The sequence below is a fragment of the Sparus aurata genome, chromosome 8, assembly GCF_900880675.1.
Source record: "Sparus aurata chromosome 8, fSpaAur1.1, whole genome shotgun sequence".
NCBI classification, from domain to species: domain Eukaryota; kingdom Metazoa; phylum Chordata; class Actinopteri; order Spariformes; family Sparidae; genus Sparus; species Sparus aurata.
In genome coordinates, this window is record NC_044194.1 from 19147985 (window position 1) to 19436342 (window position 288358).

At 40.9% G+C, this 288358-nt stretch overlaps 1 protein-coding gene and 1 long non-coding RNA gene across 4 annotated transcripts; one reads left to right on the forward strand and one right to left on the reverse strand.

Annotated features, from left to right (window-relative positions):
* Positions 1 to 42280: 42280 nt before the first annotated feature.
* LOC115587262 (uncharacterized) lies at positions 42281 to 43594 on the forward strand. Its single transcript, XR_003984994.1, has 3 exons — positions 42281 to 42398; positions 43112 to 43177; positions 43267 to 43594. It is a non-coding gene; the product is annotated as an uncharacterized LOC115587262 (long non-coding RNA).
* A 31593-nt stretch (positions 43595 to 75187) lies between these two features.
* On the reverse strand, positions 75188 to 219437 carry lingo1a (leucine rich repeat and Ig domain containing 1a). Of its 3 annotated transcripts, none has more exons than XM_030426455.1 (3): positions 219008 to 219437; positions 154597 to 154742; positions 75188 to 79235 (listed from the first exon to the last, which is right to left on the reverse strand). In XM_030426455.1, the coding sequence occupies exon 3, from the start codon at positions 79221 to 79223 to the stop codon at positions 77376 to 77378; it is 1848 nt and encodes a 615-aa protein (XP_030282315.1). In that variant the 5' UTR covers positions 79224 to 79235; positions 154597 to 154742; positions 219008 to 219437; the 3' UTR covers positions 75188 to 77375. The 3 variants fall into 3 exon arrangements, with proteins under 3 accessions (XP_030282315.1, XP_030282316.1, XP_030282314.1); XM_030426456.1 differs by lacking the exons at positions 154597 to 154742; positions 219008 to 219437 and adding exons at positions 102013 to 102308; positions 102427 to 103029; XM_030426454.1 differs by lacking the exons at positions 154597 to 154742; positions 219008 to 219437 and adding an exon at positions 102427 to 103029.
* Between the last annotated feature and the right edge of the window lie 68921 nt (positions 219438 to 288358).

Sequence of the window (288358 nt, forward strand, 5' to 3'; positions counted from 1 at the left end):
GGATTAAATTGGTCGTGTATTTATCACAACCAACCTTCATGTCCATTTTGATTTATAAGCCTTTGATTTGAAACATGAATGACCCTGTAGAGCTGTGAAAGGTGCTTCTCAGCCCGCAGATGTAACATGTATGTGTGAATACATGCACAATTATTTTGAGTATTGGATTGAAAGTATCTTTTCTTTTAGTCAGTGTACGACTTGGTTATACTCGCTAGAAAATACACACACACACTTATATCTTGTTTGAGTCCATGCAGTGGATTCTAATAACACCATTACAGAGTGTATAGATCCGCCTATCCATCCTGAACCCATATTCCCTTCCTACTAATGGACTGTCATGGTAAAACACACAAAGAGCAGATCGCATCTTTTATTAGTGGCAGTTTTTTGCTCTCCGGTGGGAAATGTTGTTTTGCTGTCAACCAATCGCTCTTTCCCAGGCTTATATTTGTGGAGACAGCTCCCAATTAAACACAGCAGCCAATGACACATATCAAAATAATTCATGCCAAGAACTGGCTGAAACTGAGGAAGTTGCAGCTTTAGCTTTCATTTGTGCTTGTGCTGTGGACAGAATGAGGCAAAGGTAGCTCAGCAACCCGGAAAAGACAAAGCTGTATACTCAAAGGCATGGACGAACTACTCCAACATAGGAACATCTTATTCTATAGATATATAGCAGGGATTTAATCTAAGACAAAAAAGCATGTGGATGCATTGATTAACCACACAGCAGCCTGTTATAAAACTTGAATCTGTTCATGCTGGGTTTTTCAGGGATACCTCACTAGGGGCAGGTCAATGAAGCTTAAACACGTTTTCATATTTCCTTTTTCATCAACATCAAAACACAAAACCCTCTAGCACCTCTACTTGAGGAGTAAATAAATCTAAATGTATAAATCAGAGCACCACAGTGGAGCTTTGCAAAAGCACTTAACTCGGTTAGAACAATTTGTACCCGAGGGTATGAAAAAACTGAAGAAATTAACTATAAGAGAATAGGCGAGGGGGAAAATATTGGAAAACTTCCTAATATGATATTTAATCAATTTTGTCTAATCAAGAACTAATTCTTAATTCAGGAGGTCTAATTGGAACAGAGACTGCACACTATGGTAGCTGAAGCAGAAAAAAATGATTATGTGGGCCAAACTTTCAGGCCCACGGCCATATCCAAATACCAAAGTGAAATATTGCATTAGTTGTTTTGCAAAACAAGCGGAAAATTCATGAAGACACACATCACAGACTGATGATAACGATAGTGAACATTTTAACAGTAGTAATTGTGACTTACAAAAAAATTTTAATAAAAACATATTCCCCTACTCGCTCCTGCTTGTGTGTTCTTCCTCCCTCATCCAAGCTCAGGTTTTCTACAAGAAGCCTGGGAGTTTGAAGGCTCTGCGCATAATCTAAACTGTTCCTAGGTCGGCACTCTTCTGGACAGAGATCTCAGATGTTGTTTTGTGGTCACAGCCCCAAGTGCTCCTTTTACCACGGCGACCATTGTTGCCTTCACTCTCCACATCTTCTCCAGCTCTTCTTTCAGACCTTGGTATTTCTCGGGCTTCTCGTGTTTCATTTTCCGGATGTTGCTGTCACTTGGGATTGCCACATGTATGACCACTGCCTTCTTCTGATGTTCGTCCACCACAACTATGTCTAGTTAGTTAGCCATCACCAGTTTGTCCGTCTGTTTCTGGTTGTCCCACAGGATCTTGGTTTTATCATTCTCCACCTTCTTTGGAGGTGTCTCCCATTTTGACCTACGGGGGTTCAAATCGTCATGAACTCAATGGGTCTGTGGAAGACAAATCTAGAGGCTGACTCAAAGCCAATTGTGCAGCTCACCATCAAGTGTGTTATATACCAAGGACATGCTGTGTCCCCATTACAGTTCTGCATTGGCCTGAACCCCCTCAACCAGATCATCGAAAAGAGTGCCAACGGATACTGGTTTCAGAGTGGAGCAATCATGAGCCACCTCCTCTACATGGATGACATCGACTGTATGCCAGAGATGAGCGATACATTAAGTCAATGATCAACATGATCTACAGCAATTGCATCAGATTGTCATTGAGACTAGATAGGTGTCGGATTGGATGGGAAGATGATCCAAACTGAAGGGGGTTGAACTGCCAGAAGGCAACATGGCAGATGTACACAGCTACAAGTACCTTGGTGCCCCGTAATCAAATGGACACCGCGATGAGGTCGCGAGGAAAGCAGCCACAGTCAAATGCTTACATAGAAAAAGGCAGGTCCTGAGAAGTTAGCAAAATGTTAAGAACAAGGTTTGAACAATCAACACTGATGCCCTGCCAGTCATCAGATACCCCGCTGGCATAATGAGCTGGCCAGAGGAGGAGATAGAGGCCACTGATATCAAGACAAGGAAGCTCCTCACAAAGCATGGAGGGTTGCACCTGAAGTTGAGCTTCCTCAGCATGTACACTAAGCGGACGGAAAGAGGACAGTCAGGCCCTGACTGGCATCGTATTTATGTATGCATGTATGTATGTATGTATCTATATATGCGTGCATGTGTGTGTGTATATTTAATCTTACATGATCAGTGTTCACCACTGTTCTCTAAATTTGCTTGTAGCGCACAATTAATTGTGAAACAGCATCTCACTATGAAGAATATTATGCCCAAAGCTTTGCCAGACACCTAGTGCTGCGGTTCCAATTCAAAGAAGATAGTATGTGACATTAAAAATTCTGTTCACTCTGCACCTCAGATGCACTGCACACCCCTGCATCTAACAGCATTATTCAAGGTTTATGCAAACTCATAATGCTGCTAAATTGCCTGAGCAAAGTTAAGGTGCTTAAGTGTAGGTCCAATAATCTGCCAGTCAGGAAAAACATGACAACACATAGCCCCCCCCCCCCCCCCCCAAAAAAAAAAAAAAAAAAAGAAGAATCAGAATTAATCCTAATTCAACTTTGTGCTTTGCTGGCCTGATTACAAGTAAAAGTGTCCTCACAGGAGAGAGAGAATAAAACACATTACTTGTAGAGAACAGTGGGTGGCTATGCAAATAATTCAGCTGATATTTGAGTTTGAATAATGCATTTCATAATCAGAAGTGGAACATGAACACTGGTGGGACATAGTGTGTACTGAAATATTATTATGACTGATGGAATTCGCCAGCAGCAGTCCCAAAGTTCATCAACTATGGTGCAGTCGCTAACACGATGACCTGCAGTGCTGCAGAGCCGCCATGCTCCTCCAGTGTTTATGCTGTGATTTATGCTGTTTTCTGTTGCAACATTAATGTCAGATGTACTGTAAAGGTTTCATTTTGATTACGGAAAATGTTGACACATATGCATTTACCTCAGAGCTACGCAAATGATGGATTCATGCTTATGAAGGTGGCTTGCCTATTTCAAAGTAGTTTTAATCTAGCCTCAAAACATACATTATATATGCAGCAGAATTACACAGACAGATGATTAAATTATTAAAGGGATCCTAAAGCTTCTGTCTGTGTCAGTGGGGGACACATCTGAAATTGTTGAGCTTCTGACAGCACATTCAAAGGGTGGATGCAGTTTGTCTCCTGAGGCATTTTTGTATCACATACTTTGACAGTGTGGGAATCAACATGTGGAACTTTTAATCTACAGTCCACTTAAGGAGTGATTTAATCTAAAACAGTTTAATTGCACTGTTGTACTGATGTGTTTGAGTTATTTTCCAGCTAATTAGATACATTTATTTTGCATTAATTGGGAAGATTATTATTTCTCTGAAATGCATTCGATATTTTTGTTCCTTATTTATTATGTTGCATTGTTTTGTTCTATATGCAGATTAGATTAACTGTGCAATTACACAACATTTGGCTGAGTTAATTATTCCATGTGACTAAAGGCAAGAGGAAGAGGCAAGAAAGTCGACAGGAATTTTTAAATAGAAACCTCAGTTGTTTGTAGTTCTGTTGGATTTAGGAAGTAAGCAACCGTGTGTATTTGCAACAGTATATTGAATTACTGTGGTCCTTTGTCTGTTTTCACTCATGGTGATTGTTAAGGTAATCTACCTGTATTCAGCAGCTGCAGAGTCATCCATCACACATTATATAAAAAAAAAAACAACAATCTAGTAATATTGGATTTCAATGCGCATGTTTACGATTCAGTAACTTGTACTCAGTGGGTGGGTCAAAAATAATAGATGAAGGCAAGGAGGCCTACCCACACTGACCTCGTTCAATCATCTGCCATGAATGATATTGAAAAGGTATAAATCATACAATTATCGGATTTATACCTTTAATTATACACCATAAAGGGCTCTACACAAGACCGACTAAGGATGATGAAAAATCGTGATGAAAAGGCTGGGCTTGCAGGACAATTAAACAGCATTTTGCCCATGTGAATATTCAACAGTTTTTAGCAAACCACTGGCACTTAGAGTGGAAAATTGTCATTAGTGTTTTCAAATTTTTCATTTTCATTTTGGACATTTAACTGAGGCACCGAGAACCCGAGGAAATACAAAGACAGAACACAGTAGGACAGATATTACTGGGTAATTAGTCAATTGCAGGGTCAGATCATTAAGCAAATAATAAAGAAATACTATTTTTGAGAATTATTTGTGAAAAACAATCTTGATATATAGCCCATCACATTGAGCCATAACTCTGAGATAAGCATCTAATGAATAGCAAACACATGATGGAAATAAACCCATAAGGTCATTTAACAACATATACCACTGTTTTTATTTCCAGGATCATAAAAAACCATCTCACCATCTGGATGAAAAAAAAAAGAAAAAAAAAAGAAAAACATATATATGTGTGTATTTTTTTCAGACTTGTTTATGCCTCATTTTCATAATATTAGTATAGTATACTAATAGTATAGTATAGTAATGACATTTTGCCCAACTGCAATCAAAAAACATATTACCCCCGGTGATGCTTTCAAATATCTTTTATTTCCAAACAAACTAACACATTAATATTTTGCTCTTTTGTAAATCCATAATGGTCTATGTTTTCTTTCTGACAGAGTTCTTAAAGATTTGAGAAATACCTTGAGAACAGGGAAGAGTGAGAGTTTTTTAAAGTTCATCAGGTATTTGTCTCCATAAAGTCAAAGGCAGAGCTGTGTGACTTCAAAGATTATATATGTGAAGTTCAAACTGGGGCTTTTGTAAAATCAAACCCTGCTGCTGTCGGTAAAGTGACTGAACAAGTAATCTGATGGAAAACGGTGGTGCTTCAGTCCTTGTCTGACTGCCTCCTCTCATCCTAACTGCTCCCATGTTTATTCCAAACAAACCACTCTTGCCAGGTGGAATCAATATTGCGTTGTGTCAATCCATATTAAAGTCACAAAAAGAATTTATGTGAAAATGTTACACATCATTACTTTAAGTGTGTCGACAACCACTTGTAGGGAGGCTCCATTTGTCGCCGTCTGTCGAGCTGACAGTGGTTGGTTGGGTTTTTTGTGGAAAAGTAAAAGATGTTTATCCGACAGAAAGCTATTGTCCTTCCCGGCATGAATGACACCACTGACATCGGTGTCTATTTACCTGAATCTCATGATGATGAGTGCAGTGTTGGTTTGTCCATGGGATACAAGGAATACAGACTCACTTTAGAAGCAGAGTATAATAACCACAAGAAGTCTATTCTGGTGACATTTCAACGCTGATTTACTACATGAACTATTTACAACATTGGAAAAGTACGCACTATCAGGCAGAATAAAGACAAATATTCTGCCAAAATGCTTTGGACACGATACACATGTCCATCATATACCTTTAATAATCGCATCCTGATTGTCTGGATGTACAGCAACCTATTTTTTCCCATTGGATCAATAATTTGAATCTTGTCAGATTCTTTAAAGATATAATATGTATAATTTCTCAAAATGACTCGACTTTTGTAATATATGTTGTTGTGTTGTTCACTTGCATTTTTCAAAATGTTTCCAAAAATGTTCACACTTCACATGTTTTCTCAAGGTAGTGAACATAAATCCACTATCTGCTCAAAATAGTTAAAAAGTAATCCCTGAGCTCTCCTTCCATTGGCTCTGGATTCGAAGCAGAATCTGATGAGACGGCAGCTGTTTCTCCTGTTTCTGTTCCTCCAGAAAGTCTGGCTATTGAGCAGCTGAGCAGCGGCTTTGGTAATTATTCTTAATGATATATCGACAACCAAAATGTTTTCATGACCTTGGAACAGAGTTGATGAAACACAGTCATCTCAAAACTAAGTTGTATTTAGTGGCTCTGGAGTTTAGTTAATGACATTTGCTCAGTTGTCACAGATGATAAGCCTTAAAAGTGCTCAGACAAAATAATTATTTAGTGAGTTAATTTCAAAATGTGCCATTTCATTACAACTGCGCAAACACCATCTGCCGATATTATACAAGGCTTAGGAAAAGCTACTTGATGAATGGGAAGAAGTTATCTCAATTAAAGATGCACATATCAAAAAAATAATTAAATATTGGTTAAAGTTAACTCCATGATCTAATAATCATCAAATAATGATATCAATATATTATTTTTAAATTGTGTCTGTGCATATTTCTCTTGTTGTGAACAATAGCACAAGCAAAACTAATAATGCCAACAAAAGCACATGTGTAGTTAAAGCCTGATACACAAAAGCTCTTTCATCCGTGTGCCAAAGAGCAAATACACTTACATATGAACATATCCAAACATATCATTGAACTATACTGTTGTACTGACATGACAAACAAAGGCGCTGTTGTCTCTTTTGAGTCAGTCAGATGTTCTCTGTCCTGCTGCTGTAATAACACCAAAATGTTATTAATCCATTGCTGAAAGTAGCGCCAAAGAAAAGCACCACTTAAGATTGTTTGAGCTATGTTTGCTAAAAACGACGCTGCCCAGCTGTTTCAGTAAGATTACTATATGACATAAATTAAATGACTTGAAGTTTACATCTTCATTTGGAACTAAAGGACTTGGGTGGACAGCCACATAGTAGTAGGAAAGGTGACTGTGAATCCTCTCCATACATTTGTTGACAATAACAAATATGTAGGAAAATCCAAACTTAATCTTTTAGATGCATTAGTTATTATGCTTTGATGGTATTTTAAAAGGATGGGATCTGACCTGTTTTCAATATTTGAATGAAATGGCAAAGTTAAAGACATCGCTGTGAAGTCAAAACATGCAACAAAACATTAAAGATTCAAACAGCACTTCAAAGGGCGGAATAAGTATTTCAGCTCTCCTCTTAAGTCAGTCAGGATAGTTATGACCTTCAGGTTCTGAAGCCCTTTAGTCATCCGTCCCTTTTGACATCTGTTTTGCAAAAAATAAACGGTGTATGTGTGATGTCAAATCTTTTTCTCCAAGTTTTGAAATGTGCTCCCGGGACACTTTTAATCACATAAATATCCAAGCTTTTCAGGATTTGGCAAATGTCAATCTCCACTGTCGCGACGCACACCTTAACGCATCAAGAAGGATGTATCAACAATACATCTGACTAACACACGGTTGGTGTCAGTCACTCCTGGCTGCAATGCAACCGTTTCAAGTCTCTACTTTCCAGAACTGCCAGGTTGAATGAACAGTAAACATAATACATATCCATCAAGATGACAGGCCTCCCTCTTTTTTTGGGCCCGCCTCATTAAGACCTCAGCCTCCCCGGTCCGTTCGTGTGTCCAATGTGATGTAGCTAATCTGTTCGTTACACTCTCTGACAGTAGAGACACATCCAAAGCAATCTAATGTAGGTCAATGCAGTGGAGAGAGACCACAGGGGACTGACAAAACCTCATTCTGGCTCACTATTTAGTTTAACAGAACAAAAACTTCTTGGAACAAAGCTATCGCTTGAACAGGCTGACTTATGTGCACACTTTTTGAGGGTAAGGTACGTCTTGAGCCTCAGCCCTTCAGATCAGTGGAGGATATGTGAATAGATAGAGAGCTTTAAAATACGAAGGAGGCAACAGTGGACTGGAGAGGAGATATTGAGAAAGCAAAGCACTTGCCACCACTTTGAGCATCAATAAAAAAAATAAATAAATACATACCTCTCAATTGGGATAAACCTTTATGTACAGTAAAGGCCCTAAAATAAGAGAATCGAAAGTTATTATGTTTCTTCCTGTTGATAATCCATAACTGTTTCATTAGTTTGATGGATCTTAGTCGTGGTGAATAGATGTGTCCAACGGTGTGTTTGCAATCATGAACAGGGAACCCTGTACCCTACCTCACATGTCATTGTTGTTGAAAATGAACTGGTAAATGCTCAGTTTACGGATTTCACTGTTTATTTCACCGTTAGAAACACAAAGATCCTGAGCAAAAGATTCTACAGAGAGACACAGTCACCATTAACCTGTGGTGTTTTTAAAATGTTTCACAGTGCGCACCGATGATTATTTGGCAGCAAATCATTGGCTGCTGTGAGTGTGGGATCAATAAACGTGTCTTCGGTGAGGTTTTTTGTTTGATTAAAAGAAAATAGTTAATAAAATGCAAAGCCCATTAGTGCACTATGTAGTTTTGCGGGGAAGAAATTGTAAGAGAAGAGAAAAAGAGAAAAGGGGAGAAAAGGAAAACATCGGTCATGATTGATTTTCATGACTGAATGAGTGGAATAAACAAACTGTCCTCAAAGGGCAACACAATTTAATCTGTTCTACTTTGTTTGTATTTGCTGGATCCTTCTAAATAGCCATCTCCCAAGCTTGAAACACACCTGATCCCCCTCTGAGGATAGTGTGTTTATAATGGAAATACCGAATAAATATGTATTTATTAGTTTGTATTATTATCTTATTTATATTGAGAATATAGACTTTCTAAATTAGAATTTCTTTTCAAAAAACTGAGTGACAGTACATAACATTTTTTGACTTGAGGGCATCTAGTTCGACTCCTCAGACAAGATGGGAAAACTCCTAACTCAACTTTATTGAACTGACACTGACATTGTTATTAACTCTTGATCAGGGGCGGACTGGGGGGAAAAATGGCCCAGGAGTCATTGACAGACTGGCCCACTTCATGCGCAGTGTTGAGAGCCAGCTGGCAACACAAGTTTCATATACCTTGATGAAAACTGCATTTGATGTTGTTTTGGACCATAATCATGTAGTAATTATTAACCTGAACCCTTAAGTAGCCTACAGTAAAATAATTACAGCAGTATAGTGATTTTACAGCATGTAGTGATTTTAATGCAAACAGGTCATTGATACAATAACATTTGGCTGACTAATTTACCAGGCTGTTAGAACTGAATGACACTGACTGCCTATACCATGAGTAAACCACTAGGGGGCAACATAATTACAACAATAAGCCCATTTCAATAAAACTGTTATTTAGAAATAGATAAAAAACAAAGTTAACTATATAGTATGTAAAAACTTAACCCAGAACATTTATGAAAACGAAAACTAAACTGAAAATAGCAAACTGACATTTGAAAACAAAAAACTTGAAATGTGAAAAATCCTGGCAAGCCCACCAGCTTGGACATTCACTTGGTTCACTCTACTCAAGAACCTTTCCTGTCTTTACCTTTTATTGGTCTTTGTCAGTCAGTCAGTCAGTCAGCGCTTATGGAGTAGGCTGGGTTGAAGTGGTTGATGTTGACAATCTGGGGGTCACAGTCCTCTCTGGAGTCACCTCTGGAACATACATGCTGGCCTATATGGGTTAGGGACAAAAAATATTACTTAAGTTACAATATCCTTTAATTGTTAGTTCAATAGTCTACAATGATAAGACATTTACTAATGTAAATGTAAGTCAGACAGTTATAAAAACATACGTATTAATGACCATATAGTATTACCTTACTGAAATCTCTTTATCAGTGGTGACATGGCCAAGAATGCTAAGCGTTACATGAGGTTATAAATTAAGTAAAAAAACAAGGATCAGAGTAACAACTACTATCTACACAAACCACTAAAACTGCACTATCAACAAAATATAACGATGGCAGTATTTCGTATTAGTGCATGAGTTAGTGCATATGGCTAAAAAGCAAACAAGCCAAACAAGCATTATTGTCATCAGCTTTACCTTAACAATAACAGTGCTTTGTCTGGGATCCTCTCCTCTGTTCACAGCTGGATTATCTTCAATCTAGATAAGAGATTAGTATTGTTAATTATGCTAGTTAACCAATGCAACAACATCATCATCAGTAAATATTTAAAAGAAATAGTTTAATATCAGTACAGTATGTACATGACATGATGTAAGGATATTAAGCCAGACACATACATATTAGGGCTGCACAATTTATCATATTTTCATTGTGCTCAAGATAATGACATACACACTAAGTATAGCCAAGACAAACTGAACCAAAATAAATAAATAAGTTAATTAAGACATGGTAATTGTCATGACTGTAAATCTGTTTGTTGTGCTGTCTGGTTTTGTCTTGTGGGTTCTTGTATTTGTTTTCCATGTCTTTGTATCTTGTCTTGTGTCTTTTGTTTTTCCATGCCCTCATGTGCCCTTTAAGTTCTCCTGTGTCTTTTCCTATGTTCCCTCTGGCTCCCTCTGTCTATTGTTTTGTTCCCCTCATGTCCTTGTGTGCTCCTCCCCTTCGTTACCTCACCTGTTGGTCCACCTCACCTGTTCCTCGTCTCGTCATCAGTGTCTGTGTACTTAGTCTGTGTGTTTCCCTTCACTCCCTGTCTGGTCATTGTAATTGTCAGCCTCTGTCTCGTCCATGTTCCCGTCCATGCGCCTGTCCATGCGCCTGCTCCTGTCAGTTCCTTGTTCCCCACGGTATGTGTTCTGGATTTGAGTTTTGCATTTTGCATTTTTTGATTTGAACTTTGGTTTTCATTTGTACTTTGCCCAGTTTTGTTGCTACTTCGCCTTGCTTTCTTTTGCTACTTTGTCTCTTGCCCCCGTTTTGTCTGCTCCTGTTTTTCATGATCAGCCTTACAATAAAGCTCGCTTTTTGTTTCCCCCAGCCTTGCCTCTCGTGTATAACTGCATTTGGGTCCACCTTCCCCTTTCCTTAGTCTTCCCTTTAACCCCCCGCCTGACAGAATGACCAGACCTAAAATAGACCCAGCAGTTGATGGCTTAGCCATAATTCGATGGTACCAAGACTTTATGACTAATCCAGCTAGCAGGGCTCGTCAGATTGCTGCTAGCAACCTTTTTTTTCACACCACAGCCAAGCTACCAGCCTCAGCCCATGCCTCAGCCCATGTCTCAACTCCAGCATCAGCTGAAGTGTCTCCGTTCTGGGGAACCCGCCTGGCCTACAAGGCTCCCCGACCTAAAAGGCGACGTTCTCGGCAGCGGCCTGGCTCCCTGAAGTCAGGCTCTGGGGCTCTGGCCACAGACCATGCCTCAGCTCCGGCCACAGACCACGCCTCAGCCACAGCACAGCTACCAGCCCATGCCTCGGCTCGATTCCCAGCTCCTATGTTGGCTGCCCAGCCGATGCCAGCTGGCCTTCAGTCGGCGGCCCGGTCGACACCTGCCAGTGGCCTTCAGTCGGCGGCCCGGTCGACACCTGCCAGTGGCCTTCAGTCGGCGGCCCGGTCGACACCTGCCAGTGGCCTTCAGTCGGCGGCCCGGTCGACACCTGCCAGTGGCCTTCAGTCGGCGGCCCGGTCGACACCTGCCAGTGGCCTTCAGTCGGCGGCCCGGTCGACACCTGCCAGTGGCCTTCAGTCGGCGGCCCGGTCGACACCTGCCAGTGGCCTTCAGTCGGCGGCCCGGTCGACACCTGCCAGTGGCCTTCAGTCGGCGGCCCGGTCGACACCCGCCAGTGGCCTTCAGTCGGCGGACCCGATGGCGCCCGGTCGACACCTGCCAGTGGCCTTCAGTCGGCGGCCCGGTCGACACCCGCCAGTGGCCTTCAGTCGGCGGCCCGGTCGACACCCGCCAGTGGCCTTCAGTCGGCGGCCCGGTCGACACCTGCCAGTGGCCTTCAGTCGGCGGCCCGGTCGACACCTGCCAGTGGCCTTCAGTCGGCGGCCCGGTCGACACCTGCCAGTGGCCTTCAGTCGGCGGCCCGGTCGACACCTGCCAGTGGCCTTCAGTCGGCGGCCCGGTCGACACCTGCCAGTGGCCTTCAGTCGGCGGCCCGGTCGACACCCGCCAGTGGCCTTCAGTCGGCGGACCCGATGGCGCCCGGTCGACACCCGCCAGTGGCCTTCAGTCGGCGGACCCGATGGCGCCTGTTCCTGCCTGTGGCCTTCAGTCGGCGGACCCGATGGCGCCTGTTCCTGCCTGTGGCCTTCAGTCGGCGGACCCGATGGCGCCTGTTCCTGCCTGTGGCCTTCAGTCGGCGGACCTGATGGCGCCTGTTCCTGCCTGTGGCCTTCAGTCGGCGGACCCGATGGCGCCTGTTCCTGCCTGTGGCCTTCAGTCGGCGGACCCGATGGCGCCTGTCCCTGCTCCTCGGTCGGAGGACCGGCCGAGGCCCGTCCCAGCACCTCGGTCGGAGGACCGGCCGAGGCCCGTCCCTGCTCCTCGGTCGGAGGACCGGCCGAGGCCCATGCCAAGCCCTGTCCCTGCTCCTCGGTCGGAGGACCGGCCGAGGCCCATGCCAAGCCCTGTCCCTGCTCCTCGGTCGGAGGACCGGCCGAGGCCCATGCCAAGCCCTGTCCCTGCTCCTCGGTCGGAGGACCGGCCGAGGCCCATGCCAAGCCCTGTCCCTGCTCCTCGGTCGGAGGACCGGCCGAGGCCCATGCCAAGTCCCGTCCCAGCGCCTCGGTCGGAGGACCGGCCGAGGCCCGTCCCTGCACCTCGGTCGGAGGTCCGGCCGAGGCCCGTCCCTGCACCTCGGTCGGAGGACCGGCCGAGGCCCATGCCAAGGCCAGACCCTGCACCTCGGTCGGAGGACCGGCCGAGGCCCATGCCAAGGCCAGACCCTGCACCTCGGTCGGAGGACCGGCCGAGGCCCATGCCAAGGCCAGACCCTGCACCTCGGTTGGAGGCCCCCTTTATTGGCTCACAGGCCACCAGCTCCCTGCGAACCTCTGTTGGTGGTCCGGCCAAGGCCCAGGAGGGTTTCCCAGTCAGCGATCCGGCCTCAAGAGGGCTTCAGCCTTCGCCTCTGCCGCCAGCCTCCAGTGGGTCCCAGCCCACGCCTTCGCCGCCGGCCTCCAGTGGGTGCCAGCCCACGCCTTCGCCGCCGGCCTCCAGTGGGTGCCAGCCCACGCCTTCGCCGCCGGCCTCCAGTGGGTGCCAGCCCACGCCTTCGCCGCCGGCCTCCAGTGGGTGCCAGCCCACGCCTTCGCCGCCGGCCTCCAGTGGGTGCCAGCCCACGCCTTCGCCGCCGGCCTCCAGTGGGTGCCAGCCCACGCCTTCGCCGCCGGCCTCCAGTGGGTGCCAGCCCACGCCTTCGCCTTCGTCTTCATCGCCGGCCTCCAGAACGCCTACGCCTTCGTCTTCGCCGCCGGCCTCCAGAGCACCTGCGACTTCGTCGCCGGCCTCCAGAGCGCCTTCGACTTCGTCGCCGGCCTCCAGTGGGTGCCAGCCCACGCCTTCGCCTTCGCCGCCGGCTTCCAGAACGCCTTCGCCTTCGTCGCCGGCTTCCAGAGCGCCTTCGACTTCGTCGCCAGCCTCTAGGGGGTCCCAGTCCACGTCCCCGGCCTCTAGGGGGTCCCAGTCCACGTCCCCGGCCTCTAGGGGGTCCCAGTCCACGTCCCCGGCCTCTAGGGGGTCCCAGTCCACGTCCCCGGCCTCTAGGGGGTCCCAGTCCACGTCCCCGGCCTCTAGGGGGTCCCAGTCCACGTCCCCGGCCTCTAGGGGGTCCCAGTCCACGTCCCCGGCCTCCAGTGGGTTCCAGTCCTTGCCTCCATCCTCCTGTTTGTTTGGACCTTGGCCCCTTCTTGAACTCCCTCCACCCTCCCAGTTTCGCTTGGTCTCTGTGTTTTGATGTGGTGTTTTGGGGCATCTGGAAGCTGCCCCTTGAGGGGGGGGTACTGTCATGACTGTAAATCTGTTTGTTGTGTTGTCTGGTTTTGTCTTGTGGGTTCTTGTATTTGTTTTCCATGTCTTTGTATCTTGTCTTGTGTCTTTTGTTTTTCCATGCCCTCATGTGCCCTTTAAGTTCTCCTGTGTCTTTTCCTATGTTCCCTCTGGCTCCCTCTGTCTATTGTTTTGTTCCCCTCATGTCCTTGTGTGCTCCTCCCCTTCGTTACCTCACCTGTTGGTCCACCTCACCTGTTCCTCGTCTCGTCATCAGTGTCTGTGTACTTAGTCTGTGTGTTTCCCTTCACTCCCTGTCTGGTCATTGTAATTGTCAGCCTCTGTCTCGTCCATGTTCCCGTCCATGTGCCTGCTCCTGTCAGTTCCTTGTTCCCCACGGTATGTGTTCTGGATTTGAGTTTTGCATTTTGCATTTTTTGATTTGAACTTTGGTTTTCATTTGTACTTTGCCCAGTTTTTGTTGCTACTTTGCCTTGCTTTCTTTTGCTACTTTGTCTCTTGCCCCCGTTTTGTCTGCTCCTGTTTTTCATGATCAGCCTTACAATAAAGCTCGCTTTTTGTTTCCCCCAGCCTTGCCTCTCGTGTATAACTGCATTTGGGTCCACCTTCCCCTTTCCTTAGTCTTCCCTTTAACCCCCCGCCTGACAGTAATACATTATATCTTGTAGCCTCAAATTATTACTTAATGACCGGTATCTTTTGTGCACATCAGCACATTATTTATTTTCTTCCCCATGATCACTGTTGGGCTCCATATAGGGTTGCACGATTCTGGAAAAAATGTGAATCACGATTATTTTTGCTTAGAAATGAGATCACGATTCTCTGGCACGATTTTTTTTTTTTTTTTACAAAATGTTTATTGCACTGATGAACTTGAACAAAAAAAACAAAACATGATAGTATGGCAGATACTACTATGCCTCTGCCAAAGCAATGTTTTTTGTTCATTTCAAGTTCTATCATTGGATGAGAAATTATTTTTACAAAAGTAAAAAAAAAAGTGTCTCCCAAGATGAGAGGGCATCCTTTTATACCTTATGTTGTACAGTGTTTATTGGGGTCGTATCTTAAGCTAGGTGATATGTGATAGCTGCTGTGATCGGCTTTCTAAAACGGAGGCATAATTTTCTTCCTTTTCCAAAAGCCACCTCAGAGGTAGAGGTAAACATGTGACGTGACGTGAAGCCCAACGTTGGGCTTTGAGCAGTTGACAACAAATTTGTCTTCAAAATAAGAGCTTTACATTATACCCCATTGGAGTTTAGAGCTGGGTTCTTGGCGGGCAGACGTGGCTGCAGAAAAAAATTTAAGGGGGGGCATTACATTTTTTCAGGGGGGCAAACTTCTTCAACCTACATTTTATTTGCTTCAGGCTGAACAATGGCTCTGTGACCACTCCTACAGTGCGGAGAAATGATTTTCCTCTTACTTAAAAAGGGCCAGTTCATCCAAAAATCTAAAAAACAAACAAAATAGTGTAGTGCTGTGTCCATTTATTCAACTCAAGCATTTATTCAAGAAGACCAGCAACAAGGGTTGTGGCATGCAGATAGCACCATACAGCTTCACTTCTACTGTAAACTGAAGCACTGATGTCAACCTGAGCACTGAAGTAAACATTCATACTGGGAGAGGTAGCTACAGCAGCTAGGGAGCACAAGGAGCAGAACAAAGCAGTGTTACCCTTCTGCCTACAAGTAACCTAAGTTGTGTATCTGTGTGTGTGTGTGTGTGTGTGTGTGTGTGTGAGGGAGAGAGAGAGAGAGACACAAATGTTTAACCACTTTTAGTAAAGTGGCAGGCGGCGCCTGTGGACTGTGTGAAACCTTCTTAAAACAATGTCCTTCCACTCATTTCTAAATTTTTGAGTCAAGTCCTTCTCAAATGCTAACTGGATCAGGTTGGCCTTGCGTTGATGAAGCATGGTTTGGCGATGCTCTGTGAAGACATTTTTAAGAGTGGAAAATGAATTTTCACAGGATGCGGTGCTTGCTCCGAAAGTCAGTCCATGTTTAAATGCTGTCAAGACGGTCGGCATTGCTTCCAGTGGCCTCTGGAACTGTTTCAAAATCTGTGAGGATGGAGAAATAAGGTTGAAATCAATATCATTACAATCATAATGATTCCCCAGATAACAATATAATGCAACATCATGTTGAACAATGGTTACACTTTGCAATAGGGTACACACAATTACAGTAGTTTGAACAAATAAATTCTCATCTCATTGAATCAAATCATGTTAGGTGTGATGTGTGATCTGTTTGACTGCTTGATAAAGCCCTGATGCTGAAAAATATCAGTTTGTTTTAAAAGGTCACCAAATGACCATGCCATGACAATACAGGCTATTTAATAATTCTAAAGGAGCCTTGTCGCCTTTCAAGATGCAATAAAAACAATAATGTACTTTTGCCTAGCCTTAATCACCTGTTTCATTGTCCACTTCTCCCCATCCGGTGGAGAAGACTCTTGCATTTGTGTCCTGAGGAAGTTGCGGGCCACCTCGAATTCAGAGTCCAGAGCAGGTGTCTTGGTGAGGTCCAGTAAAGGCTTCACCTTGCTGACATCCAAGAATGTGGCTTGCACAGGATCCAGAGCATTTAGTGCCTCCATCAGGTCACGGTTATTTTTCCCGAAGCGATTTTTCATTTCCCCACATACTGAGTCAATGCAACTATAATAAATCCTGCGTAGTTCTGTTTCATCATTACAATCTACATGTGTGCCGATTTCCTCAACAACGTAGTCAGCAAAGGCAGTGTTTTGTGAGCGTATTCTTTTTGATGGCCTTTTTGTGACACTGTCACAATGCGCTAGGATTGCCTGGAATTCAGTCTCAGAGCGGATATTCTCAAGACAGGTGCATGCACTGCGGATGAGCTGCAAACCTAGAAGAAATAAAAAAAACCTTATTGTTACTATACAGAATATAACATAACTTAAAGTGCAGCATTGCATGAAAAGACACAGGGAAATTAAACAAAAATAATGTGTAACATACATATCAAAACAATTGTTCCTGTGGGGATGCGCACAACAATTCAAAGTGATTCATTTTTTAGAGGATACTAAGTGATCAATTAACAGAATTAACTGAGTGATTTTAAAGATGATTTAAAGTTGATTGAATTTTAAGAGACCTCTAAAATGGAGTTTATTGCAAATCCTTTAAAAATGGGTTACTGAGTTTATCTCAAACTGCTTCTACTGAACCAGATATAGAGCTGAAGCTATGCGTTTTATTTTTACTCTTTTTTGTATTTTTCATTCATCTCTTTTTAACATGTTTTATGTTCATTGTGAAACACCTAGTGCATGTAACTCTTTGTTGTAAAGAGCTGCATTTCTGCATGGAATGATCTATACAAATAGTTTGTTATTATTATTATTATCTTGCTCAGAAGTAGGTATACTTTTTTCACCATCTATATTAATAATTTCACCTGTAAGCAGATCCATGTCTTCGGACTGCAACATCTTGTTTGGGGGATCAAGATATGCAAGGATCTTCTGCACCATCTCAGCAATGAACTTAAAGCTGGGCTCAGACATGCTCTGCCACAATCCTGTTGCTTCAATGCGCAGATCTGCTCCAAATGCCCGGTTGCAGGTGATCTCTCTGAGCAGTGTGGATAGGTCATCAAATGATTTCAGAATGACTGAGACTGTAGAATAGAGAAAATAAATCTTAATATCTTCAGGTGGGGGAGTCATTCACACATACAGCATTATCATTATCAGCTTAATCAGTCCAAATTAACACACCTGTAGCAGAATGTCCAGTCCAGCGTTGGTCCAATAGGCGCTTGAGTGTCGCTCCTTTGTAAAGAATGGCAACAGTTGGTTTTCTGCAGAACTTGTACAGCATGTTACACACACTGAAGAAGTCCATCACGGCCTTTTCAACTGCCAGGGCATGGATGACCACCAAATGCAGCTGATGATTATAACAGTGGACATATGGTATCTCTCTGTCCAGTTTTTGCTGCAGCAGTTTCTGTACCCCTCCATGTTTACCCGACATGAGCGAGGCCCCATCATACACCTGGCTGATGATTTTCTCAGGGCTCAGGCCAGCTGTGGTCAGTTGTCCCAAGATGGTGTCAGTCAATGTAACTGCATCTCCCTGGTCAGCAGTGGCTACTGTTAGGAGGCGCTCAGTTGGTTCGCACAGTTCGTTCAGAAAGCGGAGAACTATGGATATATTCTCTCTCCCTGTTGGGTCTCTGGTTCCGTCCACTTTTAACGTGTAGAATGATTCACCAACTTCTTTCACAATGTGCTCTCTTACTAAAGCACTCATCACATCTATTAAGTTATTTTGAATGTCATGACTTGTGTATGTTGCATTGCGAGGAACAGTTTTTGCTATCTTTGCTAATTCAGCATCTTTCCTAAGTGCAAACTCAAATAGAGACAAAAATAGCCCACATCCATCCTCATTCATAGCACTGTATGCGTCGTGGTCACCTCTAAAGGGCAGTTGGTTCACAGCAAGGAACTCCAGAACATCAATAATTGCAGACAGATAATATCTGTTGCGCTGCAGTTGATCGGTGTTAATTAGTGTTGAGATTTCCTTACTTGTGTGAATCCGTCTTTCCTTGTCCCGCCACATGGCCTCACAAGTCAGGTGCTCTTTGGATGCAGCATGCTTGTTTAGTCCCTTTCCGTTTTCCATTGCATGCTTCCAGTCGCGGAAACCAGTTACACTGAAAGTTTGATCACTGTGTCTGGGTCCCTGAAACATTCTGCATGGGAAGCAGTATGGAGCATCTGCTTGAACTGAGTACTCCAGCCAGGGAAAGCTTCCAAACCAGGAACTGCAGAATGACCTTTTTTTCCCTGAGAAAAGGCACGAAGGAAGTGGTCTTTGGGGCTCTTCCGTGCCCAGGTCAGTAGGCTGCAATGGCCTGTTGCTGTTCCTCGCAGCTGTAATGTTACTGTGAACCTCTGTGTTGTTGTTGTTGTCGACAACGTCGTCACTCACGTTTCTTCCATGCAGATGAGTTACACTGCTCGGTGCTGCTCCTTGTGCTCCCTAGCTGCTGTAGCTACCTCTCCTAGCATGAATGTTTAACGTTACTCCAGTGTTACTGTTGACTTCAGTGCTTACGTTTCCAGTAGAAGTGAATATCGCTGCTTCGTGGTCGCTCCCGTTCGCGTCGTAACTTCTTGTCCGCGTATTTTTGGGGAAAAAAATACGGATGTCCATACTGAACACCACAGCTAACTAGCGAATCTGCGACCATGAACGTCAAGTTCTAACAGCGTTACCTTCTCATGAGTATGACTCAGTGACCCGCCCCCCACCACCTGTAATTGGCCAGCACTTTGCCTTTGTTCGTTGGTTGGATTGGTTGAATTGTATGATCGACAAACCGAGATAGGAATAATAGAGAGTTGGCCACTCCGAGGTAAAAAAACAAAACCCAAATAAAATAAACAGCTTCCAGCCCAGGGCGGGCACGGCTGACTCTGTGGGCGGGCACGGCCCGCCAATGCCCGCCCATGCCGCCGGGACTGTTGGCGGGGGGCTTTTAATTTGAAAGTAGCGACTGTTCCTAGATTGTGGCTACAACAACAAGCTAACACAACCATACAGCTAGAGATCCAGGAGACGCTAGCATCTCCCGATCTCAGCGGCTGTCCAGTTGCTCATCTAGCAGGCGAGGCGGAAATAAGTTTCCAATTTGCCGCCCTCTGTCTAAAACCGCGGGCCTAGCCGCCAAAAGGACGGGCAGATTGGCGGCTTGCTGCCCCGTCTAAAAACGGCTTCTCACTCACTCCTTCCATACACTTAACTGCAGGCGAGCTTCTGCCACTGAATCACGTGTTGTAAAGACGCTTTACCATAGGTTGAGGGCGGAGGCAGCTGCAGTGCTGCGTTTGGGGGCGCTTCAAAAAATCCGGGAGGAAAATAGGAGCATTTGTTTGTGATTCAGCTCGAGGCATAAAATGCTTCAGAATCGATTTGTGTAGATATGAGATCATGTGTATGTGTGAATCGAGATCGCGATTTTTAAACGATTTTTTGTGCAGCCCTAGCTCCATACATGTTTATTTATCATAAGTCAAATCTTTATCGCACATTGCAGTTTTTCCTCATTTCGTGCAGGCCTATTACACACTCTGGAATATTATTACTGAGTGAAGTGGTGTCTGTCTGATGATGATCCCATGTAGGATGGGCGTACAGACACATAAATAAACTATTCGGTCATTTATACTCATTTAGTATTAGAGTCAATTCAAAGACAGTAAGAGGTTGATTTCAACCAGACGATAACATTATCTATAGGCAGGTTGACAAATACAGGAAACATCTGGTCAGTGAAAGGTGCTCATTTTGGACTCTGTATGCTAGCTAACACTAGGCTAGGCACTTCGCGGCATTAACTAACGTTAGCCAAATAAGCATTTTCACCTAAAGCATCATCAAGTTCCAAACACAACTTACCATTATTATATCACAGGGTCTTTGACTGGGCTCTGGAGGCCGCTTTGTTTCATGCTCTGCATCCTTGCTGGACTCAGGTGCGTGTATGGAAATATCCAGCTGTAGAAGCTCACCGCTGCTAACGCTGCGTTAGCGCAGTGTGATTGACAGGTGACAGCTGCAACAGCCTGAGGAAATGGGTGGGACTTACCCACATGGACGAAATGTGATTGGCTATCAGCATAGGCAGTGATACGTAAACACAGGTATAGCCTATCACAACAATAGCCGCCCGACCCAGCCCCACAGCGGACCAAAACTCTGTTGACCTTTGCGATAAACTTTTTTCCCCCTTTCTTTTTCTTTTTGTCATGGCCCACCGGCCCACCGGGGAAATCCCCGGTGTCCCCGTACGCCTGTCCGCCCTTGCTCTTGACCATATTCAGAAGCCAACAGCATAAAGGTACACCATTCTAATGTGCAACTAAACTATTATTTAGATCAGTTAGCTGTGCAGATAGTCAACTCTGCCTGGACTGGTGTGGGAGTCTGGAGCTCCGGGGGGATTGTTGTTTTTTTACACGATGAGGGCAGTAACTTTGGACTGCCTGGAAGAGGAGGCTTTCAGGCCCACCGAGGAATGCTGGCGGGGAATGTTAGACAGTATTGGCACCAGGGGCTCATTATCCTCTATAGAGATCATGACAGAGGTGAAGGGACCCAAAAGGATGTTGCGGAGGAAGCTAAGAAAAAGAGTGACCGGGGAAAATGGGCAGGCAAGAGTAAATCTCAGACTGGATTTTAGTGCTTGGCAGTAGCTTTTTGAAAATAAAAAGGCTTGCAAGACAGGCGCCAAGCTGGCCTTTTTTTGGTGTTGGTAAAAAAAAAATATTTGTCGGCTTGCATTGTCTCTTTTTTTTTTGTTGTTGCACTTGCTTGGTGTCTGGCTATGTAAGCAAAGCTGGAAACTTGCTGGGTTTTGATCAGAAGTAGTGTAATCATCACAACTGCACCTGCACAACTGTCCAAATGTAACATGGCGGTGTAATTGGTAACTGTGGTGGTGCCAAATCACAACAGAAAACAAAGAGAGAAAAAAAAAACTTGCACAATCTTTTATATTGGCACATTCATCGTGTCTCGCTGTGAGGCTGCACTCTTCAAGATCCAATAAAGGGCTGAACGAAAGCATCACTCTTTTTTTTTTTTTTTAAAGTCTCTGCTCATATTATTCATGTTCATCTTTATTTTTATCTTGAGAGTAACAACATAATGAACGCTCTTCGAGGAGCGCCTATAAAAGCCATCAAATGAGCATTTAAATATTATTGTAACAGAACTCATAATGTTAAGACCTACGTAATAGTCCTACATAGGGCTTTTAACACTCAAATTAGTACCATGTCTTATTAAGTTTTCTTTGTTATCATTGCGGCACGGGCATGTCACTGATGCACATCTACAGACCCACTCACTGCACAGATGTAAACGCACAATAAGCCTCAGCTCCCAGATTCCCCTGTGTTATAAGCAGGCAGCGTTAAGCCATGTGAGATTTAGAGTCATGGAGACCTGACAGTGTTGCTGTGAGCCTAAAACCATCATGTAAGAGAGAGAGAGAAAAGGGAATGAAAGGAAAAGGAGCAGATAGAAGCAGTTAGAAGTAAGACAAAGAATAAAAACCACAAGAACATTATTTGAGCAAACTAGGTGACATTATTTTAATACATTCTCACAGGCACAGCCGCTTGTAATACACACTTTATTGGAAAAAAAAGGAGATTTATTATGAGCAAAGCATTTTTGAGCCATTAGTGAAATACATTTGCTGAAATCTGCCTTGCTGCTGGGGCAGGACGATAACTTTTTTTTAAACAATGAAAATTTTGCTTATCAATGTGTGTGTGAGGTTTTTGTTTTTTCTGTTTTGTGTTTTTCCTCCTGGGGCACAACTGTGCCCAAGAGAGACATTCTGCTGTTGAGAGATAACTTCTTTTCACATTAGAAAAAACCTATTATTAAAAGGCATGCACCAAACATAAAAGCAAGGACAATAGCCCACCGTCGCACTCCCGAGATAGAAGAGCAAAGCGGTTCCTCTCATTGTGGAGATTTTCAATATTTGGTGAAAGGCTCTTTCATTAAAGGTGCATCTTGATAAACCACAGACGTTCCCAGAGACACAAAAAAACGTTTTTAATTTTTAAATATGGTTAACTCCATTGTTGCTCTGTTTTAGGTCTGAAAACAGTTGGGATTATCACCTTTTTTGGCTCAGAGTGAGCAAAAAGTACAGCACTCAGCATAGTAGTCATTCTACCTTTGGGTTGGCAGAAAGTTACTATAAAAAACTTTTTATATAGCTACAGCTCCCAAAACACTTACCAACTAAGTCAGTGGTTCCCAACCTTTTTTCCTTGAAGCCCCCCTTGCCTGTGTCCAAGACAAGCCAGGCCCCCCCAACCTGCATACACTAAAAGAATAAAGTGGTTAATTACAAACTTTTATTTGCAAAAATAAACAACAGCTATATTCTCCTAGTTTTACAATCTATATAGATACATTTCTTCCTTTTTGTGTCATCAGGTGTATCACACACAAACACAAACACACACACATGACCAGAATAGGCCTACCTCATAGAGGTGTTGGTAATAAATAGCTTAATTAATTTAAATGTGGACCATGAAATATGTTTCAATTTGGATTATAGAGAGTTTTGATTGGGTGTGTTACTGGGATTTTATGCAGTCCAGGGTATAATTGGCTATTTTGACTATTTTTGATTTTACCATTATATTTCACCTTAAAAACTATTTACCTTGCCTTGTTTGGTGTCATTATTTTCAGCACAACTTCACATGTGTGACTGTACAGTTATTTTTTCATTTTGACACACATCTCTCAACTCTCTCACCGTCACTGTCGGTCCGTCCACAACATCCTCCTGTCCCCCAGCAACCAAATCGCGTGTCTTGCCATGTAATTTTATGATTGGCTGGTGTGGTGCCTTTTTCCACCAATAGGAATGTGTTTTTTCACTCGCAAACTTTTCCTGCTTGCCGACACTTTCGTGAGAGAAGTCCGTGTTGACCGTCTCTTCCTGCACCAAACCCGCAAGTAATGTTAACGAAAAAGCGTGCCGTACACTATTTATCATAAGTCCGGTATTACTTGGCCTATCAACACAATTTAAAAACTGGTACACAGTTTGAAGGCTGCTCCAACACATACGTCGGACCGAGACTCACTGAGGCTCCGTCTTGCTGCTACATCATCTTAAATAGCTCACGTGATTTTGACGTACCGGCGCGTCAGTTGACCTCAGAGGGTTGCACAAATATAACTTTAACCTCACAACCTCAGAGCAGACAAAGTTGTGCGCCCCCCTGCGATCTCTGGCGCCCCCCTCTCATGTCTTCGGCTCTTATGCTTTTACGTTTTAATCCCTCGTGTTTTTAGCCTCTATGCTTTTATGTTTTAGTCCCTCGTGTTTTTAGCCTCCATACTTTAACCCTTTACTGTTTTAGTCTTTCAGTTTTTAATATCCAGTGTTTCCTCATGGGGGCCTGCCAGATTGGGAGTTGTCTCTGGTCTGGCCGCGGGGGGTGCTGTCCTGTGGACAGTTCTGGCCCGGGTGACTAGAGGGCTCTGCACCTTGGTGCAGGGCCTCCTGTCCGCCCGGGTTGGGGTGGTCTCTGTGGTGGCGCTCCCTGCGGCCTTGGACTGGGATCTCTCCCAGTGTGGTTGGCCCCCCCCAAAGGTAGCTTCCTCTGCGCCTCAGGTCTCGCTGCCCAGCCATGTCTCTGTGGTGACAGCTAATGTTTGTGTAGGTGTGAGTGTGTGTGTCTGTGTGCGTGTATGTGAGTGTGTGTATGAGTGTGTATATATTTGTGTATGTCTCTGTGCGTGACTGTGGGGGTGGGAGGGTTGGGTTCTTTTAATTTTCTTCTCCTGATTTTATTTGATGTTTCTCTTTTTCTGCTGTCTGTACATCTCTGTAAGACACTTTGCAATACTTTTCTGTATGAAAAGCGCCATATAAATAAAGGTTGATTTGATAGGGGGGGCGCGGCCCCCAGGTTGGGAACCACTGAACTAAGTAATAGAAAGTGTGTTTTATTTTTGGCTTTTTTGGATCCATGAATTTGATTTTAAACAAACTACAAGGACAGGACAGCATTACATTCTCCCCGCTGACTACAATACTGCTGCAGCTAGTGTGCCTGACATGTAATGGATTATGATAAATACAAGGCTGGATATAATCCTCGCCCACTCACCAGCGGCGTGTGTGATTTTTTAAACCTCAGGAAAGTCAAATATTAAGATTGCTATACCAGCGGCTGAGTGAGAGCAGGTTTTTTGCTGAATGCAATCCAAGCAAATGAAGCCACTGTAAAGTTGAAGTTAAAGCAGGAAGCCCACCTTGCTTTAGTACTCATAATTAAGGTTTAACATTTCCCTTAAGCACTTTACTACATTGGTTTATCCCCCTTCTTCCTGTGTTTGTTCCGAAACCAATCAGCAAATTTCCTTTTTTTGTTTCTGGATATTCCCAAATCATTTATACCTCCGTCTTTGGGTACCTGCGAATCTTTTAACCAATCTGAGTCACATGAAAAGATAAAAGCCAATGCAGGGGGAGATCATTCTCCCCTCTTCCATGGCTATGTAAAGAAACCAGTTACTTGTCGCTGCCTTAGCCTGTTTGAGTTCAGCACTGTAGGGCCATCTCACTAGCTTACTAAAAGAAGCAAACTGCAGCAGTAGCAGCTGAAAGGAAGGTGGTAACACATATTTATGTCACTAAAGATACATGAGCTGGACGGATATAATGTTTAGTTAATGTTTAGTTAACGTTTAAGGCGCTTAACATATTGCATACCTAACATATATTCACATTACATGTTTATTTTACTGTTACATCAGGAGGCAGAGGGGGTGGTGATGTGTTTTCAGACCACAGCAGTTTGAATCTGCGCTGTGGCATCTATACAGTAAATGTGAAACCAATGTATGACTTTAGAGAGATCTGGGGATATTTCCACCCATGTTTGGGGCTACCAAAACTGGATATTTTTGATGGTAAGTCTGGCCATCTCCAGCTGTGTTTGTGGCGACCAAAGCAGGATATATTTTTTTAAGAAAATCGGGAGATTTACAGCCATGTTGGTGGACCTAAAGAGGTATTTTAAGCTAAACCATGAGGTTTTCCTAACTGTAACCAAGTGCGTCGAGCGTAATCACAACATTGTGACGAGTGAGAAATAATAAAAAAAATGAACATTAATATATGTTAAGTTGCAACATTAAGAAACAGTCAGCTTGTCTGAGGTTTTACAGAAAAAATGTAATTTAACATTTATTCTGGCAAGTGGGTTGAAAGTCTCTGAAACCTCTGAACAAAGTAAAAGAAAAGACATTTCTTAGCTTTAAAATTTTTTGGATTTTGACCATGCCTCTATTTATTTTTTAATCACAGGAGTATCTTATGAGCAAAACACCCCTGAAGCCGAGCTAGCTCTGCAAATGTAATATTATTACTGACTGTTATATAGCTATACTTTCGGCAGAGCTTTTACCTTTGCTACTGTTGATCTTTTTATTATTGATGTAAAACTACTAATTCAGAACCCTCCTTCCCATCTTATATTACACACAATATTGGGGAATAGTACTCAGCAGGGTTTTAAATCTGCTACTCGTGTGTGAGCAAGTGGCACACTGAGCGATCATGCTCCCTCCCTGTCCCTCCTCCTGCAGCACAAAGTGCAGTCCCACCGTGTGCTTGGTGTTCAGCCACAGGCTATTCAGCTGTTGGCCTCTTTTTTTTTTTTAAATGGCCTACTTTACAATGAGGATGGCGGTCTTTGGAACCTGAGGATAAACGCTCCTACATCTGTGTGCAGTATTCTTGCTCAGTGCCTTATGACTGATGTCTTTCTCTTTGGAGCTGCGGTTGTACGTTACGTTGTGCTTTTATGAACGCATCTCACTTGTGATGAAGGTACAGACACAGCTGGAAAGGAGCAAGGTAGTTTTAACCCTGTGCCAGTGACAGCTGCACCACTGATCTCATGGTTATGTGAGAGTCCCATTTTGGCATCTACGTATTGAAAATGCCACTTTCATTGTAAATTGCTCCATTTGATTTAAATTTCATGTTTGTTTATTGAATGCTTGAATAATTCTAGTGCCCGTCTTGGAGGCATTGTGTACATCATCTCTTTAATTCTGCCCATTGTCGCACGCTACTTACTGTTATTATTATTATTTTTAAATGCATAGATTTATAGCTACACCAAACAACAAATGTACTTGGCTGTCATAATGATAATCTCATGAGGATCCATTAATCTTTAACCTGTCTGATATATGTGTTTTATCCCATGAATTCTCATGCTCGCTGCTTAAACAACCAGAATAAGGTGTCATAACCCGGCTCCTAGGCCATGACAAATATGGGAATGGACGCAGTGGATGGTAGTAAATTAAAAGTATTTATTATAATAAAGTAAACAACTGACGAAACATTCTGGTTGAAAACCTCCGTCGGCATGTCAGAGGATTAGCAGTAGAGGATAAAACTTCAACGAACAAGAGTCATGCAGCCCGGTGCCTTATGTCCTGTAGCACAGAAAGAAAATAAATGGACAGATAACCTAGAGCTCCTGGCACTGTTTCTGTCACCATATTGCAAAATGCAAGAAACAACACAATTCCTTTATAGCCCTGGATGAAAATATATTAGACTGCATTTACCTGGCTTATATTATTACTTGTGTACTTACAGGCAGAGAACAAACAGGGCCCTGGTGTCCTAGTGGTGTGGACATGTACCATATAACTGGTATGTGCGATGTGGTGGAGGTCCTCTCTCTTCCTGTCCCAGTGTGTCCTGTCTGTAGGACGTCAGTGTCAGGTGTCCAATAAAGGTGAAAATGCAAAAAAACCTGTACAATAGGTTACCAAGCGCTGATATGGCTGTTGTTAGATGGAGACCTTCCTTCCTATAAGGCTCCACAAACACAGCTTTACATTTTTAGGAGATTCCCATTCATGGTCATCAGATACTGAAATGACAGTTTAGCAGTCGGCACTAATGCTAGCAACCTTGGCTATTTGGCCTCCACTTCCCTACTACAAAACATGCATAACTGCAACATGCGTCCTGCTGAATGTTGACTGAAGATATCAACAGAAAGCTGGGTGTCCACCTCTCCTGTAAGGAATAAGGAAATGCACACTTCCTATTTAAATCTATTCATACTGTCAGTTTACAATCAGCCACCTTTATGAGCAGTTGCTAAGTGGCCAAACCTGGCAGCTGTTTACTTACCAGTTTAAAAGAAACATTGCAAGTTCAGCTGAAGCTTCATTCTTTTACGAGCAACAGTTGTCTCCAGCAGTGGAAAGCAACGGCAACGATAATTCTAGTTTTACTTCTATTTCTGTCACTGCTGAATTAAGTTTTGCTACAGGATCGGTTGGTCAGACTTGAGGCCAGGCTGTGGATGTGTTAATCTGAATACTACATCAGAGGTGAGGTTCTGTTCAATCCCATGGAAATTGCTCAGTGGTACAATATCTAAAATATTTAAACTTTCTGGCTATTAAGTTACCCAGATCTCCTGCATAGCTTCTGTATAGTGGAGCCCATCAAGCACACCAGAGACTTCCTATGGTCAAGCAGCTAACTTCCTGTTTTTGCTCTCTGCTAACTTGAATGGGGATACAATGAGACTTCTAGACTTTAACATTTTTATTGGACTGAATGGCGTGATTCATCAACAAGTCAGTGTGCATCAGGTACTGTTGTAATTAAATGATTTTGGCCACTACGCCAAATTTTCTTTCAAGACTCAAGTGGTATGCCTAAGGTTGCTGGTTAGCATTTTAAAATCAGTAAATGTCTCTGCAACAGAATACACAGATGTTTATGACATGATGTCAAAGCTGTGTCTCTTCACATTCTGCTGATAATTTCTGACCGCTTTAAACTAATATAATAATACACTAATATCTGTGAATATTTGAATAAAGAAACACAGAACATGACGAGTATTGGCAAGCTAAGTGACATTTGGCAGCTAGCAGCGCACTGACGACAGCTCATCTCCTCACAGCACCCACTCTCAGTTGTCACTCAACTGATGTCACGAAAATTGAGAATTTCAATTCCGGTCTCATAATGTATATCATGGTCCTGTTCTTTTGCCCCTTCCCCCGTGTACTGTAAGTGTGTTTGCACCACTGCAAACCACCATGATGGGAAAACCAGACAACACACATAGTGAACAACTTATGAAAAATTGATTTGCAGGTCTTAAAATAGCGAGGAGTCCCTGTAAGATTGCCAGCTTATGCGCTGATGTGCATCGTCCACAGTGGAATCTCATCAAACAGAATATATATTCCTGCCTGAAATGATTACAAATACCCATGCAATATTTTAGTGGAAGTGAGTGTGAGCTTTCTGTGAAATGACATATTGTGAATAGTCCGGGTGGCCTTATGTACTGTTTGCTCGTGGCCGTTAATACATGAAATTCCTATTAATACGTAATGTAAAAAAACACAGAGGGTCATATGAGGAACTTCGTCAAGATGACCTCGAGAGAATCACTAATGAGACCGAGGCCACATCTGTGAGCCGAGGAGGATGATTGCTCGTGAATTCTGCTTGAGAAGTTTTAAATTTCTTCATTTCCCCAGACTCACTAGTGGGGAAAATACACATTTAGAAACATTCAACACAAAGGAAGGCAATTAGGCAAAGTTTAATGAATGCCACAAGTTTGTCTGGGGCTTAAATGTAGCAGGATGATGAATACATACATTACGCACAAGTTTATGTGAATTACAAAAGCACACTATTACATTTTTTAAATTGATTTTTTTGGGTCACACTTTTGTGAAAAGTGCTCATTATGCAGGGAAGTCTGGGATGCAGTAAATATGATGCACAAAGTGTGAATTATTTTCAAGGTGCAACCGAATCCATTAGTCTGAGTGCTAAGTATTCAATAAAGGTCAAGTGAATGATTCCCCTGTTGGTGGCACGACCAGCTCTGCTAACATTTCGACACATTCTGTTGTTCAATTGTTTACCACAGCTGGAAAAATCACAGACTTATATGTTCCCCGTCTTTCCCCATTTGTTTGTTTTTTTTTTTTCATTCACATGGAAGTTTCACTCAACTGCTCAGCATTTATGACTTCCATTAATGGATTGTTTTGTCCCGGCATCAAATCAATCTCCTATTCTCACTGACACACAACATTTGTTTTGTGCCTGAGGTGTTTGAAAAGAAACAAATGGGAAATTGCCCATCACCTTGGTGTGAAGTCTTCAGGAAGCTGCTTGCTCTCAGTTACTAGCATCCACTATAGTTGAAATCCCTGCTCCTAATACAGCGGTATCAAATGAAGCAGTGCAGTTTTATAGCTCTGAGTTGGATGGCTGCCATCACATAAGCAGTGAAATGAATATATTCCTCGTACTTTTAGAGAGACGGAAATTTAATCAATTGAAAACAAGTCGGGGGTATATTATTGAATGCTTGCCGGTGCGGCCCCCATTAATAAAAACCTTATTCAAAATTCAGAGCTTGCAAAAATTTGTCGACACAAACTTAACACAATGGGTGCATTGTTATTTAAACAGCAGCACTGCTCTTCGCTGGAGGAAAGCTGTGTGGTCCTTGGCTGGTGGATGGTCTGCTTCATCCAAATCACCACAATTTGAGGAGCAAGATCGCTGCTGCATCCCTGTGTTTGTAATAGTGACGCACAAATGGGTGCTTGACTTTATCGGCCATTTAAATCTCATTACATGACGACAGGATATTGCAGTTGTCTTCCTGGTAAATTCTGAATTCCATCGGTACCGTCTGAAAATATCTGTTTCAGAAGCGAAGTTTAATGTTTCCTCTGGAGAGTTTCCTCTTTCCTGGCAGGTTTATAACTACAGATATTTAGTTTTGCAGCTAAAATGTGCCCCGAGATTTGCTGTGGTGGCATGACTACACACATGGAAACATTTAAAATGAATAAAAAGCAGCCTTTCTAATCATTAAAGCAGTTGTGAACCCACCAGCAGCATGTTGGCGCTTCTTACAATCTGAATAATGTGCCCTCTGTATAGCAGGCAAAATATTGTGCCATTGGATAAAAAAAAAACTCAGGTAATTTTACACACTGATCCTTAGTCCCAGGGTATTATACACTAATACAAATGCAATTATTAATTATACATTTCATTCCCACCCATAGATCCCCCTAAATCCCCTTTGATTCTACACACTGGACCTTTGATGCACTGACAGATGCTATGGTCAAAACGTTAATCCCTTCGGTGGTTGTATGTCCACATTGCATCAATATCACTGCATGGACACTAAAGCTGGCCTGTAAAATAGATACTCTTAATTCCTCAGTCAGGAACACAATGGCCACATGTAATGTTCCTGCGCTCCATCTCATTCACGATTTGCGCGCATCTGTGCGTGCGCATGAGAGAGAGGGTGGGGGCGGTAATGTATAAATCTGTAATATGTTTGGGGACAACAAAGTGTGTGAGAGTGAAGTGTAAACCTCACGTTGGAATATCTGCCCGATGATATAAATACATTTCATCAATTTATTCTCGTTTGCCTGCTCCTGATCTATCAAGGTGGGATGGAGGCATTCAGCAGCAGATGTTCTTCATTATGCTGTTGTTTATACAGCGCATCTAGCTTAAGGCTGCGGCACATTGAGCAAAGGGCTGATTCCACTTATTGGATACACAAGTACAACAAACCTATTAAAAGTGGTGGTATGAACAACAGTATTACAAGCCCAGAGGTGACAATTTCATTAATATTGTTATACATTTGGAAAAACAACCATTTAAACTGCAAAAAACGTCCCCCATTTGTTTCGTTCGAGGGGCTGATCATTACTCAGTTTGGTTAGTATACTGAACTTGGAAGTGCACACCGCAGGCAATATCTTGTGTTCTCACGGAGCGTTGTGATCTCCTCACAGGGGAGGAGAGAGGCTATAAAATCCAACAGCCTGCAGCCGAAGCTTTACAGGCTAGATAGATTAGTTTCCTACATTCAAAATGAATGGATTGTACTCTGACCAAATGAACGAGAGCACAAACTAAATCAAATGATGATACTTTTTAAATGATACTGGGCGACAATACGCCACTGTCACATTCCTTCATGGGGGACAATACTTTCCCGTAACAGGATCTTTGTATTTTAACACAGGGTAATCACCAGCTGTGTACAAGCACATTCTGGTTCCCCATTAATTACTTTTTTCACATTTTGGTTTAGAGGTATTTTCAGTTTTAATCATTCAGGCTGGAACTGACCCCAATTGACAACGAGCTGCCTGAGGGTGGTGAAAGGTTCCAACATCAGCAGAGTTGATAAGTTTATCCTGATCATGACTGATTGGACTATTCCTTATAACTGAGTCAAGACTCAGAATAGTTTCCATCATCCTTTGATCAGTCTTTCAATCAATCTCCTGAAACAGAATAATCGGGATGCATCTTGTCGCTAATAGTTATTCAATAATGGTTTAAACAGTCGCCTCATTAAATTTGTGGCTGTGTGATTTGGCATCCCTGCTCATATTCCCTGACGCAATTTATTTTTAAAGCGTAATAATTGTTTTGATGTTAACAGAGGCATACAGCTACTCAGAAAAATGTTTTATATAGTAAAAAAAAACCTAGAAATGACATGTATAAATTATATTAACATCAGCATTTTAAATGATACATTTCTGCTTTCCTGTCCTTTATCCTCATAGCCAAGGAAAACTCTAAGTCTACTGAAGAAGACATGCTCCCGCTATTGACATTAAAGGGCCTTTTAAAGCTAACAGGAACTCAAAGACTCAGTGATTTGACAGTGATTTTAGTGATTATATAATAATAATAAAAATATTATAAGAATAATTATAATATCAAGGTCAAGAGGTCAGATTAAGTTGAAGTTTTCTGTATGGTTTTCCAGGACGCTCTCTCAACTTGAATTAGTACCATAACCATTCAAATTGTGACATTCACTACCCTGGAATGGGTATTCAACCCGGTATTCAAATTGAAAAAATGACCTCTTGACATACGCAATTAAGAGTACAAAAAACTGCATTACCTTCACCCTTACACTCTCTCATCCATTATGCATCAGAAACATGTTTACACGATATAAGGCAAAACAAAAATGACAGAGCTGCATAAAAGGCTTTATAGTGGAGCAGTCATTTATGGTAGATAAACGCTATATCTCCGTGTGTGAGTCAGGTAAGCGCTTTTTTGTGTCCTTTGCCTCAAGCTGGCCACGTAAGATATGATTTTACATTTATTATAAACAAAAGCCTCAGAGATGCCAAGATAAATGTATTTAGTGTGTATTTCTCCCATTGTGTTGTCCTAATTTTGCATTGTTGTTTCATATGTTCAGTGTTCCCTCTTGAATTTCAGACAAACACAGTGTTGATTCTCTTCATGAATATCAAATGAGAATGAATATTAATCAATTCCCCCGGCAATCCTCAAGCGGAGTGAGAACAGAATCAAACTATGAGATGTCACAGAGAAGAGAAAGACTCTTGCTGCTCCTGCATCGAACATGGTTTCAACATATTAAAGGAAAAAAAAACGTTATTGGGTCCATACAGCGTCCCTGACCTCACTCTTGACAACGAAAAGGTTTTATTAAATCCAACACCACTTCACAAGAAAGTCAGTTTGTACAGGCCTTATTTCCCACATTCTCTGGTTTTGTTGAATATGCTGATGCAATCTTCTGTCTGGAATTTCAGATAACACCGGGGAGCCAACTGGCAGGGGAAAAACTATTCAAACTTTCATCCCACTGCAAACACAGAAAATGGAATCACACAGCTTTAGAGAGGGGCTAAATTTCATTCATTACTGTTAGAACAGCACTAACACCTAATAACAAACAACCTTCTGTTAACGTGTAGTTGATTTTGGTGCTAAAAACCTTAGCAGGAGAGCCATCGAGCCTCAGGTTTGTTTCCATAGGCGGCGATTTAATATGCTGGATTTAATACATGAGTTCTGCAGGGACTTGGCGTGGTGTGTGGAGAGGTGCTTACTGAGGGGTGGAGGATGTGGAGTTGTCTGGCTGCTTGGGAGACCATGCGTGCTGCTGCACCCAGTGGGAAGCTAATGACCGATGCACACCAGCTACGCAACGAGGAGCTCCGACAGTGCTCTCCGGCGCTCTCTGGCAGAGGGGATTTTCTCCAGTAATTGAAGCTGAGAGTGGGTCCACATACCATTTTTGGGGGAAAATGGGAAGTGAGATGCTGGAGTTGATGCTGGAATAAATACATGTTCAGTGTACTTACAATTCTCTAGTTTATGTACAAGGGTGAGAATCTTAACTGATGTCGCGATTCGATTTGATTAAGACTAACCTCATATCATCATCAGTTTTCTATATTACTGCGCACAGATTTTTAATATTATCAGGAAATAGTTTAGCCTGATGTCCAACCACAATTCGAAGCACGAAACCTGCAATGCCATGTTATTTGGCAACTTAATTGTCCAGCCGATGTCATGGTCCTATGTGTTAGTTCAGCTGATTTCCTCTTCGATGTTGAATGTTTATCCTCATTTGTCGGCTTCCTGTCTTTGCATATTTAAATCTGTTCTTCCTTCACTCCTTGTTGATTCATCTGTTTTTATCTGCATTCCTGTTTCTGGTCTCCGGTCCTTGAGTGTCATCCCCAAGCCTTAATGGTTTGTCCTCCCTTTTTGTATTTCTGTTCAGTTTTGGGGATTCACCTTGTTGCCTCATTGTTGCCATGCCTTTTAATTACCTGCATTTTGGACTCTGGAATTCAGCTGTCATTATCAAAAGCTCACCCTTTTGTTGTTCAACCTACCTGCCTGTGTCGGCACAGGAAACACACAAGGACCAGGGAACAGACACGGGAATGCAGAGTAACAAACACAGACTTATACAAAAAAAAGAAGTAGACACATGGGGATAAACTTTCAACATAAAACAGGAAATACACTGAACTAAAAAATCTAGGACCATGACAGACAAGGCCAGAATATCAACAATCAACATAGTCTGTCTCTCTGGTGTTACATGAAAACAGAATTGAATCACTTTGGGTTCATGAATTAATGGAGTGGTTTAATTCACTTTAGGCATAGTTGACTGCCCTATTGTTAGCTGTCCCAAGAGAGAGATTGCTCAGGTGTGTTATGTGAGCACAACCAGGCACAAAAATAAATCTGCTGCTAAAAAGTGTGTGTTTTACCGCACAGATAAGAAGAATAAAACACATGTGCACACATGCATGGCTGCCCAACATGCAGGGAATATGCTACAGAACAGAGCTTGATGTTGTGCACGCAACCTTGATTCTCAAATAAAAACATTCAGTTGAAAAAAGATTGAAGGTGGTAGGAGGTTGACTGGAGGAAGGATGAATAGAAACCAACACAAACCTGTGATGGCATCCCTCAGTGCATGAGAATTATGGTTTTTGCTGCATTTAGATTATGTGCACTGGAAGGTACAGTAGTGTTGGCAAAAGTTTCACATGTCCACATAACTGGACAACCCAGTGGCTGCCTGTGTCATTATGCCACTGCGACGCTCAATATTGGTAATTCCAGCTGTCTTACATCTTATTTTCAGTTAGTGGTGTTGTTTTGCTCTCAAAATAAGCACATAGGCATAAGTGAAAACAAAAAGACAGAGAAAAACAAACAGCTACTGTTCTTCAAAAGAGGTCATATGTATTTGTAACAAACACTGTACAGTATTTTGGCAAATGGCTACTGATAACAAATCTGATTTGAACATGGTTAAAATCTGTGCGTGGGAATTATTTTAATGTTTCAATTCAATTAGTATTTTTCAAATGACCTTGGCTGATGTGAGGTTAACAGTTGTTGAAAGACCTGCCCTACCCACCTGGGATTGGTTGGTTAAATGTATGAACTGTTAACTCATAAAGTAGATCTGGTAATGTCTATTTTTCGTTTGGATTTCACACAGCAGTATATGAGCTGTAGTTTTGCGGGTAAACACATCGACCCCTTCGGCCTCTCTCCTGCTCTTCTGTGGTTCCTCTTGGGGTCATTCATCCTCCAGAGCTGAAACAGAGCTCCGCTGAAACAGAGCTGTCGCTATGGAAGATGACAACCTCTGCACTAGCAACCTATACACTGAAAATGGCAAGTTAGTCTAACTCCAATCTGGTTGCTATTTGTGTGAACTAAATAAAGCTAGTAGCTGTGACTTTTGCTTTTGAGGATATATAAGTATTTTAAGCCACAGACTGGCCTGCTGAGTTTAGTGCCCCCACAAAGTTTATGATTGGTCTACAGAAATCCAAACAAGCCAGTTTTTTTTTTCCCCTTCATACCATAATGATAGTTGGTGCAGCAAGACCTTTCTCCACTGTGGAGAAATACTTGTAACATACCTTTTCTCATGGTAGACATTTTGACTCATCACAGCAAGAAAAGCACTGGTGTAACTAACATCATTAACATGGCTCTTTTTTAAAAATGTACTTATGCCAGAGAGCCATATGAGTGAGTCACGATGCACAATACCGGAGCTCTGGCACTGGAACACCTAGATGGAAGGCAGCCATTATTAATGTAATTAGTTACACCTGTGTCTGACAAGTCAAAATGTCTCCTGCAAGATCATTTTAACTACCGTCTTCTTTCCAAATCTGCAGCGAGCTGCTGACAGCTGATGAGTGATTAAACACAGGTGTGTTACCTCCAGGAATGCAAATGATTGTGCTGCTGTCAGTGGTACTGTCAGGGAGGCTTCACAAGTCATTGAGGAATTCACCATTAAATATTTCCAACTCCAAATTTAATCCTCCCCTTAACATACAGTGTAATCGTGAACTGTGCTCACGGTATTTATCAGTTCTCCGGAACCCGGCTGCCTCTCAGTGTGTTCAGATTATGCACATAATTCAGTGGTGGTCATAGATCTGTTAGTGCCCCGAGCAGAATTTCAATGAATTTAATTATATGAACAAGAACCATGTAAATCACATACATATAAGTGAATCATGTTGATGCATGTGAAACTGAGTTGAATTACAAGTGCAATTTAGAAGACAAACCAAATCAAAACAAAGAAATGAACACATAACCATTGAGTTAAGATGTCGACCCTGTCGTTATTCTATACCTAAAGATACATCTCTCTAGTCTGGTTTGTGCTTGTTTTACATGTTAGACTCAGAATTATTGTAATACATCAGCATGGCCTGTGGGACTACAACTTCACCTAAGGCAGGTAGTTAACCTACAGGAGCCCTGTGGACACAAAAACATTTGTATCTGCATGAAAAGAAGAGAGTGGTGGATGGTCGCAGTATGGTAGCAAGGCATGGACTGGAGATACAACGTTTTTGAGCAGCAGACCCCGCTGGCATGTTAAACAGATGTGCTGTGTGGTGCGCTTTGAGCACTGAGGGAAGGTAACAGATGTAGAGCCTTTCATTCTGCAAAACACAATGCCTTCAAAATGAAACTCATTGTGTGATGTGTATGTGTGTGTGTGAGGTGATGGTCACAGTGGATGGAGCTGCAATGATGATTAATTCAAGCTTCACACCTCTTCGAAGGTCTATATATGTGATATGATTGAAATATACACCTCTTCGCAACAGATTTTCGAGAAAAAAATAAGAGAAAGAAAGGTATAAATTGGTGTAACTAAGTTATCGAAAGTCTACCTGCGCTCTTGACGGAGAGATATCAATATTCATTTCCATGTCCCCGCTTCTAGCTGCTGGCGGTGCCACGCTTAGAGCTCATTTGTGACTCTAAGGAGTAATGACACAGAAGTAGCAGTGATACTAAGAAAATGCCTGCTGGCCACACAAACACAAAAGAGTGATACAGCTTCCACTATTGGACGTTTGCTTTCACACATCTATTTGGACATTTGTCAACATTTTTTGCTCAGGTTATTTATTTGCAAATGTTTCTTGCGTGCTCATTTCTTTTCATCTGACATGTTCACTTGCCAGCTAGCAAAGCATTTGCTCAGATGAAATATATAATCTGCAGGAGAGGAACAAAGAGAAAAAATGCTCAGCTGAGTACAAAACACCTTCAGGATTTTTTTGATCCATTGCTTCAATCTAACAATAAAGAGATGGAATGGCTGTGATGATAATACAGGGTTTATGATTACTGTGCAGGGTCAGGGTTATTAGATACTCTAATAAGATGGTTAAATAACTGGCTTTTAGTGGGTTGCTTTTGTTAAGAATGTCCAAAGAAGCAGGAAAAAAGGAATACAAGTCTAAATCTAGTTTGTTCAGAATGCAATAAAGCTTTAAGCCAAACCTAACAGACAGCACCCTATTTCCGTTTGATTTAGTGTCTCTTCAGAGCCTATTCATTATGGAATTCAATTTTCTGATTATTTCTCTGAACTTTTCATTCCGAGCTTGAATGCAGTGAATATCCTAACTCTGGTCTTTTCCTGGAGTTTAGGTAGGTGATCAGGCTTTTGCCTACAGGGCACTGTTGCTATGGAAGTACTGCCTCTGATGTTCTTATTCTCTTTTATCTGTGTAGCTTTTGAACAGCTTTAGACCTAACCATTCTTTTCTGGGTTTTGAGCACTGTGCGTGTGAACCATACTGCAGTTTTCAGACTGAAACCTAAAAAGCTGATAACAATAATCTGAGGTGATGCTAACTCACTTCTTTTTTTTTTTTTTAAAGATCCCCTATAAATGTTTAGAAAAGTTAAGAATTTGGACTGCGACAATAATGTGTCTGTGCTCTGTGGTGACACATTCTAATGTACTTTTGGCATTGTTGTACTGTACTCCCTGACAAGCGCACTTTTACCCTAATATCTGTAAGAAGCTAATATCCATCTTAATGCATCAATTGGTAGAAGCACTCAGTGATTTGTTAGGAAAGCTAGGTAATCAATCCATTGATTTTGAATACAATTTACCCAAAAGATTGCTCATCTTGGCCTTTAGGTTCCACATATTTCCCTCATTCTGTTTTTATGAAACATCTGCGTTAAATATTTTGAATGAAAAAAAAAAAAAAAATTCAGCTTTTGTGGAAATCCTAATTCATACGTGAAAAATAATCACATACCAACATATGTGAAAATATCTATAAATTGTGCGACTCACATGTGAAATTCCTAATGATTTAACATCTCCATTCTTTTCCATACCTGGAAAAAGTTAATCACATACAACTGTATGTTTCTCACGTGTGAAAAGGTTCACATTAAGCAGAACAGCCGATTAAAATACATTGCATGAGTAACACCCTTTATTCCTCCGATGAATACATTTGTGACTTTATTTTGATAAATCAGTAGACATTGAAATAACTTTTATCATAATAGCACTTCAATAATAAAATTCAAATTTTGAGGACTGTGAGAACAGACAGGCTGGAGATTGAGAAAAGCAGGTGAAATACGATATTCATTATTTTTGAATACAATTTCAGGATGATGTATCCCTGACTGAATTTGGGAAATTGGATTGGTGTGGGCAATCAGTGCATGAGCACATCCAAGTCATATCCTCTTCTCCCCTGACCTTGAAGAGGACATGTTAGGTGAGCTCTTGGAAATAGCTTTTGGAGGGTGACATTAAACTCACCTCCCTCGCCGCCCCTGAAGAGCGGTGGTCTGATCCCCTCTTGTTATCCAGCGGAAGGCAGATAGTGACTCCCTGACAACATTGGGACTCAATTGCCTGTGCTTATTATCCTTTGGCATAGAAACATCTCACGTCTTGCTTGCTGCACAGGCTGACCTCTATTCCATCACTTAACCGCTGATGATAAGAAGGGGGAGACTTGAGCTGACTTATTCATGTTGAACCAATCGAAGATGAATACACAGCATGTCAGAGTTGCCTGGGTCAATCATGTTGACACATGTCAGTTGTTCGATGAATCCATCGGTGATGGTTAGTTCTACATGTTCAACTGGCTGCATAACATCTTTCTTTGATTTTTGGTAGAAAATTGTATTTTGAAAGTAACAGAGTTAAGTTTTGAAGGAGTTGTATTAATCTCACATTGATGTGCAGTACGACACTGTATATACAGTACCTTTTGAATATTGACTACACGTACCATTAAACATTCAATATCACTTTCTACTGCAGTCGTAGGGTTCATTCTGGAGGAAAGGTCAATGGTGTAGTGTTTGGTGAGGCTATTGGATATCTGCAAGCTAAACCAATCAATGCTCAACCTTATGAGAGAGGCTTCTAGGAATGGAATTGTTGGACATGAAATGATGGGTGTCCATAATAGATTTCAAGCATTCTAGATCTATGAAATGAATCTCTCACAACCGGTGGCTAAAATATTACAAACAGTCTTCTAATGCTACACTTAACATCCTTTTTTTTACAGTTATCATGATGTGTCAAGGCCCAAAAGACATTTACGAGGGGCTGTGGCATCAATTCAGCATGTCATGTAACTTGTTGTTCCGTTGTGTTGTTTCTTTTTTAAATTGTTGTGGCTGTTTCATGGAAACAGGAGGACGTGATAATCAATGTTTTGAAAAAAGAAAAATTAATTTTCGGGGAGCTGTTTTCCCCATCATGTATTTAGCTGTTAATTCATTTTGAGAGTTAGTCACCTCCTCATTGATAATTTATTCAGTTATCTTTGTAATTTACCATTTGGGGCATGAGAAATCAATTAAAACATAGTTTGGGCTTCATGTGCTGTCTGAAATATAAATGAAAACATTTCTATCTTTATTTAAATGAGAAGTTAAAGGGACAGTGTGTAACGATTTAAGTAATTTATTAACTCAAATCAACATCTTCGTTCATAAGTAAGTCCTCATTTGTGTACAATTACCTCTGCCAACAATCTGACTTATCCTCCTGAGCGAAGAATTACCTATCTGAATATACATAGCACGGGCAAGCTCTATGGAGGCCACCATGTCTTTCCGGTTTTAAAAAAACTATGGACTGCTGAGAGGGACACAAAGCACTAAGTCGTACTACGTAGTAAGGCTGAACGCGTTTTCGCTCAGAGCCAGCTTGACTGCGGAACTGAGAGAGAGCTCAGCGAAAGCGTTCGTCACTAACAATAACAATAACTAACTACATCTTTACCTCATTACTTGAATCAGTAGAAACACTCGACGCTGTTAGGAAAGAGTCCATATTTTGAAAATGAGTTTCTTGTCCGTCAGGGCCACCGTAGTTTCCGGAACGTCTCCAACGTCTTCAGAACGGGAGGGGTGAGCAAAGGAGTGTTGCAATGTAGAACCTCACAGCTAGATGACGCTAAATACTTGATTTATTACACACTGTCCCTTTAAGCTGCATCAATCACATATTGACATAATATAACATATTACGACTTAAACACTAACAGAAAAAAGTGGTGACTGAATAAATGCAAATTTTTCCAAGTAGCTAAATCTGCTTCTGCCATTTTAGTGCTCTATAGACAAAAACTTTGCACTGCACTCATGTGGTTGCTTTGAAGCTGCAATCTGCTATCAGCGGATGCGTCAAAACACCCTCAAATTCAATTTGCCTTCACTTTCAAAGGTGCAATAGAAGAGAGCCTGCCCTGTTTGTATCATGCACACACATACACACACACACACCCACTCCACCATCCTTTTAACAGGTTTTGCAGACAATTAACGCATGGCATGCCAATTCTAAGAAAGCACATGCGGTGTAAATTTATGCTGGATGGTTCCAAGGTATAAGAAGTTTACATGTGTGAACTGCCTGGTTTGATGACATGGAGATGAATGGATGCTTGTTCCTAACAAAAGTGGCTGCAGTGAAATTTAATGTTGCATGTGATGGTGGAGGTAAATGAAGTACTGCTATCCCAATTTACCATTGACTTACTGTTAAGACTGAACGTGCATATAGAAGGCATGAATAAAGATGGCTCTCCTGCACTCACAATTTTACTATGCTAATTTGATTTTCTCTAACTTTTAGTTGTTTTCATGAATAAAGAAATGTTCGTTAAATCTACCAAGGATGTTATGCTTTTGCCTATAGCCATTTGTTGGTTGGTTGGTTTGTCAGCAGGATTATACAAAAACTACCCGACAGACTTCCACATTTGTATGAGTTACTTCAATTTCATGCAGATCAAAATATAATTCCAGATTTATTGGAGTTAAATCTGTTTTATATGACATTTGATTAGACTTGATGTGGACTATTTGCTCTACTGAGCGCTGTTCTAGTTTATTTACTGTATCATCTGGATCTTTTGACTATCATTCCCAAATATATACCCACTAAACATTTAGACGTCTTATGGACGTGCAGATCATGTCTATATTGCGTCCATCAGTCCAAGACCAATTCTGGACCTCTTCACAACGTGCAAACTAGGTCCACAATTTGGACGTCTAATCATGACCCCACTTGGACGTCAATATGCAGTTGAACATTTGAACGTCGGGCTAGGTCACTTTTTTGGACGTCTAAGACAGGTGCAGGGAATTGACATGATGTAAGTAATTTATGTATTTATTATTATTATTATTATCATTATTATTATTATTATTATTATAGGAGTAGTACTAGTAGTATGGACATGATTATTTTGTGATTAAACATTATTTTTGAATAAAAGTAATGTTTTTGTTTGTGTACATTTTCCTGTTTTTCTTTTCTAAAACAGTGTAATTCTGTTTGAGACAAAAATATATATATACATACAGTCAACGCCATTTTGATTGGCTGAGGCGTTGTGTCATTAGAACGAACATCCTAATAGCCATTCCCATTGGCCCAGGTGTTTGTCTTCGTTTGAAGCAATTGGCCGCTCGGCTCTGTGCACCGTTGACCTATACAACAACTTACAGCAGTCCGAAAATCAGCGTCCACTAAATTGCAGGTAAGTTTGGTCAGCTTATAGACCCATAAGTTAATTTTAGGTTCATTTATGCATTTATAGCGTTTGCCGTTTTAGCTTTGTTGTGTTAATCTACTTCAAATCTGTTGTCGCTGTAATTAGCATTACATCTGCTAACGTTAGCTTTTGAACACAACCAACTTTGTTTACAACGAGGCCAGCGAAAAATCAATACATAGAATGACGCGCTTGAGCCATGGGCTGTTACCCAACCATCGTCGGCAACAGGAGCCTCCAGTGTTAACGAGCAGGAGGGCCATTGTGGTGAGCTGGGAAGCGGGTGTTAGCAGCGGATGTTAACCGCTACCGCTCGTCGAAGTTAGCATAAAGCTACCTCATCACAACGGCCATCATACTTGTTAAGTTACCGGTCAAGGCTTTTTTGTCGGTGATGGCCGTGTATGGGTCCGTGGCTCCAGCGCTTCACTCAGACTGTAGTTATTTTTCTTTGCGGTGCTGCTGCTGACAGAGACGTGCCTGCACTTGCTAACATCCGGGACAGCTAATGGGGCTAGCAGCACAACAAAACAAAACAAAGCAAAATACTAATATACAGGCGGGAGGAGGGGGAGCTTCAGACACAACCACGTGGGGGTTCCAAACAAATGCATAACAATTTAGTGCAATGGAGTTCTGAGTTCAGTATTGTAAAGCTTTAGGTGGGTGTCTCTAAATCAGTCTTATCCTTTTGTCAGGTGGTGTTTGGTCCTCTTTTGAAAGTGGAGTGGGGTTTCCAGCCCTTTGGAAGCCACCTAAACAAGGTACAGATTGTGACCTCATGCTCCTTTGCACACACCCAGTCAAATAAATTATAAGACTAAACTGACTTATACTGCATCTGTGTCTACAGATGGCTATGAAAATGAGAGAATGGCGACGTTATGACAGCGAAGATGGACATCAGAGCATTGACATTAATATTGATGTTGTGGCTGGGAGTTGTAGCAGTGTAGTTGTAGCAGTGTGCCTGGGACCCCACGCAGTTTAACAAGTGACAGCGTTCCTGAGACATCACATGGTTTTGATTTTGACACTGATGTGGACTGTTTGTCCACTGACTCTGAATATGAACCAAATGATGATGAGGCCGAAGTGATCAGCAGCCTTGAAGATGACCTGAGACAGTGGGCTACAGACAAAGGGAATGTGTGTTTGAAAATTAACCATTTATGTGTGGAAAAAAAAAGCCAGATTTTTGTTTATTTTCACAAGATGAATCTGGTAAGCCCTTTAATTTTTCTGTGTTCAGTTTGATTTTTACCCCAGTGTTCACACTTAAAAAATAAATAAAAAAATAAAAAAATATATATATGTATATGTGTTTAATTGTTTTATATTTTAATTTTTCTTGTGTTTGTACATAGTCACTCAGGACTAACCCTATTTTTGTAGTACAGACCAAAGAGGTGTAATTTTATTTATTGTATTTTACCACTTTGTTTTTTTCAAACTTAATTGAGGGTTATGCTGCCTGCTGTTAAGAAGTAGTAGCCTAGTAACTAGTATTTCTCAACTGAATCCTGGAGATTGGATTGTGATTTATTATTTTTAACAGCATGCCACCTTCTGAAATGGGACTACATTTATGCATAGAAACTAGAAGCAGTACAGTATAAAAACAATGTCTAATATGAGTTCTAATTTGACGTTGAAATGACGTCCACAAAGACCATATTTGGACTAGAAATAGCTCCTGTACGGTGGTACTGTGGATGTCATAATTGGACGTTAAGTATACGTCGAAAAAAAGACATCGTCTGGAGTAACAGTCTGCACCTTGAGGTGACCAAAATTAGACGTGCAAAAATGACTTGGAAAAGACGTTGTTTGGACGTCACTCTGCGCAGTGAGTATAGTCCATATTTGCAAACTTTTTTGTTCAGGAAATGAAGCACTTTTCAAGCAAATTCCGGGATAAGCCACATCCAATGCACTTCTTACTTTTTAATCTACTTGTGACATAAACCGTCTATGTTGAAACTGGGAGGAAATCTGCTCCAGTTTGCTACAACAAAAGTGGTGAATTCTGCTTGAGGTTGCACGGGTAATGGGTATGAATGGACAGAAAAATCAATAAAAACAAACTCTGATTCACTCTTGGCAGGAGAAAGATGTGTCTGTTCAGGTCAAAGATGTTGTTACTTGGGGAAACAGCTCCAGAGTTTTGCAGAGTTCTATGACCCCACTTCCTTAATGCAAAAACTGAGAGAGTGAAACAGAGACGGCCTACAGTGGAGAAAATAACAACTTGAGTTGAGTTTGAAATCTGTCTGTCTGACCTGTCACATCCATACATACACAAACACCACTCACATAGTGAACGTGTGTTATAACATCAGACGTCAGTGCTGTCAGGGAACTAGGCTATTGGCTATTTGCGGCCAAAAGATGGACTGCAAAAACAGCCCAGCTGTCAAATACGTCCAAATAAAACCAGACAAGTTGCATCTGAACACAGCTTGTTTGTGGGATGCAGCAGTCTCTTTGAGTGAGAAGGAACACTCTTAGTTTTAAAACAACTGCTCTGGTCAAGATAACGCCCCTCCACTCCCACTCTGCACTGCTGCTGCTTGGAAACAAAGGCAGCCCTGTTCCCTTTTTTAAAGTGAGATGCGAGGAAACCCATCTAACCAGTGGCTGTAAGTCTGATTCAGAAGGAGAGCCTTCATTCTGACAGCCACTCTTATTGTACTTAGAGGGGTTTGAGCTGTGGAGAAGAACAGAATGTCCCCCTAGGTTTTAGGGAGATTCTCCTTCCTCCTCAACTCATGTACTTACATTAATTTACACATATTCATTTACATTGAATATGTGTAAATACATTTTTTTCTCCGTCTCTCTTGGTTACTTATACAAACTATGACTTGGGTCAGATTTTCCATGACAATCAAGTTCATGCACAAGTGCCTTTTCTCAGTGCGTCAAACTGGGATTCGTACAGTACAGTTCTTTCGTTTTTGTTTTGGCCAGTAGCCATGTTGCTAATGCAACAGTAAAACCACAGAGAAATGGAGAAATGGAGTCAAAAAGTTTTATTTCCCACTTTGAATTGAAGTATTATGTTAATGTGCAGCAAACACTTTTCAAGCATGGCACTGCATTGTATTTTCTCCACTAGAAAGAAACACGCGAGGGCACTAAATCAATTTTCTCGACTGTAAGGGCACGCTAAAATGGACTTAATCAAAATTGGACCACTGTAGATGGCACATGTTTTTCTACTCTAAGGGCATCCAAAAGGGCACTTCTGCAACATTTATTTCAAAGAGGTTTCATTGGCAAGTGTAGTTGTAGCACACTTTAATAGTTTTGAATCACATGAAATCAGCTCCTTTAAAAATCTGACACAATGCATTTTAGTTTTTTTGGAGAGTCTTCTTAGAGCAAATCTATTTTTTCTTTAGAAAATGCTTAGGTTAAGGAATTCCCTCCCTTCACACGGTGGACTTAGCTGGTACAACAGAACATACAGGAGCCAATCTCTATGTTAATACTGGCCACATATTCATAGAATGGTGTCTGAAGGGTCATCATTCAACCAAAAACTCCCACCATCAGGGATAATGGTAATAGTTACTATTGACATCACTGTAGATCAAATAATTTTTTCATTTTTCTTCCTATGGGGTTATCACGATACTATGCACCCTGGGACTATATAGCTTCTACACGATGAAAAATGTGTTCCTTTTGCCAAAAACCACTTGAAATTAAACACAAAATTAATACCTGTAGCACCGAAAATGTAATTACATGCCACTGTATTGCAGCATTATGTCTTCCAAGAATTAACAGAAAAATGTCCATTGGGGACCTGATATGACAGCACCTGGCATCACAAACATTACATCACAGTATAATTATGCATAATATGTATAATTAATACTAATGAAGTATTCCATTTTACAATATTACAATCCAAATGGCTCAAGATCATAGCCTCAAATTACAAATTAAGTGTGAATGTGTGTGTGGTTGTGTGTGGATTATCGTAGCAAAATAATCCATTTCCCAGATGGTGAAATTTGTCACCCTCCATAATGTCACAGTCACGAAATAATAATTAAAGGCAGTGATACTAAAGCCTCTGAAATGTTGCAGCTCTGCTGCAATAAAGTTGTAACCTGCTCCTGCCTATTGTCAACTAACTACCCTGCAAACAGAGAAACCCTTCAAGGCATTATATTACCAGTACTATAGCATTACCAGACTTGCAAGTGCTGTTACTCAAGCCAGAGGAAGTTCAGCATTAGCACCATAAAGCTTTGTTCACAGTGAGCAGGCGAAGGTTTCAGTACTGTCCAATTCCTGGGGGGAGCTGCCTACCAAGGACTGAGTTGAAAATCCAATCAGACGAGGAAAAGAACAAAAAGGATTGATTGCACTCTACCTGTTCATTCCATGTAAAGTATTGACAGTGCACTGTGCTGCAGGGTAATCCAGTCAAAGAGAAAAGAAAATCTCATTTTTGAGCCTTGGTAAACAGTCCAGAAGTTCTGGCAAAATAATCTTTTTCCCAGATGGTAAAATTTGAGGGAGATGATCTCTTATTTCTCTGCTGTTCTACGTTGATTTCACTCATGCGCAATCGATGTCCTGCTGTTGTTTTTTTTGTTCAGTTTGGTTTACCTGTATGCACTGTTGCAAGGCGTTATGGTTGACTCTCGCAAGGTTTCCTACATACATCCAGATTTGAAACTTAACATTCTGTTGGGATTCAGTGATATCTTGGCATCAGTAATGTTTGCCTGTTAATACTTACGTAATGCAGCACTTTATCTTTGTAATACCACACACAATATTAATGCTTCTTTATTTATATTTCAAATACTGTGTTTAGATGTAAACAAGTGAAAAAACACAACCGAGGATTAAATTGAGATAATCTCATCGAACAACACACTTTGCAGGAAGGCTTTACAAATAATCCTGGACTCCAAAGTCATATCTAGGTTCTTAACATCAGTTTCTGCTTTGTGGGCTGCACATTCTCATGGGAAAAAAAGCTATGCTTGTATTAAAAATACAGGCAATACAAATATATTAGATTTATTTCAGCGCCTCAGCAGAGACATTTCCTGTAAACAACTGTCGACTCGACTATCTGGTTTCGCTTCACATGAACCTAATGTTGACAAATGACACTGCCTTGTCAAGGTGGTTTATTTATGGTGGGTGTACAGTACCTATTGTGGGCACAGCTCAGTGACTTGATGGTCTGACCCACCTCCACCATCTTGCATTTCGGCTCCCCTACCCATTCTGTCACTGCCTCAGAGAGTCAACTCCGTCTGTGTTCAATACTTGTCTGAACCTTTCCTGAACTTACAAGTAAAGAGAATGAAGACCATTCAGTCAACGTACGTCATTCAAAAACTCCTCTCTACCATTCTAGATTATTTTCTATCAAAGGAAAAGGAAGAGAATTAGAAAGGGAGGAAGGTAAGCGAGTCCGAATGGTGTTGATATATAAAAGAATGTATAATGTATGCATAAAATAATCTATGTAGGTAGAGTGAATTCCCAGTCTTTCCTTATTCCTCGCCTAACCTCGACTTAAGTGTCAGGGAGGACGACTCACCCCTTCCTCTACCTTGAACCCTCCCCTGCCCTCCCCGTGCAGTGTTTATTAAATCACACAGCACATGAACGCTTTAGTAAATGAGAAAATATTGAAATTCAGACATTCCTCTCCAGTCGAGTTTGTTCTCACACTTCTCTGCTCTTAAATTGATTTCACGCTCTGTGGCTATCTGCATGGGAAATAATGTGCAGCATTATTAACTGGGAGAAGGGGAGGAGAAAATCACAGGGGAGGACAGGAGGCTCTGACTAAGAATCTGGGCCTCAGATAAACGCCGCCAGTCTGTCAGCTAAGGCTGCATCCAAATCTAAAGTGCGTATTCAGTTCAAATTAGCTTCGTTCTGTTGATGCTCTACCTCGCCTGTGGTCTGAGGCATTTGAGCTTTCTCTGTGTTTGTCAGGGAAGCCTTTGCTGATGAGCATCTCCACTTTTTCCAAGACTGCTTCCAGACTGCAACCTCCTGTGTCCTTAGCAGCAGTAAATTGATTTCAGTCTTCTCTCTTAGGACCCAGTTGCTGGGGAAAGTCACTATAACAAAAGTAAATCTTAACTTTAATGTAAAGGTAATACAAAGTCTTTTGTTTCGTGTTTGGTCATTGTTTCTGTTTGATTAAAGAAGGATGAGAAAGTACGCTTAGGGAGGACATCAGGGCTTTTACTGACGTATCTAAAATGTGTTAATGTCACAAATGATCATGATCTCTCCCTTGGCCCTAACAATTAGTTTTGTTGCCTAAACCTAACCAAACTGGATCTGTTTCACAACATTAACCATGAAACCCTCTTAAGTCACGTACATAATATGATGTCACTTATGTAACTTGTGATGTGTTTTTTGAAATGGCATGACATGTTATTAGCAACATGACAAAAGTCAGTGTCCGGTTGTTTGGCTCAAAGAGTTTCCGAGGTAAAGATATCTTTTCAAAGTTCCAGTGCTGTGCCATTGCATTCGTTGTTCATCCTGGTTTCTGAGAAATGTGTCAACAAAAGTCATTTTCATCTACTGTCTTAATTTCTGCCTCAACTCCCACCTCTGATCTTACAGTTCTCTGTACCTGACCTGCATGGGGGGTATCCCCCGTGGTTTTCTTGAGGGCAGAGGTACAAACAGATCACTAAAAAACGATGTTAGCTCCCGCACTGGGGCACCTGTGGGCAGATCAATCGTCCCGCCAGTTCAGGTCCATTTTAAAGCTGCCCCAGCAGTTGTTGCCATTAGTAAAAGTGGATCCTGGTGTGCTCATTGTACCAAACCCGAGAGTCATGCACACTTTTAAGTGTTCAAATCAAATTCCAGTCGTAATTGTAACCGCTGTTATACACAACCAGGTGTTCCTTTTCACTCAGAAACTGGTCTAAGCTCATAAACTGGAATCAGTGAAGCAAAGGTATTATATTGGTAAAATTAATACTGTACTCCTCCTCTGAAGATGTCGTTGAACAGGGGAGGAACACTGGTTGTACTGGATGCATTTTTGTACAGTTGTTGATGATGATGCATGCAGGGAATAACTCCAACAACAAAAACCAGAACAAATACAGTACATTCATCATTACATTGTTATTAGTGTGGCCTCGTGCTTCGACATCAGAGACAACAAATACAACTAAAAGGTCCCAAACACAACAGCTTCTAAACACATTGAGTCAGATAGCTGGCAGCAATGTTTCTGGGAGAGAAATTAAAACTCCTCATCAGCTGCCCAGTATCACAAGAGGAATCCTTTGATGATGGCAGGGAAGCAAATTACACAGTTTGGGTTCGACTACGGGTTTAGAGCTCAAATCATGTCGAAGACCAAGCTGTGTTGGTCAACCAGTTTGAGCATTTGGTGCCACACTGCTTCATGGTACACGAGCAGATCTGCTCGGCATACAAACACTAGTGTGAATACAGCAACTAGGCGATTAAAGCCTCAGATTGTGTTTTACTTGCCTAATAACTTGTTGTTTACTCCAGTGTGTGTTTATCTTTCTCAGGGTTTTGTGTAATCCTGATGCAATAATGTTGTTTACACATGCGATAGCAATCTAAAAGCTGTGCTCGCTATCCATTTGATGCCAACAGGTGAAGAGATGGCACTGTAACGGTAGCAATTACTTGAGTTATAACAAGTGCTATGTTGCTCCCGAAAAAGGAAAGGTTGATAATAACAAGTACAGGTTGTGATAGCCTCCTAGTTCCTTGCATAACCAGATAATAGAGTGCAGATGTTATGGCTCATCGTATTAATAGCAAATATGAGCTTCGGCAACTCGGGATATTTTGTGAAATCTGTGTGTAACGTGATTCTCAGATTTAGCCATGTGCACGCAAGAGTGAGAGCACAACTGGTTCATATGAGTTTAAGCCTTTTTAGGCCTTTTTGCGCATTGAGCTGGTCATGCATATATATTGGACTTCATTGGCAAACCCATTGTGCGCGAGAACATTACTAATTTTGATAATCAAAAATAATCCGAAAATGTAAAACCGTCTTAAACGGAATGACTGAAATGAAGTCAAGTCAAAATGTATCATACTATACAATACTACATTCACTTTCTGTATAGTTAACGATAACATGTCTTAATAATCACGTCTGTGTGTTAATTATAGAGCAGTCTTAGCTTTGGTCTATTTGTCTTTATCCTACTTTCCGTTGGCTTTTACATGTCTTTTATTTTTTTTTATTTTACTGCAGAGAGAATGTCAAACAAAGTGTCATTGTACTAAGGTATAATGACAATAAAGAAACTTTGAATCTTGAATCTTCAGGACGTAGGGGGTAAAGATAATCACTGATTATTCCTTGTAGTGTATTGTTGTATCTGTTTCTGCTCTATGTAACTTCAGTGAGAGGGTAGGATCACAGTGTTACATACATGTTTACTACAAGATTTATGTTTTCAACACATAACATGTTTGTAGTTAACACCGTCATTGCGTTTGATAAATTGTTACAGACGTGGGATTTTTTTACATTTTTTCCAATTTCTACATGATGTTGCTTTAATCAAAACTATTTTACTGGAATCAAGTTAACATAACAAAGAAGCCGGCTGGACTTTCTAAATGAGAAGTTGGCCCGAATCAAACCTGTGCCCACTGCTGAGGACTCAGCTTCAGTATGTGGGCTTCCAGCTCTACCAAGCTGGCTATCAGGGCAGCCCAGCTTACAGTAGGAGTTGTTGTTGTTGTTGTTGTCATATGTGACATGTTTCCAGTGTTGTACTTAATGCACAGACATGAGGCTGACAATTATATTTTGATCTCACTGTCAGAAAGAGGATAAATAGTGCATTCTCAACATGGTAAATATAATGGTGCATAAAATCCACATGTTTTCACATATTTCCATCTCAGAAATCCAGGCTCTGGATCAGCAATTCAACTCAACTCTTCAACACACACACAATTATCCATCAGTCTGGGCTCACCTGCTTTTGATTCAGTTCACATATTTTAGTCTCTCCTGTCAATCTTTGAAGCACTGCTGGCTCTGCCCATTATTTCTCATGACACTGAACAGAACATACAGCGCAACAGGGATGACATGTGCCATGAATTGGATTCTGAAGAGGATCTGGTCAGCAAAAAAAAAAAAAAAAGAACATGCATCAAACCTTGCAATCTGGCTCACGGTGGCACAGAAAGTGCTTTTTAATCTAATAGAGAGCTTTTGAGCTGTGAATTAGTGTGTGTATGGAGTGGAGGTAGTAATCCTCAGCCTGGCATGAGCCAGTGCTCTGAGTCCTCCTACGCTGCTACAGGGTGACACAGGCAGTTCTCTCAGCAAATCATCTTCCAGTCTCTGGCTTGTTAGCAAAGTATGAGAATATTTGTAAACAGTGCAGAGAGCACCCACTGTGTCTGGTCAAATACTGAATAATGTTAGCCGCACTTCTGACTGGCCTCGCAGGCTTTAGGCCATGTGTCATCTGGGCTGTCTGATGCTAACAGTACGACATTAGACTAGAATAGTACTTCATGCTCCATTTTCACATAAATACACTCTGCTTAGTGCACTGACCTTGGAACAGCTTGACATCTGGAGCCTTGTTCAAAGTCATCCTGACAATGACGGAGAGTTTGTGTAAAACTAGACGCTCCCGACTCATTGGCTCACATTTCACTTGCATCACTAGCACCAGCGTCATTGTGTTAATATTTCAGCTAAAAAAATCCTCTCAGTGGCACATTTCTGTTCGCCTACTTTTCCGAATGAGGAAGTGGAATTCCGTGTTTCCGTTCTTCTCTCTTATTAACAAGATCACCACTTCCATCTCCCAGTGAGTCACTCCATCCAGGACGCGGGGGGTTAGCCGGGATAGACACTGAGGGTTGAATATTGGTCAGGGGAATTGAAGCATTGCTTTGAAGGACAGTGAGTGAGCCTCCGGGGCCGGCAACTGCTCTGTTAGACCTGACCAGACGTTTCCGCTGTTTCCACTGCTTCCCTCCTGTGTCCGACTGGCTCTGGAAATAATGAGATTTACACTGAACAACAGAATCTACTGGTAATCTCTCTCCAAGCCCTATGGTGTTTGCAGATTCTCCCTTTTAATAACACTTTTTCATATTTTTAATATTTCATATTTCTGCTGAGATGAGGGAACTGACAGCTTCCTAAAAACCCTGTTCATGATGCCTTCTAAACACCTTATTATGCACACGATCAGAGCCGAAAGACATGGAAGAATCATGATGAATAATTTATACCACAGAAAAGACTGACGTCAGTTAGCAGGTCAAAAAGTGCTTCTGCTAAAAATGCCGGTCACCGGTAAGATGTTTATAAAACAGGAGTGACAATATTGAACATAGATGTGCTCGAGCTGTAGTTTTCCTCCAGGCTTTTAAATCGCCGCCTACATTGCAGACTTTTTTTTTTCCACAATTCAAATAAGCCGGGTGTTGTGCTCTTCAACTGCCACTTCCCTGGTTGAATATTTAAACAGCATTAAGAGTGGCACAGTGAGACTCTCATCATGAAACATTATTTTGGGGATTTGTGGATGAAAATTGTCTCCAGATATCAAATGCATTTATTCTGTGAGGTAAAATATTTATATTTAAAGCTTTTAAGAGATATGTTGTGGCACCAATTTCTTTTGGAAAAAGGTAATTGCTTCTGACCTTTACAACGTAGCCCAACAAATTATAAAATGCAAGAAAATTTGCTCTAGTGAGGAGTGGGACTGCATTAAGAATTAAATATGTTCCACAATTGTCCAATTCATTTTCCTTTTATATGATGAACTGGGTTTGTTGATCTAATTATATGAACTGCTGAAGGGATCTGACCAAAATTATTTTTTCATGGTAATTTATTTCTATTTAATTGGACTTTTTTGTGTCCAACTGTCTTTTTGTCCTTTTGTGAGGATATATTGCATGCCATCATATCATCAGGTGTTTGTTCTTGCCTGTATCCAAGTAAATCAAAGACAGAATTAGGGCTAACTTAATACTATAATTAATTTCAAATGATTAATGATAGAAAAATGAAGGTATTAAAAAAATAATAGAAATTAATCACACTCTTTGAAGCCCCTTGAACAAAACAGCTTTGTACTGAATGTAATGTCTTATGGAATGAAAAATATAACATAAAGCTATATTAAAAGTATTGCACATCAATTAGGAAACATCAACACGCTGCTTTTTCTTTGTTGCTGTTGCAGCTAACTAGATTTTATGAACGCAGGTGGGTTTTCCGTCTCCGGCACTTCGTTCACACTTGCCACAGTGTGACTGACTCACACTCCAATTAGCCAACAGTGCTAATTGGAGCACACATTGTTAATGGCATTAAGGTGAATAGTGTCTCGGCTGAACTCGTGCCTGTAAAGTTTAGTTCCACATCACATGCATCAATCTGTTGTCTGCATGCTCCAGACTGAGACCTACAGACCATAACATGACTATGTTGAAATGAAAATGTTGACAAGTGTGGATGAGACTGATGCAGTTGTATAGGTTGGTGTAAGTCAATTAAAAAAATGGGCACATTGCTGCTTTGAGCAAGTACTAAATGTTGATGTCAGATTATGTGATACATAACTACCTACAGGGTAAAACAAAACAAAGTAAATAAAATACTTGGCTAAAAAGTAAATAATATCAAATTGAATGATGAAGTTTAATTTGTAATTGGCTCTGATTGTAAGGCACCAGCAGCTCATGTTTATTGGTTCCCAAAGAATCTTTTTCAATCTATTCATTTACACTGGGCCAGAATATGAGAAGTTATGGAATGAGAAGTCCATCTGTTGCAAGGTCAATCAACAAATTTCTTACAATACAAGAAATGTCAAAGGTCTGAGTAATCGACACGATCGTCTACCAAACAAATTAAGTATTCAGGAGAAGAGGCTGCCAAATGGTCGGCCGTAGTTGCATTCTGCATTTTGGCGTTTTTAAGTGTGAAAGCACATCTGCAGCTGTCTTTGTGGTGACAAAAACAGGTATTTTAAGCCAAACTTTTTTTTTTCCATAACCAAGAGCTTACATAACCAGAGCATAAACATAACGCTGTGACAAAAGAGAAATAAAAAAAATAAAGCCAAATAAACTTAACATCGCAACATAAAGATACATAAAGCTTCTGTGGTTCCCCTGAAACTTATTTAGCCAACATTTATTCTGGCAACTGGGTTTGGTATTTCAGCTGTTTACTTTGGGATCATGGCGAGGCAAGATCATAACATAACTTCCACTATGATGCTTTTAAACAGCTTCCACAATCATGCATCCGTTACTCAAACTGAACTTCCTGGATCATTAGCTCACAAACACATCCCCTTGCATTTTTTAAAAACACCTCTGTTTCCAGTCTGAATGCCTCAACTGTTTGCCTGAAATAAAGCTTTTTCTTAATGTATTCACTGCGTGCAAGTGCAGAGTAAGAGACAGAGACTTAACTTTTGTTAGTAGATGTTCAACTCATCGTTATTTCAGGATGTATTCTGCTTGATTTATTCTTCCTCAGCTCTCGCCGAGGACGATTTGGAGGCCCCGAGTAAGCAGGAGGCTTTTGTGGGACAACTGATATGACCGCAACTGCTGACACATCCAAAGATCCCACAGCATCCTGTACTAGAGCTATTGTCCCTGTGCACAGTCGTAAACTGTATCTAAGGTGCCACAACTGCAGAAATGCTAAGGTACTGGAATAAGAATAGACAGAATAAACAGCAGGAGGATTTGCAACCAGGTTATATTTATGTCTTACAAAGGACAGCTTGAAGTAAACAAGCTTTTGGACCGAACATATCATAAAGTGCAAATAAGGACAAAGAACACCTGTCTGAGAAGGATTTTGCTAGTACTGATCCTTAGAACTGCTACTGAACACTGACCTTTTCCCTTGATTTGCAAAAAAAAAAAAAAGAAAACGACCATGAAAGTATTTCCTTGAAGAGTTGAAAAGACAATTTGTCACATTTTATTTCCCTTCTCTCTCTGGATTTGTAAGAAGTAGGCTGCACCATACACTTTATTTGCTTGCAAAAGAAAAACAGAGCCTCAACAATGCATTATGTAAATGTTAAATTAGTCAACGTTTTGCCTTCAGCTTTTTTGGAGAGAACACTTTCAACACATCCGTTTTCACACCCCATTAACAGGGTGTAGTGACAGATAAGGTGTCTCGGGTTACCTGGGTGGTAAAAGGAACACGCGCCTTTTCAGGCCACATTCAAAGCATCGCCTCTGACAGGTTGATGAGAAAACTTCACAATTTTTTAATTCTCCATGGTGAGATAAGAACACCTCCTAATGAGCCTGTAAAATGCCTTTCAGAAATAATTAGTAATTAGTACATATAATAATAATATAGGCTTATAACACATTTCTATAAGAAACATGTTATGTTGTTATGGTGCCAGTGAGTCTTTGTTTATAAGATGTACTCAAACATTCACCTATCAGAGAGCAGGTTTGCTGCAGTAGCACAAAGAGGGAGAGGTGCACTGATAACATCCTATCAAAGAAGCTGCCATGAAATGTTTTTTCAAACCTGCTGGAACAACTTCTCCGTTCGCACACAAACGAGGCACTCACACATGTGCCTGTTGAGATGGAAAGAGACATTTGTTTAGCCCACAGAACAGACATCTTTGCAAGTGAGGAGTTGAGGTGCCAACTCTGATTAACACACGGGGGCCTCAGTAATGAGAAGAAAAACAAGAGGTCATCCCTTATATACTATTTTTCATTTAATTAAATGGTACAAAGCAACTCAACAACAAAGCACACTTTCAGCCCCTCTAGCCTTGCTCATTATGTGTTAGGTAACCATACAAGAGGTTACCCAAAACCATTTAATTGTGCCCTTTGGTACAGAGCTAGAGTATTGGGAAAATAATGACCCCTCTAACCCAAAAGAGCCTAAAGACTGAAAGAAATTCAACTTACATGAGTGGGTTAATATCTGGTATACATTGATATATATGTTTGTTTTTTCTCACACCTTACACTTATTCTGACTACTTAAAAGAACTATATTACAGTAAAATGTAGTATAAACTGTAGAGTCACGGAAGATCAGGGAACTTTGGCATTGCTCGTGGTAATCCGTTTTTCTCTGCTAAAACTGTTAATGTGCAATTACCATTGTGCTGTCTCAACTGTATGACTAGGGTGTTGTACACATGTAAATATGTGCACTCAGCATCGTAATATGAGCAACACCCTTTTATTTATTGTGCACCATGGGTGTGCAGTTTCTTCTGAAACTGATTAATTGCTCAGATGGGGAAAGCCATATGGTGCCACTGTAGTGTCGTACGACAGAGCTGATCACATGTTGACTTGTAAGGCTCATGTATCAAATAGGTATTTCTCAAAGGAGGCTAACATAGCTGAGACTTTCTGATGAAAGCCTGGCGTCATTAAGCTTTTTCGTCATGCCCGGTTTGGATCAGTAACACTTACATGTGACTTTTTCAGCATATTGTACCGCAGAATGAACGTAGAGAGTCATGATTGTGTCGTGAAGTTAGTTGAGCAAAGGAATGTACAATTCAAAAACAGCAAGGTGACAAGCCATATCTAACATGGACAGTATTACATTTCTTTCAATTTGTTGATGGAAAATTGTTGTGAATGCAAGGAAATTTGCTTTTAATGTGACTGACCAAACTACCTTTTTCTCAAATCACTAGATGGTCATTTTGTTCTTGGAAGAAGCTTTACCCATTGAACACAACCATGACAAACAATTTGAATGCGAAGAGCTGTAGAAAATAAAATGAAAATGCTGTGTAACGCCAAAATGACAAGCCCATGTAGTGAATTTAGCTGGTTCTAGCAAATTTTCTCTATTTGAGCAACACAATTGCCAGAACAAACGTTGGCAAACTAGGTTTTGGGGAAACCACAAATTATAAAAAAAAAAATTACATTTCTATCCGTTACAACTTTGTGTCTGTAGGTTCACTGCTCAACCTGTTTGTTTATGCTCAGGTTAGGTTAAGGCACAAAAACCATTTGGCTAGGGTTAAGAAGACATTATGTTTTGGTTTAAAAAAAATATTTTTGAGTGCCACAAACATGGCTGCCGGTGTCTCACCCAGTTTTGTTGCCTCAAACATGGCTGAAAATTGTCCTGAGGTCTCCTTACTAATATCCAGTACTCTCAATCTTACAAATGTTGGAATGCAGACTGGAACTGCAGTCACTGGCTTGGCAGCTTTGTTACCTAGAACTCCACCACCATCCCCTATACCTACTGATATGAAAGTCGGGTAATGAACATGTTATGTGTATATGATATGACATGTAAATGTCAATGTGGACACGTACAAATTTGCGGTTAGCAGAAAAGTTAACTGCTGACTTTTGACCCTGGAAAATGACCCTTTGGGTTACAGATATCACTTTGAGATCTAGACAGTAATTTTGTTTTGTTTTACATTTGTCTGACATTTAATAGACCAAACTGATGAAACATATACAAAATAGAAATACAACAATTACTGATGATATAATCAGTAGTTGCATCTCTGTAGGTATCATCACAGAAGGGCTGTATTAATGTATCTCAGCAGGCTGTCGACTGAAATTAGAATACGTTTGCTGGCTGGAACACCACTCAACACAACAGTGTGATCAAGTGGAGCCTTTATATAATGAATAATATTTGCCATCTGAAGAGATGCTCTGACAGAGGAAAAATACCAGATGTTGTAGACTGCGTGAATCCTTGCACCAGAGGCTTCTGAACAGATGAATGCATATCAGTAGCTCTTAACGAGGTTGTAGGGCGACACTTGGAAGGAAAGTGGATGCAAACGGTCCTGCATATAGGAGCTGTTTTATCAGCCATAGGAACGCCCCTGAGCAAGAGGCGAAAGAATCAAGTTCCCCCTGGGCCTCTCAGTTTCCCTGTAGATGATGTTAAGGAGGTGGGCACAGCTGGCTGGACTCATTCTTTCCATATTATGCCTTCTAGACATTACAATATATCTATAGGCTAGCAAACTCTGAACTGCGAACTCATCTTCAAATTTGCCCTCCTATTCACCCTATGTTTACTTCTTTGTACGACTCAAAGCGAGCAGACGTAATGGAGAGCAGACAGGCAATGCTCTAAAGAACATTCATCAAAATAGACTGACATTAGAAATGTGTAAAAAATTTTAACTATTAGAAGTTATCCCCTGTTGGCTGGTTGATCCACTGAATGAAGCACAGTGATACATTTTATTTTCATCTATTTAAAACCCTTAGGATGAATGAGTGTATTGCATGTAGCCTGTAAATGTTCAGTGTTGAATAATTTAAAAAAAAAATCATATGAATAAATTGCATTAAATATATTAACCAATTCACTGGGAAATCACTTATTCTTAATATACTGAAATTATTATTATTGTCAATGTGATGGAAAAACTGGAGAACAAATACATTGACTCACTGAAGTTTTTATCATTCTAGGTTCATTCTAATTCTCCTCTGTATGTCTGTTTTTAATAATGGCACTCTGTTCTACATAACTTTCATTGATGTAATTCAATCCATCTGGAATCTGGGGGGATTTATAAGTGGATAACTCCCTAAACAGAAATGTCTGAATGTGATGGAGCTCTCTGGCTGTGAGAACCAACACAATTCATCCTTTTTAGTCCCTTTCCTCTTTTCTTATCCCCGTTCACTCCCCCGACCCGCAATACATACAGCGAGGCTCATCCATCCTCACTGTACGCATATCTCTTATATAAACAACCACCTACACAGACTCCTCTGCGACTTCTTCTATAATTTCTCCTGACACGCAGTCTGTTGATATTCTTTCCATCAGTGTTGAATTTGAGCTGCGCACAAATACAAATCAAACAAATGCTTTTCAAAGGTTTGTTTATTAGAAATGTGTGCAATACAGTGATGCATTATTCTAGGACAGATCAAGGTTAATCTTGTGCGGTCTCTCCGCATGAATTATAAATAGGTGCTGCAATTGTGCGTGTGTGTGTGTGTGGCTTCATAAACGAAACTGCAAGAGAAGTATACAAATCTAATTGCCCGTGAGAGATGAAGAGCCTGAGTTTATCAGCTTGTGCAATGTTTAACTCATGAACTTGCATTTGTGTCAATTCTGATTTAGATCAGAACACTTGATGATGACAAATTTATTTTTTGTCTGTTTATTGTTTAGTTTTAATTTTAGATGTTTTATGTTGTTTTATATTGCATTAAATAACTTAGAAAAAAGGGTCAAAAGCAGCATGCATAGAAACATGTGTTTTGCATTCTCTTGCATATTCGTACATGTATGTATGTATATATATATATATATATATATATATATATATATATATATATATATATATATATATATATATGTATACATATATATAAATATAAATGTTTCAAATATTTGTGTACATTACAGCTCTTTCAGTTATTGGACTCATTTGTTTCACTTTACCACTTGTTTTCCCCTGCTTTTGTGCAGAACATCAAGGTATTGCCTGGCCTTTATCAGTCCTTTTTGCTGCTAAAATTGATAATGTAATGTCTGAAATAAGGAAGAAAGATTGATGAAGTACGTGTATGGCTCAACATTTTTGCACAGGAGATTGCTTTGAATGGTGAAATGCAGCCAATTATGATGGTTGGTCAAATGTGTGTGAAGTTGTGATCATTGGACAGATGTGTGAGGTCGTGCAGAACTGAAGGAGGTTGAATTGGCTGTAATTGTTGCAACATTGCATCTTCCAATGTGCTATGCTAAGCTAATTCCTCGATTTGAAATTATTGCAGAAGCCTTTCAATGGAATTCCTCAAGAAAATGAAAAAAAAACAAACAAACACAAATTGGCTTAGCATTTCTATTTGTCTTTGCTTGCTGTATACCCTGTTTACTGTCTATATGCTAAGCTAACCTAATCACTTCCCATCTCCAGTTCTATACTTCAATGTGAGTCTCCGGGGGGAAAAAAGCACAAGCGTATATCCTGCTTTTTTTCTTAGAATTAACATCTAGATCCTTCATAATGGTTAACATTTGGGGATTTTCTTTCAAATCCTTCCTGGAGGTAGAAATAATATTGTTGCCTGAGTGCCTCCATCATCTCTGTATACAGCTCATATGACACAAGATTATGTAAAAGTCCATATTCAGTCCCCATAATGGTAGTTTTCCAACCACTGTTTCACACATTGTTAGTAATTTAAACACTACGCTTGGTTCCCCCTTTTTTTCCCATCAATTTTACATTTACCCCATTCTTATTATAGAGGCCTTGTTGGTAGACAAGAATAATTGATGGTAGAATGCAACATATTTTATTCGGCCTCAAGTTCAGAGCAAACGCATTTACCTTGCACAGATTAGTTTCGAATTAAACTTATATAACATGGGGTCTAAGCAATCAGACCTCTCCCGGTAGCTCTCCGCAACTCATTTCTTTGACACAGTTTAATTATCTTTAATGGCAAAGTCAGGCTCTGCATATCTGGTGAGAAACAAGGTCCATTCCTCATAAATTCATTATACTGTTGGGGCCTGTGTAGGATGTGGCGCTTAAGGCAAGTAAATGCCTTGTGTCACTTATGGAAATGCAGAGAATGAAGTTTGCCGCAGTGTTTTGTTTTGATTAGACTGCAAAGAAAATCATCCACTGAGACAGAAATAATTAATTGTAATCAACCTGTATAATGGTTATATATATAACCATGCCCAAAGTGAAGGATGGACACTTTTTTTTTGAATACTTTAAACAAAATTTGTGTCAGATGTGCAGGTGTGTAGGGGCAGACGACTCATGCCAGACAAAAAATATTTACTTTCATCATCATTATCACTTTCTTTGTTGGATAAGGATCCCGTTTAAAACCTACTTGCTGTAACACTTTTATCATCATTTATTTATCATTTTATATGCTAGGCAAACATTATTTCAGTGGTACAAGTCAAAAAAACGTATCCTTTGGCATCTAAATCATCACAAACATCACTAAAATACCTTTCTGACAGACACTGTGAATATATTCTTGCATCTTTTGGAGATTACCATTGTTTTGTTACCATGGTTACTTATGTCTCCTTTTTAATTACTTAATATATTTTACATTTTTGAAGGGTTTTTCTTTTTTCATAACACACTTTTAGAAAAAAAAACAATTACTTTCAAGATCCCCTTGAATATGAGCAGTTGCCTTCTGTGGTCTGCCGTCATCGGCCCATGTCACATGAGTAATAATGCATGCATCCTGCGCGTGTGTGTGGTCAAATGTGGGGAAGGATGACGTCGTAAAGATTACCTTATTAAATTGCATGCAGATTGGCGTTTTGAATTATTCAGACATTTCTCAGACTCAGACCTGCTCACCAGATGGACACGATTACACTGGCTGAGTTAAACCTACTGTAATGGGTAGAGACAGAAATCCACCACCCACGTGTTTTTCTGGCTGAGTAACATTACACTGAAGCTCAGACAAGACAAGAGGAGGAAGAAACTAATACTGTAAAACCTTCTCACACTGACAGAATGTCATCTAGTTAATTGTTTACCGTCGGGCAGACGGTTCACCCTTACTGCCCAAGTTCATGGTTTCACTTAAGTAAAAGTAGTAATACCACAAATGATCAAAATATACTAATTGAAATATACTCATAACCATACTCATTATGCAGAATGGCCCATTGCAGAATAATGCATGTTGTATCCTCGTATTATGATTGTTTATGCATTCATTTATGTCAGTTTAATATTGCAGTTGGTAAATGTGGGGCTAATTTTATGTATATTACTTTTGTTCCTTGCTGGGCACCTTGTAAATTTTGCCTCTGGGATAAATTGAATGGAATATTGTCAACCTGCTAACCTGCCAAGAGTATCAGCAGGCTAATAAGTATGTCTGGAAGAAAAAGAAAAAGCACTTGTCATTTCAGTGTGTCATCTACAGCAGACCTTTTGGCAATTGCTAGGATTTCCTGAACTTAAAAAGGTTTGATCATCAAACAAAAAAGTAACTAATCCAAATGGAGACATATTTTCTGTTCTTTCTGGGTATGTTTGTTTGAATGTTGCTGCCCACACCATGAAAGTGACCCCACCTTTCTCTGTTTAGTTTTCACCCAAGAATAGCCCGTGGGTCCTCCCAGTTTGGAAATCAAATCGTCTCTGGTCAGATGGAGCACAGTTTTTTGCAGTGAGAGGCATCTTTTCCGTTGTTTTCTTAACACAGCTGAGCACACAACAGAAGAAAACGACGATAAACCACACGTCTGATGAATGATGGTAAAAGTTTTTGTAGTCAGTAGAGAACAGGGAAAGCCAAATTACTCTCTTCCATTGTATAATAACCAGTCAACCTGCGGTTGTTTTTGATTTGTACATCCATCCATCCTCCTATCAACAGATGCTGCTTCTAGTTATTTTGATCTTTGAAGTCCTCGACTGTATATCTGAATCCAACAGTGACTGCAGTGAGAGGTTCTCTCTTGCGAAGCTCATTAACAACAAGAACAACAGCAACAAGAAGAAAAACCTGTCTGCATTCCCCTGGTGTAGCCTGACCATTTCTGGCAATGGCTGTATACAGTATCCATGGAAACAAAAAAAAATAACTTGGCAAACTGAAGAGGACATTGGCACAAAAGAGAGGCTATCAAGTTTGTTTTGTACATCCCCGAAAACAAAAAGCAAAGAGAGCGGACACTGAGACATCTCATAATTCAAGTTAATGAAAAGAAGCATTACACCTCACTGCTGACACATATAATGACTCATTGTCTAGGAGGCTAATACCAGTGCTATTGGCTTAGCGAAATGGCATTGATACTGGTTGTTTAGAGAATGTGAAGAAATGACTAAGGGACCCACAGAGCATAGTCTACCCCAGGGCCTCAAAATGGTTGAGACAGGGACTTTGGGAAACAAAACTGTGATAAAACAAAACCCTGGTTTTGACACAGATCCAGACCAAGACACTGGCACTCAGACCATAAAACAAACAAAATAAAATCTAGTTTCTGTAAAACAAAATATCCTCCCTTCACAGTGAATTCTCACCGTCTGTAACATCGAGAAAATCTTCCCAAATACAAGCTGGACTAATTAAAATGAAAGAAGTCGTTGCAGTAAATCACATGTTTTTAACAGCTCAGGAGGATTCCTGTAATGCCGACTCTCATGTATTTGTTACAGTGTGAAGCCTACGAGACCAACGTGTTAAAATGAAAATGAAGGAAAGACTATATCTGAAAAATGACATAACTATGGCATTCAACTTGGCAATTTGAAAATGCAGTTTTAACACAACCCGCCTGCGTGAAATATAGATCTTTCTTCGTAAAGCAAGCTGCTCCAGTGATTTCTTTTCCTTTTCATCTCCATCCTCCTGTATTTCACTTCCCTTTATCAGGTGTGTAACTGTCATGAATTATCTGTGCCTACGCATCTGTGCCTCTGCACCTTTTACACGCCTTGCACATATTTTAGTAACAGCGCCGTCGTTGTTTTCTTTTGCTGTATCTCAGTCTGCTCCATTCCTCAGACACGCCAAGCCATAGTGTAGCATCACACCTGTTTTTCACTGTACCATCAAAAATAGTAAGCTCTCAGCTTATACTGCTTTCTTGGTTCCAGAGATCAGAGAGCTTTCAGTCTCTTGAGTCTCTCTTTAATGTGTCAAGAAACCATTCCTCAGGTAAATTCACCCCAGGAGCACTTGGTCTCTGCTGTCGGATGTGTCACAGATCCTGTCAGAAGAAGGCATTGTGGATTACTGAACAGATTCTTCCTCACTGGAGTGTATTGTTCCAGATTGCTGATACTGAGATAACCAAACCCCAGCAGGTTTAAACTCTTAAGTGTTGTCTCCAGAGTGAGGCTGTGCAGCTCAGACGTCATCACATCTTTGTTGAAATGTTAGGGATGTTGTGGGAGTGGTCATCATCACGAGCTACAGTTTGTCCATTCCAGTCCAGGATAAAATGATACCACAGATACATTAAAATTTGTATTTGTCATAGGCTACATGCTAAGTGGACATGTCTGCAAAATGCCTCATATCATGTTCACATTACAGGTTTATGACTTACATGCTGGGAGACACAGGGGTTAGTGGTGGAGTTAGTTGATAAGAGGGATGTCATGACTGTGGTTCAAGTCTGGCTTACCAAGACACACCTGGACATTTTTAAAGAAAATTCAGGACAACTTCTATGATGCAGGACTAGAGACCAAAGTAATCCTTCCAAGAAGCTGGCAGAGGCTGATTCGGCAAATGGTTAACCAGCGTCTAAAGTCGGTGGTGGTAATGTGCTACATTTAGCTCAATTCCCCAATAAAATAAAAGTAGCTACTGTAGCTAGCGAAGGAATGCTAGTTACCAGCCAATGAAAGATGCGTCGGTAGCTGATCCAGTTGGTAGGTACAGTTACCACCTTTGTGAAATAAATAGTCAGCTTCTCATTCCCCTCTGCTGAATCCTCACTATACCCTGCTGGCCTCCTAGTTACCAACACCCGTTTATCATTAATCTGTAGCAAGCTTTCACAATGATGATCTACAAACTTCTCAGTGGTATTAATTTTGTCCTCAGGAAGTATTTTTTGTGCTCAATCCTAACCAGAGCAGATGCACAGCATTGGGTCGAGAGCACAAATGTTGAAATTCAAAATTGAATGCAAACAAACATAATAGTAAAACATTAATTAATGTGAAATTTGAATTTATTTGTAGTTTGCAGAAACTTTGCCAACATTTATTATGAGGTTAGGGTTGCGTTTTTTTCCCTAAACTTTTAGGTTCCCACACAATGTTTGGATGTGGATGCAGTCACGCACCCAAACACTGTCTCATCCACACTTTACCACTGAGCAGATTCACACAAGGAGCTAAGCCTGAAGACGGCCCATAGGCTCCTCGCAGGCAGCTTCAGTGCCTTTCAGCAATATGATACAATTTGGTATCATACAATTTAAATTAAAACGGTGTGATATGTCTTTTTTCCCCCTATTGCACAGCCCTAAATAGAATTTACCTGTTATTGGTCTGGAGTTTCAGCATAAATTGTGGAAAGCTGTCTTCTGTCATAAATGGCAGAAGCTGTCAACAGAATGAAACTATTGAGCAATCTGTAATTTAACGTGACAATACCAGGTGGCTCCACCAACCTCACATCAAATCTTATGCATTGTAGGTAACAGTGACCATAACTTGAGAGAAAGTTTCTTGAGACTGTTTTTTTAGAGTGAGACAGGGGCCAACAGTAGGTGACTGGGTGTAGGCAGCTCACAGATGGGTATGTTCTCACACGAAGTTAGTCAGGCCAGAAACGAATAAAAAGTTCCCAGCCAACTTCATTCAGGACAAACAGAAACTAAATAAACAAAATGTGGACATCTTTGTTCAGTCGAGTGAAGAATGCTGCGTTCCACAATTATATGCACACACGGCATGAACGTATGCGCTGTCGAGCTTGTTCCGCCCCAGTCTTGTCCTTTTTTTAAGAGACAAACTCTACGAAAAAATCAATTACGTAAAATGGAAATTGGGAACCTTCATTCTTTGAACTGAATTGAGTCTAGAGCAGAAGTCAACACAGTGGTGAGAGGATTGCATTGTGTTTGTGCAACATGCAGAACCAACCTGCCAAAGCTGCTTTTGTGTTTTCTTCCTCGGAGAACCTCAGCTCAGGTTGTTCTGTCTGGTATGTAAATGTATTTTTTGGGTGCAACCTTATTCTGATTGTGGTTGTTCACACATTTTTGACTGTAAAGCTTAGAGAACTTCTTATTTTTTCTTTTGGCTACTTAACTATTTATTCAGCACTTTTTAGTATGTAATTTGGAAATAACAGGCTTTCAGCTGATACCAGTGCACCCCTCTAGGGTGGAGACTGGAGTTATAACGGGGGGTATGCTGCAAGGCTAAATGAATGAGTTATGGTTCTGCACTGCTCTGCACTGCATGGACAAGTTTATCTTTGTTTGCTTGCAGATCGTCAGAATGCTTCTCCCCCTTCGTCTTTGCTAACCCCAGAATAAATGATAGCTAAGTAGATGAGTCAAAACTGAACGTTTCTTTACGTTGCAACTTTCCATTTGTGTAGGTTCATTTTTCTATTTCTCTTTCTTCACAACAGTGTTTCTATGCTCTGCTTAGATTAAGGCACAACTAAACTTGGTATGGGTTGGAAAAACATCTTGATTTGGCCACATCTGTCCCCTCCACCACCTGATCTGGCAGTCAGTCACAATGTGAATGGGATATGCCACGTTTGGAACAAATGTCAACCTCGGACGTATCTGTGTTTTGAAGAAACCTCAACTGCAAACATTATATCCTGGCGACTCGGCTGTGACGCGGCTATCTTTCCTCTGATGTTTGATAAACCACTAAAACATGGAAGAAAGACCATAAGCATGATCTGCCTTGCTAATGGTCAGGGCTTGCTTAATATGCTATCCATGTCAGAGTGAGACACCACATATGGCCTGTCATATTAGTAACCTATAACAGACATTAAACAATTGTTTTGCCTTACAAAGGCAGTCAAGTTCACACAAATGCACATACACTGTACCAGACAGATGTTTTTTAACTTGTTTTTTTAGCCCATTTCTGCTTAAAATGACAAACACTCTAGCTCATATAAAAAAAGTAATTTAAACACCAAGAGATTTGAGGCTTACTTATTTTGCCCTAATTAGTTGCGTCAACTTATTCTCCTGGCTGACCTAATAATGTGGTAAATGATATGGTTTACCTCACAGTACATTTTCAGCAGTCACAGCTACATGTTGGCCATCTCATATCTGGGACAACTAGATAGTTAGACTCCACAACCAGCACTGCTCCCAGTAGCATACATCTGCATACATTATTAATACCCATATTTATTATTATTTGTAAATTCACTGCCACGCTGTTTTGTTTTTATTGTCATTTTCGTACGCTAAATATGTTCATATGTATATAGGGGTTTATTCTTTCTATTCTATTTCTTGACTTTTTAATTATTTTGTTTATTTTCCCTATTGTTATTGTTTTTAAAAACACCACTGTCGTTTTGCTGCTGTGGCAAAGCAATTTCCCCGTTTGTGGCACAATAAAGGTATACTGATTCAGATTCTGATGACTCTACGCTTTTAAAGCTCATGCTAAATCAATAAGTGAAAATTATCTGATGTCCTCTGGTTCATTTGTAGAATACCAAAGCTCGGCAGGCCGTTTGGCTTTTGATAATGAATACACCTTGAGCGAGACACACGAGTGGTGGCATTGATGTGTTTCTGATACAATAACAAAGTAAGTCTTCAGTCAAGCGATGATTGAAAGTCAAAAAAAAGGGAGAATAAAAGTATTTTTAGAGAGCTCTGTATTATTTTCAAAGACAACTGAGGCATCTCAAGGGCTCTCGTCTGCAGTGTAATGTGAGAGAAACAGGATTTTCTCACCCTCATTTTTCTCCTTGTGACTCCTTTTAAATAATTGAAAGCTGAGCAAAGCCGGGCAATTCTGTCCCATTGAATGAGAGAAAAATTCTTCTGGCGGGCTCCTGCAGTGAGACTGTTGAAAAAGCCAAAACAGCTTAGATTTGTAATATCTCTACAGCTATGTGGCGTCTCGCCCATTGTTGTACTGCTCATCCCCAGGGCTTTGCAAAGAGAAAGTCATTGCTGAAACATTCAACTGGTTTCTGACATCTAGACTATTTTACTCCGAGGATTTGGGACTCCGAGAACAACTGCATTGATCGCAGTTCCTTTTGAATTGTTAGGTCTGTCCTCACTGGAACTTTGGGATATCAATTGATCTGCTGAAATTACCCTGTCATACAATTAGTGCCTCTATAGACAATGAGTAACTGCCTATGGAAATGGCTGTATGTGATAAGGCCCCGCTCCATACAGTAATTATGGTATTATCAATTGAGAGTGATTTCAAATACGTCTCTGCTTTCTGAGAACAGCCTGTAATTAAAGTCAGTCAGTCTGAAGTCCGTTCACTTCTAATGTGAGCAGCAGTCGTATGCACCTCTAGTACCAGGAACACATTTGATGATAATGATGACAGAATTTTTTTATATATCCCTCATTGCTTTTAATGAATGTTTGAATCTGCTCAATTTGGACAACACAGCTTTGATTAGGCACAGCTGCGCTTTGGGAATTTATTTCCGGAGCTGTCAGTGATTTGAGCGCTTCCGTTAACTGTTTTGGGGTTTTTTTAGGCCGCCATACACTGATGTCTGCAATACAGTATATGGTTGAAGCTGTCCATGGTCTAATGACTAATTCTAGGGGCTAGAATTTTTTCATGAAAATTAATCTATGTGTTCATACTGAGCTTGGCTTTCTAGTTGAAAGTTACAGTAAACAGACTTTGATGTTCTCATACATGCCTTCTGCCCTAAAATTCAACCAATTACATATTTTTCTTTCATGTAATGAACACCAAGATGAAAAACTGCCTCAAGTCAGGAGGGGTATACTTGAGTGGGAACTTTGTTTTTAGTTTTGAGCAAAGGCCACTCAGTCTTTTTTTGCGTTATGACTCTCCTCAATCGATCAATCAGTCAATCAATCAATCAGTTAGCTGCTAAAGAGACTAATAGCGTCAGTGTTATACTAGTGTTGTTGCTTAATTGAATAGCTTTGGGGTTTTACCTTAAAGGAGACATATTTTGCTTATTTTCAGTTTCATAATGTTATGTTGGGTTACAGCTACAGTAGGTTTACATGCTTTAACGCTCAAAAAACACATACGTTTCTTCACACTGTCCATTGCTGCAGCACTGCTACTGTCTTTTTAAGGCCCCTCCTCCCAAATTCCCAGTGTCCTCCGATTGGTCAGCTCAAACACGCCTGAGCCATTGCCTCTAACAACAACAACAGAACAGCCGTGCTAAATCAATTCTTACATGCAAAACTAGCAAACTAGACAACAATTATGTGTGACATGGTACCGTAGTCTGATGTCACAAAGTCACAGAGTTAAAGGTGCGACAACTGGTGTGGTGTCTCAGGAGCAGTGATGAGAAGGGGGAAAAACCAAAAGTATTAGAATTCTAATTTCAGATAAGAGGGTTAGCTAAGAATTCTTTTGTACATTTCCATCATGACAAGTCAATTTTATTTATATAGCCAAATATATGCCTTGCATTTTTCAATTCGTACAGCGCAGGATAGATTTCTTCAAGCCAATTTGATATCAGTTGTGATACGCCTAACTGAGTCAGCACATGCAGCATGCAACACTTACCAGAGCTGTGAAAAATTGCGTGGGAATGTCACACTTGCAGAGTCTTGAACAGAAAACCTGTTTTGATCGTGGCAAGTCACATTAAGTAAATTCCCTCACACTGTATTTATTTATTTCAAGTTGTGTTTATTGTTTCATATGTCATATTCATGATAATTTGAGGTTGCCATGACAAAGTTGTGCAGTATGGAAGCAAGTCGGTGTTAACTGTGAGGAGTGATCCCTTCTTTTACAGTGCCACAGAGCATTTCAAAGCTCTACATCTGTCATGGCTTTGACAAAGAAAGAATTCACAACTTTGGTGAAAAGTCAAGTTATACAAATGTTTTTCCACATTTGTAAAGGCTGCACCTGTTTACTACTCATTTAGTTTCTAACCAACTTGCTATTTTCAGCATGCAGATTGCTAGCTCGGAGGCTGTTTAAGAAGGATTTTGATTACAGTTACAGGCAGATAGCGGAAGGAAGAGGGGAGTGCCACCTGAAATAGGCGCCCAATTACAGGTATATACTAACAGTCAATTATCTGGTGAGTCAGAGAAATGGAAGAAGAATATTAAATATCCAGAATCTCGCTTTGGCAAAAAAGCATCACACAATTATTACCTTTCCATGATTCAAGTGTGTCACAACCACACTTATACCAACTACAATCAGTTTTGTCATTATTTCATTTTCTTGTTTATAGTATAACTATGATGAATAATAACAAATTCCTTAACATTTCGGATTTTGCACCTATAAATCCTAGTATTTTCTGTTTTTTTCTTTCTGATACAATATGATGAACCTTTAGCAACACTGAGGTAACATGATGGCAGGAGCTACCAGACAGACAAAAACACAATATCAGAAGGCAGATGGAGAAAATAATGAAAAATGAAACCCATACTCACCTGCAGATATCTCGGAACAATGCTGACAAATGGGAGCAGGAGCCCGGCTGTGCTGTTTTCATCAGATCACGTCGTCTATCTCGCAGTGGCACCTGCCTCAGCTGCCCCATCAAATTTCAGCGGCGTGCTGTCCTTGAGGCAAGTAGGCAGAAGCCAAATTATTTGCAGACTGGTTAGCCACTCCAAGGTGAAACAACAACTGAGCTCTCAATTATTTCACAGTGGCATATTCAGGCCTTACGCAGGGGAATTGGAAATAGAACAGAATTATAGGATGGATTGGCCCCTTACCTCCTCACCTATTTACCTTGATAATAATTGCCCGGCTCACCTTGGAAACACAGCTGCCGGCAGACACTCTGTCCCCTAAAGTGAGCGCATATTGTAGGTTCAGGATAGTCAATTTGCCAGCAGTGAGTCTGTTTTAGCAGGCTGCCAAAAAGATGGTTTTAATGGCAGACAGATGCAGTCTTTTGGCTGTCACATCTTTTGAATCAGGGACTCATGACTCTTTCATGGGGTTGTTAAATAAATAAGGAGGGTAGATTGAGTTGCCTACAGAGACGTGGGCTGTGGCATATGGCCCAGGCAAAAATGGGCCTCGACAGATCGCCTGTTTGGACGCCATCCTGGCGCATGCAAGATAACCACGAGCCCGCCAAGACGGTAAAACAATAGCAAAGCAGCGAGAAGAGAGTAACAGAGGGGAGTCAGGTGGCTTTTTCTTTTCTCTTTTTTAGCTGCAGTTCTCGGGGAAGTGTTTATTGACTATGCAGAACTGTCTGCTCGACATCAAAGTAACAGCAAAGTCCCCTCATGGGAACCACACCAGACATAAACCCCTGAACCCAGAAGGATCAAAGTCTCACCCACTGTTCAACTTAAAGCACATTAAATAAATATGAATATTCTGAATATTATGTCACAATATAAATAGATAACCCAGGAAAAGCTATCTTCCGCACACATCATATGGTAATTACTGTGGATATTTTGGTGGAACGGATTGGGAGTTGAAAACATTTTCTGTCCCTGGAAGTGAAATGATGCATATTTACTCATCTAGTACAGCAGAGTGCTATTTCCACATTCATATATTTACATAATGTATATTTAAAAAAAAAAAAAAAATCGAAAAAAAAATGTTCAAAATATATATGTGTATATTTATGTAGTTAATTACCTTTAAACACGTTTGCATAGACGTTTCAAAAATAAACTTGATATTTTTTTTCTTTCCACTTCATTAAGTTCATGTTCATGTTTTTGTGTTTGTCGTTGAACCCCAGTATCTGCTGAGCCAGCGAGGGTCCTGTGGTAAACAGAAGGTCATTTTGACCATGAAATCGTCCAATAAATGTACTTGAGGATGTGCAGGACAAGTTAATATGGGATTTGGGCCTTTATCAGTCAAGCAGCATCCAAGCTAACAATGATATAAAACAGGCCTGCCACTGTCTGGCTTGTATGGTAGCCTCTTTGCTTTATCATCCAGTCAGTGGAAGTAGGTAACAAAATAAACTGTCATGTCCAGTTTCCCAACAATCCTGAAGAGAGAAATCCAGTCAACAGCCTCCAGAAACCGACACGCCGCTACTCACTCCTGAACAAAGGATGTTGCTGCTTTGATTTTTACTTTCACTGAAACAAGACGAGACACTCCTGCTTTGTTTTGTGTGTCCAGTCTCCTTAAAAGAGCTGCAAACTGTTCAGCCTTGGGGTGCCTGCTCTTTCAAAGGAAGGAAGTAGTCACAGAGTGTATGTTCACCTTGAAGCAGTTATACTGAATGTGATGTTTGTTTGAAATAATTTTCATATCGGTGATTCTGTATTTTTTCTTTCCAATATTTGAGATGATAGAAAAAGCAAATGATGTAAAGGGCCATTTTTGATATGCCACAGTTCAATGATGTCGTTTAGAAAGTAATTGTATAGTGACTCGATTTAGAAAGATAAAATAAAATCTAAAGTGATCATAACAAAAAAAGAACAGTGTTGTCCCATGTGACTTTCTGAAATGCTTTCAGGCTATGTGAAACTTAACTTCATGTTTTTTCTGTTTTTATTTTCAAATTTTGTATGCTGCTATATCCCATTCTGCCTTAAACGATGTGTGAAAATGACTATTTGCAGCAGATGAAATTTTACAACAGCGAAGCAATAAACTACTGTACCACTCTTAGTTCAGTGTGGTAAGTTCCATCGTTCTAAGCTGAATTCAATCCATCACATGTTTGTACTGTTTTTTACACTAGCATTATTACTATTTATGAGAAGATGTGTTTGGGTTGTGTAATTGGCAATAGCCAAATTACAGTAAATCCATCTAACAATGTATGCTGCTCCTCTAATGTTTATCATTTTGACATCTTTAATATGCGAGCTGCCACTTTCAGAAGAATGATTTTGACTTGTGTTGGCTCTAGTATGGTCCTTGTAAAGCCCCACTAAGACCTATTCTTTGTATACAGTATCTTTAGTATACAACAGTATCTTGAGTGAATGAGCAGTTATAAGCAGGATAGAGACAAGTTACTGTATAACATATCTATTTTTAAAAATAATAATATATAATAATAATAACAATAATAATTCTTAAAAACTAAATTGATCAACAGGAAGTGGCAAAATAAGAGTTACGGTATTATGATGTCTGTATTGTGTGTCTACTGACGTTTTTAGCTAATTAGCTAGCCCCAGCCCATTCTTGTCCAATGCCACTGTGCTAGTGATGTTAATACCCACAAGGCCGAGCTCCCAGTTTCCTGCATGGTTTTGAATTCGACAATAAGCCAATTGTTAAATATTGCACCTTTAAAAATGAATGGTTAATAACAGGCTATGTATATAATTCCACCTGACATACTGTGTCACAGCTATGATTTCAATAATTAATTTACTATTCAACTGCATGGATGAATCATATTATAGCTGCCAAAAGGGCTTTTATTGTACCTGAACATTATACCTACACCTTTATATGCTGCAATCTAAAACCATAGTAGTACAACATATAGTATACAGTACATATGTATATGCTACACATTTAGTTTGATGCAGCTCCCTAATTAAAGTGATTAAGATTTAAGCCCTTTCAATTAGATAAGTGGTGTTTCAGATAAAAAGAAAAATAACTATTTTAATGAGCTTGTGTTGTAACTAATTGGCTAGCATTGCAGTGAAGTATGTGTCAGTACGGTTTGACTGACAGTGATGAAAATATAGGGGATTAACATGCAGTAGGTGTGATATGGAAAGTCAGACCTAAAGTAAGGGCTTAAGTTAGGCCCTTTGATATGGATATGAGAAACAGCCTTCCAGCCATGAGTTTAGATTCAACATCTAAACATAATTCTCAACAGACTTGCTTTTTATTTTAGGCATCTGAAGCTTCTATTGTGTGACAGGGGTGCCACCAACAGCAAATTCACACTTTTGTTTGCTTACATGCAGTGTTTCCCAAATGCCATTAAGCACATGGATTGGATGAGTGTAAGGAACACCCAGAGGTGTGTCTGAATTTTCATGCTCAGTTGAGGAGAGACGACTTGTCGCACAGTGTCAGAATCCATCAGCTTGTTCCTGACCTAGAATTTTAAGCACAGATCTAATATCAGGAACGAAAACAATGGATGTCTCCATTACTCCCCAGGGCTCCCAGGCCTCAAGAATAGCTTCGCTCCTCTTCTATTCTGCCTGTCTGTTTTCAAGTCAGAAGATAAATGAGCATGCTTTGATACAGCTTGAGGGGAAAAAAGAACGTCAAAAGTCCCCATGGAGTCCTAACCAAGGAAGCAACGATGTGAAAGGAAGTAAAGGAATGGGACAGAGATCCAAACTTAATGCAAAGCAGCACCTTGTTTTGTGAAACTAGGCTGTCCTAGTCATATCCCTGGTCATTTCCCATAACCTTCAAAGGGTAACCTAATTTGCTCATATTTTCGCTTAGAGACATCCTAGAATAAAACTCAAATTCAATGTTAACCAGCTTCTCTTTTTTGTTTCATTTAGAAATTCACTAACTCATTATTACTTAACTAAGATTTTCCCTTAAGATTGTGTACAGAGTAAATGAATTAAAAATATTCTCCAAACATATCTTAATGCGTGCGATCCTTTACTAATGGTGGTTAATTAATGTTTAGAGGCCAGCAAAGGAAATAAGTGAACTACCAATGCCCCTGTAAACAAGTAATTAGCACTGAAACATATGGTGTTAAATTACATTGCAGTCTGCGTCATCGTTTAATGCGGTAATCAATCAAAGAAATCAAACATCATTTGGTCACTGATACACAAGAAATAAACGCAGATCATCAGCTAGACTTCAACTGGTGCGTGGACAGCAAAACATTAAAGGGGGATATGTCACTCTCGCTGTTTTTCATACATTTTAATTTATCTATCTATGTATGTATTCATGGAGAAGATATGAAGGTGGCCTGTGAGTGACAATATTAAAGAAGTCATCACTGTGTAATTGGCAGAAGGTAATGTGATTTAAACCCCACGGATTCATAGTTGTCATTCATGGCATTCACAAACCACACTTATAAATTAAGATAGGACCATCATGTGTTTAAAAAAGTCCATAGATTGTTTAATACAACATACCATATTCTCAACAATTCAACATCAACAAAATTTTGTTAATTAGAAAAAAAAATCTGCATATTACCTTTATTGCACAGAACAATTTGAATGTATTTTCCATAGATTTTCTTTTTTAGTACCTTTTTTTTGTAAAAAGTTGGCTTGGACTACATGGTCAATATAGTCCAGGGTCAAAAAAAAAAAAAAAAAAAAAAGAATAACAGAAACAAAAAAAGAACAGAATCCCGAGATCACTCGGGACCAAAAAGGCTAGGTACAGTAGCCACACTTTGAACGAAGAGAGCATTCATAATCAGCATGAGTTAGAACCATGAGCCATATTCAGTGTTTTTTTTTTTTCCTTTATGCAAAACGGATTACACCAAAGCTGCTTCAGATTGCTCCATGGGTGAAACCATCTGTGTCACCCCTCCCATCTGCATATTCTGTCCATACTTCCATCCCATTACTGTGTCGTTGTCTGTAATGTCATCCATCATAAATAACTTAGCCTTTATCCTCACACACGTTTGCAAAGCCCAGCTGTCCACAGTGTGTTCTTGAGAAGGTAAGGCTGTAACCTCAGATTTTATATGCAGGGCCAACCGGGAGCATGATATGCACAGTTCCTTTTCCCCTGACAAACATTGCACATTTCTGGGGAATAGCAAACCTGTAAATGATCCTGGAAGGTAATATTTCCATGGCTTTAATGGGGGAGCATCGGCATAAATAAATCATTGATTTCACTGAACAATCAAGAAAAAAACCCAGCAATGAACGAAATATTCTACAGCTTCAGGAGCACATTGTATCCAAAAAACATGAGCACCACAACTTTTACTCCTCCCAGTCATGTTGAGCACAAATAATACCGTTACATAATAATTTTTGAAATGCCATTTAAAGTCAGGGATAAGAGCCTGCAGTGTCAAGGTACCAATGCAAACTGTTCTGTTTGCACGCAGAACTGTAGGATAGATGCTGCATCTATTGTAGATACAGAGCATCTATCAACAACATCTCACATTTCCCTCTGTTTTATCTGAAGATTAGGGATGAGTGACACTGATACTGATATCAGATACTGGGCGCAAAATGTTCTATTAGAGCAATTTCCGAGTGCTCGAATCGTATACCAAGAGCCATATTTAACAACAGGATTTCCTGCTTTTTTTCAGTAATCCAATACTAAATATCATTTATCTTTCTAAAAATAAAATTCTTGTTACAGACCATTAGGCTGATTTTTACAACATAGTACTGAGAATTGGTTTCAATAGTAATAGTTGCACTGATGCATCCCTATTTGACTGAATTTATGTATTTTCAGAGCACCTATTTTTGTATATCGTTCAGTTTTTCAGGCCACATAATAACCAATGTAAACTGTTTTACAGTACCAATCGCTGAATTATCTCGGTTGGGAAGAGGGCTATGAATTAGCTGCTTTGACATTCAAATATGTTTTATATAGTACAACAGTTTTGTTCTTCCTTTAACATGTTATATTGTGTATTTCTGCTAATTTCTGGGGCGCACATTTGCATTAATTTTCATAAAGTATTGTGACAGATATACATTGATTGATTACAGAACAATCATCACTGTAAGAAACAAAAAAGACCATATGTAGCACATAGTATTCACAAATGTAACACTGATGAATTGTAATGATCATGTAGTTGAAATGCATCAACGTTGTATAAATGTGCTCATCAACCCATACAAATCTCAGTCATAACTTGACATCTAACCTTGGAAACAACAAAACAAACACTAAATAAAAAATACAGACAAAAAACAGCGATGGCCAAAATATGATCTGCTCCTCTTATTCTGGCTGCTTGAAGTGTTTTTCTTTTCTGGTATATTTATCCCGGTATAAATCCACAGAAATATGAACTGCTTATGACAAATCTGACTTTCAATTAATGCCCTTCACAGGCCTTGTAGAAACCACCAATGCACAGTAACAGTGGATGTGCGTTCATTCCCTCTCACTTGTTAAAGTCAGAAAGTGCCCTCCTCTTAAGTACATCATTCAGGAAAAAACATATTACTCTATGTTCACAGACCAGGATCCACAGGTTTGTAGGAGTGGAAAGAGAATGTCTTCTTTTCCATTTGTCTTATTTTTGAGTTCAAAATGAATAAATTCCACCACTCCATTAAATCATTTTCATGTTAAACTTGCGAGGAGCATCAACTGTACTGCTGCTCATGCCAGCGTCCGATTTCCGTGGCACATACTCGATCTCAATGTTGTGCTTAGTGTTTCCTTTACCTCTGCTCCAGAGGAAAAGCAGTACCAGGCAAAACAAGACAACACCAAGAAATGAGATGAATCCCATTGTGGTCGCAATGATCAGGGTCTTTATATCAAACGGGAAAGGGACATTGGCTCTTGTACCGTTAGCACCAGTTTCTGAGGGCTGGTTGGAAATGAAGGCAAAAGTCTTGTTGGGCTGGTGTGGCCAGTCAGGCGAGTAGCTATGAATGTGCAGGTGAGCAAGAGAGGTGTCGTTCCCGCCAGCGTTGCTAGCTATACACACATATGTACCATTGTCTTGAATCTGGGCATAGCGCACCTCAAGGGTACCATCTGGCAACACTGAGAGCCTTCCAATTGTCTTGGTGGTGATAAACTTTTTCTGCGGGGAAAGCCACATTATCACTGGAGCAGGATCTCCATCTGCTTGGCAAGCAAAATGAACAATGGCTCCCTCATCAACAAATTTCTGCTGTGGTTTGCGATCCCTAATCCTAGACTTGCGGCACGTGAAGTAATTTGGCTGCAGAACATCCGGGAAATCTTTGAATTCTTTGCCTTGGACAAACTCAGGGGAGGCACAGGTAGGCTGCTGCCGGTTAAAGTTCAGTCTCCAGCGCCGTCGGAAAACCCATAACAGTCGGCAGTCACAGGCCAAGGGATTATCATACAAAGCAAGGGTTTCCAGGTTGCCGACTGAATGGAAAGCGGACTCCTCCAAAGTAGTAAGAGAGTTTCCAGACACATTTAGAATCTTCAGGTAGTTTAGACCACGGAAAGAGTAGGGCTCAATCATTGCCAGTCTGCCACCTACCAGGTGAAATTCCTGCAGACGCAGAAGATCATGGAGCTTATTCCCCTCAATGGTATGGATAGGGTTATATGAAAGATTAAGAAAGCGTAAATAAACCAAGTGCCTCAGGGCTATATAAGGAATTGTGGTCAGGTTGGCATTTGCAATGGTCAGGGAGGTGAGATTTAATCCATACAAGCAATTTGGAGTCATCGTATCCAAATATGGCCAATTGGCTATTTCCAACACTTTCAGCCGATAGAGCCTTTTAAAGGAGTAATCCCTTATGACATTGATATTGAGGTGGCGCAGTCTGAGAGTGATCAAACTGTGGAGGTGGGTAAAAGCCTCTGTTGGTACAGAGGACAAGTTGCACTTCTCAAGACTCAGGTGCTCAAGGCTACTTAGGCCATGAAAAGCCCGGTGGGAGATGAAAACCAGGTCGTTATCACCCACCTCTAAAGACCGTAGGTTGTACAAATCCTGGAACATGTAGTCCAGCAGGATCACGATCTTGTTCTCACTTATGTCCAGCTGCGTGAGATTGCTCAGGCCTGTGAAGACACCGAGCTGGATAAGCTTAAGCTTGTTGCTACGCAACCCCAATGTCCGCAAGCCGTAAAGGTTGTTGAAAGCTCCAGGTTCAATGGTGGAGATTGTGTTTTCACTAAGCTCCAGGTGTTCCAGGTTGGCAAAGTTGGCAAACTCGTCTGGGTTGATGGTTCTAATGCGGTTCTTACTGAGGTCCAGCAGTTTAGTTTCTGCAGGAATGCCCTCAGGAACTGTCATGAGCTTCTTGCGGTGGCACATCACAGAGCGCTCTTGAACATTGCACTCACAGCGGGACGGACAGCCTGTGGTGGAGCCAGACAGCACGGTTCCCAGCATCAGGATCAGAATGGGCTGCCAGCAAGCCACCAGGTAGCTGTGCCCAGTCGCTTCCCCGGCTGCCATCTTATCGGTTACCTGGGGAGGCACAGAGACAAGGCAAAGAATTTTGTTAGAGCATGAAATTTGTCAGTCACACTGATGAGTTCAGCTACTCAAATTCACACAAAATTATACTATCTTCTTTTGAGAGAGGAAAATTCAGTGCAGATTGTAGAAAATTCTCAAACACGGACAGTAGGAGAACATCATATGAGGTTGTATGGCGTTCGCTGATCCCATTGCTGTGGGCTGGTATTCAAATAAGCAGTTCTCTGCTACATTCAGCAATTTGACAACATGTGGTGGAAGAGGAGGACAGTAGTATGAACTGACAGCAAGCTGAATTTGTATTAAAACACTTTCCTTTGACCACTGTGTCCATTTGCCGCCAGATGGATAGTTAAACAATCACTGTTGCTAAAAGGATGCCATTCTCATGTGACACATTCCCTGACAGCATTGAGAGTATGAATGCTGCAATATTCATGAAACAGACTAAAGGTGATTAGAGGCGGGTGGTTACGAGGAATAAGGTATGTGCATGCATAATTGAGAGTGCTGACAGATTTGAATTCTGCATCGTTCCCTTTTCTGGAAAGAGATTTAAATGCGAGTAGCTGCTGTGAATGTGCAGCATTACGTTAGACCTATTTGTGATATAGAAGTACTGATTCTAGCTAGAAAATCGAAAGCAAAATAATTCTAATAATTTACATAAATCTTACACTGCACCCTCATTCTGCTGGCTGTGGAATGCTGAACACTGTCTTCACTGCACACCTTACAACAATCAATCAGTCAGTGCTATCACCCTGATATAAAGTGAAGGGGCGCACCTTCAAGTGGAATTAACTGCATTTTTCAGACAGTAATTCAATTCATGCTGTGCAGACCCATATGCTGAGTGTATCTGAGGTTTGTTCTGGTACTAGAAAGTCTTTTTCATCCACCCCTACTCTTTTTCTTCCTGCTTCCAGCCTGAATTTGCTGTGTGTGTTAAAGAAAACAGTAGGGGGGTGGGGCAGCAGTAGCAGGAGGACGCAATCAAAGACTGATGGTGGCAAGTGTGATGTATGTGCTGTGGCTGACACTCGGTTCACACAATCTTCTACGATAAAATATAGACTATACACCAACAGGTAATTGGATACAGAGAGATAAATATAAGGTTTAAGAAAAAAAAAAAAAAAAAACGTATTTAATTTGTTAGGATGCCTCCAGCCTTTCCATTGACAATGCAATTAACAATAGATTTTATCATCTCAGAATTTCCATGTATATGCTGAGTACCATGATGGCACCATTTTCATTACGGAGATGGCGAATATAAGAGCATCCTTTATGCTTAGATTTGGAGACAATTATTCAAATGGAATTAAAGAGTAATGATTTAGGTTTTAATAAATTATTTAATAATAATATAAACAATGCTATTACTTACATTCAAGAACATGGAGTTGGTTGGTAATCACTGACTTATGTATGCAAAAAACACAGGAGCTAAATCCTTCACATGTCATTCGCACTCATCAAGACAAGTCTCCAGAGGACTCCTGTCTATGTGTTAAGGGCTGTTGTCACAATACATAGAATTGTGCCAGTGCTATGAGCCCTCAGCTCTTGCTCTATATTTGTCTTTAAAGTCTATTTCTAACTGGTCACACAGGAGTGCTTCCTCCTGATTCGAAGAAGGTGTGAGAAGAAGGATAATGCCCACTTTTGTGCTTCAGCAGATTTCATGGAACATATTACTTGAGATAGATTGAGACTGCAGAGAATTGGGGGGGAAATCTTTGATATTATGTTTGACAGTTGTTACTCTGGTACTCCAGCATAGGAGTCCAGACCCTGCCCTCACAATAAAGAATAAATATATTCTTGTAGAGCAAGTTCCTAATCAGAAGAGACTGGTGTAGAGGAGATTCATCCAGCAACCGAACTGTCTTTTTTCAAAAGCTTTCCGCGCTACCTTTTCACCTATACTTAAGATACTTTGTGAGAACATGACAGCTCCCTTGTAAGTTCTCAAAGTGATCACGTTTGCTGGAAATAGTTTCAGCTGCAAGAAGTCTGTTGCTGCTAGTTGAAAAGTCACTTTTAGAGTCAAGACAAACCCACTGAAGCTTCATCTATGAAACAACCGTTAATTTTACAACACTGCCACTAGGGAGGGGCTACGTGAATCCAGAAACCCTTTTAAAAAATTGGAATAAAAAAGTCCAATTGTCTCCAAAATTTGCCAACAGTAAGTCTTGCAGAGGCTTAAATGTGCAAAGTAGCATGACATGCAACTGCTAAACCTCCTGGTTCCTCTGCGAAGTGCTTATGTCAATGCGCAACCCACCCAGGACTGTTGGACTTGGTGTTCACGAGGGCTTTGCATAGTTATTGTGTAGTCCTTTGATTAAACACTATTTTCATATCTGTCACAGGGTCACACTCAGTAATCTGTCTTGCCTCTTTCAGGCTTTAAATATTTTTCTGTCTATCCCTATATCGACATTTCTTCATTGGTTAACTAGTAAGCACAAAGTGGTGAAACAGATGTGTTACAGAAATAAGAGGCTAGACGTCTGGCATCTGGAGCAAATGTTTTTTGTCGATCTTTTGATCAAACTTTATATTTTGATCAAGGCACTTCCTAATTTTTCTAAATACCATCTGTGCTCGTCTCCTCTGTAATTTCCATCAGTGGATTCATGTCACTATACACAAACATTTATAAAGTCCTAAGATGAATGACAAATTTCTGCATAACTTTTTAATTTACCCTCATCCTTTGACAATAATCTTTAACAGTTGAAACATTTATCAGATTATCCTTCAACCTGACACCTTTTACTTTTTAGCAAATACATCTCACTCTATTTTCTGTTGTTTCTTTGGTTTTGTTCCTGGTAGTTTAGGGGCAGGTTTGGTAATCATTGACCAGGACCAATTCTTCTATTTTTTGTCATGTCTTCTCTGAGTTTTGCTCCGATTTTCTGTCCTTGTGTCACTAGGGGTGACATGGACCTCCATTGCAGTCATCACTAATAACGTCTGTCCCACTGGACCAATAGACTACTGGACATCAGACTCAAAAACAGGGGTTTATGGGTTAGATCTACTCCACTCAATTTCTTTGTATTCCCTCCAAGGTCAGAGTTCAGATTGGGGATTTGATGAAACCATCTGTAATCAAGTGAAACCAAGTGATTTCAGAGATGATTGTACATCTGAGATCAGACACCTGCGCCAGTGCCTGGTGTGCTCCCTCCCGCCTCCAGCCATGCTTAATCATTCTTATTCCCTAACCCACATTAATCAAGTCAGTGCTGAGCGCTGTGAGATGGATTGGTGTGAAGCTTTGTATGGCGTGCTAAGACACCTAAGAAGAAGGAGTGTCCTTATCGCAAGCTCAATTTCATCTGTCACCCTCTATCATGTGGCTATCGCATATTGGATATCAGTCAATGAGATGCTATTATGTCCAACTCTATTACCAATGACACTCAAACCCAATCAGCAAAATGATCAAATCGTAATCCCTTGTTGGTAAAGCTCTGTGACTGCAACTTCAGCAGGTTATGAACCCCAGCCAGGCATCTTAATGAGTTGTCACACTCCTTTACACAGGTTCAAAATCCTCATAAAACAACACATAATTTGAAAACTGAATCATAATACATCTGATTTTCCATTTGGAAGAGACAATGCTACTAAAGCCTTTACAGTCATTCCATCAAAATGCCATTATTTTTATTTATTTTTTTCTGACAGAGCAGCCTTGACATTTATTGCACATGGCTTCAGTGGCAGCGGTAAAGTAAAGACGGGGACACATTAAGATGAAGAATGCCATCCACGGGTAAACATTTGCAGCTCTGTTTTGTTAATGATCTGGTGTTATCATCCCCTTGCAGGCATGTGGTCTGAATGCAGTTCTTCATTCCAATCAGCACTCCAGTGAGATCCCCGAGAATTACATTAATTGAGGTGAAGTGAGAGGGGGCGTGCTTCTCAAAGGAGTGAACGTGGTCGAGGAGAAGTGAGACAACAGTGCTCGATAAATGAGGACCCACTGGTCCGAGACCAGTAATAACTAGATCAATGAATGGTGAGATTAATGCCTTTATGACAGAATCCACTGGGATCCTGAAGATTTTGCCTCATATCAAAAAGTGGATGGTGCCCTATGCTCCTATTACTACATAGTGGCGAAAGAGTAGCCAACTCATCAGCGGATTGGCTATCATAATTAAACGGACAATGAGTACGATTTTTAGTGTCCCTTTGTACATAATAACTCAATGTCTATCAGTGATGGCTCATTGGTCACTCTGTTGGACTACATCTAATTCATGTTTTAATCAATTCTTAACTGTTATGTTCCAAATTAAAGGTCATACTGATAACCTTTTTATTTGGACAAATCATTTAACAAAAAAAAAAAAAAATACATCTACAGAGCTTGTAGAAATATGCAGAGTAAAAGTATCTCTTTTCCTTAAAAACTTTACTATTGTGAACTAATATTTGTTTTAACAAATGAGCCAAGAGTACAACACCCCAAATGGGCTAAATGTGATCTGCCCTTTACATTTTATGGTTCCAAGTGGGTTTGTCTGCAGGTTCCATGCTGGCCCCACCTAGGTTTGCCCATATGGACATGTTGAAGGGTATAGTTGGCAGTTCATTGAAAAAAAAACGTAAAAATGGCTGATTTCTACAGTGTGTCCCCAACATCTTGTACTGCCCTAAAGTTAGCAAACCTTAGCAATGATAACTTTTGCTAGCTACTTGTGGGGGCAGATGATTTCAATAACAGCAATGTTGTTGAATAACTGTGAATGTTACATTTTGTGATTGATTGTTATCAATAACACCTTTTAGAAAAGAATTGTCATCTGACAGTTTCATTTAACCTCCTGGGATTTCTCAGAACATCTTCATGTTTTATTCTGGATCCAAATAAAACATCAATTTGGAATCCAGTCTAATAATGATATTGTTCTTCAGGAAAGGACATTTATTATCTGCAGTTTATAAGATAGAATTTCCATATGATTCTTTTTGTCTTTCGAAAGAATGAAGAGCTTTTGGACTCGATATAGTTAAAATCTACTGCTCCATGTTCAACAGTTTGTATATGCAATTATTTGTAACAATTGGTTTTAATTGCTCTCTGCCTACATGCAGCTTTCATATACAACCTGCCATCACTCCACTAAATCTTGCTCCATTCTTCTAACTGAGGCTCTCTGTCAACGTTAAATAATCCTCAGTAAGTACAATCAAACGCAGGTGTTGGCAGGTATTGTTAAGACTTAAAACCACGCCCAATGCTTTAGTATACCTGTCACGAACCATCACTCCTTAGCCTTGTTAAATGCCATAGTTAAATACCTGTAAGCTACTGGAAAATCCCTGAGATGATGCTGACCTTATCTGCAGCACAAAGTGTTAAAAGCCTTTAAAGCCCATTCCTCTGCAAACTGCTTATTCAGCTGCCAGGCTAATCCGGAATTTTACTTACTGTACTATTTGCATGCCTTTGATAGTCAATATGTTAAAACTTGCTGTAAGCAGTTGCCACCATCCCACAGATCCTGCTTAAGCACACACATAACAAATTCATGTGGGCCAGTATGCAGCTGCAGCATTCCCACCATTGTTTTGTCATTAAAAAAACTAATCTTTTTAATGAATACTTTGTATATCCTAAGAAACAAAAATAGTATACCCATCTACCGAGATGATAAGTTAAACTGCCTCTTAAGATGCTTATTGGTTCAATTCTAAGTAGCAGCTTGGAGTTATAGCACAAAACATGGATATTGACAGCCACATTTTGGCTAAATCCATCTTAACCAGGGGTGTCTGACCTTTAGCCCCCCAAGTAAGATCACTTTCACACTGCTATAATGTCGCCTAGCTGAATTTTTGAGAAAGGTTACCCTGGTGTCATTGAGAAGCTAAGCTGCCTGGTGGGATAGCTGGCTGGAGCTGGGCCTGTGAAATGGCAGGGCTTAAATGTAAGCCGACGCCCGACAGATGGACAGCAAAGCCCTAATCCAGGCGAAGAAGCTGGCTGGTGCAACAAGGTGCAGAATTCCTACAGTGGCCAGCTGTTGTCCTGACGAAATTCTGTCATGAAACCTGTCTACATGTCCCTGCTGAACTTCACCTCGAAAGAGGGTCAATACTGTTTCTGTGCAGGCGCCCTGCAGATCGATGTGGCCATGAAAATACTTTTAGGAAGAAAAGATTAGATTTAGGGTGACTAGGAAAGCATCAACTATTGATACTAATTGATTGAGTGATTTAAATGGGGTGGAAAAAATATTAGAAATGCTACCTCCATATATGGCTAAGTGTGTCTACCTTTCTCTCTGCTAAATTCTTGCTTGCAAAAAAAATGTTAATTAAATAAATGTTACGATATTATAAGGTTATGATAATGATGCAGCACCATATGTGTTACACTGGGGACATGTCCCCACCACTTTTTGAAATTACCAATTTTGTTGCCATACCTTTTTAAAAGCGTAATAGGTTAATAATGTGCTAAAAGGTTAATGAGTTAAGTAAGTTAAAAAGAGCGTGCACCAAGAAATGTTAACTACAAATGAGATTAAGCACACTTTGATGCAATCTTTTTCCCACCATAATTATCTACTTTGACCTCACACTGTCCTTGTATTACGTTGCCTAAAATCACATATGATGAATAATACTTGTAAAATGTTTTATTCATTTGAGCATTCAAGTTTTGCACCACAATTCAAGAGAACCACAAATGGTCTTCAAAATGAGCCTGAGTTGAATTAACGGGTAAAAGTGTAAAGGTGCTTGAACTTTTTTTGTGTTCTTGTGTTTCTTGCCTGATTCAGAGGAGATGCTGTTTGTCATAAAACACTGCTGCCCATACATTTTTAATATTTTTAATAAGGAATGTTGGGCTTTTCCTCAGACCGGTTCATTTAACTAATTAATTAAATGTGTTGCTATTACTGTTGTCGATGTAAGGGTCAAACGGTTTTCTTTTAACCATTTTATTTTTTCTTGTTTTTTTTTTGTTTGGAGATATTATCTAATTAAACTAATTTGACAGAAATCATATTTAATGAACTGGGTTTTTCCTTCGAACGACTTTGTTAAGTGTCAATGTGAGTTTTGAAATAGATCAAACAATTTTCTTGTAATAATGGTGAAAATCCTTAATGTCCAAATGGGAGACACTGTACAAAGATTGTTCACACATCAGTAGTTTGATTGTGGTTGTTGAAGATCAAAAAGTCATGTCTCATTGCACCCATGTTCACCCATGCTCCTAATTTGGGCTCATTTTTTTTTACAGATGTGGTCGGGTGTTATCCGTGAGCGAAGGAGCGTGTGTCCTCATGTGATGTCCCAATCGTTACGAAGCTCATTAGCCTCATTTCCCCGGCTCCGTTCAGAGAATCACCATTAAATTTCGGTTCTTGAGGAGATGTGTTTTCAAAGAGGAACAGCCTCCAGAATGTCAGACTTTTATAAAAGAAGATCCAGGATTTTGGAGGGACTCAGATCAGCATTAACTAATTAGAATCCGCGCTCGTTTCTACAACATCCAAAAGGGAAAATAACAAAGAAGCCTGCCAATGATGGTTCAGAGGAATAACACAAAATCAGATCCTAATCAAAGCCAAATTAGATTGAAATTCAAGTGTGATGCTCATGCTGTTTGTGATTGTGACAAATAATGCTCACAGCTATATTTTATCACGATCTGACTACATAACATTATTAAAAAAGCTATAGATACTCAAGTGATGCTGACTAAATCATGACAGTGTTTTCTTCTGTGTATGCTTTTATGAATCATATCTGTTATCTAACAGTCATCTTGTTTATAGAAATGTTATAATATTTCACCTCTCCTGAGTGTGGGAGGTATGAAAAGAACTAAGATAAAAATCAGAAGCTTCACTGGTCATTTCACTCAGCTGAAGGAAAAATAAGCGCTTGATAATGTCACCTAAATCAAGCTTCAAGTTGCCTGTAAGACCAGAGAAAGACAACAACAAGAACGGCTGTACTATTAACAACCAATATAACAAATCGATATTATGAAGATCTATCTCCTAGCTCTAAAAGCAAACAGTTTAATCTCTACTGATATAACCTCAATCAAATTTTGTCAGTGCCTCTAAAGTGCAACAATAGAGGACACAGCTGTTCTGACATAAGCTTTGATTCATGCTAAGATCAGTTTTTGCGGTAAGTTAACATGTTTATTGAAGCCTGTCAAGCATCACAAGTGAAGCTATACAAGCAAGTAAGTGTAAATTAAACTTGATCACAGTAAAATAGTGATTCTAAAACAGCACATATTGTTTGTCTGCTATCTGCTGCTTCTGATGATTTCCAACTAACAAGGTTGAGAGTCGAGCAGCTTGCAGCTCTGTGAGGCTCTAGACACAGGAGTGCTTTGGGCTAAGTGCTAGCACCCGAATGTTAAAATGCTCACAACTGCAATGGCAAATACAGACTTTAAGCAGGTACACTTGTTCGGTGTGTTGGTTTGGTGCAGTGTGTTTTTCGTTCTCCGTATAAATCACTTGTTAACAATGATAGGGGGATTTTGGTGCAATAAAGGTGACAGCAATATTATCAGTAAACCGTTTGTTGATTTTCCCTGCATAAATCATATCAATCACACTTAATTTAACTAGTATTTTTTCCAGTCATCCATGCCCCCCTACAGTGGCTCATATTCATACACGGGGGGGGTCCCCACCCCAATTTAAGAATCACTAATTTAGTGCGGCAGCATGTTAACGGTTGCTAATAAGCACAAGAGACAAAGTATATCTGAGGTGAATGATCAGTTCTGCAGTTATTTGGTCATAAACCAAAGACTAGGAAACATTGACATTTTTACCTGATAATGCTGCTATATGAAAAGCCAGAGTATCACCAAGTATTGAAAATATGCACTACTGATTGGTTGTATCCCGTCGTATGTATTATAGCAGCTTCGGTGTATTTTGAGTGTTCGGCAACAGAGAGTAACTAAGCAGAACAGCTAGATTGTAAAAGATTGAGCTCCCCCAGAGAGAGCTGGCCGAATGGCCGTTCCCCCCCCCCCCCCCCCCCCCCAAGGCTGAGAGAAAATACTCCACAGGCAGTAGAGCTGCTGCAAACACACACACACACACACACACATACACCTTCACACAAACAGATGCACACAGATGCTGTTATAAAATGTCCGTCTGTGTATTGCTTTGTCCCATAAAGCCGCATCCCCCCTGCTCTGAGGCCCGGTATTTTTCAGTGGGGGACAACTTGCTGACAGAGACTGGAGGGGATTGTGTCACAGGGTCACACGGTCACACATGGACTCTTCTACAAGCACCGCAGGAGATGCCAACCTTCAGTGCTCCAGAGTACCACTCGCTGCTACACTGGCAAAATGAAAACACTGCAGCCGTGGCGATAAATGCAGGAGAAACAATATCCGGTGAAGGTCACAGGTCTCGTACTTGTGAATTTTTATACTGGATACTGATCTTGGATGAGTGTTGTAGCGTGTGGGATGAACCTGGCTTGTTCCAGTTTGTTTAGTTTGCAAGACTGAGAGGCCAGCACTAACAAGGTCCCATGAGGTGCTTACAGAAAGTCTGTCTCAAGCAGTGGGCCAAAGAGGATTTTTTTTGGTTTGTTTGTTTTTTTATTTTATTTTCACGCTGAATTTCGAGAGAAACTATTTTATTTTTCAGATCACAAACTTGGTTTCACCGACAACTAAAATAAGGCAGGAGTTCATAAGGCCAGATGCCGAGTTGTACTGAGCCTAGTTATGCAGATATTTACAACAAAGACACATAGTTTGCTGCTATTTGCAAACACAAACCATTCAGTCACTTACATCTCTGCAGCAACCATGAGCTTATTAAAGGTTTTTTCAAATGAAATATTCATGGTGCTTTAGTCCTGCTTTAGATCTTGGGTAAAGAAAGGAGTCCCTAAGGCGGAATTAAAACTTAAATGAAAATAGCCCCAAAATATTTCTCATTCTGTGAAGCTGCTTTGCAGATACTAAAAGAAAAATAAATAAAATATGCTACTAATTGCACTGCCCATAACAATTAAAATAACTAAAAATAACTAAGATGAACATTCGTCTTTTGTCAACTCCTTGTTAATCGAAAATTAAGAAACCCTTTCCTTTTCCAGCACACAGTACCCGGAAGCTTCTGATTAGGCAGAAACACTGAGGTCTCACCATTATTATTGTAATGCATTCACAGGCTACTGTGTGAAAAAGCAAAGGAGCTTAGGAAAAATGACATGTCCTCCCATCGCTGCTTTGATGAGCAGCAATAAAAACATTCACTTACGTAATCAGCCATTTTTTTCTTCACCTACATCAGACATCTACTTTTTATTTTGTTTGCACAATTTTAAATCCAATTTTGATTAAAAGGCGAATCCAGGGGAATCAAACCAAGCTACATTTTGTAATGAGGATTAGGAACCTGAAAAAATCAACTTGTGTGCTCGCTTCAGTTGTTTTTGTTATCATAATCACATTAAAGGCTTTCTTTTGAGTGTGATTACTCTCTCTGTGTTCCTCTATGTATGGCGGCCGATTAAAGTTACAGTATGTATGACCTAGAAAATACACAACAACAAAGTCTGTGTCAGCTCGCACACACATCCAGCCACAGCATCCAGATACATTTAAATAATCCAGTTTTTGCTCAGAATAAATCATGCATGAGTGATGAGTTAATGTTATGCAGCTAAATCGAGCCCTTACCTCTTCTATCCCGCATAAGACGTCGTGTCAGATTTAATTTGAGAATGATGGTACTTGAATCAAAACAGTCCTCAAGTAGTGCTGTTGGGGAAGAATCTTTTTTTTTGAAAGGTGAAGACATTAAAATTGTCAAACTCGACATAAGAACCCTACTGAACATCTCCCCCAAAAAATTAATTCAAGGGGTGGGGCGGGGATAAACGAACGTTTTCCGAGGCGCAGCCTGAACATATTACTCTTCTCACTCAATTTGAGAGTGAATCCATTTTTCCCTGAGATGAAGTGAGTGGATTTGGCAGTTGCCCTGGGAGTGTGTGTGTGTGTGTGTGTGTGGTGGATTGGGAGGTGTTTGTTTTTGGGCGAGCTCTTATGCCGGCTTAAGCAACAACCGCTATATCAACTCATCCATATACATCTGTAGCTTTAATAGCTGCAAATGCACCGCAAGCTACACTGGTTCCTCAATTAAGGAAGTCAACACGGAAACGTGCCTTCATTTCATAATGAATAATTTAGATTGGGTCTTATTGGCTGGCAGGAAGTGTGATGGGCACAGTGTGAGGCGGCTCAAGGCCATATTGACTTTAATTGTGACTGGCATCTACAGGCTTTCCTCCCAGTGTGGAGAAGAAAATGTCCCCTCTGCTTAGCTGGCCCTGCAGCTCGCAGTGAGGCCTTTAAAGGGAAATGAGCTGTAATTAGTTGATAGAGAGGTGACCCCGATGCAGGAAATGCCAACCTATGGCACGGGGATCAGACACTGGAGGATAAGAACGTTGCTCTCTCTAGCAAAGAAAAGCATCTGATTAAAGGAGAGCTCCAACTACGCATGGAATTTTTTTTTACCATTCATTTGCAGTGATGGGAATAACAACGTTAAAATAAACGGCATTACTTTTCAGTAACGGGTAATCTAACTAATTAACTAACAATGCCGTTACCTTAACCGACAGTTAAATGTGGTGTGTTATAAACTCAACTTACTCATTGAAGCTGTTGTCATCTGACTTGGCTCTCAGCAACCGGAGCTGCAAAGCTGTTTTTCTCCTCTTTGGTGAGGAAGGAGGGAGGGGCGCGAAAACCGCATAAGTGATGATAATTGGCTAAGGCACAGTAAGAGTTCGTAAGCCAATCAGAGGCAGTGTTCAGTTTACACACAGCAGCCTCACACACACTAGCAGAGGTTAGCTGCAGCAATGGCGAGTCCGGAGGGAAAGTTGGCATTTTCAAAGTGGAAGTACAGACACTACTTTAATCTCCTTGAGGTAAAAGGCAAGAACGTACAAGTGAAGTGTACATAATGTCTCAGAGCGAAGTATTTGTCCACGTCCCTTGTAAGCAACTCAACATTTTTCTTTTCTGAAATAGCATAGTTTCTTCAAATACTTGTTTTTGTAGGACATCCATGAAGGTGAACCTAATTCATAGATGAGGACGGTATTTCCTGGACTTAAAATGGGTGCCGGTGTAATCACACATTCACAAGACACATTTTCATCTTGAAGCATTACATCCAAATAGACATTTTTTTCCCTTCCGCTAAGAGTTCTTGATTTATGGCTCTCAAATGTACAGACTCTTGTATAAAACTGCCTGAGCAGAGTCACTTCAGTTTACCCATTCAGGATTTATCTCCTTCAATGACGTGGGCTCAGACAAAAACACTGCCTCGTAAGTGCTTTATCAAAAACCAGAGCTGCATTGTAAGGAACTGCACATGAGCCAGCGAAAGCTCTGAGGCAGATCCCGGACCATAAAAAAACTAAATGTATTTTTCTCCCACTGCAGTGTGAGAAAAAGTCAAAAGGCATATAGAAGTGACAGGTATGACAGATCTGCAGTGTGTCACTGAAGACCTGCCATCTATTTATATTGTCCTGGCAGTTGTTTTTTAATGATTGTTGACCCAGACTTTCATTTGGTGACTTTCCGCACTGAAATGTGATGAGTGTGGACACAGGACAACGAGGCTTGTGAAATTTATACAGTGCTGTTCTAGCACTGGCAAACAGTGACTCAGGATCTCTCTACACCAACTTAAAATGAATCACCTGATTGTATATGCAAACCAAATGGCGCCTGCTGAGGCATGCAAACTGATTGCAAATGAATTGTTCAAACGGCTATGGTCGGCTAGGTCATCGATTCAAATGGCTTTCTGCTGATAAAATAGGCTGGACGATTGACACATTCCCGCAGTGAAGGTGATCTACAGTATTTAGGTTAAAGTGGGATTTGTTACACACTGTAGCTTATTTAGTTTTACAGGACTCACACATCAGGCTTGAATCAATCAGAATTGAGACTGATCACTAAAACTGTGTGAACTGTCCTATAGAGGTTCTCAAAACCTGTACCGCAGCTCCTCGATAGATCATTTGATTGCCACTTTAATCATCAAATATTCATATTCTTCCTCTTTTCTGAGTATCATTTCACCACAGCCACCTCATGTCAATGCTTTCCCCCCTTCTGCACAATCTACAGGAAGCAGAGTAGGCCTTTGCCGACCTCACCGTGGCTCCAGTGCAAGAGACAGGGAAGCTTAATCCATGTCCTCGGAGAGATCGCCCAGAAAGATGAAGTCTTAATTAGCCAGATAAAACCCTACATAATAACGCTATTGATATAGACGGGGAAATGAGGACTAAGCAGAACGAAAAAAAAAAAAAACAATGACTGTATATAAAATGGCCGAGATGGATTTCGGGAGACAGTTGAGGAAGTTACTGCGTGGTTGAGAAAAAAAAAAGGGCAGTTCCCTCTCATTCTCAGACTCCAGCAAGAGGAGCATTGTCTCATCTCTCTGAGCAATCCACCTGCTCCAAATTCTCTCATAAGAAGCTTAGAGAAAAACGCTGACCTTCATATAATCAAAGATTATGTGGAGGAAAACAACAACAGTTTTTGGAGTACTTAAGCAACAGCACTCATGGGAGGTTCGAGCAATTAAAGGCAAAATTACTTGTCTAAGCTGTCCTTGCATCCTCCCGTTCCCTATCTTTGGCTCCCCGTAGTACGAGGAGGAGGTCAGGAAGATAGTGAAAAGAAGAGAATCGCATCTCACTATGGCTAATCCAAGGGGGTACTAGAGGGAGCAGAATCTCCCTCTTAAGAAAGACAATCTAGGTATTTCTCATGCTACACGTGGATCAATGGCAAGGTGACCCTGTAGGGTAACACCAGATGGCTTTAAGGGTTTGGCAAAGCCACTGCGAATCCCTGGTGAACACTTGTGATACCCCTTCAAAGAAAAAAAAAAAAAAGTTACAGAAAAAATCACGAGAACTTTATTCCTTAAAAGTAATTTGGCTAAAACCGATTTAAAAATGGCACAGTTATGTGTGGATTAATATTGCTTAGAAAAACCTCATTAGATTCTGAGTGCAGCTCATATCAAAGCCCATCCAACCTCAATCTGCAGAGCTAGGGGGAGAGCTTCATTCTGCCACTCATGCCTTAATTAATGAGAATGACTGTCTTTTTTTCCCCTTTGGTTCCCAACGAAGAGCAGTGCCTTTGTTGAGGCACGCTGACAGCCATGATGATATGCTTGAGGACACCTGTTTTAGGATCCATCTTTGTTGTCATGTTAGCCTTGTTGTGATGAAACTTGTATGACATTTACGGAGGAGATGTAAGCCAACTGTGCTGGAAAATGTTTGTGAGTTAAAGGAAAAAAAAAAACATTATAATAAAGAAATATTTTGGCCAAGGGGATGAAGTGTCAGTGAAAAACAAATCCTACCGAGGAGCTTCCACATGAAACGAAAAGCAGAAGGTTTGTGCCTCAGGGCAGTAAACTCTTGGGCTGCATTAATCAGTTGGTCGTCCAAATGGAAACTCATCAGCCACAGTTTTGATAATTCATTCATTGCTTCGGTCATTTATCAGCCTAGAAATGCCAAACACTCTCCTGATGCCACTTTTTCAATTTGAGGATTTGTAATGATTCTGTTTCCTATCATTGTAAACTGGGCGTGTCACCATTTTAATTCGTAAGTGTCTGAAATGAGATTTTTAATTTCATTTTTTCAAAATCTGGACTGGAGATGCTTTCAGTATCTTGCTTCCTCTCTAGTTGCCTAACTGCCAGCGTTTGCCGCACATTTTAAATAAATGATTTAAATTTGCCCATATGGTTACACACCCTACTTTAAACAGATATCTTGGGGTTTTAGTCTGTTGGTTGGACAAGACAAGATGTCTGACGACGACACCGCCAGCTGTGGGAAGTTGTGAAAGCTGTTCTTTTCTGACGTTATATACACTAAATAATCAACTCATAAAAAAAGTGCTATAATAATCAATAATTAATTAAAATAATTGCTGGTTTAAGCTCTATTTGTCTTACTCTTTTACCATAAAATACAATCCAGGACATTTAATATTGATAGTATAATGCACATGATGAAAAGTCCAAATGCTTTTGAGGCTGACGGACAAGACGTGGTAAATAAAAAAGTCACTGCATAGTTTCCATTTAGCTGTTTAATTCATTATCGCCAACATGGCAGGAAAAAGGACAAGAAAATGCAAAAAAAGCTGAATTATTTATTTGTCATTTGCATATCTAACACAGGTTCAGGACGAGGGTGCGGGATTATGTTATGGAGGTTTCTTATTTTCTCTTGAAACTGACAGATTGCTTCATTGTGAAATGCTTGCCCACTCTTTGCTCCCTTGCTAAATCAGTAATGAGATGGAAGGGTTAAAATTTGGCGGGACCATCCTCTCGCATCAGCAGACCTGATCTCTCCCCTCTCTCGATTCCCACAGGTTCCAAAACTACTTTGCACTTCTGTGGCAGCGCGTCACTCGCCCAGCGTCCAACAAGGTCAAATGCCATTTCATTTTCTCGCCTTTGATCGCTGCCTGGCTCTTTCATCAGTCTCACCCTCCCCCATCCACCCACACGCTATCACTGCCACCACCATTTCACCGGATGAACTGCCCTCACTCAGCCCTCAGGTTTAGATAATGTGACTGGCAGTAGCCAAACTTAAAAATATGTTTTTCCAGGGGTAATACATGAGCAATCGGTCAACTTCAGCTTGGCAGACTCGTAAAGTCAGAGCTCTGCTTTTGCTTTTAGGATGGCAAAAATAATCCAAGCAGATCACGAATGTGCATTTAAGTGTGGAATACATAAATCCCAAAGCCTTCTACCGGTAATTCTGACGCTGCTGTCCCTGAAGGAGGCTTCCTGCTTTCTCTTCTCCTTGAATGATGGCTGAAACACATTGACTAAATGAGAATCTCCATCTTGCCTTTCTTGCTTAATCAACCCCACCCATACTGTAATACTCCTGCAGAGTCGCACCAATACAATCTGCATATTCCAATCAAATCTACAATGTCACAACCACAGCACTTCAATATGCCATTAGCTATGAAATTGCCATTATTTAGATGCTTTAGTGGGCTAGAGGTTTAAGATGCTAACCATGTAATCCCATCGTCGCTGGGAACCTTTGTCATATGTCATCCCTCTCCTCTCTCCCCTTGTATCCTCTCACCTCTCTGTCTTCATTCTAATAAATGTTGTCCACACCCTAACACTCAGCATTGTGCATCTTTTGGATCCAGTACGTTATGCCTCTCAGATGAAGGATGAAGAAAATAAAATGAGGACAAGATTGATGAATATGGATATGCTAAACATGTCAACTTGACATCCTGCCTGCAGAACAGCGTGTGAATAAAATAGATAGTCTCAGGAGCTGTATCCTCCATTTATCAATAAAATATAAAGATATTAACTGGATGTGGCTTCACAAGTCTGAGGAGTCGCTTGCTTCATTTTCTCTTGCTTGTTTCCATAACATTATGAATTCAGCACTTTGGGATTTGGCTGCTGGTCAGACTAAATAAGCAATTTCGACACATTACTTTGGCTGTGAAAACTTGGGATGGGGATTTGTCATTAGTTTTGAACATCGTTGTCGAGCAAACGATAATGTTTGTGGGAAAAAGAAAAAATACAGTTATCATCATAAAAATCATTAGTTGGAGTCGTGATTGTGGATTTCACGATGTTTGCAGTGTTTATACATTGTGAACATGTTTTTAGACTTAACGTTGACGCACATGACCATATGGCAGGAGCTCCTGCATTGTTTGTCACATTCAAAAGCAGACAGTCTAAAGTGTTTGCATGCCAGAATATGTCAGACTTATCCCCGGATATAAATAGAACGCGGCAGTGGAATTCCAAAATAGATCACCCTGATTATTAATGTGGATGTAAACACGTTCGGTGACACAGATCCAGCATCCAGCGCTCTTTCAAGTTCAAGTCTTGTTGGGATTATTTCTACGTCTTCGTTGTCCAGCAAGCAAACATCTCCTCTTGCCACCCAGTCTGGTCGATAACCTGAAATCTGACCTCTTGTTTCCCCTCCCTGCACTTTCGCTCTCCTCCATCGACAGTATTAGCAGTTCTTTGTTACAATGTTCTGTCATTTCTGCGCCCCTTTCTCCCTCTCTCTCCCTCCTCATTGACAGAAAGTGGGTGATAGAGAGCCAGAGTGTGTGAGAGAGAGAGAAAGACAGACAGACAGACAGACAGAAGGAGCTTTTAGTGAAGTTAAACAGAGAGAGCACCAAAGAGATGGAGATGGGGAAAGTGAGCTTTTAGGGAACTAAAAGCCTCAGTCCCTTTAAACCTCAAAGCGAGGCCCCTGTTGTCTTGACACAGATGATGAATGGCACCAGACTGTCGATAGACAGAGAGCAACTAAACATAGCTAACGAAAAGAAAGGGGATAATGGTCTTGATGCACATTGAAAATGTGAATCATCAGAACACAAAGGGTAGCCTTTCTATTCTGGCAGCATTTGAGGAGAGTTGTCCATGTTCTTAATGAATTCTAATGGGATTATAAGCTGTAAATGGCACCTTCTGAGTGCCATGCTGGAACAACAGCAACAAAACACGTTCTGGGACATATTCAGACCTTATTCAGAGTGGAAAAGGGGGGTGAGAAACTTCTGCTCTGCATATTTGTTAGCTAAGCCCTGAGCAGGTCCAACAGAAACCACAGCTCCTTTTAAATTAGAGGACACCTGCAGCAGATCCAGCACAAATGACAGCTTCACTCCTAAGTAGATCCTCGGTCAGCCTACTAGACAAAGGAGAGAGCGTGGAGAGTGCTAGTGCCGCACCTAAACACCGAACTACGTGAACTTTGGATCTCAGCAGAGTGTTTTAACAGCTATTATGTCGGCGAGGTGGGGCACAAACATGAATCTTGTTTCCACTTACCGAAAATATCATATGCTCCATTCAAGTGTGGCTGTATAAGTGGAGCTGCTATTGTCCCACGATTGGGTTTCCAGTCGCCACTGAAAAAGCACTGTTTAAATGGATGCTTTCAGTTGAACAGATGCAACAAATTGTAATTTCGCCGCACAATGCTAATCAGCTCCATCGCAAAACAATTCATTCAGACACTAGTTATAAATGCATGTGAGAATATCAAAATGGGAAATAATGCTCATTGTCTACAGATGGAAAAGAAATGAAAGGCATTGTAAGCATTGATGGATACAGAATTTACGCCCAAAAAACAGCACATTAGGTACTTTCAGGTGGTTTTACATCACTGTATTCTCCCTAAACAAGTGGTTACTTATACTCAGGTGTTTCAGCTCCAGCCTCCTATCATGCACGGCCAGGGAGCAAACGACTGCCTCAGCCGATGTAATTTACAGCCCTCAAGCAGCTTATTAAGGTGGCATATGTCACTCACACAGTCATCCAAGAGACAGGTGTCTAAGTTTAAGTCTGCCTAGCAACAAGGGTGCCAGCATTAGCACTTATTAGTCCCTATGCAATGAAAACAAATGTCCTCTCAAGGGCCTAAGCAAGCATAGAAATACCTCGCCAACCTCTGACCCAAAACTTATGCACCATCATTTTTTTTTTTTAATGATGCATCCTCCAAGGGACTCCAGGTAGCTTATTGCAGGATGCAACTTCAACCCTGGCAGTTATAAGCAGCTTGCATTTTAACGTTATTAGTTTAGAATATAGGTGATTTGAAGGGAAACGGTCGAGCCTTATTAGAATAAAAAAAATCCATATAGATGCTGTATTTACATGTAGACTGGATGGGGTCGTGACTTGTGGGGATACAGTCCTCTGAGGATGCTCTAGCCACCAATCCATTTTTGCTGGCTGTTCCCGTTTGAAAAACATGTGGCGAATCCAGCCTTTCTTTGTGGACACCTTGATTTTCCACACAAGCACAGGAGGCAAGGTCGCTCTCTCTCCAGGCACCTTTGCAGAAATCCTCTATAGACATTTTGCACAACACTGTGAGGCAGATCAGAATTAGCTGCACCTGTATGTGCTTTTTCTAACATGAATCCTTTTTTTAAAGGTGAATGGACCCTACAGGCTAATGTGAATGCCTGGCATTTAGACACAACTCTGACATGCCTCTAACAGGGCTCTACAGCGCGATGACATTTCACTTAAAGCATTAAGTCAAATGCTCATGTGGTTTTAATCATAATTGGTCATGTCAGGCACTCTTGCTTTTTGCTGCTTTTGATCAGAAAGAGCCCTGGAAGATCTCTCACAAGGACGCTTCAATTAAAAGACCAGTGACGATGAGATCAGGATATTTTCGGTAGCGTTCCGTTACATCACATGGCCTTGACCATAGGGAATCATCCATTCGTGGTTCTGCACCCGCTGTCATTGATGTGACGAATGCAAGGTTACCAATTTTGTGTAAATTCTGGATTAGTGTATACAGTAGTGGTTAATGCATCCAACACGACAAGATTAAGGGCGATGAAGCCACTGTCACTCTGATGAAGGTTAAGTGGAGATCAATGCATAGTCAAATATGTGTTCATACAGGGCAACATTTACAGCAAAAATCCAGAATTAATTAACAGAAATTCAATAGAGTTCTGTCAAAGCAGCCTGGTTTGTCTTGGAGCTGAGAAAAAGCTTTTTTTGATTTTTGGTCACCCAGAGGCCTGCAAACAATTAAGCCCACCGTGAGAGCAGTAAAGGAGAAACACTTCTGACATGGACACTGTTGTAAAGGACAAAACCACATTTTGTTGGATGTAGCTCGGGACAATAAAGTCAATCTCCGCAGAGACGTGTCCCATGGATTGAGCTGTATGACGGTCCCTTGCAACAAAAGAAATGTGTCCGCTGGAAAAAAAAAAAAAAAAAAGAAATGGCGATACGTTTTTCACACTATATTCCAATCTGACTTTTTTGGTTTGCCAATCAGAGCTGAAATCTTGTGTGATCGGGTAATTATCGCATGATCTCGTGATTCTCGAGAGCTCACGTGATTTGGGAAGCAGGACTGCTTATTGTGTTCTCTGAGCTGGTTTCGTTTGTATGGAAGTACCACACACATGAAGAATACAATCAAATGCAACCAAGTACAGTATAGTATGGTGATTTCAAACCTTTTTTTTAACTGAATTTACAGAACAATTACTGTCTTGTATTTTTGCGGTATCATTCACCATCAATGACAACCAGCTGCTGCATCATGAGACACAATCGTATTTTCATCAGTTACTCTCAGTTCGGGCACGTTGGTGAAGGGCAAACAAGTTAAATACGTATTTGCTGATACTGTTCAGGAGAGTTTGCCTGTGTTTGAGCCTCATTCTCTTCACCATTTTCACAAGATTTGAAGAGTGAAAGGGATTGCACTGTTAAACCTTCGAAAGAAAGACTTAAAAAATACAGATGACTTTAAGACAGCCCTTGCAGCTGCTCTTGCTGCTCATCTAGTTCAAAAGACATCCACCAAGGACAACAGCATCTCGCGAACAAGAACTTTCCCCGTGCCTGCCATCAAACAGCTATGGTGATCCCACCGCAGGCCTTTTATGAACATGGCATCCAGCCTCGGGCATCGGCGTATCAAGACGGCAGCATCGAGTGGAATGGCAGCCAGGTCGTATGAAAACAACATAATTGCCATCCCGGGTGAAAACTCTCGGCGCTGTGTCATCGTAGGATTATGTAGGCATCACCCCTGGGAACTAATAAACACCTTGTCAATGCAGTAGGTGTCAGCTTTACACCCAGGATGAGTGTCTCCAAGAGACGTGCTCACGCGTCACGACCCAACATTAGCCCGCTCACTAACACCACTGGTCATTTGGCGTGTTGTGAGTACGCAGGCCTGCGATCGGTCGCCACGCACCAACATCACGGTCCACACCGCCACCACCCACTCCTTGTCTCAACTGCTCCTCTGCCCCACACTGCTGACAAATCTGTGCTGATTTCTCTCCTGAAATGATTAAAACGCTGCACGCACTCTTATTGGTTTGCTGTTCCGTTATATCTACATGAGATTACATTACAAACATGCCGAGATGTAACAATACTTCACTGAAATATAATGCTGTTATGAGGAGCATGATTTTCCTGTGACATCTGATACTCTGGTATTATATCGGCCACTATGTAGAGGTTTACTGTAGCTTATTGCAAACATTGATCACCGTGTTGTAATTCAATATAGTATGTCAACAGCAGCATAATGTTCGAGGACTGGAGGGAGGGAGCAGGAGGTGGGGGTCTTTGTTACATGTGTCCTAGAGCCTCTTGCAGGGACAGGGAGGTGAATGCTATTGACAACTGGTAGATAGCCAAGGTCAGCGGCCGCACATTTGTTTAATGACGGCGGGCCGGAGCATCTGGACAAAAGCGGATCACACACCTCAGCAGCCTCTTAGCCGGCCGTAAGGCAGCCACGACTTGAGTCGGCCGGCAATCCCAGTGAATCAAGAGAGATCAGCAGCAGAAACCTGACAAAAACGCAGCAGGGACATAGTGATACTGAAAACATTTGAGAAGGTCAGTCTGTAGTCACAACCACACTGAGAAAGAGCGGAGGGAAGCTGCTGAGGGTGTTTTTTTTTTTTTTTTTTTTCTTCTCAGAAGGGGAGCAGAACACAATGCTGAAAACAAAGAGCTCTGGAGAGGCACTTATGAAGCCACCACTGTGCCACACCCTTTGCCCGAGCATCCGTGTGATATCTCAAAGTGTATCGGCCCCATCTATCATCCTTGGATTGTGAGCCCTGATAAAGCCTGAGAGGCTCTGCTGATGCTGCTGCTACTGCTGGAGCTACGGGGAGGCTGCTCTATCAGGCAGTCCGCTCCCTCCGGCTATTTATAACCAATAGAGCTACAGCACTTTATGAATGTCCGCAGGCACAGCATCACACAATCTTCTGATACTCTGCCGCAACTCTTTTTTTTTTTTCATTTATTTATTCCTTTATGGTGTGCCATTATAACAGGCAGCACTGGACAATAAAGGTGCTTTTTCTTTTTCTTTCTTGGGGGGGGGGGGGGACTGTCATATTCTGTGCAAATGCTTCCTTGAATAACAAACAACAGAAGGCGTGTGGAACCACACACACACGCACAAGTTTCACCCTGTGTCCTGTATAGTCCCAGTGCACACTACATGTAGATCTCTTGAATGCTGTTTTGTTGAAAAGAGAAGAAAAAACTAATAAGTCCCCAAAGTCGTTTCCGGGGATCAATAACCACGCACGACTCTGTTGCAGCAGAAGCCCTGAGTCCATTTAACAGATAGCCATCTTTTGCAAATGAATAAAAACGGCATATGGGGAGGATCACGACTGCTCCACACTTCCCCACAGTAAGAAATGTTACCTCACCAGAGCCCATACGTGTCCAAATAAAGGCTAGATTAAGATAACATTTTGCACCCCCACCCGCACCCTCCCATCCATCCAACACACACACAAACACACTCCCCATTCTCCCACATACACTCACATTCGCGGGACAATTACATTTGATTAATGGCTTTAAGCTTTCGTCCTCCCAGACAGGAACACACACACACACGCACACACAAACAATCCCAGAGAGATGACCAAAAAGAAAGAACAAAAGGAGGAGATTACAGCGTGCGATATGTACGCAGATGACAAATCTATAAATTAATTTTCAGATCGGAGTGTATAAGATGCGTTTTTCACCTGCAGAGGACGCGCCTAACCACGATCAAGTCCCAACCTCGCTTGCTTCTCTGTCCTGTCAACCGATGGTGCCCCGATCATCGCGGACTTGCGGGCGTTATTTATCACCGATTTGGCACAAAAGGTTGAGTTTCGGAGGGGGGCTCCCATGTGAGCTGGTGTCGACTCAGGCGCGCAATCGTTCCCCTATCTATGAGGGGATGTTTTCTTCAAAGTAGCCCGGAGAGACCGAGGGGGTTTAGCTGCATTATGGATTACCACCTCTCTTAAAAATCTTGGCCTCAGCCCACATTAAACTGCAGCCACATGAAGAATGAGAAGAAGGAAAACACACACACACACACACACACACACACATGCATTAAAAAAACAAAAAACAAAAACGTTTTCAGCTCTCCTGATCGGGACACTCACCTGCTGTAGCCTTCACTGCTTCCGAGCATCCTCTCGCATTTCTCCCCCCCCCACAGACGGCAACTCCCAGCCACCAACACTCAAATTGAGACGCACTATCTCAAGTCCATCGCCTTGAAAGACAGCTCTCAAAATAATCGGGGGAAAAAAAGAAAAAGAAAGAGTGGGAGAAAAGAGAACAGCCAGCCGGGTTTTTTTTTTCCTCGCAGATTCCCAACGAGTTTCCTCCTCAACAGCAGCAGCAGCAGCAGCGCCCGCGTTATTCTTCTGAGATGACAGTTAAAATGAGGCAACCCACACGCACACGCACACACATACACAGACTGACACACAACACACAGACACACACTCTCTCTCAGATAGAGAGCGCTCCTCTCTCGGTAATGGGACTCCCCGTGCGCTCGGACGCGTCCAAGGGATGAGCGTCGGAGAATAAAGAAGGAATGCAAATGGCAGGTACAGGGAGAGGACAGAGGGAGCAGAACGACTCCCACGCAACCCGCTTCCAGATGCAAGCGCGCAGTTCTCCCTCCTTGATGCAGTCTCTCTCTCTCTCTCTCTCTCTCTCTCTCTCTCTCCCCCCCCCCCCCCCCCCTCTCTCTCTCTCTACAGCGCTGTGTGACTTGCTGTCGTCAGTGGCACGGGCAATCCGCTTGCTGGAGGGAGGGACGGAGATGAACGGCGGAACGCACCCTGCCCGGTGTCCTACTCAAGTCTGAGTGTGTGTGTGTGTGTGTGTGTGTGTGTGTGGTAGAACTGTGTGTGTGTTTGCCTATATCTGTTTGATGATGCAGCTGTTCCGATTTTTGGTTTTTTTTTTCATGGTTTATGTATTTAGACCCTTATCCGTCCAGATTTCCGCCCCTCCGCCCCTTCCACCCTACAACCACCACCCGTTAACACGCGCACGCACGGCGGCACGGACACACACGCGGACACGTTTGAAAGCGGAGAGTGGCAAATCGACAGACAGTGGCCACACATCACCCTAGCAACACACGCATACATGTTTTCAACGACAAAAGCTGCCTGCAAATAAAGAAATGAAATCAGATTTAAGGCTGAGAGACTGGAGTGGAGAGGAAAGGAGAGGGGGGGTGTGTGAGAAAGAAGTGGCAGTTCCTCTTTTGAGAGCCTGATGGCACTGTGGGCCTCAGATACTGCAGACAAACACACACACACACACCAAACAAACACATCCACAACACACAGCTCTTTGCAGGAGGCAGGCCCTGGAGTGTGTTGTCTGGTACATATCAGATCCTTTGTCTATCTCCTGTGACTTAAAAAGGGGGTCTCGGGCCCAATCAGTGCGAGATTGCTGAGGATTTTCAAAGAAGGGAGAGTAAATATTTCATAGCAGCAAACTCTCATCATGTCCAATCCACTGCTCTGTCTCTAATGTGATGCCGGAGTGAGAGGGGATCAGGTTGTTGTTTTCTTAAATATATGATGATGAGGGGGGAATTCTGTGACACCCGTGCTGAGCGCTCTGGGATCAGCTCACAGTGAATTAAGTGGGTTTGAAATGTATTTGAGGGGAATTTTAGCAGCTGAGTGATAGGACTCATTTGTAGTCACTGCCCAGGGTGCACATTGATTTGGCAAGGTTTGTGGGAGGACAGCAACTTTGATGGATTCCTTTTACACTCGCCCCTGCTCAACCAAAGGAGGGCTGGGAGTTCATTCGCTCAGGCCTGATGAGGAGGGGTCAACGAGACAAAGTTCGCCAAACACTTAATTTCACAGGTGTACAAAGATGTCATGGTATGCTGGTGGTGATATCAAACAAGACTTGAAATTTCTTTAAAATTTACTGGGAAAGGGTGGTACTTTGTTCGTTTTCTAGGAAACTTCCTGCAGGTTTCTGCTTAATTATGGTGATAATGCCATTTTAATTTAAAACTAGTTTCTGTTTAACTTCCCCTCAGCACGCCAATAAACCCTAAGTGAGTCATTGCAGCATCATTTCTAACTAGTTTCTGCCCAACATCTGTTCATCAGGCCATTTTAACTTCCATCTAGTTTCTGTTAAACTGCCCCTCAGCAGCCCACTCAACTTAAGCGAGTTGTTGCAGCTTAATTTTTATCTACTTTCTGGCTGACTTCCCCTCAGCAGACCAAGGAAGTAAAGTGAGTTGTTGCAGCTTAAGGTTCATCGTTTCCCCCGAACTTCTGCAGGTCTGGAAATTGAATTTAAATGTTTTTAACCATTTACATTTCCACTGATTTCCATCACTTGAGCTGATCAGTCCAACTCTGCAACAGTTGCCAGATTTTTGTTTGTTTTTTACAGTTAGCAGGCATTAATTGACAATTACTGCCATACACAGCTTCACAATCAACGAATCAAGTGACTAATTTCTAATTTCCCATTTCCAATTTTAAAAGTTGAATTCCTTAACTGCCTGTCGAGGCCCTCAGATTGCTCAAGGTAAATGTCACTCTTTTTTGTATTTTGAGACAAGAATACATCAGCAAATGCATTTAAAAACAGGATAAAGTTAATATTTACAATAATTTAAGTAAACGCATGTCATAACTGTGTGTGAGGGAGAGAGTGACAAAGAAAAAACAAAGACGAAGAGTGACAAAGGGAGCCTGATTGTTGAATTGGTGAAAATGCATGATGGTTAAAAACTTCTGCTGCAACAATTCACTTCATTGTGGTGGCCTGCTGAGAGGAAGTTAGACAGAAACTCAACACAAGCAGAAACAGTGAGGGGGTAGCAGCAGGATCCAGAGTGTATATTGAATTGAGAGAGGGTGTGCTCTGTTGCTGAACAATTTAACTTTTGATTTACAAGAGGGGGAATGTCTTGCTGTGTGAACCGCTTCTTTCAAATTCAGTTGGGAACTAAAATGGAATGATCAGCAAACAGTTAGGAAGCAACCAGTCGGAGGTTTTCTGTAAATGTATGTTAATTAAATTTCATAAAAGTTGCTAGATAATAACATACCATTACAATTCCAGGTAGGTCCCTTCAGAATGAATTCTTAGCTCTTAGCCCAATGAAATACCATACAAATACTACTGTTTTAAAACTGAAACATCATACCAGGTATTTGATATGCAGGCCTGCCCACAGTCAGGTAACCACAGGAATCCTGTTTCAAACAGTGTAAAGGCAAGTGTGCATGGCGTGCCACGCCAACAGAGGCAACAGAACTTGACAAAGAGCTGTCGCAGCTGAAGTGTCTGAAAGCCAAGCTAAAGTTCACTGTTCCCTGGACAGCAAACAGATGTACGGTTGACTCTTGTAGTGAGCGGTAAAGTGATGTTTCTGAAACCTGATCATTGTCATTTTCCTTCACTGGCAGGTGTAATGTAACAAAGCTGCACTTTCAGGGTTCCACCTGTATAAGTGTGTATAGAAAGTGTGCTGGGAGTGTTAATATTTCATGTGTGACAACTTTTCAAATCAACTGCTTTCATTATGCAGAGATCAAATCACTGCGCATTTATCATGGGCGACACCTGAAAGGAACTTAAGTGCATTGAGCCTCCCGAGATTAGTTGATGTAATGGATTAATAACTAAATTACAGCAGTGGCAGTTGCCCCATTTTAGACTCAGCGTACAGAGTGTTTTGTCTACTTCATCTGGCATCACGTGTCAGTCAAGATTTCACCCATCGACAAAGACAGAAAATACCACTGGAGTATTTGTCTGGCAGTGTTAAAATGTGTCTTGTCTTTCTTGCATCCTCAAGCTTCTCTACACAGACGCTCGGAGCAACTTAAGCCACTCAAGCGTCACAGCGACATGTGAATGTCATCAGCATCAGTTCACGCATGGCCAAGGCACCCTAGCCATGAGTACAGTGTATTTTTTTATTTTTTTTTGGTATTTCAGGGCTGTTTGCCAGCACTTGGCTGTGAATCCATTCCTTAAGGAGGGACATAGGGTTCTTCTTTTCCAGATCAGTACACCAGGCCAGATCTTAACTCAGCTGCGGAGGTAACTCAATAGCTGCTTTAGTCTAAAAGTCAGTTGACATTTTATTTCCCTGGATATGGATATGACATTAAAGAATAAATTATTTAAATGTGTTTTAAATTCTGATGCCTGGCAACGTTTTTCCTCTGACATTCATGCTTAAAGCTTTATGTGTTAAACATCAACTACTATCTGCATACTAACAGCACTGGTCAAATGTATCTTCGAGGTGGAAAAAAAAAACAGAAGGAATGAGAAAGGAAGTGAAGAGGATGCACCTCATGGGAAAAAGAAGAGAGGCTAAGTTCACGGTCTTTATCCCCCGCCCGCCTCGTCTCCATCCTCTCTGCCCTGCTAAGAGCTGCAAACAACAACAGAGGTAACAATGGATACCTAGTGACGCCATGGGCTTTGAAAGAATCCCATCAATAATGAATTCGCTCTGCTGTGTTTCTCACAGCCGGCACGCACGCTTGTCCTTAATCTTTTGTTATACTGGGTGTGAGGGGTGTCTGTCACATGGACACCCTCGACTCTTAAACCTAAATTGTTCTGGAATGAGATGATAAAATAACCATTTGTTCTTGATGATATACTCTTTTCCCCCGTTATTAAGCGGGTGAGTTGTTGTGCATACTAACCAACAACGCTGTCATTCTCCCCGTTGAACTGTACTGATAAAGTCCACCTCGCAATTATCACAATCACGAGTCACGCAAATGCCGAGATTCAAGTTGCGGAGATGCAGAGAAACGTTTTTACATATTAATTCTTGAAATGTTCAAATGTTTTATTTATTTTTGTACTCTCTTTGCCAAATTGAATACAGGTGACAAATGGAAACTTGCAAGTCAAATCCAAGTCTTTTGAATTGAGTAAATTAGGATTCACCTGTGGTACGCTGTTTTTCATCTTGTGTTCCTTTGGTATCCTTTGGAATAAAACATGAAAGACCAGCTCTTAATGTGATTTCCAGCAACCAAATAATATCTGATTGTATCAGAGTGTACAGATCTGATATTATCTACCAAAAAAGAGTAGTACTCAGTGAATTATGAGTAAATTTAACAGACACAAAAAACGAACAAACAAAAAAACTGAAATATAGTGCAAGAAATGAATGCAATTGGTATTGTATTCAGACCATAATGAACACTGTGTCTTCAAAACATGACTGCACTGGACCAATTTATAGCAGAGCAGTTTATGACGCATGTATGCCATAAAAGGCTGAGCTGTCTGAAGGCGTGTTGACACATTTCAACAGCAAAGAACAAAATGTGAAAGTGTTTATTGAGTATTTCTAGTTAAATATATTTTATCTGAAGCAATTCCTACTCCTCTGTCTTTTTTTCTTTATTAGTGGAGCTGCACAAGGTCTCTTATCAGTAAAAGTTTTCTTTTGTTCTTTTTTTTTGGGCCCAAGCAAACAATTTGCACCCTGCTGTGACAGCTGGCGAACTGCAACCTTGTAGAGGATTTTTTTTCTTCTCTCAGCACAGGATTTTGGATAGCTCTTGATAAGAAGTGAAGTTTGCCAAACAAAGAAACAAAGAAACAAAATCTGCTCCGAAGAAAGTGGACCCCCTATATAAGGAAATAAATATTTCATCTAATATATATATATATATATATATATATATATATATATATATATATATATATATATATATATATATATATATTAGTTATTGGTTCCAAAACAGCTTTTTAGAAAATAACTGCTTTTTAGAAAATAAGCAGCTTTTTTAGAAATAAGCAGCTCAGTAGCCAGAAGAAGTTGGTTTTGTAAGTTTTTGCAAACAACAGGTATAAACATTTCTACAATATGTATCATATTGCGTTCTGATTATATGTGTGTGAGTTGACTCTCAGATCAGGAGGAGGAGGGGATAGTGGTGGCATGGCACACCTCAGGGAGAGGTCGCTGTTTGAGACCATTTAGTTATTTAACCACTGGTACCATCTCTGGGACAATCAAACAAGGTATTTTAAGCCAAAACACAATCTTTTCCTGACCCCAACCTGTCACAATGTAAAATTACATCTCATAATATGAAACAAATGGAGAGTTCCAACATATCTGTATGATGCAAAACAGACACATTTAACATATCTGTGGTTTACAACATTGTACAGTGGTGACATTTCTTCTGGCGATTGGCTTCAAAATAAGTCAGTCTCTTCCTCTGTAGCTCATAATTGCACCCAAAAGCATTACCACAGCCTGTTCAGTCAGGTCAAATCAGTTTCTTTTTTATGTATCCTAATAGTACAAATCAGAAGTCCCCCTCAAGGGGCTGTCTGATGTGAATATGTACAGATTCTATACTTAGCCGTGTCAGAGGCTGCTTATGGTGACACTGTGATTCCAGAACCACGGAGAGCGCCCATCACGCTTTCATTCTGTTCAGCACCATGGACAGAGCCAGACTGAGGCAGATCCAGGTCCACAGCCACAGGGATGTCATGTTCTCTTTATACAGCAGCACAGACAGACTTTCAGATACAGCAAGAGCCAACTATTTGCCACCTTTATTCCAGCCAACAACAAGGAGAGCCTTACTTCCTGCAGCAGCAACTGGGAGGGAGACCCAGATGCTCCTCAGTGCAAGAGGGCTATGCTAAACTTGGCCTCAGAGGTCATACCGGTATTATGACGGTCTTTCAAGGTCTGCAAGGTTAAAAAATATTTATGTTCCATGGATGGATGTCAAAAACTATAGAGGCTGACTACAGCTCTCAATCCAGCATTCATATTGAAAATATACTTCAGAAAGCTTTGATTCATCACACAAACTTCATATTTTCTCACTAATATGTATTGGCATTCCTTTATAGCTCGACATATGAATTTCAGCTGTAATTGTCACTGATGCTATGTGTTTCCTTAAAACCTAAATCGTAAAAGAAAAATTAAAAAAAATACAAGGATCATATTAAAATGCCCCAGTTCTTCTGTTGTTCATCTGTCTGAGTCTTTAACACCTCAAACATAAGCATTCAGCAGCAGCGTGGACAAGCATCCCAAGCATCGCCACAGTGAGACCAATCAATCATTCTGTGCTCACCCCTTGTGGCCTTTTTAGCAGTGGCTCCCTAAAAGCCTCTGTTTTACCACCGTCTTGCAACACGCCTTTCCTCCTGACCTTTAAATTGAATACACTTTAGTTGTACGGGCATTTATTACATTTCTGAACCACTCTTGTGGGTTTCCTGGAAAAATGCACCACACAAGCGCTTCCTGCGTTTCTCTATTCCAATTGTATGAACGCAGGCACTCAAACACATGAACATTTTCCCGTATGACACATTCTTAGTCATTTCTGTGTGTCAAATCCACTTCACATTATCAGTGCGCAAACAGACAGGCGAAGTAAATGCTAATTAATAGGAACATGGTTGGCTGGGTGGTGCTTGTTCGGAGGAGCATCACCAAACCAAAGTTGGAAGTAGCACCATATTTGTCTCCTTGTGACATGATAGCAAAGTGTGCCACTCAGTTATCACATTTTCTTTCTAACTTTTTTTTTTTTTAAATTGCTATTTCAGCTTGCAACATTAATGAATTCATTGTATTTTAATTGGGTTTTGCTGTAATGCTGGAACAAACTTGGTACCGGTGCTGAAGAGCAGCTTGGCTTTTTACATTCATATTTTATTTTCTGGTAAAACAGCAACATTCAGCACAACATGATTTTTGAACATGTATAATGAAGTGAACATGAGGACAAAAGCCATTTTAATTTGATAGTTTCTTTTATATAATGTTTGAATGTGTGTGAATGCATTTAAGTGTCAATATGCTGCATATACATTATTCATAACAATGTGTTTAGGCTTAATCATAGTTCTGTTGTGCTTCGTCTGATGGCTGTTGGCTATTATTTTGATATGCTGTTTTTATACATGAAACTTAACAATATAGATACAGCATTATTTATGAAAGTGAAATCTTTTGTCTGTTGGCGTCAGACATGAGCTTTGTCTTACGATAATCATCTGGTTACATAGTATGAATGGATGTATTGTATATGGTATAGTGTGCTGTGAAAATTAACATAAAGGAACTGAGGTTAAGGACTTCATCCTGAAGGGGGTTGGTGACGCCTCTTCTGTGTGTAAGTGTTTTGACTTTAGCTTGACGTATGACACACAACAATGGTTGAAGTGTATAAGAAGTCTTATGTGTATCATGAGGCGGATGTTGAGATGATTGGAATAATGCTTTATTGTTTTGGGATATTACAAAAGATGAGGAGGGACTGCCTCTGTTCAGTCACCATCTACGCACTGCTGATGCGTGACTCTCAATAAACCAACTTCTAGAAAATATATGTTGTGTCGAAATTGGTGTGGTTTTCAGTTGCCATGACATGGCAAAAATGTCTTGTATATCTATATATTATCATGATAACATGCATAGATGGACAGACATAATTCCTACAGGATCGCACAGGAAAGTACTGTGTGTACACCTTTCTTATACCAACAGGACCAGGAACTTTAGTGATTAGTTTGGATAATTGCCTACAAATGGCCTGACACCTGCTCTTGCAAATACATAAACACACACACACACACAACATTGTCACTCACTCTCTACCTCACAGTCACTTCTTTGTCTTGACTTGTATTGTTATGCTGCTATGTGAAACGCCTGGTGCAGTGAAAATGGAAAGCAGTGTATCTGGCGAGGTTGGAGGGGAAAACTACCCTCAATGGGCTTTGGATTTAATAAGCATTGTCATATGGAGCAACCAAATGTGTAAAGAATTAGATTTGGCATTACTGACATCTGGTTTTATCCCTGTAAATGCATAACCTACACATAAACAGATTAAAAAATCCCACAGTCAAACATACTAATAACATCCTGTCATACTGTGAAGAATATTGTTTGGGGACTACACAGGGTTTAGATGTGGTCATCTTGATTTTGCTGTATGATATCCTTGGGTGAGAGCTATTTTTAATAAAGCGATAATGCTGCAAAGGTGTCAACCTGATGTGATAATGACACTCATCAAGATCACGGAAATCTGTTTGAAACAGTTGGAGTACACCAGAGGACAATCTTTGTGATGGCCATAAAGATGAAGAAATATGCACAATGAGCAGCTAACTACACAAAAGTACCCATAATCATTGCAAAAGATATTCCTCAAGGTTATTTTACAGTCGTTTTTACACAGTGGTCCCCATACAAGGCGCAGTAGCTCATTGGTTACTGTGTGTAGGCTAGTTTTGCAGTGAAATCATCAATTAAAAACAGATGATTTGGGGTACACTGCCCTTTTTATAATGAAGAAAAAATACACTGTACCCAAGTGACATTTACAAAAATCTATCCTTAATTCCTGAGAGGTAACAGTCTTATTCAAGCCAATCTCAGCAAACTGGACCTAGCTTAGTTAGGCCAGTGGTCATATGAGCAACTCTTTGTCTTCAGTGGTTTAGATTTCCTACAAAACAATTGGCAGGCTGCTGCTCTCTCATTGCAACTCAGGCAGGCTCAGTGCTGTGCAAGAAGGACTGCAAAGAAAAATGATGCTCCCATGCCACTTACACACATTGCTTTGGGCAGACTATCATTCCCATTAAACTAATAACAGTTAGCTTCTTATCTCACAATGTCTTGGCAAAGTCACTTCCACCCTTGAACAAAACACAATGTCTTTGAATGCTGGGGCATAATATATCACTGAGGCCCAAATGAGACTGCATAATCCTCTGCAATTTGCCTTTCCACTGCGTTTTTCCGTGCACACATTTCCCTTTTTGGTGACAGTGAGGCTGTCCCTCAACTTCACAATCAGGCAGAATTGAATTATCTTTTTTTTATTTTTTTTTTTATCTTACTTATATACTGTCAGGATGAGAGCTTCATCACTCGTACAAACGTGTTTGTTTTGTCAGACTAAAACTGGAACATTTGACTGGACATTTTAAGATCCTATAATAAATATTTTAACTTGCATATGTTGAACATTTTGGCAACTAGAGGTCAGATGATAGGCTACAGTCTGCATCTATAAAGCATAGTCAGTCAGTGGATGACTAAGGGATGATAAAACATATTAAGTCCTCTTGTTAAGTAGTCAATTAGAGATTTCCTTTACATAAACATTTACAATCCAGGTATATATATTTTGCTATATGTCCTTGATTGAGCAGGTACGTATCATACAGGCAAGTCAAAACGTTCATGGAAGATTTTCTGCACTAACATTTAGACTGAACAAGTTCAGTTACTACAGTCAGGTTCATGTACAGCAGGGCTTCATGCTAAACTATGCCATACAACAGTGGACTTTCCAAGGGCCAAACTGAACCCAACAATTGTGGAGAAAACATGACAGTTTAAAATCTCTGATATGTAAAAAATATATATATATGTATATCATCATACAAAGGGAACTTCACATATACTTTCTATATATAAATATACACGTTTTTCCTCTTACCCGTAGTGCTAGTTATGCATCTAGATGTAGATCTAGCTTTGGATCTAGCTTTCATTCTTTTAAACATAATGGAACTAGATGGGACTTGACTGGTGGTAAAAGTACTACTACTCAACAGCGATTTCTCTTTCAATTACCCGATTACTCAAGGTAATCTACACACCTTGTTGTGAGCATTTCATTGAGGAACTGCTTTCTTTTCATATTACCATGTGGCGGGAAACATCCATCTACTCATCCATAATGGGTTGGCTATCTAAGCTAGCTAACATTACAGATGAACCGAGGAGTAAACCATTAGTTTTAACATCCCGCACTGCCAAGTTTTTCAAATGCATTTTTTTTGCCGCTTTGAGCCCCACAAGCCGAGTGTCATTTAGTTCCATTACATTTGAGAGAAGGCAGACATCTCCATGGCATATATCTCCAGAACTCGGCATCTCACAGCTAAACGTTCTAGATGGATAAATACCTACAAAGGTAAAAATATTCATTTTTGATTTTTTTTAGGTGAAATGTCCCTTTACATCATTTGAGATATTGAGATGTGTCACATTGTACAATTCAGGTGTTTTTTTTACTCATTCTCAGCATGAATGTAATATATGCCTGTATTATCAGAATCAACCCTGATTTACCTGGGAAATTACATTTCAGGCATACATGATGGTGGGACTTTTGCAAACTAGAGGTTTTAAAAGAATCCTTTTCACTCTTAAGAAACAAAATTCAAAGCACCTTTTCAATTCCTAGAAGAGGTGTCAGCCTTGACAGAGTAATTTAGCACCTCTGGAAAAATAGGTCCAATTATATCAACAGTGGCTGTCAGTTCCTGGGGGATGCCCCTATGTTGGGATATTTTGCTGTTGGCATTGAGTCTTATGGGTGTTAAAGCTCTTGTAAAGCAAAAAGATCACCCAAACTATTAGTGTGGTTGGCAGACAACGATGGAAGGTAAAGGGAGTTAAGGAATGGCATTGTTTTTGTGCTATCGCCTTGAGAGTCAGAGGAGTATATTTTGGAATAAAGACTTGTGAAAGCATTATTTACCTGTCGAGGTACTGTGAATAACTCAGCATGTTCCCATTTGACAGGGTCTGCAGGTGCAAAATATTGACTGTTTCTGAACGATTTCTAAGTTTTCCTCTACTTTTGTGAAATATGTTTTTGATGAATAGATTCATCACATTTGTTTCTTTCATAAATACATGTACAATCACCTCACAGCTGCCTGTAAACCTTTATTTTCATGTGGTGCTCAAGGTCGTTGCTGTCCCTTTCAAGTTTAAAGGGTGGATGAAGATGCAAATATTGCAAATACTTCATTTCACAATGTCCAACACAAAGCTCTTCACACAATCAACGACCCGCATGGCTGCTTAGTTGCTTGGCACGAGAGATCCTCAAAGAAATTAAGGACAAATTGGAATTAATTTGCTTATTTGTGTTGTACATTAATTCAGTAAAGGAAATCATTATGTTCTGGTACTATTTTTAGCATTGTTCATTCGATTATGAGGAATAGATACCATCTGTTAACCGTTATGTTGACATTAGAGTATGACCCACAATAAAGGTATGCACCTTTAATCTAAATAATCTAAATAAATGGGAAAACTGTATTGACAAAGCCAATCAGTGACCAGTTTTAAACTTCCATTTCAAATAGCTTCACATTTATTTGTTGTAGGTAAAATCATCCATGTTCAGCCTAGGTTTCAGGACTTCTCATGTCAGATTCCCACCCAATATACAGTATAAGTGTTGATTTCATTCCATGATGTTGGTTGTGTGACACTATGACAGTCAATAACTGCAGATGATGTTTTATCTTGTGAAAAGAGCCATTTGGGTTTTCGTTTCACCAACGAGACAAATGTGACAAATGTGTCTCCCTGTAGACAAGCTATTATGAGCAGCACTTTGGCCTCAGACCCCTGCAGATATTCTGCTCATGGCCTCTGAAACAATGGCTCCATTTTTATTTATTTTTTTCATCTGGAGGGCACCATCCATCGCTGGAGCTACTCGCCTGTCATCTCACCACACAGACAATGGCTTCCTGACACGAGAGCTCCTTGTAAAAGATGTTGCCACCCCTCGATCTCCGTGCAACACAGGCACGCACATAAGTGTGAGCACGAACAAACACGTAGCGTGGGCCCATGAACACACAAATATGCACACCCAAACACATGCACAGACATCTAATCTGCCCCTGAATCAAATCCCGTCTTTTGTTTTTCAGGCAGTAAAGGAGGGTGAGGGAGTGGTATTGGGAAAGGTGTAAACTGGTAAAGTAATCACTATTTCATGCAGTTTTGGGGTCACCCCCCACTCTTCAGCAACACAACACAACACCAACAGGGTAGAGAGATTTCAATCACTTTATAGCTGCCACCATAGCTTTAGTAAATTGTTGACAGCCAAATCCATGCCGATCCGTTGAGTGATTGCATGCTGTGAAAAAGGTCTAATCTCATTTTCTCTTCAGCTTCTGACTGCCTGTAAATAAACAAACATTACAGTTTGGTCTTCAGCGTATTTTCCTTTTCACAGTGCAATGTTGCATCATACAGCAAGGACATTTTATGAACTGAAATATAGTTAGGAGCAATAGTGAAAGTCAAGAATCATTACTGAAACCTCTAAAGTGTTGGGGACTTTTAATTCTGTGCTAGGTGTGACATGTCTATTGAAAAAAAAATTTCCCTTCTCAGTGCTTATACATGTAAGTCTGGCCTTACGGGATGAACACAAGATGATTACTTCCCTTTACAATTCTCATAAAGACATGGATGGTCAATGTTCACTAATTTTGCTGATATCGCACATAAAAAATGCTTATAGAAGCCCAGTGCCTCTGGCTGATTTTCAAATGCATGCACTTAATGCTAGTCGCGCATTTAATATTGTCACCAAAAGGCATGAGTCAACGAAAAATTATGAGGCAATGTATATGAGCTGCGTTGCTTCAAAACAGAAATAAAAAGTGCTATTTCACACAAAATCCAGACTGGTAAATTTTAACAAACATATTGTATCGTTTTGCTGACTATGGTGGCACTGGCCTCAAACACTCTCCGGTTTTATATGTACTTTGAGTCGAATCAAAGCGCTTGCAGCTTTGAAAAAAAAACAAAAAAACAAAAAACAATTGGGAGACAAGAGAAGCCAGAATCTGGCTTTTGATGTATAATGTGAGGAGAAGAATATACTTGAATCCTTCATTAATTGTGTGTAAATAAGTGCCCATTCAGACACGTTTACAACCACCCCAGGGGGACCTTATCTGTGTCTACTTTGTAATTCTTTGCTGTGTTCTACTGTTTATTCATCCTGCAACTATCGGTTCATCCACACTGGAGTATCTCACGACATACTCAAAAGACATTGGGTGTATTGCTGTCTAAATATGATCAATTTATCCATATTACAACCGCAAAGGAAAGTTCTGTCCTGTTGCTTTCATGGTGAATCAAAGTTTCAACCTCTCTTGAGCGTTTCATTGCAACATGATAAACTGTCTTCAACATGCCGGAATTGTTTGTCATCTGCTGTACATTAAAGCTCCACTGGGGCATCAAAAATCCATTATGTTTTAAACATCATTTGTTTTCTTAGCAGAACATTTTCATACTAAGCAAATGACAGACAGTTCACTTCTTAACCCATCATACTGAAAATGTCTGAGCTGGCACAAAGCTAATGGCTTGCATTTGATGCCTCATTTGAACAAGGTGGCGACTTGGACCAAGAATGTTCCTACTCGGTCATTTTGTCTCTGAAGGCTAGCACCATTAACCCTAATGCACTGATGTAATGTCTATGTCCCAACCTCTGTTTTCTAATTTTTTATTTTAAAGGGGCTCTGTGGAACGTCTGTGTTGTGCCTGAAGCCGCTCATCAGTTTGTGTTACCAGACTCCATTTCTAAACTAACATTAGCTACCACTGGACTCTGTTAGCTGACTGGACAGGGGCATTGAGACGAGGCACTCAAGAACGTGCATAACGTCACATCCTTTGGACTGTCGCAGATAATTAGACTCTAGTCCTTCACAAAAAAATCTACAGTCCAGCAGCAACTTAATTTGTAATTTCTCATGTCACATTACAGTCCTCTCACACATAAACAACAGAAAAGTGATTCATACATATAAATTGTGACAAATTGTGACATAGAGCCCCATTTAATGTGTTTAAATTAATCATAAGAGTGACTTGCAGACACTAACGTGAGCTTTTGAGACATGAGCTGATGTGTAGATTGGACTATATGAATGGACCACTTGCTGAGATAAGGTAAATATATACCAACAAAACATACATGAAAACCTGTGTCACTTGTGTTGTAGTTCATTTATACCTCAATGACATAACAAAAATAATTTTATTCTCCAGCCAAGATGGCATCACTTGAGGTTCGCGCAGCTTCCTCTGGAGCCACAAAAGACTCCATACAACACTGTTCACATATGCACAAGAAGTGTAATCAGACCTTGATGTGTCAGTGTTGGTGGAGCGGAGTTTGCCTTTAGTCGCATTGTCAAACACGTCACATGTTGGACATACAGACATACAGCCATGGTGACTATACTGTGCCTTATCTGCAACCCTAAAGAACCTGCTGAATTCAATATTGTTTGTAGTGCACTGGTACCCTAAAGGCGCTGTAATTCAATTATTTTACTATATTGGTGATTAGTGCAATGTGCCCATCTGTGATTGTGGAAGTAACTTCAGGTTTGCTCATCTGGGCTTCATCTTTAGAGTTATTTATAGTCCCTGAGTATCTTTCTCTGACCTTGCTAAAACTCTACCAGCTGCTATCTGACTTCGGCACAAATCCACATGGTGTGTGGCTTATTAAACACAATGAATCAAATGAAAACAAAATCCACTGTTCTGTCTTGTTTGATTTACAACAATATCCATTCCAACACGGACAACCCACTGTGATCCATCGTCTGTCAGGAACGCAGTCAAACAGAGCTGCATCTGTCAACATTTGCTGAAAATGTTAAGAACACAAACCAGTAGAGTTTACTTGGCTGAGAAAAAAAGAGTTTTTCTTTAATCACCACAGGGATTTGCCTTTTATTTATTCATCTTTTTTCCCATTTTGGGTTATCAGAAGTCTTACAGTTGCAGACATATTAACTTAAATGTTGAGTTTGCCTCCTCACCAAATAAATTATACTAAATGATATGATATGTATGTATATATTATATTGACATACGCCAATAATGGTACATCACAAAGCAGTTCTCTTCTTAATCTAATTTCTGTCTGCAACCATGTCCGGTGTCATGATCAGCAACAGAACAGTGGTTAGGAAGTAGTTAGGCTTGCTCACAGGAAGTAAGCTGTTCTTATAAGCTTGTTAATGGCAGACAAATTCAGCCTGAATCCTCATCTCCTTCTACTGTATGCAACACTATTTTGCAAGGACGCCATCACTGTATCCTGGGTTTAGCACCTTTAAAGGTGATTGTGATTGGGTTCAAAGAAATTCAAACAATCCTAAGAGTTTACTCCCTATAACCCCAGTGACTTTTCTCCATGAATAGGTAACTGGTTGACTCTTACTAGTTCATATGAGGCTTTAAACTTCTGGCTGAAAGGCAGGAGCTCTAATCCCCTCACCTCCCTGCCCCATCACCAGTACATAAAAGTGTGTTCAACAACTATTGAGAAATGCTGGATTGGATGACTTTTAGCAATTTTAGCTGCTTTTAACATGGCTATAACTGTCAGTCAATGTATTCAAAACTTCTTACTCCTCAATTTAAAAGCCAAGCTAAGGTTGTGACTCATACAGAGTTTTGATAACAGAGAGAGGAGACATAAAAATGGCTTTCATACAGAGCAATCTTGCAGAGTTCTCACTGCTGTCACAAACCTTACTCAATGATAATAGCTTGCCTGTATCACAATGCACTGTAAAAAGCAGCAGGTTGAAATCTGTTATCATAACGGTATCAACTTTCCCTAGCTTTACTCGGGTTATGGGATAAATACAGCTATAATACAACAGCAATTTTACCGGAGCATAGAGTTAGGAGTTTTAGCAGCACAAACAGGGAATAGCAAATAAAACCATTTAACCTCTTAAACCTGTCTACCCTGTGGAGGGAAATGGCAAATACATAAATGCTTGGGTGTATACACACGGCTGCTCTCTCTCTCTCTCTCTCTCTCTCTCTCTCTCTCTCTCTCTCTCTCTCTCTCTCTCAAACGCCCAGCCAAGCAAGCAAACTGTGGAGAGGTTGGAAACAGCGTATATTGCATTCACTCTGGCCACTGCATTGTGTCAGCACAATCTCATTATTTCCATGCACTTTCTGAGGCAATTATTGGGTGGGGAAATGCTGGCTCTCTATTGGGTGGCTTTATTTGTTCCAGGGTTATGGCCATCTCTCAATGTGTGGCTTCGAGCAACATGCCGGTCCCCTTGTGTGTGTGGTGTGTGAGTGTCTAGAGGTTGGAGAGTGCATTTGGATCATTATTAACCATTTCAGTAAGGAAAAGGCCAATGCTGGAAACGGCTGGTGGGAGTTTAAGTAAGTGCCTTAGGGGTCAAATGTCAAAGAGGACGCCGCTTTTTTTTCGTCTGGTAATTAGATAAACCGAGCAGAGCTTACAGCCAGGCCCAATTCATGGTGTTTCATACTGAGCCAAGCCTTCCCCCAAGTTTCTGATTTAATAATTACCATGCCATTCAAAGGGCCCAATTCCAATGTCTTGCTGTTCTCCCTACTGGGGATGAGAGTATCCCCAAAAGCTTGACTCTGCACTTAAAATAATGGCTGTTAACCGAGCCCCATCTCAAGTCGAGTTACTGATTAGTGCAACAGGAAGCTAAAAATACCAACGGCAACAGAAAAATAGGTCAATTCATCGGCAGAGAAGGCAATTCTGGAGAAAGGAAGTTGATTGTCGAGTCTCATTTCCAGTTTGGGTAAGTAATCTAGGCCAAAGCGTTGGTATTTTATGACCTTGGAATGAGACTGAACAATCATCTGTAAACTTCCCTACCTTTAATTGTGAGTTCTACAAGTAAAATAAAAAAAAACAGTAAGCTACAGAGTTAAAGTGTAGCTACTAGCAGGGATTGTGGTGGCTTTGTGGTGTTGGGGTTGTTTAATCCGACCACCTCTTGTACTGTCGGCTGTCCTTCTAAATGATCCCTGTATGAATTGATTGATTGATGCTTCTGTTTATTTTTGCGTGATTGTGTTCAAGGTATCTTTCCCAGCAGTGAAAAGCAAAGGAAACAAACAAACACAATGTAGCAAAATGCAACATGTCAGTTTCTACAGTGTTTTTCATATTTTACGAGGGAAACACATGCTTTCATCAGTTCTCATTTGTCTTGCTTTCACACGTGATGTCACAGTACATACAGTAGAACAGTAGATGTCAACTCAGACTCAAGACAGATGGCGTTGCCAGCCCAGTCGTCATGAATATAGCGTTGGCTTCTTACATTTCACGTCAACACATGTCATATCACATTGACATTACATGTATATGAACTGGCTTTCAATAAGGGTAGTGTTGCTAGAGCTAGGCGAGAATGCTGCCATACTAGAGACCACTGTCCATTTCAACATTTGCTGTACACAGCTGTGCAAGCGGCAGATGGCAACAGAACAACTTAACCCAATCTTGTCTTTTCTCACCCTAACCAAGTTTGTGCCATGACAAAATCAGGCCATGGGCACACAGTTGTCACAACAGAAAACTAAAAACCGAACCTAAAGTAACGTTAAGTTGCAACATGAAGAAATTTAGAGTCTCTACATGACTATGTTTGGCAGAAACACACAATGGCAATTTTTACTCCAGCAATTTGGTTGGGAGTTGCTTTAGCAGGTTCTACACAACTCAATCAGAATCACAGGGAACACTGGAAATGAACAACTTAAAGCTAGGGTCTGTAATGTTGTTCAGAAACACATGTTGTTATACTGGGTGAAATGTTTCTGCTATCCTGAGAGTAGTCAATACATTATGTATTCAGAAAAAGGAACGAAAATAATCAGACCTCTGTGGCAGCTGTAGGACTGAGAAAAAGCTGACCAATCGGATTGGTCAGATGCACGGATTGGTCAGATGCCTTCATGTCTCGTTCTGTCCCTCCCTCCTCCACGCGTGCACACGTTACGTTTCACTGATTCCGGAAATATTCAGCACACTCCTCTGCAGAAATACGGAGTTGCAGGAGAAGACATTTGTTTGGTTACAATGGCAGAGAAAATGCAGCCAGCGTTACTTCTAACAGCTCACCCCGCTAAAAAGACAAGGAAAAGAAAGCCTGAGGCAGAAAAGGCTACGACGAAAAAGGCTCTGGATAAAGAAAGAAGTCGGACCGAGTCAACATCGGTGCGGCGTTTGAGCGGTGGAGACAACTGGGGCATGTGAAGGGCTTGAAAAGTGATGCAGAGGTTGCTCTCTTTCTGTTGGACAGGTAATTATTTGTTTTGTTTCAGGGGGATTTGTTATTTTCATGAAATATGTGAGGTTTGCCAACTTGGCTACGTTTGTAGCTCGTATTAGCCCAATGCTGATGTTAGCTTCTTTGTGTTGTTTTTAGCCATGAGAATGGCTAATGAGTCAATTTTCACTGGATAGGGGTCCGCTGCGTTGCGGCTCCGATCCGGTTTTGCTTCGCCTTCCAGCAATCCCCACCGGTTGCGGTTTGAGTCTGCAACGGCGCAGTGCGGTAGACAGCTGGCCTCACGATGTGTGCTAGTGTCAACAAGGAGTGATTTATTTTTGAAAAGTAACCGGATGTAGTTTGTTATTTTGGCGCTTGACTTCCTGTCTGCTCCATGCTAAATACAGCTGAATTGCTGCATCTTGCTTCTCCGTCTCCCTGCTGAGTCCCACTGCCAGATGCGCGTTCAAGTTTGTGTGGGAGTGGCTTTGGACGGAGCACTGACGGGATGGGGAGGGGGGGGTGGAACTTAGAGGAGGTGCCACTTTCAAATCTTGCTAGCTCTCTTGCTAGCTCTCCAGGATTGTAGACCCTAGCTTTAAGGTTGGCAGTAGAGGAATGACAAGGTCTTATGCAAGGCTGACATGGAGCTGAAGCAGTGGTCTCTATATTATATTTAGATTTCTGGTTTGAATTTTAAAGTTTCCATTCTGTATTCCACAATTTATGTTGTGTGATTTGTTGATGACTGAGCTTGCTCTTTGAGGACTTGTCGCAGAAATATAATACGTTCATGCAGTGTATCTCCACTCACATATAAACACGGGCCATTAAAGTTTCTCAACTCCCAGAGAAACATGTGACATATTGATATATCTTTAATAACATGAAATACATGACATTAACATTGAATTTCATACATTTGACTTGGCTATACAGGTCATAGAGATGAATCCATCTTTTCTACATGATTGTTGATGCATGTCATAGTCATTTTGACATTAAGTGCACAATTTCCCTGGGAGTATATACTTGGAAGGTTGACTCTTATGTTCCTAGGTTTAAGTATTCTAAAGTAATAGCCCGAGCCGTCCGTGCTATTTAATATTAAAGCCTTTCAATGGAGGGCCTAGTCCCTATTAACTGTTTCCTGCCTCAGAACAGCTATTAATAAAAAAGCAGGTGACTTCTCATGCACAAGGAGACCCCTGCGGTGCTACATTTAATTTATAGAATTATAGTTGACACTGAAGAGTGGAACATTGATCGAAGGTTAATTACATGCCAAATTTGAGGTGGGAATACATTGTAACTATTCAACCATTACCATTCCAACCATACTTGTGATACTTGTGGCACAGTCTCACTGCTTAACCAGGCAAGACCAATCTCAGAGAAAAAAGGAGACACGTCAATCTCATCAAATGATGGACTCTGCCATTGGGGATTTTGTACTGGCATGCATGTCTATAACTGACAGCAAAGAATGGAGCATGGGCATACATTACCCACCCCCCACAGTTATATTCAAGACTTACATATGGTGGTGATACAAGATATTATGCATGACATAAATGACATGAAAGTAGTCTTATATCACTATGTAAATCAAAAAATTACTGAAATGAAAAAGCGATGTGATGTCAGTGACGTCCTAGTTATTGTGCATGATGTCCCCACTTTTCATATGGCAGACAAATACCAATTGTTAATCATTTTACTTTTTGCTCCAAGCAGCACTTCGGGTCATAATCACTTGCTTATCCCGTGTGACGTCAATTCAAATTATATTTGTAATTTCCACATTTCAAATGATGCTAAAGATTCAGATGTCACAACATTATCAATGATGTTGCATAAAAAAAAAAAAAAAAAGCTCCCATGAAAAACTGAAAACCCACATTGGTAACATTGTATGATGTTGTTTGCTCATTATTGAAATCCACATTGGAGGATAGCGTGATCAACCAGACCAATATACAGTTAAACTGACTGCATTTATATAGTATTGTCTACTCTCTGTCTACTCACAGCGCTGCCACTTCCACACATATTCATACAGTAAGTGGTAATAGAAAACAGACTGTCCTTATAGAGTTTTTCTAGTCTTAGCAACCACTCAAAGTGCTTGACAACACAATATTGCATTGAACCATTCATACACGATCGTACACTGGTGACAGAGGTTATGAGGTATGCAACCTGCTTTCAGGATCGATAACCATTCATACGCACTCACACAACGATGGAAGAGGAGCAATTTGGGTTTCAGTATCTTGCCCAAGGCTACTCCAAGATGTAGATGGCAGGGGCTTGGAACCAAAGCACTGACCTCCCGGTTGGTGGACGACCGCTCTACTGCCTGAGCCACAGCCACCCACACAGTGATGGCAGAGGATGCCATGCAAGGTGTCAATATGCTAATCAGGACTGACACATTGCTGTTTTATCCAGAGCCCCACAATATTTGCATGCTCAGGAATTCACACAAACACTGGAACTGAACAGCCATCAGAAGCAATTTTGGGTTCAGCGTCTTGCCCAAGGACAATGCCGGTGAATGAAAGGGTTGTGACGTTACCAAATCCGTGTCTAGTCTATTTAGTCTTGTTAGTTACTACAGTTATTGGCTGAAGCAAGGAAAGCTGCATAACTCAATTGGACAGAAAGGTAAAATACAATCCCACCCTCCGAAATAATAATACAAACTAAAAAAAATCTCCAGTGTAACCCTGACCGACTTGTCCTGATGTAACCTACCCTGCTGCATCGCTCACCAGCAGAAAATGCCACACTCTCCTGTCTTTTGATTTATATTCAAATTCTCCAAGGCCTGTATGTACAATGTAAAGTCAGGTCTCCCTACAAACAGAATACCATAATCACTTTTCCTTAATGTGTTTTCTCACACTGCTCCCTTGCTTCAGACCTTTTACTGGAGTCCTGACTCAGCACCAATCTGCTCGCAACAAATTCTGCTCCTTTCTCTCACAGGGAGGAAACAAATATTTACAAACAGCATCTCTTATAATGATGCAGACATGCCGTAACTCAATCTCATTTGGCTAATCTGGGAAATATGATTGACTAAGAGGGTTAGAGGCTTTCAATTTCAGACGTTTTGACCTTTAATTACACTGCCTCATCTGACCAATTAGTGTAAATACTAGAACAGTGTTCCAATATTTATCATAGAAGCTTTATTTGTCAAAACAGGGCAGTTTCTTTGTTATCATGGATGGGTTAAAAAACCTTAGTTGTTAATTTAATTTATATTTCTTCAATAGCTGTAATTTAAACAGTTCTTGGTTTTGTTGAAACTTTAAAGGTTTTGCGAACATCACCTACCGTTTGACCGACAAATGAAGCGACACAGGCCAATCGATTGTCTCTCTTTCAGTGGGGACTGGAAACAAAATTTGTGAGATGCCTCTGGACCAATTCTGTGTATGTGACCGTGCTTCGCTCTATCTAATAGCCTCACACTTTACCGGAGTTTCGAGTTGATGGCTGAGGTGAAAGAGGGACTTGACGCAGCCTTGGCAGGAATCTCAGAATTAAAGGTGAGACAGGCCACCACAAGTATCCTACTGATACCAAAGCCAATAAACACTTGCTGCTCCCAGCTGGAGAACAGCCAATGCCACAGGGAGGCAGCAGGATTAAAAGGTCTCCTGAATGATTGATAGGGCAAGGTGGGCCCAGCAAAGTGTGCACAATGACACACGCTGTATCACCCTGTATTAGCAGTGGTGTATAATGTTTCTCAGCTGAAAACACCTTAATAATTGCTGTGTGATTCAAGCCCTTTGCCAACATGCAGGGCAAAATAATTCTTTCAATGTGTTTTGCACCCCTCGGAAGAAAATAAATACCGTTGCTACTAGTCAAAAAGGCCAACTGACTCTGTACAGAACAAAGGAAGCTGTCATTTTTATTAAAGGCCAAACTTGTAGTTTTGTGAAAAGAGATATGATGAATCAGATGAAATGCAAACATTTCATTAGTCTGAAGAGAATAGAAGGCTAACTAGAACAGTAAAACTACTTTTATCAATTATGAAAGGATCAGAAACACACCAACAACATAAATTAAGTGTAACTGTATCTATTAAAATTGGAAGTGTGGTGTCCTAGTGTCTTGGGGATTAGGCACTGAACACCTCAGTGATCCCTTGATCTCTGTTGCATGCAACTCGCCATCTTTTTTTGTAATATAAAACTGATGAATTCACTTATTAATTAATTAATATCTTATAAACTCTCATCATAATGCCCCAACAAGTAAAAGTGTCGACAGCTTCCAAATGTTGGTGCAAGCAGCCCTTTCTTCTTTTGTGTTTTCTTGACTTGATCAAAGATTGAGCCATTAAAACATTCAACCGTGTAGCCATTGTGGCCTTCCAGGAACACAAAATATATTTTAGTCTTTTGTTGACAAATCTACATTTGTTTAAATGAAATCCCAGTTTAGGAGAGTGGATGCAAGATTCTGCATTAAGTGGGAGCGCAAAACAAGCTTACTGCCAACAGCTTGATTAAAGCTCTTAACTAAACTACCATTTCACTATCAAGGTTTTTGTCCTTTTCTAACAGCTAGCTCACACAAACATTTTTAAATCTCTTCTGTCCCTCGCCCCTCCACTGAGAAGTACTGCCCTTGTTTTTACACAAGACACAGCCAAAGGGCACCATCAGTATGCAAATTCTGCAGAATCAATATCATTTACAATTCATATTGCTCTCAAAAATGATTCCAGCATTTATGGAACCTTGCAAGGTGGTTATATTTTCACCTGTGTCCATTTGTTGGTTGGTTTGTTTGTCAGCCAGTTTACACAAAAACTACAATGAAGTCCCATAAAACTTTGACCCATTAACTTTTGGTCCGGATGTAGATAACAGGACAGTTTCAGGACAGTTTCTCGCTTTCCATAACATTGCCAAAAAAAGTTTTTCCACTCAGCTTTTCGTTAATTTCTCAGGGAATAATGTATTGATCTCGACTAAATGAATCAGGTGTAGAGCGAGTGCAAATTGAATTTGATTCTACACTAAGCACTTATGGGTAGTTTCAAAATGTACAGGTCTTTCAGTTTGAAAAAGGATTTGGCTTGATTTGAATAAAAGGGACTGTTGGGCATCAACATTGGTATGTACTCTACTGAGTGCCATTCAAGTTTTCTATTTACTCTTTTACACCACTAAATATATACAATTTTAAAAGAAGACCTTGTGTCTTTATTTGTTACTGTGTTAATCACTTAGCATCAATGCCTCACTTTAAGTGTTGGGACATACTGTACCTCGATGGCACTGAAACAGGGGGATGAGTGTGAGAGGCAGTACACTCTTCAGTTTGAAGTAGTTTGTAATTATAGGGTACAGATCACACAGTGTGCATTAGTAAATAGAGCAGAGGAGAAGTATAATTATTAGTATCAACTGTGATCTTGATAGGTGGGAATCAAGAATAGTTGTGCTGAATTGAATTAGTGATAAAATTATAAAAATAAACTGTCCTTGTCAGTGACATCTGAGATTGAAATTGGAGGCTTTTAAAAAGCTGAACATTTCACTTTTTCCCAAAGCTGTCACATTGTGCGATTTATTTATTTGGAATCTATTTGTTTATCCAAATTATTACTATTTACTATTTGTTTTTCCAAAACACTGAGGCTGCGCACTGTGTATCTACTAAAGCTTTTAACAGCTGTGCCAATCTTAATCGTGACCCTGTTATTGATTTCTGCTTCACAAATAGAGACACGCATTCATTTCTTCTGCCACCTTTGTACACTAGCCTTTGCACTACACAAAGGCCTAAACAGGACCTTGCAACAACATTTTGCATAGCCCCTTGAGCCCTGCTTAGCACTTCACTTTTAAGGATGTTGACACAATGCTGTGGTATGAAAGAGCTTTGGGACAGTCTTGCATAATTGCTTTTGTAAGGAACTCTTTTTGAAGTCTCAAGGGTTCTAATGTAATTCCCACGATAGTGCCATTATCTAACATTGCTTTCACCTTCCTGCTGTGATATACTCAGAGCTGCAAGTAATCACAGGTTGAGGAAAAGATCAGAAGGCCGGCACGCAGGGTTCTGGTCTGCGATCACCTTGATGCATCCCCTTTGCAAATGATTAATTGCCATTCACTCTCTTTCAATGATCCCCTTTCCAGATCATTAAAGCACCCCCCCCCCCCCCCCCCCCCCCAACGCCCCAACGCCCCAACGCCCACTGACCTGCACCTGCAGTATCGAGAGACCATCCATCACATTCTGCAGAAACAACAGCCAACAAATCGCTTCTCAATAGAAAGTAAATGACTCTTTCTCAATCAATGCGATTTTTCTCACATGCGACACATTAATTACTGCCACTTGGCTCCACGACAGGTTATTTGTCAAACAGCTGGTTCATGTATGCTTTCACTGAGGTTGTATTCCAAGATTGGTTTCCCAGTGAAAAAAGGAGCAAAGTGAATGAAGGCTCATTTTAACATTAAAGCAGGAATGATGAAGAATCTAACATTACACGTGCCATTAAATACTCCTAAACCTCGTGTAGAATGTATAAATCTTCTGCATGCAGGTGCCCGCGTGAGATGGGATGTCAACTGTGCTGTAAGCCCACACAAGCGCTCCCACATCGCAAGGTTCTGACTGAGTGGAATGCATTCTTCTTGTGATCTGTGTCTTGTAACATGGAGAAGCAACTGCAGTATTCTCTCTGTTGGTTGTCTCACTGAGCCCACTACTGAGACACCTAGTCTCATTAAACCAGTGTGCCGCTCACTGTAACTTGCCACGCTTTGTTGCCGGCAGACAGAATAATTGGGGGTATCAATTAAGGTCTGCTTACTGTCTCACCATCGCGCTGGCACACTTCACCAGTCTCCAGGGTGGTAGGGAACAAAGGATGTCCAGCTCCACCTCAGTGAAGTGCTATCCGGTAATTTTGAAACAAGCCTAATAAGAATGAGAATAATGATTATTGTTTAAATTCAGTGATAGTATTTCTTCTTTATCGTTTTTTTCCCCTTGAGATCTGCAGCCTCTAGAAACTATTTATTGCACTTACCCAAAGGTATGCCTTTTTGTATACACACAAGTAAAACAGGGTGGCAAAGTGAGGAATCAACATCTTTCTTTTTCCTTTCATAGGAGATTTACATTTGCCTCTGGGGATGAAAAAGTAATTTCTTGACTTCTCTGTTACTCGCTAACTCCACTCTTGACCTTGGAGGAGGAATACCTCTCTGATCATTGTCGCTTTTATTCCCACCCATCTGCAATGCCTTTAGAAAGGCCACTGCTAGAAGAGGCAATAAGCAAAGCTTGCAGAGCTGAATATTGGCTGTTATTAGTTTGTCTATCTGTTTATGTAAGTGAACGAGGCACACAGAGTAAAATGCTTTTCGTTTCTTGCTCAGTGTATGTGTCAAGATTTTCCGGCATCAGCTTTGATCATCCTGCAGGAAATACATAAATTGATAAATAAAAAACCTAAATCTGGGACTGAGAGAAATGAAACATACAGAGCTTCACAGACGTCATGAGAATAAAAAATTCAAATTATTTTCAGTGGATAAGCAGAGACTTTATGAACTGATTATATACTCAGTGATTCATGGAAGTAAAACAGAGTGGTAAAGCGGTGGTGAAGTACAGGCCATATGTACTAGTAAACATATTAGATTTATGTCAAAACTGGCAAAAGATCTTTAGTGAATTAACTGATCCTCATACCGAAACGTCTGACTAGGTGATTGCCAGTGCATTCAGAGAAGCCATACAGTATATCCGTTCCCTTTTACAGTCACAGTTTTAGGCAAGAAAAGTACTTGGTGACATAACTTTACTAGGTAAATAGGTAATGTATAGAATGGCGGTCATAATCGGGAAAATAAGTCCCAACTGGACGAACTGGGGTCTGATTTGTCCCGAAGGCACTTATTTTCCAGCTTATTACACGGTTACTTGCCAACACGAAAAACAACTTGACACAGTGTGTCTTTTTACAATTTACTTGTTACCGTTCATAGTGTTTTTTAGCAGAGAAATATAGTTCGCCAAACCGACGCCGTTTCGCTTCTCCCTCTTTGCTGCTTTCCTCTATTTTTCTTTTCTTGACCGGTGACGACAACTCAGCCTTTTGCCAAGAGTTGAAATCACCGTATTTTCCAAAAATATTAAAGTTAATGTGAAACTCATCCATACTAGTGGCCTAGGAGTACGTTTTTTTCTGATATGAAGTAGACCAGTGGTTCCCAACCTTTTTTCCTTGAAGCCCCCCTTGCCTGTGTCCAAGACAAGCCAGGCCCCCCGAACCCCAACCCGCATACACTAAAAGAATAAAGTGATTAATTACAAATTGAAAAAATAATCAACAGTTGTAGGTTTTTGCTCTTATTCTCCTTGTCTTACAATGTATATAGTTACATTTCTTCCTTTTTGTGTCATCAGGTGTATCACACACAAACACACACAGTTTAATTTTTGACCAGAATAGGCCTTCCTCATAGGGGTGTTGGTGATGAATAGCTTAATGAATTTAAATGTGGACCAAAAATATGTTTCAATTTGGATAATGCAGAGTTTTGATTATCTAAATGGGTGTGTTATTGGGTTTTATAAATGTAATATGCACAAATATAATTTTGGTAACCTCACAACCTCAGAGCAGACAAAGTTGTGCGCACCCCCTGCAATCTCTGCCCCCCCCCCCGGGGGGCCTCGGACCCCAGGTTGGGAACCACTGAAGTAGACTACAGATCAGCTGACGTTGCTTAGCGACTGAAGACGCTGGGGTGATAAGTGACCGGACTACTTGCAGAGCAAAGATTTTAGAGTGGGGAGTGCTATGAAATATGTGAATCAGAGGCAAAAAGGCCACTTTCCTATAAGACGGTCAAATATGCTTAGCAGCGGTCAATTATACAAAAATAATTGACCGCCGAACATCGGGAATGCCCATTCAAGTGAATGGGGCATTCTACAGCATTAAGAAGAGCCATGTGATAGGTTAAAATACCTCACCCCAACCCAACCTTTTGGTTTCACACTGGACATGAACAGCAGTCTCCTACATGACAGTCACCCATTCCCAATTTCCTCCATGCTCTTTTGCCATAATATTAACAACAGCCACTAGAGATTACCACATAGAAGGAAACATAAATATGGGTTGTATAAACTGCTCTCAGAGTCAACCTATACTGGTGTTTTTTTTAATGAGGAATGGGTCTGCATACAAGTAATCAAATGGTGTCACTTACATGATGATAATTTCTGTAAAAAATAGAGATTTCTAAAATATTTGATGATATTCAAGCACAATAGAAGTGGATGGATTTGCTTGCAAAGAATAAACATTAATAATAGTTAGCCAAGGTCCAAAAAATAAGAAAATCTTATCTAATTTTGTGACTCTATAATTCCAAATGATGCATGTACAGTACACATTAAAATCTTTATGTTTGATGGATTATTTTGATCAGAGTCCACACAGATGTTTAGGAGACTGCAGTTTCTGCAGTGTGTATTCACTTTAAAGCCAACATCCTTATGTTATGGCAATTTAGCAATTCACGCAAACCGTTTCACTGCATACACATAAACAGTGTTCGGAATAACGGCGTTACTAACGGCGTTACTTTTTTTCAGTAACGGGCAATCTAACTAATTACTATTTCCATTGTTACAATGCCGTTACTGTTACCGACTATTAAATGTGGCGCGTTACAAACTGAAGCTGCTGACACTATTGATGATGACAGCAGGCCAGGTGTGGCTAACGTGAGCTCCGCTAACAAAGAAGGACACGCAGCTGTCCAAGCAGCTACAGCTGGATTTCTTTGCTCCAGCTTCACAAAACTTGACATAGACTGAACTGAATCTAATGATAGGCAGGTATGTTGTTGAGAACATGCTCCCGTTATCAACAGCTGACTCAGACTCCTTCAGAACACTCACTGGCAAAAATATCTGGGAGAACAGGTGCCAGTCCGCCATGCAGAAAGACATTTTCTAAATACATGGATGCCAAGTATGCTAAACTGAATGCAGAGCTCAAAAGGGGGAATAATTAAAGTAACGCAATAGTTACTTTTCCCTGTAACTAGTTACTTTTATCGTGGAGTAATTCTGTTACTAATTCAGTTACTTTTTGGAAGAAATAAATAGTAATTATAACTAATTACTTTTTTAAAGTAACATGCCCAACACTGCACATAAATGTGACAGCACTTATGTCCCATCAGAAAACAATGGCGTGTCAGAATACACAGTTGACCCTTTTAGGTTAGTTGAAACAGAAATGACAAGTGAAGTAATAATATTTTCAGCAATAACACATTTAGAAGAGAATGTGTCATGTTGCATCATTTCCATGGAGCTGCACCTATTGATTGAACATCACATCATGATTGTTATCAAGCACTGACAACCATATTCAAGGCTGAAACATTCTCCACATAGGCTTCTGTTATGGCCAATATGGATGACCTTGGCATAATAGCTCCAAAGCCCGATCAGACAGCCATATGTGCAAAACAAAAACAACTAGAGCCTCTCATGGGGGGATATGGAGATCAAGTCAGAGCAACTCACCAGATTGACACATTCATGGCATACTGTTATACACATATATACAGCATGTGATAAGGTTAAATGACAAACCAGTAGCATATGGGGGCTGGTTTAAGTGGTGATTTATGCATTCCTCTTTGCAATTCAGCAGCGACTGGCAAATGACACTTTAGAGATTTACAGCATGGATGCATGAGCATTTAGGTAGATCTCTATTTTATGTGAATGATATGAATATCTGGATTAATATTCATATAATATTTTAAAAAAAATAATGGGCACATGTAACCCTTGTTACAATGTAATAACAGAGCACAGGTAAGTAATAATCAATACTAATATCTGCCCCAGTATCAGAAGACTTTAAGTTTGTAAGAGCCCTTATATTGTGAATACTCAAAAGACACAGGCAACAATGGTTTGAGTTTGTGTGGCCACTTGTTATTATAAATGAATAACACAGTGAAAATACATCAGTTTGTTTCAAAACATTCAATGAAAAATAACAAACTAAAATAATAAAGCCGGCAGAAATAAAACCCTCTGGTCCCAAAGTTGACGTTGGGGCCCTTTTTCCACTCAAGGTCAGAGAATCAGTGTTTGTTTTGTCCTACCACACAGTCCGTGAAGAAGGGGAATCTGGAAAATCCTTCACCACTCTCACAGTTCAATACCAGTAGATTCGATGTAGCTCGCCACCCAGCTCACACTGGGAATCTATAGATCTTGGGATCAGGAAACAATCTCTGGATCTCTGGAAACCTCACACGAAACCAGCAGGAAGCACTCCAATGGACATTGGGACGTGGCTGGAACCTCATTTGATGATATCACAAAAAACCTGACCGAGGGATCAGTCTATGAATGATCTTTACAGCATTTCACCTCGCCAGATCGGCGAAAATCAAATCTTCTCTCACGCTGGTCCAGTGGATGACAACGGTTTTATCTACACATGGATCGGACAGCACCCGAGGCGGCAAGTGTATCAGCGTCCGTAACCAGGAAGTAATGACAGGAAGTAAAACTACGGGGCTGATCACCTGGGGCTCACGGGGTTCACTGATTGGCTAGGTTGGAAACCCGTTCTGCAGGTTTTCTTTTGTCTTCCTTTCTTCATTTTAAAACACTTTTAAACCACTTTTAATCGTTTTTTTGGTGCATATAAAATCAACTTCAATGAATAACCTATTCATTTCAAAATAAACTGAATTATTTATTTATTTCAAAATAAAATGAATTGTTTTAAGGATTTTTACTGTCTTTTCATTGAATTGTTTATTCACAATTTAAATGAATTATTTAAAAGGGAGAGTTCTAATGTTAAAGGGATGTCATTTTAGAGCCTGGGCTACACCCTCCCCTCCTGAATCCATGTACGTCCCTGTACATGGCAGCAATCAAATATGATTTATCTGAATGGCAGGTCAGGGGGGTATAGGGAGCTTTCCTCTTCACTCAAGGCATCGGCTAATGCTGTGGTCAGTCCATGAAAGAATGATTTAACCACTGTGACCAAGGGTTTTCCAAGTTCAGCATAGTCAAGTCGCTTTGGCAGTTGACGTGTCCTCTCTGATCTCCGGACAGAGGTATCCATTCCTGTCTGTCTCTCTGTCTCTTTACTCTCCATTTCCATATCATCCGACTCATCCGTTCTTTTCGCCTCAGATTTTCCACTTCCAGTCCCCTCTATCTCCTCTTTACTCTCTGACACCTCCCAGAGCACTGGAAGCTGTTCATCCTGGGTATTGTTGACATTATCAGGTAAGCTGTTTCCTTCTACAGGGTATACGTCTTCAGGTAAGTTACTGTTCTCGACAGAACATTCGACATCAGGTAAATCACTTTCATTTTGGTCTGTTTCATGTACTTGTTCGGGTAGGCTGACTTGTTCAGGTACGTTCTGCCTGGATAGCTCATCTCTGTCCTCGGCTGGGCGCTCATATGCTGGAGAATCAGAGAGAGCTGGAGCAGATGACACATCCGGTTCATTTGACTGTCTGATCATACATGGAGCATTCCTCAACTTGTGAGTCTCGGTGATGTCAGGCTCTGGTGTTTGGAAAGGGGAAAATATCCGAGTGGGTACAAGTTCTGAGTCAGAGTTTTCCTCCTCTTCACTCTCAGTGGTGTGACATTGTCTCGTCCTGGGCCTCCTGACAGGGAGCTGTTTGACAGGTTCATTCGTCACAGTGGCAGATAAAAAACCACAAGGGAGGAGCAGGTCGCGGTGTAGGGTGCGCACTGGCCCATTCTTGCCCTCGGGCTTGACTGTGTACACAGGTAAGTCGCCAGCTTTTCTGAGGATGACATAGACATCGTCCTCCCACTTGTTCGCTAGTTTATGCTTTCCACGCAGCTTGACATTGCGAACAAGGACCCTATCACCCACTTCCAAGGTTGAGTCTACGACTCGTTTGTCAAATCGGGTCTTATTTCGATCAGCATTCTTCTGTGCGTTGGAGGTGGCAATCCTATAACTCTGTTCCAAACGACATTTTAAATCACTGACATACTGGGAATGAGACAGCTTATTGGTGTTTGTGGGTAGCCCAAAAGCTAAGTCGATGGGAAGCCTTGGTTGTCTCCCAAACATCAATTCATAGGGGGAGAATCCGGTCGTCTCGTTCTCTGTGCAATTATAGGCATGCACGAGAGGTTTTACAAAGTCTTTCCAATGCAGTTTGTCGGATTGACTAAGGGTACCAAGCATTTGGAGGAGAGTGCGATTGAACCTCTCAACCGGATTCCCTCGTGGATGGTATGGAGTAGTATGCACCTTCTTTACACCAGCAAGTTCACAGAGTTCTCTTATAGTGTGCGACTCGAAGTCAGGGCCCTGATCGCTGAGAAGTCTCTCTGGGAAGCCGTAGTGCGCTATGAAATTATCCCAAAGACATTTTGCGACAGTACGGGCGCGCTGGTTTGGAGTTGGTATGGCTACTGCGTACTTCGTGAAGTGATCGGTAATGACCAATACATCCTTTGTGTTGGACCGATCGGGCTCCAAGGATAAGAAGTCTATACACACAAGCTCCAGAGGTCGAAAGGTTTTTATATTTACCAGCGGAGCAGCTCTCTCAGGAAGGGCTTTGCGGCGGACACATCGCTCGCAGGTTTTGATCAGTTTTTCAACAGCCATATACATTTTTGGCCAGTAGAATCTGGCTCTTACCAGATCGACTGTCCGCTCGACTCCAAGGTGACCCATGTCATTATGGAGGCTCTGCAAGGCTATTGCTCTTAACTCCTCAGGGAGCACTAACTGGAAGGTGATATTGGGTCCGTCTTGCCTCTGTCGATAGAGCACTCCATTCCGCAGCTCCAGCCGGTTGAGCTCACGCAGCAGCAAAGGAAGCTCAGGCAGCTCTGCTTTGAGGGTGGGAGGTGGGGTTTTGCCAGTCTCCATTTGAACAATAACTTCATTGATTGCAGGATCTAATCTCTGCTTTTCCCTGAGTTCCTCTACAGAAAATGAGGGAATAAAAGGGAACCCGTCCACTTGCTCTTCCTGAAAACAGTCTGGAATAGCTGTAGGCTGATGAGAAAGAGATTCAACTAGTGTCAGCCCAGGGTTGGGGCTTTCAGCCTTGGTATCTCTGACACTGGTGATCATGTGTCGGTCACAGATAGCCTGAATGACCTCTTGAGGAACAGTGTGTGGTGTGTCAGCATCGCTCAGATGGTACAAAGCGAATTGCCGGATCCTCTCACTTTCTTTTAGTGATGCCGGGTCATCCTCTGGTGGACCATGAGAACGACGAGACAAGGCATCAGCGTCCAAGTTTTGCTTGCCTGCTCTGTACTGCAGTCGGAAGGAGAAGGTTGACAGGCTGGACAACCACCGGTAACCTGTTGCGTCAAGCTTGGCTGAGGTTAAGAGGTAAGTTAACGGGTTACTATCAGTATCCACAGTGAAGTCCGTTCCATATAAATAATCGGAAAATTTCTCTGTAACTGCCCACTTAAGGGCCAGAAATTCGAGTTTATGGGCAGGGTACTTCCTTTCGCTCTTTGAGAGCCCTCGGCTAGCAAACGCTATGACTCTTGGTTGGCCATCCTGAACCTGGTATAGTGCAGCCCCAACACCTAGGGTGCTGGCATCTGTATGCAGAACATACGGAAGCTGGGGGTCTGCGAAACCCAAGACTGGAGCTGAAGTCAGCTTTTGGATTATCAGTTCGAATGCATCCTGACATTGAGGTGTCCATCTTTGATCAAAAGGCTCTTTCGGGTTGTAATACTCTTGGCTTGTGGCTTTCTTCGGTTTTTTACTTCCCTTCCTAAGGGGTGGATAGCCAGAGGTTAGTTCAGTAAGGGGCTTGATGACATGAGAATACCCCTGAATGAACCTTCGGTAATATCCCGCGAAGCCTAAAAAAGACTGGAGTTCCTTTAGGTTGGTGGGGACAGGCCACGTTGTCAGGGATTTTACCTTCTCGGGGTCTGTTTCCACACCCTTTTCAGAAACCACATGACCGAGATATTTGACAGAAGTCTGAAAAAATTTACATTTCCCTGGCGCTAACTTCAGTCCATATTCCTTCAGTCGATGCAAAACACGCTTCAGACGTTGTTCGTGCTCCTCCAGGGAAGATGAAAAAATAATCAGGTCGTCAATGAACACTAAAACCTCTTTTAGGTTCATCTCTCCAACACACTTCTCCATCAATCGTTGGAATGTTGATGGTGCATTTGTAATACCCTGGGGCATCCTATTGAACTCCCAAAATCCTAGTGGGCAAACAAACGCGGTCTTCTGCTTGTCTGATTCTTCCATTTCAATCTGATAGTACCCTGATTTAAGGTCCAGAACAGAGAACCATTTCGAACCAGCGAGAGCAGAGAATGCCTCTTCGAGCTTTGGGAGGGCATATGCATCTTTGATCGTCTGAAGGTTTAACTTTCTGAAATCTATGCAAAGACGAACAGAGCCATCTTTTTTTCTGACAACCACGATAGGGGAAGCAAACGGGGACTCAGACTCCTGTATAACTCCCGAGTCAAGGAGCTCTTGAAGATGCTTTCTCACGGCATCCACATCATGGGGGTGTATCGGACGTGGTCTATACTTGAATGGTGTTTCGTCACTGAGCCTGATCCGGTGTTTGACTTTGTCTGTGTGTCCAAAATCCAGGTCATGATGGGAGAAGACGTCTGGCATGGAGTTCAACATGTTTGTTACCCGTTCTTTCCATTCAGGAGGTAAAGGTGAGTCTCCGAAATCAAAACTCAGTTTTGTCGTTTGAGGGGGCTCCCTTTGCACGGCAGGGGGGCTTGGTTCCTTTATAGTTTGTTCTTTGTGTAGCACTCGCACAACAGTATTAACATCTGCCAATATTGTCTTGGACGGAATGATAATGTCATGATCTGTTTCATTTTTCAAAACAACAGGTAAGTGGCAAGGTTGTTTCCTTGGCAAGCTGACCAGGCTAGCTGAGACAAGGAGGCCGCTGGGCAAGGAAGAGGCTGATGGCTGTTCAATAATGACGTACTTTTCAGAATGAGCACTAGAGACATTAGCCATGCTTTCGAGGATGACGGTCTGTCTTGCCGGAACAACTTCAGGTGTCTTTCCAACCATCTTTGCCCAGCCAAGGCTATGGCTGGTGGAGCTTTTCTGGCGCATTTGGAGGATTTTGAGGACAGCCCTATAGCCACAAGACAATGGCTGGAAAGTGGAGAGATTCAGGTCATCTTGAAGGTCAGCATAAAGGGCATCAAGAGTATTGGTGCCAATAAGCACCTGTTCATGGGCTGCAGAGCGGAGGTGGGGAATAACCAATGCCAAAGTGTGGACTTCAATGTCAGTCCCTACGAAGTCTTTAAGAAACGTAACAGAAAGCTCAATATATCCTAAGTAGGGGACTAATTGGCCGTTGGCACCCTCCACGTCAAGTAGATCGCCTAATGGATGGATGGTTAGATTTGACAGGTGTTGCTCATAAAAAGACTGGGGGACAGTGGTCACCTGTGAACCGGTATCTAAAAGACAATTGGTGGCTTTTCCTGCAATATTTACCAGAGCTGTAATTTTAGTTCCCACAAGGCCACAAGGAAGTGTTGTGGGCTTCCTCTTATTTTGAGCTCTCTTCCAGGCAATTTTTCCAATTGTGGGACTGGATTTGTCAGGTGTCACTCCCATATGTCCCTCTATGGGAGCAGATATCAGTTTAAATGTGCCTTATCGCTAGGGGAGTTAGAGGATTCCCATGTAGCCTGTTTTTCTCTCAGCTGTTTTTTCTTTACGGCTACGAGGGAAGGATTTGGGTCATTGTCACAAGCGGAGGCGATGTGACCATCCTCCCCACACTGGAAGCAGTACCAAGGGCGTGGTTTGCTGCTCATTTTGACAGTGGGGCTCTGCTGACTTGTTCCTCTTTTTTTCATGGGGTAAGCCTCAGCTTTGGCGCTGGAAGCAAGGGACTTCGCTTTCTGTTTGGGCAGTTTCTGTTTTTGGCTCTCAGTCGTCATGCTGTTAAGTTGAGCACTAATATCTGCTATTTGTCTCTTCAGTGTCTCAACTTCAGTACTTTGAGCAGAATCAGTTATGGCATGTGCCGTTTGTAGATGAGACATGACACGTTGTTTACTGACACCATAAGCTGGCTTGGCGCTGCCCAAATGCTGCTTCATACGACTCATTTTTGCCGCCTGTTTATCCTCTTCTGTTCTTAATAGCAGCAACAGTTCTGCAAAGGATGGTGGATTCCTCTTTTTTTGTTCAAGCTGAAGATCAACTATTAGTGTATTTTCCCAGCAACCGCGGCAGAACTGCTTTAAAAGTTGCTGATCAAAGTCATGAGACGACACACCACCACGTCTCATAGTCGTGCTCAGTGCAACGTGCAACCTCTGTAGAAAAGTGGATGGCTTCTCCCCATCATTCTGAAGTGTACTCATGAACCTGGCATAGAGTTCATCGCCATCTTCAACTGTTCCATAGGCAGAGTCAAGTAGTTCCAGATAGGCAGAAGGTTTAGCCTGTGGGCCAAGATGCTTTGTGATCTCAGAAGCAGGAGGGAGGAGACTGTCAAGGATGCGGTGCGTGCAGTGCGCGTCGGAAACTGAGGGATCTTTCATGAGGACTTCCACACTAGTGTGCCATGTGTCATAGTCTGCTTCGTTATTAGGACGTGGATATCTCCCTGAGAAAGCTCGAAGCCTACCTGGTGTAGCAAGGTGTGATGGGCTTTCACTGCTGCGGACAACGTGTTCAACCACCACTCGTTGAATGCCGGGGGGATTCACATTGATAGTGGACTGGGTCGTGCCACTAGTGACGACTGATGGAGTCGGTAACAAGGTAAAGTCGGTCAGGTTTTTAATGAGGGTCGAAGAGGTATGAGGCTGAACTGCATCAAGAGAACATCTTCTAGCTGCAGGGTCAGAGGGTTCCACAGAGTGAGGGTGTGGAGAGGATGAGACATTTTCCTGGTCAGGTGGTTCTGGTTGGGAGAGTGGGCTCTGCTTAGGTGAAGATTCTTGATGAGACTGGGGAGAGGGGGACAATGTGCTGTCTGTAGACAAGGCAAGATGTGCCAGTTCTTCTTTAAGCATTTGCTCCAAAGGTGTTCCACTTAGTTTTGCAATATCACACAGCTGTTCCATGTATGTTTTGGTAGCCTTGCTTCGGGCATCTAGTGTGTACACACTTGCCAAGCTCTTCACTTCATATACAGTGTCGGTCTGGGTGGGGTTCTGAAGCTTAAGGGGCAACAGGGGCACCAATGTTTCCATAGCTGTGTCATGTGTAAACTCTACGATGATATGTTTGTGGAAATCTGATTTGGGATCATCTATGCATAAATGGCGTTTAATTGAACCATATTTTTGAAGATAAGTGGATACTTCATCATCACTAGTTGTCTCAGTTAACCCACTAACCACGACTGAACAGGGGACTTTGACTGATTCCTGCATCACTATTTCCATTTTGCCGTACTTGGTTTTGAACACCTACCTTCAAATGTAGCAGGTTGTATGCACATAATAAATCTGACAATTACACACTCAGTTGGGCTCTCCTGGCTAGCTCGCCAAATCTGTAACCCTTGTTACAATGTAATAACAGAGCACAGGTAAGTAATAATCAATACTAATATCTGCCCCAGTATCAGAAGACTTTAAGTTTGTAAGAGCCCTTATATTGTGAATACTCAAAAGACACAGGCAACAATGGTTTGTGTTTGTGTGGCCACTTGTTATTATAAATGAATAACACAGTGAAAATACATCAGTTTGTTTCAAAACATTCAATGAAAAATAACAAACTAAAATAATAAAGCCGGCAGAAATAAAACCCTCTGGTCCCAAAGTTGACGTTGGGGCCCTTTTTCCACTCAAGGTCAGAGAATCAGTGTTTGTTTTGTCCTACCACACAGTCCGTGAAGAAGGGGAATCTGGAAAATCCTTCACCACTCTCACAGTTCAATACCAGTAGATTCGATGTAGCTCGCCACCCAGCTCACACTGGGAATCTATAGATCTTGGGATCAGGAAACAATCTCTGGATCTCTGGAAACCTCACACGAAACCAGCAGGAAGCACTCCAATGGACATTGGGACGTGGCTGGAACCTCATTTGATGATATCACAAAAAACCTGACCGAGGGATCAGTCTATGAATGATCTTTACAGCATTTCACCTCGCCAGATCGGCGAAAATCAAATCTTCTCTCACGCTGGTCCACACATGGATCGGACAGCACCCGAGGCGGCAAGTGTATCAGCGTCCGTAACCAGGAAGTAATGACAGGAAGTAAAACTACGGGGCTGATCACCTGGGGCTCACGGGGTTCACTGATTGGCTAGGTTGGAAACCCGTTCTGCAGGTTTTCTTTTGTCTTCCTTTCTTCATTTTAAAACACTTTTAAACCACTTTTAATCGTTTTTTTGGTGCATATAAAATCAACTTCAATGAATAACCTATTCATTTCAAAATAAACTGAATTATTTATTTATTTCAAAATAAAATGAATTGTTTTAAGGATTTTTACTGTCTTTTCATTGAATTGTTTATTCACAATTTAAATGAATTATTTAAAAGGGAGAGTTCTAATGTTAAAGGGATGTCATTTTAGAGCCTGGGCTACACACAGATGAAGAAACAAAAGAAGGACATTTAAAATGAATGATTATCAATCATAATGATGACAATTTTCACACGCACGCAATTTTCACACTTTCCACAAATTATTAAATAAAAAAGGTCAGCAGCAATGTAACAGCCAGTAGTTCAACTTGATTATGATGATGATTATTCTTTTTATTCTCATTGTTACCATTGAAGAAAGGGATTAATTTTAGACAGTGGAATAGAGAAAGAATGAAATATATTTGTGAGACAGGCAGCCACTAGATAGGACACAGAAAGGCAATATAAAACTGCCATCCTTTTTTCTATCATGGCAGGGACTAAAGGCATGTGGTTGTGGAGTTTGGGGAATAGTGCAATTTAATTGAATGAGCCCTGTGTAAAAGAAAAGTACATCATACCAAATACCATTACAAATGCCACATGAAATGCGTCACAGGTTTTGAGGTATCTCCCACAGGCAGGCTCGAGAGACAAAACCACACGTTCTGCAGAATGCAGCGAGGTCATACCAGAGACAAGACCGAAATGATTATGTTTTTTGTGTTTTCAGAGGTGGGTGTGAGGTGTGGGGGCACATTAATCAGGTTACAGAAATAGAATAGTTTGCTCCTGTGTAATAGAAAATGATGCAGTTAGCGGAGGCAAGGTGGGTACTGATGGAAATAAGTTTCTTCATCTCCTCTATCTTCTTCCGGTAAAAGCAGACTGAACAACAAATCACGAGCACACGGCAGCTTCCTGTATCGACTCGCTTATATCCCTCACTGATAGCTGAGGTTCTTACATCCACTGTAGAGTGAAATCACCAACAAAGCCATTAAAACATCTGGTGAAAAGCGTGAACGCTGATGCAGCATGCATTTCTTTCTGCTATGGCTTATCGTTAAATAAACATAACTGTGGTCTGAGAAAAGTACAATATTTTTGATGTGAGTGGTCTAACCAAGGCTTTAAATGCCTTCATATTTAGGGTACAATCGTGATCACAACAGACATCACAAGCAAGGGCAGCATGGTGACCTCGAAAAAAACAGATACCAAGTCATAACAAAGAGATAATAAGCTGGATCAAATCGACAGCCGCCCATGTGACCATCGACATCCATGGCGGGTGAAAGTGTCCTCGACCTTGAACAAGATACTAAATCCAACCTGCTCAGTTATTGTAAATCAACCCTGATAAGAACATCAGCCAAATGTCAAAAACAAAATAAACATAATCAAAACCATGTGTAAAGAACGGCTTATCAACAAATCATAGTGGGAAAAAAACAGTTCTGGACATATGGCTATATATAAGGTATGGTGAGACTTTACAATACAGTAAAGGCACACACAACACAACAGACAGAGCAGATGCAGCTCAATAAGAAACAGAGTTATAGAGCCAGAAGCACAATCTGATGCACAATAATGAGTAACAGTTACAACAAAGAGAGTTCAATAGCAAAAATGACCCAAAAACACTGAAAGGAATGTGACTTAATATGGACCACAGAAATGTGAATAGTTAATGATGAACTAGTGATAAATAATCAGATAATGAATCATTAATGAGTTCTTTCTGAATTCAAGGACTTTAATAAAGAAGATAATGATGAGTTTGTTGAGAACAGACAGTGAGATACAATGTGAATGGATCATTAGGCCGTGATTACTTCATGAGCATCCGTGAATCTGAATAACAACCACTTTATTCATGATTTGCTCCTGATCAACTGTGAATCAGCCACTGAACAGCACAAACCTGTAACATTCATTAATAATTACTCAAACATTCCATTAATAATTACTTAATCATTAGTCACTTTTTTGAGTGATCTATAATACTAAGTACTTATGACATGGTCTCTTATTGTAACATGATTATCTTACCATTACTCACCTTTTTTTAACTATGATGAAGGGGAAGTAAACAAATGGTACTTACTTAGGACCGGAACTGCCAAAATGAAAAATAAATAAATGGGGGATAATGCAAAAAAATAGAAATTAGTATAAGTATGTAACGATGCATAAAGTAATAATCAAATAAAAAAAATAAAAGGGAAAATAAATAAATAGCTGACTAAATACAGAGGTTAATGTATCCAAAGTTCTATCAAATAATGTCACATTTTATAAATTGGTTAATGCCTACATTTGTTTTCAATCTTGTTTTTGGTGCATTTATTGGCATATTAATCTACTTATTGAGCCATTTATATTCTCTTTCATTTATTGTTAATTTGGGCAGTTTCAATCCTGTATAGTTATCTGCTAATGTACCAGTTAGTGAGGAACTAATCATTAACACCTAATTGGTTATTAGAGTGTTGACCAGTACACTTATGACATCAGTTTTGTATTTTTCAATTGTTGTTGTTTTTGCATTACAACTCACTTTAACTACAACTTTGCCAGTTTTCAACCAGCTTTGTATCACTATAATTTTGGTATTATATGCAACTGAACAATGATAAACGTACCTGCACCCAGAGCTCCCTCTCACCCTTTTGCTGGCACATGTGAGGCAGTGCTGATCAACAATCATAATCCTGTCTATTTCTCTTCTAAAATATTTAACAAACATAACATGATGTAAGAAAATAACTAACACAGAGCGAACATCAAGCACCACACAATTCGCAGTAGGCAGTCCATCAGCTGGAGTGTTGCTGTAGGATTTGTATCGTTTGAGCAAGTGACAATACTACAGCCTACAGCCCCTTTTCTCAGGTCATGTAGCACTTATTAACAACATATGTACGTAGTCCAGCTATACGCAAGGGCCACCTTCCCAACAGTGAAGTAATTCTTTAATTGTACCTGAAACTCAATTTGTGGATCAGATTCAGCTTTTGACTCCGTAACTCGATCTTTCTTGTTAAAATGCCTCCGCTCTCTCTGTTGTACTTCGTCCACTCCGAGCCATTTCTCATGTTTAACACATCAATATTTGATGTAGATTCAGCTCTAAAACCATATACAGGGCCAGCCTTGGATGAAGCTGAGTACTATAATCTTTGGTAGCGTAGTGCACCTGCCAATACAAGGGGCGATGACCTTCATGCACTGACGCTCTGCAATCATTTTAAAAGCAGAATCTCACCACTCCGGCATACACGAGATAAGACTAAACCTTTATAAAAGGAAGTTGGTGTTTACCCATATGCCCGAATGTCTGTTTGCAAACTCTCAGCATAAATCCAACAATGTGCTCCGACTCAAGCTACAGCAGCTCTAGTCAATTAGGTCCAGCTGTGCCTCTTTGGTCCGTAAACTTTGAACCGGTGACATAAGGAGAAAAAAATAAAACAACAGGCATCCCACTGCCAACTGCCATTGTTCATAAATTTAGCAAACACATTGACGCCCTACTGTCAGTTTCTCTGAGCCACATCCTTGTAGAATTAATTACGAAAGCCATTTGGTGTTTTAAGATTAATGACTATTGGATATCCATTTAGAGGGCCGTTAAGAGATAAATCATGACCGATAGAGCTGAATTCCCATGGACATTTTAATAAAACTCCATATATTTAGGCATTTGCAGCAAACACAGCACACACAAATGCTACTAAACCACGACTGTCAGGAAACATGAACATTTGCATTTCTTCTCCCGCTGAGCGACCATGAGTGCGCTGTCATTCATACATACAATACTCCAAATCCTGGTTATGCTCTTATTAGAGCCAAGCTTTTGTGTATTTTCATATTCCATTACACCGCCTGTTTCCATGGCAACAGTTCATGGCAAAAAAGACGCGACAGGAAACAGTGTTTATACAGGTACAATAAAGGACAGGTGTCAGTCTCAAAGGTTTTTGTGAATTCAAGGAATCTTAGTCAGCATTCTTTTTTCTCAGCATTAGAGCTACTTGTTCCCTTATACATTCAGGCTACATTTTAGCCTCAGAAGGGGGTTATAACTCTTATTTTTCTTACAATAAAACACACAATTTTCTTTTCAATCTTGAGCATGTGTGTCTGAATTTTAAGTGCACTGTTGCCACCAGTGCAGCCGCACAAGAACAAACATTTCCAAGCGATCCCTAGGTGGTACCTTTCAAGTGCGTGCGCCTTCACTTTATGTGTCAAGTATGTGAGCTCACGTCAGTATGTACAGCTGCTGTGTATGCTGCAAGACAATGGAAGCGGAGCACTTACGTACCACAAAGCTGAACTCCTGTAAAATCCCTTTACATGATGGAAATATGGTCCCTGCATCGTTTGGAAGGCTGACCTTGGATTCTTGTTTTGCACTTCGCAGCAAGGATTAGAAGAAATCTTCCACAAACACATTTTGCTCGGAGAGATCTGGGTCTTTTTTTTTTTGCCTCAGCTTTATTTCAAAATCACAAAACAAGGCTACTTTTGAACTGCAATCTCTGGCTATTGACAGAAAGGGAAAATACTGTGCCAGCCTGATATTTTTCTCTTATCATTTTCTTTTCTTGTTAAAAGTAGGTTGAGCTGAAGGCAAGGAAACTTACTGATATTCAGTTCTATGAGAAGAAAGGACTTTCCAAAAGTCAAGCTAAACTCTTGGGTAATGTGACCTCCCCATAAATTAATACACTTTTTTTTTTCTTCTAGCTTTTTTGCTCACTGGCGCTGGTCTAGCTGCTGATTTATGCCAGAAATGACTGAACTCCAGGGTGCTCTGAATTGCTGGGTGGCATTTTGGGGCGGAGTAAAAAAGGTGCTCTTAACATAAACGGTATAAAAACAAATCTTATAGATTCTCTATAGCTGTCTTGGATTAAAAGGAACCACATTTTAGGAAGTGTTATGTCTTTTTTATTATAATGCAGGTGAAGGTGCTTGACAAATAATTTAAAAGTAACAAAACTCTAAATACATGGACAAATGTATACAGTCTGTACTCAGAAACTCAAGCTTTAAATGAGCCATTTGGAGTCCCGTAAAGGCTGTTCAGTTGACACCCAAAGCCTCCAGTACACTGCACTATACTGGACATAATTAAGAGGTATACGTAATCCCCTTGTCAGTTTCAGGTAACAGAGACGCATATTTCTGGATTTAAAGCAACTGTCAATACAATCGGCAAGGAGTGGGAAAACAAAATAAGCCAAGTTTGGAGACAATAACTGGAATAATCAACTAAGACTGAAATGCAGATTCTGTGTGACTTACTGTGGTCTTTAGATTCTGTATCTTAATTTGGAAATTGTGAAAAAAAAAAAAAAAAAAGAAAAAAATTAGAAAACTGCACACCATTTACACACATTTAGATTTTATTTTTTCAAGTTCAAGCAAACTGAAGAAAGTGTGGATCTGAAGTAATATGGCAAAAAAAGTTAATGAATAAATTGATTTTTTTTTTACTTTAATCGCAGCAGAAAATTTCACATGGTGGATTTGAACTTGGGTCATTGGAGTTGAAAACAGATCCTCACACCATTCTCCTACCAGGGCCAAATCATTTTTGTTTTGTGGCAGCAGAGTTGTGGCAGTTCCTTGTTAGACCATTAGTGTAATGCATGAACAAGCTGTGGAACATCTCATAATCACTGAAGCACACTTTACACTGAGCACGAATGCAGAACTGCTTTGATACCTTTTCACACGCCGGTGAGCTGGTTGAATAGCTTAGCCAAATGTAAAGGATGTTATTATAACGCATCACACTTGAAAGCTAATTAACTGCTTGAGGGCGGGTCGTGGAGTCTGCAGGGATACACCTTGAAATAAATGTACACCAGACATTTTGGTGGCTCGTTATTTAAGATTCCACATGTGGTATTTAATCTTTCTGAATTTTCAAGACCAATATCTTTTAAACCCACTGCCTCCGGTCTCTTACAAGATGTTACTATTCCTCCCAACAACACTAGCAGGGGGATAAGGACAGTGAAAGCCCTTGATAACTTGCATGTATTCAGTGAAAGCTTACATGACACTGAAGCTCAGCAGCTAGAATACTGGAACAGGAATAAACAGTGGCGGCCCTGGAATATGTAATGCCTTAGGCAAGGTGATGAATGGGAGATTTTTATTTGTTACCGAGGTTAGACTTTTCAGGTTTTCTAGTGTGTGTTAAAGGTCATGGACGTGGCGCCTTTGGTAACATGCTTACATGCAGTGTGTTGACAGCCTCCAAAATGAACCACACACTAAGAGCGATACTTTATGACAAACAACCAAACATTCCCCCTCTATCTATTAAGTCAACTGTATACAGAACTAGGCAGAAGTGGTGAATAGGAGGAGAGAGCGACGTATCTGAAAAAGCACATCAGGAAAGAAGGATCTTTAGATGAAACTGCTAATAAAATATTAGATACAGACAAGACTATACTGCATCACCACTGGGAATTAAGTAATTACTGCAAAAAAGCTGCAGTTTAGTACAAAAAAATATAATGTCTCGTAAAGCTTCATGAGTCATAAGGTCTAGTTTATGTCAATAGTAGAAGCTATTCGACCGTGGAAACCTGGCAGCCAGGGGCTACACACATATTAAATGTATACTATTTCATGCACTTTAGGTTCAGTTAAAGAGAAAAAAAAAACCCAACATGTTCTGGATCATAAAAGTCTTATAGGAGTGTGGAGATGTGCCCAAGATGTAAGTTTATGTCCTGAAGCATTGTGTGTACTGTCCTGTAATGGTGGGCAGGCCATTCTGGGAGGCTAGATAGCGCTTCATGGCTTTGTATAGCCATGAAGAACAAATGGCTAAATATTCAATATTTTGTTGTTTGCTAGTTGATGGCGGTTACAATATATACAATATTGATTAGAGACACAACCCACTGCAAAAGAAAACATGCTCAGATTATTAATTACATCATTTTGTGGTTCTTTTGTCAGTAATGTCTGATGAATTGGGAGGTATATGCTGTGGAAATAAACAATGGGGGTATCGAATCCTGCAGTAACAATACCGAAAAGGTGGGGCTGATTGCTTAAAATGAGGTGCGTGGGTTGTCCCTGCATCAAGGATTAACGGAACTTCATCTGTTCAATGATTTTTTTACCACTGAGATCCATCAGCCTTCAGACAAACAAATACGTTTCGCTACACTGCCTCCTTTTTACTTGTTTATCTGATCTTGATCTTTGTGCTAAACAGTGAATTCATGATACTTACACCTCCAGTATGATATGGTTTGGTGTCACATGGCATGATGTCTCACTTGATATAATATTATTAAGACTGTTAGTCTGAGCGTCCTGTCCAGACGTTCTCCAGTGGGGGGAGGAGGAGGCGGAACATTTGTAAAGGACCCACATCAGGCTCAACACCTCCTGCTTGGCAGTGTGGGTAAGTTCAAATGGTAGAACAACACGTTCTCACTCCCAACTCGACAAATACAACAGCTTGTGCAGTGGCCTTTTGCTTCACACAATGACGCTTTGCCTACTCCCCCAGTGCCAGTTGTGCATGTGAATGGCTCTGTGGTCCAGTTAGCAGTAATACAAACATATTGCTGACAAAAAGTTCACATATTATGACATGTTATGACTTTGGAGCTGTTATTAAGTTGTGCAACAGTTGTAGTTTAGGCACAGAACTACTTGATTGGGTCATGGAAAAGACCGTACTTTGGGTGGATATGACAACATTACTTACCTAATTTCTGTACATTGAGTTGCTTGCATGGTTTAAATAAAATCAATCTTGACTCTTGGTCACAAAGGAGAAGAGAACCACAGTCTGTGATGGGGAAGTCCAGGGTATCACCGATCCAACTATGCACCCAAAGTGCCCCCTGACTTGGACTTTTCTTGGCCCACTGACCATGTTGTATCCGGTCACACACCATGAAGTTGGCCCTCTCCAGGTTTTACTGCCATAAAACTTATGTTTTGATATGTATATTGTATTTTTTGTTGACTGTGAACACGGCTGAATTCAGGTTATTTAGCGACACATGCAGGTCAAGTGAGTAAGAGAGAAACAGTTTAGTACAAGACAATAAGAGTCGAATTTCTGCATTGCATCCCACTTGTAATGTGCCTGACATCAAGGCAAAACGGTGAGGCTTGAATCAACCAAGAGAGAAGGAGGGTGTTGAGTCACTGTTGTAGATACAGATGAAAAAAAAGAAAAAATGTGTTACAAAACTCCATCAGTCACACAGAAAATACAGTATGTGACATGGTGACAAGAAGACTAGGCTAAAAATACATCACCAAACAACAAAAAAGTGCAGATCAGATGCAAGGTAGATCACCCAAAGCATTTTTTCCAATAGCAATGAATAATTTGTGGTGGCATTTTGCTTTAATCATTAGTTTCTACTAATGCAAATATCTGATCAGATGGCATGGAGGGAACAATGCAGGATAAAAAGATACAAGACTTCTTCCTCTGTCTTTGTTTTCTCATCGAAGTTGCTGTCAAAACTATTATTCGTCAAAATGGCTCCGTATGTCAGCCCAGGCAGGTATATCTTGGAAAGTGTTTTCTTGTGAGAGCTCCAACAGAGCTTACAAGGATTCTCCAAAAAACTACCAATGAAGATTCCAGTGTAGCTTATTTGATTTTAAATGGTTGTTGGTAACATATCCTTTGGTGGAATCAGAATGTAATTATCTACATTTGACAACTGGTATTGAAAACTGAGGGGGTCTAACTGGAGGGAAATCGTCTCTAATTGGACAAAGAGTGAAGCACTGCCCTCAAGCGCGAGAAACCAATTATGTAGCAGGTACTGAAAAATAAACAGGCCGCTTCGCTCAGCCATTCTTTGAGGAGCAATTCATGAATCCCAGATCAATCAAATACAGTCAGGGTGTCTAATGATGTGTACGGATAAATCTTGCATTTGACAGGGCACCGTGTTTGAAAGGCAGCCACTGTGATGAAAAAGCGACAAGGCTGAAACTAATTTTACCAACACAGTGTTTGAAAAGCCTGAAATGTGGACTTTGGCTTTCCTTTAAGAATCTCATTCGGAGATGACATGGGTGAAATCAGGGATACTTTCAACAGCCATTAATTAAACGGTGTTTTAATGCATCTCAGTGTATTTTATGTTCTGTCCTGTCTCGTCGACATGGATGCAGTTTTCGAGCAGTGGAGAATGTTCAGGATTCAAAGGTCAAGTCGTGGGGGGGGGTTTTGTATGCAAGATTGAGTGCAAGCTATCGAACAAGAACATTTCTCATTAGCGCTCGCTGAGAGGTGTTCCTTCATTGTTCTTATGCAAATGATGAATCATTTTCTGATGCTGTACATGGCAGTTATCCTGTGCAGCTGAATATATAATCTCCACTTTAAAGGCTCTGTAAAATAGCTCTAGACATGTTTTACCCTGATGGAGAGGAATAAAACTGACAACTGTCAAGTCTATGAGCTTTTTTTATATATAACTCATTCATTTTAAGTGCATTGTTATACAGACTAGGTGGCTTGTTTGACAAAGTGTTGAAATTATGAGAATTGTGAGTTTCTGGGGCTCAATGGCTTTGATGATTCAGGAAGAGGAGGGTTTCAAATCACCATCACAGATAAAGTAGAGACCAGTTTGGTGAGACGTGGAAAGAGGAACACTCATCCTAAAACACTGACGACAGGAAGTGACATCAAGAGTGAGCAGGTGAGGAGCTTTTATGCATTTTTCCAAAACACTTCTTATGTGCGTTAATGATGCCTCTGACTGTTGACAGAAAACAGATGTTTAAAACACAGAACAGATTAATGGATGGACTGTTGTGTGAATTAATTTATAATCAAATTTTGAAAAGCATGTGAAAAACATCCAGTCCCAATCCCAATTATGAGTGTGTTCTTCATGCTGACAGTGATTCTGAAATGAGGCAAAATACCTTTACATGAGATGGATTGGAGTAATGACTAAAGAGTGACACTGAGACATACTCCATTGGAGTCTCTCTCATACAAAATTATAGAAGCATGCTGCAACTTTACTTGGAAATTCATAAATATTTACTTTGAAAGAAAAAAAAGAAAACATTACCTTATTTTATAGGCCACAGTCACTATTTACTCACAGTTATGTGGCTGAAAATTAATAAGCCCCATGAAAAACATACAAAAAAAAGCTTGTCAGTCACTTTATCCTCCAAAGATTGAGAAGCCACATCCAAAATGCTCTATTCAGTCAGAGGAGTGGTAAGCATGGCTATGTTCCCTGTTGGCTTTAAGGCAGCACTGAAAATACAATAAAAAAAAAGCTCCATGAGCTCGCCGGCATGTCTCATACATCTTCAGTCATGCGGAAAGCCGTCCGTCAGTTTTACTGCACATCGGCTTCCTCTCAACGCAGCACCGATGACTGATGGCCCTAAGTGCAACTAGATAACTACGGCAGGGGATGATAAAAATGTGAAAACACACATCCTAGACAGGAAATTGGCCATTTTGGAGCAATTGACACAGAGGAGCTGAAGTGATGGCACTTCCTGTAATGCTCCTTTTGAAAAGCGGAGATGTCTGGTTGTCCGCTGGGAGATGGCTACAGTCCACTGGACATATTTCTGAGGTACATTCACCTAATAGATCTCAATTATTGTGTTTTCTCCAAGCTTTTTCTTCTATTTTAGCTGCTACAAAGTCCACCCCAAAGGGGAACAGGCCTGTCTTGAAAAGTTTCATTCAATATCCTGGATCTTTGCCCAAAAAGAATCAATTGAAACAAGTTAGAGAACGGTGAGGTAATATGAGGCGCATACATCAGTGTCATCAAACCACAGCCTGGTAAAATTAGGGTAACGAGGTAAAGTAAAGATCTATGAAAATGGATCGCTGGAGCTTAACGGTGAATGGAATATCGAAAGAGACAAGTGGACGTATGAAGTTATGAGGTGACTAAACTATATTTCACAAGGTTTTTACTAGCTGCAACAGCATGGCTGGAATTGTTTTTACCTTGTGAGACTGTCTTTGTGTCATCATGGGAAAACAACATCCTGTAGACACCCACTGTAGCAGAAACTACCACAGATGCTGTTTTGAGAGCATTGCCAGTGTTTTGTTTGTCCGTCCGTCTATCTGTCTTGTTTGTCTGTGGACAGATTTTGTCTCCATGATAGCACAACAACCGTGCAGAACGCTGTCACAACACTTTACAAGTGTGTATTTTAGATCAAAATAAAGGCCAAGTTCAAAGATGGGTTCGGTGCAAGCACGGAGGCCGGAAGTAAGGGGTAGGAATTACGTTTGTAAGATAGTTGATTGTTGAGTCTCATTCCCAACTCGTCAAATACTGACGCTTCGTGGTGGTGGCCTGCCCGGCTTGCCAACCCAAAGAATCAGTATTTGACGTGTTGGAAATGAGACTCAAGGAAGGGCCAATTTCCCCCTCCATGCCCATGGCCCACACTCATTTTAAGTCGCAGATCACTGCACCCCAGAGCCAATCATTCGCGCCCACTCTTGAAGTCCTGACACACCAGTTTAACGGTCGGTTGATAGCCAATGTCACATAACTAGTTGTGGTCCTAGTACTAGGGCCACAGCAGCATTGGCCCTAGTTGTTGTGGTTTGTCCCACATTATTGCTACTAGTCGGCCCTTGTTGGCAGATTTTCAGGTGATTAAGCATTTCATTCTGTGCCAGGTCGATCATTTAGACAAATCACTGATTGTTCAGCTAAGCATATCTGTGCCCTAGAGGAGAAAAAGATAGCCCTTTAAGCCCGTTGCTGTATCCATGATTGACACATTTTGCACCGCTTACCTGCATTTTTCACATCCACCTCTTCGCCAGTGCCATTTGCAACTTTTAATATCTTTGATATTGGTTTTGATGTGTCTGGCCCTAAGTCATTAGGTAAAACTGGAGGGCATCTGCAATGGGATCATACCAACTACAGCACCAAATAGGTATGTATGGTGCAATGGCACACATGATTAATGAGTATGATGAAATAGGTAAAATGTGCCATGTTAAAATGTGTACATTCCTAGTATCAAAGAGTATTAAGCAGACACCTCAAATGTCAATGCCAACACTGGTAAAAAGTTGATCATGGAGTATGGTTAGATATTTTAATTAAATAAATCACATAGTTCACATGTTCACAAGTTTCCTCTCCATTGCAGAATGGTCTCTGGCTTCGGTGGTGAAATATATGATACATGTCTGTTTTTATACTTAGTCTCATAGCTTTTCATCTGTTATCCTTTTCTTTCAATGCACCAAATGTCTGGAATAAGCACACTAAATTGATGATCGTGATCATCATGCCCCAGCTGCTCTGCAAGGGTTATTGGCACATTATAGAGGGCAGCAGTTAACCTTTCTTACAGAGTTCAATCGAGAGATTACCTGCCATCTCTATATAATCTGACAGAAAAAATTGGCATCAGGAAGACTATTTATACATCACTACACACGTGTGCTTTACTGAATGTATCTCCTATGGATATTTGTATTTCCAACATATGTTTATCTCCAACATATACATGTGGTGAAATTTGAATCTCTCATAGTCACAGCCAGCACAGACAGTCTGTAAACAAGTGGGTGTAAAATCACTTCAGTGCTGATTAATGATTCATTTTGTGTGTTATCAGAAAGTGTTACAGGTTTAGTGCTTATCAAACTGCATTACCACTGACGCCAGAGGATTGCAATGCCTGGGATGATTTTCTTATTGACCAACCATAAATAAAATGTTTTGCCGTTAATTAGGCACGGCAACTTAAAAGGCCAATGAAGAAGCATCTGTGGCGCTGCAGCAATAACTCTGAAAGTAAGTTAATTAATGTCATGCTTAGCACACAATTAGGCTTTAATTTCTTTGGCATATAAAACATGTACTGTAAATTCAGGGACTCCCAAAGATACATTAAAACACTCCAGAGGATTTGCCACATGCACATTCAGCATTAGTATAAGTGGTATAAGGAAAACTTAAAATATCAAATGTCTTTTCAAGGTAACCTATTGGCACCCAGATTATATTTTTTCAACATAATGCAGTCAACATGTATATATATATATATATATGTAGAGAGAGAGAGAGAGAGAGAGAGAGATAGAGAGAGATATAGAGAGAGATATATAGATATATAGATATATAGATATATATATATATAGATATATATTTTGTTGACTGAGCCCAGTGACAGACAGGTCACAGGATACAAGCTGCTGCAGTTTGTATGTAAATTTGTTATTGCAGCTTTTCCCCCTCTAGAAAAACCACTGCCTGGGAACATAATCCAGGCAGCAATAACACTTCCCCTCCCAGCACAGGGTTCTGCGTCTGGCCTCAGCCACCTGCCTGAGACACCATCCATAGAAGTCCCTGCTTTCTGGGGGGGGGGGTTGATATGTATGGTGCAGTGATGTTAATTCACACTAATTAACTCACATGAGATGACAGGATCAAGTGTTTCAGCATTTGAAATGCGTGATCTAACTGCTGTGAGATGAGACAACTTTGTTAAGGCTCTGTTGAAAGCAGTCACACCGTTGTCGCACGACAGACGGTTTCAAGTTTTTTTTTGGTTTTTTTTTATATAAAGTTCTTCACTGTGCTAAATCTTGGCTGCTTTTTTAAGGCCTTCAAATCCAGCGTATTTCATTGCAACACAGTTAGAGACGATGTTAGAATCACCCACTACACTCAAATTCTTTACACTGCGTGCTGATCAGCAGGAAAGTCTCATAATTCGGTAGTGCAATAATACTCACAGGCAGTAATTGCTGGCCCGCTGATTCCAAAGAGCTGCTGGAGCTACTTATTGTGCGGAAGGCGGGAGGCTGAAGATGTGAGGTGGGTAACGTCTCCCTTTAATCCACATCCCCTCACAGCATTCCTTCTTCAGTTTCTCAGCCACCTGCAAGAACCAAACCACAGTGGAACCGTTCATTCTGAGCCAATAAATCAGATGGTCAGGTAATTAACTTAATATTTGTCTCAACATGTGCTTCTGAAATCTTCACTTTGGAAAGTTAAATGTTTGAGGAAGTACAGAGTAACAGCATACAGGGAAATCTTTAATTCAAACAGCCATAATTCTTTTTGCTTTATAAATAAACACATGTTTTTTAAACAGGTTTCATCATATATGTGCATAAAGTCCATGTTTCTTTTGTTGATTTGAAGTGCAATGTATTTGTTCAAGCAAGCTGCTAGCTATCTATTTTTCACAGAGTGATAAGCATTTTCACGAGCAGACATCTGAATATCTAAAGACAGCTTAAGTTGAAAACCCTCATGTACTGTCACCTGATATTCAGCATACATCCTCCAGACATGTACTGTTTAACACCAGAACGGCCGGAATTCCAACACTACTAGAACGGCTGCAACGGTCATTTTGACCGCTAGATTTTAAACTCTGTAATCTCTCATGTTAACACCCAATTGAGTGATGAATGCATTCATTGTGTCGTGATATTTTTCTTCAAACGAAATAACACCAAAATGTACATTTTACCAAGTTTAATTACACATTTATCAATATTCATATCATCACACATAGTGAACTGTAATTATTGCATATATTTACACATAATTTTAATGAGGAATCTCAGAACAAGAAAATAATAATTAAAAGTAACTTATTTGATTATTAAACAATTTATTTTAATTCTTAATAATATATAGCCTAATAAAAAATAATAATAATCGAAAAAGCTGGAAACGAGCTGCTCTAATACAAAAAAAGAGCCATTCCGATCACTGGTCACAGTCTCCACAGATTACCTCCGCTCTCCTCGCACAGTCAGCACAGACGGGCTTGTAGCATTCCAAGTGTCCGACGTTTGGTTCCGTTTGCAGCTCTTTCGGACCGGCACTGCCTCCGTGTCCGTGTCTGCTGCTGCTGCGGTGGTTGCTTCCGCTGCTGCCCACGTTGTGCCACCTGCAGCGGCCCCTTTCCCCTCCATGTATTCTGCCCTCAGCTCCTCTGTCAGCTGCTGCTGGACCTCCAGGCTCTCCTGCTGCTGGTGCTCCTTGAATAAGATGCGGGCATTGATCCCAGCCAGGTCGAGGAGGATGTTATAGAAGACCGTCACCGGCCATCTTCACGTACCGCCTGTGACGGAGTACTCCCTCGCATCTGGTCCGGGTCCTCGCCGTACTTTGTGTTGTTGTAGTACATCACAGACTCTGGTTTTGCCTTCGCCCCACTAAAGGTGCCCACACCTGTGTGCACGGTCCTTGGGATGCAGACATTCTTCCTCGGCTATCCCTGGTACACAGTCCGAGTCGCATCACTTCAGCATCGAACAGCTCCGCTGGCTGTTTCACGGAGGGGGGAACTCCCATTTTTGTTTGCCCATGGTGCCAACCAGGCTATAAAATGCAGCTATATAATTATTAACTCACAAGTAAATTCGCAAGGAAGCGCAGCTGGAGACCGCTAACACAGTTAGAGACAAGAGAGACAAAGAGAGCAGCAAACCGCGCAAAAAATGAAACAATGAAACCCGCGAAATGATGAGCGGTCAATATGACCGCTTGTGGCCGAAATAGGTATAACCTATAATATTTTCTTTGTCTTTTGTGTAATTTATATAAAACTATTTAAAAATTTTAATTCAGACAATTTTAGAAAAAGTCATGAAAGGGCAACATTGCATTTCTTCTTTCAACAAAGTTATTGCACATATAAATTTGAAAACGGTCAAAATGACCGTCTTGGCCGTTCTAGTGTTAAAGAGGGGCTGCCCCATGACTGAGACTCCAATCCATAGCCTATTCCTATCACAGTGATCCATTTCATCTGGGAAGTTGGACTTTTTTTTTTTGTTATCAACTGGCATTGCTAACATCGGCTAGCTATGGCTAACCTGACTGGAAAGCTTTTTCCGACTCGACTATGAAATAAGTTCCTTCTCCACTTCCTATTTCTGAGATAAAAACAATGCTTCGTCAGACCTTCCACCGAATACTAGCAGCAGAACTCTACAAATCTATGCGATTTGTATTATTCTTTAACATTTAATAGCTGCTTTTCTGTCTCATTAATGGCAGCGGAAACAAGCTTTTATATTAATTAAATAGCAAAATTGTTATCAAGCATCCAATATTCACTTTTTAATTAGCTCTGTTTTTGTCTGTCTTTTTAGCTGCTAAATGTGTCACACCAGCCAGATACTGACTGTGTCTGACTGCTGTTAGTTGCCGAGCAGTTAGCATACGATGGGTTTATACGAGCCCTCTACTGAACTTCCTGCTGTGGCGAGAAAATTGAAGATGAAAGACTCAAACATACACATAGTCACTGGATTCACTGTTAGTATAGACATACTGATTGATGTTTTAGCATCATTAAAAAGCCCTCGGGGGTATCGCATACAGGCATTAAAGGGATATTCCAGTGTAAATTTAATCCATGGTCTAAATCACTGTGAAACTGTGTTAGACTCCCTCTCGAGAGATCAAGCTAGCAGACCGCTAATTTACGGAGTTTTATCAACCTCAGAAACGACTGCACGACAACAATACAATGCAGTAAATGGATCCAAATATAAACCGCCACCAAAAAGCCACAAATAATGCTCAGAACAGCACCAAACTTCAGCAACAGTACAAATAGGGTCTCAGCACATAGTCCGAGGCATCTAACCTCCGCTAGCTTAGCTGGATTTCTATTGGGAAGCTAAAAACAGATTTCAACTCTCCTCCGTCAGCTTCCGGGTCGGGGAAGTCCCGATGCGACCGTTACCGAGTGCGGTTAGAAATGCTCAATTCCGTTCTTTTCCCTGTCCGCCCCCGATAATAACTGTTATAAACTGGCAGGTAAGACACATATGAACTTTGATTGCTTTTCCATGGAGTCATAATCATACATTTTCATCCATGAGCCACGGAACTCTACTGCACTCGGTAATCGACTCGTCGGGACTTCCCGTCAACAGGAAGCTGCTGCAGAAGAGTGGTAAATTTTGTCAGCTTTTCAGTAGAAATCCAGCTAAACTAGTGGAGTTTTAATGCCCCGGTCTATGTGCTGAGACCCTATTTGTACTGTTGCTGAAGTTTGGTGCTGTTCTGAGCATTTGTGGCTTTTTGGTGGCGGTTTATATTTGGATCCATTTACTGCAGTGTATTATTGTCATGCAGTCGTTTCTGAGGTTGATAAAACTCTGTAAATTAGCGGTCTGCTAACTTGATCTCTCGAGAGGGAGTCTAACACAGTTTCACGGTGTGTTAGACCATGGATTAAATTTACACCAGAATATCCCTTTAAGAAGAGCCGGATTTCAGTTGATCGTGGCTGAAGTCACTCCTGGTTTAAGCAATCAACATGAATGCAAGTTCATAGTTTTCAAACTATCTGCAAGGACATCCTCATCCTCAGGATAAATGAACAGATAAACAACCATGTGGAGTTTGCACAAGTGTACCTGAGGCAGAATTTGCTTTAAGAAAGGATAAAAACAAGACGGCTGACATTTACTATTCCAGACGTAGACTACCACTAACTATAAGAATATATTTATTCATGCAGTAACCTCATATTGAAGAAGCTCCTTGCAAAAGAGTACAACAGTGTTTCAGCTTTGCTTTTTTTGTATTTCACATCTCTACTTGCTGCCAGTAATAACCACATGCTCCATTTCCCTCTCTGTGGGTGAGAGACGATCAGACTTTGGAAATGCCAAAGAGATCTTGAGTATTCAGAGGTTGTGGATGCTGCAGTTAATTTGTTCCTTCATTACAGAAAATAAATAACAAAAGAGCTTCCGGTGAAATTATTAATATTCACATTTCCAATAATTAATTTTGTATTACAGCACTTGATACTGAAGGCTACTAGGACTGCCAAATTACAAGTTTGGTCCATGATAGTGAAAGAAGAATCAGTCTCTTGCAGCCAAAAATCAGAAGCTGTAGATGTCATTTGTCCTGATTTTTACAACCACTAATGTCGATTCATCAGCTGAGTTGCACTCATCAGCAGACAGCTCAAATGGCCTGGCAAACACTTGATCCTCCACATTTGATATGTACACACAGAACCAGCTGATGCATTTAAATCAGAAGGGATGAACTTCCCTTTGATTTCCTGTCTGTGTAAAGTAAGACCTTGGATCCCAAGGAAAGCGTTGGAGCATCTGTGCTGAAGTAATTTGTCTGCAGAGTTGTTGGCAGTGATAGAAACACCTTGTTCTTCTTCTGCAAGATGTTCTACATCTCATCTGCCTCATTACTGGCAAAACAATTAATTTCAAGGTATATTTGGTTTCAGATTATTTAACAGCATCTGCGGTGCGGCTCATGCCACATTATTAGTGACATGATTTGGGATGTAGCTGCAAACATCTGAACCACCATGTTATTCCTCTTTCGTGCAGTCTGTTCAGTTTCAAATGGCAAAACAAGATACATATTTTGGCATTTGTGGCAGCTTTCATTTAAATATTAATGGTTAATGTTAATGGTTTAATTTTGGGTGGCTAATACTGTAGCAGTTTCTTTGCTGCTGGTACATAAACCAGTAGAAGACTGCTGGGAAAGAGCTGGTCAACACATTCTCACTCCCAACTCGTCTAATATAGCAGCTTGTTCAGTGGCCTATGATGCTCTACCTATCCCTCTAGGGTTAGTTCTGCACTGAAGGGCTCTGAAATCAAAGATGGCACTAATACGTTATATTCCAGTTAGACTTTTGGAATAAAGGCTCCACAGTCCAGTTAGTTGTCCAACTAGTCTTTCAAAATAAACCAGGCTGATAAACAGCTGACATATGACCAATTATCAACACTGCCAAAGGGGTGTGTTTTGATGAGGTTTAGACAAAAAAAAAAAAAAAAATGGCTTGGTTGTGTTTAGGAAAAGATTATACTTTGGGTTAAAATAGCTACATTCAGTCTCATAATGTCAGTAAGTGACAAAACTCACTTCATGTAAAGTACTTGATATCCGTTACATAATTTGTCTATGTTTACTTACCACGTTATATAAATTAAAAACAAATCAAACTCACAAGGTCAAATCCTGGGGTCAGGGAAAAAACAGACTATGCGTAATTGCAAACTATGTGATGTGATGTGAGATATTCTCACAGCTGCATCAAAGTGTTGATGGCATTACTTGCCGAAATAGCAAACATACTATGCTTGGCTTCCCTCTGATAATGCACAGAAAGCTGCTTGAGTGAAATCTGAAAGTCAGCGCCTCATCAAAACTGCCGCTGGCTATTTTAAGAGTGAAGCAGAGCTTGATAAAGGAATTGGCCCATTGTTTCCCCCACTTGAAAGCTGTCAGCCTGAACAGGCAAAGATTATTCCCACCACTCCTGCACATTGACTGGACCTCCGAGAATATTACTATTGCAGCCACAGCCATACGTCCTCCATGGCATGCAGAGTATGTAGCTGCTACATGTTACTCTGTATTGTATTGCTGAGATAAAGGCATCTTGGATGACTTTATTTATCTGTTTATTTTTTGAAAACATAATGGACGTGGGGTCCGAGGAGATTCAGACAATAACCTGAGAACAAGCAGCTTCTCCTTCGACAACCTTGGCATAATCACAGCCAAAAGGCATAAGCACACAGATATGGTCTAAATAGAAATTGAACCCCATAAAGTAAACAGGATACTGCAGAGAGAGAAGATGAGTCATGGATAAACACCATCTGCAAGGCATTTAACTTTTAAACATTTAAAACGGAGAACAGGGAACCACACAGAATGGAAAACAAGATCATGATAGACGACAGGGGTCTTGTGTAAAAATCCTCCCTGTAAGCTTGACAGAAAAGTAATTTCAAGGGTATAGTATGAAATGATATACAGTATAATATAAACGCATGCATAAGTGAACCGTGGATCAACAGCAGCAAAGCCTCTGGGAAGAAAAAAAATAAAAGAAACTTTTTCTCAGTTTCTATCATGTGCTCGCATGATTTTACGAATCATCTCCGTGAGCAGAAGTCTTTGCTACAGATAGCTCGGGACTTTGCTTTTTTTTTTTCCCCCATGTGTCTGTGACAAGATTAGGCTATCTCTCCTTGTGCACATGGATGACTGACTCCTTGGGGCTGGTCGCATCTCTCTTGCGCCTCCTCCCTCAATCCCATGGCAGAAAACATTTCTATTTTCAACAGGATTAGCTCTCACCACGAGCCACCTGACAGGCAAAAAGCCTCACCCGTGTGGCAGAGGCCCCCCCAGGCTCCCAGCAGAACATATAGCAGGCCTCGCTGACTAACAGGGATCCTGGGGAGTTTACCTTGCAGTGGCACGCACAGTGGGCAGCATCGTTTCCAACTTCTATATAACGTCTTTCAACCGCCCCTGTCGAAAACATTGACTACAAAGGATTTGTGAGTCCTGTCTTTCAAGATGTTAATAAATCTGCGGCTGCAAAGAAGAGTACAAGCAGTCCCTCAGCAGAGTTAGCAAACAACATGTTTGTCATTAACCTAAGAGGATGGATTGGTTCAATATCCCATATTTTAAAAAGCGCAGACTCATCCTCGAGCCACAAAAATAAGAAATAAAGACGCAGGGAAATGAAAAAAGTCCTTAAGATGACAGCTATTTCCACATGCCAAAATATTTGGTACATCATTTTGCAAGAATAACACTGTCATTGTGCTGCTCATGATTTCCACAGTCGTAATCCCTGTTGCAGTTGCTCTTATCTTCATTGAGGGACATATTTCCTGTCGGTGGGTTCTGTATTACACCAATACTTTCCCCTAATCTGTAATCCTTAGCCGAAAAAAAATCCTCAAACAAGGATTTGATGCAAAAAATAGGACTTTGAGAGAATATTTTCTATATTCTAAAACATAGCCTGACTAAGATCTAGGCCTACAAGATTTTTTGGAGTACACAAAGTCTGCGCCAGTTGGCAAAGTGTGTGTAGTGTGAGGAATTAAAAGGATTCACCTCTCTCTCAGCAATTAACAGCTTTAACAATAGCTTTGAGGGGCCTCTGAGCGAGACACTTAACCCCAACTGCACTATAGGGACTTTGCGCTGACCTGCAGTAGAGAACTTACACTCACAAGCTCCGAGGCAGGAAGTGTTTGCACTGATTATGCGATGCTGGTTGGTGTATTTCAGTGAAATATGTATGAATTATAAACCTCTGTGAACCTAATAAAAGGAAAACACATGAGGAGAACAAGCAGAAAGTGGCTGCAAACCCTGAGTGTTATATGTAAAATGTGTATGAACAAAAGGATGTTTGACATGTAGTAACTTCTGTGCGTATTCTGAGAGCAAGGGATACTCAGTTCTGATTATGTGTCTCTGGAATAATCATCGAGAATTTGGGGCAAAGCTGTAGATCGTCCATTAAATATGAAGTTCCAAAGATTGGGAATAAATAATGAAATCAATAAAACTCAACCCTCGAGCACCTCTTAATTTCAACAATTAACACGTTATGTCTCGTTTGTTTAAAATGTCATTTTGTGGTTTCTGGGGTCACGTGGACAAATAATTCTTGTCTTCCTGGTTTCTCCGCTGGTTTGCCTAGCAACCCCCCTGGTGATGAGATAAGCGAACTCCTCTTGCTTTGTAGTTTACAAACGGAAATAAGTCCTACAGGTCAAGGCGGTACAACCAAATCCCAGCTGCACCTCTCAGAAAAGCTGAGCGCTCGTTTGTTTGAACTCATTTAACCACATTCACGTCACTCAAAGAAAATACCCCTAGTTTTATGTGAATAAAAAATGTTTTCAATTTGAATTCATGTCATTTCTTCTCCCCCTTCAGATTTCTTTTTTAAAAAGTACAAAGGCAAGGATAAAGAAAAGCTGAAGGCTGCAGGGTCATGTGAATCACCTCTCAGTCAGGTCCAGCAGTTCAGGTCATTACAGCAATACCTTCAACCCTGACGTTCTATATTTTGGCCTGTTATTTCTGTTCAGCTGGCTCTGTCACAGTGCAATGGAAGCTTCTAGAGCGCCATTACTAGCATTGTTGGCAGTCATTTGAAAAAAAAAAAAAAATATTAGCTTAAGTAATAAGGATGAACATGATTTTAGAGTTGTGAACAGTGGCAAACTCAGGGGTGAAATGTACTGTATTTCTGAGCCAGTTTTTACAGCAGGAAGTTAAGAGTCGGAGCTTTACTCTCGCAGATTGGATTTGACATGAAACAAACAGGCTGACTTTTGGCTTTAACATGTATATATGTATCATAACTGAATGAACGTGTGCTTAATCTTTCAAAATTCACATAGTATACCTTTCAAGGGTAACGCCCCTTTTACACATGAAGGTGTGTTTACAGGTCTTGTAGAGGTGCTGCTGCAGAAGTAATAATCATAGACTGCATAAAGCCTGGTGGCTCCATTGGAAGCTGCATGTAATCTAAAAAAAAAAAAATCCTCCAGTGATGTCGCTCAGTGGCTTAGTTGCATTGTGGGTACTGTAGGCACCAGAGTTTGAAAAGCAGTCCACTTGTCGCTTGTACTGACTATGTGAAGTATCAAAAAACAATAAGACAATGTGGCAGACTGCAGTTACCCTCGACTGTATTTAACCTGAATAAACCACTGACCTGAATGAAAGTCAGCCTTCCCTTTCTTTATCTTCTACCTTTGCATCTGTAGCTGTGTATAAACATGTGGTATGCTGTGTCAGCAAAAGCATCTTTTGACTAAAAATATCAGAGCTTACTGAACCACTGATGTTGTTTTAATTGGTCATTGTGTCTTTTATTAAATGAGATAGATATTGTGTTTGTTCCCTGTCACACAGACTTTTTATGCTTTATTGATTGTCAATGTTCAAAATCCTGTGAACAATTATAAGCCAAAACCACACCACTAGCTCTTAATATGGGATTTTGCTTTGTCATTTAATATATATCTGTGTGTAAGACCCCTAATTAATTGCATTTGATGCTGTCTTTTCACTTTTCTACCCTCCAACTGACTGATTCTGTCTGCTTCACATCAGCTTTGGGTGCAAAATTGAAGCTAATCCAGGGCTAAAGCGTGCCTCTGGGGCTATTACAGAGTTCTGTTGCCGAGCACAAAAAAGGAAGACGAACACCAGATCTCTTTTGATATTTATAAAAGATCCGTTATTCAGTTATGAAATTTCTCTTTGTCTGGGGAGACTGGAACACCTAATTTCAATTCTAATTGGGGGAGAACATTTTTTTTTATTTGACAATGCATTTGTATGTCTGTCAACATTAAGAGCAACATATCAGACATTGTTTCAGCAGAGTTCCTAAAGTGCAGTCTGAGCCAGGTCTGTCCAGGTTTGAGGTCCATATGTTTAGTTATAGCCGATCGGGTGTTATATCCTACTAAATATACAAGTGAGAGGTATATTGTTTGGTGCAAAAGGTTTTTTTCATTTTCATAATATCCACCTCAGTTGACTTCATATTTAATATAATATTAATAGAATGAATCATTTTTCACAATTAACCTGTTTATTGCATTTTGCATGTATACATGTCAGCGCCTGGATGTAGTAGGGCAGTAAAAAAGAAGTAAAGTTGTCTGTGTATCAAGTGATTCCTTATTCGAAGGAAAGCAATATTTTGAAATAAGATACCTCTTGTTTGTCCTGTTTCTACATGTTTTTCATTATTCATAGTTTCAGCTACGTTCTCGATTTATTTTTCAACCTTCCTTATAAATAATTTCTCTCTCATTTTTCTTGGTTCTTTTTGAAAATGGAATTGGCATGTGAAAAGCAGTAAAATGATCCATGACCTGCTGTCAGTCACCAGAATTGATTTCCCTGCGAGGTTCCATGTAGTGCCGATGATGCTGCAGAATGACAGTCACCTTAAAACTGAGGCAAGGATCGGCCCTTCTCCTGACTCCCATTGGACCTTAATACAGAAAATAATTTGTACAGTAGTCAGTGTGGAGGGACAAATACATATTTGATCCCATTGAATCCTGCCATGAATTATATATAGGATGTTTGTTAATCCTGCACAATATGTATCACCGTGGCAAGTACTGAACAAGATGAAAACCCCCATATTGACAGGTGCAGTTATCCAAAAGAGTTGATTTAAAAAAACTTGTTTCCAGAGGTCAATGTTTCTTCTACTTTCAGATTTTAATAGGCTACCTATCCATCCTGTTAAAACTTGATTGGCTATTTATGTTGCACAAGTCCAGTGCAAAAACACAATCCAAATAACCACAGCCGACCTCCCATGAGGCAACGAAAAAAACCTTTTGACAAGCAAAAGTAATTATGTGCTCCCAGAGCCCTTGTTTTCATGGTTCATGACTCCTGCCCCCCTCCAGCCTCCAAAAGGAGTCTGAATTCATTTTAATGACTTAATTTAAAAGCACAACACAATCTAGGTAATTAGGGTAACCTGGCAAAGTTTGGGTGACTGTCAGGTTTTTAAGTCGGTGTCATTGGGGGGGAAAGATGCTGCAAACGCTGGCTGTCACATTAGTTCCATCTCTAATTAGAGGGCAGCAGTTTAACTGGGGCAGATGAGAGAGGTGTCCAGGGAGCTCCGCAGGTCCACTTTAATTAACGGATAAGCAATTAATCAATTACTCATTTGTGGAGGGCAATTAACAATTAAACAATTAAAAAATTCCCAAATCTCATCTTTATTGTGGTGTTTTTCTGTTTTTGAATTCGCATTTGTGCCCTTGCAGGTTTCCACCTGCAGCCGCTGTGAAAGGTCCACTGGTGCTTAAATATATTACCACAGGGTTGGGTCATTTCGGTACACAATGAGAAAACTGAGCTCTGTCATGATTCACCATTTGCACCGCTCCGTGCCAATTTATGAGTAATCCATCAAATAATTTGCTTCACACAAGCAAATTAATCATCAATGTATAATTAGAATATCATTAAGGAGCTGTGTATTCCTGAAAATGATGCCTAAATGATTTAATGAATCATTCCGTCCGAGGTGTTAGAAAAAAGAGCTGGAACACAGCATCCCCAGCGCCTCTCACCGCAGAAAAGTTCAGCTTTGTTAATTTTGTCATATAACACATTAGCACAGACATTTCATGGGTCATGAGCCATTATACTTAATTAACTCAAGATGTGTTTTTTTTTTTCTATAATAATTCTAGGAATAAAGAAATGCAATCATATTGGACACATACCCCTCAGCAAAAATTAAGTTTAAAGTGTACTCGATGGCTTTTTTATCAAGCAAATTCAACTCTGTAAATGTCATATGTATATGTATGTAAAAATGGTCAATGTTTATTCTGACTGCCACACGATTGAACTCATTTTATTCTATGTTCTCCATTTTTTATCAAGCAGTGAAGAAAAGAGACATTTGCTTTAATCTAATGCCTAATACATTCCTCAAATACTTAAGGCCAATAAAACAGCCTAACGTGCTGTAGCTTGTGTCCGAGTACAGATCTGCTTGAGTTAGCTGCAATTAATTGAGTCACTCTCCAAATATAATAAATATGTCAAACAACTATTTCTGTTCGCGTTGATCTCCAAGCACAGCGACTGAGTGTTATAGACAATCTCTTAACTGTAGGACCCAGACGTACCAGCCGCTAATAGTCTCAGTCCTGAAAGCAGATGCAAGTTTCTTCTTAGTAATATTCCTAATGGGTGTCTGTCTCACTCTAAAATTCTGAAATATTGCCCTCACTTACTGTAATTGCAGTTTTGGGTGGCTTATCACTGTAGAGACTCAATTATAAAATGAAGAAAAGTTTACTGATGGGATCAAGTTGCTGAACTTTTTTCCCTCCTAAGCATATTTCTTTTGGCATTGAATCCTTTCAGCAGTCGTAAAAAAGCGCCAGCGTCTCTTTGAAGACGAAGTCATTTTATTACATGAGCAGAGGGAATGTCTGATGAAAGAGCAGAGAAGTGTTATGACGGTGGTTTAGCTTTAATAAGGCGCTGTGTTTATGGACACAGTGCCCACTTTAGGGTCAAGTCAACAACTGAATAACAACACAGGGCGAGGAGTCATTTCGGTTTTCATCTCACATTATTGGAGGGTGCTGACACGGGGTCGGTGTCAGCAAGTGGAACAAAAATCTAATGGCTCTAACTTTGAAACTCCTCCCGAGGAGATAGAGCAGACAAACAGCGGGCCCATATTTCTCTATGATTGACTTTGGCAGCTATCCATTAGATTAATCAACAGGGATGCTAAGGAAATGAGCTGGAAACAAAATGAATAACCAGCCTTGGCAAAATTTACAATTTAGAAAAAACATGATTACACATCTGAAGTGTGCGATAGATCTACTCATTAATGCATATCCGCTTGAAAGATGCATGCTGCTCAGAATGTTTTGGTCTGATGACTGTCTTGACAGAAGAACCACGCAGAATTTTGCGTCGACCTGTGAGCCTGCTGCCCAGTCATGAATATTAATGGCAATACTAGGAGACCAAGGAGACTCATTAGAACGCCGGAGCATTATTGCACACCTACAGTAGCTGGAATGCTCTAACCCCAAGTGCCCTCGATTTGGAAATCTTGTGGATTTGCAATCTGGGGATCAAATCAATCATCCTCTGTGGTCACTTCAGATTACAGCAAGGCCACCTTTCAAGAGCCAAAGTAATAAGAAGTAGAAACTTCACCTTAAAGGAGTCATCACCCGGAAATCGCAATTTCTCTCGTTAAATCATGCATATTGGTGTTGGACCTCTGTTGAAACTTGCCTGAAAAGCTGGAGTTTGAAAGTGGCTTATTTTTTTCACTTTGGCTCTTTTTCCGAACAAGAATAGCGCACAGTAGTGCGCGTTCCTAAAGCACGAGATTTTGACTCTGCTCCTGTGGTGACGTTACCACAGGAGGCTACTTGCATAAGCATCAGCTCACAGCCGTCCTCAGCAAGACTTTCTGAGTGAGCACACCGAATCTGCTTATTTCTCTGTCATTTTCACACCATACATCGTGACCGCCAGCATTAAAACTCAGGTCTTACATGTAAAACACGAGTGTGAAAATTAAGATGGAAAAAAAAAGAATTTACCATTCAGAGGCGTCCTGCTGTAAACGTGTCTCTTCCACCGTCTCTGCCTCTTCACTCTCCCGTTCGGTTTCCGACTCTGGCTCGTACATAAATGCCTGAATTCCGCAAGGTTCGTCATTTAGTGTGTGCGCCATGACAGGGGGCTGTTTATGTTTTGGAGTCTGTGTGTGCATGCAGGCTCGCCCCCGATTCCGGCTCTGTCCTTCCTGCGGCCAATCAACGCGCGCCTCATTACATATTAATACAATGCACATCCGGACCGGTCAAAACCTCGCGCATAATCTCGCATGAGAAAGTCGCGGTATGAAAAAGTGTCAGAACAAGCTCTATGTTTGATTTTTTTTTTTTTTTTTTTTTTTTTTTTCTAATAAGTTTTGAGAATTGATCCAAAGCGATCCAAGAGGGACTGGATATGTAAAAAAAACAGGTGATGACTCCTTTAATCTGATTGTATGGTGTTGATTTCATAATAACAAAGAGTATATATTTACATTTTGGAATATGAACAACCCAATCACCAGAATAAATGTTGGCAGTGTATGTCTCTGCACAAATACAGGTTTGTTGAAACTTCGCATTTCTTTATGTTGTGATTAACCAGTGCATATGCTCTGGTTAGGCTTAGGCTCAAAACCCACTTGGTTAGGGTTAGGAAAAGATGCAGAACGCAGCCTCAGAGTGTGGTCACTGGCTTGCCAGCTTTGTTGCCTGCAACTCCACTACCACACACTCCACTCCTGAAAGTTAGGTCACAAATATGTAATGCAAGTGTGATTTGACATGTTTTATTTAAATGTCAATGTTGTCAATGTTTGGAGTAACTAAACTGCCAACATTTTATCCTGGCCACTGCATAACAAACATGCCGTACTGGTTGTTTTGTTTAATGGAAGAGGCACATTAAAACAACAAACGCAACAGCAATCCCTATCAAATAAATGCACTTCACCTTGAAGATGTGTCGTTCCGTGCGTGTACGAGACCGGCTCATGATTCAACTGCAGCCTCATAACAGCTGCTTCCATCTATTACAAAGCCCTGACTGCAGAAGAAAAATATCACCGGGAAGGGTTCTGTACTGTATCCGGTGGCCAGATGCTGCTGTGACGTTACGCACAGTCTCAGAATACACACAGGTCCTCACCTTGAACCATCCTCATCAAAAGGGTCAGCAACATACATTGCTTTCTGCTGACTCAGTGTCATAACTGCAAGCCCTCCATCACCAATGTCATTAGGCTCTGGGCTTCAATTTTACTCTCTTCAGACTGATTGCCACACTATCAAATTGAAAAACAAAATCAACTTCAAGTCATCTGTCTTTCCGTGTAAACAATCACTAATAATGCAATGGCACATTAAGCCCTCCTTTCCCCTTTAATAATGATTTTATGGTGACACTGAGTCCCGAGGCAGACTTACTGTTAGTATTCCCTCACTGATGCTTAGGAAATGATTTATATTAGCACTGCAACCTGATACCATATTCACCACATGGCACCAGAGGCAAAATAGTCCCATTTATACCCAGAGACATTCAATTCACAAATGAATTGAGGAGTGGTCCAAGGGAGAGAAAGGAAAAAAGAGGCAAATTCCCGAGCAGCAGATGGTGTGAAATGACTTGAGATTTTGGTGTGAAACAATTTGAGATTTAGTGCATGACTAACAAAAAAAAGGCTGCCAAAAGCACTTGAGCCTTTTTCATAAGCATAAATGAGATAAAGTGCAATGGAGTGGCATTTTAGAGTCTGAGATTAATGGTGGATGTATATTTGTGATTCTGTAAGACGGCCAACTCCTGACTGGCTGGGCTCAGTAGTACAAACAGTCTCAATAAAGTGAATAGTGAGATGATAAGATGCTGACACATTTATATACTTGAGGCATTTTTACTGTCCTATCAGTGTTTAGTTTATGCCGGCGGCTCAGAAACTGGGGTTCTGGTCCCCTACAAAGACTCACAAGACAAATCTGAGGGGTCGTGAGATGATACATGCCATACAAAAGAAGATTTAAACACATTTGATGCACATATATGCATATATCAGCTTTTTTGTCTATTGGATTCTTTTACGTTTTTGAAACCATACACAGTCGTTTAAATGAAACATCTGAGATGATAAGAGGAGAAATCACCACTACTCCACCCACACTAGCATACATACTTTACCATAAATTGATCAACCTATGAGGTGTGTTGTGTGTAGTGATGACGCTTATTGTCCCCCGACAACCTCTGTAGTCCCATTTAGCCACCTGATAGCAACCCCCATCTAACCATAAACCCATTCAAAAACATATCGACTTTATGACAAGGGAACCCAGGTGCAAAAATGCTAATTTATGTATTGGATTTAGGATTCATTTCTGCGACCATCTATAGGCCTTTAAACAACTACTGTGTGCTTAAAATGCTTCGTCGTAGTCTCTGAAACTTTCTCGTTGCATTGTGGCTGAACTCAAAAAGAATGCTGAAATAAATAATAAATAAAATATGATCAAGTCTCAGATGAGCTATACACAAGAGGTCCTGAGACCTGCAGACCGCGTAGGAAGCTCCCCTGAGACCCCCCCTCCCCATCTCAATAGCCTTATCTTCGATGTGCAACTGATGAACTCCTGAAAGGCTCTCTGGGTTTTCGCCCGTATGGATCAACTGACAGAGGGACGGGGGGGCTCGGTCCATTTCTGTCTTGCTGGGAGATAAGGGCTGTCTGTCAGCTTGATTGACGTATCAAAGAAGGGCAGCCTCTGTCATTGTGGGGGGACTCGACTTCCAGATAGGCTTTCTCTGCCATTCATCGGACTGGTTTCTAATACACAACAAGCCAGACCGACAGACACGGCAGCTTTGTTTGCCGACATAAAGAGGTATTATGATGATGCTGGATTTTTAGTACAATAAGACCTGAGAATTGAATAGCAGACTTCAGCGAAAGAGGACGGGGGACAGTAAGGCTTGAGAATGGACTACAGCAATGAATTCAGGATCCGGGATACATGTCTGGAGTTACTGATTGAAGTGCAGACATACAGTATATACATTTCCAGGAAGAAAAAAAAAAAAAAAAAAAAAGAATTCAGCTCATTAGTTATGATAAAAAATTCAGTACTCTTTCATAGGCCTTTTATTTCATAAACCACTGGCATCATTTGTTTTGTTTTCTTGCTCAAACACACACACACACACACACATACACACATACACACACACATACACAACGACAAAAAAAAGTGGCATTGAGAGGAACTGACTGCTGCTTAACCAACTGAACAAATTAGTCGAGTGCAGAGCTTTAAGCAGCCCTCGAGTTATCACTATTAATCTTAGGCATCGTTTGGGAGAAAGTTCTATCTGTGGAGGCTTGTTGACTTCGAGGCATCACAAGCAAATAAAAGGACGTATATAGTGACCAAGAGGCCAACCATCATGCAGCGAGGCAGAGCCGGAGTTTCGCAGAGAACGATACGGAGCAGCTTTTTTACTTTGATACAGCGGCAGGCGGTTTGCCAAAACACCCTTATCCTCAGTTCACCACTGCTCAAATGAGGCTTCAATTATTTAGCCAGAGACCAGCGAGGAATCAGGAGGAGAGCCTGTGCACTTTTGAGCGCTAACAGGGCTCTCTGGTGCATTCCTTTGAGTTTTTTTTCCATGGATGTCCAAACACCTGATGGATCTCCCCCCAAAAAATTGAGACCCGCAGCACTAAGCACATCCGCATCGCACCGCTTGCCAGGGAGGTTTGGCCGACAGAAGTTGACAATAAGCGTTTCAAAACCCGCATTGACTTCGCAGTGTGTTCCTGTCTGGCAATACATAACATTACAACCAGCACAACAAAAAGGTGTGAGGAAAACAACCCATACATATTGCAGCTGTGGGCTCGTGCAGGAGCTTCATACATCAAAGGCTGGAGGGGCCCGGCTGCCGAAAATCACACAGGCTGTTTTGCATTCACCCCTTCGTCCTTCAAAAGCTGCGCGGGTAACCGGCCCGACCGAACAGCCACAGAAAAGTAACTGGAAATGCAGCCCCACACAAGGAGCCACCATTTATCAGACAGTGATAGGTACAGTAGCATTTTACCTGACTACTTTTGTGTTGAGGGGATTGGTGCTCTTTAGGTGGTTTGTTACAGATGAGACTCGTGATGCAGCTGGACAGGAAAAGCATTTTTATGTTCGGTCAGTCATCGCTTTCATTCAGCAGATGGTGCGGCCAGGGTTTTCTGATTTGTTGTGTTCATTTGGTAAGTGACCAGAATTAAGAAAAATAAATACATTACCACTTGTGCACACTACAATTAGAAGTCTGTGTATCTAATCAGTGTGTTTACATATTCATAGTCTACTAGTTTACTTTCTATAAATAAATGGAATTACAAATTAATAAAAACGGAATGGATATTTTGACAGTTCTTTCTTTTTTCTCTCTTCATCAATGATTTTGGCACTAGACAGGCAGGTCAGGATGTTTGGAGACATAAAAATGCCTAAAGTAACAGATGTGAGTGCTTGTATTTATGTATTACATCAGCGAGGGGAGGGGATAGCCACCCCTGAATTCACTCTGGTACTCTTCAAGACATTTAATGGTGCGGTACAGTGTTGAAGGGCACAATCCCATGTCTTTAGTTTTCATTTACATTTAGCAGATGCTTTTGTCCAAAGCGACTTACAGTAATTCATACATACATCCATACACTGATGGTGGTGACTGCCATACAAGGTGCCGATAAGCCCATCAGGTGCAGTTAGGGGTTCAGTATCTTGCCCAAAGACACTTTGGCATGCAGACAAGGGGAATCGAACCAGCGACCATCCAATAACATGACGCTGGCTCTACCCCTGAGCCGTAACGCACTGGTTCTTTTTTTGCCTTTTTTTTGCTTTTTTTTGTTTTCCAACTTGTTAAGGCTGCCCCTCCTCTTCTAATTAATCCAGATGGTGCACACAGGCATCATAGCCATAGCTGGAGCTGTCAGGGCCAATATTTATTTGTTCAGATGAATCCATGCAGAGATGATACATCTTTTATTTTATATAATTTAGGGCTATAACAAAAGTTCATTTTCAGATAAATCTGTTGATTATTTTCTCAATCATGCGTTTAATTGTTTTGACTGTGGCACGCCAGAAAAATTGTGAAGTATCTTAGAGCAGGGGTAAAGCCTGGATAATGTCTGGTTGTGTCTGACGAACAGTTAAAAAACAATTGTGATACATAATATAATGTATCACAATTGGAATAGCTAATCTCACATTTAAAGAGGTGGGACCAAATAATTTTTTGCCAATCAGCTTATCAAGACAAATTGTTCTAGCTCTAATATCACTACAGAAGTATACAAAAAACTTGGCCCACCAACATATTTCATGAATTCATGTTTCAAATACTGTTTCTAATGTGTCAGATTTTTTGACTGAAGAGCCACGCCATTTCTCCATATTACAACAGTGCTATTCTTTGAGCATCGTCCCAGGCCTGTGCTGTTGTTTTCTTATCCTAATTCCCTGCTGAAGTAGCCTCAAGGTTTCAGTAAATGTGAACAGTTGTAAACATGTCATGACAAAGTTTATTCATCTGTCACTAACCCTAATTAGTTTAGTTTAAAATAGTCTTTTACGAAATAAAATACAATTTATTGCTGTTCGAGTTGATTTAGCTCACCACTCAAAAACTGTTAAATCAAGTTTGTTTTGCGGGAACTAAAACAGAAAGTTATTTTTTTTTTTTTTTACTCTTTATTTACTAGATGAAAGGCTGACCTCAATTTTCTGTCTCCCTTACTTCCTGTCTAAAGTCTAGCCTTATTTCCTGTTTACTGATACATCATATTCCATATGTGAGCCATTATCATCAAAATCCAAAGACTGACACCCCGCTGGCATGCCGGCAGAGACGTGACTGAGTGAAAAAGAGCAGACACTTTTTTATTGTCACGTCCGATCTCAAGGTGACAGGAGAGGTGTCGAAAGTTTGATTGATTGTGCTCACAGCCAATACAGTCCAATAACACACAGCTGAGTCAAACCACCTGGATCGATACAGTTCCAAGGGACGAAGATGGATATGTGTTTGTCTTTTCCTGTGAGAGGATTGTGTAATAAATCAAGCCTGGTTGGTAATTACTGCATATGCTAAAGGACAGACATTATGATGAACCTTGGTATTGTTTATTATTAATACCTTAACATAAACGAGAGGATTTATTTACGAACCCTAAACACGCTGGCAGCAGGATTGTGTCAACATATGGATGTTTAGTTTAATGCTTGCTGAGCATTCACAACACATGTGCATTTTTAATAAGCTTCGGACCATAAGTCTTAGTACATGTAATTAGCTATAATAATTGTAGAATAGTCGAAGATGTTAATTAGCAAGCATAGTATGTGAGTATTTCGACTGTCCTACCCAGACAACAGATTGAGGCATCAGGCATGAAGCAGAATGAGTCGAATCATCACGAGACTAGTAATTGTAGTATGTTGCACAGTCATCTGTATGATGAGAACATATGACTTCCACAGAACCTCAGGCCCTTAAACTGTATGAGTGTATGGCAAACAAAATCAACTACGTAGTCTAATCATCGTTTTTAAAAAAGCCTAATTATCTCACTGCTCCCCTAAATGCTAAAACCTCTCAATCAACCTAATCTTCACCTTACATTCAGCTGCACTTTCGAGAACATAAACACACTTGTGCTACGGAACAGAATCTCTCGCTCAAGTCGCTTAGCAAAAAAAAAAGAGACCGCACCAGATGCTTATGTTAGATTATCGTGCATACTGATAGCAGCAGACTTTTCCCAGCACTGCATCAAAATGTTAATTTCCCCGAGATGAAATAATCTAACATTCTGAAGTTTTAATTAGCTGTTAGTTTCCCTCCATTTTTGAAAAGATGTTATGTCTGTAAAAGCTGTTATTGGAGCCTGTGAGGGGGAGTCTCATGCAGGACAAATCTCGCATATACAAACAACTGATCTACCAAAACAGATTTTAATCTGATTTCGGACAATGATCACAATATCCCATGGGCAACTAGTGTTTTGAGGGCACTGGGAAATTCCACAAGAGCAGCACAACATGAGCTGAGGCTAAATAGAAAGAAGGTTATGAGAACATGTATTTTTTGCAGTCTCCCCAGTCAAGTTGTTTCTGGATTATTCAAACCTGCCGAGTCTGAAAAAGACTTAAAGGAAGGAGCTGTGCGAATCAGAATGTACCAAACATAAATCCATGTGGCAGAGTCAATGCTCTAGTTGAAACACACCTTTAAATGATCACTCCATTTATCTAGATGTTGTGAGTAATCATATTCTCTTTCTAAATGTATGAGACACACAGTTTTTAATGCAACAATTATGTGTTTATTATAATGAAATAAATGAGGATGAGTAACTGATGTGACTGCAACCTCTCTGTGTACATCAGCAATGTCCACTAGACCTTTAAAGACATAAATAATCTTGCAGATAATTGCTTAAACAGCGTATGACTATGTAGATTCCTCTCAGTCCTCTGTGAAGTAAAATGTCCATTTGTCCAACACAATAAAAGAGTCTGCTTTATACTCCAGAGCATAAATTACCATTGACAGTGGTGCTGGATGACCTTTCGCTTCATTCCATCAAGTTGTTCAGAAATGTAGAAGATACCGTGACTTCAGTGTAAACTTTTATACAGTATTTGTTTGAAATCTTGTGGGAATCATCAGTCCAGATCACCACACCCAGTGTTTGAAATATGTCCTCAATATAATTCCTCACACAGACCAACAATCATAGGTTTATGTCATGGCCACTACTTTTAATGTCTTTGTTTCTGATAAATGCTGGCCATAAATACCACAATACCCATGAGCCTTATACGTTGCTCTGGAAGAAGCCATTCAGTGGTGCCAGTCGGGGCTCTAATGTGTTCAAGAAGCCGCATCAGTACAGGTGTGGACAAAACACAGCTTCATGCTACAGATGCTGAATCATCATCTTTAGGTAGTATTCCCTGTAAGTAGTGCAAGTAAAACAATTCCAAAGGCTGTGATTGGATGTCTCTTATCAAAAGGCACATTGGGAGCCACAGATAACTTCTCACCTTTTCATCTACACTGGCCAACTGTTGCATGGGTTGCCATGACACTTGGTAAAGACATCCATGAGAAGGATAAATCATACAGATTTATAGGATTTCCTGACTTTTGCCCCAGTGTTAACATGAGGATGACATTTCTGAGCTTTTGGTAAAAATATCTTGACTACTTCTACTACTACTTCTTGTACTAACAAAAGGTTTGTACAGGTTTTTATTGGATTGTCTAAACTAATCCAAAACAGTACCTGCTGAACATTAGCATGTTAGTGTTGGTGTTGAGAAACAATTGGCAGGTACTGTAGCTAGCATGGCTGAGGAATCATGGTCTTGTTTATCAGAGAACCAGACGTGTTATGTCACTCATGCACTTATTCGTATGTGTGCTGATGACTAAACCAGGGGAGTATTGTGTCCATCCTAGCCACAGAAGTGCTCCAACTGTCTATCACTGAATCTTACATATGGGGAAAATGAATGGGAATTTAACTTCTGAAGCTCGGGGGGTCCCGGAGAAATCTACCCACTTTGCAAGTCATTTAGTATGTATGTCAGCTGAGTGACTTTGTGATCACTAGAAAACAGGTTTTCAGGGAATCTATACATGTTGCCAAGTGTCCTTAAACGTAACACCAAGTCACTGTCAGCAACAGGATGCTGTTGTACAACTGGCCTGGTACTCTGACCTTCCCTTGAGGGGGCGCAAACAAAGAGAAAGCTTATCTACAGTTGGCAAGAGAGTATCTTAAGCTTCTTTTTTAACAATGCAGCTTTGCTATCATTTAAGAATTCCAGGTGATTCTGAATAGACCTTGCACATTTTAAGACAGTCCCATTTCAGTTAATCTCTGTATTTCTGGACGTCAGAAGGAGACGAACAGGGTGCAAAAGAATGGAATGAGTTAAACCTCTTCACAGCCACACTTCCCTACTCTTTCCTTCTCTCTTGTTCTCAAAGCTCGAGGGAGCTCTTGTAGGGAGGGAAAAGGGGATATTTTTAGCAGGTTCCACAATCCCTCCTGTAAATAATTACCCTAGTTGCTGTTGAAGCTGCCAGCTCATCGGGTTGGATGAGCGCACAGCGTCAAACATCAAAATAAAGCTAACATGGAAGGAGAGCATTGCATCTACACAGGCCCCCTTGGATAAGAGAGAACAAGGGATACTCTCCAAAACCACAACGTAATGGGAACACTGGAGAGATGGAATGTAGAAAACTGTGAGCCAGCTCATTTTAAATGCACTAGGTAAGGAATTCACCAATAACACTTTAACGGTGGGAAGGGAGAATGCAGCTACTGCAGCAATCTGTTTAGGGAGATGTTGGATGGAGGTACAAGTGTAAAAATGAACATAAAGAGCAGGATAACCAATGGCATTAAATGAACATTAAAAAAACCCCAGCTGCTGTAAGTGAACCACTTGGTGGTTGACAGTAGACTGCAGCAGTACCAGGCAGTTCCCAAATGTGAGTGTATATGTGTGTATCCCTCCCTATTCTTGCAACTGCTCCCCTAGGCCATTGCTGTAAACAAGAATATGCTCTTAGCCAAGTCGCCTGGTTAAATAAGGATGAAAGAGAAGAAACTCCAACAAGAAGGTCAATGAAAGTTTTGCAGTTCTCCAGTCCTGTCTACTGTACTGGAACACACATACAATGCAGCGCATTAATAATGATAACACTGGGTCATTTAAGGTAGGGAGACTGGTTGTGTGCCGTAGTTTTTGAAGGTTTTGCTTTTAAAACTACCGAAGATATGTTCCCCCCCCCCCCCCCCCCCCCCCCCCCCCCCCCAAGAGTTGCACAGGCACATACAGCACCACTCAAGCTGCTCATTGGTTCACTACTTTTTTTTTTTTTTTAATTAAATAAATATTTCAATCTATTAAAACGTTTTAAAACTTCACTTTACGTAGAACAGTTATCAGTACCACATTTATGTCTACCAGTAATACTGAGCTTGGCTCCATCCAAATGCTGGGACCAGCTGCAGGGAACCAGGACATTATTTAGATTTATTTGGGCTATTGTTGTACCCAATGTCTAATATGTAAACTCTGAATGAGGTTAAGATCATCATCCATTATAAGATACCTTAAACCGAATGTAAACTTGCCTTTAGCAACATGTTCTGGCTCTGAGTTGTGCATATCCTCAGAAATAAATGCTAAGCATACGGAAGATATGCACCCTAACAGTAAGAGCAGTTTAGTGCTGGTATTGAGATGTGACAGGGTTAGTCAGTGAGCGAGTCAGCGACAGCAGGGAGGACAACGGGTAATGGCAGTAATGCTAGATAGTGAATGACACAAATCCATCCTTGATTTACCTATAAACAGAGTCAGAGTAGCTCTTACCCCCTGTTTGCACTCTTTGTGCTTAATTGAAGCTGAGCTAAGCAAACTGGGGCTGCTAGCTATTGTATTACATTTAATGGAATGACATGAGAGTGGTATTGATCGGCTCATCTAAATCTCTTGTCTCGAGGGGATATAATTAATTAGTGTTAAATCTGTCTGTCAATTCTTGAGAAATATGTACAATATGTTATGTTGAGCCTCATCAAAGACATTTTTTATCAAATGCGATGGCCCATTATAGAAACTATTTCATCTCCATGACAAGCTTTGTAGTTTCTCAGACGAACGAAAAGGGCCATAAACTACAGGACTGTGATTACAAACGCCCTGTCAACAGATTCTCAGGGGCCAACTCTTTTCTGAGGAGAACAGGCCGTCAGCCCTCCTTTAGTATTCTATTAGCGCTGTTTGAAGAAGCTGACGCAATTCCCCCTCTGCTGTGATGTCACTGATGCTAACTATCTGGCTTTCATCTTTTTTTTCGGCTTTACTGCCTGAGCACTAACTGCTGCTGCATGGCTGCTTCGTTCCTTTCAATCCGCAGCCCGCATTATTTCTTTGTGTGTAAGGCAATCCGTTGATTTTTACATATCCTCTGGGCCTGCATAAAAGAAACCGTAATTTGGCCAAACAATGTTAAATCCTCCAGTGAAATGTACCAGCCGTGAACGTGCTAGATCAGATCAATTATGAAACGAGTAACATCAGTTATCGACTTTCAATACCCGCCGCCAAATACTTGTCCCAGACAATTTTCTCAGCTGTCTATCTAAATCTTCCCAAATCAAAGCCTCACTCTATAAGCCTTGACACAGTCCATCGTTGCTGTTCACAAAGACACATTCTTATTTTTTTTTTTTCTGTGAGGCAATGTCAACAGATTATTTAGAACCAAATGTTTCTGTGAGAGCTTATTTGTACATATTATATGATATTTTCATTATCCCTGACATGGTACAAGCCTGGATGATCAAGTTTTTCCATGGGTACAAGACATAAGGTTAATGTATAATAAACAAAACATTAGCATCTACATTGTGATGTCACTGCAGTGTTTGACTATAACTGATCCATTACACAAAACACTGAATGCAAATGTCTCCAACGTCTTCAGAACGGGAGGAGTGAGCAAAGGAGTGTTGCAATGTAGAACCTCACAGCTAGATGGCGCTAAATACTTGATATATTACACACTGTCCCTTTAATAGTGTATAATAAACTGTATTGCATTTGAAAACCACCAAGTTATTTAAATGTAAGACAAAACTCAGACTAAAAACTAAAAAGTTCAATTTTAAAAGAATTGAATCATAAGTTACAGAACAGTAGCTAGGACTGTATATACACACATATATATAACATATTTGCATAATCATAATTATTTCTGTACATTTTCGGAGAGGTGTGAGGGAGACTGTTTGTAATGGTATATTTTAAGAGTTACACTGAAACAAATGGAGCATAAAATAGAAAGTGTAAGACTATAAAGGGACGAAAGAAATGTATGTACTCTGCCCTCATTTATTTCTCGATTTCCTAAACGGATTTCACTCTGATTAACTTTGGCTCGCAGGTTGAAGGTTAATGTGGACATTGGATTAAATTAAAGCACTTGAAATCATACAGTTTAGGTGGACAGTCAAGCATAGCGTAAAACAAGTTGGAGATTAAAGGAATACAACAGATACAAGGTCAACTGCGATAATTTTTTTAGCTTTGTGTTTTTTTTTAGTTTTTTTTTTTTAATTCTCTCATATCTGGACATTCTGGTCTGAAAACCCTCATTCAATGGAATTTACAAGACATTTTCAATCGTTTCCTAAAGCATTTTGAGCTGTTGGAAAAATAGGTTGAAACCGCTGTTGTGTTTGTCTCATGGTATTTAGGCCATCTCCTTCTGTAACAGGCATGTCTGAAGATTGCTTCTCTCTGTTGGGAGAATGTGGGTTTATTGCTATTATCAATTGGAGTTTTAGTGCAATAAGAAAGACCTTAAAGGAGGCCTGGGTATGTCTTGGGGGTTAGGGTTGTGTTGACTGGTTCTGTTGCTTTAAGTCTTTTTCAGTATGAAACCCCAAATATTCCATGGATCCTCAAAATCCGCCTGCAGAACACTATAGATGTGAAAACGGAATATATATGATGGACATTTTTATATTCAACAGTATTTCACTCTGAGCACCTCGGGAATACTGTATATACTTCACATGAAGGATCACCTCAATCATACATGAGCATATGGAATTCTCACATCATCAATGAAATAACAGTCCCTGCTTTAAAGTACACCTAGGGCTGTGTTATTTTTTTACACCAGGTGCGTTTTACCCTAACGCAATAGTTTGTCCTTCAAGGCAAATAAAACTTTAAAACCTTGTTGGTCATAACTGTGTTACATTCTGGTGAGCACCATTCCCCGGACATTTTAAGCAAAGGACTCAGTCATGAAAAGTCATGAATGCTCTGAAAGTACTCAACAAGCAACATGTTGATCAGCTGCCCTCTCACCTCATGGCTGAAAGGACCCTCTGAGGCCTTTACGTTTCTGCCACAGAATAAATTCACCTTAACAAATACTGCTCTCAGCAGAAGGTCCTTTACAAAACTTCAATATTTTTTTTCCCTTTTTCATCTCTTGCACAACTGTAGAATAGGAGGGGAGATAGACTTATTTGACTTGCAAATGGAAGGCTTGTTGGAGCAAGATGGCTAGTGGTGCAGAGAACATAGCTTTGTTGCTCAGCGAACGACAGTCTTAGTGTGGATTAGATGAGGAACAAACATTAATGCAACAGGGCTTTCGAATGCATCTCACCGTCTTCATCAGTGAATGGAGTCGGCTGAGTTGTCATCACATCAGTGTCACATGATAACGTTGGGTTACAGGGTAATCCTGGTTCTCTGAGTATAGAGAATATCTCTCCATTACATTACATGTTATGGGATTGCTGACATCCTGGCAGCTGACATGAATCATCATTTAAGACACACCACGCCTATCGTGGCTTCCCCTGCGCCGTCTATAAGTAGACCCAGCTGCGCAGAGTATGGTTGATTATTCTGATTTGAACTGGTCCCGAGCGGCCTCAAGGTGGAGAGATATTCTCTATACTCAGAGAACCAGGGTTACCCTGTAACCCAACGTTCTCTTTCTTATGAGAATATCTCTCCATTACATATAGAATATATGTTATGGGACTCTGTAAGACACACCGTGAGGGTGCCAAGGAGACAGAGCAGACGCCACTCCTTTAGCAACTCCCTCTGATATTTTTGAATGAGACGTCACCGCCACCGGGTGCACAAACAAACAAAAACACAGTGTGTGCAAATCACCCAAGAACTATTTACAATTATACACCCCACACAGGAAGGGGTCATTGACACCACCACGACGCCACCTGAGAAAAACAAGCCCTGCAAGATGCAAAGGCTGGGTATGAGGAAGAGGTCACTCAGATAGCCAGCACCCTGCCAGACCACCGACAAAAACTGGGGACATAACCCTGGCCAGTCCAACCAGCACAGGGGCATTTGTGAGTCTAAATCTATTTTGAAGTGGCCCTCAGCACACGCTCACCGAAGGAGGTGCTGGCAGCCACATTCAAACAATAAAACCGTGTAAACGTGGTTGCATTCACCACGTAGCAGCCGCACATATCTCTGAGAGGGTGGCACCACGCCACAAGGCCCAGGAGGTCGACACGCCCCGCGTGGAGTGCGCTTTTACCCCCACTGGCACCGGTTCGCCTGTTTCTCTGTATGCCTGTTGGATTGCCTCCACGACCCAATGAGACAGCCTAGCCTTAGACACTGGTTCACCCAGGCACTGGGGCCCAAAGCAGATGAACAGCTGATCTGTTCTCCGGAGTGCCGCTGTGCGTTGAATATAGATCTTCAATGCCCTGACTGGACATAGCGCTGACTCCTCCTGACCTTCGCCTGCCTCCTGGGAGGGCCTAAGGGAGCGCAGCTCCACTGACTGATTCAGGTGAAAGTCAGTGAGCACTTTTGGTAGGAACACCGGATTCGGACGCAGGACGACTCCCGTATTGCCTGGCAGAAACCGACAGCAACTTTCATGCACAGAGAGAGCCTGCAGTTCCCCCACCCTTTTGGCTGATGTTATTGCCAAGAGGAATGCCACTTTGAGTGACATCCACTGAAGGCTCACAGATTCCAGGGGCTCAAAGGGCCCCTGCTCCAAGGCAGACAGAACCCGACCCAGGTCCCATGTCGGGCTGGCTGGCCTCCTGCTGCGTGGCACAAGCCTCTGCGCACCTTTCAGGAACTGTGATAAGAGGCCACTGTCATCCACAGACAGCCTAGCCTCTCCCACACGAGAGGCCTTGATGGCTGCCACCACACCCCTCAGGGCCGATGGTGACTTCCCAGCTTCCAGGAACTCCTGTAGGTACCTAAGCACCTCTGGGGCCGAACATGTCACTGCGTCGATCTGGTTGGTGGCGCACCATGACACGAACAGCTCCCAGCGATAGGAGTAAGCTGCCCTCGTCGATGGGGCTCGAGCACTCTGCAGGGTCTGAACCACCGAGCTCGTGAGGCCCATGTCTAATAGACCGGCCCTCTCAGGGGCCAGGCCCAGAGATTGAGCCCCTGAGGGAAGGGATGAAACACGGTCCCCTGTGCCTGGCTCAGCAGGTCCCGGCGAACTGGAAGTTTCCAGGGTGTCCCGTCCAGGAGTGGTGTCACCCACGAGAACCATGTCATGTGGGCCGAGTCTGGCGCCACCAGGATCACGCGGACCTCCTCCTGACTGATCCTCTGCAGCAGGTTGGGCAGAAGGCTGAATGGGGGAATTGCGTAGAGCAGCCCCTGAGGCCACTGGTGTGCCATGGCGTCGGTGCCCAGGGGGGGCGAGTCCCTCCCCACGGAGTAGAACAGCGGGCAGTGAGTATTGTCTCTCGAGGCAAACAGATCTGCCACTGCTCTGCCGAAGCGGTGCCAGATCGTCTCTACCACTGCTGGGTGCAACCTCCAGTTCCCTGGATGTGGCCCGCTCCTGGAGAGAAGGTCGGCCGCCACATTCACCACTCCCGGCCCATGCATGGCCCTGAGTGACAGGAACCGCGTGTATACCCATGTCCACAGTTTGTGCGCAATCCTGCACAGACGTGGGGAGCCCAAGCCTCCTTGTCTGTTGACATATGCCGCCGCCGTGGTGCTGTCGGTCCTTACAAGGACATGGCGGCCCTGCAGCTTTGGCAGAAAATGCCAAAGGGCCAGGTGGATTGCCCTTAGCTCCAAGACATTGATATGCTGGCCCTGCCCGAGGACACCCCAGCGTCCGCTGGTGCCCTTTCCTTCGTGGAGAGCGCCCCAACCCTCGAGGGATGCGTCCACAGATATTACCTGCCGACGCAGGACTGGACCTAGCCTGCTGCCTCTCGAGACGTTCCCCGGCACCTTCCACCATCTGAGGGCCACACACAGTCTCCTGGTGACCAGCACCATAGCCCGTAGGTCTCTCTGTTGGCACAGGCCCAGACTGAAGAGACACCTCTGCACTGGTCGCATGTGCAGAAGAGCTAGCGGAACCACCTGCACAGCAGCAGCCATGAGGCCCAAGAGGCGGAGACACAGCCTCCAAGTGACTCTGGTCCCTTGACGAAAGTGCGCGAGGCAATCGCTGAGGGAGTCCTGTCTGTCCTGTGTCAATCTCACCAAACCCGTCCTGGCATCCAGCCACATACCAAGGAACTGGGTGGTCTGAGCTGGCTGCAGACTGCACTTTTTGTCCTGGATGTGTGACAACAGCATTTTTACGTGACGATGACACTGCTGCTCTGTCTGAGCGCATATCAGCCAGTCGTCCAGGTAATTCATTACCCTGAGACCCTGCCGCCGCAGAGGCCCCAGGACTGCGTCCATACACCTGGTGAAGGTGTGGGGAGCCAGTGAGATGCCAAAGGGGAGGACACAGAATTTGAAGGTTTTGCCGTCGAAGGCAAACCTGAGAAATCTCCTGTGACCCTCCCAGATTGGTATTTGGAAATATGCGTCCTTGAGGTCGACTGTTGCAAACCAGTCGTCTACAAGGACAGCCTGTTTCACTCGTGGCACAGTCAACATTTTGCACCTCAAGGGCCGGAGAAACTTGTTCAGGCCCCTGAGGTCCAGAATTGGCCGGAGTGTCCCATCGCGTTTTGGAACAAGAAAGTAATGGGAGTAAAACCCTGCCTGCCTGTCTTCCTGCCCCACCTCCCTGATGGCCTCTTTGGCCAGAAGAGTGGATACTTCTGAGCGCAGGACCTCTCTGTGCTGGTGATCTGCAACGATGGAGAATGCAGGCACCGTAGTCACAGGAGGGGTGCTCAGAAACTGAAGACGATACCCCTGGATCATTGTCGAAATAACCCAAGGGTCCGACCCCAAGGCCTCCCAGGAAGCCTGAGACCCTTGAGGGCGGAGGCAGGCTGGGAGAGATGTAGCGTCAGGATCGGGATTTTGGGCCCTGGGGTGCTTTACCACCACGGCCCTTGTTCCCCTTTCCACCACGCCGTGCAGCCTCCAGCCTTACCCTCAGGTCAGGCAAGGGCTGACTGAACTGCCGCTGCTGCTGCTGCTGCTGCTGCTGCTGCTGCTGCTGCTGCTGCTGCGGCGGCGGCGGCTGTTGCAGCCGACGCCCTTCCTGCCAGCCGGTGTTCTGCCTCAAAGCGTTTGACATCTCTCGGGCTGCACGACAAGCCTCCTGTGCCTGCTGGATCATTGCTGTCGCGTCTGGCCCAAACATAGCCGTCGGCTCCACTGGCAGCCTGAGCAGACATGCCTTGTCTTCAGGCTGCAACTGGGACTGCGACAGCCCTGACAAGGCCTTGCCTGCTGCCCCCCCTTGCTCCCTCATGAGTTTAGGGAGAAGTGAGGAGACCTCCTGTAGTTCACCTACCAGCAGCCCCCCACCCTCTTCTGACAATTGCTGGACCAAATGTCTCTGATACAGAGACAATATGGCTGCCGTGTTGGCTAGTTTCGTCTGAACAGCCATAGCACTATGCATCCTCCCCAGCAAGCTATCCATTGCACTGCAGTTCTTGCTTAGGCTTTTCCCTTTCCCAAGAACCGATTTGGAGGGAGCCACCAGAGCTGCCAAAGTTGTGTCCACAGAGGGTGGTAGCCCGCAGCCAATCCTCTCTGGAGCATGCACTGCAGTCATGGCCCGACAGAGCCCAGACCAATGACCCACTGTCGGTAGTGTCTTAAACTGCTTCCTGACCACATCCTCAAAATCTGAGAGGAGGGGCACCAGGAACTGCGGCGGAGGTTGAAAACCTCCCATCTCGTCATCAAAGCGCGATGGGGCAGGTCCTTGGTCAGGTGGCATGTCCACCCTCAAGGCAGCCGCGGCCCTGCTGATAAGGCCCTGCAAACGAGGTGACCGCTTCTCGTCAAAGTCCTCCTCCCCTTCCCTTTGATCTACGGTAAGGACATCGATCTCCTCATCCGAGAGATGCATGGAGAGACTGTCGTCCTCGTCCCCCTCCACATCTATCAGGGGGCAGGGGGGATGGAGACCCATGACAGCTGCTTCATGTGAGGGCCCAGCTCTGATTGGGCGGGGTTCAGTCACAGACCGCACCCCCCCTGCTGAGCAAACAGTAATGGGGGTGTGTACAGCATCCGTGCCAGCCCTTGCCCCCACTGTTGCGGCCGCCGGCCTAGACCGCTTGGCAGGCTGCGGCCCTACAGTAGGGGTGCCTGTTTTAAACAACCTGTAGCGTGCTTCTCTTTGGCTTGCTGTCATGCAGAAACAACTCATACATGCAGCAGGCTCTTCCCTTGCTGCCTGTGCATGGTCCTCCCCCAGACAGAAAACACAAACATCATGTGAGTCCTCTATAGGGATTTTTCTCCCACAGCCCAAGCACATCGGGCCCTCCCGGCTTGCCATAGCCATGACGTCACCGTCACGTGACCCGGAAGTGCGCCCAGTGTTTTGATAGCAACAGCTAGGTGCTAGCACTCTCTTCAATGGCCTTGCCTTGCCGATATCTGAATGAATGGAGGGGGAGAGACAGCAGGCAGCAACTGTGCGTTGCTCTCTTATTCAAACCCTTTTTTTTTTTTTTTACGTGCTTAGTGTAATGCGAAAGCAACCCAGGGGGGAGGACGCTGGCAGTGCCCGCGACTCGTCGCTTCTCCGGACCAGCTGTACCACACGCGGTACCCTCTCCCGATGGAAAAACTTTAATCGCACAAAGTGGAAGGAAGGGAATATGATGAGAGAGGACGCTGGCTGCACCCGCGACTATGTCTCATCCTCAGACCAGCTATACCGCACTCAGTACCCTCAGCTCACTCTCCCTCTGCAAAAGAAAAGAGAGAGCAAGACAGCGACTTGCAACCCTGAGAGGAGCCTAATGTAAGACCAGCTCTCCACCCAAAAGGTACCGGATCACACACAAGCCACCGTTCAAATTCTCCCTCTTCCTTTTTTTTTTCTTGTCTCTTTTTTTCTCTCACGTCGTCTGATCTGCCGTAGTGAAAATCAGAAGATCAACCATACTCTGCGCAGGGGAAGCCACGATAGGCGTGGTGTGTCTTAAATGATGATTCACGTCAGCTGCCAGGATGTCAGCAATCCCATAACATATATTCTATATGTAATGGAGAGATATTCTCATAAGAAAGAGAACAGTATTTGGGGGCTGATATTATATGCCATATGCATGACAACGTCAGTAAGTAGACAGCTAGTCATAAAAGCTTTGCCAAACTATTGCTATTTGTTTATTAGACCATTTTGTCTTAAATGGCATGGCTGTGGCATAAAAAAAAAAAAAACTGGGCCCTGTACACAGCATGCCTCATACCCTGTCTCAGTTGGTCCCCTCCCCTCATATACATCTATTCTCATGCATTTAACGGAATCTGCAAATCAACTGTTTATAACTATAGCCATGCTCAATGGTGAATAGGTAAAGATGTGCACACCATTACAAGAGGTTCCGCATTATGCAATGTGCTTTATTTTTATTTTTTTCTCTTATAGCAAGTACTTTTTCCACTTTTTTTTGACACAATTCCCACACACATTGATACACAATAACGAGTGTACTTTTACCAATTAAATTTTAATTTAATCCAAACAAAGGTATCTGTGTACATAATGATACAGTTTTCATTATGTTCATATTACAATGCTGTAATTTAATGACTACATTGAGCTACTGATGTCTCTGACTCACACTGTGATGATGTACAGTACATTTGCCACTCTGGGACTTTAAAGTCAGAGACAAATCAAAACAAACAGCATATTATTACTCGCAGCATAAACAATATTGTTATAATGATGCTCACAGTCATCAGAAATGCATCACGAGTATGACCTGTCTGTCACTGCCTTTGATATACAGCAGCAATTTCACTTGGAATTGAGTCAGTTAACTCAACATTAGACTGATGAAGATCAATACTGTCTGTGCCAAGCAAAATGACTGTTGGGAAAAAATAGGCCACTCAAAAGAAGCTTTTATATGACTTCATTATATTTGTTGTAATATTACACCTCTTGCTGCAAACACTGCCGTCACAATGGATTTCAGTTTAACTTTAAAACACGGTGTATCTATCCTCATAATAACAAAAAATAAATAAAAATGCCAAGTCTGTTTTTTAACTGACAGTAATGCCAAATGAGCTCACTACAACAAAACAAAACCCAATTCAAAGTTTGCCTTACACCCACATTTCGTACTCAAAATAATTTCAAACAAGCTCCAGACGGTTACAGCGAGACTGAGTTTAAGCCAAAACAGAAGTGCCTCCTTAAGTGCTATTTGCCACCAGGTTGCTATTCTGTTTTAAAGCCACATATATGGAAATGGCTGTGATTGGTGATGCTTAAGGGAGAGAATATAATTTTGCAGTGGCGGTATGTGTGCAATAGTCCTGAAAGCTGTGTATCTTTAGACATACACCCACAAATGGGTGTTAAAGATACTTAAAGCTGAATAAATCATTCATGCATCGAATAAAATGTCTTCTTGCAATATTAAATTAAGTGTGCGAAGTGCTCTCTGTAGTGACAAACCCAGAGAAAAATAATAGCCAACTCTATAGCTCTCTGGGGCTTTTAGCAACTTTTAGCTCATTGTTTGTCAGAACCACAACAGTAAATGTGTCATAAACGAACACAAACAGGTAACAGAATGAAAGCAGCAGATCTTACACAGTATTTGACTACATCCAGAGGACTTGTTTGAAAAAGTCTAAATCGATAATATACTGAATTATATACATATTTTTTTCCCCAGAGCTGATTGTCTTCCATGGGAATGTGTACTATGGCCAGATGCTAGGGGCGGGGTTGTGGGTTTTTATATTATACTACTGCTTTTATTATAATATTAGAGATTTTTTTTTACATACTGTGAGGAAAATTCTCTATTGTCCCTCTTGTATTTTGATATGTTGTTCATGCATATGAAACCCAACAAATATTGTATTAATATTGATATGTGTCCCGGGTGAAATCCTGTACCTGTGGGTTTCTGATATGTTTTCTGTCTAATGACAGCCACCTGGTTGCAGATTATGAATAGATGTATTGTATATAGTATGATGTGTCATGAGAGCTAACATTTAGCAGCTCAATTAGGGAGTTCATCCTGGAGGAGTTGATGAGGCCTTTTCCTTTGTATAAGTGTGATGACCTTAGGTTGACGTTCGCATGACATGTATAGGATGTTATATTTGTATCCTGAGGAGGATGTGGAGATGATTAGAATGTTGTAGTGAGATCATATGTGATCTTGTTGCTATGTTACAGTTGTGTATATTGGTCTATGTTATCATAAAAGATGAGGAGAGACTGCTTCTGTCATCCTCCTTGCGCTGCTGATGCATGACTAATAAAGAACTTCTATCAAGTAAATATTATGCCAAACTTGGTGTTTTGACCTCCTCTCATCTGTGGTGTGCACAATATTCCATCTGTATCAGGAACACAACTTTACCTACTCACTTAATCACATAGCATGTGTTGCATGTCTATGTATATACTATTTCATAGACAGAAAATTTAAGAGTGGCTTTTGAAAAGCACCACTGGAACCATCTACCAGACTTTCAAAGCTTCAAAATTTTGTTCACATACTTACCTCTCCAACACCTTAAAAATTTAACACCTCTGTGTTATTTTTTTGCCTGTCAGCCAAGATTTAGGTATTGTTAGCTGCTGCTCTCTGAAGGAGAGACAACAAACTTTTTGTAGCCACCTTTCAGGCCTTTAGAAGGGGAGTGTTTGATACATAAAGGATAGATTTTGGATTGAGTATCACTTCAAGGGTTTTGTCTCATACGCGGCGTGCTTTTTACACATCCATGCATCTTTTAGATGCGTTCTCACCAACGGCTTCTAAACTATTAGTGAAACATTTCTTGAGAACCATAGCAGGGTATGATTCTGCTGACACCAAACACTCAAAGAGAGTTCTATAGCAGTAACAAAGGTCCCTTTAAGAACACAGGTCTTTTACTTTCCAGGCAGGGTGATTCAGGGATGTTCTCGCAGAAAAAAGGCAGTGTGCTGCAGTTTGACAGATTTTCACTGCGCCCGGATGTGTCTTCTAAATAAAGAAAAAATAAAACAATTACATGAGCCAAAGAAAGATGGAAGAAAAAGGAGACAGAGAGATGGAATGCTGAGAATTGGCCTAGTGAAGAAATGCAAGGTAGAGAGAGGCAGGAGAATCCGTTTGCGGAATGCATGAGGGAGGCGAAAAAAAAAATGGAAGAATGATAAAGAGATGGCACAACATCTAAGACTCGAAGCAATTCTCACTGTCCCTCCTTCCCTCCCACTCACTCTCATTATGACTGCATTCTAGCCAGCTTCTCTCAAAGTGTCGTGCTCTAGACAAGATGTTGCTGTTGTTGTTGTTGTTGAGATTATCTGTGCAGGTAAGGAGGAAGTTAGAGGAATGTGGGTATCTTCCCTCCTGTAGTATGCAGGCAGAAAGCAAACATCTGTCAATCAGTTTGTCAGGAAAGGAGGAAAAGGTAGTGCTTGAATGCAAACAAGGACAAACTACTACTAGCTACTGAGCGCGATGTGGATGTCCAATCTTTTCCTGATAATCAAGGTGGTTTAGGCAATATTACCGGAGAGGGTGTGCTTTAACGTCAATTGAGCACGACAGTAATGCGGTCAAGCAGCACTGCAGTGCTCAAATGACGTTAAAGCACATCCTCGAGGGTAATATTGCGATTATACAACTAATACCAACACAAATAAAATGTATAATCAAAATATATCCATGTTGATGGACAATTTGGTCTCAAATTTTAAAGGTTTTTGCGAGTGTGCGTCGCGTTTCCATGGACACACATGGGGTCTGACTAATAACAGAAACAAAATCAGTCACGTCAGTAGACTCATATGTGTAATGGAACGTAGTTTACCACTACAGCAAATAATCCAACCCTTAGTAATGACCTAGCAACAGAAAGGATTTTCTAGTCCCAGATGAGTGAACTCTGAGCTGACGTTAATGTTTTATCGCGGTCTCTGAATTTCCCGAACTAAATCAATACTGCACAGATAAACAGAAAATGCTTATTTTTATCGCCCAAGTTATAACAAAGATGTTGATTTTTTTTTTCACCGCTGTCACAATAGTGTCTCTCACACCGAAGGGAAGATAAATAATAGCCGGGGAGTTTATTTGTTTCAATCACTCAACAGACCAGGCGTTTATTTGGGACCAGGCGGCAATTTGGGACAGGCGTAATTCCTTCCTCTCAAAAATCCGGGATGAAAATGTCACAAACTTCGCCAGCTTCTCGGTGAATTCTCTGGCATCATTTTGGGCAATATATTGTCTTCTGCAGGTGAAGTTGTTGCGGCGAAGGAAACGATTCAGCCGACCAGCACTCGTGGCAAACTCCTCATCTCTGCTGTCACTCGTACATTTGTTTCCCCATCGCCCTGATCATTTTACGGGACACTCTCTCGTGGCGTGCCTGATAACTCATTCCTGCATGTTTATCTCAAGCTCCTCGCTCGCTCCCAGCCTGGCCCTGTTGCTGTCCTCCTCGGCCAGACGCTGAAGCAAATAAATCAAAATTAACAACAAAACCGATCCATTTTGTAGCCAATTTTTCCGCCATTTCCTACTCCAGCTCTGACAGTTACAATGTTGCCATGGAGATGGATACACACACTTGGCGGAGTAATATTTTGAGTAATGAGTCAGGCGTGCTGTCATGCTGATTTGAGAGCGTTCTAAATTTCTTGTTGACCAATCAGATTACTTGGTCGGAACTACTTGTTGTATAAACAGGAAACAAGTTCAATGAGAGCTAAGCAAACTCCACCACTCTGATTAAGGTGAGCGGTGGTGGGGGCATATCGTGATGATGACGCATGTCCAGAATTAATTTAGTCACTGAGTTTTTGTAGCCAGTGCTTTGTCAAAGCATAATTTCAAATAACCTCATCTAACACCAGCATGTGGAAAGACACACAAAGTTGCAAGTTCAGTCTTTAGAATTGAGGACTTGGTTTTGCAGATTAAAAATGCATCCTCAGAATTCAGTGGTAATTCATGGGCATGTTAATAACTGCTTTCCCCGAATATTCATTCATATTATTTCCAGTGTTAATTAATCTGTAAAGGCATTTGAATTCAATCATGTTAGTTTCAAGTTTTCAAGAATTTCCACTATGCCGGGCTGACAAAAAGTAAATAATGCTTAAATGGTTAAATGGACATGCAGATTCTTTACCTTGTTAATGAATTCATGAGGTAGGGCTACCTTTAATAGTGAACATCGATTTGAGTTGGCACTGAATTTAAATAAGAATAATTTCATAAAAGTACTAAAAAATCAATTCTGTATTTTTTTTTTTCTAGAGAAGGCTAAATAAAAAAAAATGTGCTTGAATCTCATTCGTCTCAAACAACCGTCATTTCTGTTCCCTTGCAAGGTGATCGGAGGCATTTGAGAGGTTAGGCCACACATAATTGCTACTATTTCCACATGCTGATTTTTATGACAAGGATTACTTATAGTAAATCCATAAATAATTTCACAACTTAGACAGTGAAAAATACGTTTGAAGAAACCACTGTAAGCCCTAATCAAGTCAATCCACGGTCTCTTAATACCACTTTTCAATTAAGTTGATAACGAAGCAAATGAGGAAAAGCCATTAAAACTCAAATGAAAATCAGCCTCAAATCCTAGATTAGATCTCACCTCTTTTACTGTCGGAAAAGGAGTAATAAAAGAAGGAATGTGTTTTCAAAGCATGAAATGTGGCGCAATGATGATGATGTCTTTTAAGATGCTGGTGCGAACACAACAGCAGAATGAATTATCCTTGCATTTGAAATACTTTTTTGTGTGTGTTGCCCCCAGTTGACTTCCTCAGTGTTAGTTAAAAAATACATTTGCACCAATAAACACCACATTAAAATTGTCTCTCAGGACACAGTTTTACATGGGGGAGTGTTGCTTAAATTAGGGCTTTCCTCTTTGAATACACCACATCTCAAATTATATACCTGACTTTGTTCTTGAATATGTCATCCGTAAGAAGAATTACTGTCTGTTTGCGTATTCAGACTAGTATGCATTTATCTTCACCAGCAGGATTTTGCAAACAAAGTCATTAGAAGAGATACATACTGCTGCTCCGCACCTCGATGCTTCTTGCAAAACTTTACCCTGCTCCTAAATCGTCCCTTGTGCCAAATTGTCTTCTTCACAGCATAACATTGCTGTACTAAATCTAGCATGGCCTGTAGCTATGGGTGTTGCTGTGCTTCAACGGCAGAGTGATGTATAAGGATGGCACCCAACCTGCTCTTCACAGGGCTGCTGATTGTTGGCTCTTATTACTCAGCTTCATATTGATTTCATGGCATGTCAGCGTGTGATCGTGATTCACAGGAGTAACAAGTGCTGTATCAACATTTCCGTTCTTCTCTGACCCGATATGACTTGGCGGCGTCCTTGGGTCAGGTTTTGTAACATTAACCGAAGTTTACAGCTGTCGTTATCTCAGATTAATGACAGAGAATGTCAAGTAGGGACATATGGAAGCAGTCGCACTAATGTTACATGAGCTCTATTGATTTTAGATACTGATCTTTAACCTGCAATAAGGGCAACGCTGTCCGTTCATTTCATTTGTTTTCATTAGCAAAACAGTGTATACATTTATTGAGCTAAATCTTAAAGCTGCACTGACCGATATCTCAATATTTTAAAAATAGATCCAACTAGTGTGTGAATGTGAGAGGGGTCTCTTATCACTCGACACAGCAGTTCCCTTCAGTCTAACAGAGCTTTATGGCCTCCTTCAGCTTATTGTTTCAGTTTTACAGCCTACAACTGCACTATTTGGCTCTGCTGAAGCACTTTTATCATCATTGGTTCCTGTTCTAAGTGAAAAAGCTCTGATACAGACACAGTTAGTGGCTAGCTTGTGAACATGCTCGAGCATTTACCAACTAAAGAGAAATGATTTTTGCCTCAGAGGTTGGTGTCATCCAAAACAGCTACTGTTAGATAGTTAGCTTGGTTAGTCGGGTTAGACGTGCAGCTAAAGATAGTGGTCCAATTGTCCCCGGGTGCAAGGAGCCAAACTCTGCAAGAAAACCGTCTCAGTCGTCAAAGTAGCCTTCATCTGGGCCAGACTGACGGTGTCAGTGCCAGTTTCAAACTAACAACATGTGATCATGAGTTCAATGTAATGTTCACAGGTCAAGCCAAATACTTTAAGTTAGAGAATTATGCCTGCTTTGGCATGTTTATTACAGCTCACTGACGTCATGTTGGCACATGAAAGACATATGAAGCAATTTTTATCTTTGCATTTAAAGTGACATAATTGACATTACGAGACCTAATAACAGTCATAAGTGTTCATCAAGACTACCTCGTGCCATGTCATGGGTATAATAGTGCCAAGTCAGTCTTCTGCGCACCCCTTCAAATAAAGTGTTTCAAATTGTATGTGTTCAGCCTGTTTTACCTCCACGAAGTGGAGTCAACTGTTGCTGCTTTAAAAATATATCTGATCACACGTACTTCTTGGAGGCTCCTTAATACAACTCACAGAACAGATATCTGTGTAGGTATAAGTAATCATAAGAGTGATGTAGCTATAAAAATGTAAGGTACAGTAAAGCACAACATTGGGTAAAATGCCTGCCATCACTTTATTTATTGCAAGACAGTAACATTTGTATCTGGAATTGTATCAACACAGCTATAAGAATCTCATTCTATTGAGGATTCTGTGCATTCCATCTCTAAAGCTGCAATCTAAATCAGGTCTTCAGTTTCCAGTGACACCATAAACCTTTTCTTGCAAGTAGATGATTGCTTTTGTAAGTAAGGCAGTCCAGCTGGTATTTGTGTTGCATGTGACAAGCAGTGACTTTGAAGGGACGACGATCCATAAAAAAAAACTTGACAGGGAATTTTCTATCAACTTTAATTTTTGAGTTAATAAACGTAACTACAGATCATCTATCTCATTGTCTGTGAGGACATTTTAATATTAAGGCACAGACTCCAATTACCAGTTTGGGTGATTGTTCCCTAAAATGGGCTCACAGCCTCCTCCATTGATTCCTCCCACTGCCTGTGCTGACTGTGGCAAAGCAGGGCAAATACATGAGAGTACTGCGATCGGCTTTCACATAGATGTAGGTGTCCTAAACATTTGCACCTGTGGTTTCAGTGGTGCCAACAAAGGCACTCCTCTAAGTAGAGGTTTGATATTACTTGACCAGTGACATTCACAATTAACATTATCCATGGTCATTTGACTAGGCAGAGATTCATTATGAGTTGCAGTATCTGTACAAGTAGAGGTCAAATATTATGTTTTCATGTTTTTAACATTCTTTATTTCACCTAAATAAAGTAAAAGCAGACATGTACAAGAATACGTGAATTTGTTAAATTAAAATATGTACAGCAAGTTATTTTGATCTGTAATGATTATCTGAGGACAGAGTAGATACTCTAAATTTTCAAATAGCATCACTGAGGAGAGGAGTGTTGGCCAAGAACTGTCCAAGAAAACTCTGTAACCCCTTTAGATTATTCTTGTTGATGCATTTTGGAGGACACTGCATTGTCCCTATATAAAGCAAAGGGAGAATATAATATGCAGAGGTAAAAGGTAAAACTCTATAACATCCCTACAGCATCAGACAAACCCTGGATCACTGCAGTTTTTGGCACAGGGCTCCTGTAGCTATATAATTTACTGTGTACTTCCTGGAGCATTTTCATTAGTGCAGTAAGAAACTTTAGAGCCAATAGCTTGTCCTTCACTCCCTGTCATGTTGCCATAGAAACAAGAGGAGAAGTAGGGAGCACAGGAAATACATTTATATTTTCTCAGAGTACAAGGACTAGTCAGGTCCTCAGGTTGACTAATTGTGTGCTGCAATATTTCTTTAAAAAAAATAGGTTCAGTGAGTAATGAAAGGAAGTATTCAGGAAAATAAATAAATAACATATATTTTGCATTGCTCCTGCTCGTGTAAGCGATTGCAGAAGGACGCCTGAAATATGCCAGCATCCGTTTTGATATTGATCCAATATATAGATCATATCATTGTCACTTGAAATTGTGACTTGTAACACTTATATGTTGTGTTTTACACACATCAATCTACTTCAAAAATAATTCAGCTAAAGAAAGTACAGGTTACTGATGATGGAAAAACACGACTGTCAATAAATAAAGTTATCCCATGTTTCATGGTGCATGTCCACTAACCTGATACTCATCACTCTTTGAATATCCATACAGTATGGACGTAAGGGTGACACATTGATTTTGGGATTATCTGCTGTCTTCTAGTGTGTGCCAATGCTGCACGTTGCTTATTGCATTAAGTGTTAAGTGCAATCTGCATCGAGATCAAGATGAGGACAAATTCTCAGTGAGTTTTCTAATTCATTTCCAAATTGTTTTTACATAGTACAAAATTCAATTTCATATTGGACCAGTCCTACTGTTAGCCTAACAAATTACCTGTGTTATTAGTTAGAATTACTTTGTGTGTATCCTGTTAAACATACTCTGAATCTATCCAAGTAATAAAACAACAAACAAATTTCTCTGTTGAAACTACTCATGCAGTTTGGAGCATTACTGAGCATTAATAGGACTGATGAATCCAGCTGTGATATGACTGTCCCTTAATACTTAGTTGCAGATAATTCTTAATCATTGTATGAATTAAATACCAAACTACCATCTGTAGCGTATTGAGCATCACCACTAAGCATTTCATCTAACGGGTCCGTATCATTATCAGCCTGAAGAGCTGCGGCTGGTAATGTTTTCAGTTTGTGATTATGTGTGTATCATCATGGCAGAATGTGTTCCTGATGACACCTGTTGTAATGGGAACTAACACAAAGGCAATTTTGAGTATTTAGCCAGGTGCTATTTTGTCAGTGGTTAGATTTTTGTTGTCACTTTACAGGTGTTTAGCTGACATCAAAATGAAGGCCGAGTTCAAAGATGGCTATGGCCCGATCAAGGGGCTGGAACAAGGGAGGTAGGAGGTAGATTGGGGCCATTGGACCCCCACTTTAGAGCCATGGCACATATCTTTTTTGAATTGCAGAGTACTGTAACCCAGTTCCAATCATTCCTGCCTGCAGCTGGTGTTCACCTTGTCTGTCTGCAGCCAGATTTTGTAAATGCAATTGTATCAAACAGTGTAAGATGCAGTCACAAAATTTCACAGTTGTGTAGTGAACGAAGGCTGATTCTGAAGGTGGGTGTGGTCCGACCCATGAGCATTGAGTGCTTATGTAATAATTTAGTTATCACTACTGAGTAATCATGGGTTGGAACATGAACATGTCGATGGGCATCGCAGCGGGTTGGATCCTATTAATGGTATTCAGTTTTACTACTACAAAAGACAACCATGGAAATATTTAATCCAGATAAACTTTAATATGTCAAATACAAAATGGTTTTCCCATAAGTCTTTGAAAATGTTTTTGTGATGGGCATAATGCCTCCCCTTCAGTAACAACTACCTCAAAAAGGTTGGTGAAAAGGAGACATATTGGTTCAAAATAATAAGATGGTGCCTGAAGGTGTCCCGGTGGATTCATTCTCCCTTGGCGGGAAGAGCAAGACTTGGGGTCATGTGTGATTCCAGTATAAGGCTCACCCTCTGAGAGATGGCCTACAATTCCACTGGCCACCTCTGCACTTTTGTTCAACACAGATTGAATTGTATAATTGAAAATCACGACAACCAACCATAAAGTATGAAGAGAAAACAATCTGAGTTGTTGTGTCAAGAAAAATTACAGGCTAGGCGACAATATGCATGGAGGAAATGCTATGTTTCATATGTGTATGTGTGCTGGGAGGATGAGGTTGACTTACTCAGTCAAAAGTCGATAAATAATTGAAAAGCTGCTGTTGTTCCACAGTCCTTCTGTCTGTTTTTGTCTTTAATTAAGAGGCTAAGGACCTGCTAATCCTGTAGCTCTGTGTCAGGGAGACCCAAAGTCAAACAGGACAATGCAAGTGTTTCAAGATGCAATCAAACTTTAGCAATAAAGGGGCACAACAGTTGCAACTTCACCAGAAGTGGAGTGATTTAAAGAGAGTGAGGATGCACTGAGGGAAGGCCAGTTTTTACAGAAAACATTCCTTGCCCCATAAGTGACTATTGGAACTTTATTGTACTACAACTTACATCATAGGCCCCCTAAAAATTTAATCATTTTCAAGCTAAAAATGTACAGGTGATTCTCCATTCTGTACCGGAAACCACTTAAACATAGAGCAATTACCGTGTCCTTCGTGAGTCACTATGTGGAAAAACTGCAAGGACCTTTCTGAACACAACAAGTCAATCCAAGTCTACCGTCATAAATACAAGCTCTTCTGCAGGAGTCAGTAATAAGAAGGTTGGTGCATTATTTGTACAGTCTACAGTCATGAACAAATCACAATAATTCTCAAATGAGAAGGATGCAAAGTGAAAATAACAATAATAGTATAATATTTGAAGAGCATTTGCAGCCAACGTTCTGACTCAAGTTGTACAGTCTCAGAAAAAAGGGGTCGGATGTTATACCTATATGCCAGAGGGACAATTTTATTTGTTTTCAAAAGTGCTGTCAATGATCATTTTCTTTGGCATTTTCTTCCAAGTAAAAGTGAACTATGCTGTCTGTCTTGTCAAAATAAGAGAAAGTGCAAGAGAACCAATAGGATTTATTTAACCTCTCTAGCAGAACATTCCATTAACTTTGCCCTTTAATGCCTTGTGTCTCAACCATGTCATGTCTGTGAAGTAAAGTATAGATTTACTCATACGTTGAAATGTGTTGTATCATGTATTTTCCCTTTCTCGACCATATGTCAAACCACAATTACAGCTGGAGATAGGCTACTGGGAAGTGATACATTTAAAACACTGACTCATTATGCTTATGCAATAGTTATGCTATAACTCATTATTTATAGAGGAGGAATGCCAACTCATTCTTACCTCTGGTTCACTGCACAAGAGGGACATGGTTTAAAGTTCTCGCAGATATTGGTTACATCACATGAAATGCAAAAATGTTCACCAAGGGTAAACTCAGTTTCTCTTAGTGTTGCATTAAATGCATTAAATGTATATTCAAAATACACGTCATCGAATGTATGATTCATTAGGTTGTCTTAGAAATGTAGGGTTAATCACATGACATTGACACCACAGATTTGTAAATGGCATCCTTTTAAAAGATACAACTCATAAATCTGTAGTGTCCCTCAGCTTTCATCTTCCCACACAAACTGATGGCGACCTTTATTTTTGACACAAGACGGGACAACTGTCTAATACATGACTAATATGTGCCACCACCACTGGACATAATTCAACCACCTTCGCCTTGGTCCGCCTTCTGCTGGCGAGTCGTGAGGCAAGGACAAGGATTCTTTCGCTCTGAGAAAAACCACCATTCACATAGCCGCATTAGCATAACTATCACTACCTGCACATAATTAGCCAAATAACCTTGAGTCGGCCAGTTAAATGAGGTGTGACTAATTAACTGTGCAGTTTGCGCTCAAACCTTTAGACTAGGCCAGCGGAATGCTGGGGGCAATGGATACATCCCAGGATTTTAGAGCCATAAAACTCCTCATTGGGTTCTTGAAGCAGTAGGTTTATGATGAAGTTACTGCTACATGTGTGAAGCAATAGCCTATGGTGGCTTTTACCATCTTTGTCTGTGTGGGGAGATGTAATTTAAGAATGAAAGGGAAAAGCCTTGGGGTCATACTCGAACAAAGAAAAGTGTTTGGACTTGTATCAAACAAGAACTAAACTTTAAGGAAGACATTGCAACTCAATGTCTTGTTTTGTCTTGATATCATGTTATGTTTAAAAGACGTTTTTTTTAAATAAATTGTCAGATGGTGAATAATGTGATTCATGTTGCTTTTCAACAGTATTTTTGAATCAGATATCATGTGGGAGGCAATGGCAATTGTGGACCCTGATTTGCAGGCATTACTGAGCCAGCAGCTCCTGATTGAAATGAAGGAAACCTGCTGAGTGTAAACATTGGGGAGAGAAATGACAAAGCAATTACTGTGTGTCTAGCTGATTAAAGGGGTGAGACCGGTTATTTAGCGAAGGATACCAATCAATATCAAACCCAAATAGAAGGTGACTACAAACTGGGTAACTTTCTGAAAGTGACTACAGATGTTGTTGTTCAAACAGTCTTTTACTCTCCGACTTGATTGAATACTCAATGAAAAGTGAATGTGGTACTTTTAACAATGATGTTTTGTGATTTTTGATTAGGGGCCTTACATCTCTCCAATGGTTTGATGTGCACAACCCCCTTGCTGTTTGCATGAGATGTACAGGCAATTACATCACAACAAATACTGTAGTCAACAAAGCCATTTCATACATAGGAAATATCATATCACTGAATATCAGAAGCTGAAGCTGTAATTTGTTCCATCAGTGTTTTTGATGCAATTTCCAATGTTATACCAGGACTCTATCAACATAGATGTGTTAAAATCTTTTGGAAGGAAAATGAAACTACAATTTCAGCCAAGCAATTACAAGAACATCTCAAACTGCCACAGCTTGGGTACAAGAATCCGCGGGGTTGTTGCCACAGTGCAGCTTTGTGTAGCTAGAATTGTTAGTCCACATATCATCAAAGTACTCTCTAATTTTGATCCCCGGTGATTTTTTGTAAATATTTTAATAGATTTGGCCAAACTCACGCCAATTACATAATGCTAACCATTTCAGCTTCAATTTCTATCCATGCATGCACAGATTAATCAATACAAGGTGTGTACAGATTTCCTTTGTACGGTTTACCTCATGATTGTCGCATTGACACCACTCATTTCAGCCATAACACTGGTTAATTGTTTAAGGGGGTTAAAACAACCAGTGATTATGTTAGTGGCGATCTCGAGTGGCTGTAATCATAATGATGGTGGCAACGGAGGAAGTCAGATGGTGTCATGGATGGATGGATGAGTCCAAGACACTTTGACCCTGCAGTAAAAGTCTTAGATTCCTAGTTTGTAGTAGAAATTCTTATTTAGAAGTGAACAAATGAAAGATGAATTACAAATGGTTGACTTCTGTGTGATTTAATAAAGTTATATAATACAAGTAAAGAGTAGAATGTGTACTACAGATCAGAGCAGGATCAGAGCTCATACACCAGGTAATTCTGGGCGAGACTGACCTTGAGTCTCAAAGAATATCACAGTTTATAGACAACGACAACAGTGACTAAAAATAAGGGAGGTTAGAACATAAAGTCCAGATGGCCAAATGGCCTCGAAAGTATATTCAATACCTACTTAAAAAAATGATGAAGAGTCCTGAGAACAGTTTCAACACCCATCCCATACCAAAAGTATCTTTACACAGTTGATGCTCAGATCTCATGTGCTTAAAGCTGTACGAAAACATGAAGTCAGCAATCAAAATGTGAAATAATCAGTATCAAGTAGTGCAGGGTAACAATAATATCTGAGGTTAAATGCAAATGATACATTTTGTTATTACAGTTTTAACTCGCATGCATAAGTCTACTCACTTCACATACTATAATGAGTACCCAACATACATCATGTAGATAATGTAATGTAACATACTCATTTCAAACTAAACAATTATATTTATAATCCAACTGTGCAGCTTTGCTGCGTGAACCTAACCAAACCACAACCATTTTATGACATTCATGATACAAGGTACATAAATAACATCACGTTTGTAACATAGTGTCAACATGTAACCTAACATCATGTCGTTTTGGGAGTAGACATTACCGTCATTTTGTAAGTTTTGGCTGATGACCTAATCTGTCATGTAAGTATAAGGACGTGTTGTATATTTAGATTCTCTAGAGCGTCAGTTAATTGTGTAGGTAATTAAGGAGGCACAGAGCCATTTTTTCCGTCATGTTTAATTAATATCAAACAATAACATAAATTAGAAGAGACCTCTTGAGCACTGTGCTTTGATTTACAACCATCCATTCAGCATAGTTAAAAAATAATCTTTTTACGGGGGTTTGGTCAAAGGTATAGATCAAAAAGTATCTGATATCCGCACTCCGTGTGATTGCTTATGCTTTGCCGTCAGCAAAGAAGCCACAGCCTGAGGGGTGGACTTCACTATAAACAAACCAACAGAACAGACATGAATTCCAATGAGATATTCTCACGACATCATCTCCTATACACCTAATAAAAATGTAGCATGCACCCAGTAATTCTCTGCTGTGACCACATCCAAGGGGGAAAAACTGGAGAGCGGTGGTCACATTGGCAATAAATCAATGAGCTGGATAGGCATCACTGATAAGCATTCATTGCATAAGAAAAATAATCAATTTAGCCTTGATAGCAGTGGTTCTGCTCCTAAACGGTCGCCTGTGCTGTAGGAGAGAGGAGCATAGTAGGAACACATAAATTAATAAGCAGCGAGCACTATGAAACCCGCCACGGGTGCAGGGTTAGTGAAACCAAAGTAGGCAGAGGCTGACTGTTGGTCATAGTGGTGGTAAAAAGCAGCATCACTCATCACACACTGGAGCACACATCGGTAGTGGTAAGTGATGGTCTCTTCCAGTCAATATATTCTGTATCCCATTAGGCCAGTACCTCTTTCCTCTCATTACTAACTGTGTTAATAACCCAAACAGGTCAAGAGACTGACAAAACAGTTATTTTCAAGTTTAAGCAGAAATAGGCCAAGGACATAATAAAACAAGGGCTGCCATCTTTGATATATAAGTTTAAACGTATAATAATGTTTTACATCACATCCCTGCATTATAATGACTAAAAATTGTATATTTATATTTAGGTATATTTTGTTGAGTTGTGAACTGTCTTTATCCATACAGCTATGCTCAGTACCAGATATAATTATAATAATGAATAATTATTAAATATAATTCGACAATAACTTCCAGGGGAAACATCATATGTTATGTCAAATGGTGGGGAACATACAACATGACTTACCATAATGTGAATAAAACATTATTCTGTCTGCGAACATTTCTGCATGAGTCACATTAGATAGATGCCAGTGGTAGTCATTTTTTTCAATGAAGGCAACAACTCCCATTATCCTGCGCTGTCTTTTGTTTTCTTTTGATTGGCAAAATTAAACTGTACATACATGCGAGCAGCTCTGTGAAGCTGTACATCGGTGCTTAAATACATACTCAGATGAAAATATTAACACGCTGATGTTTTGTTTGTACTGTTTTGTTCACCTGCATTACCTTAGTTTGGCATGTTACTGTAACATGTTAGCATGTATAGACATTTCAGTACATGACCCGAGTGTCCTTGACGGAAGCTGTGGCCCTGATTACAACATTTCCTCAATTCTTCTTGCTAAACTATTTTGCATATTTAAACTGGCACTTAGACCCACAGTTTTGCCATTACAGAATTAACATGCTGGGTTGTCCGGGATGCAGCTGTTTTGACAAGACAAATATTGCTTTTGTCAGGCTGTCAGAGTTGCCCATTCTTTCAACTCTTTTATTGCTCGTAAAACAGCTCCCTTTCTACCCAATGACTAGAATGCACCTGTGCCACCGTCGATAAAAAAAACAGCTTTGGTGAGTGTTTAAGCAGCTGTTAACAGCTCCTGCAAAATCTGGGACAGCAGGTAAATTGGTATCGTAAACCATTTCCACATCAAAGACAAAAGGAGATACTGAGGAAATGACAGCCCCAAAGACGTATACATGTTAGGATACAGCCGAAGCAGGAAGATGGTGGTGCAGTCTCTGCAGTGTGAGATGACTTAAAACTTGGATTGGTCATGATGTCTGCCCTTGACGTGCTGTGAAGTTATTTTTGTCCTTTTGTTGTTCTTCCTAGTTGGTTATATGGAGCAGACAGTGATTTTTTATTTCTTTTTTTTTTGGCTGAAAGGATACAAACGTGTGGTCTAATTGGAGAGACGCAGCTGCAAAAGACTCACTGTGAATCCGAGTGTCCTGCCAGAATAGACTTCACTCATTTGTTTTTTTTTTTGTTTTTTTTCTAAATCATGAGACACGAAGAGAGAGAGTGGCCCCTGCCACACACCAGCTGAGCTTCATAAGCTTACCTAATCACACATCTGAGGAGCAATATCAGTGGCTCAGAACATACAGCGAAATTTCAAGTGCGAATTTTCCCCGTAACGGACTCAGCTGAACAGTGGAAAGTGGTGGAAAATGGCTCATTCTGTGTTGGTGTTCGAGATCAAAGAAACCAGAGGAATCACCATCCAGCTGTTGTGTTTTGTGCTTTGTGTTGGCTTCAGAAACATCAGTTCAACTGTTATTTTCCAAGACTGCCTACGAGGGTGTTCATCAAGGAGAAAGTACTCGTCAGGAACCAGACAGACCACTGGCTGCGTTAACAATGCAAACCTTATTTTTCAATTTGCATTTACTGCTCGGATCCTATTTTTTTGTCTGGCTGTCAAATTTTTTTTAAAAACATGGCTAATATCAGATTTCAGTGGTAAACAGCATGGGTCTGAACTGACCACAGAGGAACAATAACACTTCATACAACAACGCAAACAGTGTGCTGTCGTGTCATATGCAAGCACACATGGAGGCCAATGGAGATCAGCGTTCACAGTTTTAGAATTAAGCTTTCGTTCAGTGGAAGCCAGCAAATTCATAAGCAGATGATGAAGAGGGTGAGGAGAAAGAGAGCCACATTTCTATTGATGTTAATTTGGAAGCAATGACCGCAACGTCTTTATGGAGGTGTGTATGTGCTTATGGATTGTGGATTACGGCGATTTGGTTGCCTTTAAAGTTATGGCAACAGGGATGGATAGTAGATTCTAGTAGTAGCCTCAGCAAACAGAATATGCTAATGCAGATATATACTCCACTTTGCATATATGTATGTTAATTCAAGCACACAGTTTTTTTCTCTGTTTCACACATACCTGACCTAATGATGCATTGAGTGATTGTTGCTATATGATTCTGGTGAATTGGAAAGTGACTCCCTTTTTTTTTGTTCTGTAAAAATTCATTATTTGAGATTCTTAAAACAGTCTGGTCTATAGAAGAACATTTTTTTACATTTTCTGTTTAATATTTGTGAGTTTACGTTTTTTGTTTTTTTTTGTTCGTTTTTTTTTTTTTAAAAAGGCAGGATATATTGTTTAATCAGTATTTAGTATTTATTCATTTACATTCTCCAGTAATACATACTAAGTTTCTGTAAGTGATTTAGGAGTTCTGTCCCACTTAATAGTGGTCTAAAGATTAGAATGTGAATTTTCTTCTTCCAGAGAACAGTTACCATAATGAATCACAAGCAAATGCAATATGATTAAAAACATCCTACGATAAACCATACATAAACAAGTTACATTGGATGACATATAATTTAACTTATGAGACTTCACAGGAATGTAGATTTTGCAATGTTTTATTAAATCAAGAGATACTAAGAAACTGGCATATCAATTAAATGTTTTTCCACCCATTTGTTCATGTAAAAAAAAAAAAAAAAAAAAAAAAAAAAACAGGAAGATGAGGGAAAATATCATATTTTTGTTCCAAGTGTCACTGGTAAGAGCACTGAACAGGGGGAACACACAGAGCATTTGTCAAGTTGGTTAAAGTTTTTCAAGCTTTGTTCCATCTAAATAATACACATCTGAAGTCTATTTTCTGTCACAGTTATGTCAAAAATCTGTGAACATGACTGAAAACAACCGGAATGTGTGAGATGTCAGCTTAAGACACCTACTGAGAAGTGCCTCCTCTTCAGCGACAAAATGTTCTCTGAGAAAAGGGGAAACGGTGGTGGTGTTCTAGACTGGTTCCCCATGGTAGAACACGGTCCATCTGTTTGCAGCGCCAGTGAGATGAGATGAAACTTTTATGATTTGTGCCTTGAAATTGGGCCACTGCAGCTGAAAACAGGAGCCGGATACAGCATGGAAAACCAGTGTAAATACGAATGTAGAGGGTTATACTGACATAATGTACAATGGGATAGCATAGCACTTCAGTGAACCCCCGTGAGGACATCTGGCCCTCACGGGGCAACTTCAACACAGCAACATTTCAGCTTAAAACAAACGAGCAGCCGTATCAAATTCTGCAGGAGTCAGTTTTTCGGCAACAAAGAAGAAGCAGCCTGTGTGTTTAAACTATTCACTTCCTTGCTTAAAAAGATGCAAGGTTTTATGGTTTTATAGATGGATGCTCACATCAGCAGCAGGGGAGCAGAGAGTGCGTACACAGTTTTCATGTGTCCAGAACATGACCCAACATGACTGACAAGAATTTAGTTTTAACATCAATCTTATTAATGCAGGTAGACCACTCCAAACGACACTCAGTATCGATAGTATCAACATATTAGGTATTGATGCTCTCACCCTGTACTTTACTTATATCATCAACATTAGGCGAACCAACTGTGTCCAACGGACAGAGACAAATCTTTACTTTAATTGACCAAGGACAGAAAATTAGTAATAAACTAGAATGGCACTCAGTGGAGCGCATACCTCCACCAAGGCCCAGCAGTCCCCTTTTTTTACTTACTCACAGATACCAGTCGCCTAAATACGGCTGATTTTTTTCATCAACATCTATTTGCTATTCTCTGAGAACTAACAAAAATGCTGAAAAATACAAGTTCATAGAAAGTGAGAAAGAAATTCCCAGATCTGTCCCTTTAGACAGATCCTAGTTCATAGGTTCTATTCTGGGCCAAGACCCGACCTTCATTGAAGTTTTTGTGAAGATCGTGCTGACAAACCAACCAATCAATCAATCAACAGACAAATCGACCCGTTGGTTTGTTTGTTGGCCCCGACTGTGGCTCAGGAGGTAAAGCGGGTTGTCCAATTATGTGCAGGTCACTTGATGGACTCCCCAGCTCCCCTGGGTGCACATAGGAGTATCCTCAAGCAAGATACTGAACCCAAAGTTGCAAGATGTGCAGGTCGACACCTTCCAACGGTAACCTCCGCCATCAGTGTATGAATGTGTGTTAGAATGGATGAACAAGTGTGGTAAAGTGCTTTGAGTGGTCAGTAAACTGGACAATATGAAAAAATGACATGTAGAACAAAGGAATGCTCATTTTTATCCGTTGGCCCAATAAAATGTGGCCACACAAGGTGTCGAGGGCTTAAACATGTTTAAGTTAAGCTGTAAAGCTTAAGCATGTGTGTGTGTGTGTGTGTGTGTGTGTGTGTGTGTTTATGTTTGTGATTGCGTTGTGAGCGCTCCATCTTATCAGAAGCTCCAGATGGAAGTACAGTATGTCCAGAAGAATGACAGATTGTGAAGCACATGCATGTTATTGTTTTTTTTTGCCTTACTGCAGTTATTATCTGACTCTATTTATAGACGGGAGTAACTGCTGTGAGCAGAGATCAAAAGTAGAAGAGGTATGCATCAATTCCACAAACAAATTGAAATGATATCTGGGTTTCTTTGGAAACGATTGATGCAGCAACCCAGAAGAGATTGTGTGAATGCTAGTGTGTAGCTACAAGACATGATCCGACCCAAAGGTGATGAGAGTCCAAAAACAATCACCTTGTTCAGATGCAAAACATGCGCCGAGAACTCTGCGTAAGAGATATGCGGTGTGATTAATGGTTTCTTGAAACGAAAGATAGCAGAGATTGATAACCAGATCTTTCAGCAGCACAAATACTGTGTGTGTTACAAAACACACTTACTACCAAAACAGATTACAATTTGCCACTTGAATATCTAATGTTGTAATTTAGGAAGGTTTACTGTGCCTTGTGTATTTTGCTGTGTTTCTGTCCATTCTCTGTTTCCTCATAATAGAGCCACGAAACAAAAGCCAGTGTGCTTGGTGGAAACGTGTGACAAAGATTAATTTATCAGCCCGGCCTAGAAGAAGTCAGGAGTTGGCAGAAACTGGCAACAAAGGAAGAAAAAAAATAAAATACTCAAGAGGAATCTCGGGAAATCGATTTCCAACCAGTTTTCAGGCTGCAAACTGCAAACACTATTGGAGTAGCTAGTATTGAAGATGATATCATAAACCAGCCTGGTCGCTGGGGTAAAATGTTTGCAGTGAATGATTATGCAAACCACTGATGCATTCATCTTTATTTGTTTCAAACGCCATAGTACCATTGATAGCCATTGATATTTTGTGTTCACATCACATGTTTATGACCTAACTGTCATATCAGGAGCTGGAGGGGATGGTGGTGGAGGTCACAGATGAGAAGGATGCCAAGCAAACATTTGAGGATAATGAGGTAATCAACTTTGTAGACTCCTGTTGACAACTACAGAAGTCAGGAAACAGCTAAACCAATGTCCTAGGTGCAGGACATGAAGGGTCCATTATCTGCGCTATCCAAGCATTATCCACATTTCGCACATTTTCATGCTATTAACTTAAAGGCGACATCCACGGCCCTGATTATGTAAACACTTCAGGTTCACCACTTTCAAAGGGACACCAGCTGCAACATCAAGGGACAAAATGTTACACCTTTCTTTCTTCATCCTCTTCCCTCTACACCTTGAAGGCCTTGTCCGCTGTCTGCTCCTCTTGTGACACTGTTTCCACTCATTATGTCCCGTCATGACATTCACTTTGAACTGGAAATATGGTACAAATTACTGTAGCAAGACACTCTCCAAATGTGGCTTTGTGTTTACTTTAAAGGCTCGGATTCCCATTGATAACTTATTTGAAGTATTAACTTACATGACTGTGAGACACTTAAAAGTGACCGAAAAATGGAGGGCGTTATGCATATCTTATGATACAGTTGAAATTATAAAAGGTTACAGAGAGTTTTCCCTCTCCCATACACACGTGGGAAATCCATATCCTCCCATACAGTGCAAGTCAAATTAAGAGCAAAGAGGGGCCACTTCGATTACAGCAGTAGAGCGACCCGCTTCACGCAAAGTTCACCTCATTTTGGTTGCAAATTAAACGTCAGCTTTGGTTTCGAGAGCTGAGCAGGTAGCATCTCAGAATACCAATATGCCGAGGCCGTTCTCCAACGCCAGCTTTGTAACCCTGTGGGGATGTTTAATAAAATCAAATTCAAGTGAAGTGTGTTTTTTTTTTCTTTGCTTTCAATATATTCATTTAATCCAGATACACTAATTTGTGCTCGTATGGAGATAACGTGTCGGACAACTTGAATTCTAAAGGTGGGAAAACACAAACCCATGTCATCAGCTTCAGTTAAACTATAGTCTTAAATCTGTTTATCCTCAAAATTCCTATAAGATCCATAATGCTTTCCTGAAGCACAAGCAGCTCAGCTTGATGTAATAATAGTTTCAAAAACCCTGTCACAGACAGATCACTAGTTCACCAGTGCCACTTAGCTCCCTGCTCCAAGGGACTTTTCCAATTTGGCTTAAGTTCGGAAAGCTCACCTGAGCCTGGCCCACTTAAGGTCGTTATAACCAAGGACTGCGGCTGCAGGGAGCCTTCGTGAACCTCTTCCATCATAATCTGCTCTCTTGACTCGTGACAACATGCAATCCCTGCTGCGGCAGGTGATGAGTAGCAATGCAGCGTTAATATAATGCTATGTAGATCACTTGTCCCATGTGGTGATGGTACTCATTGGCAAACACATGCTACCAACATGAGCCATTATGCATGACCACGCGCGCTGTCAGTGTATGCAAATGCAGACACATACAGCATACTGTCAATTAAAAAAAAAAAAGCAAATTTATATCATACATAATCGCTTTATGTGTAATTGCATGATAGGTGGAGTCAAATGCACACAAAATACATATATTATACACATATGACATGTATATGCATGAAAACAAGATTGCTGATGAAATAGCCTACTTTTACTTGTTGCTCACCAACTACAGACTGCATACATATAGCCTAATTTTAGGTTGGTGAGTACCAACTACAGACTGCATAAACTATCAGACAAATCTCTCCAGAGCCTCCACCAAAGGAAAAAATCTCAGTAGTGAAATCTCAGCCAGTGAGGATGATACGACAGACTAGACTGTCTGTCATAAAATGTCTCACGCAATCTCCCCTTGGATGTCAAATAAAAGTATCATCCACTGAATCAGATGAAGCTGATGTATACTGCTGAAACATGACCATCGTACGATCAAAGCCAAAATGGTTGAGAAAGACTGAGACAGACTGAACACGGCTGCCGAGTGGTCATGACCGACCGACTGAGAGAAAAGGTTCACATTCAAAGGTCTGCACAGTAGACACAGGTGTTTTTATTATACCATGGCTAATTGTCCCTCTGCTCATGTTGATGCTGAGCTATGATTGAAATTAAATGACATCAACAGAGTCCGCGTACTAATAACATCGATAAGCTGTCCTGCAACAACACTAAAGGAGAGCGAGTGAGACATTAAAGAAGCTCATCTTTGTGCACCCACACAGTCCTGAAAATAGATCTAATCAAGCACGGTGAGTGCAAACACCTGTGAGGGAGGATCGCTGGTGTGTAGAGACCGCAGACAGCTGAAACTTTTTCCAAGCCGTTTTGGTACCATGCAAGAACAAGAAACCACAAGAAACCGGGCGCCCATTTGCTCAGTTGGTAGAGCGGGCGTCCCATGTACAGAGGATTTGTACTGACCACAGCAGCCCCGGGTTCAAGTCCCATCCTGGGGCCCTGTGCTGTGTATCACCCCCCCCCATCGTCCTGATCCTGTCATCTCTGAAGCTGTCTTTTCAATAAAGGGCAAAACAATTGTATTTGAAAATCAATAGACCCCTCACAGTAGAATACTTTGGCTAAATACAATCATACAACATACAAGATGGGTTTTTCCACTTTTGGCCACACAAGTTGAGGTAAGCCACACCTGCTATAGGACACTTAACGACGCTGGGCCCTGCTGAAGGGAACAGTGTCAATACAAGAATATTCTATTCTGTCACTTCTGAACGTCCCAGCGCCGTTAAGTAGAGAGAGTTCAAAATGCTGATCATCACGTGATTCACAGAGACTTGAGATGGTTCCAGGAAGTTCTAATTGAAATGCATGTATACAGAGAGACAGAAGTATGATGTTTGGCAGTTACTAGGTAACACATAATATACCGACTGACTGATTTACAGTACTGGGAACTATAGTGGTCTATACGGTTAAAAGTGGATGAGGCAGCTCTCCCCACTCAAGGGGTTCTGGTGGGGCCAAAGCACACCAAGCCCGTCCTCCAAGCGGGCTGCACTGACGTCCGGCACCATGGACATCCTGTGACAACCTCCCGTCTCTCTCATCATAGTAATTAGAGTATGTGTCGTATTCAGGAGCACTGGGGCGATCACAAGCAGCATTATACCATAGCTGATATGTTCCCTGTACTTTCCATAGAACAACAATACATCAGTCTTACAAATCTCCAAGGACACCGTCTGCATATCAAGTGACAAATGCAATGTTGTGAAATGCACTACTCAACAGCTAATATATACACTGTATTCTGTAAGATTATATGAGTATATATAAAATATTTATATATTAAGATATTTTGCAGAGTCATAATGCCCACAAGCCTGCTCCGGTTTAATTACACGAAAAAAGAAATGATGATAAATTTAGCCGAATAGTCAGCAGGAATGAACCAACTGAAAGGCACAAGCCCAGAGCCCCCGTTCTCTTTCCGTGACACTTAGAAAGTGCCCTCTAAGAAGCCGCTCATTAGCATTTATGTGTGAGGAGCTTTGTTTATTTATTAAAAACCTGGACATTTCGCTGAAAGAGACTGCTGTGGACAAAAAGGCAAAAATAATTTCAGATGGGAAAATGGCCAACGGAGATGAGAGTGCGCGGCGCTGACCGGAATACTAATGACGACAGAGACCTGGTGAGGAAAAACACAAGGTAAGAGGCTCCTTCTATCATGTAAAACCCTGGACGGCCTACACCTGTTAAAATGCACACCGTACCTCGACAGTTTTTCAGGCGCCCTCACGGCGCAATGCTATTTTTTTTAGATCAACCTGAACTCTGTAAAGGACCATCGCAGTGGTGATCAGGTCATTTAATATTCTTTATATGCGTGTAATGTTTGAACCATCGGGATCCACCATGTCTTAGTTTTGAACTTCTTTTTCTGTAAAGTCAGGGATGATTGGTGTTTTCATTATTCGCTATTAGGATGGATACGTTGGTGGTATTATCAATTTCCTAATGCTTTTTGAAGAACATGATGAAAAAGTGGCCCTCATCAGTCACCCTTTTTCCTTTTCATAGTAAGTACTGCCTCAGCCACTTGCAAACAAGCTGATACACATGCTCATTAGACTGTGAAAGTGAAAAACATGCATCCACCCTGTAACAAACAGAAATCACACTTTTGTGTAATTTCAAAAAGCCATTCAATTAACCATGTCAGTTTCTTTGGGCTCTTGCGGGACTGACTGTGCCAAAGACGCTATGCCGATTCAGATTTTCTATGTCTCAGTTAGCGACGTAACACGCCCCGGCCTCAACATCTAATGATAATAATTGTAAAAATAAAGTTAAACATATCACAAATTTTTATTTCAGAGGTGTAACCTCCCTCCCTTGGTTTCTCCTGCTGTGTCGGTCCAAAAATAGAGCCTTGGGTGCATCATCCACGATAATTAGAAATATTGGCAGCTTGCTTTAGCTTGTGTTTTCACTCTCAACTGACGCAGATCATAGTGGAGACTTCAGTACAGTCAGGACTGGGAAATGATCCAGGAACGATGTTCGCGGAAGAGGCACCTCTCCCCCAGCTGTGCTTATGTAATAGACTAGCTCTTTTGAGCCTGGAATTAATCTAAAACAAATAAATACTATTTTCATGCTTTAATTATATCTTTTTTTTAGCATGTTTCCAAGCAAGCTGTGAGCGTCGCAGCTTTTGAAATATTAGTCACAAAGCAGGATTTGTGAAGGACTGTGCGTTCCAGGGCATCAGAGTAACACACACGCAGGGGGGCCACGGGAGAGGTCCCAGCTAAACGTATTATTATTTTTAATTTACCTCCAACCGAGTCTGTGCGTGTTTGTGCATGGGTGGAGGGGGTAAGAACCAATTTCAAGATTAAAAAGTGATGTCAGCCAGCCAAGAATGCAATATTTTAATGATGACCGTTTGCAAGTCATCACCGTGCTGACTCACTGACATTTTTAAAAGGCTCTGTGCGCATGGATCCTGCATACAGATGGTCTCGGCTTTCTTACCAAATTAAGCCCACAATTTGCTAAATAAAGATTAACCTGTGGAGGCTGTAAAAAAGAAAAAAGTCCCGAATCACATATTGATACAGGATCCAGTGGCACACTGCACTGACTGACAGGTGTGAGAATCGGCGGGCACTCAAATGCACCACGTATATTGTGCAAAAGCAGGTCTGAGAAAATTGCCTCCGACGCTTTCTGACCTGTGCAAATTGACCGCAGGCTAAGTGGAGCATCAGAGTGGTGAAAATATGAAATTAAATGAAGATACAGTGTGTGGATATTGTCAGGTGTTTGACTCTTTCACTGTGATAGTTTCACCCGAGCCAGAAGTTAACCCAAGTAAAATACAGATTTACTATAACTCTTCCGTTAACACTGGGTTGAAGATGTTCAGCTAAAAAAAACCCCGCACAATCTCTCCGCTCAAAGCAGTCACCCAAAAAAAAACCAAAAAAAAAAAAAAAACCCAGGAGCATCTGGATGAACATTTGGGATTTCTCCAATCCTACCTCCCCCTTAATTTCGTAGGCGGCATACCACATGAGCCAGCAATCAAAGGGAATCTATTGAGCTTCCACCCAGACATATTGTTTGTCCTTTCAGCTGTCAGTAATGGACTGACACTAACAATTCCAACAGAACTAATAGCGGGGACACAACGCCAAAAACTGTGAATCCAGATTGAAGCGCAGTAAACCCGCTTCCTTGGGATTAGGTGGAAAGAAACGTATATAACTGAATGGAGCTGCAGCGAATTACGCTGTTCTCTTGAGATGTGTCTCACTCCTCATTGCATACGTACATCATTCCCTCTTTGGTCAAACTCTTCTGCTGGAAGTAGTTTCACTTGGCTGTCGTTTAGTGTCAAAAATTGCATTGTGCTGTGTGACACTGAGGGAGGAAAGCCGATGTTTCTTCGCCCGCCGTGATTCCAGTGAGCACAAGCCGCGTTGGCTCATGTTTCGTAATTACACAGTACAGGAAGTGTATGAGTAAATTACTCATGCACATCAAAGTAATGCGCTCTACATTATGATCAATAAAACCAGGACTGTGCTGTGTCCCAGTGATTACAGTAAGCAGGGTATTTTTTTTAAATGGAGTCCAGGCTCCATTAAGGAGAGATTGAATTAGATTTTTCATAACTAAATTAGATGTGATCATCCTTCCACAGTGAGAAACAAGCTTGTCCACATTGTGGTTCTTGGATTTGTCAATACAGAAAAAAAAAAGATTTCAAGTTGTGATGAGCGCGTGCATTCAGGTTTTCACAGCAAAGTGCACATCGCACATCCTCTGATGCAGTCGCGTCTGGTGTTGCTGTCGTTCTCTCCTTCCTTTATGTGATACTTTTGAGACTCCACAGCATCCATTAAAGTATAAAAGGCTTTGCTGCACTTGGCTTAAAAATACTCTGATCAGAGAGCAGCGGGTGATTTTCTTCCCTACCCAGTTGTAAGTTGAAACCTGTGATTCCCTACTTTCTTAATATTAAATGGCCCTTTACTGTACAGTTTCTGCTGAAGGAAATCAGGCACGTTTAAAAAAAAATAATAATCCAGCAGCGCACCACATGAGATGCAGTATAAAAGGCTTCCCATCCAATCAAGGGAGGTGCATGTACATTTGAAAACTTTTTGGTTTAGCACAGCATGCTGCTATATTATATTTAGCAGTCCTGTGTACAGTTGTAAACACACAAAGCATTTGAAAAACGTCTTGGTTGGAGGAAAAACAACTGAACAAATGATTAATATTACTCCACCCTAATTCATCACAAAGAACAAGGCGAACGTCACAATAACAACCGATTTGCACTTTGAATGCGCTTCCCATTGAGGCGATGCATCCCCCCAATCAGAACTAGGTCACCAGAGGAGGCTTGTGATATGTTTTGTGGAACAAAAGAATGCACAAAAGGTCAGGGCGGGGTGAATCCTTTCCTAAAAACTGAGACGTAGACATGCGCATGAGAATCTCTATTGTGGTGCCCTAGTAATGCTTTCAAATACAGAAGATAAAAGCTGTTCCTGAATTATTTATACAATTTCCAATTTATACCATTTAGATCCGCTCAGCCGGCCGCAAAAAAAAAAAAAAAAAGAAAAAAAGTATGTAGGGGAAGCCAATAAATAGTGCTCTCTAATCCTTCACGAACAACTGCTGAGTAATGTTCTCAACCCCGACCTGCCGCAGACTACAGTCGTGTTCGGCAAACCCCAAATGTGAGTGCATGTGAAAGAGTGAGTCCGGAGCAGGGTGATGATTGAAGGAAAGTTGAAGCATGCTGAGATTTGTGGCAGGTAAACCCCTGACTAACCCCTGATCTTTTTTTTTGTGTAAAATTAACTTTCTGTGATGTGAAAAATGGCACAGCTAACTGAAATCTAGATTGGTGAGGCGATTTACAATCACAATTACTGGCATTATTTTTTCTTTGTGTTGAAGACAAACCTCGAGTGGCAATGAAAGTGGGTTAAAGTATTATTATTTATTCATTTATGAAACATCTGGTCTTTTACCTTTACTGAGTGAGTTCTTTGTTTTACAGTCTGTCACACTGTAGATCCTGGTACTTTTACAGTATATAAGTTTATTCTGCTTAAACTGTGAACAATCCAACAGATGAGAATGAGGATGATTGTATTTACTCAAAGAACAGTCAGCGATGGCTCATTACACAGAATCATTTGGGAGGTCACCCTTATGAAGTATTTGGGAAATGAGCAGGCCCTTCAAAAGAAAGCGAAGCGGAGCACGTTGGTGAATCCAACTCTGTCCAGAGCCAGTCGAGAGAGGAGAGAAAGCATTTCTCCCATCATGAAAAGTCTTCTGTTCCGCTCTTTGCTCTTCTTTCAACAACGAAGACAGCACTGATGCTGTGGCAGAATTTGCACTTTAAAAAAGCTCTCAATGTGACATTTTGTTAACATTGTGTTCGAACGAGAGAAGTCAATTCAATTTTATGGTAATTTTTCAAAGCGGCAGCTCGAGGTAGTGTGCATTAGACTGCATTATATGTAAAAGTGATGATTAATAACCATTTTTTTTTTTTTTCAGTAGACCTAAATGTAGTTAGATAAAAAAAAAAAAACATTTCCCTCCTCCTCCTCCCTTTGTCCAAGGTTTATAAAATGCAAGTTCTAAAATATTTAAATTGATGCAAACCATCTGGATTGTGGATTTATTTGCGGGAATTAGTTCTTTTGTTCATCACTTTTTGGTTGCTGATGGCCATTATCCAGAAGTGTATTCATACCATTTTACAATTTAATTTACTTTTAACTGCAGTGAGTTATTGAGTTTAACATTTATGGACCTCAGTTATGAAGTGTTTTGACTTCTAAAAGGAAGAGGACTGTTGAAATCTGTGATCAAAATAGCTCTGAAAATCTCTCTCTTTTTTTTTTTTTAGCATTGGCTTTGTTTCAGGATCGTGTCTGAGTACACTGGGATGAGAAGCTCATGTAACTTTACAATGCTCGTCCAGCACTATGGGCACCATTAGCTGTGAGTCGCTGTGACAAATTTGCCAACCTCATTTCATGCATCATGGTAAATCATGAAACCACATCGGTAATAACCATTATTCTGTATAACGGCCTTGAGAATAATTGCCCTGGAGGTTGAGGAAAAATGAGTTGTTAACTTCTAACTTCTCATTTGGCGACGGGCAGTATCAGTGCTTCCTGGCTGTGGGTGGAAGGGGCATTCATGGGCACTGTGAGTCACTCTTGGATGCAAGTCACCCACTGCATGACAAGCTTTTACTGCAGCCGAGTAGGGCAGAAATGACTCCTGCTCGCCACACACAGAGGTATCCTGTGTGCGCGAGTGTTTGCGTGTGAGCGTGTGTGCGTGTGTGAGCATGCCTCAGGGAGACTGAGAGGGAAAGAGGGAGACATCACTTAATACTTACCAAATAAAACAATAAACCAATCAGTAGGCAGTATACTTCTGCCTCAAAATACAGGCGATCAGTTCAAAATTCATCAGCGATGCATCCTGGGATACATTCTTGATTCGATCTGCGCTAATAAACCCTCATAAAAGCTTCTCCAGTCCAGGTTGCTAATTCACAACCCTTCATGACCCCTTCCATCCACACTGATATCCCATTAAGGATTCTTAGCTTGGCTGTAGTAGCTGATAAAGAATTAAAACAAAATAAGCAGCGTCTAGATGAGTGATACACTAATGAGACAAAACCTGCACTGCATTTAATCCAATCCGCTTGAATATATGTTTCGCAATTACCATTGCAAATATGACTCAAGCTCCGCAATGCAATCAGTGCGAACGTGAACAACCGTGGCCTGCACCTGTATTTCAATATGCAGCAGTATCTGCCGACCTCGCCTAAGTGCTGGAGAGGAATTATACATGAAACAGAAGCAGAAGGTGGGGTAATTTGATTTATCTCTTATTATTTTTCCATCTTCCGGTGTTATCGGGGGTTTTCTTCTCTGAAATGGAAAATGTGATAAATATTGATGTCGCTTACAGGAAATGCAGCCAGGCATGTGTGAGACGCAGGGACCCGGCCTATCTGTCATGTGTTTTAGTGGGTGTGTGTAAACTGACCCCCCCTCCCAACCGCCGACCTGAGCCTCAGAAGAGGTTCGTCTTCCTAAAAGCCCTTTCTGAGGCTTGTTAGCGCTTACCCTCTGCTCCTCTGTCCCTTTCGTTCCCCTTTTGTCTCTGCCTACCTGTCAATCTCTCATTGCTATGCTCTCTCTCTACTTCACCTTCCACCAGCATCTCCTCGCTGCTTTCATATCAGTCCCAGCTTCTCCCCCACCCCTCTCTCTCTCTCTCTCTCTCTCTCTCTCTTTCCTTCTCTCTCTCTCGCATCCCAACATCTCTCGCCCTCTCCCTTCTGACAATCTCCCTTCACTCCTTTCCCTGTAGAGTTAAAGGCAAGAGAGAGAGAGAGAGAAAGAGATGAACTGAGAATTAATAACATGACAGCAGGAAAAAGATAAAAGGAAAGAGGCTCATGCAGCATGCAGAGGGGACTGAAATAGCAACATCAATTATATCTCGTGCTTTCAACTGACAAAATGGGGAAAAAAAAAAAAGTGAAATAAACACAGCATCATAGTGTGGTCAACGGTATCTACTTCTTCAGGTGAGAAGGATAATGATTAAATGATTCCGATCATATATTGTTGTCCTCCACACTCGTTTCCTCTGATCTGCGATTGAGCTTTCAAGTCACAGCCCGTGTCAAAAGGCCCCATCAGGTAATCAGACGAACCAACATGGTGGGAAGCTGCAACTCCTCCCCCTACTTCAGCTAAGGAGTGTGTGTAGGTATGCAGACGAGCATCCGAAGACGGAATCTAATTCCCACCTTGTCGCATCACACCTACACAGCACACAGTCTGTGCAAACACAAATTCACATGTTCTCGTGCTCGCCTTCCCCTGCTGTGAACAGAAGGCACATGTAAACACACCTATGCATGTTTAAATCCCACCAATCCGTCTCCTGAATCACAATTTACCTCCTAATTATGACAGTGCCTCCCTGTCAGAGGGAACAGATGGCCAAAACCAATATCATTGTCAGGTAGACCATGCAAACTTGTCTCTAAGGGGATGGGAGCTGAAAATAACAGCAGATCAATAGCAAGTACGAAGTGGAGCATTTTTCCCTCCAGCCTCTGACAGCATGAGCCACACTGCTGGTGTCGGCACACATTTCTGTCCCCCACTTCCTTCCCCACACTCTCTCACACACTCCCCAGCCAGCCAGCCCATCCTCATCCCCCCCATGTCCTAAATAGCCTGCTCTGCTTTATTTAACTGCTCCCCTATCCCATAATGTGTGCTGCTTGCACCTGTCAATATGTTTTGAGAAGTAAATCAGGTAGGAAGTGCAAAAATAGGAGACGGATGTACAGAAAAAGAGAGTGAGAGGAGGGAGGCAGGAGAGAGATATAGCCTTACCAGAGCTGTAATGAAGGGAATCCAGGAATCGCTTGCCTCATCCCACGGTGGCTGCTCATTAAATCCAAGATACTGGGGAAAGGGTTGCAGATTCCATCGAGATGCTGCCCCGAGAGGAGAAAAATGAGATTCTTTAATAGGAAGGATTTTGGAGTGTTGTTAAAAAATGTGGTAAATATGCATGAGGAGAAAGGATCTGATGTCCAAGTCCAGAGCACTTCACGAGTCCTTCGCGTCAGCTGCTGCGAAGCCACATGTGTATACACACTGACACATGTGCTTCACACGGCATGCCGCACACACACACAGACACACACATGGGGAGGGTGCATCCTCTGTTAGAGTCGGCTAGGCTGGGAGATTGAGTGGGGAATGAAGGAGGGATGGAGACGGAGAGAAAGAGAGACACAGCGGAAGGGAGGGGATCCAGAGCAGGGCAAGGTGGAGGGAGGAGCTGCAGTGTGTGATGAGAGACCGAGAGAGGGGAGGGAGGAAGAGGGGAGGAGAGAGGCTCTCCTTATTTCCCCCTCGATCTGAACTGCAGTGTGATCCGCACGTAACGTAACAGTGGGAGCTAATGGAATTATTTTAACCGTATCTCCGTCTGAAAGGGCTGCAGGTGATGCTGAACAGCTAAATGTGACTGGATGAAAGCGAGCACCGCGGAAGCCGTTACAATCAGAGCGGTTTGTGTATCTGAACGCTGAGTAATGAAACGGATAAACAAGCTGGGAAGATGGCTGAGAAAGATGAGAAAGGGGGGATGTTGATGCACCGGGCAGATAGCCAAAGATCCAAACACATCCTGGGTAGGATAGTGCATCGACGGGGTGCATATCAACTAACTTTGCAAACAACTATCGCAACACACCTTATATATAACTCTGGCAGCCACTAGCTCTCATCAGTATCTCCTCCTTCAATCACATTTGCTCAGATACAAACCTACTTGCTAGTCATGACTATAATCTGATATTTCTGTATGACATAGAACACTTTGAAAATCAATGCAAAAGCAGCCATAGATGTTCTCCTTCACTGCGCTTTTCATGCATTTTTACCAGGAATAGTTTCAAAATCCAAGTAAATGTGAGAAATCAAAAGTGCTACGTAAAAGTGAACTTTACTTTTGTCTTGAAAGTCTAACCAAGACAAAATCAGGGAGATAAATGCTTTGTTTTTTTAAGTTCCAACTTCCCGAAGCAACTTTGGTGAAAGCTAAACCGGACCTGATATTTTTATCAGGGTCTGTCTTTGCCCTAACAACGATGCATCCTCCGGTATTGTCCAACCGACCACACACATTGCGAAATATTTCCACCAACACATCCTTTGAAAAGCATAGCGGGCATCCCTTGGCTGACATGACTCTCTCCATATAATCCTACACTGATGATTCATGCTCTAAATCAGCGTACACTTCGAGGCAGGGGTTAAGAGTATGGGTGGCATAAGCGGTCAGGACACCCCACTGCGCTCAGCTTACAGACAGGATTAAGAATCAGTGGTGGATGGATGGGAGGCTGGTGGGTAGAGCTCCGAGGATATCTCTCTCCTCAGCGGAGCCATGGTTGTCAGTGGAAGCCCTTCAGTGATCGAGGCGCTTGGCTGGCCTTAAAGGATGAGGGTGACTGTTCTCTACACAGCTGGCTTGAATGTTATCACTTCAAGTGTGCAAGCTGACAGAAACTGATTAATACACCATACAAAGATTTCTTAAAAACAGCATTATTTTCTACCCTTTGAAGACAAGACGTAACACTTTGTAACAGACTGGCATGGTCTCGGTGATGTTAACCTCACTGTTGCAGCAGTGAAAGCACTTATACTTACTGGCTGTGGATCGGTAATGTCATGACTGTAGATCTGTTTGTTGTGTTGTCTGGTTTTGTCTTGTGTTTTCTTGTATTTGATTTCCATGTCTCTGTATCTTGTCTTGTGTCTTGTTTTTCCATACCCTCATGTGTCCTTTAAGTTCTCCTGTGTATTTTCCTATGTTCCCTCTGGCTCCCTCTGTCTATTGCTTTGTTCCCTTCATGTTCTCGTGTGCTCCTCCCCTTCGTTACCTCACCTGTTGGTCCACCTCACCTGTTCCTCGTCTTGTCATCAGTGTCTGTGTATTTAGTCTCTGTGTTCCCTTCACTCCTGGTCTGGTCATTGTTCTTGTCAGCGTCTGTCTTTGTCCATGCTCCCGTCCATGTGCCTGCTCCTGTCTGATCCTTGTTCCCCACGGTATGTGTTTTGGATTTGAGTTTTGCATTTTGCCTTTTGATTTGAACTTTGCTCTTGATTTGAACTTTGTCTTGCTGTTTTTGGTTTCTACTTTGCCCTGCTTTAATTTGCTACTTTGCCTCTCGCCCCCCCGTTTTGCCTGCTTCTGTTCTTGTGTTCAGCTTTTAAATAAAGCTCGCCTTTTGTTTCCCCTAGCCTTGCCTCTTGTGTATAACTGCATTTGGGTCCACCTTCCCCTTTCCTTAGTCTTCCCTAAAACCCCGATCTGACAGGTAAACAATCTTTAGGTAACTTTCTACTATCTAGCGGGTATAATACAACATGTTCAAATTAGTACATACAGTAAATACAAATAACAACTGAGGCTAAAGACAATGTATGTGTTTAACAGGAATATATATTCAGGTATTTGATCCAGGCCAAAGTATCGTGAAAATTAAAAATGGAACTTATAATGATAATATAGTTAACTACCCAAAGGCTTATTACTACGCCCACTGATGGTTGGTTGGTCGCTCACAGATGTATTGAAGGAAAACTGTATCATAGTTTAATATGTTTATGCAGCGATCACACTCTGTACGAGTGTCTCCAGAGAGAGAGAGAGAGATGTTGTGTGACATTGTGCAAACTTTGTTGATTGTTTTTAACAATTAATTATCCTTGACACAGAGACAGGGTCAATCATAGCCTTACAGTGAATTTAATTCTGCACTTTTCACATTTTACACCTGTAAGTGCTTCCAAACATTACAATTTTCAAGGCCATGGATGTAATCATTTGTAGCACAGCAGTCATCATCAGGTTGAATCCTGAGCTCCAGCAAAGCTGATGGTGCATCTGTATTTTACTGTGAGTAAAATGTCTGATATGTTCACTGTGGAGAGTTTCAAATATGTTTACTGTCATATTGCCATTAATCAAATCAAATCAACCTTTATTTATATGGCGCTTTTCATACAGAAAGTATCACAAAGTGCCTTACAGCAGAAAAAGAGAAACAGCAAATAAAATCAGGAGAAGAAGCTTAAAAGAACCCAACCCTCCCACCCCCATAGTCATGCACAAAGACACACACAAATATATACACACTCATACACACACTCACACCTACACACACAGCCACGCAGACACACAGACACACACACTCACACCTACACAAACGCTAGCTGTCACTACAGAGACATGGCTGGGCAGCGAGACCTGAGGCACAGAGGAAGCTTTAGGAAGCTACCTTTGGGGGGCCAACCACACTGGGAGAGATCCCAGTCCAAGGTCGCAGGGAGCCCCACCACAGAGACCACCCCAACCCGGGCAGACAGGAGGCCCCGCACCAAAGTGCAGAGCCCTCTAGTCGCCCAGGCCGGAACCGTCCACGGGACAGCACCCCCCGCGGCCAGACCAGAGACAACTCCCAATCTGGCAGGCCCCCCTGAGGAAACACTGGAGATTAAAAACTGATAGTCTAAAACAGTAAAGGGTTAAAATATTGGTTAAAATATGGAGGCAAAAAACATGGGGGACTAAAACATGAAAGCATAGAGGCTAAAAGCATGAGGGACTAAAACATAAAAGCATAGAGGCTAAAAACATGAGGGACTAAAACATAAAAGCATAAGAGCATAAGACATGAGAGACTATAAAAAATAAAAGCATAAAGGCTAAAACACAGAGAATAAAACAGTAAAAAAGGATAAAAAGTGCTCTGATTAGCACAGCCTAAAAGAAATTAAAAAGAGTTAAGATTTCAATTAAAAGCCTGGTTAAAAAGATGGGTCTTAAGCCTCTTTTTAAAAACCTCAGCAGTCTCCATTGTGCTCTATTGAGCACATGGATGCACTCCCATGTGCAGGATGTTATCAGAGTAATAGCATAACATGACAATAGCTTTCGACAATGAATACTACAGTCAGATAAATCTATCACTACACACGGACAGGAATTTTGGTGTCTAGGAAATCATGATAAAAAAAAAAATGGCAACACAAACAGCATATGTGGGGAGATGCACGCTCATTTTGAGGGTAATAATTGTAAGAAGTAACATACACAGATTTAAACTTTTAAATTGTTTTTGATTTATTTTTGATGCTGACAAAAAAAAAAAAAAAAAAAACACATTTTAATTCAACATTTCAAATCAGTGCCAAATACAATGGGCTTGGATAAATAATCCTTACAATTTTCATCTGCCTGTTGAAGATTTAACTTGCATCGTATTGGGTGGAGGCAGAAAACTCAGAAAGTTTTTGCTTTTATTCTGAGAGGAACGTACCAAATTTAATGGCAAATCTAATCAACTTCTAACTTCTTGAGGCATTTCACCAAAGAACAAAAATATCTTGATTGGTGCAAGAGGAAACGTTATCAGTTCATCAAAATCAGTATGCTTTCTGAATCTCTGCACAAAACTGCATAGTAATCCATCCAATAGGCATTGCGTCAACTCCCACTTCTACTGCCAGACTTGCAGCGTCTCTTACCTGTACACTAGATGTCCCGATCTGTGAATAGATGGTTTGAACCGAAACTAACAAAACGTGACCAAAATATTCCTGAAGTCTCCTTTTATTGTGAGAATTGTAGAAGCAATGAGTCTGTAACCTTGTTACAAGAGTATTGTGTGTTATCAGTAAGAAAAGCTAGTATTTGCGCCCTGTGGGTAGCAGTAAAGAACAGGCTCCAATGGATGTTTATGTCAAGATGAAAGGTCACGATAACGAGCACTCTGAGCACCCTCCGCTCCCCCTCCCTCCAGCCCTTGCTTGTGACATATTGTTGTGCATTTCTTCTCCTTGGCCAAGTCAGATAAATAAGTTGCCATACAAGTAATGACCAACGTCAGAGCGCCAGAGATGAGAAATTACTTGTGAACACAAGAGTTAAAACACAACCTCTTTTGGTACTTCATGGTCTCTGTACTCATCGCCATAGATGGAAAAAAGTTTACATAATTTTTCCTGTTTTCATTCAACAGCAATATAAAGTTGCAGGGTGTGGAAGTGGATATGTGCTGTGCGTACATTCTTTTCAAATAGCTTCTCTATTTGTCTGCAACAGACAGTTGTTCACAGTTGTAGGTGACTGTGTTTCCCCATCCTACTGTCTCGAGGCTGTCTCGTCCAACCTAAAAGCTGGCGACCGGCTGCCGCGGTGTGTTGACTTTCTGATAAACCACTCTCGTTCTATGCCAAATCTTTTGCTTGGCCTTCATCCTCGCATCATCACTTGTCCCATTCCCTCAGCCAGTTCGTGATAGTGACCAAAGAGTAATTAAATTGTAATCTTTCAAATGGATATTAACTATGGAGGGTATACTGTCCCCAAATCTGCTGTACTGTCTTGAAGGTGGAGATTCATGAAAGAGATTATGGAAGATGGGAGGCAATTCAGAAAGGAACTTCACAATTTCGAATGCATTGTTTTCAACTTCTCTATCAAAAGTTGCTATTAGAGATGTATTCAAATAATGAAGACTTGTTGATAAAAATGACTCACACGCTACTTTACCAGGACACAGTGTTAGTCACAGTCAGTGTATTGTGTGTACAGTAATGGCCAATAAACAACACGGCAAACAGTCATTTTCAATCTGTGTCTGAGGTCAATATTTACTGATAGTCCTAAGCTTGGATGTTGGATTGGTGGTTAGTTGTTGTTTTCGTCGAAGTTTTTTTGGGTGCGTGCTGCCATTGACAGACCCGCGCATGTGGCACTGAATGATGCCGTTTTCCTTCTTTTTCTTCCCAGAAGTTACAGTGAAACATCCATAATGAAGAAACGTTGCACCTGCAGTTTCTCTACGTGACGCAAACAGATGCTTCTGCAGGGCTGGCAGTCACAGCCAATCATACGCGGCCATGAATTATTAAATCGTACATCCAGCAAAGCCCAGACTTTTTGTCCATGCACACAGAATACAGTCCCAGCTTTCACCGGAATCCAAGCGTTTGCTCTTGTCCTTGTTTAGCATTCGCGGCGTGGTCCCCCGGGTAACGCAGGCACAAAATCGTGGCTCTGTGCATGACAGCATTTCTCCCTTATCAACATCATTGTGACCCCCAAGAAGCATTCAGCCCCTGAATTTCCCCACGGTACACCCAGTCAGTGTAGCATATGTATACCCGCGTCAAGGAAAACGGTGGAATTGATGTGTGTGCGTGCCGATTGCTTCAACACCATTACAAATTGCTTGCGCTCAAGTAATCTGTTGTGTATCCACTTCAGACCTGAAAGGGGAGGCTTACTGCTTTGAATCTTCAGCAACATAACGCCTGTCATCTATAGTCGCTACTGTCGGTCATAACATGCACGCACCTACGTGGAGAATTGTGATGAACCTGTGAGAGTATACACTATTCCCCTAAAAACTCCTACCCCTGTTTTGTAGGAAATTTTGAATCGCTCTAACAACTAATAAATGTGATAGCGCTTTACATTCAGGCCTGTGTAATAGCAATAGGTAATACTGAATAAGGCCCTGATAATATGCTTATGAACATTAATAAGACTACATCAGCATTAATATTTGCGTCATATACATGTTTAGTCACTCAAATCGAGGGTCTAAGGACAGAGGGTGTCGTTCACTGTACAGATTAGTAAAGCCCACTGAGGTACTGTGTTGTGAATTTGGGCTATAGAAATACAATTGATTTGGATTTAGATTTAGATTGTAAGACGATTATAAGCACTTAAATGAAACTGGCTGACAGTTTAGAGAATTCTTAAAAAAAACAATGAGTTTGCGTTTAATGAGCTTAAATCAACAAAAAACGCATAGTGAAGGTTGAGCAATGACTTAATAGGCAAGTTAGTTAATAGGGCTGTAACGATACACCAAACTCACGATTCGGTTTGTATTACGATTTTTGACCCACGGTTCGATACAAACCTCAGTTTTTTTGTAATAAAATTAAACATTGTATTTATGTAACATTTCAATAACTTCTGTATATGATACTCATCTGGTAGTATCAGAGGCAGTGTTGGGAAACTGAACCAGTGTGAATGGATGTACCTGCGTGTATACAGGTCCTTCACTCAACTTCATACAGAGAAATGTCCCACAAAGCAACATTTACATGACCAAACAAAAGTAAGGCAGTAACTGTAAATGTCTTTGGCAACTTATATGAGGAAAAAAATGCAGATATATGTGAACAAGCGTCCGTCCTCCCGCCTGTCCTACCGACTCTTCGTCACATTTCTGCCCGAAAAACATTGTCTATCCCCGGCAAAAAAATTTAACTCACCAAGTGTTTGTGATGAAAATAATCACCGCGATGGTCAGTACTCCCCACCAAGACGTCAGTGAACTTTCCCCTGGAAAAACAGCCTCCATCCCACGAGATTGACAGGGCAGACACTGGGGAAACACCTTGAAATAACGCCTACGTCATCATCATGACGTTACCGTCATGCCTCTTTAGGAGCCGCAGCGCCGGCTTTCTGTGTGAATTCACGGCGGTTCATCTTTGGAGATGCTTCGCTCTGTGTGAATCACCATCGGTGGAGAATTGGTGATCCACCTGTGGTGTTAATGCGGCGTCTCTGTGTGAAAGGAGCTACTTATTATTTCTCATATGGCTGGACCTGGACAGGAAGTTGTGTCGCGATTCTGCCTTCTCACACAGCGAGACAGGTTTGTGGATCTGAGTGTCGCAATTTCGGTTTTGATACGTGTGCCATTACAGCCCTATTGGTTAAACTCAACAAATGTGTTTTGTAATGCTATTTCAGACAATTATGTGAAACTCTCACAACTTCGATCAACATTTTCAACTTAGTTTCTCTGAAGTGCCTATAAATGTCTCACAATATTCCAATAAATGTGTTTAGCATGCTATTATACAGTCTTTTAATGAGAATATGCATCTTATAAGGACTTATAAGGTGAACAGTGAAACTACAATCAAATCAAAAGAGGTGCTTTTTTTCGTTAAGCGTTTCTTTTAGATTGGAGGCATTTAAGGTACAGTTAAGTCATAAAGAAGCCTCAGCACACTTAATACCTCTTCAGCTCCAATGTATAATACAAATAAAAGTACACTATTTTAAGTTTCCTGATGTACTTGAATTAGTCATATTCCTTTATGCTTACCCAGCAGCTCCGGGAAATATGATTATTCAGCACATACCTTTGGCCCTATTACCTTTTGTAAACTTTCTTTATACTACTTGTGTTAGCAATGTCATTGTTTCTCTGGTGAAACAGAAAAGAAAAAGAGATTTAAATAAAGGACCAAGCACAGCCCCTTCTTCTCCCATTAATGAGCATGGAATCCAGAGTCGATGGAAATGTTTTGGGTCTAATCCATCAAAAAGAGCAGAAATCCCACCAAGTCATCAAGGAATTAATTGAATGCCGGTCGTTAGTGTTAGCAGCTTGCTATGCGATCAAACTGGCTAATGCATTGTCTATACACACAAGTCAAAGTAAGTAGGGAACACTTTATTTACTTTGCATAACAAAGTAGAGCAGAAATTATTATTCAAAGCAATTTTTGATCAAGGTTGTTGTAATTTCAGTCAAATATAGTTGCAGGAACAGCATGGCAGCTCATAATGTATCCAAACATATTCTGACATGTCGCTGTTTATTCTAGAGGAGGCCTTCACATAGGATTAGGAAAGTTCAAGGGCATTGTGATCATATGCAACTACTGTAGTCACAATCCTTTAGAGAGAGGTGAGCCCTCATTACAGGTTTTCTAAGTATGTGAATCAGAAGCTTTCCTTGGTCTAACACTAGCCAAAAATATTGATGAAAAGATTCTTCACTACCCACCTCTCATTTTACATTATATTAAAGGAATTCGTTGAGCCTTTGCCTTAAAGTAAACACAAAATAACAAATCCGTTCTCACCTCAGAACCACAACACAAACTAACTAACTGGTTGTACAATCAGTTTAATGAAATAAAATATCTAATTACTTGTTGCATATTAGATTTTTGTAATGGTGTAATGGTAAAATTACCATGGGTCATTCAGGTGTCACCTAGTTTTAGCAGCGTAGAATTAGGCAGACAGTAATAAGCCACTTAGACTGATGTTAACTAACCTGCAGTGAACACTACTGGAGCAGCGGTTTGTTTTTTTTGTTTTTTTAACACAAATGAGCCTTTGTGTAACACATGTTAAGGTCATGGCGAATGTGAATTTATCAGCCCAGTCGTGAGACATGAAGCCAAGTGATTTTGGGGCCTTTGTATCAGAAACCTGCTTTGCAAGATTCATTCTGTTGATTGGGTTGGAATTTATGATCACTGCAAAGAGGAGCAAAGATGGATCACTTGAAACAATGTTCAAATACAGGAGCCCAAAATGCACTGATGACTTTATTTTTTCTCTGATATATTCTTAAGGTTTGTGATGTTCCGGCAATATTTGCATTATTTGTTTGATTCATTCAGATGGTGTGCTGACGATAAGCAGACAGTGAGGGTACCACTTCTCCCACTATTGTTTCCAATATGGACATGATGGCAAACCCTCCACTGAGGTAGACAGCAGTGTGCCTACCTCGGCACTCATATCACGGCTCAGCTTGAGACCATGTTGTCCAAAGAAACAATTCTACAAAAAAGAGCTGTAATATCTAATTTTTCGGGTTGTGGCAATCATGGAGTAACATCAGTTTTAAAAGTTTGGGGCGATGTCGAGATTCAGTTCCCGTCAGTCAGTACGGCAGGAAGAATCATTCATATTGTTCGTTCGATTTTTCGTTCAGTCGCGTTTCTGTTACAGCGTTGTTTATCTGTGAATCTTGTAATGCACAGTTCTGAGCTCTTCGTTCTCAAACGATCGTGCTAACGGTCAACATTACACTGTAGTTCAAGGCAAATACATAGCTGCAACTTCATGATTATGTGTACTTTTAGACAACATAACAGTGGATAATGTATATATTCACCTTGACATTAAAAAGACATGTACAGGGTGACTGACTGACTGACTGACTAAACGAGAACAATGAGCTACAAACAAAATAAAATTGTTTTTTTTTCATTGAAAGGTTGCTATGCTTTCTCATTGGCAAAAATCTGACGACAGTGTCCTAGACTCAGCATACAATTGGCTGGCTCTCAGTTCTCTTCACCACTCTGATAACTAAACAGTGAACAACACAGCGACTAGTCTGTGATAACGAAAGAACGAACGAGAGAGAAGTGAAACGTGGAATCAGGTCAGTTTGTTCGGGTTAAAGAGTTGTTCCCTCGAACTGATTCGTTCGCAAACGAGCCATCTTTGGTTTGGGGAACAACTCCAGGCTGAAAAATAATGTCAGTCATGTTGCTACACATTTTCTCCATATAAAAGCTACAATTCTTCCTGTTTGGCTACATCATGAGATCAGAACAGTGGCAGGCTAAAGTGTTCGAAACAGGTTGTTGACGGAATCAGATGTAGGTACACATGATGGCAGAGTTGCACCCTGCTGTCACCCAGTCACAATAAAGACCATCAGCTTTGCATGCTGAAAGAGACAGTGGTAGCAGCCTGCTGTCGAAAAGCACTTAGAACGAGCATTTCCACCGATGGCCAATGTGCAGTGCTCAGAAGAAGAGCCTTTTCTATCTCCCTGTTTATACCAAGTCGAAACACATTTTCATTCCGCTAGCCACCAGCAGTTTGAAACGCTCTGCGAAACAGTAAACACAGAGGTGACAGGCATTTTCAATGGCATCTCCAATCCAATTCACAATCTGTTTTAAAATGTTAGCTGCTGCAATTTGTATTTACTTTATTAAGATTTCAGGCCTGGCTCGTCTTTATTGGCCGTGTTTTGTGCGAGGACAGCTAGCAAATGTTTCCTGCTGAATCCCATCCTCAGTTTGAACAACCATCTCGACTGTGATTTCCTGAAGAAATATCTGTTTGAATCAATTTTGGAAATAATGAAAACGAAAGCTTTGTTTTAGCCCCGGCTCGAGTGATTTTGGGTAGCGTTAGTTTACTCTTCCAGGGTGTGAAAACAAACCCTACAGTCCAGACATCTGGCCCGGGCTAATTCCTGTCTCGATGGCTGTGTCCCCCCCACCTCAGCTCCCTCTCATTAGCTTGACCTCTTACCCTACAGTTTTAATAATCCACAATATCACTACCCCTAGTGACCCATGCATATTTATAAAGCCCTCATTATGCCATCACTCACAGTAATCATTATCCTGGGGCCCATTATAGCAGGTTTTTGGCACTATACACCGCGGGACTGTTTTCCAATAGGCACGGCACAAACGCGTGTGCTTGGCAGACTCTTACACCTTGGAGGAACACGGGGATCACGGGTGGGAATGAAGAGTGACAGATACATATACTGCTCTCCAAAAAAACAAGCAACATATTATACTAAAATAATCTGTCTGGAAGAGCGGAGTGGATGAAATCATGTAGCTCGCTGGAATGACTCAAAAGATGAAAAAAAAAAAAAATCTAATAGGTGTGGTGCGATTTCATCTCTTCCTGCCTTCAAGGACTGTCTCCAAGGTGGTCTTTCACATTCTTGTGTTCACTTTCCAGCTCAATAACTACACTAACAACCCTCTCTCTCTTTGTGCTGCTTTCATGTTTGGCTCATTTTGCTTTTAGCTGTGTACCATTCCAACTGTTTTTTTCTGTAAGTCAAAGATACGATATCTATTGTTGCTCCCCAGATCCGTCCTGGTGCTAATATTGTTTGTATTTGTATCAGTATGCGTCATCTGATTATGCCCCTCATTTGAGTCTGTTCTGCTGTGTTGCTTGCAGCTGTGCTACTGCTGGCCTGCTGTTACTGATTCTGCCTTCTCTTGTTCTGTGTTGTTATACTTCGTTTTCTTTGTTTGTTCTCTGGCTCTTGCTATTGATGTGAACTGCTTCTTTATCCCCACACACTCTTTGCTTCACAACATGAGACCATTGCTGAGTTTCGCTGACTTGAATCAACCTGTGTTTGATTCATGTGTACCAGTTATTGGACTCAGATAACCACCTTCGCTTGCAGCTACTCCTAGCAGAATTTGCACTCTTTTTATCAAATAGGGTAAAAGTTAAATTCCAATTGGTTGATCGGCCATAACTGATCAAACGGCTGATCAAATGTCATCTTTGCAGTCTGCACATGTGGGACAAAATATTTGTTCAACCAATAATTCAGTCGTGTCAGTCGCCATCCCAAAGTGTCAGTATTTGACAAGTTGAGAGTGAGACTCAACAATCAAAAGTAACTTTCATGTGAATCATACCTTATCTGACCCGAACGAAGGAATTGACCCGGATAATCACTTCTGTTTCAACATGACTGGGAATTGCAAGTATTATACTGAAGTTCAATACAGAGACAGCGCTGAGATGGACGGGAAACTGTCTCTAATTCACTTTAACAGCAGGAGTCTATATACCAACTTCGGCCACATCAAGGAATACCTAAATCACTTCAAAACCCCTTTCACCATCATTGCAGTGTCGGAAACATGGATTAATGAAGACAAAGGCACAGATTTTTTCCTGGATGGATATAATCTTGTAAAAAGTATGTACATTCAATCGTTGATCAGTACAGATTAATATAGGAGGGTTGATAAAGGTCAGAGGCACGAATCAACAGACACTGTGCAGACACTGTGTTGAGACGGCATGTGAGCATAACAAATACCATTCTGTACCCAAACAATAAGTTGAACCTGAGAAAATTGTATGGTCCAAGGCCAATGCCAGTTGTACATAGCAGGATGTTGTTATAATGTGTATCAACAATGTGAGATAACTTAGGTACAAACACTGTGACACTACTGTGAGTTATCACAAGTTCTTCTGAGCTGTGAAGAACTCAACTAGCCCTGTAAATTGGCACACAACAGTAGACACACATGTAATCTGTATGTACTGTCTAGAGCTTGAATTCAGCTCTGTATGCTGCTGCTGTAATATGTTTTGTCAAAGGTCATAACAAAAGAAGTTGAAAAAAAAAAAGAAAAGAAAATGTAAAATGCAAATGACAAGAAAAGATCAGGATGAAGATTTTATCCTGTGGGTAATGGGGGCGGGACTTGATAAGCTTTGGCTTCTCCCGCTTTTCCCTTTCGGCCATGTGTATTGTATTATTTGAACAATGATGAAATGTGATGTTTATGAATTGACATGCCCGAAATAAACAACATAAATAAATAACTTTTTAGAGTTGCAGTATTTCTGAAATTTGGAAAAAGCTAAAAAAAAGTTTGGCTATTGGAAGATAGCCAAGCCACCCGACTGAAACATTAGCCAACATCAGGAAGAATAAATTCAAAATATCCGATGGGGATCGAACATCGATGCTAAAACTTTTTAAACTAAAGAAACGCTCATGTCGAACAACTTGCTACGTGTTGGCTCTGAACAAATACAAATCATCTAGACTCGCCTCTACTCATTTGATTATAACACCAATCAGTACAAATGTGACTCTTTTTTTTTCCAGTTTTGTTCAAAGGTCAGGTGTGTAGGATTTACTCTTATCTAGCCATGAGTTTGCAGATCGCAACCAACAGGAAAACCCCTCTGCTCAGCCTCAGTGCAAAAGGTCCTTTCCATGTTATATTCCATTTATGCCAACAAACCGACTAAACATCCCTTTCATCCTTCACACTGTATTGTACCTTTTAAGGCCCCTAATTTTTACCTCATGCAAGTCCTGTGCTTTGCTGACCTGACAAATACAATAAAACAAGTACTTCTCACTCTGTCTCATTTGTGACAGCCATTACTTAATGTTATAATTTAAATCTGACATGTAGTTGAATATGGTATGCACAGATTCTTTGATAAATTATTTGCTGTCTTGCAGCAACTGTGCTAGCAAATGCCTGAATTGAGCCAACACAGCCTCCTCAATATCTCCCTCGGTGTTTTGTACACAAAATGATTCCATATAAGTGCAGCTGGGGACACTCTTTACCAAAAGAGGATAGAGCAGGATTATCTATGTTAAAATGTAAGGTGTAGTAGACTGTACTTTGTAAATCCCCTTCTCACAACAGTGCGATTTAAAGATACTTGCGCCTAAAAAAAAAAGGGAAGAAAGAGAAGAGCAGGCTCACAGTTGCCAGCCGAAATACAGCGCGTACATGGCTGATATCCCAAAACAAGTGCCTTCAGAAAAGGGATTCAATTTTTCATTAATTTACTCAGAAATATGAAGGTTTTGTCAGGAAAGCTCTCGAGGGTATTAGCAGCTTCACAATAGAGAGGCTGATTAAATGAAAAGTGGCAGTGTCACACACAATGGTACATTGTGCATTCAGTGAGACAGCAGAGGTAATATGGCTACTTTGGAGATATAACCTTCAGTGTGTAGAACCAAGGTTGTACTACTCATGTAGTGCAGTGGAGAGGGACAAAGCCTGGACTGTGTCATTTTGAATTCACTCGGATGAATAGTGGTCAAACATCTGAAGTAGCTCAGCGTGATTATGGATATGTGTTTGTTTTGCCTTTATTTTTGGGCTCATTATCTAGCCAGAAAACAATATATTAGATGGTTTTCGCTGCCAGATTTTTGACACTGCGTTATACCTAAACAATAAACAGGTCCCTCGTGAATTGTGGCCAAGAGATTATTTTCAACATTTATGAAAATATGCTTTTGCTTGGTTGTGCATGTTCTCTTTGGTTCTGTGAATCTGTGCATACTCTTAAGTATACTGTGGGTCGTGCTGTGGGTAAAGGTTTTCGGTGCATCATCACAATGTCAGCAATCTCATTACACTTAATAGTGTATTAGTATTAGAGTATTAATCCAGCAGCAAGGCAAGAGGGAGCTGTTTGTATCTGTTACAAAGCAGACTGCTCTTCAGAGAGGAAAGGAGGATATTAAGGTGTCATACAGCGAGCAAAGTCATTTTCACCCTGTCAGCCAGCTATCATTGTCCAGCAATTTGTTTGGCGGTGTGATGCTTATAACTTTATAACCTGCAGTGGAAACTTCCTCCAACCTTTCCATTTTTCGCTGCAAAGAATGTTGCGAAGTGTGACCACGCGGCCATGCCCTTCTATGAAAATTTGAAATGAAAAGGCATTAATGTTGAAAAGATTATGAAATAATTAAGACCCCATCCCACTGTTAGCCGCTCAAAAGTTGAACCGCGTGTCTGCGTGATGAACAACGTCTGCATTATTGAAGATGTGTGGTTCATTTGTACTGTTACTGTTATTCTGTGCATTGTGACCCAAAAACAGTGGGGTGGAATCCAAATTGAACTAGACACTAGCCTTGAGCAACATGTGATGCTTAATTATGCTTGACAATGACAGCATGCATGTTTGACCTGTGACATCTGTTATGCATGCATACATACGGTTTGTTTTTCATTTGAGAACTTGGTCCAAATATTCTAATTCCAGGCTGGATCTCTTCATTGCAGGTACTTGATATGTATTTCATCTGTGTGTATCACAATAAAGGCATGAGTTGTTTAATCAGCAGAGAAATTATATAATCACACCTTTTTAATGAGTAACAGGTTGTGTTACATGAAGGTATAAAATGCATTTACTGGCACTTATACGTTTCTGGTCTCCGTTTACTAAATAGCTCTGTGTCTCACCTCACACTATCTCTTCAGACTATATTAGGTTTAACATACTGCATTTCTTCTTATAATATCTCATATTACAATATACTGTCTTATCTTATCTCAATTATCTAAATACATTATATAAGGTTATATTATATAACACTGTACTACGTCAATATATCTCATATCATGTTGCATACTAATACTACTTATTTAACTTATTTATCTTTTTTTTTTTGTTCCTTCAGTTTTACTTTCCTCCACCTTCTCTTTTCTTATTTATACTTTATTTTACTTACTTATTTTTATTGTATCATCAATCTATACCTACATACGTTTATAATACCATACTATCTGCCTCTCAGCCACTAGCACGCATGCACACTCACTCACACACAGACACGCACACACACACACACACACACACACACACACACACCTATAATACCTCTATACATATCATAATAACTGTATGTTGTTTTTTTTGTTGTTATCTGTACCCTATGTCCACTATCTGTATTTGTTGACCCTCGTGGTGTGATGTACTTGTCCCCCATGTCACCTTGTCTTTCATCTAATTTCACCAATAAAAAAAAAAAAAAAAAAAAAAAAAACACAAAAAAAAAAATAGCTCTGTGTCTCCACATAGGCTCCTTTTGCCTAAGCTCTAATATGCTTCACCTTTTACTGACTACATGTTCTTTTGGCTGGGCCAAGATCATGTTGTTACCATCACTATGGAAACTCCCTGAATCCTTGTTCATATGCTATCAGTTTGTGATGGGGAGGTAGCGCTACAATTTCCATAATGATGGTTGTACACATGATGGCAACAACCTGATCTTTTATCATTTTCAGCTTTCTTCTGCACGCTCTGAGTTCTCAAGGGGGAAGTAATAATATTTCAGTAATGAGACTCCCAGATTCTCTCAAACGTCTCTGCATAACTTTACCGGCCTTGCATCATGGCAGCCTTGCTAGATTTATATCTAATGTACATATGATGTGAGAAGATGTATCTAGGACACGTCAACATCCTTGTTTGTCACCGTGGTTATTATATTATTATTATTTTATCCTTATTATTTTATGAGCTTTCTTCTTGAACTGTTTATTAACCTTACTGTACAACTTCATCTTAAATATGCATCATTGTTTGATTCAGCTGCTTTGGTTTAATGTTTTCACCATAAATATTGCCTTCATATAAATATGTTTATATAAATAAGTATAAGTAATATATATATACATGTTCACTCAAGTTGGACAACAATAGATGGGAACTTGTGGGTTGACAGCTAATTAAATTCTCTCTTTGAAATCCGACACTCATTTTTTACACTGTCAGTGCATTGTATTGTATTCTTTAAAAAGCTTCTGTTCATGTTTAGTAAGTATATAGACTAGTTTAACACACAGACCAGGTGCACACTGTCCTCATGGTGACTCACAGCCTCCACAGACCTCACCGTCAATCACTGGGTTACTATTTTTAGGCAGTAAGTGAAAAATGTTCAATGTGTTCTGTGGATTATCCAGAGTAATGGGGAAAATGATTCTGGAAATCGATGTGCTGTTGCACTTTTAAAATGTCACTTTCCAATGAGGTGGCCAGCCAAAAATAAAACTGATATCTTGGACCGGATATGATAAATCAAAAACTAGGCTTGAAAACTCAGACATATATTTCATAATATGTTTTGTGTACCTTGGATGAATGACGCTTTTATCTAATCCCATTCTGCATCATGTCAAATCCAAATTCTCCTTCAGTTATGGAGAGTCACCCTCCTGTAACAAGGTGCTGAAATCATACTCGACTCGGTCCTTGGCTGTGGTAGAAAACAAAAATCAGATTGAAGGCAGCAGAAAGTCTGAGAGACCTGGATTAGATATTTTTACTGGAGTAGCAGGTTTATTCAGAGAGCTTTTTGAAGAGGGCCAGTTAATGTGGCGCCAGTGTTCATTCTGCTGCACCAGAGCCAGATGATGTCTGCCTCTGTGGTGTGTGTCTGTGTGTGTGTGTGTGTGTGTGTGTGGCTCTGCGCGCGCGCCTGCATATGTGTGTGTGTTTCAAAATGGATGCACTGAGCCGCAACCTGGAGCCATTCCAGATTATCCCTCTCTGAGCTTCAATACCCCTGCGTGTGTGTGTGTGTGTGTGTGTGTCACACATGCAAACACACGCCCATGGACACACACATGCAGAACATCCTGCGGCGCCCAACATCAGTGGATCCAAGCCAAAGCATGAATGGTTTTAACTGATCCTCTTCCGGGTTCATAAACTCTCTATGTCTTTCATGAAATGTGTTTGGTAACCTTCACTTTAAAGGTCCGCAAATTTCATGGGAAGTAGTTTGTTATCGCCAGACAATATATCTGAAATGTCTTTGAAATAACCTCTCAATTACCACAACAATTGCCTTCAAATGTATTGAAAATATTCTCCAATTACTCCAATAAGCAGTTAATACATTTATTGGTCAATTATTTGGTACTTCTCCAAGAAACTTCCAACCAGTTTCTGGTTTCCAACTACCGCTGGCCACGCAATTTTAAACTTCCAACTAGTTTCTGTGCAAATTCCCCTGTGCAGGCCTCTAAATTGAAGTGAGTTCGTGCAGCTTCATTTCCATGTAGTTTCTGCCAAACTTCTGTTAGTTAGAGCTCTGGGCCCGTATTCACAAAAACTTTTATCTTAACGTTAGGAGTACTCCTAAATCGGACTCAAAGTTTTTATGTAGGAGTCGTTTCTTAAAAGTAATTCACAAAGCTGCTGAGACCTACTTTTAGTTATGAAAACACTGAACTCCTAAACTAGAAGTAACTCTATGTTGCTATGGATGACGTCATTTTATAAGGACGCACTTAGAAGCAGTGACAACGGTGATTGGTTGTTGAGTGACAGGGCAGCCCATTGAAAAGTCATTTAGGCTACGCAATGCATGAAAATAAGGAAGTTGCCTACAAGTCCATGACAAAGCCTATGAAAAGATATTGGATAAAGAAAACATTTATAAAAGAGGCATTTTTTCGAAAAGCTGCGTCAAACCAATCTCCATTAAAATTCGGGAATTGTGTGTTGATCCGGTCCATTTCCCAACAATGTCCAGTGTATTGTAACATGCGTCAAAAGCCCTATTTGCACGGGACTAGTATAACCTGGGGACCTCCAGTAATTTGTAATAATTGCGGAGGTCGTCTGTGATATTAATCCCGTGTGAATCTGCCATGTCCGTAATTTGTAAAGTAAAAATTCCACCGCAAATAACCTACAATATTTCGCCAAACACAGAGGTCATTTGATAATATCAGTCCCGTGCGAATTGGCATCTCTGTGATTTCGGGTTGTTTTTTGTTTTTCTTAAGGTTTTTTGTGTTTCCACACCTTCTTTCTGCCTTTTTCCCGGTCGAGAATTATGGAGGCTGTGTTGGGAATTATAAATGAAAGTTTTGACAGCATTTTGGGTGCAAATTCAGGAGGCTCATCAGAAGAGTGAAATCTCGAAAGATGATCAGATGGATTACATGCATGGCAACATGCGGTAAGGAACATTTTTCCATCTTTCAACAGGCTCACCATTTATTATATTAAAAATATCCATATCAAACAGTTGTGCTGCTCCAGTATGGGCTCCGGTGTGATCGCTCCGGGGGATAATGTCAGTAAATTTGTGTTTTTTTTTATCTTGTGAGTGCGACTTACTATCTCGCACGCGCCAGTTACTATCTTGCATGAGCGTCTTACTGTATCTCTCGCGCCCGACTTACTATCTCTCACGCGCGTCTTACTGTATCTCTCGCGCGCAAGATATTAATTCAAGCGCATTTTGACGTAATTAAACAGTGCAGTCGGTTAAATGCAGGCTTATTATCATGGATCGAGACCATCTCAGAATTTTAATTGATTAATTAATTAATCAAAGTTAATAAAGTGACTTCGTTATTGTGTAATGGTAAGAGGTACATGTAACAGGTATTTTGATGATCCACGATGAGTGTCCAGGTGTTTTAATAGCTATTTCAATAGCTGTTTTAATGGCTACTATGCTAGCCATGATGGAGGAGTTGTCAAGGTAATAGTAGTTTGATTATAATTAATTCATGAAATAACGTTGCAGCAGTCACAACTGGCAATCAGGACAAACGATTAACAATGGATGCAGGTGCATATAGTATCATATTCATGTGAAAGTTGTGACAGAAAACCTACATTTACTAAAATACCTTCAATTTTCCACGACATTCTCACACAGACCACATTCTCTCTGCTTTCACACTAAACACGTTTGTTGTCTTCTGTTATTATATAAAACAGATATACTATTGCTCTTTATACCACAAGGGGGCGCTGTTGAATAAGACAGGTCATAGTTAACAGCTGCACTAGAGAGGTCAGAGTGCAACAACATGGCGACTATGTACGATACGACGCTGCTACTGAGAACAATGTTACAGTATAAGTTGTTGAAGTAAACGGCACTTGTTCATGATTCCTGCGTCCCATCATTGTTGAGTTAACACAACGTTCACTTCATTCAATCATTTGAGCCAGAGTGCCACTGCATCTTACTTACTATGTCGCGAGTGTGAGTTATTATCTCGCACGCGCCAGTTACTATCTCGCGCGCGCGAGATACAGCAAGTCGCACGTGCGTGATAGTAACTGGCGCTTGCAAGATAGTAAGTCGCACTCACGAGATAAAAAAAAAAAAACATCCATGTCACCTCCAGGGCTCCGTAAATACTAGTCCGGTGCAAAGAGCTGCATTTTCCCCATAGCCAAACACTGGAGTGTTGCCAAACATTTTAACTCCAGCGCTATTGGATTGTTTCAGTTGAGTGGGAACGTTATTGCGTCCCTCACCAACTCAACCACAACTTCAATCCCTTCACGGTCCATCCAACATTGTTTTAATAATTCCCTGTCATTTAGCGTCTCCAAAACATTCAGCTGTGACCAGGTCTTAGCGAGTTAGGAGTCCTCTGGACTACTTCTAAGGTCTCCCAGACTTAGGTGCAACTTTTAGGCCTAAAATGTTTTGTGAATAACTCTTATTTTAAAAAATTAGGAGTCCTAAAGTTACGACTGACACGCCCATTATTTTTAGGAGTTGCTCCTAAATTCTCCTGTTAGGAGCTACTTTTAGCCTTAAGATTCTTTGTGAATACGGGCCCAGAAGTACATTTTTTTTTTAACTACATCTTCACCAAGTTCAGCGGATCAAACCAACCTTGGAGCAAGTTTCCTAAATGTCGACCTTTTTATACTTAACCACCAAAGTTGCTAATCACTGAAAAAATTATTTCATGAACAAGAGTCAATCTGGTCGGATGTGTTCTGGAAAACGTTTTAAATCAGCTGCTGTAGCTGCTGGATAACTTCAGATTCAAACTTCTGTTTATATCAGAAGTTGGGAATACCTACTCCAAAATACTGACTTCTGACTTGCAGTGGATTGCAACATTCCTTGTGGCTCACGAACAGGGCAGGGTTCATCCACACTCTGGTGGGTCTGGACAGAACACCTTGCTGGCCCACTACACCCCTTAGAACTCAGTCTAGAGGTTACACACAGATACATATTTGAATAGTGCTGGGGACAAGCTGACAGCAGAAAGTCTGGGCACTACATTGATTACACTACTGCACAACACATAGCAGGCATCCTGTGGTAAAGTCGCCAACACTGTGAGAGAAGGACACAGGACCTGATGATGTCATCACAAAGGAGGTGGTCGTTTGAAGGCTTAGAAATATGATAATTTCAGTTATTATTACGTTAAGGACAAGCGGCAGAACGGGGACTGGAGCTGTCACAATGTCCGTCACAGCCTACCTGAGAGTGTGTTCTAGTGCTAGTGCTGCCAATGACCAGCCATTAGTGCTTGGCAGCCGTGCCTCCAGCATTTCAATGTAAAACTGACATTTTGAAGAGAGCAGATGATGCTATTGACACTTGGATAGGCAGTAATTAATTGCCCCTTTAGCATTCATTGTGTGAGGCATTTCATCACTAAATGTCAATTATCATGGCAGCACTATTCAGCGGGTAACCTTCAGTTATCACTGTAAGCATTAAAGGGAAGGATGCCTTTAAGAATAAGCTGACTTTATCCCCATTCTGGCAGGACTCTTTGACTGTACCAAGTGATATGGAAAAATTAAGCATTTAAATATCCAAGGGGGTTCACCTGTTTCAAATGTTACCTTTGTAATACTCTCTCCGTGCTTTTGAGAGAAACTGAGTAATTGCTACTTACATACATCAGCCTCAGCTTTACATGCATTTCTTGCTCTCAGTTAAGTAGCCCACTGTGTAGCTATATTTTCACAACTAAAATATTCTGAGTGAAAAAATATGTTACAACATTTCATTGTCAGATCCACTTTTCCTCAGTCTGTTGCTTTGACAAGGTAAAGGTCACTATGCCAAAAGGTGTGTATGTGTAATATTATACTTCATGAAGGGAGGTTATTTTGCTGCCACTTCTTTTTACAGTTCTAATAATTCCATGGTAAGTATAAGGTGATAGATGAGCAACATATTGGATTTGTTTTTTAACTACTCTCAGATTATGGCTATACATAACCTCAAATGATATTAAAAAAGAATACCCCAAATTGTTTAATAATAACATTCTGTATTTTCCAACAGGCAGTTAATAAATGGCTTGTAATTTATTCAAACATGAGGGCTGCATCACAGAGTCCCAGTTTAAATGGATGGACTGCAACTTGCTGATATTTTTTTACATTTTTTTCACAAACCACATTATTATTAAATTACGACAGTAGTGGTGAAACCTAGAATAGCTGCTGTCCTAGTGCTAATCACCCGGTCCAGTCCAAGCATACAATCTACTCAGTAAGCTTAAGTCTGACAACCCCCAATTCAACAATACTGAACACTGAATTAGCTTGGCACTCCTGCTGTGCTAAACCTGTACTGTGAGTTGCTATGCATAGTGTGAATTCAAGTGCAGGACTTAAACCATTTATTTCAATAAATCCTTCTCGAAGAAAAGCCTTTGTGATGACTAACCAATTATCTATTTATATCTAGCATTTTATGTCTATTTGGAAAAGCTAAAGTTTATAGCCTGTGTGTCCAGGTGAAGAGCTGCATGGGAACGCCATCATTCATCCTGAACTTGTCCGCCTGACCGTCACCATTGTTGCTCTGTTGGGTTTGTCTCCAATCTGACCCTTACACAAGGCTGTCACAGTTAAGGTCCTGATACTCATTACCAGTTGCAACAAGGGGTCACAACCACTCTGGTCCTCGAGATGGAAGGTCAGGGCTAATCACAGTGATGCAGCAATCATGTCAGCTGAGAGAGAAGTGCTGAATGTCAGAGCTCATTACGCAGGCAATGACATTGGAGAGAAGTTGGCGGTAAATGAATCCTTACCTTGGTCTCTCTGAAGGAGCTTTAGCAGCTCTGAGCTCACTACACCAAGGATTTGTTCCACCTCATTCACACAAAATGCTAATGCTTCAAATAAAATTAAACATTAGAAAGAAACTCAAGAGTAATAATATGCCACAAAGATGTAGTGTGCCTTAATTATTATGTGTTTAAAGTGTGTTTAGTGTTTTCCTTTGGCTTAATATTCCTTTGGCTCTGACAAGAAACTATACCATTAAAACTGAAACTGGCAAAATTCACACATTACCAAAAGCCTCAAAGTGATAGGCTTTCTTGCTAAGGGATACATTTTGGACACTAGAAACCCCCGTGATGAGGAGGAGGGAGGTATCCCTTCGGTTTTTGTTAAAGGTCAACGTAGGCAAATTGAAAGTGACATGATGTGATATCTGTATTGTTCATCAGACATGACAAAAGCATCTCGTTTTCATGTGTGTTTTGACTTGATACTATCACAACAGAGATAGATAGGCCCAACACTCACACACGCTGATGATTGTTGTGCTTTTATCGCCCTATGCGATGAAGAGTGTTTGCTTACATTTTCCGAGACTGAACGTCATTCTCTTCCATAAGCCAACCAAAAAACCCACACATTTAAAAAGTAATTGCAGTGTTCCATTAGTATATTTTTTTTTTTTTTTTTTTTTTTTACTAAATTACTTATAGTCAAATTCCAACAGCCGAAGTATATACACATAAAAAATAAGATCTCTGTACTGGGACTGCTGTGACAGATATACTGGTTGAATGTTATATTGGTGACATCATGGTAAATGTGCAATAGGTCTCGTGTTGTTTAAAGCCACTTCAAGACTGTTTGTCTGTAGACTGAGTAATATGATGCAAACAGTGGCAGAGAGGTTCACAGTATAACACTTGGATATTGTTCTGCACTGCAATGCAACATACGTCCATGCTCCCTTAAGGGGCTACTAACATGTGAAGAAGGTGTTGACAGGTATAAGCAGGAGTTAGTTATAAACGCTAACAACGTTTCAATGGGCTGGTTTTCAACTGCCATCAAATTGCTTTCTCGTGTTACATTGACTCCCACGTGGTTTGTGGTTAGAGAAAAAGGCCACTGAGAAACATGGCATACATGCAAACAGTGTTAATTTCTACACTTGTGATGGGAGAACCCTCCCCCAGGGTATTTGCCTGCTGCTTCAGAGAGAATAAAACGACAGTGCCATCGTGCAGTCCAATCCGTCAATTCTAATCAATTAGAAATGGCTTGTCCATCAGTAGCCACTTGATGAATGACTGATGGGGGTTAAATGTTTAGTGGTGGTTCACCAGGTTACATGTCAATAGTTCTGAATTAACTATTTATTTCAGTGCATTTTTGCTACAACATAATGATGGCTGGTAATCAAACGTAGCATTAAAGGGTAATTTCACACAAATTGCAATGAAACATTTACACGCAAAAGACCTGGAACCAGGCGTGCTAGCAGTTAAATGGTTAAGGGTGCATATTACATACTGTAATTGTAACATTGCCAGTTTGTAGACCTGTATTGCACGTCACACTCTTCTCTCTCGCTCCCTCACTTCCTGTCTACTTCAATAGCAAACACACTAGTTAAGCTTAAAGGAATAGTTAATGTTTTTTGAAGTGGGGTCATATAAAGTTCATATTTATAGTCGGTCTGTTCCCTACCATAATTGAAGCGAATTTGTGCCACCTAAAACAAGGCTCACCTAAAAAAATCTATATCAGTTCAAGTGTATGTTACATAGGGAAAATTCACACCGCTGATCGGCAATTATGGTAGGGAACAGACCGACTATAGATATGTACTTTATATGACCCCTCTTCAAAAAATCTGAACTATCCCTTTAAAGAAAAAAATGAAACTTTATTTTTTTCCAGACACCAATGTCCTGCTCACTCTGTCTTAGTTTGTGTGTTTGCATGGAGGATTAAACCTATTGCCTATGGGTCATCCTCCATATGGTGGCGGAGTGGGAATGGAATATAAGACCCTGCAACAGTGTATCTGCACGGATAATGACTAACAGTATTACAGTGCAAACACACAGAGAATCAAGAAAACATAATTTAAAGTTAAGTTCTACGTTGAGAAGGAAATTATTTCTTGTTTCTTCATCAAACTTTATTTAGTGAATGCAGATACTATCTTTTTTATCTCATCAGTTGTTTTCCATCATTTAAGGGATGTCTTGGATTTACAGTGAAGAGGCTCATACTACAACTCTGAGGATGCATTATGTTTACAAGTATCCATGTAACAGATGCCTCCTGTTTATTGAGGAGTAGTAAAGGCATCCTGCAGATTTTCACCCTCTCCCTCAATATGAAGTGCCCTCAGGAGATACAGTATGAGTGTGACTCGTGAAGGGCAAGTGGGGAGGGTGTTCTTTTAGAAGGGACTGGGTATAAACAAAGACAGAATGTGACAGGTGTTTATATCAGAGTCAAGAGATGGACCTACCGCCTCCCGCTTTACCGTCTATCAATTAAGAGTCCCTTCTCTTACACCCCAAACATCCTCCAGGTCAGCATCCTTCTCAGTCACCCGTTACCCCTCCTATACCCACCTGTTCACTGACCGCATTGGCCGTGAGCCCTTCACCAGCTGTGATAAGTTTCCCTACTGCAGATTCACAACATCTGCCTCCGTTTCCCAAGCCTGTAAAAAGCACAGTATGTCCAGTTAGCTCAACTGATTACCACCACTGTGCACAAAATACAGCGAGTACTTGCTAAAATCTGTTGGCCCGAGGTTATGACGACAACAACACTATTCTGAATGCAAGCCAGGACCCAGTGTGCCTATTACTCTTTTATTCACAATTTGATAGGTAATAAAATGAGATTCATGCTCCAAAACTGGATATCATTTATTTTATTTTATTTCAGTCATGATACAGATCATCAGTGTTAAAACTGATAGAATAATAGCCGTCTGTGGTTCTATATGGGCTGTGGCAATAATTTTGAAAAATAATAGCTCGCATCAACCTATTGGAAAAAAAAAAAATAAGAACTATGAACTAGTTCATTTTCGGAACTGTGAACTTAGTTCAAAATTTTGAATTATGAACTATGAACTGAACTAGTTCATTTTAAAAATTGTGAACTGAACTTTGAACTAGTTCATGTAGAAAGTGAACTTTCCCAACACTGATGGCGACTATATAAAAAGTATAATTAGCCAGTCATATTTATTTGTTAGCAACACAAGTAACTTTTCATAAACCATTAACTCCAACTATCAAGAAACCCGGTGCTGATCCGAATGATTTGAACAACTTTCATCCCATCTCAATCTTGACATTTATCTCCAAAACACTCGAAACAACTCGTGCAGCTCAACTAAACACCCATATGTCACCATAACCTCTTTGAACAATTTCAGTCCGGTTTTTGTCCCCTTCATAGCACGGAGACAGCCCTCGTGAAAATCACAAATGACCTCTTGATGGCATCCGACTCTGGTTTACTCTCCATCCTGGTTCTCAGCGCAGCCCTCGACACAGTCTCTCATGCCATCCTCCTGAAAAGGCTGGCCTCCATTGGAATCACTGACATCCCTCTGGCTTGGCTGACTTCCTATCTCACTGGTGGCACACAAAGAACCTCAGATCCGGCTTCTCTCCAGTCTCCAGCGTTGTTGTTTGTCCTTGGCCCCCTCCCGCTCACCATTTACCTCCTGCCCCTTGGACACATTCTCAGGAAGTTTCATATTCAGTTCCACTGCTATACTGACGATACCAAGTTCTATATCTCCACCAAGCCTACTTCCACTCTGCCATCCACAGTTCTATCCAACTGCCTACTGGAAATTAAATCATGGTTCTCACTCAACTTCCTTAAGCTGAACAGTGATAAAACCAAGGTCCTCCTTGTTGGTACCAGATCCACCCTAGCAAAGCACAACCGCTTCTCCATGTCAATTGACAATTCTATTATCCCACCATCACCCCAGGTAAAGAGCCTGGGTGTCTTCCTGGACAGCACCCTCACCTCGGAAGCCCGCATCAATAATGTTACCCGGTCTGCATACTTCCAGCTACACAACATCAACCGTCTCCGTCCCTCACTTACACCAACCTGCACTGCTATTCTTGTAAACACCATGATTACATCCTGTCTGGACTACTGTAATTCTCTCCTCCATGGTCTTCCTAGGAAATCACTCCATAAGCTCCAACTGGTCCAGAACGCAGCTGCTCGTATCATCACCAGAACTCCCTCTGCTGAACACATAACTCCGGCCCTGCAGCAACTCCATTGGCGATCTGCCCCCAGCCTCTGGAACCCTCTCCCACCAGACATTAGCACTTCTGACACTATCTCGACTTTTAAAACCTGCCTGAAAACACACTTATTCTGAGTAGCTTACTCTGTATCAGACTAACCATATAATCACACTCTTGCCTATTTCTCTATTGCTCTCTATTGTACTATTCTCACCCGGAAGCTCAACACTGCCTAACCCGGTTCCTGCTGACTTCCTGTACGAGTGAGGACCACGGAGTCAGAATTCTGTGCCGAGCTCCCAGCACTATCTAATTGCATCTTCTTATTTATTTTCTTCATTTGCACTGAATGTTTCCTGATGTTGTTGTACTGTTATTGTCATGTACGGTGTCCTTGAGTGCTTTGAAAGGTGCCTTTAAATAAAATGCATTATTGTCATTATTATTAACTGTATTTTGACAAAAAGTTCTGAGAGAATCCTGTCATACCTCTCATTCTGTTGGGTATTTTAAATCTTAAAAATATATTGTACAAATATTGTCTTAATCCATTGCCTCTGTGCTCTGAGAATTCAAAGGAAGAAATGGGTAATAGCTGGCAGCAGTTTGCTGTCACTCATGACTAACGTAATCCAGTGTAGCTGGACACATATCATGCAGAGGGGAGAAATTAAGTAAGTCTTATCAGTTTTCCATTTCTATGGATGTTACAAATGTTTCACAGCCATCTTTCAAGCCTTTAACTTTTAAGTGTTTTTAAATTGAAAGATTTTCAAAATGTGAAATGAAATGTCGATTGCAAATTAACCTGCCTGTGTTTCCACAACATACAGAAGTGACTGTATGCAACACCATAAGCATAAATAGGCCAACTGGACAAAGCCATATGAAACTGTTACCAATATTGTTGCTATACATGATCAAAGAGCTTGTTAGCCACAACGTATATATATACTGCTAAAAGAAAGACATAGGAATTACAGACAGACCAACATATCTACTCTTTGTTGCTAGGTTTGTGAATTTACGAGCTGTATCTCAGACTTATTCATTGATGGAAAAATGTCATTAGTGTATGACAGGTCCCCCTTAAAAGGCCCGGCCCATTGCATACTGAATCCATTAAGCTTTTTTTGAGATGTTTGTAATCTTTTGTCAATGTGATGATTAAGCTCCTCTCTGTTCTCAATTAACATATCAGCTAGCAGGAGCCAACATCTGGCAGAGGATGAGTTTGATAATGCTTTTGAACGCGGGCATCGCATACACATTTCAACATCTGGGCTGTTTGCTAATTACTGTCATCACAAATGGAAAAGTTATTTACAGCGAAGACAGCTGTAAAATTAGTGTTATGAGCATCATCGTCACAAAGAGTAAAAATTACAAATAGATAATGTTTGCCGTGTTAGACAAATTATCCTATGAGTATGGAATGTCAGATGATAGGTAGCTGTCCATGCACAGGCAGTAGATCTTTACTTTTGTGTCAATTGCATACATTGGAGCAGACAATATTAAAATCATGGAAATATCTGAACTTACAGAATGTTTTGGAAGTTCAAGGGGACCAAGACAACAAAGAATAAAACCATTGAGCTTCAAATCACTGCATCTGACAGAAATAGTTAAACTGCATTACCCAAAATATGCATAGAGGTTTATAAAAGTCCTAAATTACAGTTTAAATCAGTTTACTAAATTTGCCAATACCTGTTAGTGCACCAGTCCAGAGCTGACTTATGTGGGGGTCAGGTTTAATGTGCCAGATGCTACATGCAGGCTTCCCATTTGTTTAACAGGCCTTTACAGCCACGGTCAAAGCTAAATCACACTTTGATTAAATCGTAAAATTTGTCCATGGGCTTTATTTTGCAGTTTGTCCCCACCTCAGCCATTATATGAGGCAGCTGGATGTATAACAGCAAAAAAAAAGGACCTTTACAGTGGCTATGCCGAATGGAAATGCACCAAAGCCCTCATTGTTCACCGGGGCTCTATTAAGCTTGCATAATGATGCAGAGAAAGTACCAAGGAAACCTAAAAGAGCATTATTATTCCTCACCGCCTCCTCTAGGAAGCCAAACAATGCTTGTAAAGCTCTGTGACTTCTCTCCGCCTCCTTAAGGGTAATGAGCCTGCCATTGGAATTAAAGGCCAATGAATTAGCCCTCGGCCTTGCTTTTAATCAAGCGTCAGATCAGCAGCAGATTGCTCATCACTACCTCTCCAATCTCTACAGGCTTAATTAGTTAGAACTTCGTTCATCCAATGAACTCTGAACCGCCAAACAAATTAAAGGAATACCTCATTTACAAACGGTATGAAACTGCTTCAATAAGGATCCCTTTTATTCAATCAATTCATTTAAGCATCTGAAGTTAGGAGATTACATTAAAAATGACTTGCACCACTGGAACAAAGGATGAGGTGACTCATGTTGAGTTGAAACTGGTTTGAAACAGGGAGCCATTTAGCTCAGTGGGTAGAGCAGGTCCGATGTACAGAGGCTTTGTCCTCGCTGCAGCAGACCTGGGTTCGACTCCCGCCCTGGGGCCCTTTGCTGCGTGTCACTCCCCTTCTCTCTCATCCTGTTTCCTGTCAGGTCTTCAGCTGATCTATAAATAAAGGCCAAAAAAATATTTTTTTAAAAAAAGGGGCGGGGGGGGGGGTTGAAACGGATCATAAATTGTGTTTTATGAGACCCCACCAACTTCAGTTACCTTTGCTACGCTAGCTTGCAGAGCATATCATGCACTTTTTGGGACAATAATGTGGCTGGCTAGCTACCTAGATAGCATGCATACTGCACGTCTTGCAGATGTTGGGCAGACAAATATCTTATTTGGAAGATATTGGCCAGATGAGACGTTGACAACATGCCAAAGTCTAGCCAGCACCTTGGAAGTAACCCTTGGTTAGGTAACCACACAAGGTAGTAAGGTGGTTAACATGCTAATTTACATTTACATCGGAGCGGAAACACACACCTTTTATTCGTGACATTTTTGCTCTGATGATTTGGGTTTCGGCAAAGGTTAAGAAATACACCACCCATACCACCACCAAACCGTATGTGAAGCAATCGTAAAGCCTGACAAGTCTTGCATGATTCTGTTTTGACAATTAGTTTACTGATCGGCACAATCTCTAAAAGAGAATGGTCAAATCATTACAACGCTTCTTAGACAGCTGCCTGCTGTCGCTGCATCGTCAATGTTCTGTCATTTGAATCAGCCGGAACAAGGTGCAAGAGAAAATACTCTCACCATTGTGTTCAGTTTAAAGGCAACTGCTACAGAATGATCAGTGTTTTCTAATGTTTGCATTAAGGCTCGGCAGTGGAAGACTGATTGTAGCAAACACATTGTGTAACTTGATTTTTCTTATCTATTCCATTCTTACAGCTGATTATTTAAAAGATAATTACGCTGAACAATGACAAACCGTCGTGTTGACATGGATTAATCCAAACTATTAAATTGTTACTGGCATTTGCTTTCTTTTTTTTCAGACCGAGTGGAGAAGAAAAAAAAAAACACTAAATCCGAATGAAAGAACACATTCTATGCTTAACATTTGCATAACAATCCCTGGCCTTTCTCTGACATTTAATATAGCCTATGAATTATAATCAGCCCCAATAATGAGATGAGAAATACCAAGAGTGTCAGTAAAAGGTTTGCCTCAAATGAATTGTGCTGAATGAGACTAACTGAATAGAACTGCTCCATCTTGAAATGCAAACTTAAAGGCACAATCCATAATTTGCTAACTATAGTCTTTTAGGCAGTACAGGATCCTCCTCTTGGTTACTGGTAGGTGCCTCAGGAAATGGTTCCACAAACAAAGTAAATGGCTAAATAGGAAAACGTTGTGTTGGGTCACGCCTTCCACGCATAATACCAGAAGGACGGCACTACAGGGGCATGCATGATGGACATTTAGCCTGAAAAATAATTGTTTATCAGTTTATGGTTGAAAAAATTAAAAGGTAAGACCAAAGCAATCACCAGAACGAACATTAACATGAACAGCTATCAATAGTACAATTCTGCATAAAAGAGCAGATTTTTTTTAAACAGCAAATTATTAATAAATATGAGACTATAGTGTCTCAAACTGATATGAGAACAAACTCTACCCTTTTATTTTATTTTTTTTCCAAAAGAAATCAGCAGAGAGAAATGTATCTGCCTCAGACGTTACACAGCATTAAGTTACTTTTTTTTTTCCTGAATGTGAAAAAAAGCAAATAAGGAACAGACTTGATCTGCTGAATGTCTTTTTGAAAATAAAACTTACTTTAGACAGGGTAGCTTTTGTGGAATATGCTGTCTTCCCTTTACTTAGTGAACTTCAGATCTTTGTTTCCAGTTGATTATTATTTTTTTCTACTCTGGGGGCAAAGAAAGGGCTTCATTACCGGGACACGGTTTCTTTTATTGTAAAATCTGAAACTGGTGCAGATTCATTACTGTAGTCTGTCCGTAGGGATGGTTTGAGGTACGGCTTTACTTTGACAAGAACTTAGGCCTTTTGTAGTTTCACAGCGATGATGTAGCTTGCTTCTGATATGTTCCCTCAGCAGAAATAGTGCCATGTTTATTCATGGACCCCGATGGTCTCTGATAACTTCTCTGTTAATTTCTCTGACCTGCTACATCGCAGTACAAGGATTAACCTTTACCGTTTCTTCCAGATTTCTTCATGATCATAAAATAGATATATGATGGGTGTCTCAGTCATCATTGCAGGAGTTATAATAATGACCTGACAACATTATTTTCAGCCTTTTTGTACGACCCTGATTGATTTTGGCATATGCTCAAATGAAGACAATACAAAGGTGGTGTATTTAATGTTTTGTCTGTCTTAATTTACATTTTACACATCATCCCAACTTTTTTGGAATTGACTTTTTAGTTATTACTGGTATATGTTTGGTTTTACAGATTACAGGTAGTGGTGTCCAACCCCATACAAAGCTGGCACCCACCCGAATATGGTGGGGCATGTACAGTTGTGCATTAGTTAGGACTGCAGCCTCACATTAAGTCTTTCAATTGGTTACAAAAAATGATTTTATAGCCTGCGTTGTATACCTTATTATCATATGATCAGGGTACGACATACCAGTGTTTCCCATCAATTAACAAGACTCTGGTGCGACTCTCGCGTTTCCCAGCGGCAACCTCAACCACACAGACCAGCAAATAGATAGTTAAGATGGCACTCACTGGCTTAAAACAAGACAATGATTATCTGGTCTGTCAGTCAAGGTTTACTCACAAGTGAGGACTAATAGGCTACAAGATTAAAAGCAATAGATTGACATTGAGTGTGGCTTATAGGCTTGTGTTAACATTGTGAAACCAGAGCTGTGTAGTCGAGTGCATTGTAAGGACTGGACTAATCACTAGGCAGCAGAGCCTAAGCTTTGTGTTATATTTAATTATTTTCTACATTTTACATTTTACACATTTTTTTCTTTTATGGTCATGTAATTTATGAGTTTCTAAATGTTTCCCTCAAAGTGCACCAGATTGATGCATCTAACTTTAAAATGTGCTTTCTTCCGGGGGACTGAAATTCACCCACCATAGTCTCACAAAATCCTGTGGAAAGCACTGTTTCCAGATATCTTCAAGGCTATGATATGTGATATTTAAGAGGGGACTGTTAAATATCAAAAAACACACTGTAACTATGCCACGCATTTGTTAACATCAAAACTGCAAACGTAGTAGAAATCCTGAATTCAGGCTAACATAATATGACATTTCACATTTCTCTGTAGTTCTGCACTCTGTGGAGAGATAATGTTCCACCATTAATAACTAGACCTGTAAAGACCCACATTTATTCTATAACTGAAAACATCATTATGAGTCACGGTGCACAGAAAAGTCCTCTTTTCGATTTTATTTTTTTTTGTTTTAATAATAAACCTCTCAAGGGAAAAGCTGAAATTAAATATAAATCTGCTATGAGGAATATTGAAAAAACCTCCCCCACTTGTCCAGAACAGTCATGTGTGGTGAAGGCTACAGCCTGCTATTCAAGTCCTCCATCCTGCTCCGTGTCATCGCCTATACTCTGTTCGAATGCAGCTGAATTCACCGTATAGATGTTCTCGTCTATATTGTTCTATTTCTGTTGTCGGACAACCAGATGAGAAAGAGATCACCTTGTAATTTAATCACAGATCTAGTGTCATTCACACTGCTGTGCCGTGATGGCAAACAAATCATCATGTCATAAACATGCTGGCATTTGACAAAATCAGCATACTATGATAATAGTTATGTGATCAGCTGCATTAAAATTCAAAATGAACAATTACAGAGAAAGATAGCAGCCCCCTGCTCTCTGTGACCACCTGTACTGTGTTTCTAATGTGCCAAAATTCACAATATTGAGCAGCTCGTGGCAATATGTTAAATAATCTCATAGATCGTTGATTTAATATCTGAAACCCTCTGTGTTATGTTCTAGTAGTGATGAGACTAGATAGTAATGACAGTGTAGTGATTGGACTTTGCCACTCCTGATCCCAGAAAAGAGAACAGCATGGTGGATTTCATCAGGTTGGAGCTGCGCTGGAGGATAGCGCTAAGTCAACACGCTAACTCGGCGGGGGGGGGGCTGCGAGAGACAGTGGGGGCACTGGTAATGGCTTTAATGACTGTACATGTACTGCAGAAACCTCAAACCTCAGTTCTGCTGGAGTTCAAACTGGTATTTTGTATTTACGTTCCATTAAAAAGTAAATATTGATTGAACAGTCTGTTTACTGGCGTTAAGATTATTTCCCTATAAACCTGGCTTTCTCCCCATAAAATCCTGTCTGGTACCATTTCTATGTGATTTCAAATTTCCACGTATTAATAAAATCACATGTTGTCCTGAGTTGTTGGTAGTTGCTCTTCTGAGGAAAAGGGAAAACAAGCTTTGTTGGCGATGCAAATAATACTAATAAGAGTAATGATAATAATAATAATAATAATCCAAAAACTATATTAAAGAAAAAAATCTCTTTTAAAAATACCTTGAGTTCTCTGTTGCCTGATGAAAGCTTTTCGAGCTCCCATGTCAGACTGCAAACCAATAAACTGCACTCCGAGGGACAGTAGATTCTGACAATGCAGGAAAAAATAACATTATCAATTACAGGTCTCCCTCATAATTTCTGCTTCTGTTCCCGCTGCAGGCTCAGCAATCCATCTCTGCCGGCTTGTTCGGCATGCAAAACTAAATCGAATCACAAAACAAAGGAAGCAAAGCTCTCCAAGAGCTTGTGTGTAATTGCATTAAATTTCATAGCACAGGGAGATGCTTTCATTCACCATTGTGTTGAAATGGTGCTGGTCTTTACAGAAAAAGTTCACTGTGGTAACATCGGAGTAAACCGCTTGCGTAGAAACTTCAGTAAAACAATACAATGGAATGGAATGGATTATTTGACCAAGAACGCATTTAGAGTCCGTTTTTCTAGTCAGAGATGGTGGCCTTTGAAAGTATCTAGTAGTTGGATTAGTTTCACAATACAATTTATTCTGTAAGCCTTTATTTTCAAAAAGTCTGAAAAATGTTACCTGCTTTGTATTGATTACAGAGGGAAAAGGGTAATTTGCAACACTTTCTTACGTGCTAAAAAACAGAGTTTGTAATGGTAATGTATTCTTTTGGTTTTATGATATACTTCCAAATCACAAAAGGGTGATTTTGCTTTTATCTCAGCCTCTGAGATATTGAAAGGATTTAGTGATGTGCATGAAATGACTAAACTGACACTATTTAAGGTAATATTTTGGAAAATCAAATATATCAATCACCGCTGAGCAAGCCGTCCTAGGCCACAATTTGACACTAATCTTGTATCATCCATCTTGAAAAGATATTGTGGCGTATATCAATGAAGCTCCTTACAATCAAGTAGAAATTCTATTCATATCACTGTGCATATCACTGACTCACTGAGACTTGTTTCTTGTTCAAGGTTGGCTGTGGACGGAAACAAACCTGCAGCCTTCCAGTCTGAGAACCATCCCTGTCATCCTCAGAAATATGAGGCCATACTTTGTCAGGGTCTGAGAATAATTTGGCTTGTAGTCAGACAGTCAGGGGAGCACTGGACACTCCTGCTGTACAGCTTGAACAAAAATATTCAACACATTTTTCAGGATTAAGGGCACAAGTTTCACAGATGTGTTGGACTATTTTCAAATGCAACTTAATGAAAAAAAAAAAAAAACCTCTCTTTTTCTACCAGTTGTCCGTGTTGATCTGTATCATGTGTTGCAGTACCCAGTTGGAAGCAGGTCAAGAGACGTCATTCAGCAACTATGGTGGATTTGATTCTCATCCTCAACAACACCCACTCTTGAGAAAACAACTCTATTATGCCTGTACAAAGTTTTATTCTGGAGTGCAATTGTTTGGACAGTTTACAAGCCATGTTCATATGGTTGATTTTCTAAGTGGTAATTTATTCTAGGGGTGGGAAAGAACTTTTTATTTATTTTTTACAATTCCCGAAAAAATTCTTCAATCGCTGAATCGATTTTATATGACTAGTGATAGTCTGGTGGCTCATTTATTTATATTTTTTGGAATAGCTAAATGTAGCACTTAACGTATTTCATTGCCACTTTTACGGCAATGATGCTGCTGATATAAAATTCAGAAAGACCAGAAGAAAACCGCACTACCCCCCTAAGAGTTTGAAATACCAAACACAGAAGCTAGTTATGAGTAATGTACAGCTTATTCCGCTCAAATCAAGGTCTGAGCAGGTTTTTAGCATCTCAAAACGCACACTCACTACAGCAGGTTTAATCACTGGGAGAAAGAACACGAGTGGGGTTAAAGTTAGAGAAATGGGGGACTGAGAAAAAAATGTCCAGAAAAGATTTTGTTATTTCCTCCGTCCTCCGACAGCATAACTGGCACTAAATACATATTATGCCATTTAGCCCTTACAGTGCTGTTGTTTCGATTACATGTATGTGAATGTTTGTGTGAATGTGTTAAAAAACAGGATTGAAATAAATGATGAAGAAACATGGGTGGAAGACACCTTCAGATGTGAGCTGTCAGGCCTCATCATGTAACCTCCATGCAACTATTTATTTCTCTTCCTTTTCTCTAAAAGACAGCAAATGACACGTTTGACAGCATGTTGATTTCCAGTCTTTCCTCTCAACTATTATTGTGTTATTCTTATTTTAAGTGATGTAAAAATGTCCGACCATACATATTTTAAGAGACGAGGTGGAATGCGGAGCCTAGTCGCTCTCAGTAGGTAGCTCCATAATCAGCCGGAGGAACAGATTGCTCACTTACATTTTTGTCTTATCATCATTTCCGGCTGCTGACAGAATTGGCTGATCCTAGCACAGTTGGCAGCCAGAGTCCAGCCGATTTGTCAAACTTTCTCACAGATGATGAGATAAACACAGTACAGGGGCTATTAGCATGCAGCAGTGAGTGTATTATTCCTGACATGTAGATACAAACCTTCCGTGCTGATCTATGCCTTTGCGGTTTAAAGGCTTAAAATTCTACTTTAACTGCAGAGAAAATAATAGCAGTAGCTTTAATAAATTATTTTTAGTACAAACAATTATAACCTGTTGATTTTCTTTGTTATCATAGGCTATTTTTTGGTGTTGAGGATGACTAGGAGACTTTATGCTGCAGTATAAAGAATTGGATTAAATTTACTTTAATCATTTGCAAAACAATACTATGACAAAGTACAATGCAAAACCCCACTGGTAATGAGCCTCTATGTTACTTAAATTACACAGTCATTACTCATAATCAAACACCTTAAGTGTATTCCTGTTAGATAAACTGGAGCTCAATATGTTTTCATGATGGAACCCATTACAGCTATCACTGCTCCGCAGGCTCGTAAAACAGAGTTAAACCAGCAGTTCCCCATTTATCGGCAACACAAATAATGGTTTGTTGGTTAATCAGAAATTGAAATCAGCAACATTATTATATAGCGTCTAAGGACGCGTAAAGCTGTCACTGGGTAAATTTTGCACGATTTGTGAAACGGGAGAGCGGGTGTGTACCACTGTCAGCTCATGACCATGATAGATGAGTCCTCGTTAAAAAGGTGCACCATCCCGCATTTTCCTCCAACCGACTGAAATGTACAGTATGTGGCTGATTACGACGTGCTCCAATCATTTGAGATCAGGCATCAGCTGTTTGTACTCGCTTATCAAGGCTAAGTTCCCCTGGTTTCAGTCAAGGCATTAATAATAGACATGTGACTGCTGCTTCAAAGGAACTGAACACATGACCCTAAAAATAATTTTGAAACTGTCTGGTTAAATATTCAGTTTTTTGTTCTATACTGTGTTTTTAAAACATATATTTTTTTGGTCTTTGGCTTTATTGACAGGACAGCTGACGATATGACAGGAAACAGGATGAGAGAGGGGGGGAGTGGCAGGCAGCAAAGGGACCAAGAACCAAGGCCGGGAGTTAAACCTGGGTCCTCTGCAGCGAGGACAAAGCCTCTGTACATGGGACGCCTGCTCTACCCACTGAGCTAAACAGCGCTCTGGACTGTGTTTTATTGATGTAAAGTTAAGGCGATTATATGTGCAACTGTTAACAGGTGACTATCAAACAGTCACTTGTGTAAAACTTGTACAATTTCATAAATATAAATGCACCATTAATAAACATGAAGACACAACTCATTTCATTTGGACCTATGAATCTTAATATTCTAAAAAAAAGTTACCCGTAATGTCAGCGGGGCTTTTGACTTGGTCTGCAGTGTTCCATCTTCGGAAACATAATACGTAACAGATGTGGTAATACAAGATATTAAAACAGCCCCCTTGGGCTAGTAAGGTCTCATTAATTATCTAACTCAAAGAAAAAAAATTACAGCTTTGTGAATAGGAACCCAGCAGTTTCTGAGGAAAATAATTAATTTATTCTTTTGTGATGAACGTCTTTTGCCTGCAGATTGGATCTGTGCTCCACCAGTGCTTGTGCAGGCTACAAACTGCTGCTGACTTGATGCAAAGAGATGAGGTTATGATTACACACTCGTACACGAATATAATCTGTTGTGCCCTTTCTTTTGTACGGCTATAGTATTCCTGCTTTCAAAAGCACAATCATATGATCAAAATTGGTGTTACTTATGACATGTCACATTACACACAAAAGGACATCAGACATAACACATTTATTAATAAACTACTGTCCTTTTTCTACTTGCTCTAGCCTGGTATAAGGGTAGACAGAAGGAGATAGTGAGACCGTGGAGATACCACAAAGAAGGATTCACCTAGTGCTAAAAAGAGCCATTATCCCTCACTGGCATCCCATCCGTAAATGCTGTCAATCAGTTGTTTGCAGAGCCGGATGACATGTGAAATTCAGACAGAGGGTCGAAGTGAAAAGTAAAAGGGGTGAGTTATTACCCATTATTACTAAGTTATTGCTTAGTTGTTGTTGCTACTGATTATTGTTCTGTTACCGGGTTACAAACTCCTGCATAGGCAAATAAAGAGCTTCGATGTTTTGAAATGATATACAGTTATCTACATAGTAGCCACAAAGTTATAAAGTTAAGTCGACTAAGTAGTTACTGCAAAAACGAGCATTATCCGACTCAGACAAAGCTTTTGGCAACCGCAAACGATGCAAGCCATAGGCATTAAAGAAAGTCAGTGATTGTCCTATGTTTCTCCAAGGAACCCTGTGTATGAATACATGTATCGACATGCATCACAAAATCACTTCCTGCCTCCGGTCTACACACCATAGCAACAGAATGACGTAACATCAGATGCAAACAAGATGTTACATTCAGTGAGGCCGCGCGAGAATTACCATATCCACCAGGGAATGTGCCGCTATGGTGGGCGAGTGCTGTTTCTCATCAGTGTGCTTCCTTTAATGATGCACAGTGAGTGCACCTTACATCGGGCTGGACTGGCACACACTTGTATGTTAAATTTGTCTGAACATTAATGACAGATCAAATAGTATTTACTTTAATCTGCAGAGGATTATGTGCCTGTTGTAGTCGTGTGCAGGTGTGCATAGTGAGCACAATATCCAGTAGCAAACAAAAGACTGTGACAGCCCAGACGGCAGTTCATCAAATACTCAAATTGATCCACACCTTCAAGCACTGATAGCTAGATTTGATGTGATGTTGGAATAATCTAGAAAATACTTTTTTTGATTAGACCAAGCCTGGGTCTTTCATAAAAGCAAGCAGCAAATGTCTTGTTGCCATAGTTACTAAAACACCAAATGTGAAGAATGCATTCTTCTTCAGCCCATAAATATGCATTTACTGTACCGTACAGTATATAGGAGTGGGGTTTCCTGCACAGATTGTGCTACAATGAAGTGAACAAACAGTGATTCAGGTCTAACTGCAGGGCGGTTTGCCCCTGGGGGTCCGGCCATGTATGTGAGAAGAAAGCCAATTAGGGGATGGACATCGAAACTGGGAATACATGAAAAGCAAAGTACTACAGCTCACACAGTAGTTACACCTCATTTTAATTAGGCTTTAATACAATTAATTACTGAAGGAGAAACATATAGCGAAGCCGCTCATTTAAATTGCATGTCCATGGCTTTTATGTCCCTGTTCTTATCATAGGTTGCAGTTGTTTGATATGCAAGAATGAAGCTACTGTATATGTGTACAGTCTATGTAATACTTCCCACATGTGCACAAATATTTCCAAGGTAATACAGTATGCTGACTCACTTATCTGCTGTCCATCAGATTAACTGTAACACGATTTTGTGCTCCCTTTGATCCATACTGGCGACAACACGTGGACTTGAATTTGAATGTTAACTGACTAGACTGTCACAATCGCAGGCAGCTCTATTGTCAACCCTAAGATGAACAAAGATACCTGTCGCATCGCCATGCTCCCGTTTCTCTACTTACCACAATAGGAGGTGAAGCCTGTCGAGTTGTGGTCGCGTTGCACTTTGCTGTTGATGCATGGATTTTAGAACCGGTTGTGTGCGAGACACCTGGCCTGACGGTTAAACTGCCATTATGCTCGGTAAGCTTTCATGGTTTTGTGTGTTTTACTCAAGGTCTAAAGGCCGGGGGAGGCTGTGAAAACAATAAAGCTTTTTAAATTGGGTTCTTTGGTAAAAGAAAAATAAATAAAATAGAATCAAAAGAGAGTGACACTGGTAGAGACACTGGGTGCTCAATTGATTCAATAAAATTCCAAAACAAATATGGATTGAGGCACTTCTGCTGTAGAAACAGTGACGAAATATGTACTGTTCTCAAACCACTTTGTCTCGTTCCCTTTATTTGCCAATTGTGTATGGTTCAGGTGAAAATATACAAAATTGTAATTTGTTTCAGCCCTGACGTAATATCAAAAATAAGTGATGTGCTGGGTCTTTGTTTGAAACAGCATGGTTTAGCCATTAAGCAACCTGCACATCTTTGAAAAATCTCCAGTGTTGAGAGCTATTTAATGGCAGCATATCCCATTTGGCGAACGCTTTCATCCGAAACACCTCACAATGCTAACAGTGAGTGCATTTTAGGGGTGGTTGGCCTCAGTTGGAATCAGCCAACCATAGCAACCAAATCAAGATGAACAACAATCCGCGGTATAAAAGCATGTTTAAATCAAACAGCTCTGTAGCATCTCAGCTGTAATGGTGCTCTGTACAAGGAAAGATGATTGTGCCCCCTTGTACTTTGTGTGGATCTTCAAGTACGATTCCATTTGCACACACTGACGTAAACACACACTCAGCCAAAAACAAGAGAAAGCTCCGGCTCCCGCAGGAAATAGCATGTGACCCTCCACCTTATCGCTTGCAATCGATGACTAACAGTGTTGCCTTAGCACTTAGCCTCTCTGACAATTGAGCCAGTTTTTCTCCCACACAGCCAAAGCCCATTTCTACAGGGAGGGAGGCAGGCCTACATCAAACATGCCTGGGGCTCTGGATTAACACTCTGTTGTCACACTTTTAGGATTTCTAGCTGGATGTTGTCTAATTTATTTATTCTGTGCTGTTCTGTCTCCATTTCTCCTGTAGAAATCGGGAGAACTTAAATCAGCAACAACCCCTGTCAAATCTAGTGGGGTACGCAATCAATTCAATACATGGGTACTACTCAGTGTGTTAAAAAAACAGTTCTGTAGCAACCTCTGTGTCTTTGAAAGGAGCTTTCTAAAAAAAATGGCCTTGATAATGCCATCAGGGTTAATTAACATTCAGCTTGAGACTGCGCTACGAGCTGGAAATTAAAGTTGAATAACATGGGCAGTCAGAGAAAGTCAGACAGACTGACAGGGAGAGTCTAACAAACACTCCAGTTACATTGTGGGAAATGCAGTATCCATCTTGACCCATTGAGGCAAAAAGTCAGCATATATTAGCAATTTTTACCTTTCTTTTTCTTAATGTCTTTTAAGTCCATGCGTTTTATGTCAGTGGAAAACACTTGGAGCCATTATTTTTCACAGACTGGCATTGTAGGGCTACACGTTCCACTGTTGACACCGACGCATCCTCATACCCAAATGACTGAATAGGCCATTTGGCGGTGACACCGAAAATGATGTATATCATCACTCCCAGAACAACATGATCCTTGCAAGCGTACCAGCGACAGGCATACCAGACCTAGTAAACTATTTGGTTAGTGTTCAGAAAACATTGTGGTTAGGCTTAAAATAACTGTGCTACTACCTACATTATGTACGTAACTTTACTTGCTTTCACACTGTACACAAACAGCAGCCTCCTGGATGATAGTCTCAAGCTTGTTCGATCCAACTATGCGTCTCTGACCGTCTCCCTATGCGTACTTACCACTCATGTGGAATGACACCATGTGAGAGAGCTGTTGTGTGTTGTAAGTTAGACTTGTACTGTCGAAGAGAACTAGAGTCAAATTGGTTTGATGGGACTGTCGTAAGGCAATAACCCACACTGAGCCACCAGAACAGCTTTTACTGCACCTTGGTTTAGAAGTCTGATTTCAGCTGTAGACGTGGAACACCATTCTTCTGGAACATATTTCCTCATTGGATGTTTTAATGATGGTGATATAGAGCACTGTCTAACATGTCTCTCGCTGTTCAAATGGGTTGTGATCTGATGAGTGTTAAGGCCATAGCATATGATTTACTCATTCACTCTTCTGAAGTCTTAACCATTGTTATATTTATAAAAAAAAATTCAACAGAATTCTTCATATGATTTACATGAAATCGGCCTGAATCAGCATTAGCAACAAAGACGTGACAGCACCTTAGCAGAGGGAAAATGGACTCCTGTGAGTCTGGCTGATTATATTCCAGTGATACATTACTTCTAAATGATCTGTCCCACTGCGCATCCCCCTGGCCACATCCCACCACTCAAATCTGTGGATGAGTGTGGGAGGAAGTGAAGTGCTCTCTGCCTGTCTGCCTATAGGGCCATCCACAGGATGTCGGTGCCAGAGAGCCTCGGATGAAGAGATTCAAGTGTGCATATCGAAAGGCCAATGGAGACAGATGGAGGACAGGGACATTTAGACAAGCCCCTCTCGTATCGCCTTTGAAAACATGTGAGGTATTTTTCTGCTGTCATCGCCTCTGGTATAAATTACCGCTTACCCAAAGAGACGCCTTGCGCAGCGTAAGGGAGATAAATGGTTTGCATGCTGCTGGCATGGAACACTGGCTCCCCATGCCCGTCGGTGATATTAACTGAATATTACTAGCAATCTCTCCCCGTAAGACCTTGGTCAGAAATGAATCAACAGGACAATCTGCCTAGAGTTTGTGTAACTGTGTTACGTTCCTCACAGATTTCTAAATCATTTAAAAGCCTGAAGAACTGACAATTCCTGAATCAAGCCATAATTCATGGGGAATTGAGCATAAATGGCTTTTGCTGGCGCAAATGAGGCTTTTCAAGTGATGTGGCTTGGAGCTGCCTTTTGCAATGGGGACAAGCCTGATTAGCATTATGGTGATGGATCAGTGCAGGGTACAGTCATCATTTAGAAGACCTTTGATACTGGCACACTAGACCCAGGGTGCTCGAGCTATATCACTGCCTAACATAATGTTTTGACAGCACTTGACCTTGCAGTTGTTTCTCAGAGAAAATAACTCCACAAATCAACAAGCTCTGCTCTTTTCGCCTGTACTGTCAATTTGTGAGTGTAACCATCAAGACAGTGCAGTGCCAGTTTTCTAATCTCCTTTACTGCAGGGATTAGTTATGATGGGATGTTGTTGGTGCTAGCGCCACATGCATTTTTTTTTTCTGCATTCAGCCAAGGAATCACTTTCATCTAAATCTCACAGAACCTGTTTAGTCAAGGAGCTATGATTCATCAACAACATCAGGACACAATTATCGGTCTTTACACAACTCTGATGTGTGAGCAATTCATCAGTGGCATGGTATTTATGATGCAGGGAGGAAATAACTGTAATTAATCTAGTAAAGTAGCATCTCCTCGTTCCACAGGTTAATGTGGTTTGCATTTAATTGATGTGGGCCAGATGAAAAACTAGGAGGCAATGTAGTGGTGCCACACATAAAGGATATTATACGGATTCAGTGTTGTTTTCATGTGTTTGTTCGAGGCTGAGATGTTTATATTCACCATGACAATTTCCAGAACTCTCACAGAGCAGTTCTTATCTTAATCCAACATGTGATTGTGCAGTCGCAAGCCGAACAGTGGCAAGAAAACGTTACTTTTTTGTGGTTTTAGTTTGCCTGATTTCAAACGCTCAGACTTTCATCTGGTAATTTACATTTTTGAGGTCAGTCGGGGCCAGAATGGAAATCCATAGTGATACTGTTTAGCTTGTGCTTTTCATATGTTTGCATTCACTGTAGGTGGGTTCTGTAGAAGATTTAATAACAATACTACAACTTTGAACTGATGTTCAGCGTTGACCTTGAAAACAACAGGAAAAAAGCTGAGCGGAGTTTGTCCAATTGCTGTTGAACTGAGGATGATGAGGATGATGAGGGACGCTTGATACTGTCCAAAGCTCCAATACAGTAACTGAAATGGAATTGTGGATACGTTGTTTATTCAACAACTGTCCCCGAGGTCAAGACTAATCTCTGACCCTCAGCATTTTCCACAAAATGGATGAGAAGTCCTCGAGTCACTCAGAATCACCAACAGCTCAGTCTATGTGTGAATACGGTTGTCTGTATTTGTTAGCCCAGACTCGTGACCTACCGAGGTTCGCTTCTCACCCGATGTGTGCCGGGGCAGGCTGGAGCCCTCTGCGACCCTGAACAAGATAAGAGGTTTAGCAAATTGACTGATGGCTGAATGCCTCTGACATGAACATGTTCTTGTTCCCGCAAAACGTTAAATCAATGGAGATGTTTGTGTTCAGTCTCAACTAGATAAATCATTCATATGTAAACAGTAACGGATTATATCACCAGTCGTGTGTATTCATATGCTACTTGTCAGCAAGCTCTGAATGTCTCTCTCTATATATATTTTATCTTTATCTGTTTTATGTCTTAATATTGTACCTCACATGTTCATCTTGATGTCTCTGTCTCTTTGAAGCAGCATTGAGAAGCCTACCCTTTGTATCAAACATCTAAGCTACCCATAACACACAATTCTATACCATTATCTCCAGGGTCCCCCATGGAGACATCGCTCACTCTTATGCTAAGAAAAGAAGGAAATGAATCATTTATTCCTTAGGTGCCGTTGGGCCCTTTTCTTCAGTATCACCAGTACCGCACCCCTTGGTTGACCAGCCACACAGACTGAGGTCATTAGTGGAAAAAGGGAGCCTGCCTTTGGTCCGTCAGGGTGTCAAGGTGGGTATTGGACATGATCCACCAATGAAACATACAGGTGATGACAGAGGAGCAAGAGAGGAATTAAAATAGACAGTGAGACACAAAGAGAGACAGAGGTGGGTGGAGGAGATGAAGCGTAAGAGAGGTAGATAGGAGAGACCGGGTGGAGGGGAGGGAGTGGATGGTCTGGGAGAGAGCGATAGAGACAGAAAGGATGAGAGTGAAGAGGAGGCCTGTTATCTAGGGAGAGTAGCAGTTTGGGGGCTGCCTTTTTCTGCAACGCTGCCATCTAGTTCTAATGACCGAAGCACTGCCAGAAGGGGCGGAACGTGTGTGAAAGCCATGGGAGCAAAGGCATCCACCTGGAGAATTACTGACATGTGAAGTAAATAAAGCAGGGTGACCACGGGTACTGACCCTAAGAAAAGAACTCGGTGTGCTTTGGTCAAAAAAAGATGTATACAGCAAGTGTGTGAACATAAACAACATAATTGTATGTATATTAATGTTTATGTTGTGTTTTTGCTCAAATTAATAAATGCACTGGATGGATTCAAACAACTTTAGATCTGCACTAAGTCTTTATTTTAACTTAAATTCAGGTGAAATGCGGAAAGCATAATTAGCACATTATAGTCCATAGGAATAGTCAGTGCATTTGTTTAATTTGAGCAACAACATAACATAAACAATATTGTGAATACAGTCATGTAGTGGCCTCAGTGTGACCTGTGTGACACAGGCAAAACTCTGGCCATAAACTATGAACCAAACTTTAGCAACAAAATATATAAAATAAAATATGAATATAATAAAATATATATTTTTGTGGACAACTTTAAAGATCTAGTGTGTCAGATTTAGTAGCATCTCACAATGTGGTAGCAGATCGCAACCAATTTGAATAAAGCAAGTTCAAACAATATGCTCCAAAAACATAATGTGTTCAAAATTCAAACACCAAAGCAGGTCAGCAAGGTTTGCTGACTTCACAGGGACCAATACAACTCTTATAATCAGGTCTTGTACAGGGCGTACATGACATGGCCCTGATATCGCATAGACCATATACTTTTAAAAGCTAAAAACTTTGATCCGTCTTTGCCGGTAAACTCCCAAATAAAAGGCAGCCATAAGGTAAAAAACATCGGACAACAATTATAGGAGCAAATACAGCAGTGCAAACAGTAATGTTGCCACGCAAATATCTTTTTATACGTTCCACTCGTGATACTAACAGCAGTCTTAGCTGAGGATTAAAATCCTTCATGAGCCTTTGTTTATCTTGGCCATGGTGACTTTAGGACTGTGACCCAGTGGGAGTGCTGGAAATAATTGATGGAGACGAGAGAGAAGTCCTGTGTGGCAAGAGAGGCTTTTCTTCCGACAGACACCAACTAGCACTATCTAGTGTGAGAGTGCTTTACTTGCATGGCTGGTCAACAGTTTCACTTTGCTTTTGATGGACGCAAAAATGTAACAGGATGTGATATGGAATCAATAAGAATACACATAGACAACTGTTAAAATGTCTTCCCTGACAGTAGACTGCAACTCAGCTCGGACAAACTGAAGTCTACTGCGTATGCTGCAATTGAAATCTGAACCATATGGACTCTGACAGCCGGGGCAGAAAAAGGGGCTCTGTACACCGATCATGAATAGGAGCTCTAAATCTCTTTTAACAGGTCGTGCTGGGGCTTCTTGCACACTGCGTCAGCATTTTGGGAGAAAGACAAAGGGCAGCCTATCTGTATTCTCAAGTAATTAAAGGCTTTGACCTGTTCCATCACCTGGCCTTCGAGGCTCAGGGATACGGTGAATGGAGGGGGGGGCTCCCAACAACTGAGCTCATTAGCCCTCCTCAGTGTCAGGATGTCCACACACCAGTGGTATGTCCTGTAGAAACACAACTATAAGGCCGTGCTCAGACCAGAAATACTAATGCAATGGCATTAACATATGCAAGGAGACAATGTGCAAACCAGATGCAGAAAACACAAAAAGCAAAAGCACAGACTGGAGGTATGGCAGCCATTCCGCTGCCAGTGTTCACGAAATGACAGGCAAACACTGCACAGACTGCTGCGTCCTTCGACAATATTAAAATATTGATTTCAGTCTTTATTGTTTCTGCTGAATGTCAGTTGGGCTTTTTTATGAGATGCCTGACAACAACCAGGAACGACTGACTGAAGTTTTAATAAATAATTAAAAGGGCATCGTATACAGGACTTGGAGCAAAAACAGAGGCAGGGAACACAACATGCATTGCCTAAAACACTGTTGATGCACAAACAGCCCAAACACTTGAAACCAAACCTCTAAAGCCTCAGATAAACACTAGAACTTTCGATTGAAGAAGCACACAGAAAGATGGCTGGATGTAACATTTTGAGCAGGGATGAACAGATAATTGTCATGAGTAATATCATATCAACTAGTCACTAAAGTTATCATGTAAATTTCATGGAGTGGCAGAACAGAACAGGAGAACATGGAAATACTAAAGTAAATTTCAAAATTGTATCGAAGTACAATACTTGAGTTAATTGTAATTAGTTACATTTCATCTCTGGTTATTTCAATTGTTGACACATATTTTTATTTTTACTGCAAATGTGTTTCAGCTCCAGATATCGATCATGGGTCTCTGGTAACCGATTATTGGTATTGGTATGGACCTTGAAAAAAACAATCCCTAGTTTTGGGGACTTTACTTTTAAAAGGAAATATGGACTTTAAATGGTTCAAATTAAAATATCTTTTGATCTACCCCTTCACTGACCTTTTAATCACATTATACCAATGTATTCTGTTTTACACATAAGAGTTTGATTCCATTTCAGCCAAACTGAAACCCACCCAAGCAGTGCAGAGGTACCCAGGGCAATGGGCGGCAAAGCATCGCTCACCTGGTAAAGCAAGGGAGCTATTGTGGAATATAGAGTGGGTTTTAATTATGCTGCTGTTCTAGTTTTCACTCGAACAGAGGGCCATTAATTCAAAGAGACAATCACGCCCTGGCCCTGTAAGCCTCCCAAGAGATAAAGGCACATTGCTTTGACGATGTCAGCTTTGCAATAAAAGACCTCATGCGACATACTCAGTGAAGAGCGACACATCGGTGCAATTCTGTCTGACAACGAGCACATAACATTAACCACACAATCAATTCAATTCTTTTTTCTGTGTAAATGAGCAAGGTTGTTATTATCAATACAATACCTGAGAAGAATGTCAAAAACACAGCACTCACTACCCTCACAAAATTGACATACTGTCACATTTTGACACTTTAAAGTGACTCATGACATCATCGACTATGACGGTTGCTGGTTTTACATCTCTCTATAAAAGCAAATAACCTCTGTCTGTCTGTCTGTGTGTGTGTGTGTGTGTGTGTATGTGTGTGTTCCTCAAATATCTCTGCGGATCAGGATCAGACTGACCTGAGAGTTTCAACATGACTGCTGCGTGGTTCAAGGGTGTGCTATTTCGCATTTGTTTGGACTGCAATGATACCGTTAATAAATCATTTCATAAATGCTTTACAAATTCCACGAGCATGTCCACCGGAGCCACTACAGTCACGTGCGCACCAGAGCCAATCACTGCACACCGTGGCCACGCGCGCACCAGAGCCAATCACTGCAGAGCCCACCGCGACCCCCCACCTTAAGAAACAAGCTGATTGATACCTGCAGCGGCGCGAGCTGGACCGGGATTTTGCCGGCGGTTCGGTCCCGTTCTGTTCTGTGCATCTAAACTGACTGTTGTGGATTAATGAGATTAAACGAGTCCGGGCCGAGTCTGTTCGGGTCTGAGGAGATCCGGAGACGCGCGGACAACATAGTGGAATCGAAATCTGTGGATGTTTGTGTGTAGCTAGCCGCTAGCTAGCAGCTAGCCACAGCTAGCCACAGATAGCCGCTAACCTCCCGAAGCGACGGACCAGAAGCATCGGCACGTCCAAAACCGGACCTAGGGTAAATAATGTCCGCCACGCTTTTTCGCGAACATTGCCGTCACGTTTGCTTTGTGTCTGGTGCAGGAAGAAATGGTAAAAACGGGCTTTTGTCACGAAAGTGTCCAAGCAGCAAGTTTGGTTGTTGAGGAACAGGAAGTTGTGGGAGGGACCTAGGCGTATGATTGACAGGCAATGACGGTCAGTGTGTGTGAGAGTTGAGAGATTTGTGACTTTTAGCGTGTTTGGAGTGTGTAGTTAGTGTGTTATGTAATGTTTGGTGTAGTGTGTTTAGTGAGTAGTGGAGTTGTTTTTTTGTTTAATGAGTCAGAATAGAGGAGAAGCTGAATGTGGAGCAGGCAGTGCAGCTCTTCATTCAACTGGAAGGAGCTCAGGCAGACCTGAGCATTGCCTGCATTTAAATGTAAATAGTTACATATAACTTTGTAAATTTTTTAAATGTATGCACACATTTAGATTGTTTTTCACAGTAAAAAAATCTAACTTTTGCTACTCGGATTTCATGGTTTTTTTTGTGATTTTAGGTCCATTGTGTTAATACAGTATGTCAAAATAAAAAAAATAACTGTACAGTCACACATGTGAGGTTGTGCTGAAAATAATGACACCAAGTAAATAGTTTTTAAGGTGAAATATAATGGCAAAATCAAAAATAGTCAAAAACAGCCAATTATACCCTGGAATATCGGATTTCACAACAAACCTAAATATCCCTGACGTCCCACCTTCAAACACAGCCTCATTTGGCCATCCATGAAAAAGCTCCTTAACCTCACCCTTTTTTATAGGAATACACTTTTCTTACGGGCACTGCACTAGTACATTTTAAAATTAGGAAACGTAGATTTTCTTTTATGTGGCCATATAAATATTTTATATGCACTTCTGCATTAAATTACTTACCAAATACAGACAGCACAGTGCAGAACAGTGGCTACTTGTATTTCTGTTGAATGCGGAGTGAAAGTTAACCTTGGCCCTACAATTGTTAAGGCACAAATAGACTGCATTAATTGAGGAGAGACTCGAAACAGAATGTGGCCTGAAAGAAGTGCTGCTGCCGCTCCTGCCGTGACCTTTCACTAGCTTACTCTGTAAGTATTGGGACATCGTCTGACAAAAGGGTTCTGATTTATCTTCTGCCAAGATTAAGAAGTTAAGACCATGAGAGAGAGGCTGCTAACTAGAATTTAAGGTGGCATTTGACAGAGATAAGTGCTGGCAAAACCTGTCTGGAGATGCAATCTGCCGCTTTAGAAGTTAAATATTAGATGTGATGCCCCATCCCTGATATTTTTATCAATTTTTATCAAGTAAAGAGTTATTTCAGTTTTTTTTTTGCTGAAGAATAAAGTCATTGCTTTTCTTAATTGTTGTTGTTGTTCAATCCATACCATGTCTAACGTCCCTGTACATCATCATGTGCACTGCACACTGGAATGATGAAGGTTTATAGTTAAACATATGTAAAACTTTAAACTACAACAGAACCAAACAGAATTTGGCTCAACCTTTATGGAAATGTGCAATGGAACTCAATCCATCAAGGTCTTAAATGCAAGCCCACATACTGATCTGCAACTATGTGATTTAAGTGGTGTATATAGACTGCTTATCATGTGGTGGGTGTGACAGACAGTAGAATTTGGTGCTGTTATGACTTCCATAATTTGAAAATACTGGATCATTAGATTATTATGCAGTGTTTTAGTGTTTAATAAGCCTTTAAATAGATTCTTAATTAAAACTGGATCCCCTGGATTATATTCCCTAAACAACACAGCCTATTTGTTTCATTTTAACTTGTGTTTAGCTGGGCTACTGTGTTTTTCTTTTCTTCTTTTTATTTTTTTTTTTGTCTGAGACCCCAGACTACATAATATTTTGCCTACTAGCCAAAGCCTATCCAACTATGTCCATATTCAAACTCCGAACCTCAGCAACCCATGTAGTAATTCATGGATGCATTTAATGACCCTTGAGTTTAAACCATGCAAACATTTGAATGTATCCATTGGCCTCTACCTGCATGTATATATGCTGTAGTTCAGTACTCTACATACAAGTTTTGTTTAGATTGGAGTGCAGGAAAGTATTACCAATTTGAATTTGCTCAAACTCACAGCTGTACATTAATGTGTCTTCAAATTAGCTTTCATGGTTTTCTTGAAAGTATTCTGCACCTTTGTAAATCTTTGCTTTTTCTTTGGCATAACTTTAACACATCTGAGACCTGCCAGACTGTTTTGCAAGACATTTGGCCCCCTTGAAAGCATCACATCAAACCCTTTAGGTCTGAATAAATGTACATAAATATAAAAACAACCACACAAAACATCCCAAAATCTATTGCAGCCGTTAAGCAGCTCAAAACTAATTCAGATACATTTAAGATATCCACAATATTTTAGGGTCCTCTTTCACCACCATGCTTCAGGGAGAGACTGCTCTGAATCAATTACTCTCCTCCCCGCAGCCTTCCCAACCATGTCCTGCTGTGGGCTCTGGAATGCAGTAACCCCACAGCCATATGCTAATCAGACTCGCATATGTCGCCTGTGAGACTATCAAAGAGCCCGGAGGACCCAGAGGACAGAGGACGATGCTGGGACTGGAGGTGGGGGGTGTTGGATAAGAGGCAAGTTGTTGTCCTGTGCATGTCTTTAGGGTTGCAGCTTGGTGGGAGAAGGACAGGGCAGTGACTGGAACAGTCTGGCTCGCAGTGTACTGCCAGATGGAGAGATTGCCTGCGGACATTCGCACTTAGTAGGGGACTAGTGCACATATAGTGGTGCCAGAGAGCATCCCAAAAGACAAAATCTCATCTTTGCTCAGCAGTCTTTTGAAAGTAAAAATAGCTTTTTTATGGTTGGAGCCATTTTTAAGGATGTCTGCAATTTAAACTTAGACAGTCTGTAATGTCAGTACAAAAATCAATCGGAGATTTGATGATCAGCACCAATGTCTCAGGTCAGTAAGCTGCTAAGATAGCTTTAAAATGGCAATTTCCACTCATTTCATTCTGACTTGTTCTTTCTGATTGGGCAAGAAAACTTTCCTCGTCTATTTGGTGACCAAGCTTCCACTGCCTTCTCACATTGTCAGTCGCCCAGTGATGGAAGACAACGCAGTGACCCAGCAAATGCTGTCACAAGAAATTTCAATTATGAGGGCTACGGAGCTTTGTTATCTCGCCAAGGTATTAACATTCTTCCGGTGTTTTGCATTGTGATGAACTGCATTACCTCTTCACATTTCTGAATGCTCCCTAGTTGAAATAACTTCCCCTTTTTTGTCCTTTGTGAAAATTTGGCTTTACAGTTTGGGTTAATTACAGGTTGTTGCGACGCGAATAGAGAGACGATGCAGGTTGACCTAACTTGCAGAAGCCTCTTCTTGCTGACAAAAGTAGCTAATTACTTTACTGTTATGAGGACAAATAACAGTGCATGCCGGAAAGCAGGTCACGTGCAAGGTAATGTAGATTTGGCCTCGGGTGAACCTCCACAAATGGACATGATAGCAGGGTTAAGAAAAAAGTGCCAAAGAGCATGAATTAGTGACCTGTGCACCGTGTTTGGTGCCAGTGAGCACAGTTGAGCTTCAGAGTACATTAAAGCTCTGCGGACAGCCTGCAGGCAGAGTTGCAGACCTGACAGCTGAGGAGCACTCGGGGTCGCTGAATACTCGGCCGGCTGAGTCATAAGCCGTGCCCCACATGTTGTCAACATCTCAGGACTGAAAGGTCTTTGGTTTGAGATACAAAAGCACGCCTTCAACTTAAAAATACTCAGACAGGTTCGGAAAGTGTAAGATTTGCACTTACTTTACAGTTATAAAGGTTGCTTTACAGGCTGTGCATCCAGATGCTTAAATCTGAACATAATAATCAGTTTATTATTTCACATTTAATGGATTGCTTCTACACAATTTAGGTATTAGGACGGTGCTTCTTCTTAATTCGGGAGAGACCTTAAGTCTGTCCTGGCAAATCAGTAAGCTCAACTTGTGCTCTTTCCTTCAGTGACTTCCAGTTCGGCCTTGGAATATTTAGAACCCTCGGCATGCTTTTGACTACAAATGACACACACACACATTCACGTGTACGCACATACAAATGTAACAGCAAACAAAATGGGTAATGTGAAACTTAAAACCACCCTTAAGTTCTAGCAGTACTCATTAAAGGTCTGATCCTGCCTGTAATAGTGTGCAGTATCGCACCATCAGAGTTTATTTCCCCTTGTTTGGTCAAACAACACATGATTATCAAAAGAAATTTAGGTAGTTGAGAGTTGGAGTCATCTCACCGTGGATATCATGAGGAGGTTTAGGGACCTAACCTTTTATAACGGAGGGCTGGTCCAGTACCTCCTGGACAGGGGTAAACAGGGAGTAGTAAGTGGGTGAGGTTAAAGGGAGTGGACGAAGCCGATGTGCTTTATGGACACGCCACATATGAAAACAAAAAAACATGCAGTGTTCTATAAGGATTCAGTTCACAGTGAGGCACTATTTCTAAATTATGTTCAATTGCTGTGCGCCTGGAAGCAGCCAGTCTTCAAGGGTCTACTGGGTTCCTGGTGGGCTAGACTTGGCCCTGAGCCAAGTCAGTCAGTCTAATCAGGTCAGGTAGGGTCCAATTGAAGAGCAGCGGCTCTCAGGTTTGTGTGTCAATATGTGGATCAAAGCAGTCTCACTTTCATCTCTGATCACACACCGTGTTTTTCTGACTCAAGACAGAGAGCATTAACGGCGAGGTGCGGCGGAGAATGACATGCACGTCTCCTTGTTTTGAGGCTGTTTTATTAATTGGTGGCTCATCACGCTGCAGCCAGTTCTGGTGTTCTCTCTCAGCTTGGGTTTGTTCAGGTTGACTACACTTTGAATTGGGTCTAATTATCCTCAGGCTCATTTAAATTGGTACTGACTCTCCTCAGATCCCTTTCAGATCAGGTCTCCTGTTTTTTGTTTTTTTTTTGTTCCTTTCTCTTTTCTTTTTCAATTAACTTAAGCACGCTGGGTTCACGATCATTGTTGGTGGCTGTGTTTTGGATCAAAACCATGTTTTTTCTGCCAACAGTCTCACAGTGTCATGTTGAACAGTCGACTAACTAACTTAAGGCTCACAAAATCAACAGAGAAGTGTTCTTATGCTCTCCAATACTACCACACCTCTTCACCTTAACCCATTGACATCACTTAAATCTTACAATTGAATTTCACCATCATGCTATTGATCACATTAAAAGGGAAATGCAGGCATTATCGTCATTCTATTTGAATCAACACGAGCGCGAGCTGACACACATTTGCGCTGGGACAGGTCGGAGAATCCGTGGCAAAGTAAGTCAGGTCAAACTGTCTCTGTGACTGTTAAATGGGTCACAATATACTTGGGCAGCCATGTCTTTGGAAGGGCTGGCACAGAACAACTTGTGTTTGGCGCTGTATCTTGCATAAGTGTGCACAAAAATAACCCCAATTGTCGCGTTTACCTTGAAATCAAACGCATTTTGAGCCAGCACACGCAGAGATTGAGATTCATTGTATTGTTTAGACAGTCCTACCTGGCGTTTCTATGACTGGTGCCTCCGGTTGCCTGTCTCTTTTATCAACCTTGGCCTGGAGACAAAGAAGAAAAGATGTGACCCAGAAATTCAGATTGCAGCCCATTAAACTATATCTCCAGACCAACAGACGCACTCATTGGGGATTTTACATCTAGAGACATCTAGTCCTGCTTCACTGGGCCGCAAAGGTTGTCACGTTAACGCATTCATTCCACAGCTAACCTCATACTCCTTCTAAAGAGTCCCTGTTATTCACAATACAGTGTATTATTGTCTGCAATAAATCAGGCGCGAGGATGAAAGTCTGTCATCTAAAGCCAAGAAAATGCCAAACAATATTTTTGAGTCTAATTGGATGAAAGAGTGTCTTCAGCCAAGTGTGCTGTGCTTTGAGTCTCAGAAGTATTGAGTGTCTGGATGCCATTAATCAGAACCAAATGATCCTTACCGAGGCAACTGGCAGGCCGAATGGATGAGTAGCAAAATGAAAATGCTTTCATCTACACTTGTATACGAGTTAGACAGCTCGAATAGTTTTTGCGATAATTAATAAACATACACTAATTTGAATTAGGTCTGAAGGTCAGAATGTAAGGAAAGGTTCTAATATCTGTAAGATATTGTCATATTTAGTACAAAATACTTATACATAATCCACTTTTGATTAAATATGGTGATTTGTTAAACCCAATACATTAAAAGGGTTACCACTGTCTGAACGCCATGATGCTTAATTAAATTGAAATTAATCAAAATGTAATGCCTGTTGTTTTCATATTTCTGACATCAATGCAGGTACCATTATATGTAAATGTTGGCATTTGAAAGACGTCCGAGGCTATTGTTCGCTGAATGCATCTTTCAATTGTTAGAATGGCTGGAAATGAGATTAATTGCCATTACATTATATTCCAAATTATATTCCAATATATTTTATCGTCAACTTCATTAAAATGTCTTGGAAATGTAATGTAAAACCATCTCAGTCACAATGCAACAGGAAATTTGACATTAACTAATATGTGTTGTGTCTGAACTTAATTATATCCGAGGTAATTAAAGTCTGTCTTATCATTTAGTTAGTGCCTGGATCCACCGAATGATCAATAGGTCCCCATTAGTGGCTTCTGCAATATTTCCCATTTGAAGTCTGTATCCACAGGGAGTGTCCTGGTTTTGTGAGATGCATAAAAAAGGAGTTCAAAGCCCAGGCCAAGGATAGAGCCTGTCAGTAAATAAGCCATGAGATTAACACAGTTTACTTCACAGTGTATACTGTAGACCCTGCGCTCCAGCTGTAGACATTTAATGCATAATGCATTTACCAGAGAGCCGCTGACAATGGAAGCAAAGGTGCATTTCCAATAGCTGTTGAATACAACTGTGGAGTTACACAATACTATGGGTAGCCTATTGCATCTTTGTGTGTGGATGCGGGTGGTGGAAGACACTGAGTTGGTCGTTATCGTAAACTGCTTGCCACCGATTCATCCTTAATATACGATTCTCAGTGGTTATAAACTCTTTGTTTTATCTCATTATTTTGTTTATATATCCTGCAACACTCATCACTGAAAATGAATTTAATTGCTGCATAATCATCCAAACATCACAAATATCCATGTTCATTACTGTCATGACCCCACTCAAAACCTGCTACCCCAAAGGTTTGTTCCTGACGCTGGCAAATACTGATCACCACCCAAGTTCTAACCCTTTAAACTGGAGTGTTAATAGATACACTAAATATGTTTACATTTCACCCTCTGTTGGTGTCATTTTTCTGTCTGATCTTATCACCCTCTTCAGGATTATTTGCACGGGTTAATTACATGTTGTAATTGTTTGCTACTGAGCAGAAATAGCACTCCATGTCTAGCATTGCACAACACAGCATGGTTTGTGTCATTTGTTGAGTGGGTAATTGTACATTTGGTTATGATTTGTACTTATTGCAACAATGTCATACCCATAATTACAGTAATACCCTCCCAGTGATAATTACAATAGTAACGAAGGATTGCCCTCCTACACAGCTCCCCTGTTGGAGGATTGAGAAACCGTGCATCTGAATTTCTTTGAATTTTAGGAACGTGAGATGGGAGTGTTTTGAAGCAGTTTTATATACATGACATTTGATGAAAATGCAGACATATTTATGAAGATGAACTTTGCTGGGAAGAGCTGATTGCCTGTTTGGGAGCATATGGCAACTATCTGATTATTTTCAGTTGTCAGAAAGGGACCCCAGTTATCAAGTATCAATAAGAATCGATCAAAGCCAAAGCACAGTGTGACTATTTTTAGCGGCTGTTGGTGCACAGTTCACACAAAGTTGGAGTTAGAGAGTATTATTAAATATTAAACATTATGCTTGATCTTGAAACCAGTATCTGTAACTCAGAGATCTTGAGCTCCTCTAAATAGATTTTTTTCTGAACTTTGAACTTTAATCCCATCAGTAAATGTGAAGGCTGATCACGGCCACTTTCTGCATTTGCCATAGTGAAAGTCTACAGGTCAGCAGAATGTCCTGTGCATAATTGTGCATGATTTTATTGGGTAGTCAGACTGATCCGCATATCTGGATACATATTATTTGTCAGTCTCTCTCTCTCTCTCTCACAAACAGACAAACACACTCACAATTCTTGTCAACAGCTTGTTTTCCATTCCCATACCCTAAACAATAACATGATGCCTCTGCATCTTTAATAAGTCTCTAACCCTGAGAAAACACACGGTTCTCAGCCATCTGACTCAGCACTGGCTAAATTGTGCTGCCTCTGGATACTGCAAACTGTCAGTCTCACACTGGGCAACATCTGTCCTCTGCCACCACACAAAATGCCTCCCCTCACATTTATTTTAGTGAAGCAGCAATATGAAGCATAGATTATGGATGGAAAAACAGAGGAGGGAGAACAACGGAATGAGAACGTCAGATCATCAAAACACGCCGGTCATATGCTCAAAATGTGCTAAAATGTTCCCAAAGATAATACTTTTAATATGCATGAGTGAGAGCTTTCATGTCAGCTAAATTACGTGTGGCGAGGGAGACAACACTTGATACCTTTGTAAAAACGATGCTTTGATGCGAGGCAGGCCTGAGACTTGGTCATGTAAGGGCAAAAATGGATGAATAGTAATGTTACGAGTCAAGAAAAGAACACTCAGAGTTTACATCAAACACAGTAAATAACTTGACAAGAAGCAGGCTGTTTAATTGCTGGGCAATAGACACGGTTGATGAGTGCCGCTCCACAGAAACAATGTATTTTTGAACAGAAAAACAGCTCACTCAACCTTTCAGTTTCCTTTCACGTCCCATACCTTGAGAATTTTGTCACGTCACGGAAACAGTCGTGTTCTGTGGCTAAACGTGACAAACAAGCTGTCAGAGGGATACACCATCTGATGATTTAATTTAACTAAAAAGACCAGCTGGAGGACAGCGTTTGGTTACCATGACTGAAACTTTTTGCCAAAACATAACATGAAATCATTGCGAATGTTGCCATAAAGTCTACAGTTCGAATAAACTTAAGTTGTCCTGTACAACATTCTCAAGCCTAGAGGACAATGATCTGATTTAAGTTAAACACACACAATGTACTGAATGCATGCAACTACTCCATCTAATTATATATAATTATTAATAATGTGCCGCCCTGACAATCACGAATCAGAATTCTGTCAAAAACAACGGATATGAAGCTGAGTTTTAAATGTCCCTGAAACTTCCTCTGAGAGCATTCATGTTGGATGTTGAAAAATCCAGATTCAGCATGTTTACAGTTTCAAAGATCTTCTTATACTTGGAGGTCTTAAAGTTACATGTTCAAAAGCTAAATTGGTCCCATAGATTATTTATTGAATTTTACCAAGACCACAATGTTTTCATACCTTAACCAAATGCTGTGCGTGCCAAAATAAAATAATTAAAAAAGCTGAATTATGCTTTTGTTGATACAAGCAGATATTCTGGGGGGGGGGGGCTTTGGAGTATTTATTTGTTCCACCACAAAAGGTCAGAAACATAGATTGTTTTAATTTGAACAAATCACCAACTGGTGCAGTTACTGTGAAGAAAATCTCTATAATTCATCCTAATCATTTCATTACTCTTTTTATCTGACACGCATAAAACACAAACTACTGCTGCCCTGTTTTAAGAGGGCAAACCAGTCAGATGCACGTCTGAGGAACAAATCTAAATCAACGTTTTTGCAATAACGGAATAGAGACAAGCTCGTTAAAGTAAAGATTTTCTGAATGTAGTGGCACTCATTTCAGACGGAAAATATTTGGTCATACTGTATGATGAGGAATACATACCATTCCTTTGCAGTAGATAATTGCATTATATATGTTCTGTATGACACTTTCACAGTGCTGTACAGCTCCAGCCAATGATCCATGGCTGGAATCATAGAAATCAATCTAATTAGCACTTCTGGCCAATAACAAGCTTTTGGTGTGGAAAATTAAACCGAAGGTGCGTCTTTCTGCTTTATATTTACCATCCATAAGGAGGCTCGCAGTTAAGGATGAGTGAATTTATACCAGTTTTGACACAGGTGCAGCAGTGGTTGAGAAAACCATTAGGCTGGGTGGTCCATGCTGCTCATGGCGGGGCTGTATTGATTTTATTTCCTCCTGCTTCTGAAGCCCTTGTAGCCTTACAGAGCTCTGATGGTGCTGATTATCTTGGGGGAGCCTCTGAATCAGCGGGTTGTCATTCCACCCAAAACCCGAAGCTTAACAAGCCGTCACCTTGACTGACCCTGCCTTCACCCATCACCGCTTGCTTTTATTGGGCAGTAGGAGAACATCAGGGTTGCAGTGGTATTCCGGCGGGCCCCTCTGTGTATCGTTGTTTTCGTTCCAGCCTCCATAATTAATTGGCCTTGATGAGCACTGAGATGGATACTAATTGGTCGGTTAGGGATCTCTTTGACTTCATGTTTTAACACAGTGATGACACAAAACATTTAAATGATTCAGCCTAAATACTCTGAGTTGAAGTGCGGTGACTCTTTGACCTTGTTTATTCTATGTAATATTCTAATATGTATTGGTCCTGAAATATTTAATTTATTTAAGCTTAGTAATACTTTTGATGCACTGTTTTGACTGGAGAAGAGGAATGGGAGTTGTGCCTTAGGGCTTTAGAAGAATCGCTAACATCTTACATAATTTTCAAATTATGACCTATCAGGTTTCTTACAGTACGGATGATGGGTACAAGATAAAAACTACAGTACCTGTTAGTGCCACGGTCATCATCATTAACAATCAATTTCAATATCACTATCATTTTTTTTATAATATAATATATATATAATTTAAGATTTGTATTTATGTATTAAAAAGTTCATTTTATAAGAATAATTAAATATTCAATTTTACAAATGTTATAGCTTTATGAGATAATCATTATAACATTAATGTCTACTGCTCAAAGCTTCCTTTTTGCCAGGTCAGATGGTGAAGGTTTTAGCTTAAACTACGGATGGGAATCGAGAAATGATTCAAGTTTGGAACTGGTTCTAAATGGTCTGATTTTTCAGAATCATATGCCTCCTATCAGTTCCTTTTATCCATGCCGGCATGTTTATTTGACAGTTGTGCATAGCTAATCGGATTTTTTCTTGGCTTAAGACAACATGAACGAAAACAAATGCATCACAAATATTCTCTTGTTTCATCCTTTTTGGTTGATGACAGATTGTTGCTAAGGCTAGCAGCGGTTTGTGCTGTTTGTATTCAGAGATAACAAAAGTGTTGGTTGCCTTGAAGCTGAAAAACTTGTGTAGGCCTACCTTTTTTATTCCACAGTGCAGTCGACAGAGAATCAGAATCATAAGCAGAATTGATATTGGTAAATTAATTTTGTTTTGGCTATACAACACGAATACAACACAAACTTGTACAGCAAATCTTACAAGAATATGGATTCTATTGAACTCTTGTGATTTTTTAAAAGGTCCACTTTATTAGAGAGTAGATTTTTGAGTCTCATTCCCAGCTCATCAAATACTGACGCTGTGGGTTTCCCCGACTTGTCAAAAATTGACACATTGCGATTGTAGGTGGGGTCGACCACCACCCCAAAGCGTTGGTATTTGTACGAAAGTTGATTTTTGAGTCTCATCGAAACTCGTCAAAGTTGACCTTTAAATCAGTCAAATTAAAGTCAAATGAGGTAAGCGTCTAAGCACATTTAAATCATCCTGCATCACCTCGGTCACTTAGAGTTAAGGTTTGTGAGTGAATTAGGGCTTAGACTAGTTCTTTCACACCATAGATTTATTCTTTCTTAATGGTAATGTCCTCATATAATATTGTCTTCTGAGAGAAGCCGAAGCACGCTTCTCCATATGTAGATAAGCTCAGCCTGGTACACAGTCCTCCCTGCTGCTATAAATCCGAATTCAGTAACTGCTGACTGACTCTATAATAAATCCTCAGATTCACCTCTGGTGCAAGGCTAAGCAATCTCCCCTTCTTTTTGTCTTCCTCTAATTAGTCACATATTAGAAATGCAGTGAGAAACAATCTAATTAAGAGGGCCTGACTCAATTTGCCCGTGGAAAGTTCAGTAATGGAGGTGGGGAGAGCGAGGGTGAAACACAAGGGAGAGGTGAAGTGGTGAGAGGAAGCCTAATCTAGGCAATCCATCTCTCCATCTCCAGACCAATTAACAAATCTCGTCACACAGACATGCAAAGGAAAGGCAGATGCAGGAAGCTGCAGCCCGTCACGTTTGTTTATTGTGTGCGTCTCTGTGTATGTTCCTACCTGCTGCGGACTGAAACCTATCGAGGCTGGTCATGCTGAGATGAGAGCCACGATTAATCTGCACAGGTTGGACTCATCACGTAAGCAATTCCCCTCTCTGTGAGTGGTGCAAAAACAAAACGTACTGACAAAGCAAATGTATGGTGATTAAGTCATCTATCTTGAAGATAATTTGATTTAATACCTGGTATCGCCTTTCGACACAGTTTGGGGTGGATCCTATTCATCTTGTTGTTTTTTTTGTTCTTTATAATATATATATATATATCACCTGAGCACCTTCCAAACAGAACTACATTACAAAGTCTTGCTTTTCAAGACTGCAGATATTTAGTAAAAGGTCAACTGCAGTAACCCTTCTTTTTATCTGATGTCTTCAGTATAGAGAGGCGAAAGACTACTTGTGCAGTAGTTAAAGCTAGGGTCTACAATCCTGGAGAGCTAGCAAGAGAGCTAGCAAGATTTGAAAGTGGCACCTCCTCTAAGTCCCCCCCCCCCATCCCATCAGTGCTCCATCCAAAGCCACTCCCCCACAAACTTGAACGCACATCTGGCAGTGCGACACAGGGAGAAGGAGATGCCGGAGCAAGACACAGCAATTCAGCTGAATTTAGCACGGAGCAGACAGGAAGTCAAGCGCCAAAATAACAAACTACATCCGGTTACTTTTCCAAAATAAAACACCCCGTGTTGACACCAGCACACATCGTGAGGCCAGCTGTCTACAGTACTGCACCGTGGCGGACAAACCGCAACCGGTGGGGATTGCCGAACGGAGGAGCAAAACCGGATCGGAGCCGCAACGCAGCGGACCCCTATCCAGTGAAAATTGGGCCGACTCATTAGCCATTCTCATGGCTAAAAACAACACAAAAAGAAGCTAACGTTAGCATTGGGCTAATATGAGCTACAAACGTAGCCAGGTTGGCAAACCTCACATATTTCATGAAAATAACAAATCCCCCTGAAACAGAACAAATAATTACCTGTCCAACAGAAAGAGAGCAACCTCTGCATCAATTTTCAAGCCCTTCACATGCCCCAGTTGTCTCCACCGCTCAAACGCCGCACAGATGTTGACTCTGTCCGACTTCTTTCTTTATCTAGAGCCTATTTCGTCGCAGCCTTTTCTGCCTCATGCTTTCTTTTCCTTGCCTTTTTAGCAGGGTGACCTGTTACAAGTAACGCTGGCTGCATTTTCTCTGCCATTGTAACCAAATGAACTTCTTCTGCAACTCCGTATTTCTGCAGAGGAGTGTCTGAATATTTCCGGCAACAGTGAAACCTAACGGGTGCACGCGCGGAGGAGGGAGGGACAGAACGAGACATGAAGGCATCTGACCAATCCGTGCTGTCCGGGCTGGTCGGCATGGATTGGTCAGCTTTTTCTCAGTCCTGCAGCTGCCACAGAGGTCCGATTATTTTCGTTCCTTTTTCTGAATACATAATGTATTGACTACTCTCAGGATAGCAGGATCATTTCACCCAGTATAACAAAATGTGTGTCTGAACAACATTACAGACCCTAGCTTTAACGGCAAGAGACAAATCAATTTTTTTAAACCCATTTGATTTTGTGCCATAATTACGCATATGATGTTTGTCAATTTAAACGATAATTGTAAGATTGAAGAAAGTTACATTTTTTCACAAGATACAACGGTAAAATACCATTTAGTTTTGTGTGAAACCGCTCGCTCAATATACACTAGTCTGGCCATGACTTCACCTGTCTTGTTTTGCTTGCTGCATTCAGTTAATTGTGTTCACCATCCACAAAGCCTAACAGTGATTTGTGGTGTGTATTGCGTGTAGCAGTCTGACATGTCTATATGTACCGAGGAAGTCCTGTAAGTAATGCCAGAGACCATTATCAGATGTCTTCCGCCTCTGTTTGAAGAAAGCTGGCTGTCTTCTGAGACTGCATGCTGCCCCCTCCAACCTCTATCAGTCTACATTATTAGTTTATATTGTGTTCAACACAGGTCGTGACCATAGTTTGGATCATGATATCCCAATGGTATAGGGAGCCGATACCAGCTGAGAATAGCCTTGTGTTCCACCCTCCCACTGTTACCTGCCCAATTCCATGAAAACATTATAAATGAAAGACAACGGATTCACTTTTTTAACAAAGAGTATATTTTGTGAAGTGCAGCCTCGGATGACCATTGTGCTATAACAGCTCTTAGTGAGCTGTTTTTTAATGATCCATCACAAGTCTCCAGAACGCTTCAGCTGTTGTTTGGAAAGCACTTCCTCCTTTTTCCTTCCCCCCCACATGAAATGTCGAGGTAAGGGAAAATGTAAATGTTAATATCTAAACTTTAAAGTTACTTGAATTATGCATAACTGTACAGAAACAGATTTAAGGGGTTATCTAATGCAAGAGGGCAGAGGGGTTATATTTTGGTAGACTGTTTTGTCGCTATCCTCACATTATTCACAGGAAGATATTCAAATTGGCTTAGACCAGAGAGGGAGGGAAGCAACACAAAGTGTACAGGACATAGTGGAACTTCCTTAAAGAGCTTTTAAATACACAGACACATACCCTCATTACAAAACACAGAATTTTGGAAACCCTTTAGGAGGCTAACTTGTTGTTTTTTACTGTAAGATTAAAAACAAATGTTTATTATTAACAAGAAAAGGAGGAAAAACTATGTTGCTAAATTATTAAATTAAAAAGTAGAAATGGTCTTCTTTGTGCAGCCGTGCCACATTTTGTCATCTACATCCTTTAGAATCACTTTTAAACTAAAAGTAAAAATCAGTTTAAGACAGGTCATACGATGTAGACGCAGCGTTCCACTAGCTGCCGTGTATTTTGTAGCACATAAAATGAAATACTTACTGTTGTTGAACTTTCCGGCAGTAATTCAGCATTTTCATTTCGAGCCCATTTGGTACCTTGTGAGAATGACCTGCAAAGAAAAAAAATCAATCACATATTTAATTTACAGCACCGGCACAGTCTGGAGCTGAATGGTCTCAATCTGGAACATCTTTTCATCTGCATCTCCACTGCAGGAGTGAAGTAGATTTAAGAGAAGAAATCAATACAGAATTATAGCGTTCGCTGGAATCGCCGGGTTCGTCTGTTTGTCTGAAAGAAAAAGATCCTAACTTTTTTTCTCCTTTTTTTTTCTTTCTTCCATTACAGCAGCCGATACATATATTGATTTTTCTATGTCAAGTCTGTCAGAGTTAAACCATCTCTGTGATGTAGGAAAAGTAATATTCCATCGAGGTACAGCTACAGTATTTACAGTAGAAGTAATTTTATCCTGGTTTCAATTATTCTATTATTCTGGAGTCAGTTGTTTCTGTTTCACTTCAAGATTTTTTATGCAACTCTAAACTAGAAGGAGTGGTTATTAAACACTGTTATTTTATGACAGCACTTGAGAAAAACTATATAATATCTGTTTTTTATTTTTCATTTTCTAATTATGTGTATGTTGGTGCCATGAAATCTCGGTCTCTTTCCTCCAGCTTCAGCCGACTTTTTAAGTACCTTCATGAAGACCTTTAATGCCCCACTGTGTCACTCCCGTAGCAAGGAAATTGTAGAAGAGAGGTAAAATGCCAAAAAGGGGCTACTGTCGTGTAACTCGAGTCCGTGTTCTTTTCAGAGAAAAAGGAAAAGGCACATTAGGTGACAGACTCACAGTCATAATTAGCTGCGATAAAGGCATATAAAAATGTGTTCTGTCACATCGCAGAGTTTCCCCGGTACGTACTGACACAACTGATACATGGACAAAAGGTCATATCAAAAGCAAATTCAAGCTTGTGAAAGCAGTAAGGTTCTACATATAACATTCAAATTGTGCGACCATTATAACAGTGTTTTTAAAAGCCAGTTTCTCATGTGCAGTCTACGGGATCGCAAAGCTTTGATGACCGCGCGGCAATTTAAGGAGCCAGCATCAAGGGGCCCACAGAAGAAACCCATGGACTTTTGGTGTTTCACATTATATTCCTTAAGCAGCAAACACACTTATCTTTAGATGAGGCAGATGACTTCAGATGTATGCCACGATAGTTGCAGAGTAGTATCTTAAGTGTAACCTATTGAAAGTATAAGTACCGAGAAGGAATAATTCAGATATAATGTATTAATTTCATGTCACATTAGTGGGCTGCACAATTGTTTCTAAGGGCTGCCATTGGCCCACAGGCCATACTTTGAGAACCCCTGGTGTACACAAATTAATTAGGGCATATTTCCCATCTAATACAACGCAAATTTCTTGTTAGTTTATATGTAATTAACATTCACACACTCTAATGTCACTCTGTAGTTTATCAGTTTGCTGCATCTTGCATGTATTATCATATTATAGCTAGATTTTTCAGCCATCCGGAGCATGTACTTGTACTGGCAAGCTTAATTCATTTTGGCACCGAGTCCCATTCCTAAGGAAAGAGTCCAAGAAACAAAAGGGTAATGGATGGACTGTCTGAAGGTCACTACACTGCCCACTAATGGGTAAAGTTTTCCCCAAGGTCCCACTGAATAAGTCCCTGTTCTAGAACAGTGATTTCCTACAATGAGGCAAAATTAGGAGGAATCCAGCAGCAGCCCAGGGGGAGTCAAGCTATAGGTTGAATCCTCGGCCTACAATGTATTGTGAACATTACAAATCAATGTGCTTTGAGTACAAAGTCATTGAGTTAAACCACAGTACAGTACAGCATTGCATACCAATAAGACCTACAGCCAAAACCAGTGCAAGTCATGTATTTTCTTCTTCAGCCTCATTTTGAAGCGTTTAAATCTCCTGCTGTTGTATTGTCCAGCAACAACAGAACTGTGCAATTGCAGGTGAAACGTGTTGCCAGTGATTACAATGACCCCCAAGGTCACAGCGGGTCAAAACCTTAATAGAAAACAGGGGTTCTAATCCACCACACATTGTGGGTGGTGAATCCAAAATGGTTTGCCAGCTAAGTAAACAGCCAAAGGCATGTTGCACCGACTGCCAAAACATTGTGTCCGAAATCTAGCCAAAATAATTACAAAGAGCCATAGACGGAGAGACAAAGATGGAGGGACAAAAAGAGAGAGGGGAATCTTAGCTGTTCAACATGGAGCGAGTAAGCTTGTACATGAGCTGGATTTGCTTGGTGGTTACTTTCAATGGCTGAAATGACTGGAGCCCGATACACCAAACCTGCAATTAACGTGTGAAAGATACAGTATAATGTTCTGTTTTTAGTGTTAAATAAACTTTAATGTCATTTTAATGGCAACAGAGTGTTTTGGTTTTTTTTTATCAGAGCACCATGGAACTTATAGCCTCAGTTAGCTTACTGCAAGTTACCCTGTGAAATCTCACCAGTAACCAAAGTTACTTAAAATGGAATAATTTACAAATTACATACTACTGATTTACAAATAATAATTGCATTGCTTTGCTAATCACACAAAATCAAAAGACATTTCTTTAGGTTAGTTCTCCAGTCTTTGCACCTAACCTAAGCACGGGCTCAGAATTTAGAGTTGGCCCCCGAGTGCTGTATGTTCGCTACCCGCTGCTCCCGGGGGCTAAGTTAAGTTAAATGCAGAGAACCAGTTTCACCACATTGTACATCGCATGACTGTATGTGAGTAATGAGCACGATTTCTCTTCAGCCCAGCTCTTTTGGTGCCTGTGAACAATTTCAAAGCCTTGCATATACTAATGTTACATGGATTTAACATATGCTTTAAAAAAAAAAAATGAGACGTTGTTGTGCCAATAGGTGAGAGGTGTTTGCTGACCATCAAAGCATTAGCAAGTGTCAGCCCCAGTAACTGCAGGAGGGTGGGATGGTTCATGTACAACACTGAGTCCTTAGTGGAACCGGAAAAGTGGGTAACATACATAGACACAATAATACAATTTTATAGGAATACTTCTACTCCACTCACTATTAGACATAAATACTGTGAGACACTTAAAGACTGAATGTCTTTCCTCTGCCTTGTATTAGGTGGTTAATTTCGCTTTTTTTTCTGAACCCCGTTCACTGCAGTACAAAGCTGAGCCTCTGGGCTGGAGCGGCGCTCTACTTCTCCAAACTGAGGCTGCGCTGATCAGTGATTACGGTAGGAAACAGATCGACTATGGATATGTACTTTATATGACCCCACTTCAAAAAACCCGAACTATCCCTTTAACTTGGAGTGGGATACTTTCACAGAGTGGTTTTACTTATATTTAAGGACCTGATTACGTCTACCACCATTGGTGGTGGCTCACTGCCTCCTGGTTAGCATGTACCAGACCAGTCTGTCCACTGAACGCACAGAGAACTAAAATCAACCCTCTATCAATAGCAATCAACTTAAAAATGATCAAAGTCAACAGAGCATAACAGGGATCAGTACTAAATAATCAAATAAGTACTACATTTTGAATTGTAATCTCACATACACTCGTTCTTAAAAAAAGTAATCACATTACTATAATGCCGAACACTGAACACCACATGAGCATTGGAACTACAGTGTATTTGTATTCAGTGACAGCAGCACAAGAAAACTTCAACCAAGACTGCCCTTTACATTTCTTTTAATGATTTCTATCTGGAAGTTTAAAAATCCCTCAAGTGAGGAATGGCACCACGCAGGGTTTTGACTTTCGTGCCCTGCAGGATGTTCCTACATGAGGAGGCAAGACTATTTTTGCGGGATGTGTCAATAGCCGTCTCTCCATACATCCAGCTCAGAAAAGCACTTATTGAGGTTGAGACGTGCGGTGCAGTGTAATTTGCCAAGGTCTGCATTTAAATGTCTGTACTATATTGAGGTGTAAATACTCCATTTGCACATCTTCAAACTGCCGGCACAGGGTGAACATCATTCTAGCCACACTCACACTCTTGCATTCATCATTTGTGAGTGGTGACTTTGTGAATATCTTTGAGTATATTTTACAAGTTGGCGTTACCTTTCACAGGCACAGTGGGGTGAGCCGAGGGCAGACATAACAAAGAGAACTATTGCATAGTTGTATGACCCAATGGTACAAAGGGCAGGTGAGGAATACTTAATAGGCATCTTTTGACAGCTTCTGTGAAAAAAAAAAATATATAAAATCTCAATCTGTTTTTCAGTTTTTATTTAGTAGAAATCAAATGGAAGTGCAGTGAGATGAAAGTGTTTCAGCTGCACAATGCACTGATGTCGAAGACGTTATTTGTCAGAGCTGTATGCTAATGTTCAACCGAAAGGCTATTTTTCCCTTGCATTTACTCTTCCTCCATTTACTTTAAGTGCATTTTATCTACACTATCTGCAAGAATGCCCGACACCTTTATCAGCCTTTGATGAATTTCCAGTCACTATAAATGTATAATGATACAATCTCACTCTTTAGACAGTCATCCAGACTGATTTCAGAATCACAGTGCTCGTAGATTTGGAGGAGAGGTTTTAAAGGCAGCCATACCACACCTAAGCAAACTGAGCCGCTCAAGAAACAGTTGAAGGCAGTTCTGGCAGTAGAAAACTGGGTGGGAACAGCTTGTGTTTTGGAGACAGCAAGCAGGAGGGTTAGCATAGGAGGAGAGCTCCGGGGTTTGATAAATGAGGCTGCGTGGCGGCTGCAGTACTAAACTGCTTCCCAGCTCAGCTGTGGTGACAATGTGATTAATATTTGCACGGCATTAAGCTAATTTATCATGGCCACG

Coding starts and splice junctions, on each gene's coding strand:
- lingo1a (XM_030426455.1), bottom strand. CDS start 79,223: ATGGCAGCCGGGGAAGCGACTGGGCACAGCTACCTGGTGGCTTGCTGG.